The sequence below is a fragment of the Antedon mediterranea genome, chromosome 4 (genome assembly GCF_964355755.1).
Source record: "Antedon mediterranea chromosome 4, ecAntMedi1.1, whole genome shotgun sequence".
Classification (NCBI taxonomy): domain Eukaryota; kingdom Metazoa; phylum Echinodermata; class Crinoidea; order Comatulida; family Antedonidae; genus Antedon; species Antedon mediterranea.
The window spans coordinates 6099630-6387987 of NC_092673.1; the positions used below are offsets into that span (position 1 = coordinate 6099630).

General features: G+C 33.1%; 11 protein-coding genes across 16 annotated transcripts; 4 read left to right on the top strand and 7 right to left on the bottom strand.

Moving 5' to 3' along the window:
* Positions 1 to 687: 687 nt before the first annotated feature.
* LOC140047950 (caspase-3-like) lies at positions 688 to 9744 on the bottom strand. Its single transcript, XM_072092980.1, has 8 exons — positions 9665 to 9744; positions 5019 to 5336; positions 4328 to 4354; positions 3699 to 3890; positions 3185 to 3429; positions 2360 to 2438; positions 1525 to 1680; positions 688 to 1044 (listed from the first exon to the last, which is right to left on the bottom strand). The coding sequence occupies exons 2-8, from the start codon at positions 5320 to 5322 to the stop codon at positions 824 to 826; spliced, it is 1224 nt and encodes a 407-aa protein (XP_071949081.1). The 5' UTR covers positions 5323 to 5336; positions 9665 to 9744; the 3' UTR covers positions 688 to 823.
* A 703-nt stretch (positions 9745 to 10447) lies between these two features.
* LOC140046484 (axonemal dynein light chain domain-containing protein 1-like) lies at positions 10448 to 36100 on the bottom strand. Of its 4 annotated transcripts, XM_072091138.1 has the most exons (27): positions 36030 to 36100; positions 35114 to 35216; positions 34790 to 34956; positions 33248 to 33360; positions 32808 to 32928; positions 32149 to 32237; positions 31248 to 31304; positions 30711 to 30894; positions 29412 to 29599; positions 28732 to 28798; positions 28587 to 28624; positions 28107 to 28227; positions 27363 to 27631; positions 20742 to 20826; positions 20445 to 20483; positions 19579 to 19761; positions 17257 to 17268; positions 15667 to 15718; positions 15311 to 15527; positions 14925 to 15018; positions 14317 to 14507; positions 13962 to 14058; positions 13460 to 13618; positions 12918 to 13022; positions 12569 to 12706; positions 11197 to 11303; positions 10448 to 11047 (listed from the first exon to the last, which is right to left on the bottom strand). In XM_072091138.1, the coding sequence occupies exons 2-27, from the start codon at positions 35199 to 35201 to the stop codon at positions 10657 to 10659; spliced, it is 3372 nt and encodes a 1123-aa protein (XP_071947239.1). In that variant the 5' UTR covers positions 35202 to 35216; positions 36030 to 36100; the 3' UTR covers positions 10448 to 10656. The 4 variants fall into 4 exon arrangements, with proteins under 4 accessions (XP_071947239.1, XP_071947242.1, XP_071947240.1 ...); XM_072091141.1 differs by lacking the exon at positions 20445 to 20483 and having other exon boundaries at positions 10449 to 11047; XM_072091139.1 differs by lacking the exon at positions 17257 to 17268 and having other exon boundaries at positions 10449 to 11047.
* LOC140046485 (uncharacterized) lies at positions 24305 to 25849 on the bottom strand. The gene is made up of 2 exons (XM_072091143.1): positions 25792 to 25849; positions 24305 to 24964 (listed from the first exon to the last, which is right to left on the bottom strand). The coding sequence occupies exons 1-2, from the start codon at positions 25802 to 25804 to the stop codon at positions 24498 to 24500; spliced, it is 480 nt and encodes a 159-aa protein (XP_071947244.1). The 5' UTR covers positions 25805 to 25849; the 3' UTR covers positions 24305 to 24497.
* A 514-nt stretch (positions 36101 to 36614) lies between the features above and the next one.
* Positions 36615 to 46759, top strand: LOC140047951 (torsin-1A-like). Its single transcript, XM_072092981.1, has 5 exons — positions 36615 to 36621; positions 38275 to 38452; positions 43484 to 43749; positions 43893 to 44065; positions 45808 to 46759. Exons 2-5 carry the CDS (start codon positions 38281 to 38283, stop codon positions 46181 to 46183), a joined length of 987 nt encoding a protein of 328 aa, XP_071949082.1. The 5' UTR covers positions 36615 to 36621; positions 38275 to 38280; the 3' UTR covers positions 46184 to 46759.
* A 2434-nt stretch (positions 46760 to 49193) lies between these two features.
* On the top strand, positions 49194 to 55043 carry LOC140046486 (torsin-1A-like). Of its 3 annotated transcripts, none has more exons than XM_072091144.1 (5): positions 49194 to 49275; positions 51170 to 51347; positions 51780 to 52045; positions 53162 to 53340; positions 53742 to 55043. In XM_072091144.1, the coding sequence occupies exons 2-5, from the start codon at positions 51173 to 51175 to the stop codon at positions 54115 to 54117; spliced, it is 996 nt and encodes a 331-aa protein (XP_071947245.1). In that variant the 5' UTR covers positions 49194 to 49275; positions 51170 to 51172; the 3' UTR covers positions 54118 to 55043. The 3 variants fall into 3 exon arrangements, with proteins under 3 accessions (XP_071947245.1, XP_071947246.1, XP_071947247.1); XM_072091145.1 differs by having other exon boundaries at positions 49212 to 49289; XM_072091146.1 differs by lacking the exon at positions 49194 to 49275 and adding an exon at positions 50553 to 50975.
* A 3772-nt stretch (positions 55044 to 58815) lies between these two features.
* Positions 58816 to 90215, bottom strand: LOC140046487 (divergent protein kinase domain 1A-like). The gene is made up of 4 exons (XM_072091147.1): positions 90136 to 90215; positions 64007 to 64138; positions 63566 to 63673; positions 58816 to 60652 (listed from the first exon to the last, which is right to left on the bottom strand). Exons 1-4 carry the CDS (start codon positions 90151 to 90153, stop codon positions 59660 to 59662), a joined length of 1251 nt encoding a protein of 416 aa, XP_071947248.1. The 5' UTR covers positions 90154 to 90215; the 3' UTR covers positions 58816 to 59659.
* A 2613-nt stretch (positions 90216 to 92828) lies between these two features.
* Positions 92829 to 95128, top strand: LOC140046488 (small ribosomal subunit protein uS7). Its single transcript, XM_072091148.1, has 6 exons — positions 92829 to 92883; positions 93255 to 93401; positions 93511 to 93720; positions 93979 to 94107; positions 94786 to 94884; positions 94971 to 95128. Exons 2-6 carry the CDS (start codon positions 93273 to 93275, stop codon positions 95037 to 95039), a joined length of 636 nt encoding a protein of 211 aa, XP_071947249.1. The 5' UTR covers positions 92829 to 92883; positions 93255 to 93272; the 3' UTR covers positions 95040 to 95128.
* Positions 95129 to 112276: 17148 nt separating this feature from the next.
* On the bottom strand, positions 112277 to 128360 carry LOC140047952 (kynurenine formamidase-like). The gene is made up of 12 exons (XM_072092982.1): positions 128267 to 128360; positions 126345 to 126435; positions 123883 to 123984; positions 122619 to 122667; positions 121547 to 121632; positions 120234 to 120306; positions 118593 to 118696; positions 117242 to 117320; positions 116292 to 116430; positions 115903 to 116007; positions 115212 to 115291; positions 112277 to 112287 (listed from the first exon to the last, which is right to left on the bottom strand). The coding sequence occupies exons 1-11, from the start codon at positions 128276 to 128278 to the stop codon at positions 115259 to 115261; spliced, it is 873 nt and encodes a 290-aa protein (XP_071949083.1). The 5' UTR covers positions 128279 to 128360; the 3' UTR covers positions 112277 to 112287; positions 115212 to 115258.
* A 6414-nt stretch (positions 128361 to 134774) lies between these two features.
* On the bottom strand, positions 134775 to 239968 carry LOC140046491 (heparan sulfate 2-O-sulfotransferase 1-like). Its single transcript, XM_072091150.1, has 7 exons — positions 239441 to 239968; positions 191460 to 191752; positions 156050 to 156135; positions 147260 to 147398; positions 142159 to 142256; positions 138071 to 138228; positions 134775 to 136952 (listed from the first exon to the last, which is right to left on the bottom strand). The coding sequence occupies exons 1-7, from the start codon at positions 239568 to 239570 to the stop codon at positions 136717 to 136719; spliced, it is 1140 nt and encodes a 379-aa protein (XP_071947251.1). The 5' UTR covers positions 239571 to 239968; the 3' UTR covers positions 134775 to 136716.
* Positions 239969 to 254646: 14678 nt separating this feature from the next.
* Positions 254647 to 256611, top strand: LOC140046728 (univin-like). The gene is made up of 2 exons (XM_072091431.1): positions 254647 to 254947; positions 255791 to 256611. The coding sequence occupies exons 1-2, from the start codon at positions 254647 to 254649 to the stop codon at positions 256609 to 256611; spliced, it is 1122 nt and encodes a 373-aa protein (XP_071947532.1).
* A 24892-nt stretch (positions 256612 to 281503) lies between these two features.
* On the bottom strand, positions 281504 to 285093 carry LOC140046729 (uncharacterized). Its single transcript, XM_072091432.1, has 3 exons — positions 284967 to 285093; positions 283674 to 284724; positions 281504 to 283551 (listed from the first exon to the last, which is right to left on the bottom strand). The coding sequence occupies exons 1-3, from the start codon at positions 285048 to 285050 to the stop codon at positions 281546 to 281548; spliced, it is 3141 nt and encodes a 1046-aa protein (XP_071947533.1). The 5' UTR covers positions 285051 to 285093; the 3' UTR covers positions 281504 to 281545.
* Positions 285094 to 288358: the final 3265 nt, after the last annotated feature.

The window sequence follows — 288358 nt, forward strand, 5'->3', positions numbered from 1 at the left end:
TACGTTTAAGAAAATATATCATTTGTTTCCGAAATATTGATTTTTATTTATACTTGTTAAAATTAATTAGACCAATCAAAATATAGTATATAAGTGGTTGCATTCAGATACACCACATATATGTCATTAACAAAGTCTTTTGTAATATTGTAAAATCAATTTACAAAATTTTCTATTAGAAAGTTGTCAGTTTAGGGAGCTGCAAAATGAATACCTTATATAAAATTTTCCTTAAACACCTACAAATTTAATTTATTTTAAAACTTACTTACTATTAAAACTCTGCTACACATGTCATAGTAAATTTGTGGAGTAATGGTGAGGAAATGAAATTAGTTCTGTGCGGCGTCCTTTGTTGCATAAATCGCCTGCTTGTCCAATTGTCTATTCATTAGTTTAGCTATCTATTAAATACAAATAATCTAACATATCAGCTGCTAGGTATAAACAATAATTGGAGAGTTGCCCAAAAGACAAAAATGTACAGTTACAAATAAGATAAATGTTGAAGATAATTATTTTTACAAATCAGCTGCTACTGTATCCAAAACTTCAACGACATGAAAACAAGAAACTCACTAAAAACCATAAAATTACCAAAATTAGATTCTAGTATCCAAATTACTCATCAGACTTTATGAAAAAAGAAAGAAAATTGATTATTTCAATGAAATTCATCAGCTGCTGATTGTAACCACTAAGTGATTAAAATACAAAGAAAAAAATACAAGAAAAAATAATTTTAAATAAAATTCAAAGTATGAAATATGAAACGATCACATGATCGTTGATTCCCATCAATGGTAACAATGAGGAGATACAACTACTTCACATAAAAAAACCTTGTGAAAGTTGACGTGAAACAAGGCATTTGTTTACCAAGAACTTTAGAATTTTTATCATGAGCATCACGGCGTGAAACCTTATCATTCACTCGTGTCAGAACGTCAAGTAGGTGTTCACCTTCGTAGTAAAATTTTGCCTGAACGAACATGCAATAGAAAATCCAAGCTCCATGGTCCTCATTTCGCCAGCCTTTACCACCTGGAAAATACAAAATTCAGTTATATAATCCGTAGAAAATTAACATAAACGCTGGTTCATTCTTTCAATACCAGGTCTTCCCCATTTTTTATTCTGCCAAAAAAGGAAAGACAATTAATTCAGCAACGAGCTAGGCCTATGGATAGCGGACAATGTTTCTATGTTACCGCTCTTTACCAGGTAGGCCTACTAGCTAATTTAGGCCTAAAGCCATCACAGGAGGACATATCTCAATTTCTCTTTGGGAGTCAGGAAAAAAACAAACAAACAAAACAAAAATATCCCAATAATGTATAAAATTATTATTTAGGCTTTATTAGAAAACTAGAGCATTGTATTTCCCGGAAAGTGCCAGGAATATTCTATGCTTTTGCATCTATAGTTTGATGATTTTGTTTAAATATTATATTGTCCATGCTTTTATAAATTTTCTCTGAATATTTCACTTTCCAAGTTGGCACCCTTTTATACAGTATGTACCTTTGCTTGTGTCGTGGATGACAACAGTGTCGGCATTCTTTGGCACAGTAACAGAACTCGACAAATTTTGCCCATCATAAAAACTGATTCCACTGCTATCATCAGATGTGTCTGATAAACTCCTACATGCCTGGAATATCAATACCTTCGGTTTGCCTGAAAGAAAATAATATTAATGAGATGGTGCAACACTAAGAACCAACGTGTGACTTTAAAATATAACTGTTGTGTCATAAGATGCTTAAAGACCCATTCCCTACGTTTTTTAGATCTAATTTAAGGTCACAAACTACTATAAATATTATATGGTCCTATTTAGATAACTTTTTCGTCTTTAAACGGTTAAAAATGTGAAAAATAAGTTGATTCTAGTAATTTTAGCGGCCCGCTATAAATCCCAAAATGCATTGCGCACGGATTGATATTTTTGTTTTTGTTCTGTAATTCAGCAATTCAACTTTTCCATCATATCTTTTCAGTGAAAATACCGGGTTTTCCCCAATTTGTATCAACGGAGTCTGTCAAAAATAGAAAGACAATTAATGCAGCAACTATACAACGTCAGGCTAGGTATATAACTAGCGTACGATGTTCGTACATTACCGATGTTTACCAGCTAGGCCTACAAAACTAAGCCTAGCTAGGCTAGGCCTAAAGACCGTACCAATCTCATAAAAGTGGTTTTGACGTAAAATAATTTGGTCAGGAAATTGAGAAAAATGTATTCAATTCACAATGTACAGTAGGAAGAAAATGGATGGTAATATGTACAGTAAAATACATTGATTGTTGATTTTTTTTTAATTTTTCACAAAAATATTCACTTTCTACTCACCAAGCATAAAATACTCAAATTTTGAAACTATTTCATCAACTGGTACATAAACATCTTTTTCCAACAATTGAATACCCTCCTAAAAAAAGAAATTTTCATTTATACTTTTTTATTTATACGCCTGTCAATTCAGCTATTAAAAGGTGTAATTTAATTGCAATTTGATCAATGTATTAAGGGACTCATACCACGACCTACATATCACAACCTGACTCAAATCTAACCCTCGTCATCAGCGCAAGCTCAGTAGTCTAGAGGTACAGTAGTGATGTGGAGGTCTTTGAAAAATTATAGTGCCAAAGTCTGGAAGAATTCTACTGCCAAAGTCTGGAAGAATTCTACTGCCAAAGTCTGGAAGAATTCTACTGCCAAAGTCTGGAAGAATTTTACTGCCAAAGTCTTGAAGAATTCTACTGCCAAAGTCTGGAAGAATTCTACTGCCAAAGTCTGGAAGAATTCTACTGCAAAAGTCTGGAAGAATTTTACTGCCAAAGTCTGGAAGAATTCTACTGCCAAAGTCTGGAAGAATTCTACTGCCAAAGTCTGGAAGAATTCTACTGCCAAAGTTTGGAAGAATTCTACTGCCAAAGTATGGAAGAATGTCAGTGTACAAAGTGCAAGTTAAAGAACTTGGTACACTGTATTCGCAAAAAGTAGGGGATCGTCTCCTGGTGTGCTGATCTGGTAGGCGCTGCACTGCTGGCTGCCATGGGTCCACATGGAGGGCCTAATCCGAATTTCCTCAGTTTTCAGTTAAGCTTGAGGACAATATATAAATACCTATACCTTTTGGAATTAACTATTTAATTAATAAAATGGCCTTACCGATGCGATGATTGGCTTTTTTGTTGCATTGTCTATAACAATTTCTCCTGATTTATTTTTTAATGGAATTCCTTTTCCGTGGCTGGATATGATAAAAAAAAAACTGCTGTATTTGTTTTCTACTTTTTTTTTAACCTCTTTTATTATATCCCATAAGTCTTCGGATTTTGATACATCTGGACAGAATTCAAGGTCGTAACCTTCCCTGAAGAATTCAGAAATATTTTTTTTGTCTTGTTGAACACCTTAAAAAAAACAAAATAATTACGATTAATTAACAACTGGTATTTATTTTTTGTCACTGTGTTTCATACTTGATTTAAAATGAAATAGATATACAAATTAAAGTAGTAAATCAAACAAAAAATTTATTGCGAAAGAAAATGCTAAGCTTTCGGAAAATATTCAGTCATTCACAATCCAGCCAGTAAACTAGGAAAACCACTGGCCTTCCTACATACATTTCCATCCATTTACCAGCAAGCTGACTTCTTCGATCACAAGTTTCACTTACCAGGTCTAGGTACACCAGTGTGGTCAGGTAGGTGGAAAAAGTTTGAAATATATAGTACATATCCTCTGCCAGGAGTGTAGCACATGTCTGGTTCTTTACGAGGTGATGGAAAGCTAGGTGAGATTTCAATACTACTGGCAGATGGAAGGGGTGGTCTGAAGTTGGTAATATCAGATGGGGTTGCATCCATAGCTAATGAAAAAAAAACAACACATTTTAACAATAGCACAAAGCAGATGCATCTCATACCATTGCATTGCCAAAAAAGACAACATTAACATTTTAAATGTGTTTAATTATGCCTAAATATTGCTGTAGCAGTCCTGGCAAAAAGTAGGGTAGTTTCAAGGTTAGTTTCTTTCCATGGTTTACCCGCAGCAACAGTCAAACCACAAATGTCAGAAATAATGTTTTCTAGATGTCATGTGTCATGTTAATTACTAGTCTAGACAATAAATTATTGTTCCCCCTCTTTACCTTTTCATCTGTTGAATAGCAATACAACACACAACAGTACCAAATAAAAAAAGGGGTTGGTTTTGGTTTTATCATTTATTAATGCTAGTAATACATTGTGTATAGTTATTAAATAGTACATTATTAATAATAAAAACACAAATTTTACTTACATTCGCCTCTATGGAAAACTCGATACCCTAAATAAAAATATGATAAAAATTATTGAAAATATAAGTGCAATCTCAAGTTTTGAGGTGTGGTCTAATTTCAAGTCCAGGAAGTTAATACTGTGATATATATACATGTATATGCTGATACCCACAGCATCGTCATTTTCTTTAGTTATTTTCCTTTGGATTTGTAGATATATATATATACATATAGTATGCCCAATAAAATAGGCATCACTTTTAGTGTGCCTGTTCAAATAAAAGAAATTTATACAGGCAATTTAGCTAGTGACAGAATTAACTGTGCATATAAATTTAGAGTGAAATTTATATTAAGTGAAATATTTTTTTATTTTTTTTACAGAAATACTTTATTAAAAATGCAAACCTATTTAAAGTCTTAGTTTATTACACTTCATTTTCCGTGTTTTTGTGGGACAATACAGTACATCTTTAAATAAAGACTGTGCGTATCAATATTTGGTGTGGAAACTATTGGCATGGTTGTTTCCTACTGACATGGTGCCTTGATTTCTACTGTACTAGGAAGGGTAGACAATGCACCTGTTATATATTGCCACACGTACAAACTAGCCACACCGTTGACCATGCCGATAGAAAAATCGTGGCTGACCGCCAATCACCACTTCAATAAGCATGTAATGGATTTGCATATGGTATTTATACTTACCCATCTCCTCCAGTTTCTCCTCAACATTTTCCACTTCAGTAACAAGTTTATCGCATTTCACTTTTCTTAATTGGTCCTTTAGCTTGCCATACTGGCCAACTGAAAATACTTTCCGCTTTTGCTGTGCCTCAAAGATTTCTTCGATATCTTCAAAATCTTCTATCTCTCTAGCACGAAAGCCGCCATACTCACCAAGGCGAGTTTTGTACTTTTTAAGTTCTTTTTTATCTAAATCGCGACTGATGTCATCTAATAAATCATTGTGTAAGGCTTTCGCCTTTTCTTCTAATATCTTATTTGGCATGTTCCAAATTCAGTCTTGTATTCATAAAAAGAAAAAAAAAAACAGTATGATCAATATTTCCACTTACTTTTACACATTCAGTGTTTTACACAATTTTTTTGTATAGATTTGACTTACAATATTTATTCAAATAAACACCCCGCTTTGAATAAAGGTCTCCGTCACAGAAACACCCTGGGGCCTTTAATTACTTCCTTGAATAAACGACCCGCCACATGCATATACACAATATTGTAATACAACACATTTCTATTTGTAGTAGAATTCATTGATAGACATGATCCACAACTTACCAAGCATTTTGATACAATTTTACTGTATTTTATCACCTCTTGAAATTAATTATGTTGTATTTTTCATATCTAGGTGGGTATTTATTTGATTTTATGTTACCATATTAGACCACAAAAAAAATAAACTAAAACCACTCTTGAACCATAAATGCTGTTTATTCGAATAAATACGGTAATTAATATTTGGTACATTTTTATGATCCATAATTCTGGTTAATGGTTTTCAAGCTACACCTTAGGCAGTTATACTCAAGAGGATAGAAGAGAAGCTTATAGTACAGTAGTTTACCAAGGCTGAAAAAATGAAAATTTGTAAACTTGGACAGTGTATGCGCAAACCTCAAAGCACATCTTAAAAGAGAGATGTATGCGCACAGTTGTCTGTAAGACCTGTTCAATAAACAATGTTTTCGTGTTGGCTGTCAACTTAGGCCGGGTATACTATAATACCATACCTCCCTACTGTAAAATTCCCTATAAGATTTCCTTTTATTTTTGTGTTTTAAAATGCTGTGTGTGATTGACTAATTTTACTAGAACCTTGAATGCGAGTTATAATGGATATGTACCCAGCCTTTCACAGTTGAGATCCCTGGTTCAATTCCTGCTGAGGTTCTTTTTTTATTATCATTATTTTATTATTGGGATCCCGATTCATATTGCCTCCAAAATTAAATGGAGTCTTCCGTAACAACAAATAGTAGTGGAGCTGTAGGTTGGTGGTTAATGCTTGCCTTCCAATCCCAAGGTTCAATCCTGACTTAGTGCCAGGGTTGTACGGCCTAAGTAAAATAATAAAAAATGGTCCATATTATTGGGACCCTGGTCCAGATTGCCTCAGAAATTTAATGGATTGGTCCTTGACCACATATCTGTGGTTTTAATTTGGTAAATATCTGACAAAATATATCAGGAAAAACATTATTTGGAGAGAAAGAGGGCTCACTACTTGATATTTTGTAAATGGTGGAATAACATGCGAGACATACCACATCTTTCTTCTTCCCAAAGGGTCCCTTCATGTGAGTGCTGCCACCAAACGGTGCCTATTCGTCTGTCCAAAAATACAGAGGCCAAATGAACCAGTACAGCGGGTTAACCTCCTACTCTACCATTCCTAAGATGTACTGGGTTCTTTTAAAGTGCACACGAGCCAGATGTGTACACTGGACCACCTTAAGTCCTATGGTCTTTGGCTCCCTGTCTTATTCCGCTCTTAACTAATGTTTTCGTCCTTGTCAAAAGAATATAATATGTCCATGTTAAAAGAATACAGGGCATGCTATTTAACATCTTGTATGAAAGATACAGGTATGTTAAAAGAATACAAATTTATTCTTTTTTTTATTTGTGAAGTTAATAAGTTCTGTAAGTACCTATTTTCACCAATAGTTCATAATTGTAGGCACTATCGTGCTAACATACAAACAAAGCAAGTACTATATTATATTTTGCCAAGCAAAAAGCATTCTGAGTTAAGTACTTGCCAAAATATATCCGGGAAAACATTATTTAGAGAGAGAGGGCTCACTACTTGAATAGGTGGAATAACCTGCAACTTGCAGCCTGTTCATCTGTCCACAAGGACAGGGGCTGAATGGACCAGTACACCCTACTCTTCCGAAAGATGTACTGGGTTACTTAAAGTGCACACGAAGCAAATGTGTATACTAGACGTCCAGCTTGAAGAATTCCTTATCCGAGAAGACTTGTTCTACACCACTAGAACAATGGTCGAGGAGTATCTACTTGAACTGGTGCCGATAATATAGCTATGGCGCCCAATAGTTGACCGCTGAATACAATACACAAGAGACACGGCGGATGAATGCGTTCGTTTTGTTACTATTATGGTGCTCGATCAAGCACATTCAATTCTGGAATTACAATGGCGAGCAATTTCAACTTCAATTTTATCAGTTTCTGAAAGAATTAAGCTTTGAAATGTGTAATATACCATTAATAATCAATTCCAAGCAGGTGGCTGCTCTCTGTCTGGTGGTGGTAGGATTTGTTGCTGAGCCTGCAGTAGTTATCTGTTGGTATTTAGTAGGATTGCTTCTGTAGTAATCCGTACTATGTAGCCTGTTTCAGTACACCAACAATAAATATCTTTAGTTTATACCCTATGCACTACATGACTAATTTGACCATACCTTTAACAAAAGGAAGTTAGGATACAGTACCATACAGTATCTTTAGCCACGGCGTAATGGCCCCATCGCCCTATACAAAGTTGCCCAATATAAAATCGCCCCATCGCAAACTCGCCAAGCCACAGTCGCCCCAACGCAAAGTCACCCCATCGCAAAGTCGCCCACGGTTTTATTTCGCCGCCGCTTTTTTATTTTACAGGTTTTAATGGAGTAATGTTCTTTTTAAAAATCATTAAAAAAATAGTTCCTTGTTTTGAAAGTTTCTAAAAAGATTACCAGTGATTTAAATTAAAGTTTCGAAAATGTTAATTTAATATGATTTTAAAATTCGCCGTAGTTAGGATTCCGGCACCGGAACTCAACTGCCCAGCGTTAGGGAATCCGACACGCTATTGCGCATGCCCAGAGCGAGGTTATCGTAAAAAAGTGGTTGTTTCATTCATATAAACTTCATATGATTATGAATAATTATAATTACATGACTAGTTTTATGATTTTTCAAGTACAAAATAAAATATTTCATATAACGCATTATACTGTAAATAACATGTAATCAACAAGTTGATTTAATTGTTGACAGCCGCCGCCGCGCAGATGTGAAAAAAACAGAACTGCTCAGGAAGTCGGGGTCGCAACGCTATGCTCACTTTCGTACATTTCTTGAAATATGCAAGCGTTATGACACTAGGCTAGGGCAGGCCTGTGTTTTTCTCCCGTTCCAAACTTCATACTTCCTCTGTCTAATAATATTAAAGCATTACGATTCTTAGATAGATACTGATTGTTATCAATATCATAATAATTATTTTAACGCGTGGCGTAGTCATATTTTAATTATAAATTCATGTATGGCCTAGGCCAAGTTTCATCGGATCCATCGCTCTCTCACTCGCGCGACGACTAACTAGGCTACAGTAAATCCCTAGTTAACACTCCGACTTGACTCTCGGTGGTGTGGTGTGGTGCGCGGTCTGTGGCACTTGTTGTGCCACTTGTTGTGCAAGCTATAATTACTTCGCACTGGGCATGCGCAATAGCGTGTCGGATTCCCTAACGGTGGGCAGTTGAGTTTCGGTGCCGGAATCCTAACCACAGCGTTTAAAATTACAGTAGTTACCAAAGTCACATTTACAAATCTTTCTTCAACCTACAAGTGGATACAGCTCATTTTTTAGGATAATATAATAATAAATGTATAAAAGTAATATAGTAGGCCTATCATATAGATTAGTTAAAACAAACAGCGTTATGTTAGACAAGAGGAGTGCATGTTATGGGCCACTTATGTATCATTTGCATTTAGTGATAGTATAGTAGGTCTAGGCTATGTCTAGGCCTATTGTAATATTATTATTATGATTGTAGTTTTGCGTCAGGGAGTTGAGTAATTAGATGTTTTTGCCCTCTCTGACGTAATTTGTACTTTATACCACGTACATTTGAGAATACTTACAAATTTTTTCGCAAGTATTCTCAAATGTACTCTGAAGTACAAATTACGTCAGAGTAGGGCAAAAATATCTAGGCCTAGGGTAGGGGCCTAGGTAGGGTTAGTAGGGGCCTAATTATTAAAATATTATGGTTAGTTATGACTTTTCAAAATGAAGAAATAAAAAATACTAAACCCCCTAACTAGGCTAGACTATAGAGTACTACTACTACTAACTAAACCTAGCTAGCCTAGGTAGTAGTACCCTAGACAAGGCATGGACCTCCATGGGCTAGCCTACTAGGCCTAGCTAGGCCCTCTAGCCTACTAGGCCTAGTAGCTAGCTAGGCCCTCCTCTAGTCTAAAAAACATAGTAGGGGCCTAGAGGCTAGCTAGCTAGGGTGGGGCCTACCAACAGTCTAGTATTACCATGGAATCAGCAATGTATATTTATATGTTCTTACCTTTAATAAAGCAAAATAAAAATAAAATGCACGTAAGGAAGCCTAGCCTAGGCCTAGTAGGTAGGTTAGCTGCAAGAAGCCAAGCCCGCCAAGGAGAAATTATATTATCGCCAGGGTCCAATAATGGCACGCGCCACCAATAAACAGTAGATTTCCGGTTGGGTCACCATCACGATCTCTATTATAATAATATTAAAGGGGATCTCCGGTTTTCAAATTGTTTATTATGAGTAACCCTTTGCAGCAACATTAATAACCTCACTTAGTTTTCTTCAGCGCTAAAGCAGATGGAGCATTTTAACAGGGCTTTTTGGTAATGACATGACTGACCGCATGTATAGTATAGGTGGTTGACTGTGCATCTAGCCTAGTTCTCTTTCTCTCTGTGTTCACCGCCTGATTGTCTATTCAGGTTGTGACCAAACAATAGGGAGAAATCATCATTATCAATTTTGGATCAAAAAAGATCATCCAGTTAGATCTTAAAACACACAGTGCAAACCGTAACTGTCGTGCTGCGCACATAACTTTATATATGAATGGTTAAAAAAAGTTGTGGCAAAGAGGCTTGAGCTATATGTAGCCTACACATTCTGTTTTGAACAGAAGTACACTATTAATATCTTTAAACTGAAAAATGAATTGTTCTCAAACGTAACCTGTAAAAAACAAAAAAACAGCTCAATCATAAAAGATGAAATACATAGAAAATAGCCACTGTGGCTTATTTTTTTATTTAACCATTTTGCAACATTATTCAAAATTCAAGTATTGGCTTGTTTTGAACAAAAAATTGTGCTTATGATTGAACAAGAATTAAGACAACAAAGGCTATAGATGAAATAATATTGTTTAATAATTTTTTCCTCAATTCATTATAAGATACATCTTTCTTAACAATTTCAAACAAAAAAGTAAATTCAAAATTATTCATAATTTAGCAAGTGTTATATATTATTTTATATACAAAATTAAGATTAAGACTGGATTAATTATTTTTTCTTCGCTCTTGATGAACTTCTTGAAGTTGTCCTTGATGGAACACGTTGCTGCTGTTGGGATGCAGGCCTCTTAGATGACGGTGATGGTGCACTTGGTGGAAGGGGTGAATGCTTTGGAGATTGTGTTGATGTTGATGGACCTGATGTTGATGGACCTGCTGCTGCTGTGGCTGCTTCAGCAACTGTATTCTGGTTTGGCTGTGAAGCTTCATCAACCGGAGTTGATTTCTCTTCTACTGTTGGTACGGCAGTATTGATATTTGGTTGATTTGGTGATGCACTTTTTCTTTCATATTCTCGCAATTTTTTCAGAGCAGCCGTCAGTTCTTCCTCTAGTAGTATTACTCGGTTTTCTGAATTTAAAGCACGCTCTTCAGTTACCCTAAACAAGAGTAAACATTGATTGTAAAACAGCGGTTATTATTAGACACCTGCAAATATATATATTTGTAGTGTAAATAAGTATTAAGGACACCTGTCAATTGGATATATGACAAATGAAGATGTCAAAAGACATTGACATCAACTTACAATAGTTGATCCTGTAGAGAGTTTAAAGCTGCAAGAGCTTCATAAGCCTTCGCTGTATCTGGTGTTCCTGATCTGACTGTACCTGTTGTAGATGGAGCTTTAGATTCCTTGTCAAAAAAGAAAAAATATGTTCTCTATTAGTATTACTAAATTCAACATAGCATTGATCCAGGAAATCTTTAGATATTATTTTATTTTTCAACATACTTAATTCTGTGACACCTAGATTAAGTTACATCTCTCCATACTTCAATTTGTGTTAAGGAATATAGGGTTCTCCAATAGCATTCCATACCTTGTGCTTATGAACTGCTCAACACATGAGCAGTGTATGGGTATACACTGATAGTCAATGATGTACTAAAGAGTTTAACAAGTAACAGTTGACTATGGTTGAAGGCTCAACATATATACAATGATCAATAGTCTATATTATATCAAGAAGATGTTCCACCAGTTGAAGCATGGAACAAGCAGACAATTTGATTATTGCTTTCTTCTGTGTACGATTTATTTGGGTCATTCTAAATCTATTAATGAACAAGGCCAACAGCCATTAAGTCGCGTGCTACAATGCATAGTGATACCGGACCGACAGACAGACCGACAGACAGACAGACCGACAGACAGACCGACCGACCGACCGACTGACATAGTGAACTATACTGACCGAAATTACTGAACATGTTTAAAAATGTTGAAATGTTTAAAAACATTTATATTTTTTTAATTTACACGTGCGTAGCCTGTCACTTTTGACGTGCTCGTATAACGTAATTTCGAGTTGAAAAGTAAGTCAAGAAAACAGAAATCGGGCAAAAAGAGTGCGCAATAACATTTAACGCGCAGTGCGCGCGCAAAAATATGCGCACTCATGGCAATTTTGTAAACGCTTAAAATTGCCTGAAACGTACTCTTATTTCATCGAAAATAAATTTTGAAAATTTTAAGCGCGTGTACGCATGCGTTACATGCGCTACGCACGTAATTGTATTGCCATATGATGATTTATGCCCTGAAATTTATGAGTACCAAATTTTATTTAATTGTGGTTCATGGTTGTGAAGATATGATTACAAACGTGATTTCGTTAAATCGTGCGTAGACCGCGTAATTTTTTATTGCGCACCGTGAAAACAAACCACATTGATTCCTGGCCATAAGGAATATACTGTGAAAAATTGACCTAGCTAGATTAAACTGATATCAAGATAAGGTCAGAAAGCGATAAAACGCATAGTGATACCAGACCGACAGACAGACAGACCGACCAACCGACCGACATAGTGAACTATAGAGTCGCTTCCACGCGACTAAAAACAAACAAAACAAACATGTTCCAATAACTTTTATTACTGTATGAAAGACTTACCTTAGGTGGTTCTGTAATTTCATCCAAAGACAGTACACGGACATTATCATCATAACCTATGACCTCCATCTTGCTTGTATCAAAGTCATTAGATTTGTTCATAGACGACTCAGTTGGAGCTGTTTCATCCATTGATTTCTGAACAATAATAACAAAATAGTTAAAATTTATTAATTAAAAAAAACGACCAGTATTTGGTAAGCATTATGAAAACATAATATATGGAGCAGATCAATAGATGTAACATTTACAGTACATGCAGCCCTCATCCTAAACATGAGGATAGAGTGTATGCAAACTTGTTGTAGTACAATAAGTCAGATGACATGATAAATATTTATATTACTACCTCTGATGTCTCAGGTCGTGACTGTTCTTTAGTTTGAAGCCTAAATCCTTCTTGAACCAAAGATGGTTCCTTTGATGTATTCACTGAAGTATCACAGTTAGCGCTCTAAAAAAACAAAAATAACGCATAACATTATTAACATCCACTAGTGGGTGACATATAATATGAAAATAGACAAAGAATGGAGAAAAGAGATGAAAACTTAGAAAAAAGAAAAAGGAAAAGAAAAAAAATTGAAAAATAAAAACTGAAAAATATATATAAAACAAAAAAGAATAAAATAAATTTAAAAAAAAAACATAAAAAAGGCGGAAAAAAAAGAATAAAAAATTAGAAAAAGATTTAAAAAAAAGGAATTAATAAAGAAAAGAAAGAAAGAAAAAATGAATTAAAAAAAACAAGAAAACAGAAGAATTTTAAAACAAGGAAAAAAGAAGGAAAATGAAAAAAAAAGAAATTTAAAAAGGAAACACATAAGGAAAAAAGAGAAGAGAATGGCAATTACGTTTTCAAAGTCATCAAAACTAAGTATAAAGTCTCACCTCAACACTAGACTGAGTGGCCGGTGTTATGTCAGGCTGATTGCTAGCACTAGTAGCTGGAGATTGCTGGGTGGCTGAGGGTATATGGCCAAGCTGGGAGTTGTTTCTTAACTCATTCATCATGAGTGTAGCAGTATGTATCCATTCTACACACTCTGTCTAAAGAAATAAAAAAACAACCTTGGACTAACATAGACACTCTTGATAAAATATAGTTACATGCTACTCTTTACAACTGGCTTCAACTGATATTTAAACATATTTAATTTTTAGTGTTTTGTTTTTGTTTCCTGAACTGTTTCTTTCACATAAAAAAAACACTTTATATACCCTCAAAAAAACCTTGTTTAGGATTAACTTAGTTTAAAATTTAAATTGTATATTCGACTTTGTTCAGATCTTCAAGTTCAGTAAGAAAATTTCTTATTTTCCATGTTTTGAGGAATAATGTTTTTGTATTCAAATTATTTCTAGGGTTTTGTCAATTTTTAAATATTTTTACCTTGATTCTTTTCAGATCCTTCATCTCATGATCAGCTGCTTCATTTCGCATCATTTGTTGTTTCTGTAGCTCCTCAGCAACAATGGTAGAACAACAACTATTAGAAAAGTAATCAATAACTTTACTATTTAAAAAAAACATCCAACCAATTTGGTTGTTTATTGGAAGGAAATTAGAGACATTTGGAGTTTCAGATAGTAACTCCAAAAACATGAACACTTACTTGATGCATCGCACAGGGTACCCCAATTATAAGGGTTTCAAAAATGAGGAAAGGTTTTTTAAGGAGTGTACAATAGTTATGTCATGATGATTTAGCAATGTTACAAGACACAGTAACATGTACTAAACTTACATTGTGAGATAGTTTGAAAAGGTTGTCAATTTATCAAACAACATGGATGCTTTTTCTTGGATGGTGTCAATGGTGTCTGTGGTTTCTAATGCACTCTCTACCGCCTCAGGTGGGCTTCCTGGTAAATCTGGTGATAAGTGTAAGAGTGCCTGGATCACCCAATGTATCATGCTGGAATGCAGCTCAGAAACCTAAATTCATAAATTGTTAATTACACATTTATTCTTTATCATCATTTATAAAGCAAATGTACAGTATATTTCAATCCTTAAAGATATATTGTCCCCTCTACAAAATTTTCAAATATTTGTTGATAAATATGCCATTTTGACCAAAATTTTTATAATAAAATTATATTTCTGAAACAAAAATACAGTCAAAATGGCTGAGCTTTTGGTTAAATTTAACAGTTTGTTTTGTCTTTTTATAAATGAAAACATAATTTTTTTTTTTTTTTTTTTTTTTTCTGCAACAAAATGGCCAAATTCAAAATCTGATTTTATTAATCTTTCTTTTTCATATTTTGGGGGACAATCTTTAAGCATTGTGGCGCTATTATAAGTATGGTGTTGAATACGTATATTTTAAAAATAAATTATATAATCTACCTGGTCAGCTAGCTTAGCATCTTCATTATCAATACCATTGGTTGTCACACTTAGCCACTTCTGAGCATGCTTAAACACTTCATCCATGTCGACACTTTAGAAGAAGAGAATAAAATTGTGAAAGATTTTGTATATATTATAACTATAAAAAACTATTGAAAATGTTACCAGTAACCTTGATGGAAAGAAAAACTACTGTAGGAGTTATTGACTATATTAGAAGAAAAGGCGGTCAAATCATTAAGCGTTCGAATTCCTGCCTCTGATCCAAATCAGTAAATCAAGATTGTGCAATCCAGACTGTAACTAGTCTAATGGCTACCTCCTTGAAAACAATGCTGAGTAAAAACCAGCCCATGTTCCATAAAAATTCATTACAAACTTACGTATTATCAACTTTTGGATTGGCTTGTTCTTCTTCTGTCTGAACGGTTCCAACAAAAGACAAAGCTTCATCAATAACCACTAACCAATCATCGAACAGTTCATAAAGTCGTCCCCACTCTGCTTCGAGTGGCATAGCGCCTCCATTTAAGATACCATTCAATTTTGTATCCCAGCTTTCCATAGAGTTTGTCAAGTGTATTAATTTTTTAGCTGTGCCTGTATTATGAAGATTGAAAATAAAATGAAAAATACCCAACTATTATTATTTATGTAGCCACTAATTACCCACAAAATAGATGACATTTTCTCTATTTAGAATTTTAAATAATAATTTTTTTTTTTTTTTTGTATTTACCATTTTCTCCATTGACTTTAATCTGAAACTGCCTCATAAGTTGATCACATTCCTGTAAAATTTAAATCATAAAATATTCAATTGGCTGATTTTAAAACAGTGGTTACTTGTTTTTAATGAACATAGAGTTCTGCGGTGTGACGTCACAACGATAGATGGCTCTGCGTGGTTTCTAGCGCAACCAAAAACGCTACTATGTTGATAAACACTATAGATCTGTGTTTGTATCAAATTACTACTGTATGTATCTTAGCTTGATTTTTTTTTAACTTAAACTGTAGTTTAATAATAGAATAAATAGATTTTTAAAAACAAATATTTAGTGACCTTTTGAAATTTTAGTTTGTTTTTATTGAAAATTATTAAGTTTTAAAATGACTACTTCAATAAGCCTATTCCAAACCATTGGTGACCTTGGAGTCACTCAGGCAGATTAAACGCCACCTACCGTCGTGATATCAGCACCGCAGAACTCTATAACAATACTGATTTTTTTTTTTTTTTTTAAATTCAAGCAGAAAATATATGTATGATGATAAATCAAATTATGTTTATGCTATAAAATATATGTAAATGGAATAACATTAGTAGAAATGTATGTTGAACATAAAAGTATGTATTTAGTTGGAAAATAAACTATGTATTTAGTTGGAAAATAAATTATGGATTAAAAAAAAAGAAGGTAAATACTCTAAACATAATATGTTTAACTGTAAATAAACAAAAAAAGTGTTCAAAGATAGCAATGAAAAAGATGAACTCAAAAAGAACTGTACTGTAAAATTATTATATTATGTATTTATGGAATAAAAGTGGGATGAACCCACGTAAGACAAAAAAAAAAATACTGATTGCAGAACAATACATGAATATACAGCTATATTGTTAATGAAAATTTGATTAAATTATTACAACACTGACACAATAATACTAATAGTTATTTTTATATTGCATATAATGCAAATAAGCAAGCTCTCAACACACTTTATTTATATACATTTTTTTGCATTAAACATAAAGTTTTAGGAAACTGATTCTTAGCTCAACAGCATTGCGATATGATTATAGAAAGTGCAAAAGAAAGGCAAATTAACAGTGCTAAGATTTCATGTTGAAAAATACATCCTCTCAACAGGAATTGAGATTGTGCAACTATGATTTATGAAGCTAAAATTATTATTTTAGAAACTTTGCTTCTGATATGAATTGTCTTCCCCTTCTGTTTGATTTGATTTATTTTTATGCCAAACAATAGCAACAAATCATAACTAACAATGTTAATCATTGCTTTGGTACAAGGGGCAGCCTTATACAGCACTCAAGCGGCACCCTAACAGTGCATACTGTAATGTTAAAATGATGTGCAAACAGATTTCTTTCAGTAATGGAATACAACATATAATTCAATATCAATTATTCGATCAACCTGTTATTGTTTAAAGTTATAACAACTTTTATTTTCAATTTTTTAACCATCACTAGATTGTTAATGAAAAAAAAACAAACTTGAAAAATGTGCATGAAGTAATATGAAACAGCAATCAGTGAATGAATGATTGACAGTGACACAAATACAGTATACTTTGTTACCTCTTTTACTTCCTACAACAGAAACAAAAAAAACATAAAACACTGATAAGCAAGGAAAACTGTCTTCTTTAGGTATAAATCAATCATGGTGCAAGGGAAATACTTACACTTGAAAGATCTCTTATCTATAAGTGAATTTACTTACTTACTGTAGTGTAAGGAGAGATATCTATAAATTTTTTTCACTAAGGTGAAAAGTATTTTGGAAAATCTTAATTAAATTTGATTAGTGACTACAGTCACTGACTCCAAAAATTGTAGGGGGTGTGCAAAATGATTCTGTGACTATAAAGCTCTGTCTACACTATCAGTTTGACAAAAAAGTGATATGCCCAAATATGGTAATGATATGACATCATCATGTCCATTTATGGGCACATCACACATTTGTTCACATAGTTGATAGTGTAGACAGAGCTTAAGGTTGGTTCAAACTTGTGTATATTCTGTACAGACTAAACAATGCAATGTATTCACATAAGAAATAAAATATATTTAATATACTTTTGATATTAAAAACCTTAATGAACGGATGACAAATGGTTTTTAAATTTGAGCTTATAATTAATAATAATAATAATTAATGTTCCCCATAAAATTTGAAAATGTTGAGGAGTTGTTTTATTTATGAAACACCATGGAGACTCAATGGAAACACCAACAGGTAACTGACAATAGATTAATTATTAATTGTAATGCAAGTGTTTTTTTTATGGTTTAATCATTTCTGACATTTTATTTTCATTTGAAATTAAACATATTGAATTGGTTTCCAAATGAATAATTAAAAAAAAAAAACAGCACAAAATTATTACCGTACACAAATATTTGCAATAATCAATATAAAAAGATCAGAGAATATAATAATGTAGCTATTGATACTGTAGAAATATAATAAAATGGCGGCTAATATGCAAAAGATGAAGACAAAATTATAGAAATTAAGTTTTATACTAACCCTGTATTTTTATTAGAAAGGAGGTAAAAGAGAAAATATTGGATTAAGTGATACGTGATTTTATTTATTTATTTCCCAGAAAAACACACTACAAAGACTTTTAGGATAAACAGAAAAACCATACACCATTCTGGTGGATTGTCCAAAGGTAAAACAAATATCGCTAAAACAGCCGATTCGGGAAACATTTAACAAGAACAATGGTTCTAATCCTCATTTTTTCCTGGTGGACAAAAAGGGAATGCTGTGTTTTTATCTTTTATATGCAAACAAATCTGGGTCGTTCTTTACATTTTTTAACAATTATGTTTAGCCTATAGTTGGCTTTGTGTAAGTAATTTGTCTTGTTTATGTATTGTCCTGTCATTATTCACGTTCACATAAGATTTGTTCATGCTTTCGTATCGTGATTGTCATGTTTTTATTGTTACTGTTCTATAGGGGTAGCCATAAAAGCATTGCTCTTTTGGTTTTTTCCCTTAATATTTGCTTTATTTTAACTATTTACTTTATCAATTGATTTCTTGCAATTTGGAAAAATAAATTGAAGATTGAGAGACTACAATTATATTTCATGTGGACCTCAATGAAGTGACTTCGCAGATTAAAGTTAATCCGACTATGTTAAATTTCTTCTCAGTCTTCCCAATTTTTTTTCATAACTTTAATTTCTGAATCAACTAAAGTATCGTAAAAACAAACAACCAAAAAACACCCCAAAATATTACACTGCAAACTAATCAATTTACCTCCGTATCCTATCCAAAGAAAAACAAGTAGCATGCAAAAACAAAGGAAGGATATGATGTTACAAAGTCACAAACAAGTCAGGCCTAAACAGTCAGACTCTATACAAAATGCTGTTGGAAACATGCGATTTAAATATTAAATTATAAATAGTATATTGTATTATGACCACTACTAAATTACATAATAAAAATAATTATTATGAAATCATTACATGCATACTTTGACTCATCATAATAATAATATGTATAATATGTTGTATTCATCCTAACTGTTTGAGGCAAACACACAAACTTGTGTAAATTATCAGACGATTTGGAGATGATCCCATAATGAATTATCAAAGTTGTTTTGTTCACATGTTTGCTTTGTGTAATACAACACCAAGTTTGAAAAGGTTGCATCATACAATATTTAGTCCAAGGGCACAAACCACAGTAAGAAGCCTACTTTTTCATCACACACAGCCTCCTGAACTCTAGAATTTTGTTAAAATTCTGTGTACTCTTCCTAATAAATTGTTTTTTATAATGTTCTTTGTTTTTTAGTTAACCACAAAATAATATAGTAAAAAATGTTAACTACAATAGTTAATTATTATTAATATTGAAAATTACCTTATTCATGATTAGAAGGTTCTCGTGATCAGCGTATTCTTGGCCATTGTCTGGCCTGTGTCTGTTGAAAATCTTAAGAGCAATCTCTGTCCACTGTTCTGTCTGTTTTGATATTTTGTACATACTTTCCTCATGGCCAAGTAAAATGTCACCCCCAAATCTCTCTACTTCTTTGTTAAGATTCTAGAGAGATAGAGAGAAAACTATTAAAGTAAGTAAAGCCTATACACAGTAAACTAGCCAACGCATAGATAATAAAATTATAACTTAGCACAAACACCAATGGTCTCTTGCTTTGATGGACTTATTTACTCCATGGTTTCAATAAACAGAATAGGAAATTAAATAAAGCCTTCTTATAATGTTAAAAAACCAATAGTACCACCATATAGTTTGACCCATTGAAAGTTATTCTAAACTAAATAATGTAACACAGACCCAATATGATTTCATGTATAACCAATAAACCAGTATGAATGTGTCCCATAACCTGTAAAAACCTGTGGGTCTATACAGTGTACCCTGTCCTGTATCTTCTATAACTTTTGTAGAGCTGTAACACCATGCAAATTATTATTACGTTATCCATAACCAACAGTCCTATAAATGAATTCTATTAAACTATTAGCTTAAAACTCAAACCTGCATACTGTATATTTTCCCCATAAATCAGTACGTGAAGCGCCTCCTGTATTAACCTCCAAACATACAGTAGTGTACAATCCCTTATATACAGTAAGCCATGTGAATAGAACATTTATATGCATAGCCCTACCCTATAATATGCAAAATGCACTGTAACCATGTACAATTATGTACAATAAAGTGTCAAGTATAAATGTAAGCCTGTTTATTAAATACTTAACCATACTGATCCTGGGAACAAGATTCTGCCAATGTGCATGCTGTTAATGAAATTCATTAAATTATGAAGAAAAAACACAATTATTTTACTCTATTTTTATCTAAATAAAAAGTTATTCAAATTCTAGCTTTACAACAAAAAAAGAAGGAAAGGAGAAGAACAGCAAGGAAATTGCATGCCTGAGAAAGTTCACTTGATCACTATGTCAACATTATGTCAAAAATTGCAGTACTGTATCTGCAGCAAACACTAGAATGATCTCATATAAGGCATAAAATGAACAGTGAAAAATACCAACCTCTTGCCAGTGTCGTAGGTCATCATACAGTCTCCTGATAGCCTCCTTGGAAGGTGCTTTAGTCACTGAATTATTATTGCTAGCCCTGTATTGACAGAAACAAAGTACATTTATCTATCTATCTATCTATCTAACAAAACAAGGTGGTAATTTTTTGAAGGGGAGACGCACACATTACGTTTACAAACTTGTTGCATAGTACATCCTCAAAGCACAATAATAAATGACATCCATGAATTTCACATCAATTTTTGTTATACTACAGGTATATAGAATTGCAATTATAAATAATACACAAAACAGCATTAAAAAAAGTATAGCGTGTTAAGAAATGTGCATAAAACAAACTTAAAAATGTATTGTCTCTTGAAACACAAAAAATATTCTAAGTTTAAATTGGCCATATTAAAGTAATATTAAAGTTATTCACTTTAAGTCGAAAATTCGAGCCAAAAACAACAAATTTACGTAATTAACAGGTAAATTAATTTGATTACATTTCGTCTGGAAAATCATCGCGAGTGAAAGTATTAAGTAAACGAAGATTTCAAACCATGAGTATGCATGATGCTAATTAGGATTGTTTACAACTCGTCAAGGTTGAGAAGGTGTTTTCACACAGATCGCGAGGAAGTTTTATGATTATGCATACAGAGTAGCCAAACAAGCGCGTTGCATTATGAGATATGTTTTGATCGAAAACTTTGACTGGAAGTCAAAGTTATTTTTTGAACAAAAACGTCTGTATTTAAGTTAAATGATTTTTTTTCCGACTAATTTTTGGTGAATGTTAATAACTATTATGATACTTCAAAATGACCCCCTTTTTTCGAAATCTTTTTTTTTTTTTGGAATTAGTCAAAGGGACAATACATCTTTAAAAGTATAAAGTCTATTCACAAACTACAACCACTGTCTAATGAATTATTACTGTTCTAGAAAATGAACAATACATCTCTACAATGGTGGGACAGGATGTATAAAGCTTTGTCTACACTATCAAACTTTATTTGACCAAAAAATGTGATGTGCCCATATCACTACCATATTTGACCATATCATATTTTGAAAATACAAATAACAACCTACCTCATTTGTTAATAATATTAATAAAATAATAATAAAATTCATGATGTACAAAAGATACACCACATGTACAAGTCCCTTAGGGGATTTTCAGATCCATGATATTAGGCTTTCGTATCGCAAGCAACGTCATATTATACTTAGCGTCGTAACAGCAAAGTGTTCAGATTTGCTTAACTAACGTTTTTGTTATTTTGAAATATCAGACTTTAAAAGAGTACAAAAAAGGTGAAAAACGTCGTTATTTCAAGAATCGTCAGCACATACGTAATTTTTCACAAACCATGATGATGTAATTTGGTCAGTAACGATCTTGTAACTCTTTGTGAGTGTTTAATCAAGCCAAAAGAGGTCTAACAGTGCCTGGATACTTTAACAATATTATTTGTGCTCCAGAGTCAGAAGAATGGAACAAATTCCACAAGATCACGTTTCAATAGAAAGACATTCAACAAAATCTAAAACTACTAGATGCAGTTACTTATGTTTTATTATCATTGTAAATTCTTTCCTAAAACATAGTTTTAAAAGAAGAATGCCCCTAACAAATGAAATTGTTTTTATACAAGGAAGCAAATTGTTTTATACCAGGAAGCAAATTTAATCTATAGATTCCAGATGCAAGACAGACTAAAAGTATACCAGAAAGCATAATTATGCCAAATGTGGCCATTATTTATCACCTTAAACACCCGATTCCACATACTATCTATTTCCAAAGTATCATAGGAATATTTGGTAATACAGCATCTCATTTATATCACATGTGGTGCCTATCATGTAAGATTACGTTAAGGGTTGGTTACTACTAGATACATGTGAAACATGTGATGTTGTATTACCAAATATTCCTATGATACTTCGAAAATAGATATAGTACCGAGAATCTGCTGCTTTCAACAGTCTGTAATGTTGAAATTATTTAAATATATTTTGCTCCGTTTTTGTACTGTATTTAAGTACTTTGTTCATGCCTTGAATTAAGTCCAACATACAGATTATTATAATTATATGATTATCCTACAGATGCCTAGGCCTATATTGTTGAGGCCTCAAGGGGTGAAAATTAATTTACACTTTTATGTACAGTACTGTAATTACCACTAAATGCCAATGCAGAATATGCGTAAATTCAATGCAAAAGATATTAACATTTTCTATCAATAAAATATTTTATAAAAGTCTAAATGTGGCATATAAAAATTAAAACTTGGGTAATTACAAAACATTAAAATATCCAAATTATAATTCACATCAACTTTACAATGTTTAGAATCTATACTACGACTATATGGATTTGTATGTGTAATGTAAAATAAAGAAATTAAAAGAAATAATGGAAGTACCTGTATATAGGCCTAATCAATAAATACTGTTGCTAGAAAGACCAGAACAATAGAATTTTCCTATTGTAACCTTCACACAACAAAAGAATTTAGTTATTACACTACAGAAAAATGATATGTTTATACACACGTCAGACGTCAAGCATAAAAAAAGGCCTATCATTGATTCAAGGGGTACAAAAATATGGAATTCCTCAGATTGTACATCTGATTACTGGAGTAGATCCTATGTTTGAGTCTGGTTTATATAAATAAACACCTAATGCGGCCTATATGAACTGTCCTATTTTTTAATTTTTTGAAATTCATATAAGCATTAATGCAACAACACATGATTCATAAAGATATTTCAGTATGAAACCTTGGATTAGGACTATAAACCGTAGGCCAAGTGTACACATCTAGCACTTTAAAGAACCAGTACATCTTTTGAGACGTGTAGGAGGTGAACCCGATGTAGTACACACACCCAGCCACTGATCATAACTGGGCCCTCTGGGAGACCAGTCTATGACTGAAGAGATCACCCAGTATAAATAAATAATAAATATAAATAAATAATAAATATAAATAAAATGGAGCTACATGCTATTATAACCAAGAAGATCTCCTGCTAGAACATACTAAAAAAAATATTTTAAATCATCACCAACCATGTATAGTAGTGTTTGCCTTGTTGTTTGGTTGGGTAGAAATTTGTAGGAATGTTTGTCTCATCATCCGGGAGGTTTATACTAGGTTGTGTATTTTGATCATGTACTACATTTGTCTTAATTATAGAGTGTGTTATAAATATATTATAAATAGTACAAAGTCATTTTTGCTTATATATATATATATATAACTTTATTCACAATCTCAGATTAGTACAAAATACATACAAAATTAATTGAACTTGTGAATGGGGTTAAGCTGTAAGCTAATGCTTTAGAATCATTCATGATTTATTGTTCGTATAAATAAAACAATATAAAGAAATGCATGATACTCGACAATAAAAGTTGCAATTTTTTACGGCTAATGTAATCTCATGTAGTCATGGTTAACAAATTATATTTGATGAAATGTAATCCTGGAAAATTATTTCAACAATCATTATTGTAAAAATGTTCTCTTTTTGGTGAGATATACAGTAGTTATTTTGAATTGGATTGAAAATTGAATTATTAATTCATTCATGTTTTTGTTTTATAACACAACCAATATATTTTTGGCATTTGATAAATTTAATTACAGGATAATTTTGTATTACAGAATAATTTTTTTTTTATAGATAATGTTCTGGAAAGACTAGCTTCTTTTCTTTTCAATGATTATCAGCCTATTACAGGAGCAACATTTGGCTTATGGTAATCAGGATGATCAACAGGTACATGTTGCTCTTTGACGATGTACTTGCATTAGGATCATCAGTAGGAGTGTTGTCTGTAGGAGTGTAGCAAGTATTAGCATTGTCGGTAGCAGTGTTGCTGGAATCTACAACATTCAAACAAACTAAAGTTTTTGTTTGTTGTACGCCGTTGTAGGTGTACGTAACTTCATACAATCCGGTGTCATTTAATCGTAAATTGGTAAGCCTGAATCCATATCTTCCAGATTTATGCGGTGTGTCATCAGGTGAATAGCGGTCCTTATCAACTTTTTCATTGTTTTTATATAGCACAGGTGACAAAGGTGTGTTTGAAACCTCTATGTTTGCTGCAAAAACGTAGTCTTCTCCAACAGATTTCATCACTGTTTCTGTCATCATTCCAGCATCTGCACAGCAGGCAATGGTCAAGATAAGTATCACTGTAAATTAGAGATAAAGAAACATTAAAAAAAAATGTTTCTTTATATTACCATAGGGTTCAGGGTGGTGGTCAGTCGACCTCTCCCCACCCCCCCCCCCCCTCCTACATAAATGTTTGCTAATTGTAATGCAAAAGATAGGACACTCATTTTAGTTTGGCACATCAAAATTGTCGTTTTTAGGCCCTGCCCCTCCCCCTATTTCCAAAATCCTGGATCCGCTACTGTTTCTATGGTAAAGATCACCTGGTATGCTAAAAATGTAATTTAATATTTATATAAGTGAAGGAATCTACCAAGCTTATGCTTCTTTTGTTCTATTTCTTTTATTCCTGTCCACTCAGGCAGCGCTTGCCTGATACATCTATCTATCTTGTCCAAGTACCTTTACTTGCACTGATGAAGGGCTAGTGTTGCCCGAAAGCTCTGCTAACTTTTCTGGCTGTTATCGTTTTGATTTAGCTTTTCGCTTTTTTTTTGTATCTCCATTGAGATCCAGCCACTGATACCCACAGCATTGTCATTTTTTTCCAGTATTTTGCCTTTGGATTTATATATATATATATATATCTATATATCTCAATTTTTATACTATGTTCTTTAATAGGCCTATCTGTTGCTAAAAAAACCCCTAATTTCAAAATTGATATGAGTTACTGTACACACATGTCTCATCCATTCAGAATGGTGACACAACTAGTACAGTATACATAACTTTCCTTTAATAAGATTAATACACCCTAAGGTTATTTGAAGTCATGGAGTATAAGTCCATGTTTGAAGTACAATAAATATCAATAAGCTATATACAATAAATGTTTACAAACCTTGGTAAACCATTTTTGTGTAACCACGCCAGAATAGCAATACACTATAACTTGTGACTTCACTGCACGATGACAATACATTGAGAAAATAGCTTTGATACATACAGGAATTGTAACCACATGAATACCGGTAGGCGGCGTGAACAATAGTCAATTTGTCACTGGTATTGATTTAAAATTGAATTCTATCTATACTATAAAATGCGAAATATTTTTCATTTATCCTGATTCCAATATTTTTATGCTTTCAGGGAGGTGGCAGAAAAAAAAAACCAGGTAAATACTTTTTGTTTCCTGACATAATTTAAAAGAATTTTAGAGGAATAATACAATTACAATTTTTTTTAATTATGTCAGGAAACAAAAAGTATTTACCTGATTATTTTTTTCCCTATTTATTTTTTTTATAATAAGTATTATAATCATTCTTTTTTATTGACTTTTTCACACTATGGAAATGTTTTTTGGCAATGCATCTCATACATAAATCAAGTAAATGATTTTTGTGTATTTTTAAAGGAAAACTTATCTATCTTTTTAAGATAAAACAATTGTGTAAAATGCATTTAATACAAATACTGCGTTACAATATCATACTTTTATGTACCCATATCACATGCCATTGATGAACAGCACACTGGCAGTTTGTAATACTAGACTTGTTTTATTGAGTGGCCAAATTTTTGCAAACTTTTAATTACAAAAAATAACTCCTTTTTCGTACAAATTTGACAAGTTATTTCTCCTAGTTTCAGAACCAAAAATGTAAGCATGGCATAGATAAATACTGAAAAGAATGAGAACTACAGTACTGTATGTCAAAAAGGACAGTAGCTAGTGTGGCACAGTGTGCTGGACTTCTGATCGTGGATCGAGAGTCCGAGTCCATTGCTCGTCGCATGTTCTCAGCAAGATACTTTATTTATGTTTACCAGGTGTACAAATACAGTAGGTACCTGGTAAAGGTCAAAGCACAAACTGCGCTGATTACTAACTGCAACATTATGGAATTACATTGTTTCGTATTAAGGACATGTCCTTTCAGAAAAAAATGGCCTCCATCAGTCTATACATTTAAAATTTTATTGATTTACAGTACATTTGTGAATAAAACTTGAAAACAAAATGTTATAGTGAAAAAGGTTTAGTGCACAGCAAACAATATAGTATAGTAGTATCACCTTGAAGACAGTCTAGGAGATTTATCAGTGAAAACAATGGTTCCAATTTGACCTCTTAAGACATAGATTAAAATAAATCATGAACAAGAAATAAAAAATGTTTCACATTTTAAGCATGTAACTAAACATTAAGAAGAAAATTGTAGTTTAAAGTAGCTTGCTAGTAAGTTTGTATGATAAGGTTGTTTGTTTTAAAATAAATAAAAAATGAAAGTTATTTAACATTTAAACCGAAATTTCTCTTAAAATCACAACCATCTTTGCAAGTCTTTCAAAATCATCTGAAAACCAGACCTCATGGGCTAATACATGGGTGTTAAAGTTGACCATATTTTGCAAAAAGATGATAGTAAAAGACATTTTTGAATAAATAAATTAAAAAGTACTTACATTACATTCTCTGAAAATTCTCCAATCCACCTATTTACACCACATTTCATTATATGAAGTCTCTCTCGTGTTTTCTCTTCCTCAGATAGAAGACTACTGTTGAATTCTGTCGTCAATTTCCGATGATTTTCTATAAGTACTTGTAGTTGGGATAGCTGATCAGTATCTCTATCACTTAATACCACTGTGAAATGTTTGGCTAGCTTACTCCAACTCTTTTCACTGATGTTTAAACGTCTGGCAGTGCTTATTGAATTTGCTTCAGTAACCTACAAAAAAATTGATCATCTTTAATAATGAATATAATTATTCTTACATTACTCTGTCCCCCTTTCTTAAACGTTGTCTGTCAATCAGACATTACAATTTTCACGATATTAACCCATGACCTAAAACAGGAAAAAATGGAAACAACTCGTGGAAAGCATATTCTTACATTAAGCAAATATACATTTCAAGCTAGGTGGACAGGTCTGATTTTGGAATCTAGGAAGTCTCTAACATGGCAGTTCCGAGTAAAGAAATGTGCTCTAACTTTGAATGGAAAGAGATGTGAATCAAATATTTCAGCTCGAAATAATGAGACTGGACTGAAGTAAAGTAATTATGTTCTGAACTTTTAACAGAAAGTATGCAATTTGGCATCTCATATGGTTAAAAATAGTTAAAAACTTTAAGAGAAGAATTTCTCTTGAAAGAAGAGAGGTGTTAAAAATCTTCAATAGTGAAAATAAGACAACACACCTTAAGCGAGAGATTGTATGCTGCATGGCACCACAACTCTCTTTCACTGGCAAGACTAGCAACATGTTTCTCAAGCCTCTTCCGTTGGAGCTCATACAACTCATGATATTCAGTAAGCAAACTAGAGATAAATAACAATACAATTAATTATACTATTACATAGTGGAATACAAATGTGGGCTGTGAGCAGTGACCAAGTGGATAGAACTGCTGCAACTCAAGGTTGTAGGAGTTTTAAACATGTACAAGTATGTATAAGTTTGAGGCACTTGCCAATATCAATTTCTGGCTTCAATGAACAAAACAAACAAATGATTAATTTTGTTTGTATATAATTCATATTCTGTAATATTCAGCAACTTCTTACATGTTTCATTAAGTACATTCAAAGTAATTTAGTGTGTATTATAAATAATAATCAAAATTATTTAGAATATTTTTAATATAAAGCAATGAACAAAAGCTGATTTATTAAAGTACCTTGAGTTCTTTTCTGATTCTTTCAAAGCTCGTGCTAACTGAAATGAACAAAATGTAAAAACCATTAAATGCATTGGTTATATATTTACAATACAGTATTCTTCTTTTGGTTGATAAAAGATTGTGAAATCTAATATCTACTCACATCTTCTTGAGCTTGCTGTGCTTGGTTAGTGACTAATTTATCATGCTGTCTCACGTCAGATAACTCGCTGCAAAGAAATTTTAAAAATTACAATTTTTTGTATTCAAAATTTAAATCCATATGTATATGTTGTAATACAGACATTTTAAGATATATATATATATATATATATATAATTATTTTCACTTTTGCAACTTGATATAAATGAAATCTAGTTGACATTCAATAACAGATAATAATTATGTCGATCATCATCTTGGAAATGTTGAGTTGATTTAGGTGTGTGAAGTTAGACAAACAATTTCCTGCATTTATTCATTTACATTTCTAAAAGTTCTGTCTACACTATCAAACTAGTTTGACAAAATGTGCCGACAATGTGCCCAAGTAGGCTAGTGATATGCCCAAATATGGTAGTGATATGACATCATCATGTCCACATATTCACATTTTTTGTCACATAATGTTTGATAGTGTAGACAGAGTTTTAGGAAGAAACTTTGTTTAATGACAGTGACTCAAACAAGCAAAAGCTGACATGCGTGTAGGCTCTCAAAGATGTGAGTCACAATTTCTGTGATGCGAGTGGTCGGCAAGATTGTATTTTATACAGTTTGTTAATTGTAAGTGAGCAAAACCGACAAAAATACTGTACTGTATAAGTTAAAATAACTTCTTACAATGTCAGATCAGATATTGATGTTTTGAATCGAAAGAGTTCTTCCGTCAGTCTACGATCCAAAGCTCTTTGTGCCATCACCTCTTGATGCAGACTTTTCACTTGTCTGGGAACTTTATCAAGAAGAGTGCAATATCTTTGTCGCAATTCAGACAGCAGTTCACCTCGCTCTGCACACTCAACTGTTACCTGAAAAAAAGTAAAGAAAAATGTTTCCACTGTTTATTTTGTTACAAAATCCATACACATATAAAATGAGTCTGAATCATCTTTAATCTGGTCATAGTTCAAACTATAGACTATTGAATATTCAGTCTGATGGCCATAAGAGAAGTGCTATAATTTGACCATGTTTGTATCAAACCATCAAGCCCAAGGGTCTATAGTAGGTAGAGCATTTAGTAGAAAACTAGACTTCAGTTCAGAGATAGTATAGGTTTCTCTATTAAAATTGAGTATTGGCATATTTAAAGACCCCTTCCCTGCAATTTTGGACGTTTTTTGGAAAATAATACATATATATTACTTTAAAAACATTAAACCATGTCATTCCTTGTCTTAAATGTACGTTTTATGGTAAATTATGATAAAAAGTGAGAAACAATGCACTACCTAAGTAGCTCGCGGCGATCGACCTCTCGTGGACGGTCTTAGGCCTAGCCTAGCTAGGCTTAGTTTTGTAGGCCTAGCTGGTAAACATCGATAACGTACGAACATCGTACGCTAGCTATATACCTAGCCTGACGTTGTATAGTTGCTGCATTAATTGTCTTTCTATTTTTGCCGGACTCAGTTGATACAAATTGGGGAAAACCCGGTATTTTCGCTGAAAAGTTAGGAGTCTTCCATTTGTTTTGGCTTCACGATCGATCGAAAAGTGGGCGAATTACAGGTGAAAAACTAAAATATCAATCCGCGCGCAATGCATTTTGGGATTTATAGCGGGCCGCTATAATTATTAGAATCGATTTATTTTTTCACATTTTTAACCGTTTAAAGACGAAAAAAGTTATCGCAATAGAACCATATACTGTAGTATTATTTTTACATTAAATATAGTTTGTGATCTTAAATTAGATCTAAAAAACGTAGGGAATGGGGCTTTAATTATTATTTAAGAATTGATTTTCATATATTTAATGAAATTGATATTTAAATGGGGTTCTTTTATAAGCATTTGCTTCTAGAATTTTCCCCTTTTCTTTGTTTAAATCAGTAATTTAATTTGTTATTGTCATATTGACACTTTCATCGCTCAAAGACTAAAATAAAAAATCATTCTCATCAATATCATAATTACCTGTCTAATTAATTCATGGAATACAACATTGTATATGGTCTGTTCCTTCTTAATCAACTCTAACAAGTTGTGTATCTGCGTAGGCCCATTAATCTCAACGTCCTCATCATCTACTCCTGCCTTTTCCAGCATAACATTTATTGTCTCTTTAAGTTGGAGAACTTCATACCGACTCGCAGGTTTTCTGTACAAATTCAAGTAAACATTAAATTAATTTTTTAAATAATCTTGAAAAATTACTTTTGCCCAGTCAAGACTAAAATATTTTACTACAGGCCTTGTCTTGGTCTAGTCTATTAAATTAAATCACATTCATGGCCTATTTCCAATGACATTGACTATGGCATAAATGATAACAATAGAAAACCTACTCTGAAGGTGTCATCATGATAGGCGTTATACGGTACCATGACATTTTAAATAATAAATTCTTCATAAAGAAATTCTTGAAGACTGTTTGAAATCAAAGTTATATCTGGCTTTATTTAGGATTTTAAATAGCACAGTTTGATTTACAGTTACCTCATGTGTACTTACAAAGAAGGAAAAGTGATCGGTGCTTTGTTTTCATCTACCAGATGGGTTGTATATTTTCTATAATAAATACAAAAGTCATATAATCAGTAAAATAAAAACACAAATTTTTGTATTATTATCGTTTAACACTACATTGCTTTAAGCTTCGAAATGACTGAACTTAATTTTGCTTTGACCACAAAAATATCAATCCAAACGGTGGCTAAAATTCTCTTAGGGTTTTAGCGATAACTGTCCACCTACTGTACTAGAACTCCTCAATTACGGTAAAAGTCCAATGTGGCTGTTAATTAAATCTTTGTGAAACAAAAAAAAACTAACTTCATGAATAAGTGTGAACAAAAGAAGTATCGATAGTCACCATTGTTATTTTACCATTTTCAAGTATAGAGTATCATGGTCCTGACGTCACGAAAAATGCGTTCAACCTGCCTGAGTGACTTTAAGGTCACCAATGGTTTGGAATAGGCTTATTGAACTAGTCATTTTAAAACATAATAATTTTCAATTAAAACAAACTAAAATTTCAAAAGATCACTAAATATTTGTTTTTTAATAATCTATTTATTCTTCAACTACAGTTTAAGTAAAAAAAAATCAAGCTAAGATACATAATTTTTTTGGTTGGCTAGCAACCATGCAGCGCCCTCTATCGTTGTGACGTCACACCGTGATACTCTATAGTGCAAACAAGACTTTGTGGCACACAATTTTAGAAGTACCGATAGTCACCATTGTTATTTTACCATTTTCAAGTATAGGGCAAACAAGACTTTGGGGCACACAATTTTATAAATGAGGCTCTTTCCGCTTTAACACTGTCAGCAAAGAGCGACATTACTATCAATGTGGTCTCATGATTATATTTTATATCATCAAACGATAGAAATTTCAAACATACTCATCCTGAAACTCTAGGCTCTGCACTCCTTTTGATTTTACTACATGATACTCTGAAGGAATCAAGGTCTCAGGAACGCTCATTGGTTGCTGTGGATGGAAAAAAGTACACATTATTAAAGCTCTGTCTACACTATCAAACAAAATGTGTGGTGTGCCAAACTATGGTAGTGATATTCCCAAACATGGTAATGATATGACATCATTATGTCCATATAAGGGCACATCACAATTTTTGGTCATATAAAGTTTGATAATGTAAACAGAGCTTAAGATTGTTGGAAATAATATTTTAAAATCTCTCTAAAGCTCTGTTTAACACTATCAAACTAGTTTAACAAAAAAAGTGTGGTGAGCCCAAATATGGTAGTAATATGACATCATCATGTCCATATAATTATAAGGGCACATCACATTTGTTTGTCACATAAAGTTTGATAGTGAGACAGAGCTTTACAAAGTGTACAGCTATCAATAATAATATCTACAGTTTGTATCATATACTAGAAGAACTGGTTGTCACAATGGCAGATAGGAAGTTATGGAGGAATCTAGTCATATAACTTTGGATATATCCCAGACTAAGTAAGTAAGTGCATATGTATTTGGCCCAGTTTAGCCTGCGACTGCGGTTAACTTGACAATGCCTACAAAAATCACCTTAATAGTATCCAGATGGTCTTTGTGTTTTTCTAACCCTCTTATTGTACTTCTATCTGTCATGTCTGGTTTCAGAACAGGAAGATCAGTAATAGGCACATCATACAAAAATGATATGTCCCTGAAAAACAAAATCATTTTTTAAATTTGCATAAAGCCAAAGTGTGTAATGTACTGTGTGATGTTACGATCCGATGCCATCAGATCAGACAATGACCGGTTATTTGTTGTTGGTGGTTGCCAAGGATGTTGAATAGCTCTACCAGTCATTTCATTACGTATAATTATATAAATGTTGTGACTTAAAATAAAGTAAAACAACTTTTTTATAATTATAACCTCCGTTTTTTCCACAGAAGCCATATGAAATTATTTGACCACTTTATTTCTGTTAATTAAATAATAGATTGAACATAATATTTAGAAAAAAGGTAACTGACCTCCCAGCACCAGTCATTGATTTTGGATGATTGGTCAAATGTTGGAACTTCTTTCTTCTGTTGGGATAGTTCCATAGGTTAGCTGCTGGTGCATTACCTTTACTGATTGAAGCCTGCAATTAACATAAAAATTATGAAGAAATGTATATCAGTTTAAAATAGAAATATATATGGAATATAAACATATAGAATTCTTTCACTAAGCTAGTTTAATGTTACGATTGTGTATTAATTTAAAATGCACTTTCATTAAATTCGAACAATATTTTATATTTATCCCACGTATTTATTCCCGAAAGTGATCTATTTATGTCAATTATTTTAATAATGTTTTTAATATTTTTGTTGCACATTTCGCAAGAGATACAATAAAGTAATTATTATGGTTAAATTAGTAGAACTACATCTTTTGGGACACCTCAACTAAGAAGATACTTTGTTGGGTCTTGAAGGTGTCCCCTATGTGTTCTACTGTACAACAAAACAGGTACAAAATCATTATTTATTACAATTTTTTTTAAATATCCGACAAACTTTGCATTGAAAAAAGCTTAATTTAGGTCTGTTTTTAGAGAAATGAATTTTGGAAATGATGGCTGTAATATTTAATACAAATAAAAGATTAATTCAAAAGAACAATATAAATTTTAATCAATTAATTTAAAAAGATATTTTAACCTGCTAAAGGGTTTGCTATGGTAAATGCACTGGTCAATTGTATGACCCCAGGAAGAGGTGCGTCATTTACAAATACTTATTGACGCAGGGGTGCTTAAAAAAACCTAGTTGGTACTTCACATCAATGAACAATGGTGTGTCAATGTCCGTCATTTTACCACCCACCATATCATGAAAAACATGGTCAAATTGGGTGCGTCATGGACACCAAAAGGTAAGTCAATTTTATGTGCGGCATGGTATTCATAAAGGTATGAGGCACATCAAACTAATGACGCACCTCTCCCCGGGGTCGTATTGTGGGTCATACAAGTGCATGATACTCTACATATTAGAGAGTTTTCGCAATCTTACGAATACGATAACGAAAATGGATACGTCACGCACACGTATTCGTTTTCGTAAGCCATAAAAAAATCTGTTTCGCATGGCAACGAAATATCGAGGCGCGTCTAAAATATGACTGCAGTAAATTTGAGCGAAGCGCAGGTACGTGTTGCTTGGTGCTTGGCCAGCTGCCTAGGCCTAGCGTAACATCAAAGCGAGTGAGGACTTTAAAAACTGCTATTTATCTAAATTGACCTGGCATTTTAGTAAATTACTTTAGTAAATTACTTTTAATAAATCTATAATTATATTATAATCATGAATTATTCCTAATTCAAATGCAAAAAGTGCAAAATAGATCAAAAACTATACTCGTTTTGTAGTTACGAATGACTGGTGATATTCGTCAACACGAATACGCCTTACGAATATGAAATGGGGATCAGCTCAAAAGTTTCACAAATGTGTGACGTATCCGTTTTCGTTATCGTATTCGTATGGTTGCGAAACCTCCCGATTAACTATGATATTACGTACATTTTTGGTTTTGTGTGGAGTTGGAAGACCTTCTTTTGGAACCGGCTTTGGGATCTTGGTGAGGGCGTTCAGAATCTCCTCGGGAATGAATTCACTTTGTAATGACGTTGGAAGTGGTTTAGATTTATCGATGTAAGCATCACTGGATTTCAAATCTGGAAGCACTCCTATAAAATAATATTTTAGCAATTTAGAAAAATACACATTCATTCACAACGTGGTGTTTCAACGTGGTAAAGCCGTATTATTGTGTGACATTGACAATGTAGTAGCTCAATAAATAACTGTGTTAAGTTCTATGCAGAGGGAGAAGGAAATTTTTACCATCAACTCTACCAGGCATGATGAACATTGGGACATCCTCATTGGATAGATCTTTGGTGTCTGGTACAATACCCACCACAGCAGACATCACTAGATTGTTGTTCTAGAAACAAAAGAAGGTCCAGATATGAATTTAAGGTTAGGTTAACAACATGCTCAAACACCAAATTTGTAAAAGTGTTCTGTTTGAAAATAGACACCCCAGCACAGTCGCCCCATTGCAAAGTCGCCACATAAGGTTTATCGCAAATAGCTTCTACAATGCATGATGGGAAGGGTTTCGGAGCAAACGTCACAACATGTTCGTACATGATTTGTTGTTTGTACGTACGCGTCGTGACGTTTGCTCCAAAATCCTTCCCACCATGCGTCGCGCACGCTATTTGCGATAAACCTTATTGTTACAAATTGTTATATTTAATAATAAAAGACACATATATAGGCCTATTTCACATTATTAAATATTATGTACTGTATGCCGCGAATTTATAATCTTATACTCTACTAGGCCTAGCCTAGATTTACAAATTGTCTAGGCTAGGCCTAGTCCTAAGTTTAGGACGGCTAGGCCTAGGGTAGGCCTAACTAATAGGCCTATAGGCTAGGCTTACATTACAACACTAGGCGTAACTACTAGTACTAGTAGACTACTAGGCCTAGGCCTCTAGGACCTACTAGGCCTAGTACTAGATAGTACTGGAACCCCTAGTACTAGGCCTACTACTAGGCCTAGATAGAGGCCTACGTACTCTAGCGGAGTCCCGTACTAACAAGTAGGAGGGCTCTAGGCTAGGGGCCTACTAGCTAGGAGGCTATATAGAATAGGTAATTATTGCTCTCTAGACCTCATCTAGTAGGCCTAGGCCTAGCTATGGTAGAGAGTGCTAACCATATTTACACGTAACTTTGACATTACCTTTATAACAATAATTATATAGGCCTAATATTGATTGCAAAAAATGTGGATCGTCCCCCGCGTTGTTGTTGTGCGCGACCGGTCGTCATGGTATTGCTAACCCGCCCTCTGCCGTCAAAAAAGCAAAGACAAATAACATTTTAATTTGTTTACTCCATGTAATAAATAATAAAAAATACAGTAACATAATATCTAATAATAAGATTAATAAACTGAAAATAACTGATAAATAATAAACTGAAAATACTGATTAAATATTGTAAATACATTTGTTAGTGAGTTTATTTTTGTAAAGTTTTTTTAACCGGGCCGAATCGTCCCTGATTCGTACGTTAAATACGCATAAACTATTGACCAATCAGATTCTTTCATACCATATACGATAAAAAAAAAAATATAATGATCATGATTTTTGTAATATTTAATTTTAAGAAGAACTTTCAAGAAAGAGTGTGATATTTAAGGTAAAAAAGCTGTCCGGGAAGCTTCTGACGTGACGTGAGGTCACGTGTACGTCATCGTGGAAATTCCCAACAAAAAAAACCAATATTATAATTATAGTCGATCAGTCCTATACGTGATATTGTCCGTGGTAAGTATTACTATTATTTTGAATTAATAATTAACTGATACAAAGAGACTACTTTTATTATGTTGTGTTGTATTTGTAGATCTGAATTTAGAATTGGAATATTACAGGTCTCTACAAGAAATGAATGCATGACAGGGCTATCTTCCTGGTATTCCTGATGATAGCTATTTCTTTCATGGCATGCCACCTGGCCAACCACGTTATACTTTCCAACTGTTCCCAGGTAGCAAAAGCCCATATGGTGGCCATGTTAGTCCCATTGGAATAAATATCGGCCCCACACAGCGAGATGTAATAAAGCCAAAGGCTAGAGGGCGTACTCCAGACTGAAAAGAGATTCCAACAGGAGGGGGAACCAACAAGATGGCGGCCGTAAATGTGTTCAAAAACATTATTTAATATAAAAAATAATAATCTAATATAATACATTAAGACCATATAGAATGCGTTCACATTTATACGTTATATATATAGCAGATAGGCTCAACACAGGCGTAGTAGTGCGTATTGCGTAAAGCATATCTGATTGGTCGATTGCAGTCCCAATCGTGTTGGTTCCCTCACTTTTTGAACTGCGATAACATTGCAGATTGACATCCAGCCTTCGGCTATATAAAATATCATTGGTCTCACATGGCCAGGCTTTGCACTCCCGAATCATATGGATTTCACTCCTAGCTCAATATGGGATCCATATGGACACCACATGGGCTGTAAATGGGTCCAACATGGGCTGCCCTTATGGGACCAATATAGGATTTGCAACGACATCCATATGGCTCCCACGTGGGATAGCCCATCAAGCCCAGATATATCCCATATGTGACCCATTATTGCACCGACCCATGATTCATATGGGTCCTGGCGTGGAATAGCCAATATAGATCCAGAGAGGAAAAACAATGCAAATCTGATACCTGTATATCTAATGTCAACTCAGTGAATAAAAATACTAACAAACAAACAGACATATGCAATTGATTACATACCTCCTTGAATGGCGGAGGTAAATAAAGTTAGTAGTTAGCAATACATTTATTAAAACACACCTGCATTATCAAGAATATGGGCTACAAGACATGTGTCTGCCCATGTTTTGCATATGGGCCCCATGTAGTTTTGATTTAAGCAAACACATATTATAGCCCATATTGTTTGTATATTGGGCTCTTCGTAATATTAAGTGGGCAAGCCCATACGTACCTCTGTATAGAATATGGGCCCCATGGAGGTTTGATGTGGGCAAGCAGGGCACCTGTGAATGAATATCTTACCACTGGACAGGTGGTTGGTGAGTTTAATTTCTCGGAACCAGTGGCCATATTCACCAATCACACAGATATTTCTCTTATATTAAGTATTTCACTTAAATTGTATTTACTTAGATTGGAGATTTTCTTAATTTTAAAGGTGTTTCCTCTGGTGTGAATGGTGAATATGGCCAAAGAGGTTCATCTTTAAAAACTTTCAAACCTCAGGCATAACAAACATGATCTGTCCAATTTTGAGCCACAATGTCATACATATGTTACATAATAGTATTTTCACTTTTAGCAGCCAAAATTAACAAGTTAAATTACATGGCATGAATTTCTGTTTCATACCTGATTACTGAAGTAGCCATTTAGCAATGTTTTCAACATTACATTTCAGACTAGAATGAAATTGCAGAAAAAATGGCCAGTGGCGATGATTATTATATTGTCCACCACTATAACTATCAATGGAAAGAAGTTTGCTGAGGATTGGAAATGGTTCAAGCCATTAACATGGAGCTTTGGTGGGAAACTTGAAGTTTGTACAAATGAATTCATAAAACCAAATTTTGCAAGTAAGGATCTATGTGTATTTCAATTGTCTATATATAGTACAGTATAGTAAAAATTCCAAAGCTCAAACTAAAAAAAAACAACCAAAATTTCAACATTGGGAAATTGTAATTTAAAAGTTATTTAAAACAATAAATATCTTTAGAGCTTATTATTTCTTGTAGTACAGTACTACAATCTTACTTTTTGTCTCATGCGTAACACTAGCCAATTTAAACCAGTATCTCCCTGTAATGTTACTTGTTTATTTAATAAAGATAGGTAGTAGTCGTGACTTGATTAGTGTTTCATTTATTACATCTCAACCATCTTGGTTCTCCTACATCAAGTGATGCCATGAGGCATTGCTCACTCAACTGTACACTAACTATAGAGGGCTCACTCTATACTTACAATATCATAGCCTTAACTATATGCTATCATTACATCTCCCTTTTTTTTTAAATTAAAAAGTTAATTACTGTTCATCTAAATCTACTAACTAACAACACTCTAACAATATCTTTTCCTTTGTTCACAAAACAAAACTATTACATCTTTCTTCTCTTACATATATCCTAACAATCTTTATTTACAAAACCTCAACAGGCAAAAGCTCTTTCCTAACATACATACAGTACATTACATATAATGCTGTTTATGTTGTGCTCAGAGGTAGACTATTCTGGCACACAATTTAGGGGTTATTCTGCCCTTAGTTCACAAATCTAGTTTTATCAATTGTTTTCTGTTGCGTTTAGGGTAGCGACGTGTTTCTTGTGTGGTGTTTGGTTCTATTATATGTGATGTCTGTGAATCCTGCAAACTTGTTACTTTAATGATATCTCTGCGATTGCGTCTATAATATTTTCCATCGCTTTCAACTGTGTATGATCGTGGACTTTCTTGTCTCTCAACGATTGTTGCTGGTTTCCACTGACAATCTTTTCGCACATAAATTCTATCTCCAACTTTAAGTGTCTTTAGCGGTTTTGTTCCTTTGTCGTAATAGTTCTTTTGTTTTGCTTTGTTTTGTTTTAATTGTCTCATGTTGTTTGTTACTTTTGGTTTCAGCAGTTTCGTAGACGTTGGTAAATGTGTTTTTGTTCTACGGCCCATTAGCATTTGTACTGGTGATGGTAATCCATCTCTAGGTGTATTGCGGTAACTTAATAGCGCTAAATATGGATCTTGTTTATCTTCTCTCGCTTTTTTGAGTATCATTTTTGCGGTTTGAACTGCTTTTTCGGCTCTTCCATTTGCTTGCGGATAAAATGGGGAGGCTGTTGTATGTTTAAAATCATACACTTTGCCAAAATTTTGAAATTCCATTGACGCAAATTGTGGTCCATTATCAGAAATTACTTCTTCTGGTATTCCATGTCTAGCAAATTGTTGCTTGCAAAATTTTATAACTGAGCTAGATTTCGTGCTTTTTAACATGTTTATTTCGAAATATCCTGAATAATAGTCTACGATTATTAGGTATTCCTCAGCTTCTAGTGTGAATAGGTCCATGCCCACTTTCTGCCATGGTCTTGATGGTATTTGATGGGCTACCATTGGTTCTTTTTGGTTTTTCATTCGGTGTTTTAGGCATATTTCACATTTTCCTACTGTGTCTGTCACTTGGGCATTTATTCCTGGCCAGAAGATTAAATCTTGTGCAAGTTTCTTTGTTTTTTCAATACCTTGGTGACTAGCATGCAATTTACTCAACATCAGTTTACGTTGTGTCGCTGGTATGATTAATCTGTTATTTTTGAATAGCATATCTCCTTCTACTAAGATTTCATCTCTATAATCCCAATATGGTTTAACATCTGGTTCTAGGATAGCTTTGTTCTCTGGCCATCCATTTATTACTACGTCCTTTAATTTACTTAAAGCTGTATCCTTTACTGTTTCATTCTTTATTTCTACTAGTCTTTCTTTTGTCATTTGTAGGTTGTTAATCATGTAAAGCGGAATGCTAAACTGTTCTGTTTCTATATCTGGTAGATGATTTCTACTCAATGCATCTGCTATATACAACTCTTTGCCTCTCTTATAAACTAGTTCCAGCTTGTATTTCTGTAGCTTTAATAACATTTTCTGTAGTCTTGGTGGTGTTAGTGCTAGTGCTTTTTTCATTATCGATTCTAAGGGTTTATGGTCGCTTTCTACGATAAATTCTTTGCCATACAAATATTGATGGAAACGCTCACATCCAAAAACTACAGCTGCTAATTCTTTCTCTATCTGTGCATATCTTGTTTGAGGCTCTGTAAACGCTTTTGATGCAAACGCTATCGGATGTCCATCTTGCAATAATACTGCGCCTATACCTGTGCTTGATGCGTCAACACTTACTGTCACCGGTTTCTCTACATCATAATATTGTAAAACTGGCGCCTCTGTTACTAAGCGCTGCAACTGTCCAAAACTAATATCATGTTCTGCTTGCCATTGCCACATAGTATTTTTCTCTAACAGTTGTCTTAATGGTTTGGTTACATTACTTAAATTTGGTATAAATTTACCAAGATAATTTATCATTCCAAGAAACTGTTGTAACTCTTTCTTATTATTAGGTTTGTGCATTTCTTGTACTGCTTTAACTTTTCTCTCATCTGTTTTTAAACCTTCAGATGTTAATGTGTGACCAATGTATTTTACTTCATCTAATCCAAATTTACATTTTTCTGGGTTTAATTTTAAATTTCTTTCTTTTGCTCGATTGAGAACTTTCTCAAGTCGTTCGTCATGTTGTTTCTTATCTATACCCCATACTAAAATATCATCCATTATGACTTCTGTACCTTCCAAATCTTCAAACATTTGGGTCATTACTCTTTGAAAAATCTCAGGGGCTGACTTAATACCAAAAGGTAATCTAGTGTATCTATACCTTCCATTAGGACTATTAAACGTACACAACCTTGAACTATCCTCATCTAACTGTATTTGCCAATACCCACTACTGGCATCTAAAGTGCTGAACACTTTTGCATTAGGTAGCTTAGTTATTACTTCTTCTATCGTTTTCATTGGGTAATGCTGTCTTTCAAGAGCGTCGTTCAAATTTTTTGGATCTATACATATACGTACACTATCTTTATTTTTTTTTTTAACTACTACCATACTGCTCACCCATTGGGTAGGGTCATTTTGTTTCACTATTACCCCTTTACTTTCCATATTATTCAACTCCTTTAATACTTTCTTTCTTATTGGAATAGGTACTGATCTTGGCGGATGAATTACCGGTTTTGCATCTTCTTTTACATGCAACTTTTGTACACCACCAATACAACCTAAACCTTTAAATACATCGTATTTAGATTTCAAATCATTGTAGTCACTATTAGTTTCTATTCTTTCTACTCTCTTCACCAAGTTTAGTCTTTCACAAGCCTGCAGTCCCAATACAGGATGAACTGCTTTATTCATGACTTGGAACTCTAATTCATAGTATTTATGTTTGTTTTCACAGAGTAGTGTTACTTTACCAACTGGTCTTATCTTTTCACCAGAATATGTTATAAGCCTTGCATTTGTTTTATTTACTGGAATCTTTAATTCTTGTACTATACTTTCTGTTATCACATTACACTGAGCTCCAGTATCAATTTTCAACTTTACTACCTTATGTTTGCTATCACTGTTATAGATCTTTAAATTTACAGACCATTCTTTGGTGTTATCTTTATTTTCTAATGTATCCATTAGGAACTCTTTATCACTATTTGTACTATCACTATCTATTTCTTCTAGTACTTCTATTTTTTTTTTCTTAGGCCTATATGGCTTTCTTTTATCTTTACTCCTACATTTTATAGCAAAATGATTATTTCTTCCACATGCTTTACATTGTTTGCCATATGCTGGACAATTCTTATACTCATGAGTTTTACCACATTGCCTACAATCCCTTATAACACCAGTTTTATTGTATGAACTACTAGCAGCACTACTACTAGCTTTTTTGTACTTATATTCTGTTTTAAGCTTATTTATTTCACTCTCTTCTATCACTTCACTGTTGCCCGTTTTTGATGCATCTTTCATTACACATCTTTGTTTGCGGCTAATCTCTGCAGCTTGGCATATTTCTACTGCTTTCTGTAGCGTTAAATCATTTTCACGAAGTAACCTCTCTCTTACAGTATCACTTCGAATTCCTACTACTATTCTGTCCTTTATTAAGCTATCATGTAAATTATCAAATTCACACGTTCTTGCTTTACTTCTTAAATCAGTTATGAATTGATCAAACCCTTCACCTTCCTTTTGTATTCTTGTATTAAACTTATGCCTTTCATACGTTATGTTCCTTTGGGGCTCAAAATGTGCTTTAAATTTCTGAAGAATTACCTCTACATCTTCAGCATCTTCGTCAGCTGTAAATACAAATGTGTTGAATATGTCTAGCGCCTCCTCGCCTATTACATGCAATAGTGTACTACACTTTACCTTTGCTGGCTTCCTATCTAGGCCACTAGCTGTAATGTACAACCCAAAACGTTGACTCCATTTTCTCCATTCTTCTGCCATATTATTACTGACACTTACTTTCAAAGATTCTGGAGGTTTTAATCCATTCATTCTGACACCATGTAATGTTACTTGTTTATTTAATAAAGATAGGTAGTAGTCGTGACTTGATTAGTGTTTCATTTATTACATCTCAACCATCTTGGTTCTCCTACATCAAGTGATGCCATGAGGCATTGCTCACTCAACTGTACACTAACTATAGAGGGCTCACTCTATACTTACAATATCATAGCCTTAACTATATGCTATCATTACACTCCCCATCAATAATATGCCATACTATTACTTACATCATTAATAATAATAAGTAAAACTTATTGTCACTGGACAATGATTTAGATTTGGACTTGCATCGGCAGCAACATCAAAGAGCAATTTCTATTATCCACACACCTATGCTAAAGCACTGCTGCCAATCAAACAAACATGATTTGAATATTATGCCATTAATCTCCCTAGTTTATAATAGATTGTGATGTGATATAATATGATTGTAACAAAATATTTTTGTTCAGAATTGAAAACAGATTTACAGCGACGTGTGTATGGCCAACACCTAATAAGTGATGTAGTAGTGAAGGCAATCCAAGCTCACGTTGAAAGCGCTTTTGTAAAGAAGGCCCTCGTTCTGTCCTTCCATGGTCGCACTGGAAGTGGTAAAAACTTTGTCAGTCAAATAATAAGCGAAAGTTTATTTACTAAAGGAATGGATAGCAAATTTGTACACTTGTTTTTACCAGAATTTGATTTCCCACACAAAAGACACATTGAAACTTACAAGGTGATGTTCTTTCCATTTAAATCTATTAAAATTCTGAATTGCTTATAAGTTTTAGTGTTAATAATTTAAGTATACTATTTAAACTACCAAAATAAATTTCTGAAGTTTCTGAATTCATTGTTATTTTTACTATATTTTTTTAGGATCTGTTACGACACCGCATTCGAAATTACCTTTTCTTCTGCCCAAGTCAACTTTTTATTTTTGATGAAATGCAGAGTCTTTTACCAGAAATAATTGATACTATCAAACCATTTATAGATTATCATAATATTGATGGTATCGATACTAGAAGAGCTATATTCATTTTTCTAAGGTATTTTAATTCATTTATTTATAATATTATAGCTGTAGTTGAGTTCAATGCTCTCAATGCTAGTTCTGGTGAATGACCACTCTTATGATCGAGAACTAGAGGTCCAGTATACCCATCTGGCTTATGTGCACTCAATGAACCCAGTGTATCTTTAGAAAAGAGTATAACAATACGAACAATATAATGAACAATACCATGAAAGCCCCAGTGGTCTAATATTTAGGACATCTGCATATCAAGCAGGCGGTCCGAGTTCGAGTCTCGGTTGGGGGGACTTTTTCTCATTCTCACAGATTTCCTTATCTTTATCGTTTCAAATTAATTAATTAAATTTCAGTATATTACCGGGCGGTTTAGAATTAATGTTCTTTGCCTTATTTGTTTATATATATAAAAGTATCTCTTCGGAGATCCCGCCTCGTGAATAAAAATACTGTAAGATGAGGGCGTATCAATTTGATCTCTGGTGCGCGTGCGTACAACTGAGGACTAGTTCTGTTCCGCCGTACCACGCCGAGAATGTTAAAGAGTGGCTATCCAATCGAGTTCAAACAATACCATGAAAGCCCCAGTGGTCTAATGGTTAGGACATCTGCATATCAAGCAGGCGGTCCGAGTTCGAGTCTCGGTTGGGGCGACTTTTTCTCATTCTCACAGATTTCCTTATCTTTATCGTTTCAAATTAATTAATTAAATTTCAGTATATTACCGGGCGGTTTAGAATTAATATTCTTTGGCTGATTTGTTTATATATATAAAAGTATCTCTTCGGAGATCCCGCCTCGTGAATAAAAATACTGTAAGATGAGGGCGTATCAATTTGATCTCTGGTGCGCGTGCGTACAACTGAGGACTAGTTCTGTTCCGCCGTACCACGCCGAGAATGTTAAAGAGTGGCTATCCAATCGAGTTCGAACAATACCATGAAAGCCCCAGTGGTCTAATGGTTAGGACATCTGCATATCAAGCAGGCGGTCCGAGTTCGAGTCTCGGTTGGGGCGACTTTTTCTCATTCTCACAGATTTCCTTATCTTTATCGTTTCAAATTAATTAATTAAATTTCAGTATATTACCGGGCGGTTTAGAATTAATATTCTTTGGCTGATTTGTTTATATATATAAAAGTATCTCTTCGGAGATCCCGCCTCGTGAATAAAAATACTGTAAGATGAGGGCGTATCAATTTGATCTCTGGTGCGCGTGCGTACAACTGAGGACTAGTTCTGTTCCGCCGTACCACGCCGAGAATGTTAAAGAGTGGCTATCCAATCGAGTTCGAACAATACCATGAAAGCCCCAGTGGTCTAATGGTTAGGACATCTGCATATCAAGCAGGCCGAGTTCGAGTCTCGGTTGGGGCGACTTTTTCTCATTCTCACAGATTTCCTCATCTTTATCGTTTCAAATTAATTAATTAAATTTCATTATATTACCGGGCGGTTTAGAATTAATGTTCTTTGCCTGATTTGTTTAGAAAAGAGTATAGTTGCACAGATGCTCTGGTTTATCCCAGCCCTGTCATTTGGCAAGTAAGCTTTAAAAAAATAGCACCTACAACATTACACCAGCATTTGGTCAGTGAGTAGGTTTAGACTAAAGTCCCTTTTAAATGACACAATGGTGAAATAGAGGAGGAATATATTTAATAGGGGAAAAAAGGTTTCATTGCAAATCACTCAAAACAATTTTATTTGTGATTCTATTTTTTAATTTCTAATTTTGTTTTTAATTTTTAAAACCAGTTCAACCTCAGGTCAAGAAATTGCAAATGTAGCAATAAAAGCTGTTAAAGATGGACGCAAACGTGAATCTGTGACCTTAAATGAGTATGAAGATGTCATTGAAAAAGCCTCTTATCGTAAAAAGGACACAGGTCTGTGGCACAGCAAACTGATAGATCATCATCTGATAAGTCATTTCGTACCTTTTTTACCCCTGGAGAGGGAGCATGTACGCAAGTGTATACAACAAGAAATGCGGGAACAGGGTTGGCCTCAATGTACAAAGACAGAGAATGAGGTGTTGAACTATTTGACTTTTGGGCCAGAAGATTTTCCAATTTATGCTGCTAAGGGTTGCAAGAATATTAATGAGAAACTGAACCTTGTTCGGTATTGAAAAACACATTTTGAATTATCATAACAGTGCAGAATAAAATTTAATAGAGTATAGCTTTCCAAACAAAAATTTGTTCTGGAAAGATAATTATTATTCTTTAGGTATATGTAATCGATCGCGTGTGTTTGTTACTTGGCATGTTGATCGGTGCAGTTTGTGTGTAGGTGTGTGTGTGTTTGTTTGTTTGTCATCACTCTAGCGCTAACAATTTTGATTCGAATAACTCCCAATTTTGGTGAAATCTGGACCACGGTCCCAATTCTGGACCACTTTTTAGAATTTTTTTCAGACCTGCTAGTGTTAAGAGATAGGACAAAATTTTCACAAGCTGCTGAGCAGTCTTAAAGTAACATGTAAACTAAAATTGCATTTTCTCGAGAACTACTTGTCCAAAAAACTTCATTTTTGTTCAAGAGGCAAGAATTATAATTTGTGGTTTGTAATTTTAAAACATAATTAGATTTAATGTACACGTTTTTTTAATGCGATTAAACCCTATTTCTTTTCAAATTCACTCGTTTGATTTTCGCGTTGCTGTTCTATTGTTAGTCAGCTGAAGCTATTGTTAGTTGAAAGGCTGGTACTTACATAACCATCACACCAAACTCGCATAATAACAATAATAATAATAATAATAATAACACTAATAATAATAATAATAATATTTATTCGGCACAAGTTCATAAAAGTACATTTTACAATTCATCTTGCCAGGAGCAAGTAATAGGCATGAGCCCAAACAGAAAACTGCTCTTACTCCATCATTACTTATAAAATACAAAAATAACAAAACTAAGTAGCACAAATTAAGTCAAAACAAAACAAAACAAAGTTATAATGAGATACACCAATTAAAAATAAAGCTGCATTGAATAAACAATATAAACAATTACAACTTAATATTTTGAGATCAAATGTCTGGTGAGTTGGGCTTTAAAGTCTGAAATTGTAGCAATTTCATTGGGAAGTTGCTCCCATAATCTAGGGAAAATAACAAACGATGAATTTAAAAATGTATTGGTCTTAGCCTTCACATGCTTGTAGTGAAATTAAGTCTAAGTCATACACAGCATTAAGACACACACAATTTTTCTGGAGACTAAATCTTATGTAAAATGATTTTACAGTAGGCGGAGGTATGCACTCTCGTAGTGGCTTTCTAGTTTATTATAGTTATGAAAATGATTAATACAATTTCTTAGTCAGCTCACATTTTTCTGTAGTGTTTCTTTTACTGTCGTGAGGTAATTTCCCGATTGATCGTAATCAAAACGGTACTGGGTATGGTCTACTAGTTTTTCTGCTCCCAACCAGTATCCATTCATATAGAAGCTTTGATGTTTGTTTTACTGTAGGAATAGAATTTAAATAGACACATGTAGGTTCATTCATGTTAAAGAGCTTTTTTTATTTTCTATTGCATTTTACTTATAATGAATATTTTCAATTTTATTAATTTGGATTGAAGATAACACAGTATCTAGAAATTAATTAACGCTTACGAAATTAAAGCTTATAATAACATATACAAACAATTTTTTCTGTATTATTTATTTGGATTTACACCTTTTCGATCGGTAGCACACTTACAGTACAGTGCATCCTTTAAAATAAAATATATAACATAAAGTATAATAGAAATTTACATGCAGAAAAGTGTAAAGGCAAAGAACGAAATCAAATGAAAACATAACATACTAAACAACTATCAATCCCTAACACCCAAAGACAAAAGAAAACAAATATACTAAAAGTGTACAGTACTAAATAAATCAACAGTTAACAAAACACCCCAACCTCTTTTCAATTTACTTAAAGATGTATTGTCCCCCAAAAACATAAAAATGAAGATTAATTAAATCAGACTTTTAATAGGTTATTTTGTAGTTTTAATAAAGTTAATCACTTCCATAGAAAAAAAAATGAAAAAAATAATGTTTTCAATTATAAAACGACAAAATAAATGGTTAATTGAACTAAAAATCCATTGGCTGGCAGCCAATTTGACAATTTTTCTTCTTTAAATTACAGTTTTTCAGGTAAATAATTTTTTTTGATTCAATTTTTGGTCAATGTGGATAACTATTATGTGAAATTTAAATGGTTTATTAAAAAAAAAAATATTTAGGAATTTTTTTTAGGGGGACAATACATCTTTAATATAGCAATGTAGATAAATATTGTTTGTTTTACTGTAAGCCTACAATTTAAATAGAAACATGTGTAGGTCCTTTCATGTTAAAGAGCTCTTTATTATTTGCTATTGCATTTTAGGTGCCAAATTGGTTTAAGTTTATTTGTGTTTATAATATGAATGTATATCCCATTTTAGACACACTTTGTGCCACTGATGCAAAAGTGCAGTACCAATAAATTCAATATTACAATGATTTGTATATCAATTGTTTACAGAATACTTAAAATGGACTACAATGCATAAAAATCTCATCATTATACATAGGCCTACGTACAGTACTGCAAAAAACCGATAATTTTAATCATATATTTGATAAATATTATTATTATTAATAATTTGTATAATCTCTTGTGGATAATGTTGAAAATGGTTGATTTGGGTCATTAAAAGAACTTTTTAAAATTTCTATACAGGCTGTTTTTAATGTTTTATATTTTTTGTGTCGAGTTAGTAGAATATCCAGACTGCACATACATAATACAATAAATTCTTTGATCACTTAGCCAATTAAAACCAGTAAAGTATTTTAAATTAGGCCTATATTAATATTTTTATAATGGATTTTATTCTGAGCAATTTCAATATGAAATAACAAAGATTGTACACTATTATTATGACAATCAAATACAGCACTTTCAGAAAATAATACTCAACGGGAAAGCCCCCAATCGAATGAAGAATACGCCAGTTATGATGTATGGCGGTACAAATTATAGTACACTACGTCATAGTGCAGGGGAATTCCCAAACCAAGCTGTATAGAGAGAGAGGGCGAGGACCTACGTACCCAGCTGTTGTATGCATACTGGTTGTATGGGAACCAGGAGGCGCGGCCAGGATCATTGATCACTTGCAGTTAGGATAGAGACTCTTAGAATAATTTATATTTTAAAACGTTAGTAGAGCAAAGTATGTATGCCTAGGCTATTAGGCTAAGTAAATACTATCACTAGGTCTATGACATTGATACACCGATAGTAGTTAGTAACGCGCTAGGCCTAGCTAGCTAGGCTAGTTAGGCCTACTAGCCTAGTAGTAGTAGGCTAGTACTAGATAGTAGTAGGCCTAGGCCCTAGCCTAGTAACTAGTAGCAGCCTAGTACTCTATCTATGCCTAGGACTACGTGAACGTAGGCTTGCTAGACCCGGAATGCCCGTCCTAGCCTACAATACATACAACTAGCTAGGCTAGTAGTATTAAATTAAAATGTACGCTTGTCTTTATTATTACACAGACAGTGGCCCTGTTTCTGTTGCCAACTAAATACCGTATATCATACGGTATTTTTTGAATACCGTATATATACGGTATATTTTTGGCAGCAGAAACTGCGCTCATAAAAAATATACCGTATTTTGTATACCGTATTTTCCTCACAAAATTTGTGGATAAAATACGGTATTTACAAATTTATACTGTATTTTTTGTACCCGTTTCTGCTGCCAATAAAAAATACCGTATTTTTTTTTTACATGACAAAAGGTCACCATTCGTGTTTTTATTTTCTGTCGCTGTTAGCTGCTTTACACACATGTATAGATATATTCGGCGAAAATGTGGAGCGAATACGTCACAGTTTTACTAAATAAATGTGTGTGGGGAAGCTAAAATGTCTGACCAACTAAAAGGTAATAAAAGGGACAACCACATTTATAAAGACATTTCTAAAAAAATAAAGCAGGAGTATGGAATAAACTTGTCTCCAAAGCAAGTAAACTCAAAGCTGAAGAGCCCGCGAAAGCAGTACAACATTGCAAAATACAATAACTCGGGGAGGGAACGAATTAATTGTCCCCATTACGATGTTTTCTGTGCTCTCACAACATCTCTATCACTAGGGCTAGGCTGTTGAAAGTGAGACGTAAAACTTCCTTTATTGCGACTTTTAATTATCGATCAAATAAATGAATGGCAATTTGGGTAAAAAAGATGAAATTTAACACGACCACCCAAGAAGTATTGTTAGCAGAAACGGGGTACTAAAAAATACGGTATAAAAAATACCGTATTTTATACCGTATTTTTATACCGTATTTTGAGCAGTTGCAGCAGAAACAGGCCCAGTGGCTACATGATGTACACCTCAGCCTCAGGCGTACATTTAAGACATATACAGATAGTGCCTATCTTGCCATCTATACTACCTACTAGGCTAGGCCTACACCTTATTATTATATTATTGAGAAGTGTAATAATATAATACAAATAATGAATGTTTATGAGTTGGATGTACAGTAATAATGGTGAGAATATTTCATGAGTTGAAAGATTGACTGCTGACAGAGCCGAGGTGAAAATAGAGCGAATGAAATATGCTCTCCAAAACATTCATTATTTGTTTTATAACAAACCTACTTTCATTCTATTTATTAATTGTAAATCATTGACAAATATTCTAGGCCAGGAAGCTAGACCAATGAAAAAGGCAGTGCTCCAACTTTGAATGCGGAGTAAATAATTATATAGATGATGTGAACATGTTCAGCTTTTGTAAACAATTTGAGAATTTTTAAATATCACTTTTTCATTCGGTATGGCTAATTCTAAATGACACATGATGCATATTAACCAATCAAATTGCAAGAATATAATCAGGTGTGTGTTAATAAAAAGTAATAAATTACATGCATGTTTGAATGATTGAGCCCCTTCCATCCTCCTACCAATCATACCATAACATCATGTAGGCCTTGTCTTAGTTTGTCTTGATGTTCACCTCTTTAGAAAATTGCTTGTTTTACTTTCTCTAAATACTGTGTAAGGAGCTTATGTTTTTATATTTGTTTTAGAAAATGAAACTGCAAATAGGGTGGCCAGTGGTGATGTTTATTATATTGTCCACCAGTATAACCACTACCATTGGAAAAGATTATGCCAAGGATTGGAAATTTTTTAGCCCTAGTACATGGAGTTTTTTTGGGAAACGTGAAGTTTGTACGCATAAGTTCATAAACCCAAATTTTACAAGTAAGAAGTAAAATTTAAATGTCATTGTTTATAGTGAGAATTTTATTCAAAGATACTAAAACTCAAAACTCAAAGTAACTCTTGAAATAAAGCATTGTCCAGACAGTTTATCATGTGAAATACAAAAATATTCATAACAAAAACCTATATTACAGTACCTCTACCTGCCCACGGCCTTTTAACCCCACAGCCTCTTAACCCCACGGCCTCTTAACCCCACGGCCTCTTAACCCCACGGCCTCTTAACCCAACACCCTCTTAACCACACGCCCTCTTAACCCAGCCCCTCTTAACCCCACGCCCTCTTAACCGCACGCCCTCTTAACCTCATGCCCTCTTAACCCACCCTCTCTCTCTCAAATGCATGTACTGTATGTACAATGATGATAACTTAATGATATTTTGATATTTAAACATGACATTTTTTTCCAGAATTAAATAGAGATTTACATGAACGTGTGTATGGACAGCACCTAATAAATGATGTAGTAGTAAAAGCAATCCAGGCTCACGTTGAAAGCAATGTCTTTAAAAAGGCCCTCGTTCTGTCCTTTCACGGTCGCACAGGAAGTGGCAAGAACTTTGTCAGTCAAATAATAAGTGAAAGTTTATTTACAAAAGGAATGGATAGCAAATTTGTACATTTGTTTATACCAGAACTACATTTCCCACACAAAGAACTAATTAGAACTTACAAGGTGAAGTACTAGTAGATTATTAAGGGCCTGTTCAGACCTACAGAGTTATGCTTTCGTATGGTATGCGGCGTACAACTCCATAGGTCTGAAAGATTAGTGGAAGCCACCTCTTACGACACTAATCTTTCATTCGTTATGACACCTCAATGTACAAGATTAATGAACGACGCTTAGGATACGAAAATCACGATTTTGACCTCCAGCCGATCAGATTTACTCCTGCATACCAGATGTTCGCCCAAATCAGTGACACTTCAGTTTCTAACGAAAGCGTTAGTTAAGGAAGTCTGTTACGACACTAATTATAATATGACATTGCTTGCGATACAAAAGCATAACTCCATGGATCTGAACACACGCTTAGATATACATATGCTGATACAAAGTTTGTGGTACACCATGTTGTATGTAGTTCTGAAAAGTGTTTCGTTCAAAATGCTTCGATTGTCCTCAGAAGTGGTAACATCGAAAAACTCAACAGTCCCTTGCAGAAAGAAATATCTGGTGTACTACTTCATATAAACATTTGCAAATACTGGCGTTTGTGTCCTATATTTATCTGTCATATGACTGTAAAAACATGTAAATACCACCTTAAGGGTCCAATAAAACAATAGAAATTGTTACGTAGAGTATACTGCTTATGTGATAGGCCTACACTTAACTGCACATCATTGCAATTCACACTGTCAGACAAAAAGATGGCCATTGTTCACACAAAATACCGGTATTGGGTTGCAGTGAATATTCCATAATATTACTAGGTTGCCAGGTAGTTTTAGATAGAGAAACATTTGACATGGTGGTGGAGTGCTGTAGCCACCAGCACGATCGGTAAGGTTTAACCCAACAGTTGACAACCCCATGGCCCATCCACAGGGGTTTGTGCACCTCCTTAATTCTTGTGGCTACAGCACTGTACAGTATATTAGTATTGTACAGTATTTTAGTACTGTACAGTATATTAGCAAAACTCTGCATTCAGAAAAGGGGATTTAGACAAAGAAATTACTATTATGGTACTCATACAGTATGTGTATCCAAAGCAAGAAAAATCTCATGTTCTTTCATGGTATAGTATGATCTTAATAATTATTTCTACTGTTTATTTTTTAGGATCAGTTACAAAACTGGATTCGAGGCAATATTTCCTCCTGCCCATATCAACTCTTTATTTTTGATGAAATGCAGAGTTTATTACCAGAATTAATCGACGTTATCAAGCCTTTTATAGATTATCATAATCATAAAATTGATGGTGTTGACTATAGAAGAGCTATCTACATTTTTCTAAGGTAAGGTAATATATACAGTAACAGTGGCTACTGGCAAGAAATAAATGAATAACTTACCGCCATTTTCATGACCGTTGTGAAGAAACCCAATTAATTTTTGCAATTTTTACCTGCAACTCAAGATAATTTGTTTTGCAATTATGTAAATTACAGAAACACACTTATAGACAGACTAACAAAATATAAAAATAAATACCACACAAAATTTGAATATAGTTCAGTATAGCAAACTCTCACGATCCAAAACGCCCTTGATTGGCCCTAGAAATTCTAATTTTTCAATAGTATAATTGATGATTTTTTGGAACGCAAGAAACCCTTGTTTTAAGCGAGTTTCCAATTTTCAGAGAGTCTGGTTTAAAGAGTAGTAACTGTAATAATCTTTATTATTCTCTGACTAGTTCTACTTCAGGTCAAGAAATTGCAGACGTGGCATTAAGAACGTTCAAAGATGGACGCAAACGAGAATCTATGACCTTAAAAGATTATGAAGGCGTTATTCGATCGTCGTCTTACAGTCAACAGGGCACAGGGCTGTGGCACAGCAAGCTGATAGATCACCATCTGATAAGTCATTTCGTACCATTTTTACCCCTGGAGAGGGAGCATGTACGCAAGTGTATACAACAAGAAATGCGGGACCAGGGTTGGCCTCAATGTACAGAGACAGAGAATGAGGTGTTGAACTATTTGAGCTTTGGCCCAGTAAATTATGAACTATATGCTGCTAAAGGTTGCAAGAATATACACGAGAAAATTTACCTCGTTAAATGGTGAAAAGACATTTTAATTTCAGTAAATATTTATAAGTTTGAACATGGAGAACCGGATGCTTCCAAAGATCTTTTCTGGAAAGAGCTTTTTAATTTATTTATTTTATAAATTTGTCAGCCCTTTTCAAAATAACAATTTTTGTGTAAAAATATATAGAATGTGAAATTGTTAACTACAGTTCACAGCTGCTGCTAGGCCTTCTCCCTCCTGCAGTATTTTCTTTACTGTTAAATAAGAAGTAGAAAGATACAGTACATGACATGTTTTAGAAAGGGTCTAATGTGTCCTATCAAATTGACTAAATTTCAGACATGTTGCTATTGAAAATATACGTCTAAATTAAAAGCATGTTCACCAGAGGCCTACTGTATATATATATAAATATATAGTTCATATATATTCACTGATGAAGGGCTAGTGTTGCCCGAAAGCTCTGCTAACTTTTCTGGCTGTTTTAGTTATCGTTTTGATTTAGCTTTTCGTTTTTTTTTTTTGTATCTCCATTGAGATCCAGCCACTGATACCCATCAGCATTGTCATTTTTTTTCAGTATTTTGCCTTTGGATTTATATAAATATATATATGCATAGTCTATAGTAGATTCTACTTTTTGATTTTGGATCAAATTTGTGAAAATGTTACTTAAAAAAGATTTGCTGTATTACTGAAACAAATAATTTTACTGGGCACGATCTGGAAAAGGTACTATCCTAGAAGAAATAAATGTCTAAAAACGGGTAAATAAACATATTTTAGCAAATTTAGTGTGTTAAAGGAAATATCTTTAAACTTTTAAATGAAGCATATACTAATTAGCATTTAATGTGTTTCACTGCTACAGCAGTTTATTTTATACACCAAATGTCTAAAAATAAAAGCTGTCAGTTATCAATACACTTCATCTTCTTTAGACATTTATTCCTGTCATTTATTAAAACTTTCTTGTTATCTTTCTTTAGAGAGCTTTGCGGGTGCATTATCTGCAAGATGTACCGATTTAGTCTCTTCATTTTATCTTTCAGCTCCATTTTAGTATGGGTTTACCATCCTATAAATTTCTTCCATCAGTATTTCAATATTTTTAATTTCTTTTTTATACAACCAACAGTATTTTAAAAGATCAATTTTTTTGTTGTAATGTCAATGAGGCAAAATCAATTGGTTTGCTCAGGAAAAAAAAAAAAATCAGGAAAATCATACATTAGATTTGAGGCAGTCATGAAATTATATGTTGTAAATAATCATTTGACAATAACAGTTGAAACTGAACAAAACCACACAAAAACTAGAGATATAGTTCAATAGTTGTAAACAAGTATTAATTTAACTTACGTGTCAAAACAGCTTTGTCCAGCATTTGATGTGTGTTGTTATGCCGATTAGACTCATTTCCATCCACTGAATGTTTTTGGTGTGTAGTCTAGGAAACCAGTCGTCAGAAGTTGATCGTAAATATGTAATAGTTTTACTGGTTTACAATTAATAAACTATATCACAATACTAATCAAAACCAGAGGAAAATGTTTTCTCTAAAAAAATCTTTATTTTCATCTTTTTCTACTAGTTAAAAATGTACTTTACTGTAAAAAAAATTAAATATTCACAATATGTTTATTATGTTGTAAACAATAAAATTGTAATTTATTTAGCTGGAGTTTGATTAACATTTTTATCATTTTGTGAGAACTGTATACAACAACTGATAACAATCTTTGATTTCAATTTTTAAAAATAATAAAATTCTAGAAATCAAACATAAAATATACTTTTTTTAGACAAGCATACAGATGCATTCGTATGCATTGGGATAATTAACCAAGTTCACCAAACTGAGACCACTTACCGACATTGTTGGAATGGTATTCCTTCTACAATTACACCGACATGATTCATAATTTGAAATAAATGTCGCAAAATATAATATTACATAGGCCCTATATATAATGTACATGAATTAAAATTAATTTACAGTATTAATTAGCCCCATTTTGTTTCCCATCAATCAATCATTGCATGCATATCACCAACTGGACAACAGTATAATTTGTAGGATAGAAATACCCAATAAACTTTCCCGGTATCCAGTCCAGTGATAACAAACATGCAGTATCGCATCTTCTAATGGCAACCTCTGTATACTGTAGTATAATTGTGATAGATTATTTACAGGGTTGTTTAGTTAATATTTAAGAGTTAGATACTATGTCAAGGATCTGTTACTGTCGGCGGACGTGATACTGTAGGATGTCGCTAGACTTGATAGCATATGGTACAATCTGCTGTTGTACTGATTTAGTTTATCATCAAATAAACAATTTTGAACTAAACATAAGTTTAAACTTAAATCGTATACTGTATTAGACAATGAATGAATAAATTGATTACAATAAATGTATATCCATCATTTACACTCGCTCCATGAAATTAAAAAAATAAATATATTAAAATGTAGTACTACGAATAAATAATATTGTATATTATATTAAAACCAAATACCTATTTATACAAATGGCAAGTTTAAAAAAAACAAGTAAACTAACTTCAAAAAATTCTTATATAACTTAATTTGTAGCATTTTGAACCCTCCAGAATAGACAAAAATCTATTTGCAACTAGACAAAATTGAATTTGGCATATATGGTTCACATCTCTATAACTCCACATTTTGCTGTGTATTTCTGTAGCAAATAAAAGCCAATCAAATTACATTATTATAGTTATCTGAACAAATGTTTAAATAAGACAATTATTGTACATATATTATTATGAATAAACTTGCATTTGATATGACATGATTACAAATTATAGTACATTTCTGGCACTATTTGTGGTATATGAATATCAAATATTATGGTAAAGAAATACAAATTGTTTACAATTTTTTTTTTTTCAAGAACTAAATTATAAAATTGTTTACCTGCCAAATGGCCAAATTCCTGGTATAATAATAGTAAAAAAGAAAAATGGAAAAATGTTATCCATTATGGAACTCTCATTGGATTAAATAACATAAACAAAAGAAAGTAATGAATACCCAACAACATGAACAAAAGAATGAGCACATTTGTATATAGTAGCACTAAATAGTAATAATAGATCCCTGTGAAATTTATATATTAAAGACTTTACTGTCTCTTGCTTGTGTTTCAATGCAGCGTGTATTTGATGCAAGTGACCATCAACATGGTCGTACCAGTGTGCCATTATTATTTTCTATCAGCAATGTTGACTGTATTTGAATATAAAGTTTTCTATCGTTGACTACGCACATAGTTCTCTGTGCTGATAAACAAAAGAATAAAGTGCACGGTTGATCTTTGCGATAAAAATAATGCATTGGACGGCCGGTTGAGCGTGCTGATAGGAAACAATTAAGATGAAGCACGATTGACCGTGTAGATAGCTTCCACACCTATTGACTAAACAGCATGGTCAAATGTGGCGATAGAAAAACACAAGTTACATGAACGGTCAACCATGCCTATAGAAAACTTTAAATGCTGATAGCCTCATTCATATTTGATAATCTAATTATAATATTCATATTTCATTCTAATGTATTCAAAATAAACTAAAATTAAACAGGTGCTTTCAAAATAAACATTCTGAACATAATTGGTGGTTTAGGAATGGTGGTTTAGTTAAAATACTAAAAAATAGACTATTATTGCAATATAAAATTTAGTACATTTCCAAATAAATAAGTAAATATGAACTGAAATGTAAAAATTACACAAAACTTTACAATTGTAAAATGATACAAGTTTATCTCAGAAAAAACTTTTCCCATATAATTTGGGTAAATACAGATCCTCAAAATAATTTTTTTTATTGTAGCATATTCAATGTAATTATACCCAACTTTCTAATGTTAAAAATATGCAATTAAAACAAATAATATTTAACTAAAATAAAGTTTATTCTTGTTTGTTTCTTAAGCTTCGTCTACACTATCACACTAAATTGACAAATAAAGTATGATGTGCCCAAATATGGTAGTGACATGACTTCATCGTGTCCATATTGATAGTATAGTCCTATAACTCATTGTTTTGTGTTGTGCATGAATATCTTTGAACATGTGTATATATATGATGGGACATTACAGTTCAGTATGTGTGTTCAGTGGCAGTTACATGATAAATTGAAGGGAGTTGCCCACAAATTACTAGCCAATGGCTGAAGCTCTTATCCTCACAAAGATGAGAGGGTGGAAATAACGAGTAACAAAATCTGTGGTTTTTACAAGCAAACATGGCCCTTATTGTAGTTTTGTACCCATCTTGTATTTTGACTAGATATCACACCATAGAATTAGGCTTCAAAAAGCACTTTATGAAGGACAATCACATAGAAAGTACCAAAAAATCCTTTAAATTGATGACTTTACAAAAATGTTTCTCGCACTGTTCGCATACTTCATGTTAAGTGGCCGAATGCATTTTTGTGTCTATACGGAGCATTTCTAGGATTATGCTTAATGAATATTTTTTGTACATACTTAAGTATTTAATTAAGATCGTAAAATATATTTTTGGAAGATTGCCAGAACGTAAGCAAATCATTAAAATGGCACCGTTAAATTACCACAATACTGCGGATTAAATTTAATCATTACAATGAGGTCACATGATCTTTGTATTGTGCGTCATTCAACTTTATGATATTTCTAATTGAATACTTGATGAATTGTGTTGTTATTATTAGTTGTTATGTTTTATGATACATACAAGGATTTTTGGACAATTATGTTACACCATCTACAGTTTGTATCTATTTACTTATGATATTTATGGTGACTCTAAATTTTTCCTATAATTATTAAACATAATTACGCCACATAATAGAAACTACTTGTACACCATTTAAAAAGTTATCTATAATCTACTATACATAATTTGTTCCTAATACAGAATTATTAAAAACTTGCGTTAAAATTTTAAAATAAAAATAGATTGTGTAAGATGTTTCTTTCCATTTTCCTAATTTGAATTTGTTTTATGTTCCAACTGTTGACGATAATTAATGAGTGTCGTCTGCTCTCTTGACAGAAGCAGACGATACTCATACTTTGACGTCATACTGTTGTGGCTTGAAAGTTACTATATTTGTCAATCGTCAACAAATGACTATTCAAGAATTCTAATTTATATTTCACTTTATCTAGGCCTTCTATTTTGCGCATCAACTTCACTATATCAAAGCCTGTAACTTCACAGTATTAAGGCTTTTAACGTCACTTTACCAAGGCCTTCTATTTTGTGCATCTACTGTAGGCTTGTGACTTTATCATCTGTTTAGAGGCCTTCTATTTTGTGCATCTAGGCATTTAAGTTTATCGTATCAAGGCCTTCAACATCATCATCGAAGCCTTGCTATTTTTCTATAGCATGTTGCTGCATCTGGTATTTCTAAAACGTTGAATCTAGGCCTTGTATTTTGCTTGAACTAGGTTTCTATTCCGCTTTGACTTTTATCAATTCTAGAGTTAACGCCATAAATTATTTATCAAACGAAAAATCTATATAAACTATGTTAAATAGTACTATTTTGGTTTAGGATTAGAAAATTTCTTAAGGTCTGCAATTTGAGTCCACAAAAGGTTTTTCAAGTCATTTAAAATAAGAGAGTGTTTTAATTGCATTTCTGAGTCTGTAGTTACTAACTGGAGACATTTATCCAAGTTCTCTCGAATTTTAACTTTGATACTATCTGGCGCACGATACAGTAAGTAATCATACATTACACTGCAAATTTTACGTAGATTTGGATACAATATTTCACCAGTACAATGTTGCGTATCCATGTTACACAAAGATCTACAATCATTCCCAACGACACAGTCTGCGTTTTTGTGACAAGGGAATTCTTTTAATGTTGAAACAAGTTTATTTTCAAGAAAAATGTTGTCTAAATCAAGTACTTTAACATCAAAATTGTTAGTAAAGCCTATAGAATGTTGATTTGCACTGCAAAAATGCATATTTCCTTTCGGGCTATCATACATTTCTTCGACAAATTCTAACAATCCAACAGCTATATGTGCTTTATGGTTCCAAAGCGGTGCAGATGCTTGCTCACTGGCTGATCTAAGACCAGATGGAAGAACAGCGTTAATGACACCAGGAAGTCTGCTGCCATATAACTGATACTCCATCACTCCTTCTGTAATATACATACTACCACAGAACCCATACAACTTTGGTATGTGGTCACTGTCACTTAAAAGCATAGTGGTAAGGAAGTCCTTCTCTTGCAGAAGTGCCCAGATGGTCTTTGCTTCTGCCAGTGAAACTTTACCATCATTATTAACATCAGCAACTTCTAAAATTTTCATCAGAACTCCTTCGTGGTTGCCTTCGCCAAATTTGCGTGCAAGATAACCAGATAGCATGATGCGAAAGTCGTCCATCGACTGTCCTTTTTCTGGTTTAGCAAAAGCTACTTCTGCTGGTTCTATTCGTTGTTTTATTGTAAGATAAATATCAGGACTCTTTTTCTTCCTTTCTTTAATGCCTTTAATTAATCCTTCATATACCTAAAAGAAAAACGAAAGAAATTATTTACAATTGTGTATTTTTATTAAGATTCACATTTTTTTTGAGAATTTTGAAAATATTATAGTAAAGTATATTTTTATACAAAAATCAACAATACTTATTTTGTACAATACTTGTGTTTATACTGTAAATACTTGTATACAATCAATTCCCATTAATTACAATATCTTTTCATGCTGTGTTCACATCCAGAATAGATAATATTTTTTACGAGATTTTTTAGATCTTTTTTCAAACTTTTTAAGATCAATTTTGTTTCCAGACTTTCTAAGATCCAGTTTTTAAGTTTGTTTTCCATACTTTCAAGACGAGCTATAGAGCTTCACGGTCTCTTTAGAAGCCACAGACATTCTTTTCAAACAAACAAATGAAATAATAAAGAAATTAACTAGTACATGCTTCTATTAAAGAAATAACTAGTGCATGCTTCTATTAAAGATATTAACTAGTGTATGCTTCTGCGGGGTTAGATTTGGTAGAAAGTATCCAAAATAACAGCCTCTGCTGTTATTTTTAAACAATTTAAAAAACAGATCTTGTTTTTTCTGTAGATCCGGAAGGAAGGCTAGCATGTTTAATCAACAAGCTACAGGGATTGTACATTGCCATCGCATTCAGAACAAGTTGATTCTACAAGCATATTTACAGGTCGAATTTGCTATAATCCCTACTACAACATCCTAGTTATGAAATCAAAATACAATAATATATATTGATATTGATATCATTTCATATCAATTTGTAGACACACTGCCTAGCTTATATCAATGGTTTTACTATTTTGAGCATTTATCAGATTACTAAAAGTAATAATGTTAATTAACATGTTAAACTAGACGCCAGTCTTATTCACCCAAATAATGATGTGAGGTTGAAGTTGATGAAAAGTTGTGAAAATCATGTTGTTTATGCAAGAAAACAAATCTAAATTATAATATAATGATTACAATTACAGTGTGAATATGAATTTGAAAAAATATCTTGATTGATGATTTCTGACACAATCTAATATATCAATAAATTAAATACACTACAATGTTGAACAATAATTAGCTAAATATAGAACACATCATTTTATAATTACATGATAACTATGTAATATATGTTAATAATTTTGTTTTGATTCAAATTTTTTTCAAAGTGGATATAAACTATAATGTGACCATTAGAATGGCACAACAAAAAATGTAAAAATTATTTTTTCAGGGTGACAATATTATCTTTAATAACATTGTTATTTTGTCATTTTATATGAGAAAACATTATTCTTTGTTTTTTGTTTTTACGAAAGGGATTAACTTTATTAAAACTACAACTTATTCAAAGTCTAATTTAATTAATCTTAATTTGTTATGTTTTTGGGGGACAATACATCTTTAATGCATTAACTACAAAAACACATCTTAGTGTATCCTTGTCATTTGACTGGTTCATGTCATGTGCCGTATAGTAAAAGTTCTATTTAATGGCAGCTTTTATTGTAAAAATGTTTAAAATTTTGTTGAGTTTGTGCACAAATTTATCTCATGAATTAAGTTAAAACTTTATAGAAAGGATATATTAATTAGCCACAAACGGATACATTGCTAGTTTTATAAATTCAAAGGAAATAACCAAGCATGTGTATTAAATTTTTTTTAAAGTTTGTGAAGACTATATGAGAAATATTTTTCTCAACTATAATTTGCATCAAATTGCTCTTGAATAAAGCATGATTTAAAGTGCTTTTTGCTTTGATAGCATAGCAATATGTCTGATGACAAGATAAATGGCAATAATCGGCTGACCAGATAGAAATTAAAGAGGATTTCAACATCATTTAGTAATAATAGTATAACTATGGATATTTATAGCAAAAATATCCAAATAAAAATGACCTTAAAGCACTGATATGAAGATGGATAACACATTTCAGTAACATTCTCTTTTTCTGTATCTTCGTCTATCTACAACAGAAACAGTATACAAATTGACTGGGTTGAGAGGGGCAAGGTTTAAAATATGGGTGATTTTTATATATCTTGAGACGAAAGTAGAGGAATGTACTGTAGATAACAGTATTCTCCAGATTACTGAAGGCTATATTTTGCCCCGATAAAGAAACAAGCTATCGACACATGTAGGGCAATATGATGTAAATAACTATAGATTATGACATCAACTTTACCGCAGATTGCTTTAATGCTCAGGGGTAAAGTCCAGAAAAAAAGTACACCTGAATATAGCCAAACTTGTGGGGAAAAAAACGCGTCCTATCAAGTAACAACCCATGATTAAATTGGTAATCCTTGCTGGTACCATTAAACATAATGATATTAAAACATACTGATTGAGTTTGTTTTATTTGTTCTCTAACATTAAATTTAATATCAATAATAAACATTTGTGCGTTTTCAATGAGGTCTCATGACCATTAAAATGCTCTTCAATTGTAGTTTTTAATGTTTAATGTAGGTGTTCCAGCTCACAATTGATGTACAGTTGGGTGGCCGAGTAGTTAAGACAGTGGAACTGTAATCCATGGTAAGGGGTTGAGGCTCACTCACTCACACGTGGTACGGTGATAGAACAAGTCTATTTGGATAAGGACTATATAAACCATAGGTCCAGTGTACACAAAATGCTCATGTGAATCTAGTACATCTTTTGAGACAAGTAAGGGGATACCTCGGTGAACTAGCTCACACAGCCACTGTTGTGGACAGACAGACAGATTGTGCTGTATTTGGAAGCACTGACATGATCTTTAGGGGAGAAGCATGTAATTGTGAAGTGTAACATCTGAGTCCACAGTGCATTGAGAAGACATTGTTTGTGGAATGTGCTATATGAAATTAATTAATTAACATATGTCTTGTGTGTTTATAAATGATCATAATGTCTCTACATACCTGAAACGATGGATCTGATGAGATACATCTTTTGATCTGAATAAAGTCTGTGTCACAAATCTCCAAGCATTTGGTGCCACTAATAATTCCTTTCTTGAAACGATTGCACTAAAAATAAAAGCATTTAGATTAGTGTAGCTCAATGCTAATGCTACGTCGTTAGTATCATAAATGTAGTATAACTTATACTACATTTATGATAAGTATCGTTGTCATCTCTAGTTTACAGTAAGATAAAAACAAAAAAATTCAATTTTCACGCAAAGTAAAAACATACATAGTCACCTATGTACAATCGCTCTGGAAAAGCAGTTAATTAACCCTGAAAGTTTTTAACAGCTAATTAAATTATCAATTTCTGGAATTATAATAATAGCATTGTAACTGCAAATTTGTCAACTTTATTTTCTTGCTATTAAAACCCATTATATTCGTACTCACTGTTAGTGTTCTAATGAGATTTATATTGCATAGTTGGTCTTCAACCGGCGAGTCTATATAAAACCACCATCCTAGACAAAACACCAACATCCATAGTAAAATAACATACTTCATTTTGAAATGGGAACGGTGCTGAAAGAAAAAAAACATTTGAACAAGTTTATTTACAACAAGCATTGTGGGATATGATAAAACAAAACTCCTGTAATAACTTTGCCATCCAGTATGTTAAATAGGGATGTGATCATACAAAATTCTGTTAACTTTAGTATGTTAAAAAAACAATGGATAGGATCACAAGACTCCTGTTAACTTTGCCATTCAGTATGTTAACACCCATTACAACACAAAACTCTGTAAAAACTTTGCCATCCCGTACGTTAAATAAGGAAGTGTGGGATGTGATCATACAAAATTCTGTTAAACCTTTCCATCTAGTATGTATTGTTAAGCACAAGCATTGTGGGATATTACAACACAAAACTCTGTTAAACCTTTCCATCCAGTATGTTAAGCACAAGCATTGTGGGATATGATAACACAAAACTCTGTTAACCTTTCCATTGAATATGCTAAGTTCAAGCTTTGTGGGATATGATAACTCTGCTAACTTTCCCATCTGAAGCCAAGATTTTATAGCAAGGTTCTTTTTTTTTAACAAAGGGGCATAACCGTCATGAGCTAGTTAGGCCTATTTACTAGCACTTTCACTGCTGATGGGAGCTTCATATAAACCTTTGAACTCTTATCTACAGGCTTGATCCAGTATGTTTAACAACAATCATTTTAAAATGATTGATAAACACAAATTAACTTCGGCCATCAAGTGTGTTAACAAAAACGAAAGCTTGATATATCAGTGTTGGAATATTTACATAATTTGTGCCAATTTAAAATACATTTTAAAGTTCAAATATGATAATTTCATTCAAGAATCAAATTACTCCTCTTAAAAGTAGAAAATCAATATTTAAAAAAATAGTAGACAGAAATACTATGCCAATTCATATTGACGACGTCATTATAGAGTGAATTGTACAATACACAAGTTAATTAAAATATGAATATTGTTTATGCTTTAAATTTGTACAAATACTAAATGCAAATGTTTTATAAATATAGAATTTTTTTATTGCACTCTTTTGTATACAGACATATTTTTTAGATGTTTATCACATAAAATTATTACCAAAAAAAAATTGAGCTTATTTTTTATATTTATTTCCATCCATTATTGTTGTTTTTTATATTCTGTAAATGCTGAACTGAATTTTTTAAATATAAAACTTTTCCCACATACAGGTGAGTTTTTATTCAAAGCCAATTGATACACAAGTTGCTATTATATAAGTATTAAACAGTGGACTTCTGACAGGGTTTGAAACCAGGACTCGGGGACGTTAGGCAAGCACCTTAACCACACAGCTACTCAAATACAGTACATGTGTAGTATGAATTAATATCACCCTAGGAATACAGAAAATGCAAGATTCTGCACGTAATGTAAACCATATTTCATTAAAAGATAAATAGAGAATCATCAAACAAGATTTAGATACCTATCTAGATACATCATAGATTTGACATTTATTATTTATGTGAACGACTTTAGCAAAAAACCTTGAAAAGTGAAATCCACACAGCTAGCTACATGCCTGATGCGTTGCTGAACAAGAGCAGAGTACAAATTGTTATTACAATGTGATTATATAAACCTAATGCATTCAAAATATCAACTAAAATTGCATGTTGGAATGCAGTAGATCTATCTGTTGGTATAAGATGGGCCTGAGGATTATTATTGAAAATGCTGCTATACAAGAACGACGTACATTTTTAAACTTCTAAACACATACAAATTATTTACCTGAAAAAACTGACTGGAAGTCAATGGGTTTTTGGTTGAATTTAACAGTTTATTTATTTTTTTTTATGTGAATTTTTGTTTTGTTTTTATTCTACAAAAGTTTAAAAAAGTTTTTTTAATATTAAAACTGTGAAATAGCATATTCAAAGACTTTTTTCTTATCAATCTTCATTTTTCATGTTTTTGGGGACAACACATCTCTAAGAATCTATTGAACTGATAGTTTGAAAAACTATGTGAAGCTGTTATGTCATAACTGTGACGACTGACATACATTAACCCATTACACATGGGATATCTACAGTGTATACACAGACTGACAAACGATCTATAAAATATAGATATGATGTGCTAACTATTGTCTACACTTGGAAATCTAATTACATTTATAATGCTTCTCTACAGTCAAATTCCCATAGGTAAAATCATGCTATAAGTTGGTTTATTACCTAGTCTGTGATTTCCTTCACTGTAGATATTTTATCTCATATCTCTCATAGATAATTCTGATATATAAGTTGAAACTAGACAATAATCTAATCATGTCAAAATTAATTTAATTAAAAGATAAAAATATGTTGTCAAAATGTACATTATTTTATCAAATGTACCACACCATTTGCAGATTTTGGATGATGATATATTTAAGACGTCATCAAAATCAAATTAAGAAATGGAGATGGGCAGGACACTCCTTGCCAGAACGAATGACAACAGATGGAGAAAACTTATCACAGGAGACTCTAAAGCCCTGTCTACACTATCAAACTAGTTTGACAAAAAAAGTGTAATGTGCCCAAATATGGTAGTGATATGTTCAATATGGTAGAGATATGACATTAGCATGTCCAAATATGGGCACAAATTTGTCTCATACAGTAAAGTTCGATAATGTAGACAGAGCTTTAAAACAGGCACACAAAAGGGCCAAAGATATGAGATCATAGCATTCGCTGGTATACTGTACCCTTTATGAGGGCTGTCAGGACAGAAAGGAATTGGTTCAGCTTTGGGAAGCCTTTGCCCTGCAGTGAGCTGACAATGGTTGATATGATGATAACTATATCTTTGGCACAGAATATATGAAATAAATTTAAGTTAAATTGAAATTAAATGAAAGAAAAAAGATTTTACAATAGATGTGCAAAAAGGACGGAGGTTTACGGCGCCCTCAATATTTCGTTACATGCGAAACAGATTTTTTACTGGCTTACGAAAACGAATACATGTGCGTGACGTATCCATTTTCATTATCGTATTCGTCTCTAATTACGGTTTTGTTATTTTTCTTTAGAAACAAATGAAATGTTTATAAAATTAGTAAATCATAGCATGCGAAGATATATTCAGTTCTGCTGTAGAAAAACACTTATCTGGAGCAGTTGAACACCCGAAAACTTGAACAAGAATTAATATGAAATCAGTAGTACTTTACAAAATACTCGGCGCTTCTTTGAATCAGGTTGAATATTTTATAACGATGTTGTACTACATTAGGTTTTTATCATTCGCTATGATCGATGTCGACTCGATGTCTCGATGTTCGAAAGTGCATAATATTAAATGTAATCATCTATACCATTTAACGCATCGAGTACTAAAAGGCACGGTGATTGGTTTTTGTTTATGATTTTACAATGTTCAGTTAATTACTTGATATTAAGTACTTTATTTTGATGCCCTCTAGGGAATAAAATTGGTTGCATATTGTAGTTTGTTCATATTAATGAAGACCCAGTTGTGGCAAATTAGGTACCAGTTCTTAACCCTTTCACTGCGAGGCATTATTCCCACCTCTGTGCGTAATATATATTTAAGAAAAACATCATATTTTAATAAATTGCAAAAAAATACTAATTGAGATAATTGTGTCATTATTTTTGTGGTGTGTGATGGGCAAAGGGTTAGTCTACATAGGTATAAAAAAAAGAAGTAATTTGCATATTGATGATGTCATGTGACATCATTACAGGTATTTTGGATTTCGTGTTTTTTATCGAATCAATGATAAAAACTATATTTTCTATAAGAAATTCTTATGGAATACGTTTTTCCAACTGGATATTGATGAAGATACGTATAACAAATAAATATATTTAAAAAAATTGAATTGTTTTTATTGTTTTATAGTTTTGGGACAAAATCGTGAAAATAATGACAGTTTCCAAAAATTCACTACAGAACAAAAAAACTAACTATTGTTTAAGAATTTTTTTTTTGCATGTTGTGATAAACACGATGTTGCCATATTGGGGCTGGTAAAATGTTGTTACTTTCAAAATGGCCGCCATTACGCTATACAAAACTACTTTTCAAAGTAGAAATACTATTACATATGATATACTATAATTAATTAATTATTTAACTATAGAGGGCGCATTATTTTCAAGACGATGATACAACTATAGAGGGCTGTTTTTTTGCTGGAAAAAATTGTAATGACTTGCAAAAATATTCAAGTTCGTCTAAAAAATATAGAGGGTGCTATATATTATAGGCAAACACGATTAAATCATTGTTTTGCCTATACCCGGTATTACCGTGTATACGTATTTCAACGACGTCTGTTTATACCCGGTAGTACAGGGTATACACAGTGAAGGGGTTAAAACGAAAACAAAACATCATTACCTAATCAATAGATAATAAATAAATAATTTGGAAGCCTCTCAAAATATTATTATAGTCTCAATGTTTCTCAATAATATTTTTCTAAATTTTAACATGCTTCTTTCCAAAAATATATAAAATTAACATTTTAAACCACCCAGTTATATATTGAATTAATTTTGGAACGATAACATAACATAAATCTCTTTATTCATCTCAGAAACGAACCAAAAGAAGCAAGGAGTAAAACATATTTTTAACAATGAAAGGGACCTCCAAGAAACCCCACTAAAATCTAGTTAAACATTTAAATTAAGATACCGTAAAAAGAATAAATAAATAAATAGATGAATAGACCATTAATTATAAAATAACAGGGGACGCGCATTGTTAGGGAATACCATTGCCAAGACAACCAAATACCAGATGAGGTTTGAAACAGAAGCAGAAAGGTTAAATGAACGCACACAGGCCTACATACTGCACATTACATACATACACATGCAAGCATGTAATCATGGCATAATATAGACATTAGCTAATAGTATAAATTAATATAAATAAATTAACAAAGATGAAGCTTGTTTAAGCGTGGTGTCAATGCTGTTCCATATTTCAGGAGCAACACATGCATTAAGACTAATAAAGATGAGGAAAGCTACTGATTTTACCTTTACCGCTATAACTACCATACAATATCTATAAAACTGAAATTAAGTTTTAAGTTATACTATTTTGATTAAAGAGATTGAAATTGATCATTTGAATAGTATGTGGTTATTGTCATTGTTTAAATTAAGGAATTAAACAATGTTTCTTTTCCATAGAGCCACTTGGCAGGATGCTGTTAGAGAGGAACATGACTCATTAGCTTGTACATTAAAAAATAATTTCTATTTCAAGATCCAATAATTTAAATTTGTTTAAGTGATTAATTTCCTAATGCTATTATATCATCCACCATCTAATTAATACCACACATCGTTTTACGTTCTTGATACTAAACTGAATTCCTTAATAATATAGTTAAACAGCCAACCTTCGCAACAATACCAAACTCTCAGACAACCAGAAACTCTCTCAAAACCAGACTTTTCTTGAGGTCCAAAAGATCTCAAATTCATTTTCACCATTAAAAACACATTCCAGACTTTCTATAAAACTGGACATACAGTATTAGGCCAGCACAAGGATGGTATTCGGTATTGGGATAGTTTTTATTAATAATTTTATAATATTTTATTTATTATTTATAATTTTTGTCATATTTTATTAATAAATATGTAATATTATATATATTTTTAAATGTGCTAGAAAGAATTTGTTTAAAAAGTGAAAACAAGATAATTACCATAATACAATTTCTTATTAAATCTGAAAGGAATATTTAACATTTCTTGTCATTTTAATTTGCTGTCAATTTATACTTATAATTTTGTGGCCACAGTAAATAGGAAAAATATCTATGAATTCTAATGAATAATCAATGTTTTAATGAGAATACTTTTGGGGCGTGTTACGAAAGTAATTATGATAGTGTTGTTAAAGTGGATCTTAGTTAGAGGAGCATTTTTTAACACTTTACTTTCAACAACATACTTCAAACGATGTTAAATTGCTTTCTATATACAGAAAGGAACGAGAGAAGCAAGGATACAGTATATTTTAAATATCTTAACAGATATGTTTTGTACATTATCACCATACTCTTGGGTTTTGTCCAATTGGTTAAACCATTATGGGTATCTACTAAAAAAATGTTATCTACTTTAGTAAATGTAGCATCCATTTACAGCATGCTAGTATAAAAAAGCATGCACTCTCAGAAGACTGGCAAATTACATGTGTGCTAGAGTATACAAATCCTATGGGTTAGCAAATGGTGTACAGCAGAGCCCCTATTAAAGGGACACCTCCGAGACCAACAAAGGAATTGTCCCTTGATTTTCACAGACCAATTGCCACAATCCCATCATTCGGCCTGATGATACGACTTGGATAGGTTGTGAAACATCGCTGTTAAAAACAAGTTAAGTCCAGTTGACTAGATTTATTTTTCCAAATTTAACACTAGCTGGATGAATGACAATTAAAGCATATCTGTATATTTTCCTTGATGTTTCATAGGAAAGTGTTCCCTTATAGGGGTCCACTGAAACGGGTGTCTTCTAAGGAAGATGTATATGGTATTGCCTCAAAGGGGGATGGTTTTATATTAAGCATGGGTTGATATGCAGTCATATGGTATAATTTATGTATACTTTCATGGCACTGTACTGTAATGCATTTTTTGACAAATTAAATGTTCACTTTAATTTTAACTTTCAAGATGATCTAATCAATTGTTTGCCCAATGGCTAGAATTACAAGAATCTGACGACATTACTGCATCTCTAGGTATCGATCTTGAATACACAAACTTAAGACTCTTAAGGGAATCAATATAACAACACTTACGACGACAATTTAAATGCATGAATTTACAGGACTGGACAAACAAGACAGAATATGCAGGTATGTTAAAGTATTTATTAATATATAAATCAAGATGTAGCAGACTTGAAAACTGGTTCATAATCAAGTATGTCGTTAGCATGGTTCACATAAAACTATGTGAACAAGTCACTGTATTTAAAATGGTATTGAATTTGTTAAAATCAAGAGCCTATTAATATTATTAAAGCTATGAAACAGAGATGGATGTGAAGTATATATCAGCACTCAAATTAAAATACTGTATGGGATATACCCACATCAGGGATTCCTTCCTTCTCAAACTCTTGGCGACTCCTATCCTATCAAACTGTTTATTGGATTCAAATTTTAAATTCTAAAAAATAAAAGCTAATTAAATAAATTAATATCCGAAATATAAACAAATTAAAAATCATATTTAATACTTAATTTTTTATATTAGAAACGCTATTAAGGGGAGATCTTCAGGACCCAAACAAAGTGTACTATTAATATAATGTCTCATGAATAGGTTGTGTGGGTTTAAACTTGCACTGAAGTTGACCAGGGTTCAATTAGACCCAACTCTTGACGTCACCACTCAAGTAACCTCTGGACATTCATGTTAAAAATTCCAACCTAATTAAAGCATCAAATAATGTATAGTTCGTCGGATGAACTTACAACAATTTGACGCACTTGCTCTCTCCTCCGTCAATATTGATTGAAACAGTACCTGAAAAAACCTGAGATTCATAAGCTGTGCAATCAATAGATATACACTTGTGTAGTGAATTTATAGAGTCGGTTCCGAGCGTATGCTTTCTCTGGCGTATTAAATCCACGAGACCGTCCACTGAGACTGCCAAATGATTCCACATACAAAAGTATACTTTATTCAACTAAAACTTTTATTTCTTGTAACTGAGTATTAATACAACTTTCTATCAGTCTAGACCTTTCGTCTCTATACTCTATACGTCTTTCTACTTTGATCTTATTTTTTCTCTTCTCCTCTAATATCTATCTATAACATTTTACTACTTATACTTGACATGCAAATTATGGGCTTCTGAGGAGGATCAAATGATGCCTCCAAAGTTTCCCACCAAAATTATACAATCTGATTGGCTTATAAATTAAGCAGACCTAGTATGAAACATCCTTTATCTAACCACAGGAAATCAGATACTTTTTATGACAACTTGAAACTACTGTACATAACCTGGCTACTCATGTATTTCCAGAAAAATGTAACTGTAGATCTATAAAGATTTAGAAAGCTGAAAGAATTAACCTGCCTACTAGATCCTGCATTAAACCAATTTTCTTCTGATCTATTATTTGTTATGAGATAATAAATGGTATTTGATAATTAACGCATCCAGAACTAGAACTATAGCTTACAATACTGTACATTTATAGTTGTCATTCATCCAGGCCAATATATACAGTATATAAAATCAGCTGGACTCTCAGTAATTGTTACTGACAATGTTTCATGTTTAGTCCTAGATGCATCAGGCTGACTGTTGTAGAGTTCAAAAAGTTTCACTGACCTGTGATGTTCAGGTCAGAGGTGGAAATTGAAAATTTAATTATTAACAAATAATGCATAAATATTACTTTCAAAACATTAAACCAGGTTATTCCTTTTCTACGTTTTATGGTTATACAATAAAAAGGGGCAGAAAATGCACTATCTAATTCACATCAAATTCCCTCTCATGGACGGTTTTGGCCTAGCCTAGAGGCTTAGTTTTAGGCCTAGTTGGTAACGTACAAACATCGTACGCTAGCTGCTATAGGCCTTGTCTGTAGTTGTCTAGTTGCTGTATTAATTGTCTTTTCTTTTTTAGCAGAATGGGGAAGACCTGGTATTTCCGCAGAAAAGTTACGGTTCTTCAACTTGTTTTGGTTTTTGCAAGCGATATCAATCCACGAGCAATGCATGCTGCTATTTATAACTAAAATTATTAAAATGAGTATTGTGGTAAGCCTATAGTATTTAAATTTACATAAAATGAAGTTTGTGACCTTAAATTAGATTGGAAAAAGACGTATGGAATGTGGCTTTAATATATATGTATCAGAAAAATCATATTAACTTTGTTTTAAGTCAAAGAGTTATTTTTTGTAATTTTTCCTCTTAAACCTTAATTCATCTTTCTTAATACAAAGGCTGAAAACTCAGTAGGATTATTTTGGAAGATTAAAAAATCCATGTAAACAATTTTGACAATATATTTGTGTTGTACATTTGTGTGAATTAGGTATTAGTGGTAAACCTAGTTTAATGCTGGGTGGAGGAAAATAAATAAATAAATTTAAAACGTATATAAAATATAAACATTTCATTCACAATATTATTATTAATATTATTCTTTCCCCACATCAAGTTATATAATTAGCATTTCTCGTCATAAATTGATAAGCCCTGAAAATTCTACATCTGCCTTGATATACCTTTAATATCACTTTTAAGCTATATTCTCGGAATGAAATGTAAATGAGATGTTAGCTGTAATATTTGACAGACAACACATAGACATGTGTAAGTAGCTAAACTCGGATGACCATTTGCAATATTAGATAACATGTCAAAAGTTCAAAATAAATCAAAATTCTTTTGGAATAATGGATGCCTGATAAACATACGATACTAGAGAATATGTTTTTATCTTGTCTTTTTTGAAAAATCAAAAGTATTTCTTTAAGAAAATGAATTTACCTGAAATAATATTTGTGAAATTTTATTTTCTTTCTTAAATAATTAAAACAATAATTAAAAAAATAAATAAATACATCCTTAATCGTCAGAAACTACATGACAAATCCACTTTTTTGGATTTGGGTCAATGTCCATTTTCTAAATTTCATTTCACGATTGAGCATTTTATAAAGATGCACTAACTATTAGAAAGTCACTAGGGTTTTCATGTTTCAATTGGTGCACTTCTTTTATCTTAATTGTGTGCTATGAGGAAAGCATTTGTTTTAAATGTTCACCCACACAGCAGAGATCAAACTGATATTCCTTCACAAATCCATAACAGGAAAAGAGAAATATTGTTATTAATATCATTATTCTTCTTTATACTAGATTAAAAAAAAAGTACTGTATTTACTCCATATCCAAGTATAAAATTCAATTAACACAGAAATGCTCGCTTTGAAAAATCACTTCTATCAAAATGAATATTGGATTAATATTGAATAACAGTAACAAGATATTATTATCTTAACCAAAACGTTCATGCCTCTTTAATTACATAATTAATAGCGTCAACAATGGTTATTGGTTTTAATATTTCAAATATCAGGTAACAATGTGTCTTATTTATTAATACCAGTATGCTATCAATTTGTTTTAATTAACCTACTAAAACTGATAGCATCTTGAAATTTAAAGCGCTGCTGGTAAAGAGCTGGACCGGATTCTGCTGCAATTAAATAACTATTTTAATGTTCCGTTAATAATTATCTTATCTTTTGGTAGAAAATATAGCGACCAATATGTATATATTGGTTAAATATTTTCCTCAAAATAAAACCATAAAATGATGAAGTATTGGAAAGCTGTTAATATACAGCATTTGTTTTTTTAATTTGTTTGTGACCGGGTGATAACGACACATTTATTATTTTTTCATTCTTGGTGTGTATTGCTAGATTGTTGCTATGGCAGACCTACAGAAAATTGATGATTTTCTTATTTTAATTCATTAATAATGAAGCTTTTAAGCATCATTGCCCTTGGTAAACACATAGACTGGTATTAATACTAGCAACAGAGCATAACAAACTTTGCAAACGAATACAAAGATGAACTGAGGCATTGCTCACAATTTAACTCCTAACTAAACACAGTTCATTGTACTGTAATGCGCTGTGTCCAGAATCTAACATTTTCCACACAAAACAACACAATGTGACCAGAATGTAATCTTTTCCACTCAAAACAACACATGGGCGGGGTCTACAATCTAACTTTTTCTACACAAGAAATGAAATGACTATGTGGAACATACATAATAAGTGATGGAGGTAAGGTTTAAAAATGAATTTTTTTTGGTGAACTGAGATGGAATGTCCAGAATCTAACTTTTTCCACACAAACACAACTCCCAGAATCTAACCTTTTCTACACAAACACATGAGCTCCACAATAACCTTTTATAAAACAGAATGTAACCATTTCTACAGTACTACATATTGTGCTGTTTCAGAAATGTTTTCTCACGGTCGTGTTAATCATATAAAAAATCATAAGGAATGACAATAATACCAGACAGATGGTAATAAGAACATTATTTATTTATTTTTTATCAAAGTGCTTTACCATTGCACAAGCAATATATAATGCTGTTTCAACAAGATATTCAAGAGAAAGATTGCTACAACTGGAAATATAGACAAGCCTGCGGTTTTTCTTTCTTACGACATAAATTACAAGAAACATCTGTCTTCTAAGTACATTTCTTCTCTACTTGCTATTCCGTCACTCCTCTCTAAATAGAACCTAAAAGTATTCATTTTTGCGAAAACGAAACATTTCATAGCTATACATTTGTTTTTGTGACAATGTTTATTCAAATTAATATTGATGACGTTGAGGCAAATTATAAGTTCAGTTTATGTAAATTATAACATTTAATTTTAAATCAATTTGGATTAAAATTGCTGTTGCGTGAACCAACGTTTGTTCTTATACAGTTTATTCAAGAAAAGTCAGGTTTTGAAAATTTCCAATTTTCAATTTTCAGAGTCTGGTATTGGAAGAGAGACTGTAGGACGACAAAGCTATTTACATACATTTTCAAGTATCTGCTTGGCAGCGAGTATTACGCACATGTTCTTATTCGAACATGTGATCGGCTAACAATATTATTTTGAGTCAATTAATATTTTTCAGGCAAATACTGTGGGTATGAGTTAGTAGCTAAAATTATCCAGTAATAAACATCATACTACAGCTGGTATTATTTGTCTGTCGTTTAATATGTTTAATTTCAAAGTTAAATTTCATTTGCTGTTCTAAAATTTCATTAGGGTAACAATAATTTACTTTGTATTAACATAACTTTTCATTAATATTAGTAATATTTTTGTAAACATTTTCCATTTATTAATTTGTTGAAAATTTAACAGTAAACGTAGCAAACAATTTGAATATATATAAATATATATTTGAATTTTATAAAAAAAAATTACATTGGTCTAGAACGTAAAACATTGAATACATATAAACTAAATGTCATATTCATTCAACATTCATTATTGCTATTGAAACACTACGTTGTTAAAATGCTCAGGGGAAAGATCCAGTGGCCATATTTACCATACACACAGGCTAAGGGAAACACTCCTGAATACAATTTAAGGGAAAAATTAAATTTATTGAGTAAAAGTGAAATACTTATTATATAAGGGAAATATCTAACTTAAGTGTGATTGGTGAATACGGCCACTGGATAATAGAAGGAGAAGAACAGGGGCATGAATAGTCAAAATAAAAAAAATATCTCCCTGTCTATAAATCTGTTTCTATATCTGATTAATTGTAGTGTAAATTGTTCCTGAACAACATTTCTCTAAAGCTTTGTCTACACTATCACACTTTATGTGACAACAAATTTGATGTGCCCATAATATATGGACATGATGATGTCATATCACAATCATATTTGGGTATATCACTACCATATTTGGGTATATCACTACCATATTTGGGTATATCACTACCATATTTGGGTATATCACTACCAAATCACACTTTTTTTTGTTAAACTATAGATAGTTTAGACAGAGCTTTACATTAGAAACAAAGAAACCAAATGTGAACTGTGATTTCACTCAAAAGTGAAACCACAACAATATTGTACTGTGCTAAGGTTAAGAGAAAAATGTATTGTGTCTATTGGATTCAACATAGGGCCTGTTTCTGCTGCAACTGCTCAAAATACGGTATAAAATACGGTATATTTTATACCGTATTTTTTAGTACCCCGTTTCTGCTAACAATACTTCTTGGGTGGTCGTGTTAAATTTCATCTTTTTTACCCAAATTGCCATTCATTTATTTGATCGATAATTAAAAGTTGCAATAAAGGAAGTTTTACGTCTCACTTTCAACAGCCTAGCCCTAGTGATAGAGATGTTGTGAGAGCACAGAAAACATCGTAATGGGGACAATTAATTCGTTCCCTCCCCGAGTTATTGTATTTTGCAATGTTGTACTGCTTTCGCAGGCTCTTCAGCTTTCAGTTTACTTGCTTTGGAGACAAGTCTATTCCATACTCCTGCTTTATTTTTTTAGAAATGTCTTTATAAATGTGGTTGTCCCTTTTATTACCTTTTAGTTGGTCAGACATTTTAGCTTCCCCACACACATTTATTTAGTAAAACTGTGACGTATTCGCTCCACATTTTTGCCGAATATATCTATACATGTGTGTAAAGCAGCGACAGAAAATAAAAACACGAATGGTGACCTTTTGTCATGTAAAAAAAAATACGGTATTTTTTATTGGCAGCAGAAACGGGTACAAAAAATACGGTATAAATTTGTAAATTTTGTGGGGAAAATACGGTATACAAAATACGGTATATTTTTTATGAGCGCAGTTTCTGCTGCCAAAAATATACCGTATATATACGGTATTCAAAAAATACCGTATAATATACGGTATTTAGTTGGCAGCAGAAACAGGGCCATATTGTACCTAGAGATGAGACAGATAGCTATAAAAGTTTTTGAGGGTATACAGTAATTGGTGGGTGTCAGTGGTAAGTGAGCGACAAGACAACATTACAATTTCTGTCCATGGTGTAGTTTGGTTGTGGTCCTAATTGCCTGTCATGTCAAGTACTCTTTTTAAAAATAAGGCATTGAGACAGTCTATAAGCTAGTTCCTCATTGTGAGATCTTTGCTATCTCCAGTATAATTTAAAGAGACCATACAGTTTGTTCAACTATAATATTGTACAATTGTATTTCTCACAATAAAGTTGACTGATAAATTAAATGTACCATACATTTTTATTAGAAATATTATAAAATATTATGCCTAGATTCATAGTACAAAGTTCAGTTTAACAGAATTGGAAATGAAATTGTGAATATAAATCTTAAATTATGGATATAAATATTTATTTATTTAAATAATGGCTTTTTAGTTTAACATCAAAATCAACTTGAACATTTTATAGATGTTCTGGGTAGCACAGATGGCCAATAAGTTATTATTACTAGCTCGTCATCCACCACAGTAAACCATTGAGAAAAATAAACCTAATTTGGCTTAAGCGTTGCCCCTATTTATGATAATTCCTTGTATTGTTAATTATTTTATTATTAAAATATCAATATTTATATGCATTATTCTACACAATTAAGCTTGGTTTTTTTTATGACCATATTTAATGAGGGTGATCCATCCAGCAATTGCTGATCATTAAGGAAATGACAAACAGATACACAAGATGCTCTACATGAACAAAGTCTTATTACAAGTCTTTGGGAGTGGAGTTGTAATTTGTCCTTTAGAAAAAATCCTGACATGTGACGGGACTTGAACCCAGGACCCTTGGAGTGGTAGCCAAGCATCATAACCACCAAGCCACAACCCCACTCATGGTTCCCACTAGGACGTAGCGCAATGCAAGTAATTTGACCATCAGTATCACACAAGCGACGGATTATTGAAAATGTCGCTCATCATTGGTCAACTCGATTGCACTGCGCTTACATCTTTGCATGGTGTCCTGGGAACCAAGCCATTGGCTTATAATTGGTATTATATAGTTCTGAATGAAAAGCGCAATTTGAAAATACGATGTTTGAATTTACTACAGAAATCAAAAAGGAAAAAACGGAATCATATTAATTATAATCGTCGGATTTAATAGCCTTTTGGAAACTATCGTGCATGATATAATTACTATATTCAATACAGACATTTCAATAATCTATTTCATGTAGTTAAATTCTAATTCATAGATAGTGCTATCATGCAATATCATTAGCTTTAATTATTAATGAAAACTGAAATTAAAACTTAGTTTATCATAGTAGAAGATCCAATGTGTTAAATTTATTCTGATGTTCATTCAATGATGAAAGTCTGAAATTTAAAAGAAGTTAATTCTATTGGTTAATAATTTTAAAATATTTCAGATTATCGAAAAAGTGTGTATGATTTATAAATAAAAAATGAAGCATTATGTATTATTAACTGGCATGTCTCCTATAGAAACATATTTCAAAATGTAATAAATAATCAAATGAGAAAGATATCTAAACTTAATCTAATTTATAAAATCAATTTTTTTGTTGAAATTGTGTTATGAGTTTGTGTTTTTAGTTTAGTTGTATTTTTTTTAATTGTAGTATAGTAAGTAAATGATTTGAGATTTGCAAATACTACAGTAGTTCTGTATCCAGTAGTAATTAGCTATAAACAACGATTTTGTTTTCATGTGGTGTGCTAATTGTGTATTTGCAGGGGGTTTAGTGCTTTTTAACAATAATAATAATTTTAAACAAATTGACATACCGAGACACACCACATGATTTAATCCCTTTTATGTTGGTTCGATGGGGCTTGTCATGCTTTTTTGGAGGTTTGCAGGGCCCTAAAGCGTGGTTCCCACTAGCGACGCAACACAAGGACGTAACGCAACGCAAGTGAATTGACCAATCACAAGCGATGGCTTATTCGCTTGTGATTGCTAACTGTCTATAACTTCGCTTGTCATTGGTTAAAACGCTTGCGTTGCGTTTACGTCCTTGCGTTACGTTCTAGTGGGAACCAAGCTTAATACTTAATAGCAATACTCGTTTTGTATTTGTTTCAAAACTTTAAATTGAAGTTATGTATATATAATAATAATATAATATGGTTTGTTTAAACACGAAAACTTGGCTAAACTAGCAGTTGTTTTTCTGCAAGGCCGTGTATAGGATACAGTATTTTATTCCTAAACACCTTTCTGCCCCTTCTTTTGTAATATAGTTATCACAGCATACTGTATTTATTGTCTATTAAATATTATTGATCTTTCCCCAGATTTTCCTAGAATAAACCCAGATGGTACACATAACACAATATTGTCTTTAGAAATCAATTTTTAAAATATTTATTTTGTAGCCAGATTGAGTAAATGTCAATTAATGAGGCCTATATTCCCAAGGACAACCAAGTCTTGCTGCTTCGTTCAAAAGGTTTACATTAAAACAAGCTGTGTAACTATTTTTCCTCACCTACTGTAAATCATAAGATAGTTCATTAAAAATTAATACGGCTTTACCACATTGAAACACAGTTCTCGTCAGATCAACAAAGTTAAGCGACGTTGGGCCTGGTTAGAGCTTGGATGGGAGACCATCTGGGAATATCGGGTGCTGTATTTGGAGCTGGGGTTTTGTTAGACATTTGAAATCAGCATTGCTGACTCTTATGGCAGCCCCTGCATCTAGTATCTGCCTTTCCTCTGGTAAAGGTGGGCACCGGACAAGAGGAGCCCTTGATCAATGTTTGGACCAATCAAGGTGCTTTAAACAGTCCTGGCTTTGTTTGTATCAAACCTGTTAGTGGCGGTAATTATCGCTGTTCGTTTTGATTGAATAAAATAAAAAATAAAAAAAATAAAAATGTTTATAAGAATGGGAAGAATAATTTCACAAATTGAAATATTGACTGTGCAGTATATGATATCTAATTTCTTCTCAAACTTAATTTTTTGCATTTCTTAGTTTTTAATCTTTCTAAGTTGATTTTTTTTTTATTATATAAAGTCAATTTTTGAAGATCTCTTCAGTGGTTTGTCATGAAAAAGCATTCTTTGTAAATATTGTTTATACTGCAATTTGTTTTCCTGTACTGTATAATTTATTTACTAATACTATATACCCAGATCAATATGGTAGTTTAAAACTGTCAATGTAGATAGACAGTAGCATCATAAGTTGATAAACCAATCATGCTAAAAATAGCTCAGTTGTAGATCATAAAGGATATAATGAAAGGAAGGAAATGAGATATATTAAAGATTTTGGTAAGTTAAAACTTAGGCTTTGTTTAGACTACTGTAGCAATTTACCATTCAAACTACCATAAATGAATGTTTGAATGACTGAGTGAGTGAATTAGGTCCTGTTTCTGCTGCAAAAAGATAACCGGTTTAATAACTATTTGAATAAATTAACCTCAATTTCTTGGGAGCAGAAACAGGACAAATTTTCAATAACTGGTTAAATGGCAGCCTATATATAGTTATATAAAACAACGGTTAAAAACATGCAATTGAATATGTGTAACAGAATACTTTTTAACCGCTTATTCACTGTGCAACGTAAAATAACAGTTATTTGATTGACAGCTGTAGCATCTTGAACGTTTGCATTGCATTTTGGGTAATGTTAACATTATAATGACCAACCATTATAAGAGGTATAAAACTAATTTTAGACTTCCATGGACCGATTATTAAATTGCAGATTATTTTGCAGCAGAAATTGAGCACAAACATGGTTGGCATACAAATTATTTGGCACTATGCAGCAGAAACAGATACTTAGACTTAGAGCCACACCAATCTCAAGTCATTTTGTTGAACACTGAACAAAAGTTCAAAATAATATTTTCATAACCTTGATTAAAAAATCACTACAGAAAAGAGGTTTGGAATTGTTAAGTCAATAATATTGCACAAAATACAACCCTATTGTTAAAATCATAGACCTACATACAACTGTGTCCATGATCAAATGATGCATTAAAATTTAGCTTGAAATTTTCATCAAAAAGTTAATGATGCATTATATAAAAATATCAAAATTTGACTTAATTACAATACAGTACAATATTTTAATTTACAGTAACACACAAATTCATAACTGAAGTGAACATGAAAATCAAATTACAATGTACTACAATAACTATTGGAAGAAGAAGATACTAATCTAATACTTATGTCCCCTCTACTTTACAATGTGTACACTGATCCGTTAACTGTTGAACTGACTAAGTCAAAAGAAGGTTGTGAAATTAACAGTCTTAAACTGAATTGCCTAAGATTTGCCGATGACTTGGTCCTTTTGGCTCCGTCAGTGACTGGCTTACAAAGCCTAATTGGACTCTGTGAAGGTTTTGCTAGTGACCATGATATTACTTTTAATGAAACCAAATCCAAATGCTTGCTATTTTGCCCGAAAGTCCGCAACCTCAAAGGTGTTCCACATATTACCTTAAATGGGGCACCTCTAATCGTTGATAATTCAATAACCTATCTTGGTCATGTGATCAGTAATAACCTGAGTGATGAAAGTGACATCAAACGTCAATATCGATCTATTTGCATTAGGGCCAACTCTCTAAATAGAAAGTTTGGAAAATGTTCTACTAAGACTAAATGTTATCTATTTAAGAGTTACTGTGTCAGCATGTACTGTTCATTGTAGTGCATGATGTTGGTCTTAAATGACGTCCCATCCTTTGATGAGTTCATTAGAAAATCTGTTTTTAGTTTTAAAAATCGTGTGAACGCAAGTACTGTAGTAATTCCTTGATCATGGCCATTAATCGCCACGTTCTTAATGTGTCAAGAATGCACATACAATGGAATTTTTTTTCTCTCTTTTGCTATGGATATAATATTATGTCACCATGATATTCCGAAATAAAAAGATAAATGAAAAAAAATAATGAGGTCATTAATAGCAGAATATTAAAAACTTGAAACCTGTGTACATTTAAATGGAGTGATATGAGAAAATTAAATAAATACTACGGAAAAAACGAAAAAATATGGCCACTGGTTAGTTTACCCTCCGTGAATTAAAACCAGTGTTCATATTGGGATTTCCTTGGTCAACTTTTAGCTAAATAAAGTGCAGTGTGATCAAGGCTTAATTCGAATGGTCAAATTTACCAGTGCAAAAAAGGCTTCAGACGCAATTAGAAACTAGAGAGGGACTAGAAATTAAAACATGTTAAGTAAGAAAATAGAAATATAAAAAAAAAAAAATGTACCAGCATTCTTACCTTTAGACTTCGACCTCTCATTATTAAAGCCTTTGAATTAAAATACAATCCTTATTGAAAAACAGAATACGTTGTTTTTTATTCAGAATATAATACTCCTTATATACATTCAAAACTATTGAATAAATCCTTTATGATTTCAACTGCAGTGCTAGAGGCTGTGATTTAACATAGCTTTGGTAAAAATCAGTGCAATAGAAATTAAAACCAGAGAAATAAACAATTCAAGTAACTCTATCCATACTGTCCCAGCAAATTATTAACTTTAATTAATTCAAGCAAAAACACATATGCACGCCATACGGAAACACAATCTGTAGGAATAATCCGGTAGGTATTGCATTCAATTCCATACACTTGCAGAGAGAAAGTTAATTCCAGGCCTACATAATAATAATAAACCAGTGCTGCTACTATATGCTTGTCTGCCTTCACCGCAACTGATAGTGTGTGACATAATGTGTGGAATTAGCTAGCCACACATGAAGATCAATGGAAAAGCAACCGACCAATGACAGACAAGATCTGTAAGCTAACACAATGAATGGCTGCTAAGTGGTGGTACGTACGGTATAAGTATTTTGTACAGGAGTACTAGTAGTTTACTAGTAGGCCTACTGAGCTAATGATCCAATAGATGTAGTACTGTAATTGACGATTTCCAATAGGTCAACTAAATTCTATACATACTGTTGTCAATATGTGACAGAGAACATTAGTTATGGAACAAAATACTGTGAAATAGTGCATAATGATCAAATACATTATTTACAAAAAAGGTTACAAAATGACCTACATTTAATGGTCCAACATTTAAAAACTAAAAAAACAACAAAACACAAGTATAGTAAAGATGGGAAAAAGAAGGCTAAAAAAGGATGATGTGGAGACCGTGTAAATAAACATGGTACAAAAAAAACACAAAACTAGTAAAGATGGGGAAAAAGGGGCTGCAAAAGGATGATGTGGAGACCGTGTGAATAAAAATGGTACAAAAAAACACAAGAATAGTAAGGATGGGGATAAGGGGGCTGCAAAAGGATGATGTGGAGACCATGTGAATAAACATGGTACAACAAAACACAAGACTAGTAAAGATGGAGAAAAGGGGGTTGCAAGCAAAAGGATGATGTGGAGACCGTGTAAATAAGCATGGTACAAAAAAACACAAGACTAGTAAGGATGGGGATAAGGGGGCTGCAAAAGGATGATGTGGAAACCGTGTGAATAAACATGGTACAAAAAAACACAAAACTAGTAAAGATGGGAAAAAGGGGGCTACAAAAGGATGATATGGAGACCCCGTGAATAAACATGGTACACCAATCCATCACACGGTTAAAGTATGAAGATGGGCAAAAAAAGGGCCGGATACAAAGAGAAGGTAGAGACTGTGGAATTAAACATGGTACCATCAAACGGTCAAGAAAGATGGGCAAAAAAAGGGCCGGATACAAAGAGAAGGTAGAGACTGTGGAATTAAACATGGTACCATCAAACGGTCAAGAAAGATAGGCAAAAAAAGGGCTTCTGTCAAAGAGAAGGTAGAGACTGTGGAATTAAACATGGTACCATCAAACGGTCAAGAAAGATAGGCAAAAAAAGGGCTTCTGTCAAAGAGAAGGTAGAGACTGTGGAATTAAATATATTTTACCATCAAAAGGTCAAGAAAGATGGGCACAATGGGCTACGAAGTGAAAACCGTGTAAATCAACATGGTACCATCAAACCGTGAAGAAAATGTACAAGGAGCAGCAAACGTGAAACAAATTCAGTCAAATGTCAGTGGCGGACAATAGTGGCAACAGAAGAGATGGGCTAAAAATGCTAGATGAGGGCAAGGATAAAACAAAGTTACAAAATAGTTTCTTCTATTTATTAGGACAAGAAATGTTCCCAACAAAACCTCCCATAAAATGTCTATCCTGCAACAAAGCAAGAATGATTGACAAATTATTATATGTAGTTAGCAGATAATGATTAATTGAATCCAACTGTGTATTTTAATCTGATGGGTTTGTGTCTGTTCTTAAGTTAGTAGGTGTTCTCTACTACTTGTTCTTATTACTAATATGAGATATGTTCTTTTAGTAGGTGTCTTTATGCGAGTCTCAGCAGTACCAGCTGGACAATAACTCTATCATATTATTAATCAACTGGACCAGGATACTCAAGCTGGTACAGCCAGCTAAAAACATCAATCAACATAGTTTTAATAATTAATTATGACCATTCTAGATCAACTAGGCCAATACATTAGGACCACAGATGGTCGTACAATGGCTTTAATATTGTAAATTTGCTTGTGAGTACAGTAAAGCTATTTTGTTATTGTATTTTAAAACAGAAAGCAACACATTTATACATCAAAATTCAGTTATCTTTGTAATCTGAGTGAAAATGTTGAAAACCTAAAGCACAATGGTAGGACGAGAGACAAGTCTAAAATGTGGGCGTCTCACGGCCAAACGGGAGTGTTGGCATGTATGATTCATTTACAAATTGTAAAGAAAGTTTTATTTTAACCTGGTTTATATTCTCAATATCTAGACAAATTCCATATGGATTACAATTTTAATAGGATTTATAAACAAGCACTTGCGAGTAGTAATTTTAGTTTTCGACGACAGCATTTTAGCGTAAATGAGTCTGTCACTTTATAGAAATGTGTAATACATCACACAAATCGATGAGGATGCAGAAATCACCTGTATATTTTGAAAGATGAGTTAAAGTAATGACTTTCCTCAAGTCATATAAAACATAATTGAATGTGAAATTACAACAATCTGTCATCACTTTTAGATACAGAAAGTTAATATAGTATTCATGTGTTGTAGTTGTACACTAGAAATACTACAGAAACTGATAACTAATAGTACTAACTAAAGAGTTATATGAAGGCTAGAGAGCTAATTAATGCTAACAGGGCCCATTTTTTAGGGAACATACAGCCATACATCGCTTAAACACCGATTATCATAAGATCACCAAGTTAAACAATGTTGGGCCCGGTTGCATTCTGAATGGAAGACCGTCTGGGATCGAGTCGGGTGCTGTAATCCGGGAAGTTATGTAATGAAAAGTAGAGGTAATGAAAATATCTAGCATGTAACAGGCATGGGTTCGAGTCTGTACCATACTAATTGTATCCTTAGGCAAGATGCTTTACTCTCATTGCCTTGTCCTTCAGATGGGACATAAAGCCGTTGGTCCCGTGTACATACAGTGCAGGTTAAAGAACTTGGATCTGGTAGGCGTCCGCATTGGTGGCTGCTGTGGGTCTGTAAAGGGCCTAATCCAAATTTCCTCAGTTTCCAGAAGCTTTAGGACCAGTATAAATACCTTTACTTTTATCCCTAGGTAAAGCGATACAGTTTCCATTAATTATTCATTATTTGTATCTAGTAACCATGATGGAAGTTATTACTTGGTAAAGGTTTGCAAACAAAGTAAGTATTGTATAAGAAACAACAATTGTACTGTTATAAACAACATTACATGGAGATAAGTCATAATGAAATGCATCTCATTTCATCTGATGAATAGTTTCTGCACATCAAACTTTGCATGAAAATAATAGAGCTTTGATGCCAGTGACGTGCCACAAACTCCCAGAAGACTGATTTAACTCATAAAACTAATTGTGAGGCAATCTTAAGCTGTTGAAATATGCTAATTTGTATTCTGATTCAACCGAGTGAACGGAAAATAGAATATTATTACGGTTCAATTTAAATTGAATATTAATTTTCACTTAAATGTTGGTAAATGTGTAAAATGAAAGAAACATAAATCATATTTTGTAATTAATTTGATATTTCGTTTATGTTAATGAGTTTCATTTATTATCGTCTTGCAGTTGGGAACTTAAAGAATTTATTTCCAGTTAATATTGTTTGTACTGTGTATATATATTTTTTATCTGTCAACGATTTTAACTTCTATATGAATTTTATAAATCATTGTAAATTTATTGGCCTATATTATGTCATTTAAATATTAAATACTTTATGTGTTGTACTGTATGTTTTATCGAGGGCCCTAAATGATCAGTTCCATTAGGAACTGGATATGCTCCCTCAGTAAAAATGTACTAATAAATAAATAAATAAATAGAAGTAAAAATAAGTGAGTATTATGTAAAATTATTCTATTGCAGTTAGCACAGTAATATATATTTTTTTTTTGGACATGTTTATTGCAGACTGCCTCATACATTGCAATTAACTAAAAGCAACGTCATTGTCAGAAAACATGTTGTTACTGCAGTAACTGCAGCAGAAAAATGTTGCCATGATCCCTACAGTAAGTAAACTATGATTTCTGCAATTTGGTAATTAAGCTACACTAACTTTCTCTTTTGTCTCAACTTTAACTATTTCTTTTATTTTTTTGCTAATTAGATATAATTTAAAGGGTAATATGTTTAAGAGCTTCGGCTCATTGCATAACCCATTTTATATCAAATACTCTGTTTTCAGTTCATTATGATTATTTAAATAACACTTATATAAATATTGCTGTAAAATATATATATATATATATTGATACAAAATAAATGGTACGTCTTGAACCGCGAAGAATAAAAAATACGAGATGTATTCATATATTAGTTCGCTGTTATTAAATGCAGAAATTCAAACATTTTAATAATATCGTCAACGAAATTATTCTTCTAAATACGCTTGTCTGGTTAGCATCAATATTTATCTCAACGTATTTTCAATTCTGTCGTAATATGTAGAAAGACATGCACACTAGCAATGACGTCAATAAATAAAATCATAATATGATTACCACTGAAATAAAAAAAAAACCACAAACAGTGAGGTGATCAAAGAAACTGGGTCAATGACACACCAATACAAACTAATTTTTTATAGATTAACTAATTATTGTATTGTCAATTTGAAAGCCATTGAATGACTTGAAAAGATTCAGAAAATTACAGACTTATATTAGGTCAATGTTATTTGTTAACTACAATAGAAGACAACATCCTGTACTATATCAAATCATCAGAAAAAAATATTAAACTTTCTGTTAAATTTATCAAATTATGTAAGATTAATTTTCTATAGGCAATGTTATGTCAAAAAATAAAAAGTTAAGTCAAAAGAATATTAATAAATAAATCTATTTAAGCATCATATAATCAATGCTTATGAAATGGGTACATGGTTTAGTCAAAGCACCAACTGAGCTGATTTACTGGCTGTAACATTGTGGAAGTATGTTTAAAAACGTGTTTGCTAAAAATAAGGGGTGGGTGTGGGGGGGGGGGGGGAGATAATGTGAAAGCAACATTTGAACTTATGGATGTGCTATAAAAATGAATACATTATCATTATTATTTACAAAATGCCTATGCATGATTTAAATCAGTGTGTGTGAACATAGCCTTATTTGTTTATAGTTCAATGTAAGTTTCCACTATACTATACTATTGCACTCCTTCTTATTTGACTTTGTGAACATAGAGTACACCTTTACAGGAATTCTACCTTTTTTAGGCATGCTACAATATTGTACAGTATCTGTGCAAATTGTCTTTTTTTATCCTACAGTAGTTCAAATGCATCTACCAAACAACAATATGTAACAACAAACAATATATTTAATATTTTACTACTACATAGTCATAATATAGAATAAATATTTGAAGAATGATAAAGTTGCTTATAAAACAATCCATCTTCCAATGCATATTATTATTATTGGTAAACTTTCTTGGGCTCTGGGTTAAGTTTTATTTTAAAATTAAATTGCGGCTTGTTTAAATAGGGTTGCTAGCATAATGTTTAATATCGTGATGACCTTTTACAGGCAGCTTGCAGCCAGTAGCCATCAACACCTTCATCTTAATAGAATCGATGATAAAGTCTTTCAATTACTCCTGTTGGCTGTTCCGCCTTAGCATCTTTATGCAGATGATAGGTCTCAGTGGGGTCATTTATATAGCCTAATTGAGAGTTCTGTCATCGTCTGACATCAGACGAATCGCTGTCAACTGCATACATGCATAATATCTTGCCTTGTTGTAATCATAAATTAATGAATAAATAAATATCAATAAATAGTTTGATAGAATAATTTTAAGATAACAGATTCTAGAGAGAATGGTTTACCGGTCTATGATGAAGTAACTGTAGAAATGCAATTTATACCATCAATTAATTATTGATGAACAAAAAAAAATAAAAAATAATTTAATTTTGAAGAAATTTAAAACCAGCAAGCTTTATAATAAAAAAATGCACAAATAAATTATTGAAAAAGTTTACTGGGACTTGTATGGGCATGTAGTGAATCGCGGCCATTTTGATTTTGAACTAATATTAAGTAATGACATTGTAAAATAAAATATGGCACGGAAATTGATTTTAAAAGATAGGTTCTTTGACCAATCATTTGCATTAATTTGTTTGAATTTAAATAAATTTGATGTGACATTTGTTTCTGCGGTGTAGGCCTACTGTACATATTCAAAGAGAATGAACACGTAACATAAGATGTCTGGATGGTGAAAAACATAAAATCCATTCATATACTTTAATAATAAAGTCTTCAATTTTGGCTGAAATCCATACTAATATTGCTCTCTCATGTATGCTGAGACTGAGAGAGAGTGGACTTCACACGTACATACTCATACATTTGTTGATTAATTGCTTTCCGTCGATAAACTAAAGAGCATGGAAACATCTGCTACCTTAAAAAACCTAGCCTAAGCCGAACACTTCAGATTTACATGTGCTCTCAAGGCCAAATTTTCATACGTGCCTGTCTGGAATTTCAAAAGAAGGGGTAATGAAGTTCAGACTCAAGCAATACCTGATTGGTATTACATGCTGTTGTCACTTTATTAGCTTGTATAGTGCGACCGTGGCACAAGTAATCATACGATGTTCATAATTAGATTTATATATATGATTTATATTATAATTATTACATTATTAAAGTCCTTCAAAACAAAATAAATTTGAAACAACAAAGCTTTGTTTGTAACTTTGTAAATATATCATTATTAATGTGAAGAGTAATTATATCCTGAAAACAAAAATTGATCAAAAAATCATTTTCAGTATATTATTAATCTTATGATTTCAGTTTATTTAATTATATTATTATTAAAAAAAAACACTTACCAATGATAATGACATCATCTTGCAACCTTTGGACTTCCTCCAATGGCACCTATCAAATCATCTATTCTGCTTCTTTTACAGCGTACTGTAGTTGTTATAAATCGAGTCTCAAGTCTCGAGCATCAGCATCAGTTGAATATAATAATAAGATGGACTTTAGATTAGAAAACTGAAACCAAAATATTTAAAACAAATTTAAAAATAGAATTTTTTTATATGACTACTTTATTATTAATTAAAAATTATACTGTATGCAATGATACCAAATGGAAAGCGTGGTACCAAATGGAAAGCGTGGTATTGTACTATTGTGACAATAAAATATGTGCTGACTCAAACATACAGCCTTTCTTCAATTGCCCAACTCTCCCGATAATGGTGCCAGTCTCCCGCTAAAATACAATTTCTCCTAATATTTTGGATAACATTAAAATTATACCGATAATGTCTAAAGATTAGAAAACATACCAATACGGTCCATAAGATTTAATAAATTTGATTAATTATATTGAAATATTTATTTGGTACCAAATCTTTTTGTATTTGGTATTAAGACCTATATAAGTTTAATGCCAATACTTTCCTATTTTTTTAATAGCGTCCTCTATAATTTGATGTAATTTTCAAAATGTTATAGCACCCTCTATAGTTTAGACATACTTTCAAACACTTGATAAAGTATTTCATTTTTCAAACTCCAAAGTTTTGTTTACTAGAATTAAAGAATGTACCAACTCTAAAGTTTAAACATAAGGGTCGAACACCTGAGTGAACTCGCCTCTTTAATGAATGAGATTTTTCGGAGGGTTTCTAGTCAATGCAAATGGTACTCGACTTCTGTGTTTCTGCAGAGTCAATGGGGTGTATTTCTTTCTTTATATTTGTTAACAGGATTACTAAAAAAATTATTGCCCGACTTTCATAAGATTTTAAAAGATGGTTTTATAATTGTATGGAAACATGTGATTCAAATTTTATAAGCTTAGGCGGAGGTTTGCGCTACCTGAGTGCCCTTCTAGTTATTGTTATGTTTTACTCAATCTATTATTATATATCTTTTAGATCTTAAAATCTATGATCTGTGTTACTGTTAGACTATACCTCGACCTCATCGTCTAGATCACCCTTAACACATCCTTTTATCAAAGTCAATTTGTAGATTAGTCTTCTACTAAAAGCAATGATAATAACCAGTAATATATCAATGTCCTGAATCAATCAACTGAAAAATATGCTCTATATAAAATGCAACACTACATGCTATGAACCATAACAATATTTCAATTGAAGATGCACCACAAAAAGAAGCCCTGGTTGTTTTGAAATGAAAGCTAAAAAATACCATAATAATCAAAGCTGACTTAAGTATTGTTAAACTAAAAGCATCAATCAGGATAGGCGAAACTCATAGACACATAGTGATTCCTATCCGGCATCCGACTCAGATACAAAATTTTGTAATAGGAGAGTGTTTAACTTAATGTTGTATGTTTTGTGAAATTCAAATTGTTTACAGGTTTCATTTATTTTGAATCTACTTATAAACCAGGGAGTTGTAATAAATAATAATAATTATTATTAATAAAAATATTAATTTTTACAACACCCTGCTGTAACTTGTAAGTGTAGTGAACGGAAAGAAAGTGAAAATATGTGGCAAAATAGGCATATTTTTTTTTTCTATATCAGCATGTTTGACTGTGCATGCTTTCCTATCAAGGCATTGCTATTACTATATTATAGATCAGCGTTCCACAAACTTTTTATCTTGTGGCATAACAATCCACTTTCCAGAACCAATCCGTGGCCCAACTATACCAACAAAATCATATGAAGCCCCACCATTCTAGGAATATAATGGACTCCATGCATGCCCTGGATATCGCATTGTAAGTTTGTTTTTAAGGTAAAAATGGTTTAAAAAAAGAAGTAAAAATTGCGCTGATGATACGGAAAATTATGCACGCGAGACAGAATTTCAAATTAATTTGCGGCGATGGAAACAAAAGAATCCGCCACCTCATCCCCATCCACAGTCAACCACATAGGCCTGGCCCTCTAGATAGAATATGATAGATAGTGATAATGTGTGTGCACCAATTAGTTAGTGATCACTTCCTGTATAATATTATCAATACTGAGCAGACATCGTAGTAGTAACTGTGCAGTGAGTGGTGAAAGTAGGTAGTAGGCCTGCCTAGCTAGTGAAAGAAGAGGCTAGAGAGATATAGTCCTAGACAGTAACATTTACTGTCGACTACAACAATGTTGGATTGATAGGGCATACAATTATATATATATGGAATAGCAATGAAACAATACACTTACTCAAACTATACAAAACGTTCTGCACACACAAAATTCGAGAGTGTCGAGTTGAAAGAAACAATTAACTTTCGACATGTTTTTAATGTCAAAATATTGGGGGCGCTGTTCATATTTTACTACACGCACTAAATTCCACAACCTGACTTTATTACTTAAATTTAAAGTAAGTAACTTACTTGCTTGCTTCCTACAGGCTGGGTATATTTAAACTAAGTCTATTCATATTAAGTGAAACAACAATTCTATATAATCGGCCTAGTTGAAATTGAAAGAGACTATGGACCAAATAAAAATAGTGTATAGGCCTACTATTACATACAAAAAAATCAGGACGACGGGAACCAGAATACGTACACGAGTTGCATTTTGGGAATGACATGTGTTAAAGCGCCCTCTTTACTACTGATCACATTTTGTGAGGTATGGTTATTTCTAATGCGATAATTTTGTCAATTTTCACATGTTTTTAGAAAGGTTGAGGGAAATTGATTTGCATCAACATATAACTAAGTCAATATTTTAATAAAGTATTTACACATTTTCCATATACAAATGTTTTGTAATCAATAAAATGAGGCGTCTTGGTAGGTAGCCGATCTGTACTCTTTCATTCAGATAGCTAGCTGCTCACTCCGTGCGTGGCGGCGGCGGCAGCGGCAGCAGAACTACTTACTGCTGGCTGACGTCCACGACTCGGTAGATGGGGGCTTAGCTCCAAACAAGCTAACTTTTTAGTTGATAATTTATTATTTTCACTTATTCAGTCAAATACTTTTATTATGTGTTTTCAGTTAGCATAAGCCTAAATCATGGCTGAAAATTGGGAAGAAGAAACACCGGTTACTGGAGGTGGAGTTGTAATTGCTGAAGCACCAGAGGTGAAGCTCTTTGGCAGGTGGAGCTGCGACGATGTTCAAGTCAGTGATATCAGTTTAACTGTAAGTATGCTAGATGTGTATATAATAATAATGAAAAAATTTAAATGATTTATCAATATCTTCTAACATGTTAAGGATATAATTGTTTTTCATTGATTTTTTTTCCTAGGATTACATTGCTGTAAAAGAGAAGTTTGCGAAGTATCTTCCACACAGTGCTGGACGATATGCAGCCAAGCGATTCAGGAAGGCCCAGTGCCCCGCTGTTGAACGTTTGACAAACTCCATGATGATGCATGGACGCAACAATGGCAAAAAACTGCTGACCATGCGTATCGTTAAGCACGCATTTGAGATTATCCATCTTCTGACAGGGGAGGTAATAATGGTCAAGAATATAATTGAAATAATAAAGTTAATGATTATAGTAAGGCTTGGTTTAGTACTAGTTCTATCCCATGTTATTCCAGTTTACACTGTTTATTATAGCAAATGCTCTTTCACTGTCCAGCTGTAGAAATATATGAGCATGCACAGTGATAATGAGAAGTATATAGATTTAGTGATGAAAAAAAGGTTACTAAAATTAAGCCCAGACACTTTATTATTAATTTGGAAAAAATATGTTTGTTTTCAGAACCCACTACAGGTGTTGGTTAATGCCATTATCAACAGTGGACCACGTGAAGATTCGACCCGTATTGGTCGTGCTGGTACTGTCCGTCGTCAAGCTGTTGATGTCTCACCTCTACGTAGAGTAAACCAGGTAATGAACACAGAAAAAATACACGAGTAGTATATACTCTAAATGGCTGAGCGGTTAAGTCAGGGGTGCCGTTTACCGTACCTAAAAAGCCAACAACATTGGCAAGGGTTCGAGGCCGACTCGCTCCTAGTTCTGGTGGTGGAACAAGTCTTCTCGGATAAGGACTATAAACCGTAGGTCCAGTGTACACAGTTATAACCTGTATGCACTTTAAAGAACCCAGTTCATTATTCGAAAAGAGTAGGGGGTTACCCCGGTGAACTGGTTCACAAAATAGCTCCTGTATCAGGGGGATTGTCACCTATCTGATAGGACAGTGATTAATTCACTATTGGTAATCCTTGGCCACATTGCCTAAAGACAAAAAAAAAATATATATATAAAATATGTTGAATACTGCACAATACAAATTAGTAATCCTTTTGGTGTTATGTGCATTTTTCTTATAAAATAAGGAAGTTCCATAACGAAAATGAGAACATGGTTGCCCTTACTATTACAAATCACCCTATACTGTAATGTACACACTGAGCCTCCCCTCGCCCCCTTTTTCAAAACTGTGTGACTGCAGTAATTGTGATGTTAAATAGGCTGAACCTTTGTGAAAAAGTGAACCACCCTGTAAAATTGCTAGCTGGGAGCTTGCTTACACTAATTTGAAACCTTGGCTTATTGTAGGCTATGTGGCTGTTGTGTACTGGCGCTCGTGAAGCTTCCTTCAGAAACATCAAGACCATTGCAGAATGCTTGGCTGATGAGTTGATCAACGCTGCTAAGGTTGGTAATTTTTTAATAAACTACTGTAGTAACTGACTATGATAGTATATCGTAAATAATAATGCTACGTTTTAATTTTTCCATAGGGATCTTCCAACTCCTACGCCATCAAGAAGAAGGATGAACTGGAAAGAGTAGCCAAGTCCAACCGTTAAAAAGGAATAAATATGATAGTCAATGGAATAATTACATAAACACAAGCTCTGTAAAAGTACAGATTTGTAAAATATACTGTGAAAGAAAATTTGTTGTACTTTGTTTTATTATGAGTAAAGTTTTTTTAATATAGGTACTATAAATAAATGACAGATATATTGTCCAGGTGTCAATTAGAAGGGTTAGATGACAGTCAAGTAGATATAAGGTGCAGGTTGTAGGCTTGATGCAGTCACTGCATTCCCACTACCACCCACCCAAACGCTTTATTATATTATGTCAAAAAACGGCCAAGGCATCTGACACAAAGTGTAGTGAAGTACGCAGGGTGAATCAGATCTATGACAAATAATGTTGATGATCCACAACCAAGCGCCCACCCCCAATTAACTTTTTTGATCAATGTGCAATGGTTATAGCATTTGAAAGGGGGATGGAGTGTAACGGATGGAATGAGGAAGTTGGTTATATTCAGATATTGTATTTTAACGTATAGGATAGAACAACTTTTTTTTGTACAAATAAAAAAAGTTTGATTAAATACGTATCCTCAGTTGCGAAGTATTTTGCCGAATTATCAAATTATGTAAATGACTACTATATTGGCACGGTTGACCAATCTGTATAACAGCACAGGTCCATATTTTGGAAGAAGAGGGTAAAGTTTATTCTACGATTAATCATAGCTAGAAAAAAACCCCAAAATATTTCACACTGTAATCATTTTATGCAAAAATATTTCAGATTTCTTGTATTAAGAGGACACAGATACAGATAACTTTAAAAATACCTATTTACTCAAAAACAACATACAAGTAGTAATACACACAATTCTACATTTTTTCCTTTATTAGAACATTGTAAAAATACACATTTTTAAAATGTTTGCAATGACCTATTTTACCAATAATATTGCACTTATACACACGAAAAATAAATAAACATGAAAAGATATATAAAAAATTGTTCATAAAATCTTATTACACCATAATAGTGATAATATACTGGATTTATAAAACGCCTAATGTTGTAAAACATACTCCCATAATGCAGCTAGTAATCATCATCAGGCACCCATTTGTACACCTGGGTGAAGAGAGGCAAACAAAAGTAAAGTGTCTTGCCAAAGTATACAAATAGTGCGACGAGCATTGGATTTAAAACCATGATCTCACCGTCCAACACACTGCGGCACACGCCAATACTAATCTTTTACAATATAGCTTATGTAAATACAATAAGTGAAAATGATTGTTCAACATGGTATCTTGACTACAGTAGTACTAAGCAGGTAATATTTGTATAATAATCTAATTAAGGCATCTAACAACAGGATTCCAAGCTCCGGATCAAAGGTTTATCTCTGGTTGCGACACGATCAGGTCCACGCCCCTGAACAGAAACCACACGCCACAGAGAATATGTACATAGTACAGTACTATTGGTATTTGTTGCAGCCAGACATAAGATCAAAAGACTGTTACGAGTGGCAAGTCGAGCTCGGTGTCCTGTTGTTGGATTGCCTTAAAACATAACTGGATTTTTTTAGTGACCAAATGAGTAAGAAAATAAATTGAATACACACCCTCTATGCTTAATTTTGCACTTAATAAATAGGCGTTACTATGCTACAGTATATCAACCATAAAAATACACATAAACAGGTCTAGTCTAACTTATGCTTAAATAAGTAATGTTAATTCATGTTTTTTTCTTAACAGTGAGTGAGAGTGTGAGAGATAGCCATGTATGTGCAAGATATTTAACTTATTATTTTAACTTAATTACGTTCAAATAATCTTCATTCACTATTATGTACACTTTGTGAGTGGTAAAACAATTAATAAAACAAACAAAAAACTGCTTATGCCAACTGTCATTTTCATCTTTGTAAACAAACCTTTGAATGTATTGCCATTTTACACACTAAAATTAAATTAATTAAAAACAAATTTAAAACAATTTTAGATCACCTCTCTTCACGAAAGGACTAATCAAGAAAAAAAAACACACATTCACAATTAATTTTAAAATAACATTTTTGGTGTCAGTATTCAGTTCTACTGTACGGAAAATAATGCATGATGTTGTGTCTCGCGATCGGCCATGAATAATACTGTGGGTTAACAATATTTTTGGCAATCGCCAAGAAAACCTGTCTGACAGTGGGATTGTCAGGCATAATGCCTATGTCCAGAATTGTTGCGTCCATTCTTGGGAGATTGGTCTGGACCCAACTGTTCCAATTACTGCAAGAGATTCTCATTACATTTGTTTTCTTTGTTACAACCCGATAGAAGCCTACACTTAAGATGGGAAGTATATTGCCCAAAGGGGTCACATATACCAGAGCTGTACGTATCTTAAAGTACCGACATTCCATGCCAGGTGCAAATATGCTGCATAATTTCCAGTACACCATGCCACTAGTTTTCTAAATAAGCCCAATAGTACTGGTACTGGTTCAAATAGCCGTCTCACAGAGACATCTGGTAGCCATTGACTTGAAGTTGGATGTGTTACTTTTAAATGTACAGATGAGAGTGACTATTACCAAATTGCACAGTCACAAAACTATAGTACAGTAAGTTTATGAGACATTTGATCAACGTGCGTGGAAACTAAGGCTAATGTTACCCAGGCTAAAAGTGTGTATTGCCCTGGTATTAAACTGACCAATCATAGTAATCAAACTACAACCTTAACAGGTTATGGGCCCAGTAAACGACTTTTTTTTAATGGAAACGAAACTAAATACAAGTTGTGGGAAGTCAAGTTTTTAGGACATATACGCATACAAAAATTAAGTAAAGTTATTGTGCCGGAAAGCGAGGGTTGAGTAGCTGCTCCCAATGAGGCGAAAAATACTAATGCTTTCACCAAACTTGTGCCGTACCTAGATGATAGAAGTCCATCTTTGATAATGAGAGACGCAAAGAACGATGAAAGAAAGGCTCTAGGAATCCTGCGGGAACATTATTTGGGAAAACGTAAGCCAAGAAATATATCATTATATACTGAGCTTACCTCATAAAAAATTGAGGAACACGAACATGTAACTGACTACGTTATATATTCGAGCAGAAACAGCAGCTACAAGTTTAAAAACTGCTTAAGAACAAATTACCGACAGTTTGCTTGTGGCTATGGTCCTGAAAGGACTATCTCAGCAATTCCGGACATTTGTGACCGTGATAACACAAAAATAAAAAGAAATAAACTTTACTGATTTCAAAATTGCGCTGAGAAGCTTCGTAGAGTCGGAAAAGACTAAAAAACAATATTACTAAGAAGATGCAAAGGAAAAGTTTCAGTAAATAGTCCCACATCCTGACCTACGATTTTATCTAAAGAAACTGAAGAAAGGCTAGCTATTGGTGTGAGGAACGAGAAAAAAGTTTCTTTGGTGTTACCCCTGACCAACTATGTTCAAAGGCATATGAAATAGCCGAAAAAAGTGGAAAACCACATTCATTTAACCAGAAAACCAGAAAAGCTGGTTATGACTGGTTAAAGGGTTTTATGAAGCGCCACACATGTCTTTCAGTTAGGAAGCCAGAAGCACTCTCTGCTCATCGTGCAAAATGTATGAACGAGGTAGCTGCTGGGAGCTATTTCAAGCTTAAAAGGGTATAAAGAATAAACCGGCTCAAATTTGGAATTACGACGAAACAGGACTAAATTCAGTGCATCGCCCACCTAAAATAATGGCAACAAAGGGAAAGAAGCAAGTACATTGCAAGACAAGTGGTGAACGCGGCTTCAACACAACAGTTTTAATGTGCGCCAATGGTGCTGGATCTTAAATCCCACCTTTTGTCATTTACAAAGGTTCCCGACTGCAGCAGTCGTTAACACGATTCGCACTACCTGGAACACTGTTTGGTTGTTCGGTGTCTTCGTTTGTAAATAGTGAACTATTTCACCTATGGATGGATTTCTTTATAAAAAACATTCCCCCGGTTCGACCAGTTTTATTATTGTTAGATGGCCATACATCTCATGTAACATTAGAGACCATACAACTTGCGAAAGAGGTTGAGATGTTATGCTTTCCGCCACACACAACCCATTAGTTGCAGCCCCTTGATAGGTCAGTTTTTGGGCCGCTGAAAGGAAAATCATTTTACCAAAGAAGGCCTGAAATTGATGATGTTTTACTGGATGGCGTAGGCACCACAGCAGATATTGTTGGATGGTAATACAGTGAAATGTGCATTTAATGTTAATATGGTTCAATGATTTTTGAATAATGGAACATCCCATGGGGATAGCCAATGGGAAGGGGTCCTGTTGAGAACCCTGCTGGACACTCAAGCCTAGCTTAGATGTATCCTCCATGGATACATCTATCTCTTTGGCTTGGATGACTGCCAAGAGAGCAGTGTGTTTTTGTAAGAGATTTATTATTTAAAGAAACCACTTAATATACTGTAATTCCACTGCCACAAATTGAGGCTGTTTTGTTTTGGTTACATCAAATTGGATGTTGATAAATAAACCAGTGAATGTATTTCGGGTACTGTCTATTTTGTTGACGCGCCAACTGCTACCCCACAAATTGGTCAGAGGTCTGTTCATTAAGATACACCATGGATGTGTCCAGAAGAATCTATTGAAGCCCAAAACAACATTTTATTTGGATATGAAGAAGCTCTTCTTGTTTTTCAAAATGTTCACAAAGGTCTTTGTAAAGTAATTGCTATATCTATTTACTCCTATTTTGTAAACATGCTCAGCTGGGATATAGATGATGCCCTGAAACAATTGTTGACAGAGATGTCAAGGAAATAAGAAGTAAATAATGGTAAATATTAATATTTATTTTTAACTTAATAATTTATAATTTAATAGTGTGAAAACCCTAATTTTTAAAATAATTCTATACTGTATATATATATTTATTTGCGTTGCATGCAGTATTATAATAATTTTTAATTTGTTGTTTTTATAGGAAATGTTGAAGAATCGCAAACTGAAAAGTGTAAGCGACAGTTTATATTTAATGAAGAGATCTGAGATCTAAAGCGCTGAAATTCATCCGTGCCGATTATGAGAGTAGCAAATTTCAGAAAATGAATCAGCACTGAGCTTTTGACAGTTCACCAAAACAATTTAAATTGAAACAGCTCGAGTTTGGTTACAGTAATTAGGATCCTTATATACAGAACTTTCATCGATGGACATGAAAGAGAAGATGTTCGAGAATGCCAAAAGACATTTATAGATCAATTTTCAGATTTGGAAGCCAAACACCTACCACCCTCCAAATGTAATGATGAACAATCAACAGAATCGGAGAAAGCTGAAATTTCAAAGATGCAATTAGCAGCTGTGTAAAGCGCTTGGTTATGATATATCATGACGAAAGTGCATACAGCGTAAATGACGACCAAAGGAAATTGTGGACTGATGGACAAGTTGGTCATATGAGACCCAAAGGACGAGGATCAGGCATAATGATCTCAGATTTCATTGAGGAATTCGACGGGTATTTGCGGCTATCACCTGAAGAAGAGAAAAGAACGTGAATATTTCAAACTCCGGAAGCATGCCATAAAATTGAATTGAATGCTAACCCTCAATGAAAAATTCATCTCTGATGCTGGCCATGTCAGTATCCACTGCACGAGAACACTGTTGGCCTTTTGACCAAAGTACAAGACATACAGCCTGATGCAAAAAAACCTAATTTTCATCCAGGTGGCCAGCAACCAAAATGCATGACATCGTATACATGAGGAAAACCACAGAATATGGTGAAAGTTGTTCCCATAAAAGCAAGATAACGACGTACGAACAAAAAACTTAAGCCTGGCAAGAAATAACAGCTGCTGTCAAGCAAGCTAACCCAACTGCGGACAGAGATTAGCAAAATGTAAAAAAAAAAAGGGAAAACCTTGTGTTGCAAGCAATGGGAAACATTACGTCTTACAAAAAAGATATAATGCAAAAAGGTGAATTTTAGGTACAACACGTACAAAACGCTACCGACAAATTTACTGGCTCATTTATGCTGTATTACACAGGCCTTATTTTCACATATATCTCTAGTCTCTATCTCTAGCTGTAAATTACTGAAAACAAACTAATACAGTAATAGTAATCAGCAAAGGCAACCTCAAACTGAGGTAAATTCAATATTATATTTTAAGGAAGAGAAAACTGACATATCTCAACCATTCATGACGTAATCTACAGTATGCTTAATAAAGCGGAACATACAAGTATAATGTTCAGCTTCTAGGGCTGCGGTTACCAATACAATAGAAGAGCTGCAAAAAAGGCTGGTACTGGGAAAGCTACTACAAGTACCGCATCACAGGAATGCAGCCCTTGAGTTTAATAGTGAGTTGATTGAAGGTGGAATGATTTGTCCATGACACTAAATTTAGGATCTTTTGTGTCCCGGGTCAACACAATTTTCGTGACCAACGGGTGTGTTATGCATTTAATGCCGGCCAATCATGCCAATCTCAGAACTGTGTCTACGCCCATATCTGTTCCGTTTGTAGGTATCCCCACCCGCGAACACAGTACAATAGAAAGAGGCAAGGGGCAGCCAGTGCATCAAAATGGCTCCAGTATTAGTCAGCCTACCAACGCCATAATAATAATAAATTGAATTGAAGCACTTTTGAGCTGGATATGATCGTTTTGTTGATCTGATTAATGGATAATATTTTATGAGGGAAGCTACAAATATGCAGTAAATTAACTATTTCACATTTTAAATATTTGAAACAGATTTTATCTGAAACTTGAACTAGTCACTAACCAGGATGCAAGGGGACATCACAGAAGGGTAAATTACCGAGCACTAGATATCTTCAACCGAGTTGTGTTCCAAAGGAACATCAGCTACTCCTGACAGACTATGGGTGCGTTCGAGCGACACTCCGTTCAATTAACCGTGTAGCGTAACCGGTGACCACATGGCCTTACACAGCGGAAGGTACTCCCGTTCGAGGGACAAATCACAAATTTTATAACCGGGTAATACGGTACAGACGGATGCGAAGACGGCGTGCACGCCGACAGGTTGTACTACAAGCTAGGGCTCTACTGTTTAGGCAGCGACATGCAGCCCAACCACGTGTCATGGTAAATCGATGTTCGCAGTGGTGGGATGATGCAGCTCAGCGTGATGATGTATTTTGGAAAAAAAATTTTCAAATGAATCAGGGAGTACTTTGTGACAGACTGGCCCCCCAACCTTCAAAGAAATGCACTGAATGGATTGTCTGTCGAGAGGCTTGTTGGGATAACGATTTGGAGGTTAGCAACTCCATGCGAATTAAGAACTACAGTATATCAAATTTATTTGGTGTTGGAAGATCTACAGTTTGTGAGGTAGTCCATGAAGTGTGTGGTGCTATTATCGATTCAATGATGGAGGATTACATTGTTTGGCCACAAGGAGATTGTCTGCGACAAGTTGTGATGGGTTTCAGCAAAAATATGGTTTTCCACAATGTGCTGGTGCTATTGACGGTACACATATACCAATAATTGCACCAAAAAACAACCCAGCAGATTACCCCAACCGCAAATTCATTAATTCTTCAAGCAGTTGTTGATAATAAAATGAGGTACGTAATAAATATGATAAAGTTTCTCTGTATGCCAACTGTAAACTATAGATTGTTTAGAATGTTATATCAATATAGGATTATCAACACTTTGTTTTTACCAGGTTTACAGATGTGAATGTTGGCTTTCCCGGAAGGGCACATGATGCACAAGTGTTTAGAAACTCTGCATTATATGAAAAAGGAGAAAATGGAGATTTATTCCCACAGGTAAGTTGGCACTGCACTGGTATTCAAAGAAATCCTGCAAAATAGTTACACACTCCACAATATTCAAATTAATTGATATAGATTCACTTTTATTTTCAGTGGCACAGAGAAATAAATGGTGTGCAGATGCCACCAGTAATTCTCGGTGACCCTGCCTATCCATTATTGTTTTGGCTCATGAAGGGATTTTCAGAGGGTGCTAATTTCCGCCAAGAAGAGAGGGTATTTAATTATCGGCTAAGTCGCACAAGAATGGTTGTTGAAAGAGCGTTAGGACAATTAAAGGGACGCTGGCGTATAGGGCGACTTCAAAATGTCACGGGTCAATGATTTTCCGCTCAAGTTGCTTCTGGTAGACAAGCAAACTCCGAATACAGCGTGGTCAGTGTGTTTACTGTGTGTTTACGTATAGACAATGGCAGTCAGCACCGCTAGTTCGTCGTTGCCAAACATTGTTTTATCAGCAATAACTGATAATTTATCAACAACTGAACGTCAAAGATATCTTCAGAAAATATCAGGTATTGGTAAAGACCCATATTTGATCGATAAAGATGAATTTTCGCACGAAATCGACAGTTTGCCTGACCTCACATCAATGGATATCATGGCATACTTAATCGCTACGCCAAGCCCATACACAGCTGAAAATTTTCAAGCCTACAAATCTACAGAGGCTTACAATCAATTTGCTAATGGATTTCTGTCGGATATGGGCATTTTTTGTCCTCCACACAGACCAGATTTTAAAGTTGTTAGAGGAGATGTAAGTACTATTGAATTTACTTTGTTGTAGTAGGTCTTCCGCCTCCTCCTAGTTAGTAACTAGGAGGAGGCTAGTACAGTAGGCTAGTATTTAGTATATTATTAGAAGGGATACAATTCTACTACTTATTTATTTAATAATTTTATTAAGTTCTAGCCTTTTTTGGAGAAAAGCCTATGCACTTTTTTATGTATGTAAAACCATTATTTTATGGTACAACCATGAAGTTATTTTAATTTATATCTGGACCGTGGATGGATAAGCATGGTTAATTACTGATAAGATAAGCAGGAAACCGACTAATTGAAATGAACAATTATTAATAGTACTGTATAATTAATAAAAACAATGCAATCTTTTATATAATGTCTGTAAAGGAATATCAATAATATTATTTGTTATTAATATTATTTTATTGACTATTGTTTTTTATTTTTCAAGGTGTTGCACTCAGTCGGTTTCTAAGAAACCTTTATCACCTTGGGTTATCTGCAGTGAGGGAAAAATCCATGGAGCACATTGTGATTGTGTGGCAGGAATTTGGCATCAAAGCAGGTGTACGCATCAGAGAAAAGAAAACGGTAACCCAAGTTAAAGCTTATTGGATGGAACCAAACAGAAAGTATGTGGTGGCAAAACGAGTGGCTTCAATTGATGTTTCATCAGCAAAGGCAAAAAAAAGAAAACTAGATGAGTCAATTGATGAGGGCACCCCAGATCCACCAGTTTCAACTACTACAACATCAGTGGAAACATGCACAACGGCTTTCCATGTCATGAATGACCCAGGGCTTGCATTCCTTGTCGAGCAGCTGGCACTGATTGCACCAAAATCTGTAGTCCTGAGTACTTTGCCTAATACTGTGAGGCATTTGTTCCAGTAGAGGTTGAGGAAAAGTTTCCACCTGTTATGAGCAAGCTGTATGATGCAGAGGCGCTGATGCTTTCGTATCCTGAGCTTGTTAAGAAATGTGAAAACATCCACTTGCATTTGACGAAAGAAGAAATTGTGAATGTTGAAAAACAGACCAGGGAACAAGCGAAGTCAAGTAGTTGGTTTCGTTACAGAGCGGGTAGAATTACAGCAACCAAAATGAAAGCTGTTTGCAGAACTGATGCTTGGGCACCAAGTGTAAGTCTCTACGGATATAGACACTGACTACCAAGGCTACTTCCCAAGGATGTTGACCCAACTTGGAAGAATGCCCGGAATCTCATTTAAGCTACTGGCCCTGCACACCCAGACAAATCTATGTTTTACCGGGTGGGATGAAGTGAGAGAATATCTACAAACATCGATCAACAAGGCATCAAGCCCAGACGCTTCATCTGTTGTCCTTGTACGTACGCGTGATGGAAAACTTCGCCTCTATGTTGACTATAGGGCTTTAAATTAGAAGATACATCGAGACGTATCCACTTCCACGCATTGAAGAAGCATTAGATGCACTCCAATGAGCAAAGTATTTCTGCAGTTTAGACCTGGCACATGGTTTCCACCAAATTGGTATACATGTGAAAAGCTGAACAAATGCATTAACAGGATAGTGATTTTACTGGAACAGAAGTTCGAGGAGAGGATGATGCAAAGGCAGGTGGGCTGCTAAGAATGGTGAAGTCCACGACACAGTGGTTAAGTGTGAACTAGATAACTCATCTCGAAAGATGTAGGTTCTTTAAAGTGCACACAAGCAATGTGTGTACACTGGAGCTACATTTTCAGAAAAAAGTTATGGTCAGGCAAATGAATTTAGATCTAATGAAGCACACGTCTACTTAGCAAGAGCTCAACAAATGGCCCCATTTTACAGGATTTGCAGCTACCACATGTAAAAATGCAACTGAGGTAAATTTATGCCCGACTTATTGTGCCCAATTAATGTATGAAAAGACATATCTACAGAACCGTATGCTGTACTGTATTAACTAAATTTGGTTGGACTATAAATGACTATAAATTCTCATCCAAGACAAGTCAACTTATAACTGTTACTAAATTATATACCAACATAAAAAAAACCCTACATGACGAAGTAGAGGTTAGTTTATCAATAAATGATAAACCTGTTATGAGTAAAGTAGAGAAAACCTTATCACAATGTTTGGTAAAGGTATTTTTGCCTGTAATAGATTCAGAGATAGGTTACCGATGGACCCAGTACTAGAATCTCTAAGAAGAAATGTAGCCAATAGCTTGGAGAGGTGTAGGTGTGGACTGGAAGATGTTTTAAACCATAATAAACAATTTTTGAAATGAATCAATTAATCTGAAAGAAGGCCACTATACTATGCTGCTCCACCATGACAAAAGGAAGTATATTTTTTTCAAAAAGGAGTTTTATTTTTATTGAATATGAATAAATGTATCAATCTGCAAGTGTTACTAATATGGACATAATTGACATAGTAATATAATGAGTTATTCATTTAATTATCTAAAACATCTTTGATAATCTATAATTATTTATTCAATTTTGTTTAGTAACAATATTTTGAAATATAATATAGTCACTCAGATTGTATTCATTTTATATTCCTACATATTTTAATAGTGATCAAGTGAATGAATCTATGGACATCAATTTAGATAAAATGAACCAACCAATTGAAAGAAGTCTACCAGATGATCACCCTGATTATCACATGTCAGGAAGGAGTGGGTAAAACTTGCCTCATCAATGCCTTACTTAGAAAGAAAAAAGTACTAGTTAAAAGTACAGTGAAATTAACTATGAAACAAGTTAACTATTGCAATATGATTGGTTTCAAAACCAATTCCTTAATATTGCAGAATTAGAAGTAACTCAAGTTTCCATGTTAGATTTAGCCAAAGCATAATGTTTACAGCACTTAAAAGTGACCCAAGTTCACTATTGGTTTCAAATGATTTTCACTTCAGATTTAACCCAAGCATAATGTTTACAGCACTTCAAAGTGACCCAAATTCATTGATGATCACCCTGATTTTCACTCTGATGATCACCCAGATGTTCACTCTGATGATAGGAAGGAGTGGGTAAAACTTGCCTCATCAATGCCTTACTTGGAAAGAAGTAAGTACTAGTTAAAAGTACAGTGAAATTAACTATGAAACATGCAAGTTAACTAAGCAATACAATTGGTTTCAATAACCAATTCCTTAATATTGCAGAATTAGAAGTAACTCAAGTTTCCATGTTAGATTTAGCCAAAGCATAATTGTTTACAGCACTTAAAAGTGACTTAAAAGTGACCCAAGTTCACTATTGGTTTCAAATGATTTTCACTTCAGATTTAGCCCAAGCATAATGTTTACAGCACTTAAAAGTGACTTAAAAGTGACCCAAATTCATTGATGATCACCCTGATGTTCACTCTGATGATCACCCAGATGTTCACTCTGATGATAGGAAGGAGTGGGTAAAACTTGCCTAGTCAATGCCTTACTTGGAAAGAAGTAAGTACTAGTTAAAAGTACAGTGAAATTAACTATGAAACATGCAAGTTAACTAAGCAATATGATTGGTTTCAATAACCAATTCCTTAATATTGCAGAATTAGAAGTAACTCAAGTTTCCATGTTAGATTTAGCCAAAGCATAATGTTTACAGCACTTAAAAGTGACCCAAGTTCACTATTGGTTTCAAATAATTTTCACTTCAGATTTAGCCAAAGCATAATGTTTACAGCACTTCAAAGTGACCCAAATTCATTGATGATCACCCTGATTTTCACTCTGATGTCAGGAAGGAGTGGGTAAAACGTGCCTCATCAATGTCTTACTTGGAAAGTAGTAATACTAGTTAAAAGTACAGTGAAATTAATTATGAAACATGCAAGTTAACTAAGCAATATGATTGGTTTCAATAATCAATTCCTTAATATTGCAGAATTAGAAGTAACTCAAGTTTCCGTGTTAGATTTAGCCAAAGCATAATGTTGACAGCACTTAAAAGTGACCCAAGTTCACTATTGGTTTCAAATGATTTTCACTTCAGATTTAGCCCAAGCAAAATGTTTACAGCACTTAAAAGTGACCCAAATTTATTGATGATCACCCAGATGTTCACCCAGATGTTCACTCTGATGATAGGAAGGAGTGGGTAAAACGTGCCTCATCAATGTCTTACTTGGAAAGTAGTAATACTAGTTAAAAGTACAGTGAAATTAATTATGAAACATGCAAGTTAAAGCAATATGATTGGTTTTAATAACCAATTCCTTAATATTGCAGAATTAGAAGTAACTCAAGTTTCCATGTTAGATTTAGCCAAAGCATAATGTTTACAGCACTTAAAAGTGACCCAAGTTCACTATTGGTTTCAAATAATTTTCACTTCAGATTTAGCCAAAGCATAATGTTTACAGCACTTCAAAGTGACCCAAATTCATTGATGATCACCCTGATTTTCACTCTGATGTCAGGAAGGAGTGGGTAAAACGTGCCTCATCAATGTCTTACTTGGAAAGTAGTAATACTAGTTAAAAGTACAGTGAAATTAATTATGAAACATGCAAGTTAACTAAGCAATATGATTGGTTTCAATAATCAATTCCTTAATATTGCAGAATTAGAAGTAACTCAAGTTTCCGTGTTAGATTTAGCCAAAGCATAATGTTGACAGCACTTAAAAGTGACCCAAGTTCACTATTGGTTTCAAATGATTTTCACTTCAGATTTAGCCCAAGCAAAATGTTTACAGCACTTAAAAGTGACCCAAATTTATTGATGATCACCCAGATGTTCACCCAGATGTTCACTCTGATGATAGGAAGGAGTGGGTAAAACGTGCCTCATCAATGTCTTACTTGGAAAGTAGTAATACTAGTTAAAAGTACAGTGAAATTAATTATGAAACATGCAAGTTAAAGCAATATGATTGGTTTTAATAACCAATTCCTTAATATTGCAGAATTAGAAGTAACTCAAGTTTCCATGTTAGATTTAGCCAAAGCATAATTGTTTACAGCACTTAAAAGTGACCCAAGTTCACTATTGGTTTCAAATGATTTTCACTTCAGATTTAGCCCAAGCATAATGTTTACAGCACTTAAAAGTGACCCAAATTCGTTGATGATCACCCAGATTTTCACTCTGACGATCACCCAGATGTTCACTCTGATGTCAGGAAGGAGTGGGTAAAACTTGCCTCATCAATGCCTTACTTGGAAAGAAGTAAGTACTAGTTAAAAGTACAGTGAAATTAACTATGACACATGCAAGTTAACCAAGCAATATGATTGGTTTCAATAACCAATTCCTTAATATTGCAGAATTAGAAGTAACTCAAGTTAACATTTCCATGTTAGATTTAGCCAAAGCATAATGTTTACAGCACTTCGAAGTGACCCAAATTCATTGATGATCACCCTGATGATCACCCAGATGTTCACTCTGATGTCAGGAAGGAGTGGGTAAAACTTGCCTAATCAATGCCTTACTTGGAAAGAAGTAAGTACTAGTTAAAAGTACAGTGAAATTAACTATGAAACATGCAAGTTAACTAAGCAATATGATTGGTTTCAATAACCAATTTCTTAATATTGCAGAATTAGAAGTAACTCAAGTTTCCATGTTAGATTTAGCCAAAGCATAATGTTTACAGCACTTAAAAGTGACCCAAGTTCACTATTGGTTTCAAATGATTTTCACTTCAGATTTAGCCCAAGCATAATGTTTACAGCACTTCAAAGTGACCCAAATTCATTGATGATCACCCTGATTTTCACTCTGATGATCACCCAGATGTTCACTCTGATGTCAGGAAGGAGTGGGTAAAACTTGCCTCATCAATGCCTTACTTGGAAAGAAGTAAGTACTAGTTAAAAGTACAGTGAAATTAACTATGACACATGCAAGTTAACCAAGCAATATGATTGGTTTCAATAACCAATTCCTTAATATTGCAGAATTAGAAGTAACTCAAGTTAACATTTCCATGTTAGATTTAGCCAAAGCATAATGTTTACAGCACTTCGAAGTGACCCAAATTCATTGATGATCACCCTGATGATCACCCAGATGTTCACTCTGATGTCAGGAAGGAGTGGGTAAAACTTGCCTAATCAATGCCTTACTTGGAAAGAAGTAAGTACTAGTTAAAAGTACAGTGAAATTAACTATGAAACATGCAAGTTAACCAAGCAATATGATTGGTTTCAATAACCAATTCCTTAATATTGCAGAATTAGAAGTAACTCAAGTTTCCATGTTAGATTTAGCCAAAGCATAATGTTTACAGCACTTAAAAGTGACCCAAGTTCACTATTGGTTTCAAATGATTTTCACTTCAGATTTAGCCCAAGCATAATGTTTACAGCACTTCAAAGTGACCCAAATTCATTGATGATCACCCTGATTTTCACTCTGATGATCACCCAGATGTTCACTCTGATGTCAGGAAGGAGTGGGTAAAACTTGCCTAATCAATGCCTTACTTGGAAAGAAGTAAGTACTAGTTAAAAGTACAGTGAAATTAACTATGAAACATGCAAGTTAACTAAGCAATATGATTGGTTTCAATAACCAATTTCTTAATATTGCAGAATTAGAAGTAACTCAAGTTTCCATGTTAGATTTAGCCAAAGCATAATGTTTACAGCAATTAAGTGACCCAAGTTCACTATTAGTTTCAAATGATTTTCACTTCAGATTTAGCCAAAGCATAATGTTTACAGCACTTCAAAGTGACCCAAATTCATTGATGATCACCCTGATTTTCACTCTGATGATCACCCAGATGTTCACTCTGATGATCACCCAGATGTTCACTCTGATGATAGGAAGGAGTGGGTAAAACGTGCCTCATCAATGTCTTACTTGGAAAGTAGTAATACTAGTTAAAAGTACAGTGAAATTAATTATGAAACATGCAAGTTAACTAAGCAATATGATTGGTTTTAATAACCAATTCCTTAATATTGCAGAATTAGAAGTAACTCAAGTTTCCATGTTAGATTTAGCCAAAGCATAATTGTTTACAGCACTTAAAAGTGACCCAAGTTAACTATTGGTTTCAAATGATTTTCACTTCAGATTTAGCCAAAACATAATGTTTACAGCACTTCAAAGTGACCCAAATTCATTGATGATCACCCTGATGTTCACTCTGATGATAGGAAGGAGTGGGTAAAACGTGCCTCATCAATGTCTTACTTGGAAAGTAGTAATACTAGTTAAAAGTACAGTGAAATTAATTATGAAACATGCAAGTTAACTAAGCAATATGATTGGTTTTAATAACCAATTCCTTAATATTGCAGAATTAGAAGTAACTCAAGTTTCCATGTTAGATTTAGCCAAAGCATAATTGTTTACAGCACTTAAAAGTGACCCAAGTTCACTATTGGTTTCAAATGATTTTCACTTCAGATTTAGCCAAAGCATAATGTTTACAGCACTTAAAAGTGACCCAAGTTCACTATTGGTTTCAAATGATTTTCACTTCAGATTTAGCCAAAACATAATGTTTACAGCACTTCAAAGTGACCCAAATTCATTGATGATCACCCTGATTTTCACTCTGACGATCACCCAGATGTTCATTCTGATGTCAGGAAGGAGTGGGTAAAACTTGCCTAATCAATGCCTTACTTGGAAAGAAGTAAGTACTAGTTAAAAGTACAGTGAAATTAACTATGAAACATGCAAGTTAACTAAGCTTATCAATAAATGATAAACTTGTAATAAGTAAGCGTAGAGAAAACCTTATCCCAACGTTTGGTAAAGGTATTTTGGCCTGTAATAGATTCAGAGATAGGTTACCGATGGACCCAGTACTAGAATCTCTAAGAAGAAATGCAGCCAATGGCTTGGAGAGGTGTAGGTGTCCTACTGAAAGATTAAACAATCAACTATACCATACTTATCTAGAATTTTTTTAATGTTTAAGGTGTATTTATATTCGCATTTTAATGTCTTGATTTTTAATGTAATCCACCCTTTTCAGTTTTTGCTGCTGGTGTGGAAGATGTTTTGATCCATAATAAATAATTTTTTTTTAAATAAGTGAAATGAATCAATTAATCTGAAAGAAGGCCACTATACTATGCTGCTCCACCATGACAAAGGGAAGTAAATTTTTTCCAAAGTGAGTTTTTTTTAATGAATATGAATAAATGTATCAATCTGCAAGTGTTACTAGTATGGACATAATTGACATAGTAATATAATGAGACATTCATTTAATTATCTAAAAAAAACATCTTTGATAATCTATAATTATTTATACAACTTTGCTTAGTAACAATTTTTTGAAATACAATATAGTCACTCAGATTGTATTAATTTTATCATTTATCATATCATTATTGGAAAGAAGTACTAGTTAAAAGTACAGAATGAATCTATGGACATCAATTTAGATTAAATGAACCAACCAATTGAAATAAGTCTACCAGATGTTCACTCTGATGATCACCCAGATGTTCACTCTGATGTCAGGAAGAAGTGGGTAAAACTTGCCTCATCAATGCCTTACTTGGAAAGAAGCATGGAGGAAATATATTTCCTCCATGGAAAGAAGTACTAGTTAAAAGTACAGTGAAATTAACTATGAAACAGGCAAGTTAACTAAGCAATATGATTGGTTTCAATAACCAATTCCTTAATATTGCAGAATTAGAAGTAACTCAAGTTTCAAATGATTTTTACTTCACTCTGATGTCAGGAAGAAGTGGGTAAAACTTGCCTCATCAATGCCTTACTTGGAAAGAAGTAAGTACTAGTTAAAAGTACAGTGAAATTAACTATGAAACATGCAAGTTAACAAAGCATTATGATTGGTTTCAATAACCAATTCCTTAATATTGTAATATAATGATATCCTTTTATAATTAAGAAATTAACCTTTGTATCAGAATTCAAATAAGTTCACGAAATTGGCCCAGAAAGTCCAGAGGAGAGTTTGTCCAGATGTTTTAATGACCATTTAGTTTATAATCGAATCCCTAAAGAATAACTTTGTGACTTTTCTCACCGTTAAATCAGGAGAGATTGACACTATTTAAGTACAGATTTGACAGTGTTATCCATCATTGAAATACCTTATTATACCGTTAATCACTTCTACTTAAACACCCCTGGACCAACTTAGGACCAATCGTTACCCTCACAGATGACGTAGTGACATATGCAAATGAACCGAAGCCAATATACCCCCAAGTTTCAGAAGAGCCCAGACACACCTTAAAGCCACCTCACGGAGCACACACCTCACAGCCACTTCTTCAGAAGCAGACCAACACACTTCACACCTCACCGACAGCATCACTGTATACTCTGTTCCTGTTTCTATATTGTATTGAGTATATAACGTATTATTGAATAAACAATGTGTTACTACAGTTTCAAGCGAGTAAGAGTCTTCATTAGAAGTCAGTACCTCAACATAACACTATATTACAATATTGCAGAATTAGAAGTAACTCAAGTTCACTATTGGTTTCAAATGATTTTCACTTCAGATTTAGGCAACCATGAACACGGGACATAGTAGTGAATCTGTAGCTCTTCGAACGATACCGGTACTTGTATGTAAAGGTCAGAAGTGAATTAAAATAAACGCTCTCCTTGATTGGCATGGTGTCAATAGCTGCGTTTTCACCAGGCGCCTTGTTCAATTCCACATGACATTTACGCCGATAGGGGGGTGGTGTGGGGGGAAATGTAATGACGATCCAATCATCGGTGTTGTTTGGACAGAGGCCACTGCTGGACAGACCGCTGAGGATGTAGCGAGTACATACACAAAATACATGAACAGCACTATGTTTAGGGACAGGAAACGATTCATATTCTATGTGGATAATTGTAGCGGCCAAAACAAAAACTGGACACTTTATACAGCAATGGTTGCTGAAGTAAACAAGTTGGAAGGGCCGCAAGAATCTATTTTCCGGTATCTCAAACCAGGTCATACCTTTATGTCTGCCGACTCATTCCATGCACAGATTGAAAAAACCATGAGGGAAAGGAAACATGCGTACGATGCAGATGACTTCACTTCAGTTGTAAACTCTAAAGGATCTGCTTTGGAAATATCACCAGCTGATTTCATCTTGTATGAAAATGGGATGAGCCAAGGCAAATACACTAACAAGCCATTGCTGTTTGACGTACAAGAAGTACGGTTCATTAAAGAATCCACACTGTTGTTTTGGAAAACTTCAATAGACAATGATGAACACAGTTCATGTGACTTTTTAAAGAAGAAAATGGCAGAAAAAATTATGCGTTACGGACATGAGGTCCTGCGATATGCTCCCCCCTGTATTACAAACCCTTGAAAACTTTGAGATCTAATCATTGGCTTGAAATTCTGAAATTTAAATAATTAACTAACATATACCTGATCTAATTTTACCTTTTTTGTCTCATGTGCAATAGGTACTCTCAATCTAATGAATTTTAATCACTTTTTTGCTGTTGTTGATTTTCCCTTTTTTTGTATGACTATTTCGTGTTTGTTTTTTGTATAAATTTGTATTACTTAATGTATTGAATTTTTCTATGTTAATGTTTTGATGTTTTTGTGTATTTTTTATACAGTTTTTATGTAAATGCAATACTTTCAGCTTCTGCTGCTTTTTGTATATATGTTTTTTATACCGAAATAAATAAATAAATTTACTGGAAAAGGGTTGTGCTGAGCCTGTACCGATTGAAGACTTGCATAATAGAGATGGCTACGAATGGTACCTTACTCAAGCAAGATTCAATGCATATTTTTTTATGTACATTAAAATGTACAATTTATGGTATTCAAATTGAACTTGCTAAGCCTTGTTCATAGTGTGAAGATGCTCTAAAAGCTGTAATTATGAGATGTACAGTTGACAATTACGCATCTGAGTGGTATTACCGACTTCGCAAAAAAATGATTACACGACAGTTGGCACAAGCGATTAAAAATGTGAACATTCAACATTCAAGAAATCTATATCTATCTACATTATTACATTTTATAGCAAGTCCATGTTTGTACAAAGCAGCAAAACCCTGTTTTATTTTTTCCCCTATTTTGCTTCCAACATTTAAAACGGATGGGTTCCCTTGATAATGCCTTTGTTTAAAATAATATCTTCTACAGATTTTATACATTTGAATTTATATTAAGATGAGCAACTTTGGGATGCTCGCGTACCTTCTAGTTGTTTAAAATAAACTATATTGTATAAAATGAATCATATTACATCCTTACAATTAGTATTTTGGCATAGTACTGTATCAAATAAAACAAAAATTTAAAAATTAATATACCTTGGAATTAAACCTTCAACACACCGTAAAACCATGAAAAAAGCACCATTTTTGAGGTAGCAAAACTAATCTAGAAAACTGCAGAAAACAACTACGGTAGGGGACACTTTCCAGAGAAAAGAATGCAGGGCAATATATGTTTAAACTTATTACCCTTAGTAAGGGGACATTTTTTGGGGTTCCTAAGGTGTCCTCTTAAAAGGGGTTCCTACAGATTTGTTTTGCCATATACCAGTCAACCATGCGAACCATATAGATAACTATCAAACAGACTAAAATTGCTGCTACTCGGTGGCGTTTGTAGAAGTCAGTCAGACGAAACCATTCTCACTATTTGGTGGCGCCAAACATGTAGACTTCATTCTCTTACCTGCACTATATAATTATAATTATTTAAAATCGTTGTTTTGATTAGATATTTAGACCCATCATCTTCTGAGTTATCTGAAAAATAAGTGTTTAATATGAAATTAAAATGGTAGGTGAAATGTAAAAATCTTCCATCAATCGATATTTTTGGCTAGCATTCCTTTGGAAGATGGTTTTACCATAAAGGCCAATATACACAGACAAAACAGTAAGCAATAGGGAAAATCTTGTGGCTTGTCCCATTAACACAGCGTACGGAATTTGTTAATGGTGTGGTGGACAGTGGGTGCTTATAGGCCTACTATGGCACTTGCATTATTGACACATAAATCAAATCATGTCATTGAATCTCCGCTCAACTGCCCGTCTGTGTTCAGTGTAAATAGATTCTATATTTTTCTGCTCATCAAGACAATCTCAATTTTATTTTATTATCAATAGATTCAAGGTTATGCATAATACATTAAAACATAAAAAGATGTGATTAAAATAGATGAAAAGAATGCTTAAAAACAAGAATGTTTAATATTTGATATACCACCTATTGTTTATTTGTCATGAAAACCAATACAATATGATTAAGGTCTGTCTAAATAATAATGTAAAATTGTGATATATATTGGTGATATTGAGTGGTGTTTTTGTATACCTTTATTACTTGTATAAATTGCAGATTCATATCTTACTTGTGTCAAAATATAATCGTTCTTCATTAAGTTTTCAATCAAATTAAAATGATCTACATGTGGAACTACTCTGTACTCCGTGTTCACTCCGACCGCTTTGCAAGACTAAAATTGAAATTAAAAGATAAAAACACTTCATAATTATACAAATAATTAATGTTTATGAGTTGAATATTAAATCAGTTAAGAGAGGCTGATGCAAAGCTGGGCAAAGTTAAATAGTGTGGAATAAATATATAAAATGGGTAGTCAGGATTGAAATGAAAGGAATATGAAGGTTCCATTGACTGTATTCATCAATTCAAATGTGTGTATTACCTAAGAAAGGTTGCCAACATTAATTTTACATGGTCCCTTTTTTCTTTACATAATTTATAAATAATACATACCCTTGCATAGTCAGATGATTGCTGTTTAAATTCTGGTGATTCCATCTCACCAACCACAACATGCACTACTTCTACACTGCTGCAGTACTTTCCAACATCATCAACATGTGTCATAGGGCTCTCTTGCTTGGCTATGTCTCTATACAACATTTATTTTAAATCTCATTAAGCTTATGTTATAAAATGATTAAAGTTTACTATGCATTGGTAATATTAAAAATAAGTCTTCTGTACTACTGGTTTGATGGTTTACCCAATTTATGAAAACAGTTTCCTAATTCAAGTCTCCTGGGTAAGTGACATTATATCATATATTATATATATAATTCATTAATTTGAAACGATATGACAACAATATGAGAAAATCTGTGAGAATAAGAAAAAGTCACCCCAACCGAGATTCGAACCTTGGACCTTGTGCTGGATATGCAGCTTTCCTAACACTTAGACCACTGGGGCTTTCATGGTATTGTTCAAACTCGATTGGATAACGACTCTTTAACATTTTCGGCGTGGTACGGCGGAACAGCACTAGTCCCTTAATTGTACGCACGCGCACCAGTAGATCAAATTGATACGCCCTCATCTTTCAGTATTTTATGCACACGAAGTGGGATCTCCAAAGAGATACATTTATATATATATATAAACACATCAGGCACAGAACAATTCTAAACCGTTTGATAAGAATTAATGTTCTTTGACTGTTGTGTTTATATTATATATATATATAAATTTTACCAACAGATGAAAACCAGTGGGGGCCTACGATCTCATTTATATGAAGTTTTAGTGCTGTGTTGAAATTAAATCATATTTAAGGCCTTAAAATAGACTTTAGGATGTGTGGAAGACTTTGAAGGCAGGTATCCTTGACCACCTCCGCCCTTTTATATTCATGGTCAATTTTTAGAGCTTCAATAATTCACAAATTGTTCCTTATAACTTACTCTGTCATGTGGACATCATTGTTGACAGACATTTGAAGCAGAGGCTGTAAGTCATACAGCCCACTCATTAGAACAGCACCTACAATGATAGACAACTATATTACCTTTGTATAGGAGGTTTTCATTTAGCATCCATTCAACAATACATTTAAAACAAGAAAAAAATACAACAAATTGGGAATTAAACACGTATAAAACCAAAGTGAATGGATGCAAGGATGACTCATAAAATCGACAAGTAAATTTATTTCCAATGGGTCCAATTTTTTCACAATAGTCTAGGAGGTTATGTTTTCACAATAGTCTAGGCGGTTATGTTTTTCTCTATACAACATTTATTTTAAATCTCATTAAGCTTATGTTATAAAATGATTAAAGTTTACTATGCATTGGTATTGGTAATGTTAAAAAATATTCTTCTGTAGTACTGGTTTGATGGTTTACCCAATTTATGAAAACAGTTTCCTAATTCAAGTCTCCTGGGTAAGTGACATTATATCATATATTATATATATAATTCATTAAATTGAAACGATAATGATATGATAACAATATGTGGAAATCTGTGAGAATAAGAAAAAGTCACCCCAACCGAGATTCGAATTCATATTTCACAATAGTCTAGGAGGTTATGTTTTCACAATAGTCTAGGAGGTTATGTTTTCACAATAGTCTAGGAGGTTATGTTTTCACAATAGTCTAGGAGGTTATGTTTTCACAATAGTCTAGGAGGTTATGTTTTCACAATAGTCTAGGAGGTTATGTTTTCACAATAGTCTAGGAGGTTATGTTTTCACAATAGTCTAGGAGGTTATGTTTTCACAATAGTCTAGGAGGTTATGTTTTCACAATAGTCTAGGAGGTTATGTTTTCACAATAGTCTAGGAGGTTATGTTTTCACAATAGTCTAGGAGGTTATGTTTTCACAATAGTCTAGGAGGTTATGTTTTCACAATAGTCTAGGAGGTTATGTTTTAACAATAGTCTAGGAGGTTATGTTTTAACAATAGTATAGGAGGTTATGTTTTCACAATAGTCTAGGAGGTTATGTTTTAACAATAGTATAGGAGGTTATGTTTTCACAATAGTCTAGGAGTAGGAGGTTATGTTTTCACAATAGTCTAGGTGGTTATGTTTTCATAATTAGTCTAGGAGGTGAACACAATTAAAGGCAACATCTGTGCTATGCCAAGGTGGTTTTATTTTTAAATGCAGGTTTTAAAGAACTTGGTCTCCACATTTCAACCAATGTTACAATAATATTATATTATAGGTTTTTAATGATTTTTTAATTTGTGGTACAATTACACATATTTGAGTGGTTATTAGGAGAAGGATGTTGCAATCTTACCTCTTATTGGGTTTCTGGTCAGTTGAAGTTGCTGTACCCAATCAACTTCCAGTATTCTTGCAGCCAAATGACCACCAGCTGAATGCCCTGTTATATATATTCCCCTGAGTAACAAAAATTAGATTACAATAGGAAAACGTTCCATTATTACAAAAAAAAACTTGTATCAAATTACAAATTGTAAATAAAAAATGTAGCAGTAAAAAGCATTAAAAATATATACAAAAATGGAATAAAAAATCTACAAAAATAAACATATTATATTTAATTATTCAATAGAATTATTTATGAGGCAGAAAACATGGTTTTGGGATATATTTTGAAATATTAAATTCCCAATCTTATCAAAAATTAAATATACATAATTAAAATAAATGTGTATAAAAACGAAATTTTGTAATTGTAACTCTCTGCTCTATTGTATCAAAAAAAGTATTTTGTAAACTGTATGTATGGGTCGATCCTCCAGTTTCTTTTATTTATCCAAAACATAATGATAAAACAACAAACACCATAACATATTGGAATCTACGCTCACGTTAGCCATTCGCGTTTTCGCAAATTGCGATTGGAGTTGTCAATTTGCGAACATTTTTTTTAATCATTCGCAAAACTTTTTCCTTAAAAACTCAAAACTTCGTCCGCCTAGGCCCTACCTAGGCTTCAAATATTAAAGTTTTATGTAAACCACAACGACTTCGCCGCCGTCGCCAGCCTATAATAAGTGACAGCGATGTAGCGTTACTTACCATCAACAACGTTTTTTTCGCGTCACTCGAATAAATTAAAACGAGTTTTCCGCTAGGAGGCCTATTTATTGTACAGGCGAATAGTTGTAAATCGCGTTATCTGTAAATGTACACGCGCCCGACTAAGGAGAATAATTGTAATTACAAACAAACAAACAAACTGCGCATGTGTACAGATGCAAATATCGCGCAATAACAAACATGCTGCATGAACATTCCGACGTCGTCGTAGTTCGTTTGTGGTGTGTGTTACGATGTTTTCATGAGTGAATAAGAAGCATACAACTCAAAAACTATTTATTATATTGTTTGTGATGAAAAACTTCATCCAGGCAGGCTGCATATGCTGATAATTGAAGCCGATCATACATGACTCGGCCGTGGCATATAGATAGTCAACTATTGAGTAGACCTCCTTGGCCGTGGCAACTGGTATCGCGTCAGGCCGGTTAGGCTGCAGTAGATAGGCCTAACATTTTTTAATGCGGTCATATTTTATTTGTATTTTAATCACAAATTTTGAATGAATAAAAATTTAAAATTTAGCCATTTTCCTGGTTTATAAAATTCGCGAAAGAATTTGCAATTTTGCGAACAAAAATCGGCGACCGTACGCAAATTTTGCGAAAGCAAATTTGACCTTAGCGTTAGCGTAGGGAATAATGGATATTTTAAAAAGAGAGAGAACAGACAAGCAGTGCCTATCAAGTGCAACATCAGAAACAAAATAACATACAGTAGATATCAAACAAATTATGTGAAAATTAATTAATACCAAAATGTATTAAGTATAAGTTTTACGATAACATAATAATTATAAGCATATCTGCTTTAAAAGAGATAACTAATAAATGAAACAAAAAAAAAGCACAATACAAATTAATATATATACCTTGATTTTGGAAACTTATTCAAAATAAAAGCAAATGCTGCCTTGCATTGGTTTACTATTTCCGGCATAGATACTGTTGAAATACAAAAAAAACACCACAAATTTAATAAAAGGATTCCACAACTTTGGTGAAAAACTAACATGGTAGACAATAGAGAGTGAATGCCGATACAAATATTATACCAATAGATAGTCAACCGGTCAGGGATTAAAGCAAAACCACTGTTCAAATATCATTTAGTATATAAAAATAACCTACAATATATAACATAACATTATATTATTGTTAAAGCATGGTGAAGAATGCATTCCTGCATTAATATGCTCAACACACTCAGCAATGTAAACTCAGTGGTACATGACTACGTAGGGGTCAAGGCGAATGTTCAGTGTATCGATTGGCGCATAGCTGCGTCGTGAAAACGAAACATTGGTGTTCGTTTCACCGGACCGGAACTGTGCCGGCACAGGTGTGAAATACTCTTTAATCTGTTAAATAGTTGATAATGTGATCATAAATTCACATGTACAGTCGACTCCGCCTAAGTCGAATCTAATGGGACCGGTATAAAAATTTGAGTTACGCGAACTTCGACTTACAGATTTCCCCAAAAAATGCTAGGCCTAGGCCTAGGTTCACTTACTAGCTGCGCTATGGCTAGGCCTAGTAGTGGTGGACCCTAGCCTGTCGCGATCGCGGCCCACGCGATGAGCCTTCTTGAATTGAATTTGCTTAGCTAGCTAGCTAGGCCTAATAAATGCTAAGCCTCTTTATCGACAATGATAAACTGTATTTTTCCGAAACAATACAAAAACGTATAATAAATACATTTCGGTTCTTATTCGAAATCGGTATCCATTGTTTATTGCCATCTGTCTAGCACAAAATAGGTACCCACAAAACGCCGCTCAAGTTCTCAACTCTGAAACAACTCATACACTATACACTAGCGCGAGTTGTAGGACGCCGCCTATACTATACAACCTGCTTGAGAGAACCGATATGGTCCCACATTTTCCCCTCTGTTGTTTGTTTATCGAATTACGTACGTTTCATCGGCTTTTTTAACGCGTTGTTGCCGCGTAATTTGTGACTTCGACGTATACGATATAAATCACTAAAGAATATGTGTATTCGGACCGCAAAAAGACGTCGACTTAGACGAATTTCGACTTAGAAAAATTCGACTTAGAAATAAAAATTACATAGTAATGTATAGGAAAGAATTGGGACTTTCCTAAAAATTCGACTTTCGCGATTTTTCGACTTACGCGAATTCGACTGATAACAAAAACTTGCTTTCAGATCTTACCCTTTGGTGCTAGGTCATATCCCATGGCAATATATATTGCACCATGTTTTACAAATTGGTCAGCAATACCCATGTGATTTTCAGGACTGAAAAATAATGAATTTATTTATTTTTATCGCAATTCAATATATACACAAATATAGTAGAACCTCCATTTTACGTACGGTACGGGACCGAAAGGCGTACGTAAAACAAGGGATTCGTAAAATCAAGGTTGACCTTAAATTCATCCCAAGTACGTAGAGATCATAGCTACTGTATAAGGGCTACCGTGGCAGTACTACTTTACTGTACAGCATGCAGGTGGTCACTAGCTAGGCCTGGCCAGGCTAGCAAGATGTGAGGCCTAACTAAAAAAGTACAGTATACAGGCTGTGCGATTAAAATATCAATGTTCTTGTATTTTCTATCAATAAAAACAGTCGCTGCTGTAGGGGAATGCTTGTGTGTAGCTAGCTTGTCTCTCACACAGCAGAATTCCTCACACAGCCATTTTTATTATGCTTTGTTGTTGTTAAATTGCATCCTCAATGTAAGAAAAGGATGATGTCATCGGTTATTTTAAGCGTACGTAAAATCCAGGGAACGTAAAATCAGGGTACGTAAAACGAGGTTCTACTGTACTTCATTATTATTTATTTATAAATTAAATTATAAAGTACTACAAAATTGTTTTAAAATCAATACCAAATTAAAATTTTAAGTAATAAAATGTTTTGCCACACCATTTATTTTTTTCAATCCACTGGGTATAGTAATTTGAACTAGTTTGTATTTATTAAAAAAAAAAGTAAGTCAATATAAAAAACGAATAAAAAAGCCTAGAAAATGCTATAGTTGAATTTAAAATGTTACATATATTTATATATTGAATTTATAATGTTACATAAGGTCCTTGTAAATCCAGAAATAAGTTTTTTTTTTACATAGTACATTTTTCATGAGCACAAGTTTGTAAAAAATACTGTGGTATATTTTTGGCAGCAGAAATAGTCATTATAGCTAAAAAAAGTTAACACCATTTTGAGGCAGATAAGTACAAGCAAAATTTAATTTTAACCAATGAACTCACCAGCCCTCTACCCAATATCCTCCATGAATGAATACAATCACTGGGGCATCTGAAAATTCAGAAATGACAAAATTAAAAAAACATGTTAAAGCTCAGGTACAGGCATGAATTTTTAATAACATTTTTGGTTAATTGTACATAAATCAAATATTTGTAACAGAAATCAAGACGAAGAAACATGAATTTCCCTTAATATGGTCAAATACAAAATTTGGCAAAATTCTTCCATAAAAACCAGAAAGATTCTTTTTTCAGTTGTTAGGTAGTTAACCTAATGTAATAATATGTCTGGTAACTCCCTAGAAGGTGAAAAAAGATGGTGGATATACGGTGGATAATTTTTGCCATAGCATGAAAATAAAAATCTGAAGTTGAATAAAAATACCAGAAATGTATTATTAATATTAATCAAGTTATATTACCTATAGTCATCTGATAACATTTTTTACCACACTGTTTAGTTTTCATAGCTTTTTAAAATGCCTCTTTATTTACAAAATTTGTGTACAAAAGAATAGAGATTTTACTGTGTAATTTGAACTGATAAGAAAGTGCTTATTTTCAACACAAATAAAATCCCAAAAATTATGAAACATAGGGGGAAACTATAGATCGATAATTATTGGAATGTATGATCAATAGAAATTTTTTGCCTGCACCTGGCCATTAAACATACTGTATTAAGGGTGAAAAAACAATATAATAAGCCTCACCGTCGATTTTAAAGCCACTGATATTTTTAAACAATTTTTATTTAAAAAAAAAAAAAACTAAAAATTCTGATAAAATTGTAGCATTATGTGTGTACAGCAACAATTTTATTGCATTTACATGATTTTTTTTTTATTTGAAAATGTATGTTTAGTGATTCATTCGTTCATGTTTTAAAGGGCAGTGTTTAAAATGGTAGCATATCAATGTTGATGACCTATCAAAATGATAGTACTTTGAAAAAACGCACAACCTACCCTTTATTATTCAGAGGTGGTTGACTGACGCTTAACAAGTTTATTGGCCTTGAAATTTTGTAAAGTTTAATAGCAGTTTTTTAGCCATAAACAGCAGTAGTTAATCCTCTCAATGATGATCGTTATAATTAACAATTCAAGGGTCAGAGAAGAACGTAATATTAATGGTCACGTCAGTTTAAATTTTACTGGTGGTTGTTATAAGTTTTACTGGTCCATATTTCAAACAAGCATGTATTCAAATGTTATCAATTTCATATCATAATCTTAGAAGCGCAAACAATTAAATTTCTCACCATCATTATGTTCTGGTTGGTACACGATTTCTAATTTCTGAGAATCATAAGGGCCATAAAGAACACTTTCTGTACTGTACTTTTCTTGAACCTTCTTTGAACCTAAAAAAAATTATTATATAATATAAGTTGATTTTATTTTAATGAAGCGCCTGTTCTGTGCCAAGATACCAGCAGATGATGATATGACTGTGCTTAGTTTATCAGGGTAAACAGCCTGTTTTTTAACCACCTAAAGAAGTGTCAACAAATTACCCTAATTTATTGGTAGCAAAACAGGAGAAATATCAAAACCAGCCAGTTAAATACATCCAATCTATTTTGTGTTATCCATGTAACCGCCGCTCTGTGCACATTTTCGATATGGTTATTTGATTTAGCTAAAGCTAAACTGTAGCATCTTAAATGTCATAGCATGCTGCATTTTTGGTAATGTATTTTGTTACTCTTTTTTCATTGACACCACCCATTGATTTAATTAATTTTTTGATAGCAAATAATCATCATACCAGAAATATAGTTGCAATGTGAAAATTATATTTTTTAAACACAATTTTTAAATATTCGGCATTTATGCAGCAGAAATAGGCCATATGATACTGTGCATGGTACCTTAAGTAATGTATTAATTGGTCTGAGCAGGAATGTCCCCCAAAATATCTAGAGTGTTGATGTCTGAAAGTTAAGGATGGGTTATGTGTCTTTGGTACTGTAGGTGTTGAATTTATACTGAGTGGAAAACCTAAAACATGATTTTGGTTGAGTAAAACTCTGTCTACACTATCAAACTTTATGTGACAACAAAATATGATTTGCCAAATAGACACGATGTATTTACCAAATTTGAACATATCTCTACCATATTTGGGCACATCACACTTTTTAATCAAACTAGTTTGTAGACAAAAGGTGTCTAAAGGTCATTACTGCCCACCATAATTACAGTACAGAAAGGAAATAATGCAACTTTACCTACGAAGTAGCTTCGTAGATAGAACGTAGGCTACGTTGTTGGCTTCGTAGGTTCCATTGTTTGGCTTCGTAACCTCAATAAAAAACTTTCAATGAGCTACGTTCTGAACTTCGTAGGGAGTTCGTAACCTACTACGATGTTCTTAGTGAAGTAAGGTGTGAAATTAATGTGTTAAATTTAACTGGCGGAGGACAAAGTTGTAAATTAATAAAAAATAAATAATATTTTTTAATCGTAATCTTTTCCTTCGTGTGTGTTTAAATTTGCCACGATGTATAATGTAGAGAGAGACACGATTTCAACACAGGTGAACCGCAACGAACAGGCCAACTAATAAACATAATAAGCGAACGTCCAGTCCCATCCAGAAACGTTGCCGAGAAAAAAAGATCGTAAACAATTCATTCTAAATATAGCATCAGGACGTTCAATCGGTCTCTCAAAAAGACTGCCGACAGAAGACCGTAATTAATACAGACCTAGTTTTTTTTGGTCACATGGCATGAAACGCGATACTCTCTGCTTACTGCAATCTCTCACATGTTTTTTTTTACTCAGTACGAGCATGAGAGGGTGGCTACCGTCTGACGACGATAAAACAGTAATTAAGATCGTGTACCTGGATTTTGTGTCACATGACATGAAACATAATACTCTCTCTAAACTGCTCAGCTCACATGTTTTTTCCCCTCCAAATTCTGGTCGGGCCTTTTTCTTTATACATGTCGTAATCATTTTAAAAGGCCTATTATGTGTGTTAAATCTTAATATGGAACATATATTTATTTTGCATATATTTTGTTGGTGTCCTAGCCTAGGTGTCGTTTTTATAATTCGCTAACCCAACAAGGTAGGAATAAATAATTTATAGTGTAGGCCGCCGAAACAGGCTAGGCCTAGCCTCGACTCTCTCTACATGAGCTGAGGTCCACCGGCCCGATGTCGTTTCGTCGGCGGATTTCCGTCCAAATTAGGATAACCGATGCGTAGGGCGGCTACAAAAATTGACCTACTATCTTTAGGTAGGATTTTAATTAGCAAACAATACATTGTTTGTTTGCATTGTCCATGCTTCTACGAAGCACCCTACGATCGAGGCGTAGCCTAGATTTCATAACAATACATCGTAGGCTGAGAACAATACATCGTAGGCTACGAACAATACATCGTAGGAGAGAACAATACATCGTAGGCTACAAACAATACATCGTAGGAGACCTACGTTCTACCTACGAAAGCCTACGCGTAGATACGAAGCAGTAATTTCTTTCTGTACTGTACATCCTTGAAACAATAAATAGTGTGCTTATATACTGGTCTTTGCATGGAAATTGATCAAAAGTACGGCTTATATCTGAGGGTGGATGAAACATATGTTAAATTATACAAATGATTTAATTGATATTTAAAAATTGAGAAAACATAACCCGGTGGCTCCAAAATTGTTGATATAAACCGAAATAATAAATTAGAAAATTACTAAAAGTACCTGTAGTCATAACTTTGAAGTGCACATCAGTAACTTCGTTTGGTGGTAGACGTTGAGACCATGCGCTGGGAGTATATGCTTTTTCCAAGTACTGTACAAATTATAACAAACTAAAATATTATGAAATAATAATGCTTGAGTATTTATATAGTATTAGTAACAACTTATGCTATAGAGAGCCATTGCTCACTGTTCTGATAGGCCTTCATACTTTAATCTTGAGGCCTGGCAATGATAGTCACGAAACTAAGCTGGCAATGGATTTTTGTAGGGTGCTGAGTATATTAAAAAATATTAGTATTTTTTGGATGATGTACAGTATTGAAAATATTTGTTCTAATTTTAAAGGAATCTTAAGGTACAGTACTTATTATTGTTCTTGGCTTAACTGAAAGAAATTCCTACCTAAATCACTACACAGGGAGACAATCCCCTATACTTTTCAAATAGTATAAGTACTTTAACATGCACTTCATGTAAAGTACCGTACACAGGACGAGGGAATTACAGTAAAGGCTAAGTCAAACAGCATTGTACAACGAGGCCCAATAAAAGTCTTGACTCGTCGGTGCTGTCTGAGTTGAATCCCGACGAGACGTCGTGGGAAAGCGTCGGCCGAAGTTTTTAGGTTTCCACGAGAACTTTAAACATTTCTCAAGACAGGATAAAATCAATATGGTATACTATAAAAACAGACTTGAAACCATGCCTATCACATGCTATCTAGGTCTAGTCCATTTAATTACTATCCATTACATCATCCCACGCTGATGTTGTCTTCTATTTTGTGATCTGACGAGAACTATATTTTGCAACGATGTTAGTACTAACTAACTACTAGCCTACTAGGCCCTACTTACTAGATCCTAGTTAGTAGTAGGTGGGCCTAGGTTTCTCTAGTAGGCCTAGCCTAGTTAGTTTACTACAGTCACTAGCCTAGGCCCAGTCTGTCCAGTACAGGTGCGGCCTAAATAAAAAGCTAAGTCTAAAGATAGGCCTACCTCATATAGAATAGAGTAGGTTTAATATTTTTATTTGTTAAATTAATAAAATAAAATAGGCCAGAAGGCCTAGTTGTTTTAATAGTTATATTTCATAGCCAAATATTAATAATACTACTATACTACTAGAATAGAGTAGGTTTAATATTTTTATTTGTTAAATTAATAAAATAAAATAGGCCAGAAGGCCTAGTTGTTTTAATAGTTATATTTCATAGCCAAATATTAATAATACTACTATACTACTAGGCCTACTGTACTTCATTTGGGCTATGCACTTTCGCACCACATTCTTTCTAGCCTACCCAATTCAAAAACATTCACCCGCTCTGCACGACAACGGTTGCGGGATGATTCGGCCCACTTACATTTCTCGGCTTTGATATGCATTTTATAAGCATAAATAAAGCTTTTCCCCAAACTTTATTTTCAGAGAGACTAGGCCTATGGGGTAGTACTACTAGGGATAAAGATGCAATAAAGCAAACATTTTGAAAACATTGTCGAAAATGATCATTTTTTAGTCACGCGATCGAACGATATAAACAAGTTACGCCCTCTGTTGGCCGCTTGGCGAATTGCACCAAGTTTTCAAAGTAATAAATAAATTGAATATAAAATTACGTTTTTTAGTAATTTATTTTATATATTATATCAACATTGTCAATATCAATAAAATACAGATTGTTAAACACCTTTAAAAACTTGATAAATTAAATACCACAAAAAAAATGAATATGAATTTGGTTTAAAGTGGGCCGAATCGTCCCGGATTCCTCTGCTGCACACACGACACGTCACGGCGGCGGACGAAGTCTTACTCTAACTATTCTTAGGCATTAAGTCGTATTTAAGGTGCGAAACTGCATTATCGCCATTCAGCAAAGTTACTAACTGGTTATTTAAAAAATAAATACTCACATTACTTGTCATTCTTGAACACACAGCGAATCAACACGTGGTGTGTGGTGGATGGGGTGGTGGGTGGGTGTTTGATGAATAGAGTGTGGTGGTGGTGGTGACGCGAGCTAGCTGCTGCTGAGCTGCTGTGTGGGCACACACGTCACTCTCTGATGCGGTAATAAAAAAAAGGACGAATGGTGGCGTCACATAACTACCGTCCAATCAGGATCGCCACCTTTTCAAGGTTGGAACTCATCACTTTTGATGGGATATAATAAGTATTCAAATTCAAATCACAGTTCATATATCAAACTAAATATACTAAATTCATTCAGCAAAATTTTTGTCTTTTTTACAATTTTTTCTTAGATTACTTGTTTACGTTTTTCTGTCGACGTAAGGTATAATTATAACTTACTGAAGCTTATAAAATCACATGAAAACAAAACGTCACATACACACATTTTTGATATTGTTTATTGGTGTTTTTGCTTGTATAAAATTATGTCGCAAAGCTGAGTGGGTTGTTACTTACTTTTCACTGTTGTTTAGAATTTAAATTTTAAACAAGATCACAGAATGAAAGATTAAAAGACTATGACAAACATTCAGCAAAATAATAATTATGCTACTACAGTAAAAACATGTTAGCCATATTAAACAAATTAATTGGCCAACTATTAGTAATATAATATCACCTCCTCTATAGTTGAATATGTCTGGTTTGACATACAGTATAAAAATAAGTGTTATAAAGCTCTATCTACACTATCAAACTTGTTTGACAAAAAAGTGCCCATATAATAGCACATTGTAAATAAGTGCCCCAATTCAACTCTTTTGTTGCCTTGCCACTTATATTTTAGATATTGTACTTATGTTTTTTTATTGAAATAAAGATAATGATATATAAAATATGGTGGTGATATGCCCACATAATGGTACTGATATGATATCACCGTGTCCATATGGGCACATAACATTTTCTTGTCACATAAGGTTTGATAGTGTAGACAGAGCTTTATACAAAATACATCGCAAGTGACAGTTTGTCAGTAGAACACTAGTTTGTACTTTTACATATTACATATTAACAGTCAAAAAACGTTTGGAGTACGTATTTATATTATTATATCTTTCAATAGGACTACATTGATGATGATTACTGCCTTTCCGCTGAAAAGTCTGCCCTCATTTCCGCTTGGGCTGCTCCGTAAATATCTTTTACCAGTTTCTTCTAGTCTGATACATTGAATTGGCAGTTAATAGGACTTAAAAATTAATAGGTGATGTTTCACTTATAAGCTACTGTTTTATGGACAAAATAAATAGAAACACACAGGCCTACAGAAGTCTGATCAGCCTGGATAGTCGCAGTGTACTAGTAGTGGAGGAACACATGTATTACAATAGGTGCCTTATTTTTTATATTCATTTGTACACTATATACACATGTATCAGTATGCAAATGTTGAATTTGCATAATGATGAATACTTCTTTCTACACCATTTGAAACGTGTTATCAGAAACAATATGTGCCATCTAAGAACACCTTCATTTTTTACAGTTACAAAAACAATAAATTGGTTTAATATTAATATTAAATAAGTGGTTCAAAATGTAAATTTAAAGTCAATATAATAAATCATAACATTGTTTTATCCTTGCAAGAATATAGACTTTTATTTTGGTTGTAATTTAAAAACTAAATCAAATCAATCAAATATATATATTTATCATAATTGTAATCATCATAGTCTATGAAAACAAAAATGAATGATCTGAAGACATGGCACATGTTCAACAAATGAGATTTAATTATACAAATTTCAGTCTTTCTTGGAAATACATGTAATGGTGGTGTACAATCTGTTTTTTGAAAGAATAATGTAGAACATACAACAGGGCAGCACTTAAAATATCATTGTTCCTTTCAAGTTTAAGACTGTATATTACATCAAAATATTTGAGAACTGTTTTATCAAAATATGGATATACCTAAAAGAGAAGTGAAGTGAATAAATAATTAAAATGTATTGTCCCCCAAAAACATGAAAAATGAAGATTAATTAAATCAGACTTTGAATAGGTTATTTTTTTAATAGTTTTAATCATGTTAATCACTTGCCTAGAAAAAAAAAACGAAAAAAAATCATGTTTTCACTTATAAAATGACAAAATAAATGGTTAAATTCAACCAAAAATCCATTGGCTAGCAGCCAATTTTACTATTTTTTGCTTTAAATTACAGTTTTTGAAGATTTTTGGTCAAAGTGGATAACTATTATATGATATTAAAATGGCATATTCAACAAAAAAAAAATGTAAAAAAATATTTTTTCAGGGGGACAATACATCTTTAAATAACATGGCAAAAAAGTGTTAATATATAGATACAGACAATATGTTACCTCAACTTTGTTGAAAAGAATTTTTTTTTCTGCGCTATGAATAGATCAAGTTATTATAATTTACAAAATATTAATAATACTAAAGCAGGTTCTACTTAGTAACAAAAAAAACATCTTAATATTAGAATGAAGTTTAACAGTACACAGTAGTTAAATGATACATTGTGGAATAACTTTCAATCTTTAAAGAGTTATTTTAATCTAAATTTACACTGTTATACCACATAAGACACTTCACCTAAGGGTGTGAAAAAAACCAGCTCGTTTACATTGCTTTATGGCATAATTAAAATGGACATGTGGGATTTAACTGTTAACCTGTATTCAAATGGTAATTATATACCCACATGCTCATTTGCATAACTGGGATGTGTTACAAATGAATAGAAGTAAAGGTCCTAATAATAAATAATTATATCACTAAAGGGCATGTGCAAAATGAAAGTATCTCATTTATTAAAATTAGAGCTGAAAGTCAGAGCCAAAGTCACTTTATGTCAATGCACATCAAAGGCAACACTTAAAATTTATGCCAGCTACATAAACAGCGCCACCAATTTAAGACCATAACAGTTTAAAACAATGAACAAAATATAATTGGAAAATGAGAGAATATGTTACATAATACTAGCAATAGAAAAAATAGCATTTTTGTACTCCTGTGAACATGTATATCAAATTATCAGACAAAAGTTCTGTAATTCCACAAAGTTACTTCATCAAAGATAATTATTATTAATGCAGTAAATGTTAACCTTTGACCAGGTGGTCAACTTAAATTGGTCAAGATCATGGTGATCGTGATAACTAGTTGATATGTTAGTAAATACATTATAATTTCAGAAAATGCTGTGAAAACTGTGGAATTATGTGTGGGAGGAGGCAACGTGGGTACACACCAAAGGTATTCTTCTATTTGATTGGTTGATTTCATATCACATGCTTCTAATTCAACTGTTAAAGTTACTAATGGTCAGGCTTTTGACATTTTTTGTAGAATTTTGAGTATGATAGGATGCTGAAATGCACAGCCCCCTGGAAGTAACTAGCATTTGTGCAACCAGTAAATTCCAGAAAAAAATTCAAGCCAAATTTTATCTTGTTTTAGTGTATTAACTTAGATAACCTAAAATAAGTTCTTTGTGCATTCGCATTAATAATACTGTCTTAAAAAATCTATATCTTAAAGCTTTTTGGTGGATTTTATACGAAAAAGATAAAACCTGGTTACAAGTTGTAACAATTTATAGAGATGTGAAAATACGCCTATAAGACACCGTGTAATACTTATTCCAGATCATTTATTACTTTTGGTCATTAAAAAACATAGAGATGTATGCAAGATATTGAGGTTGTAAAATCAATCTACTGAAAGAATAGAGAAACCTCAAATATACATGATTTGATGCAATAGTAAATATGTATAGGCTACCATACAATGATTATAATAACAACTTACAAGTTATTATAAACATAATCCATTACAACCACAATGATAAAAACCTTCCTCTCCCATCCTCTGAAAGCAGGTATGCTTGAATATGAATTACAAAATACTGTAGAACAACTAAAATAAAACAATTAAAAGGGCACTTTGGAGACCCAACAAAGTTGGGGTTGGCTATAGTGTTAGAAAACGGATTCTCCATGTTTGCTTGAATGTGTCACCCAATCGATATGCGGGTAGCGGCATGAACACAAAACAGCGGCGTCGGTCACCATGTGGTATTATATCAATACAGTAACAAAAAACCATATCTAATACTAACATTTTAAACCCAAAGCTGTCCTCGTATTGTAAACTATTTACTTCAGAAAATAAATTCATAAAATGATCTTATACACATCCTGTCCATTTTCAATTTAAACTAACAATTGAAAGCGCTTAAATTTATAACTTGATTAAATTCAATTAAATTATTTATTTTATTTACAACATTTTACATAAAAAAATTAACATCAATATTGATAGCAATACAAATATGGTTTAAGAGAATTCACTATTGGTGCACCTTTCAAAATCAATACATAATTAATAACGATTTCCGCAAACGAAAAACTAGTTAATTTCTAAGTAGCAAAACATATAATTTAAAATATAGCAGAGTAACAAATAATAATGTGAAAATAAATAAATACTGTATTAAAAAAAATGTAATACGATAAGATAATAATAATACAATTGTTTATGTTTTATGTTCTCTAACAAAATCGCTATAAAAAAACATATTTTAAGTATAATGAAAAGGCCATGTTTCTGAACATAATTGTATTATATCTCAGGAACATAAAAGGGTCAACATAGGCTGAGATGCGTAACCGAACCAAAATTAAATACCAAGTATACCTAATTTGCATTTTTTGTACACCTGCGTTAGTGGAGCAACTTGCATTTAGAAACAACAATTTTAAAAAAAATTTTAGAAAAGAAAAACGATTTATTTCAATTTTTTTTATCGATAAAGTAAGAGTGTATCTTTCTTTTTAATTTCATAATTTACTACATTGAAATATGGTTTTAGAGACAATCAATTTGTTTGTCCTTTTATTATTGCTCTTAAATTATGATCATAATTATCAATTGTACTTTCAAATATTGTCAGTAAAAAAAATAGTGTAATAAATATCAATCAATATTACATTGGATAAAGTACATTGCTCTTGCATATCATCTATATATAAATTTACGTAAGGGCAAAATTCGGTAAATCTCGGTTTATTTCTAGAATTTTTACTCGATGGTATATAAAGTTGGTTCATACTTTCGGTACTGATTTTAACCATCTGATGTAACCCTGTTTACTAATTAAATTGAGTTAGGTAATTAGTTATTGACGATTAAAACGAATTTAGGTTCAACGATTTGCCCCAAATAGGGGTGTTTTCCGATCGTGGTATACACCGTCTAATGGATGTCCATCTTGAAAAATACCCGCCACAAAAATACGAGGAGGCTTCGCATTTTCCTATCTCCTCCTACGATAATTGTTTTTAATAGCTGAAAACTGGTTGAACAGCTAGAGTACATCATCATAATGTTGAAGACAGGCCGATTTTCTTAACAAAATACTATTTTGATAGATTTAATATACGATTATACAAATGTATTGATTTGCGATGAATTGAACATTCCAATCTCTGTTTCACAAGTGTCTATTCCCTCAGGCGTCGTAAAGGCAAGTACAGTACTGTATACTCGAAATTCGATCCATTTTTGTTTTTAATCTGTGCTGCAGAGGTTGGATATAATTTTTTTTTAAACGGATAATGAGCTAGCGTTTTCACTCGCCGTATATTATGTACAAATCTTTATTATTGCAGTTAAACCACCCACATCATCACCTTTCCCTCACTGGCATGAGTAGCGTTGTAAAACCAGTAGAGAATAGGCCTACGGTACATCACATGCCTTAAACGCAGAACAACTTTGGTGGGTAGGGTAGGAACCAACTTAAGTATGAATTGGCTCTAAGAAACAATTGAAAACCATTAGGCCTACTAATTAAGTTGAGTTAGATAATTTAATATTTATTGACGATTAAATCGAATTTATGATTTTCCCCGAATAGAGGTGGTTTTCACAAATTGTTTTACATTATATTATAAACATATACACGTCGTAGTGATGTATCGTTACATGTGCTGTACTATTTCAATCGACTAGGACGGTGATAGTTTCAACAAAGTATTACATCGCAATGTTTTACTGTGTTTAGTGGTATATTATTTGTAAAACATGAAAGCAATTAATATTTCGTTACTAAATGGATAAAGAATATATTTTAACATTGTTCCTCCTTTGCACCCATCCTCTTCCCCATCCCTCAACCCTAATGTTACATACAAAACACAAATTAAGTTTGTTTAAATTTGACTTAAACAATTGGTCTTATTTTGTGACAAGTTTCTCTTTCGGAAGTAATAGGGTGCTAATTTTAGTTGAGTACATAAATCACAGTGTCTATTTATTCGTTCCTGTAAACGACATGTATTATTGTCCTGCGGTACGTACATTTGAAATCGCCAGTTTTTTAACGCTGAAATTATTATGTATTCGAGAACCATCTGTGGGCACGACCTAGATGGTACGCGAGCGAAGCGAGCGTACCATCTAGTTACATTAATTCAACAAACAGTAATTAGAAGTGTCTGTCTGTTATGATGTTCTGTTGCTGGAGAGAGTGGTTTTGTGTCTCGTTGATGATGGTCTTTCCTCCTATTTTCATGGCCTGATAATATCGTCATAATTGTTTTAAACATTTTTTTAATGTTAGATCAACAAAATATAATTTATTCATGGATCCAAATTTATAAATAATCTTGCCAATGAAATGGCTTTTAATAAATTAAAATTTATAATTAATGATGTGACTCATCAACCTAATATGTAAATATATCCGGTAGAATTCCTGAATGTAAGTTACAACAAACCACAGACGTAATAAAGACTTCTTGTCAGCTTTATAATGTAAATTTTTCAAGATGATTTTTAAGGTGTTATGTTTATGCCTTTGTTCATTTTTTATTGTATTTGTGCTGACAAACAACTTCCATGTGAAATGATCTTGAATACCCATGGCTATTAATAAATTTTGGATTTTTATCAACCGGTGGCACTGGTTTTATTTTGATTGGCTAAAATAGGCGGTCCTTAAGCTTGGTTCCCGCTTGAAAGCAAAGCAACGATGTAGGCACAACGCAAGTGAGTTGACCAATTGACAGTTCGGATGACCCATCATGATTGGTCAAATTACATGTGTCATGCTTACATCCTTGCAAAGCAAGTTTTTGGAGTGATCAAGAAGTTGATTTATCAATTTAGCTTTTTTTTTGACACAAATTGTTTGATTTCCAGAAGATAAAATAAGTACAAAACTAAAACAACCTCAGAAAAATTTTAAGTAGAGGGTTTTAACATAAATGAGTAAGTATATGACTTGACAATCCGTGAGAAATCCGATTCTGTAGTGACTTGACCGAGTGACACAAATAACAGAAATGGGTAACAACTGCAACGTCAATTACTTATTGTGAGCTTTTCAAGCTTTCATAAGATACCTAAAAATATGACAATATTTAACTAGTATTATAGGCAAATTCCTGAATACAGTAACTTATGTGTATCACATGTGCCACCTGTATCATACCACACTGTCATTGGACAATTAATTAGGATATTAGTCTACCTATGCGATTAACTAAGTAATTTTTTGTCAGGTTCATGTTAAGCTGGTCCAACTAAGCAAACACCAATTATGGCGATAATTTACACACAAAAGTTTAGTGATTTGTGGTGTAAATGTAGAAAAAATAATTAAAAAATAATCTTCAAGAATTGGCACGTAAGTAAAAGTTAATAAAACAAACTGGTATTTTTTCCTACAGTATTATTTTGTAAAAAATGTAAAACATAACACTAAAAATATAGTGTAAAATAAGAAGCACAACATTCCCTTTGCATAAATACATCTATAATGATTACATGGCAGTAACACGTTAAACAAAAATAAGCTTTAAATATTTCTATTGGGTTGATATTTAGCTTAAAAAAGAAATACTGAATAATTAGAATAAAGTAAAGCTAAAACTGGCAAGTTTAACACATCCCAGTTTGACCGATATTCAACTTTAGGATAGATCAGGATCTTCTTCTCTCGGCTAGCAACTTTTTCCGTCGGCTAGCAGATCGTGAAAACATCGCATGGAGGTACTTTTTTTAGGGCATTGAATAATCACATGTACGTACTTCAATAGCTGGATACGAACACTTTACATATTGTAAGTTGTTTTAGATTGTATTCACTTAATCCTCTAGTGTTTCTCTAAATGTTTTCAATAAAACAAATGTTCAAATCTGGTCAGCTAACCATAAATGCCTGATACCTAGTATGTGCGTACAAATCACTAGGTAGTGTTCACTTTAATGCATCTACTAGGATATTTAACACAAGTCATTTTTGTTGTTGTTGTTGCGTGTGGTAGTTTTGGTCTGATCTTCTCAAATTTATGTTGTTGTGTTACGCTATATAATTTTAATAATTACAGTCGCATCGCGTTTACTTTTTTTGTGGTAGTTTTGGTCTAATCTTCTCAAATGTAAAACGTTGTGGTACATTAATGTATTCTCCATTTTTAACATGTAATGTTCTTCGCTTGACATCGTGGAAAATAGTTCTGGCAAAGTTATAAAATTCATCTTCCATTTTCCATACAATTGAGTTCTTAATCTTAGCAATGGTGGCAGCAGACGGATCAATCTTAGTGCTTGTCTTTCTGAGGTGGGAACGTTTGCCTGTGGAGAAAAAATGTTTCTGTTTATATTCTGGAAAGATAAATCCAAAGTTACTAAAAAGTCTACTGTTAAGGCAAAAAAAAAAAAATAGTGTGGTATGTTCCGTCCTTTTAAATTATGCTTACATACAAATCTTCTTTAAAAAAAAAAGAAGGAAATCAAGAGGTTTAAAAAAAATTTTTTTGTTTGTTTTGTTTTGTGTTCTTTGTTCACTTACTGTAAACTTGTATTAAATTACTACAACTTACACAAGATCGTCATTTCAGTTTATTGAAAAAGAAAAATGATAAATTTGGATGTCGGGAGAGAACGATCCAAAACTCTTAAAAAAATCCAAACAAGAATGATTTTGATTCTAATAATACTTGTCACACATTTTGCGGTACCATTTTAAGAAGAAACTTAAAACCTTTACCATGCGACAGTTGCATGAATGGTTGAACGATGACTCAGAAAATAAAATCGATTTAAAAACATGACAATTAAGAGTTTTTAAAGAAGCTTTTAAATAATTTGCAATGTATATAAATTCATAAAAGGACAATTTTGAAAATATTTGTTTTTCAAAAACAAAATGATTAATGTATGATAAAAACTATGTTGTTTTTCTTTTGTGTGTATTATGTAGTTAAATACGATATCAAAACTTAATAAAAGTAATGTTGTTTTTGTGAAGAAACGTTCAACAGCAACAAATACAAACATAAACCAGATGAATTTTTTCGAGAACAATTTATACCTGTTTTATACATTATTTATCAAGTCCCTTAATAATCAAATTTTAACCAAGCAATATTGACTACTGGCATCGATGTAATTTAAAAATGAATTTCATGTTTAACAATTTTAAAGTTTTATTTTCTAATTTGTTAATGTTTCTAATATCAAAATTTTATTTATTTTGCCTATGAATTTTAAATTTTAATGAAACTGATATTTAATTTGATCTTTTTTTTGCTGTAGGAGTCTCTTCAATTCAGCTAAACTACTGTAATGCAGCTGATAGAACTACTTTCATGAAATCAATTTGAACAAATAAAAGAAGTAATTACTGTGACAAGAAAATCAAGAAAATTTAATGAACTATAATTGTATTCTGATCTCAACGCTTTACTTACCGTGTTGGTACAGTTCCAGAGCACCTGTAAACATGGACGGCACGGTAGCTTCAAGTACAGCGATGAAGTCCTCCATCTCCTCTGTCAAACCGACTACTAAGTAATTGGTGACAAGATTATACTTAGCCTGCTGGAGAGCCCACTCACTGCCTGGATTCCTGTCAGAATAGATAACATATGTTGTTAGTTCAATATTAAAAGGCATTGATTTAAGATTAAAATGTTGAGTATAAAACCATTTTTATATATTATAATAATAATAATGGAAATGCTCAATCTGGTTTATAGCAGTCGATGCAAAGATGCTATGGAACATCTCTCTTGCACACAAATTAACATGCTTTTTCTTGCTCATCTTAATATCGTATTTGTGTTTTTTGTGTGTGATTTTGATTTAAATAAAGATTGATTGAATCACATATCCACACTTTCAATTTCTTCAGAGGTTTTAATTTCTTAAAAATGTGAAAATGACTATGTTATTGTGAATTCTTTGAAATTCAGCGATCAAAAAGTAATAGTTTGTCTGTCTATGTTTCTAGGTTCTGTTTATCTGTTTGCTATCTCCAGCAGCTCCACAACCTAGTTACTGCCTTCTCTTCAAGTCAATTTGTCATGCTGGGCATCCATAATACACTTCTACCTCTACTCCTCTTTCCATCAATTTTTCCAGTGAAGGCTACTGTAAGTTCTCAATTTACTGTTTTTCTGATGAGCCCAAGGGGAGTAAGTAAATAATAAAACTAAATGTGTCGCCCTCTATTAAGTTAGTATAAATGTACAAGAACTAGTGAAAGGTCATGTAGAAAATGTTAAAAGGAAGAGGATATTACCAAGGGTATGAAAAAGTACCATAAATAAACGCATACAAATGACATATGGACATATCTATATCTTATCGAAACTATAACAACATTATTACTCTATTTTGGGACAAACATGTGACATCGATAGAATAGGAAGGAGTGAATAAGTGCAAGAAAAGCCTTGAAAAGACATATCTTGATTTGCTTCAATCTGACCGAACTATTTTACAACTCCCTGACCGAACTTCAATGTGAAGATCCTGGAATAACATTGATTGACAATGAGTCACATAATCATAGTGTAATCCACTGGAGTCAAATGGCCGAGCGGTTAAGGCAGGGGTGCCATTTACCGTACCTAAAGAGCCAACAACATCGGCAAGGGTTCGAGGCCGACTCGCTCCTAGTTCTGGTGGTGGAACAATTTTTCTCGGATAAGGACTATAAACCGTAGGTCCAGTGTACACAGTTATAACCTGTGTGCACTTTAAAGAACCCAGTTCATTATTCGAAAAGAGTAGGGGGTTACCCCGGTGAACTGGTTCACAAAATAGCCCCTGTATCAGGGGGATTACCACCTATCTGATAGGACAGTGATTAATTCACTATTGGTAATCCTTGGCCACATTGCCTAAAGACATAAAATAAAATTAAAAAAATAAAATATTACTAATAACAACTGGTTTTGTTGCTTCAGGGAATAAAAACTAGGAGAATGTTTATGTCCAACTTTGCAGTAATGTAACAATTAATGTTTAAAGCCCTGTCTACACAAACTTCTGTGACCAAAAAATGTGATATGCCATATGTGGACACGAGGTCATATCACTACGATATTTGGGTATATCAATACCATATTTCAGCACATCACACTTTTTTTGATAGCGTAGACAGAGCATAAGAGAATATACCCGCCTATAACAAATTAGCTAGCTGTTCTCAAATAATACTTCTTCATTCTAGCTTGGAATTCATACCTCTAGGTTGCAAGATAGGGTTAGATTTGAGACTCAAACTCATGATTTCTGGAGCACCAGCTTGAATATTCACACCTCTCTAGCTTGTGGTGATAGGGTAAGATTTGAACCAAATAAGCATCATGTACTCCACCTGTTGTTATTGCTCATTTATACCAAACAATTTCCACATCAATGAATTGTTGATTTGTTTATATTGTTGAGTATTCACTTCTGAGTTAGTTACAACATTTCCCAAATAGACAACATTATCACTTCTTGGCAAAATAGGAGACTCAGGAGAACTTGCTGGTTTAATTCCAACAGCCATTTGCTTGTTAGATTCCATTCCAGTTTCCCTTTGTTAGTTGTTAGAATCAATATTCCGACTGTCTTTTGTCATTTGCTAAGTTCCACTTTTTAGTTGATTCCACATGGAAAACAATCATGAAAGTTTAATACAAGAACTGTACTTTTAATATTATTCACTTTATTGGAGGTTTCATTTTCAGTCAGCTAATACTTTAAATCAACACATTGTCAAGGATTTCCGTAGAGTAGATTATTTTTGGCACATGATTCTCTACCATTTACAGTAAGCATGGTATGGTGTTTTTATGATGAAATGTTCATCAAGGAAAAACAAGTATTAGACACATCTGAATAGATTCTTATTTGATTGTACGATGGTGGGTCACATGACATTCAATAAATACTCTATTGAACTCTTAGTTCAGAGTGCAATATTCTTGTTACTCAGTACATATAAGCAACCGGAATGCGCAACGCAATGCTAGGCTGTGGTTTAAAAAATCAGCCTGTAGTGTCATGCCGTCTTGATACAGTAACAACATATTAAAAGAATGCAGAAGGAGCACTATCATGAATTTAAGTAAATAATCTCCATCTGTAGAAAGTAAATAAAGGGCGAAGGAAGGGAACTTGATTATGGACATTCAGTAACTGTGTAGAAAGTTAAATCGGAAAAACTAATATTATAAAAACAAATGGCTTATAATTTTAATAGAGAAAAACAGAGCATTGAAAAATTGGATTCTTACTGTATATTTGATAAAAGCAAATATTCATCAATACTTTCCATTAAAAACTTATTACAGGTTAATTTCTCTTCAAAATAATTGTTTTGTAAACGAAGACTATTAAAAAGGCAATTCAATTTAAAATGACCTATTTTCAAAGACTTTAACGCCTAAAAATCTTATATTGTATGCTGTTTCATCTTTTAACATTAAATCAAATGCCGCAGATCCATTCAACATTTAAATAGCGGATTTGAATGATTGTATTAGAAATCTAGTAAAATTAATAAATGGTGAGAAAGATGTGAAATTGTAAAATGAACCCCTATAAATTCCATTGTAAACATAGGTTTGAGAGATGGAGTTTACATTTCAACAGGCTGTTAAATCTCCCCATGGAATGGTTAGGGTTACAGGTTCATGTTGGTATTTGGTCATAACATTTCATGTTGATCAAAAACAATTTTAATGTGGGTAGAGAATTTACTGATTATCAACATCCTCGCTGATGAATAAAAATATACTATCAAATAAATTATGCTTTTGAAACTTCTTTCAATAGACATTTGTCTTACCGGTATATAAATGTCTGAAATTCAACCAATTCTCAGTTCTGTATATCAACAATATTTGTTCAGTATCTCAACATATGACACTATTTGTTCAGTATCATATGTAAATTCCAATTACATAAATATTAATATTATTATTATCATTATTATTATTTATATATATATCACATGTGGTGCTTGTATCATGGAAGGTTGTTTAAGGGGTATGTTATGGTCTATGACACAGGTGTACATAAGAAAACACATGTGTTTCTGTATTACAGAATTTGTCTATGATTCTGAAATACATGATAGACCATTTTAGTATTTTGAGAGAATGAGTCAGTGGCCGAGCAGTTAAAACAGTGGAGCCGCAATACGTAGCCATTACATCGGGTTCGAGGCTCACTCGCTCCATGGTTCTGGTGGTAGAACGAGTCTTCTCAGATAGGACTATAAACCATAGGTCCAGTGTACATATCTGGCTCATGTGCACTTTAAAGAACCTAGTACATCTTTTGTGACGAGTAGGGGTTACCCAGGTGTACTAGTTCACACACAGCCACTGTCACAAACGCATCATATACACTGAGCCCTCTGGGAGAACAGTATTAGACTGAAGAGGCTACCCAGTATAAATAATAAATAAATAACATTTTCTATATTAAGGTAAAAAATAGTTTGAGAAAATAATTATGTGTTCTGCTTCTTTAAAACAATGATATAGTTTCTTACCAACATTCCTGGAAATGACCACAAAAAAATGGAATCTGCATCCAAAGTTTCTCCGGAAGACACTCAGGCATCTCTTTACTAACACATTCATCAAATGTCTGCAAATAAAAAAACAAAAACAAAACATCAGGTAGATCATGATCAACAATTGTAAGTAACTCATGATCAAGTAAAACTGTTCACACACCCATAACATCTACTGTTTTAACTTCTTACATATTTTTTTAATATTGTATTATTTTTGCATTACCAATTTTCATCATATTTTTTAACAAATGAAAATTTCAATTACTTTCTATGTATTTGAAAAAAAAATTAACTTGATATCATGATCTTATTAAAACTGTATACGTATCATATCTTCTTACATAACAAAGTTACTCATGATCAAGTCAAACTTTTCACATACGTATCATGATCTTCTTACATAACAAAGTGACTCATGATCAAGTCAAACTGTTCACATACGTATCATAATCTTCTTACATAACAAAGTTACTCATGATCAAGTCAAACTGTTCACATACGTATCATGATCTTCTTACATAACAAAGTTGCTCATGATCAAGTCAAACTGTTCACATACGTATCATGATCTTCTTACATAACAAAGTTACTCATGATCAAGTCAAACTGTTCACATATGATTCATGATCTTCTTACATAACAAAGTTACTCATGATCAAGTCAAACTGTTCACATACGTATCATGATCTTCTTACATAACAAAGTTACTCATGATCAAGTCAAACTGTTCACATATGATTCATGATCTTCTTACATAACAATGTGAGTATTACTCATGATCAAGATAAACTCTTCAAATAAAACTTGATCATTTTAACAATGTGAGAATACAGTACTCGTGAACAAGAAAAATTGTTCAAACATAGATCTTTTATTACATCAAATGTTAAAACAATACACTTGGAAAAGAATGTTAAAATATATGGAAAATGTGAACCTTCACCTCTTTGGAAGTTTGAATTTGCTTATACTTTAACCATCCCAACCAGCAGACCTCATTTACAGTATTTTATATTTCCCATTAAAATGTATTGACTAGTTAATAAACGCTATAAATGAGCCCTTTTAGCTTAAAAGGCGGTTGTAGTAAAAATTAATGACGTAGTAAAAATGGTTAATACTATATTTAAATCATTGTATTTGGTATAAAACCAGTTAAAAACTCTATGAAGAAGTCAAATCGGGTTACATGGGGTCACGTCCAGGGTAGCTAAAAATAGGACCTGGAAATCATTCAACCATAGCCAATAACATGAAGATGTTCCTAAACCAGGGTCAAGGAAAAAATAATACAAGTGTTTATTAACTTGTTTTTTTGTATCAGGTACACAACACACAAACTGTATAATTATTGAGCTATAAAATTAGCTTCACGGTATAATCCATAAAACTAATACTTGCTTGGCTTTTTTCATTTGCTTTACAATTTATGAATGTGTGTGAAGGTAACTAACAAAAATGATCATTCTTGAATAAGGACCATACAGTATTCAGTGTTGGTCAAATGTACTGGTTCACAAAGCTCCAGTTGCAGAGATGTTGTGGGAGAGGGATATTTTTTAAGGAGCCAACTGAATGTGCAGCTGCAGTACTTCATTGATCCAGTATCTCCATTCTTTGTCATTTTTTCTCTGAATTTCTATTTTACTGTTTATTCATTATAGAGTTTCGTTTGTAAATGTAATTTTGCAACAAAGAAATACTAAAATATACAAGTAAACAACATCATAAAGAACTTCATGTTTCATATCATATGGATAATAGAAAATAAAAAACAGCAAAGATCAAAAGAAGCTACTGTAACACCCCTAATAAGATTAAGTCTCATTATCCAATCTAATTCTAATTAACAGAAGTCAATTAAACAGTAACTTTGTTTCTTTTGAATTTCATGTTTTATGTTATATTGTTATTTTGAAGGATGCACGTTTGTGCTATAAGTGTGCCACTGAATAATAATAAATAAACAGTAATTAACACTACAGTCAAGAATACATAAGACTTCTTAGAGCCTTCTTCAGAGTCTTAAAGCACATTTAAATGAAATTATTGCATATACATATATTGAAGTTTATGCCCTTCCGAAATCAAAACTCTGGTTTAACTTTGACTGAACTACTGTACAGTTAAATTGTGTTTACAGTTTGTGATAATATTAATTTTCACATGTATATACTTGTTCAGTTTGACTTTGACGTTTTTGTTCTCTTTGTTCAAGACTATGGATGTGAATTTCCAAATTAAAAGATGAATTGAATTGAATAGTAAGCAACAGAAATCAATAAATAATAAAAAGTAATCAACACAAATCAATAAATACGAGTTTTGTTTAAGTCACCAGTAAAAAGAAATATGTCATCATATAACCCCAGACTCGTCACTAAACTTTGGCATACATTTTGTTGAACATAAATGTAATAATTTTAATACTGTATTATGTAGTGCATTCACTTTTACTAGATGTCATAGACCCTTTAACTTTTGTGGTTTCTCGGTCAAAGACCAATTAATTATAGAATAATTGAGTAATAATGTACATCCAACAAATGCACATCAAATAGAAAGTATTGTAATGATCCTAATTAAGAAACACTACTTTTAAACTTGAATAATGTAAATCAATAACATACAATGTTAAATTGACTTTACCATAATTATAAAAGCAGTGTGAATATTAATATAAACTATTAAAAAATACAGTAGTTATATGTTCATGGCAAAGTCTCTGTAACTTGTGACTGAGCACAGTAAACTAATTTGCTGATTGGAAACCTAATCTGGGGGCATCAACCAGGACAGGAAGCAATTCTTCCCCCTGAGGTTCATAATGACATCACATCATTATCATATGATTATAGGCCTACCGTACCAAGGTAAAGATACGGTATGAAGACTAATTTTCAAATTGACAATTATAAACACAAACTGGAAAGAATCAATGTTTCTCACTAATGTTACAAGACTTTTTTGTAGGTGTAAAATAGATTATGAGTGAGTGGCCAAGCGGTTAATACGTAGCCTTAACATCATCAGCAAGGGTCGAAGTTCACTCGCTCCATGGTGCTGGCCATAGAAGATCACAAGCACAACATGTTTTTACAATTTTAATCAGAACAATATCACAATGTCGATTTTAAGGTTTTAGCAAATGGTAACGTCCTGTTTTGTGTATAGCTTTATAGTTTTTTTGCTACATTGTTTTAATTTTATAATCTTCTTCGACTTTATAATGTTTAGAGATTTTAATGGTTTTAACGGTTTGATGTTCAGAGATATTTAATGTTTTTAACAGTTTGATGTTCTGAGATTTTAACTGTTTTTTTATTATTGTGCAATTTGTATATGTAATTTACTCTCAATTCAATGTTATATATTGCAATGAGTAAAATGAATAAAACCAGAATTTATTTATAATATGTTCTCTTATATTGGAGTCATCAAGCAACAGTGGTTAGGTACCATGTCACCATTATTCTATTGTAACAATTGTATTGTACTGTCAAAAACTACTTGCTAAAATCAGGCTTAATTAAAACGTTAACAAAGTTAGTTATAAATTTATAAATGTAGAATAATTTTGAAAAGGTTGTGTGTGTGTGTGGATTTTTCACTAGCAGTCTAAAGCACTACACTATTATACAAATAATGAATGTTTATGAGTGCAATGGTACAAATAATGGCACGAGGTGAATGATGAAAGGTTATATCAACGAGGCAAAGCCGAGTTGATATAACCTTTCATCATTCACCAAGTGCCATTATTTGTACCATTACACGAATACAAAACATTCATTATTTGTTTTATATAACATCTAAATAACAAACAGAAATGTTTCAAAAAGTACTATTTAACGATCGTTGAATAGTGCGTACTATTGCACGCCATGTGACCCACATTCGTCCAATCAAATGACAGGAATTTATATAGGTGTTATATAACAAACATTATGTAACAAAGAAAATGTGATGTGCCCATATACATGTATGGACATGATGATCATATCGCTACCATAATTAGGCACATCGCACTTATTTTGTCAAAAAAGTTTGATACTGATAGTGTAGACATCAAGCTTAAAGTTTGTGCTGTTGCATTGGTCTGAGTAGGCCTTAATATCAAACAAATACTACATAATATTATTCACCTTAAACACAAGAATCAAATCCATATTAAAAATCATGTTCAACATTTACATATCTAGGGTAAACCAATCACCTTTAAATTAATACTTTCCTTTGGTAAGTTTTACCGTCATGCACTCTTTATGTCGGGATTAAGTCTACGGTAAAAGCAATGATGTTAGATTAAAAAATATAAAGTACGTTCACACAAATTCCCAGGTAAGCATAAAGGTCATGACATAAATGTCAATACGCTTTTAAATCGTCAACAGGTTGATGTCTTGAACGATGCCTTTTAGAGAAATCCTGAAGTAAAAGCTGTAGATCAAGCTATTAAGTCCAAATTTCCTGTTATTACTTTGCTTGATAGTACTATACAATATTAAAGAAGATGTTTGTTTTGTCTAAAACATTTTCTGGTTGGAAAAATAGTGTAGATTATTAGGTCTGACGTACAATGATGCTAGCTCCTGCTAAAATGTTGAACTTGAGGGTGTCTAACTGAATGAAAGTCAATATATAAAAACAGAATATCACTGGTTACTGAACAATTGTTCGACTATAACTTCTCTTCTTTCATTCTAAGCCTAAGAATGTTCTTTGAAGATTGTATTTAACAACTCTTACTCCGCCACAAATCTTCCAAAGTAACCTTTTGTATGAATCCTGGATATGAGCACCTTCTTCCTTCTTATACCCAATTGGTACTATAAAGGGCACAGAATTGGTCTTGGCTTTAACTATGAATTCTTCCTCCTAGCTTATTCCTGGACACAAACACTTACCTTCAAATACTATGGACCCTTAATCTGACTTACTGTAGAACCACTTTAAATTTCTTACAAGTTGTACACTATTCAGACTTTCAGCTTTTACAAAATGACAAACATTATGAAGAAAGTCAAATGAAGAACCACTGTACTAAATACAACAGAAACAATTAACGTCTTACCATTTTATCGCCCTGCTTTGTACGCCTCATGTTTGGTCGATAATCATCTCCATACCGTAGAAAGTAGAAGTATGAAACAAGTCGTTCAAGAGGCTGTCGTATGAGGTTGATGTATATTGGTTGTTGAATGCTTCCAAACCTAAACAGATGAAAGAATAATCTTGTTAATGTTAGACATTACTGCAGTGCCTTCACACATAAACCAACCTTGGTGTTGGTAGTTTGTCGATTTACCTACAGTAAATAAAGAGCTTCCAATTAAAGACCACTTTAATTAACACAAGAATTTAATTAAGAGGCTGAGCAGTTATGATAGGGGTGCTGAAAAATGGCAGCCATAATACCGGCACAGGATCAAGGCACCCATAGTTCTAGTGGTAAGAACAAGTTTTCTAGGAAGGACTTAAAAATTGACATCCAGTTTACACGTGAAATTAGAACCCAGTTTATCGTTCGGCAGGAGTGGGAAGTTACCACAGTGTATATGAAGTGGTTCATCTTTAAGCCCTTGAAGTTTTTCACTGAGTTTAGTTCAATCAATGACAATCACATGAGTATGTCCCAGTAAGACGAAAAGTGATGATCATACTACTTCTATTTACTACTAACTACAACTTATTTTTTTTCATATTAAGTACAGCATGTCGTTGTTCATCTTTTTTACACATTACACAAACATCTGTGACCATGAATATTTTAGAGAATAACAATATATCAATCAATCAAAAATGGACCAATTGTATGTCATAAATATTACATTTGGCATCAAGGATTCTATTTCCTTGTGTTTTCAAGAGTAAGTACTGTATGCCCATGTTTTGGCAAACATTTCTGAAAAAAAATGTATGATGTGAATATACATTTGTGATAATACTATCAATCAAAATTGAACATATTGTACTTCATAAATATAACATTACAGTATGTTTCATAGGGACAAAAACCAAAGATTTCATATGGTATGAATGATTTATGACAACATTAAAAATAATTGTCATCTAAACTTACTATATATATGATGGGGTAAAACAAAACATGTATGATTGATAGGCCTATATGATTGAAAAAATAGATATTAAATTTTAGTTGTACCAGTAATTGTAATATATCTTCTGCAGCTGAAAGATTTAATGCATATAGTTTCTACTAAAAATGTAAATGCTAAAAAACTTTAAACAAGTTTTAATAATAAAAAAAAGAATTACAAAGGATTTGGTAAAATTCATGGTAAGTCAGGTTTGGACAACATTGATTTTTCTTTAATTCAAATATCAGAAACACAATGCCTGATTTGATACAGGCAAACTATAAGAATACAAAAAATGAGACATTTGAAGAGGACAAGCAAGGCAGGCAAAATATAAATACATTTTCAGAATATTTGCCAAATGGTGGAAAACATGTTAAACCTTTAGAAAAATAATAGTTGCAAGCTGGATCAGGTACAATGGTTAGAGTTTTTGTATTTTTGCAACTAAGGGCGCGTTTATACAACACGCTATTACACGCATATTCTACACGCCTACGAAAAGTGTGTTGTATAACAACAAAGAGATTCCGTGTAATGAGATTTTAATTGCAAAAAAGGCTACTTGGCTGAATCCTAAAATTTGGTGGATTCCCGGTCGCCGTTACCGTGTTGGAAGTGTCCTCAGGGTATATTTTGACCTCTCGTTAAAACAGGTCGTAATATCAATCATGTCATGCGACATTGCTAACAAGATTGGGCCCATTTATTGCTGCTTTGCTGCCAGCAATCATCCTCCTACCATGTCTTACGCCTAGCCTAGTGGGGCCAACTCGTAGTGGTAGTAGGCATCTATCGTTTCCCACTCCAAACAGAATAAAAAAAATAACATCGGAAAAATGGCATCTTCTTCCATAGTGTATAGATGAAACAATGAAACCCTTAAAATAACTTTTATTAATTTAAATGAACCGAGAACAAAATAAACAACAATGCAAACGTGAACGAATACAATATAATGAAAATGGTAAAAACCACGCGAATCGACAGCGAGGAGGCGACGATGATTGTTGACAACTCAGCCAATTCAAGCGCGATCAACAATTTGACCTTTTATCCTAGCATGCACTGCGTGTTGATGAAACTTCCGGTATAACACGGTATCGTGATTTCTAGTATAACAGCAAACGTTAAGGTGGGTTGACCTCGGTCCGAACAACACGCTAAAAATTAAAGCCGTGTTCAAATTTAGGGTGTTGTATAAACACGACCCTAGACAAGTAGCTGGATGTTGATGCAAATCAGGGTTGACTGCAATAAATATCAAGTCAGTGTGTTATGTCCTTAATTATATACACCTAAACACATTACTCAATATTGTTGTAAAGGTAAAGGCCCAGAGGCTTTATGACTAAACACAACCAGTGATAGAAACCTGAGACAAGTCGGTGAAGAATGATGCATACTGTATTTAGACATTACAGAAATCAACTCTTATAACTTGTAAAGACTTCACATTTGATTATTTCAACCATAATGGAGCCTTAATATCGAGAGTCAGAATTAACGCCTACATTAACATGTTGCTGAAATGCTACGTAAACCTCGAGGCTAACTTTCACCGATACCCAACCTGTATTTTGTTGCCTGTCGCTTTGATGACTCATAATGCGAGGACAGCTTAGCTTAAATGTACATTAGGTTTGAGGCATAACTCACTTTATTAAAAGTAAGGAGGGTGTACAATAGAATGTCAGTTTGTAAAGACCAAACTGACACTGGAGTTAGTGGCCTAAGGTAGAAAATGATTCTTTGGATCCAGATATGACTTCAGTCACTTCTCTTTTTGTCTTAGCTGGGTGGATCACTAAAGCATGGTATAATCACCGTGCTGCTCCCTTGAATTGGCAGTATTATTTTATAAACCAACACATTGAATTAGTACAGGTTTTTAAAAAGTGATTTCTTTTGAAGTATAATCAATATTTTGTCAACTATGTTTTCTGTGCTTATTTTTAATAACCAAATAATCACATATATTAGCTTTTGAAAGTGATGAATTCCACTTTTGGATTTGAACCAGAACTCTAAAAACGTTACACACAAAAATGTTTTACCATGTCAAACATTAATATTAAATACTATACCTTCTCGATTAAACGCTTGTACTAGTTTCATGTGTTATTATTTTACTCAGTTGGGAATACCAACACATTCCGAAGCGCAGTAAAACGGACTAATTAATCCAAATTACACAATTTAACAGCATTTAATAGAGCAGAAATCTCAAAGGATAATCATAATTTAAATATCAAATAGATCTAAAATACTTTTGTTTTACTTAGCCTCTTAGAAAAAGGTCAGCGTAAGGTAGCCACAAATTGCAACCAATTTTGAGCCTTGAGGAGAAGTGTGCAGGGAGATTCAAATCATGCTTCTATCTAGGGTAAGTAGGAAACAACGTTAAAGGGATCAAACAGCTGAGAAGTAGGTCTTGGATACAATATGGTATTAAAGGAAAAGATACATGGCTTTCAAGATTTCAAAAAATACAAAAAAATACTACAGTAGGTTATGTTAAGCCCTCTTATTTCAAAATCATGGATCCTCCACATATGATCCACAGATAATATAGGAGGAAAAAAAAAATCAGAAAAACTTAATTGGGGAGTTTAGTTGTTAGTTTCAGAAAAGATAGAAGGAGTCAAACAGTGGTTTAACGCATGAAAAAGCCCTGGTTAGCACTCCGAAGGGGCCCTTAATCGTTGGATAGTAGCATGGGGACTGCTTATGCACGGAGACTGCTGATGCACATGGCCTTTGGGTTTAGCCAGTGAGCACTCATAGCCGTTTTGCCACTGAAGTTTTAACTTGGTTGATTGGGAGTGGTGGCATAGCATGATAGTTAACAGCTAGAGAGAAGAAAGGTAGACTGCAATCAGTCTGTCTGATTCCCATCCAATGTAAGAGCTACTATTAACAGTCAGTTGATTTCACTACAACAATTTTCAGCTTTTCCACCTTGCAACTGTTTTTTTAACATAGGGCACCTGATGTAAATTGTATTGCGATGTCGTCATATTTAAAGCTTAAGTTCTAAGCTTAGACATTGTACTATTGTTTTTAAAAAGAGGTTTAGACTGTAAGATTGATATTATCCCTTGAGATTTTTCAACCATTTCCATCAAAAAAACAATAAAGTTTAAAAGTGTAAAATTTTTACCAGACAACAGGGATAAATTTACATGTTTATAGTTTAATGTTTGCCAATGTCTGGTAGTGGTACAAAACTAAATTTCATGTACATTGATACCAGCAATAATGAAGATCATTTTTAACAGCTAAAGATGAAAAAATGCAAAAGACAGACATTCAAAGTACTATTAACAAATTAAAACACCATAATTATGACAAATCATCGACACACCATAAAATGACCTCTTTCCGAGTTTTCCACATTGTACAACTATCAAAACACAATGTAGTGGCCTTTTTGTTGACGTGCCAAGCCAACTCTCATTTTGAAAACGCATTTTGTGCACACTAAAAACACAGAGTCAAATTAAAAAACTGGGTTTTTTCTGTTAAATACGGAAAGTTTGTATCATTTGAAATTAATTATAGCAAGTCAAAGTTATCAATTTGAGACTTACAGTATTTAAAAGCATTAAATAAAGATATTTTCAAATAATACATTTAAGCCGTTAATCAGTAGAAGCAGGCCCAAGTCAGCGTTTTCTGTAATTAAATTTCATATTAGTTTGGAAGGAACATAAAATTGTGGTAATGAAATGTACACCAGTACTACATGATATTAATTACAACGTTGATATGAATAAATATCATGACATTGTCTGTCAAAATATAGTGCTTCTAATAGTTTCTGAAATCATACATGACATTGTCTGTCAAAATATAGAGCTAATAGTTTCTGAAATTATTCTCACAACACCTGCCTTGGCGCCAGATTTCTTTAAAGCATTTTATTCTTTGATTTCACATCTGTTTGACTTTTAAAAACCAAAAGGAATTGGATGTTAAGAGAGCCACATTAATACAAGAAATGAAAAAAAAAAGTACATTTTCCACTTTTGATGAAATATTTATAGGATTGAAATAATGATTTTTTTTTAATAGCTTGTCTAAAACAGCATTGTGCTAGCCTATGTGGTCGATTCTGGTCTTCATTATAGATTACATTAGGTTATACAGTACAGCAGAACACTTAATATTAAGACACCTTGGAGACCAAACAATGTGTCATTGCCCCTTATTCTTTTTATTTGAAAGCAGGCCTATTTGAAAGTGTCCACTTTATAGGGGTTTGCCCTGAATAGTGGTGCCACAAAGGAGGGTGTTCTAATGTACACATCAAACAGATGCATCTATTGATATGACGAATTATATTATTTCCCCCCCATTGTTTATGTATGTGTTTCTATAAAACTTGCGAAACAGAAAATTGTGTAACATGGCCAACATCGTCATTAGAAGATGTGCAACAAACGTTTATTGTGTAACATGGCCAACATCGTCATTAGAAGATGTGCAACAAACGTTTATTGTGTAACATGGCCAACATTGTTATTAGAAGATGTGCAACAAACGTTTATTTTATGAAAATATAGTCGCGTAAAGTAACTAGACAGCCATAACATTCTCTTTCTTAAGGTATACAGTAGATGTATTACATTTTTATCAAAATAATTTCAGCGTGAATGAGGCGCAATTCTTTAATATTTAAACAACTCTGTGTGGTACAAAGTGTTGAGGTCATTTCAGTTCTTGTCTCGCTCAATATTTGATTAGAAATCTACGACTGGAATGATGACAATTTGTAAATTAGTCTAACAACCAAAATTGCATACATACTTTGCCAAATTAAAGAAAAATATTTCTATATCAAAAATGAAATTGGTATTTAGAAATATTTCTATCTTATATTATTTTTTGCCAACGGCATTTACCTGAATCAAAATCAATAGCAAGGATAATTCCTCGATTTTATAACCATATGATAAATCAGAAAAATATCAACTTCCAAAACTTATAAAATCAATGAAATATATACGATACGTTATTATGATGAAGCAATGAGAAAATATGTAGTTCAATTTCGTTTCGGTTAAGACTAGATACATAAATAACGTTTATTTTAAATTTTCTATTATAGAATAAGGATTAAAGTTACGATGGTATGTTATCCGACCTTCATTGCAATATAGAATAGTAGAAGTCTCTACATTTGATATCAAATGGCAAAGTATAATATTGACTGAAAAGTAATAAGGTTCAATTTTAGAAACTTGTCTAAACACCAACAGTTGATTGCTTGTAAGAATTTTGATTCACAAAACAGAATGAGACGATGTTTAAGACCTGTCTGGTCTTTATTTGAGATACTCTTGTTCTTCAAATGAGATGTAAAGGTGTTGATAAAATGTATATAGGACTACATACAAGGGCATGAACAAATATTCTCAGTTCACGGTTCATCTCCTAAACCGAACATTTTCTGTTATTAGATTACAACCGAATGAGGTATTTTGTAATTCTCATAATCTCATAGTCACCAGGTAAACCACTAAGTGTTAAATTATTAATTTCTAGTTGGAAATAAAATGAACTTTATGATTGATTTTATAATTAATTTTTTAAATTATTTACTTGAAAATAGTACAGTAGCCTAGGAAAGTTCAAAATCATATTTGATAAATGTAATAAACAGGAGGAAAAGGATGAAATCACACGTTTAAAAAAAAGTCAGAATCCAATTTTATATCAATTCTATTGGTTCAGTAGTATACACTTGTGAATGTAGATCTTTTGTAGATTATCAATAACATCAAGAGTTCAGAAAATATTACTGAAAACTGGTCCAGTAATTTAAAGACACCTTCCCTACATTTTTTCGGTCTAATTTAAGATCACAAACTATATTTAATATAGAAATAATAATATGGTCCTATTGCGATAACTTTTTTCGTCTTTAAATGTGAAAAATAAGTTGAATCTAATAATTATAGAGGCCCGCTATAAATCCCGCGTGGATTGATATTTTTGTTTTTCTTCTGTAATTCACCCACTTTTCGATTGATCGTGAGGCCAAAACAAATGGAAGACTCCTAACTTTTCAGCGAAAATACCGGTTTTTCCTCAATTTTTATCAATGGAGTCTGGCAAAAATAGGGAGACAATTAATGCAGCAACTATACATTACAACGTCAGGCTAGGTATATAGCTAGCGTACAATGTTCGTACGTTACCAATGTTTACCAGCTAGGCCAACTAAACTAAGCCTACCTAGGCTAGGCCTAAAGACTGTTCACGAGAGGTCAATCACCGCGAGCTACTTAGGTAGTGCATTGTTTCTCACTTTTTATCATAATTTACCACAAAACAAACATTTAAGAGAAGGAATGACCTGGTTTAATGTTTTTAAAGTAATATATATGTACTATTTCGACAAAACGTCGCACATTGTAGGGAAGGTGTCTTTAAGTGCAGATTACTTTAAGTAACCAAAGTTGGTCCAACAAGAAAAACCATGTTGCGACTTACGCTTACACAGTTAAACCTATCATGTTTTCTCTGTAAGCTGTACTGTAGTATTGAAGAACTATAATGACGGTAGTACATGGTAGTAGTAGGGTGATCTAGGCTATTTTTTGTCTGATTTTCAGGTAAGCTAGATCAAACCCCTAGGCCTACAAATTTACAAAAAATCCTAAAATGTTTAGGCATGGACTATAGCATCAATCTTTAATATTGATGACTTGTCTGGAAATAGATCTCTTATTTCTAGTCCTGTATTCACACTAATTTACTAATTTTTAGATATGATTGTAATTCATCATTTATATTAAACTCATTTCTCGAGATGTTAAATTATAAATATTTATGCGTATAAATGGATAGTATCTGGCAATAGCCTCACCTAATTAACCTTCCAAGATAACCGTAATTTGATATATAAATATTTTGTGCATCTAGACCAAGTATCAATGAATATTTAACCTAAAGGAGTTATAGATTAGATGTTCCTGACCTAGCTCTTAATGATATGTTTTCACTTCCCCTATCCCCTTGTTGCATACTAAAGTGAGTGAGGCTATTCATGTTTATGCCGCAACATCCTCTAGAGTGCAATTGTCCTGTTACTTTTAAAGGGTATTCTATTTCAGTCTTTGTGGGGAAAACTACTATGTTAAATTATAATTAATTTAAATGCAATATTACTAATGGGATGAATGGGCGCTGTAAATATTATACTTTTAATAGAATAATCTATTTTTTTAATGATATAGTGAATTTGCGTATGTAATTCGTATGGTGCTGACCAGGGAGGTTCGTATAGTTTTGAAAGAACCCCCCTTTTCCCTAAAGTGCACTTTTCAAATAGAGAACAGCGAAAATGCTAATAAATAGGCCCAACTCATCACAATGTTATGGCCAATTTTCCCAGCCAGCAGACAAATTACTTTTATCGACTATAGGTAGGCTGAAATTTAATATTTTCTTCAGTTTCTTAATTCGCACTTGCAAGCTACAGGCTTAGCTTGCATACCATGAATATTCTATATTACATATTTTTACAAAACTTTTTTTCAGGGACGCTTCAAGAAACCTGGTCCTTTAGTAACTATCCGCCTGGAATAGAGGAGCTTTGATGGTATAATGCTCATGCTACTTTTGCGCAAACAATTTTGAATTATCCCATGGCTTTTGGTTTTCGTGAATGGCTGACTAGATTTGAGAATGTTCTGCTTCTCTGCTACTAAAAAACATCATACATGCTAATACAAATTTCTACTTTCTATTACCTTGTAAAATCTATGAAACCGAGGTGACCATGGTAAAAGGCAGGCTTCCGTGCTGTCCAATTTGTTATGTTTACTACAAATCGCATCTGAAAAGAAAATGTACAAAATTCAATAAATAAAATTAAATATAGATAACATATTTTGATAAAGAAATAAATATTTAAATAATATATTTAATATTCATTTATTATTAAAGGACACTAGTGCTGGCTCAATGTACAGAGTGGGAAATGAATTGCTACACAAGTCATATTTGCATATCTGGTTATTATTAGTTTGTTCACTCTCGCATTTTTTTCAAAGCTTTAATAGTTTAGTTTAAATTGTATTCAGCATAATATTGCTGGGTAGTTTATACTTTCTGGCTTTGCGTTTGAAAAATACAAGAAAAAATATACATATTCTGTTTAGGCGCTGAATGACGTGAAAGTTATACGTTGCTTTAGGCGTAAAGTTGATACTAAAATGATGCCGACATCCACTTAATTTGATAAAAGAAAAAGCAAGGACAATTAATTAAGAGGTACTTTTATATTTCTTTTTTTTCCCGACTAATGAAAGAGCTTCGGGCAGATAAACTTTTTGAACCCATTTACCTTGAAGATGAAATCAAATTCATGTAGTATTTTTTATTTAATTCATATGTTCATTAAAAGTCATAATAAACTGTAAAACACACAGAAGTGCCAAGAACTGGAAATAGAGACTGTGATTCAACATTCCCTTATTGAAATAAATCCATAGCCTAATTTATGTTTATTGAAATACAGCACATTCCACTAGGCTACATACAGGATGAAAGAAAAAAATGAACCACGTCAATGTTGGTCAATCCATACATCAGCCAATGATGGCCTAATTATGAGGACGGTTTAAGCACAGATAAGCTAGAAATATTGAAAGCAACCCAAAGTTACACATGCACTGTTTTTCCATGAGAAAAACAATATTAGAGACTAACAAGAGTGGTAATTAAATTATTAGATGTTTTAAACAACAGCCTTCAATATGAAATTAATGTACATTTGTTATCATCCATTTTAGTGGCCTTTAATAAACTGTTACTAAAATAGAACAATTTCAGCTCAACTGGGCTGAACTATATCGTGTGGGTGATGTACATAGCAATATTTAAGTTTTCATTTTTGGTATTGTTCTAATGGTTTGAATTGAAGAATGACAAGAATGATAACGAACTTTTTTCTCAGAAAGTAAGGTGGACTTGATGTTGCAATATACTATTAACTGCAGCAATATTTACTTTAAGATTTTGACATTTCAATTACCAGCCACGACAGATAAAAAGCAGAAAAAGGTTTAAATTATGGAAAAAACATTAGATAATATTGAAATATCCACTTAAAGTATAAATTTATTTAATCCTGCATAAAAAACACAATTTTGTATTATTTTTGACAAGTTTAATTTACTATGTCGGTATCCCACTAACAAAAATTGACAGAAGAGTCCGCAGTTAAATAATCTTAAGTGATGGTGTGAATCTTCTAATCATAACGACCTGAAGACATAGTTTAGCGAAAATATGATTGTTGCGAAAACTGGCAGTAATGACTTAAATTTCAAGTTGAGATGCATTACATATTAAATCGCTCACTTAGTTCCACTTAATATGAAGTACAAGTATTTTCTTCAATTATTCATGGCGACGTAATAGATTGAATTAAAAAAATTTGTGCAGAAGAATTACCAGATCAGAAGGTTTGGAATCGGTAGCCTTCTTGTGGATAGAGTTTCTACTTTAATGTGTCCAAGCGTGATCACAAACCTAACACTCTGGTCACACCTTGAGAAAATAATGTGGAAAACCAGGGGCATGATGTTAGGCCTGTAGACAGCTCTAAATTACGGGAGCCACCCAAAATGGGAGTGTTGGCATGTATTATTAGATCTTACTAACTTGTGTAGATTTTCTTTTGAGACGTGGGAGTTAAATAGCAGAATCATACTCCTTTTACATACATACAGTACATAAATATAATGAAAATATCACCTATCAAATAAGAAGGAATGTAATGACAGTCAAGAAAATGTTCTATTATTTCTGTTCAAGTTTATATTGTATCAGCTGGATTTGGATATCATGTTCTGGATTGAGTTTAGTTTAGTTTAGTTATAATGGGAAAGTTTAGGCGAATGCCTTTTTAACCCCATATCAACTACATTGTGTCGATGCGATTCTTGAAGGTGTTAGTGGTCTCAGAATTAACAACGTCAGCTGGTAAACTGTTCCAATGGTTTATTACTCGTTGCGAGAAGGTATGTCTTCTACAGTATTGCGAATAACCACTAGTAAAGTAAGGTGTGCATGTACATCATGTTATTTCCTAATAGAAGACGATTGGCAGTACAACAACAACAGAAACGGCAGTACATAAACATGATATCAGAAACAGTGATACCTGTAAAGATAGATTCAACCTTACCTACTTCTTTTTTCAAGAAAATGACATGTTTACCATAAAGCTCACGCTAATACAAGGAACTATAGACCAATATTATAATATATCAATTATTTTACTGCAGTTCCTGCAGTAAAGTATAATTTATTTTACTCTTTACAAATATGTTTATGTAATTTATTTTTTGAGTAATCATACACACTGTATATTGCAGTGATGGCTATAACTATATTGAAACTAGAATCATGTTACTGCAGTAAAAAAATGTATTAACTGCAGTAGAATAAATTTGACCTGATCCCACACTGTTCAAAGAATCAAGAATAAACTATAGATGTATACTGTATATTAAAACATCCCACATCACATGCACCACATGTCGTATGAGATGTTGTTTGTATACTGAATATCCCATGAGACATGGGCAAATATTGTTGTACTGTATAGAGATACAGAATTGAAAATCTTAGTTTATAAATTATACTGACAATTCTAAAACAGCATTTTAATAATTTTATAAATTATTTCTAGCCTTAGAGGATATTCTAAAAAATCTTCGCTTTGGGGATATTTTAAAAATCCGGTCAATCTTCCATTAAAATTCAAGCATTATAAGGTCAAACACCGCAGTACAGATACACGTTGAATTTGATTGACCACAGGGCGTTCCCTTTTTCGTTAATACGACACATAGGAATTACAACATTCCACACCATTTGAAATTTACGACCATGTTCATATTCATTTAGCTACTGTATTGAGTCATTGGCTGGATTTAAATAAGAAAAAATTCACTTTGTAGTCGTCGACGTGGATACTATGGGCCGTAAAGCTATCAGATGTTGCATCTAACGAGGGAAGATCGACATTGGACTGTAATTGCCTCTCTCAAACCCTAATTGTCGGTGATTTCAAATTCAAAGGTTAGCGGTATTTTAGTCATTTGGATTTAAAAAGACAATAAATAAACGACTGTTATATCACCATATACACTACAGGCGCTTAAAAAAAAACTAAAGTTATGTCTGCAGATAAAAATAGAGCCTTACTAACATAACCTTATCCGATAGAAGCTTTGTAATTCGCAAGCACATTAAAGAAGACTACGATTACAAAAGACTATACGCCGAAAGGAATATTATAAAGCTTTATTGTCTTTCAGAAAAGAAAATTGTCTTTTGGTGTAACTCTCAATTTAAAAGGAATTAGAATCTATACAATGTAAAATAAAGCACATCACATACTTTTGCTGCAATAAAGAATGTACAATAATGATACTAAACAAAATTGTTTTTAAAGAATGATAGTGTTGATAAGATGCCAATTTGAATAATTTAGGTGTACAAACACTATTCAAGCATTTTGAATATTCTGTCAAGGTGGGTGGGAACATTGACCATAGGTAAAACTTAGATATTGTTTCCACCCTTTTAATACATTGTTTACTGTGATATATATTTATAAATCAACAAAACAAAGGTGAGTATCCATCTTGGAAAAAAATATAGCAAATCCTTATACTGAAATAGCAATTTTGGTTTTTTTTAAATAAAGGAATGCTTTGAAAAACTTGTAGTTAAAACACTGCTCGCCAAATGATGATTGATAACATAGATGAATACACGTTCATTTTCAACAGAAACAGAAACATGGTCAAAGATATGCTTTATATTATCATTGCAATGCTTTTAATGTAGCGCAATTTCATTTGGAATTAACCAGCAAAGATAATACAGATATAACTATATAATGTTAAGTTAATCCAGCGAGAAAAGGAGCATGAATAAATTAACTGAACCTGCAGTATATTTTAGTGTTTGTAATGTATAGGTCAAGAGTTTATAGAATTTAGTTCGACAGCAAACTGAAGAGATTAGGAACAGGACTGTACAAAATGGCGGTCATATCCATGTATTATTAAATATAATTTTTAATCTAAAATAAAATGAAGAACCACATAAACAAGTAGTTTTGAAATAAAGAGCTTTTTAATAACATTAACTCTATAGATGGTATAGATGGCAATAGAATAGACCGGTTTTGCCTACAAGGATTGACATACAGTATGCCATACAAGCGATGTGGTGCATGAGTCTGTTTCAAAAGGTGTTATACATAATACATTACAGTAATAGCAAGTAAATTCAACTATCATTATAGGTTTACCTTAATTCCTCTTAAATAGAAAAATATTGTTTACTGGTCACTAATAAGGTCCTAGTAGTCATATCTTTATCTGTGAAAAGTAACCACTTAATAACGCATGAATAAATTCACTCCAACATCTTGGCAGCAGAAACAGGGGAAATTTCAAATTACCTGGCATTCTCAAAATGATGGTTATACATCCATCTATTGGGTACCAATTATCGATGTGAAACTTTTATCATAAACAAAGCTAACGTAAATCACATCTCCGATTTCTCTTGCAATGGACCCCATTGGAAATAAATTGACTTGTCGATTTTATGGGTGCATCCATTTACTTTGGTTTTATTCAATTTTAATATTCCAATTGTTTTTATTTTTTTCTTTGTTATGTATTTTAAATGTATTGTTGAATGGATGCTAAATGAATAAATAAAAATAAAATAAATAAAATCGTTTGACCGCATAAGAGTTCATTGAATTTGTCAGTGACCACTCATTGGCCCAATTTCTGCTGCCAAGAAAATACCGTATTTTATACGGTATTTTGAGCAGTTGCAGCAGAAACAGGCCCATTGATTGTTTTGGAAGTACAAATTTAGCAGTTAAAAAAATTATATTTTTAAAATCTATTTTCATATTCATTTATGCAGAAGGAAGAGACCTCAAGTGTTAGCATCACATATGGTACAAAAATAGAATGTATTAAAAATAAGATTAAAATTTATCAACAAATATGCAAAAATATAGTAAATAATTGAATAAATGCTTCATTTTATATTACAACTTTCACATAAAGTAAGAATAAATTATTCCTGAAATTTGATATGCATGAATTTATAACACATTTCAATCGTTATGTCATTAGATGCGAGAACATCTGACAAAGAAGGGGGGAAACATGCGACTAACCTAATCTCATCAATGTACTGTTTAAGCATAATTTTTTAATGACATTTTATTGTATTTTTGCAATTTTTTATACTGAAGGACAAATAAAATCACTGAAGAACAAATTGAATTACGTTTAGATGAATGAAACAATAAGAAAATGTTAAATAAAAAAAGTACATTTTATTTCAAACAATGCTATCAATGAAGTTAACCGAATGTTTTATAATTTAGAATAGTTTATATTGTCACTAAACATTCTCAAAAGAGCTCCCGACGAGAGTGTGTTCACAAATTCAATTCCAAGCTTACACTCATCTTTTTAAATATATAAATGTGCCATTATAGGCGCTATACACTTTTGGATTTGTACATAATACATGAGTACAGTACAACATCCCTGCATATACAGTACTCAGATGAGCATGTGATCTTTGGAACAACCCAGGCTGAGATCACTACGTACTGTAAAGTGCAGGGTAAACTCATAATCATATTTCAATATTAAAGACAATTGTAATGTGAACTCATATTTCATGGCCGGTTCTGTGACAGACAGTGTGAACAAATGAATGAATAGTCACAGGGGACCACTTTCTCCATAGGGTTAAAGTCATCTTTACTTACGAAAGAAAAATATTGAATGGGGATTATTTTACGCAAACCATGTGTTTTTTATATTGTCTATTATGAAAATAAGAAAGCTCATTAAAGAAATTATTTCTGATATTGTAAAATCCAAATTATGCCTGGGTAATTTGTCATGATTTAGTTTGAACGACTTAGGGGAATATTTTATACTGATAGCTTTTAACTGCAATAAAGTACAATAATGCCACCTCTATAATAAACAAGAATTATTAATCATTATACACAACATGATAATTTGAAATAGGAAATAAGATAATATGATGTTTGTTATATAAACACATCATTCATTATTAAACATAAATGAAACTAAATATTATAAAATTAGTTTTACAAGACAATTCATTTAGTAACATTCTGATTTAATTTGATTTTATTCAGGTTTCAACATAAAATTACAAGACAAAGATTAAAAATACAAATAGAAACATGCAATGTATTGCACAATAAAGAAGAAAGAAGAAACCTAGAATAGCCCATAAAGTCGAGAAAAAAAACCCCCAACTTATTTCCAATGGGGTCCTATAACAACATCTTTAAATAAAATTTAAACCAGCAAATTGAGATTATCCTATATTTTTAAAATTCTACAAATATTGACAATCTGGAAGAGAATAAAACAATTTATTTTGATTATTGACGATATTGTGTAAAAAAACTACCTCCATGTTATTGGGAGTTTAGCAAAAACTAAATGAAAAAGCTGAATTTTTACCTCATTTGAAAACGAAATGGATCATAAGGCATTTAGCTACGAAAGAGCACGTTCATATGCAAATCAGGATTTCAGAAACTTTACAACGAATAAGGGCCAAACAGTTTAATGAGAATCATAGATGGAAGGAACTAGGGGCTAAAATTAAATATGCTATCACAGTCTGAGAACAGGTAATTAATAAATTAATTTTGATATAATGGAGTCAATAGCTGCAAGACGATTTTATCCATTCCATTTGTGTAGAAAAACAATTTCTTATGATTTATGCATACATTTGCTGAATAAATGTGAAAAAAAGTTAGAATTTATACTAAAATTAAAAACTAATATAAAATGTATACATTAAAGAAAATATGGAATTATATATTAATGCGAATTCCATGATAAAATATAGTATGCATAGTATTGCTATTACTTTAATAGACTGTCTGATAAGTTAAAACATTTCAAACATTAAATCACATTTTTTTATAGTAAAATTTTAGTAAAAAATCTATTAAAAAAATAAAATTTATATTAAACCGAAAAATTAAATTGAAGTAAAAGTGAATACAATTACAGATTTGTATTAACTTACAAACGCTAATAGCATTTTTTATCGAGTAGTACTAACATGACAACGATTCAAAATATAAGTGTTATTTTTCAAACTTTAGTTATTTTATCATCATGTTATACTACAACAATTTATGTGTGGTATTCAAACTATAAAAGACTTTAAGTAGCAAAATACAGAATGTGCAACTTTAAACTTTTGAGACAACTAGGACATAGCCAACATAGATGCTTTTGAGACAACTAGGACATAGCCAACATAGATGCTTTTGAGACAACTAGGACATAGCCAACATAGATGCTTTTGAGACAACTAGGAAATAGCCAACATAGATGCTTTTGAGACAACTAGGACATAGCCAACATAGATGCCAATAAAATATAATACAAAAGAATCATGAAGGAATTGTGCTGGCAAGAGTGATCAGCGGAAATGTCCATGCCTGGTTCCAATCTAAAATTAATCATTTTCACCAGACCCTTCAAATAAAATTAACCTCTCTTTGGTATATTTTTTCCTCAAAATTTTAATTTTTTGGCACGGTGGTCTGTTTTACTGTACCAAAACTAGATACTAAACACTGTAATGCTATATCATCGATTGACCAATGAAATAAGCCAGTTTGAAGGCATACACCCTACTCAGTTACACATCAACATTGAACAGATTAGCATGAATGTACTGTATTCTATAACAGTCTTTAGTATGCAAAATTATAATCATTATTTAGTAAGAAATTAATGTTCATTTATTGCCATTAACCATAGATTGTATCTTAAACAAATAAGTTTTCTAGCTGATCTTCATAATAGTTCTTTAATTATTTTTTTATGTATTCAAATTTTTAACCTATATGGCAGCCACTTTGGAGAGTTTCTATTCCTGATCAGCTCACGGCACTGTCATCTATTGTGTATTGTTTACAATATCCATGGCTAAAGAATACCTAATAATTATTATTTTATGTACTTAATTTTTTAACCTATATGACAGTTATTGTGGAGAGTTCCTATTCCAGATCACCTCACGTCGCTGTCATCTACAATAACAATGTATTGTTAAAAGACACCTTCCCTACGTTTTTTAGATCTATTTTAAGATCACAAACTATATTTAATGTAAAAATAATACTATATGGTCCTATTGCGATAGCTTTTTTCGTCTTTAAATGGTTAAAAATGTGAAAAATAAGTCGATTCTAATAATTATAGCGGCCCGCTATAAATCCCAAAATGCATTGCGCGCGGATTGATATTTCTGCTTTTCTTCTGTAATTAACCCACTTTTCAATCGATCGCGAGGCCAAAACAAATGGAAGACTCCTAACTTTTCAGCGAAAATACCAGGTTTGGCAAAAATAGAAAGACAATTAATGCAGCAACTACACAACGTCAGACTAGGTATATAGCTAGCGTACGATGTTCGTACGTTACCGATGTTTACCAGCTAGGCCTACAAAACTAAGCCTAGCTAGGCTAGGCCTAAAGACCGTCCACGAGAGGTCAGTCGCCGCGAGCTACTTAAGTAGTGCATTGTTTCTTATTTTTTATCATAATTTACCATAAAACGTACATTTAAGACAAGGAATGACCTGGTTTAATGTTTTTAAAGTAATATATATGTATTATTTTTACAAAACGTCACAAATTGTAGGGAAGGTGTCTTTAATATTATTCATGGCTGAAGAATACTTTATTTTCAGATTTTAGCAAAATGACACCAATTTAACAGAATTGCTTATTTGTGTGTGTACACCATATGAATGCATCAACAGTGCACATGTAAAACGTTTTAATTCATAATGAAATCTACTTTATTTTCTTTTTAGTGATTTGATGCATCTACAGGAAGAAACTTCAAATCCTTATAGTATGTCATTTAAATCAATTTTACAGATAAAAGTGTGAAAATAAATCTCCTAGACAAATTGATCTTAATCCGTAGAACCAAATTACTTCACGTTTCAAAGGCCATACTACTGTAGAACAATTTTTTAAATCGTTTGAACTTAAGCTCAGTCTTATACTTACATTTAATCAATTTTCTATAAGCACAGACTATATTTTAAATCTTGACGACAAATTGAAATCCATAAATGGTAGAGTGAATCAAAGTTTTATATTCTGGAAACTAGCAAGTGATATCTGGGAATTTGAACAAATTCTTACTGTGTGTATTGTGTCAATATGTTTTCTTTTGTTTTATCCATTCCCATTGCACAATACTATCTTTCTATAGGTCATCAAATCTCTACATGTCTGCCTATTTATCTCTCAAGCTTTATTTAAATACTAGTGGGTTGCACAGTCTTCAAAATTGGTGGGTGCAGTTTTGGTACTAGAAAGAACGAGTCCAAGATGACATGGTAAGCCCTCTAATTGAATGGGTACAGGTAGGCCTACTCTTGTTGGATTTTAAACTTCCCCACCCAAAAGAAGTATGTTATAGAATTGAATGTTATTTCACAGATCAAACTGCCACAAAGTAAAATAAAAGGAAATCAATATCGCATCTAAAGTCATTTTTTATGTTTCGCAACAGCAAAGATGGATGACAACCAGACCAGCAAGAAATGAACAAAGCAGGTGGTTATACTAGCAACATTTAAGAATGATCAATTAATAAAAACAACTTCTGATCTTTGCCATCAGACTGAATGACTACAATTTTTAATTTGTACAGTACCAGAACTTGTCTTTTATAACTGACCATGAAAACCAACAAATCAAAAACATCAACTCACACCTAAACTAATTTCACCACAATCCATATGGTCTAAATAGTACTAATAATATATCTGTCAATTTTGGAAATTGGAATGCCACCTCTAGCTTTTGAATTGAACAAATGGGACTTCAGAATGCATGGCCCTATTATAGTGCAAATCCTAATTAAAGTGGAGTTATTTGTACTCCCTAAGCACATGTATTTAGTACAAACCCAAATCAGCAAAGTGTCAGCCTTATTCCCTAGATCCTTAGGCCCATGTATAGGTCAGAATATAAATAAACAAGAAGTTTACTCTACAATTTTGCAATAAAAAAAAGTTTGGACCTTCTCCCTAGACTACTATAAAATAATTGGCTCTATATACATGGGCCTCAGGATCTAGGGAATAAGGCTGACACTTTGCTGATTTGGGTTTGTACTAAATACATGTGCTTAGGGAGTACAAATATCTCCACATTAATTAGGACTTGCACTAAATAGGGCCATGCATTCTGAAGTCCCATTTGTTCAATTCAAAAGCTAGAGGTGGCATTCCAATTTCCAAATACCGGTACTTCCTATGGGTTTGTATTTAGTACAAGACATGAGGGAAAAACCAATAAACTGCAGAAACAAATAACCATGTAATTATCAATTTGGAAAAGCTGATTTAACATTGATCCAACAAATTGTCTGACCACAATTCTTGTCATCAGAAAACTCCTAACTATTAATTTTCTTGTACAATTGTTGCATTAAAACTTTCAATAATTTTGATGGAATTGTTAATTTCACTCTTTACAAATAATCTTCACATTGTTAAATATTTATACGACATCTTCTCTACGTTATAAACAAATAATCATTGAAACGTTGGGAAGCATACATGTCACTTATTTTACAATTCTTCTTATCTTTGTTTCGTTCTTGGCAACACATAAAATCAATAAACGAATGCGGTATCGTTTGAAATAATGTTACTGACGAATAAACATATTTACAGAACATTAAGCTGTACTCACCGTCGTCCGAGTGAGTACTTTTGATTTTTAATGTCAACGTTTTATTTCTTCTATGAATATAACACAAGATGAGACCTTCTAGTTTGCATATTACATTTTGTGATAAATATCAAAACTAGCAAACGTCTATACTAATATCGTCCAAGTTGATTTGTGATCTAAAAATAAAGCGTTTTAGTATGTGCAAAAAGTATTTCTTTTTCCAAGAATTTATAATTTATAAATGCTAACAAATTCAATTTTTCCAGAATAAAGAAAGTATGCATACAGTACTGAATGAAATCGAATACAGGAAACCCTCAAATTAAAGGATCCTTTTAACGGTAACGGTATTTATTCTAATCCTCAATCTTAACTGAAAACTGAGGAAATTCGGATCGCAGTGCAGCTCCTAACCAGATCAGCACACAGGGAGACAAATTTTTAAAATATTGTTCCAAGTTCTTTTATAGATGAACTAAAAAACCTGTTAAATAATCTTCGTAGCCACGTAACTGCTTGGAAAAAACGGTTGTCAATAACTATAGAAATCATGTCATACACAATAGCGCCCTCTGTAAATTATTATTTTTTTGTTTTATAGCAGTGCTTACGGCTAAATTTAAGACTCATTCGTAATTATAGCCACTGCGTAAAATCATATTCACATTGTACAAAAAGTAGTACAAATTTTTTAATGCACTGTAAAATTTTAAATTGCCAATATTACAAAATTTTTATTAAGGTAAAATTCTTTGCAATGTTCTCAAGATTTGGTTACATTGTAATGTAGGTCCACTATTTTATGTGGATGAATTTCTTTGATAGATAGATAGATATAGTTAAATATTACAAGCTTGAGATACACTTTCATATTTTAATAGTAAAAGTACATAGTTATTCTTCGGTTTTGAAATACAAACTATTTTTCTTAATTAACAAAAATAAATGTGAATCAGTATAAAAAATGGTTGCAATTATAGTTTCAATCACTGAAACATTCCAAAATCAAGAAATGAAATTATAGAATTTAAAAAATCTGATTCAATAAATAACTTTATTCAAATTCAAAATTAAACATTGTTCATTTGGAATGCAATAATTGTACAAAAATATAGCTAACAGTTCAACATTTTGTCTGAGTAGAAAAATGATTGTTGCTGGATTTGAACTGGCAATCTTTCTTTTATAGGAAAGTACAGTCTACACACTTGACCATATTGAATACTTTCAAAAGTTTTTAACAAATATGGTTTCTAAATACTAAAATTCAATTATCTGTCAAACTTCAAATAAAGGACAAAATAAAGTTAAAATTATCATTATTCACTTTTGTGTTGTTTTTAAAAAATGAAAATTTGTTTGTGGTACGTATCTGTAAATCATAGATTGCAAACCAATACATAACATTTTCCCTATTGAATTAACAAATAACAGATGATTTTGTTTTTAAAATATGGATTGTATTTTTTGTATGTAGCAATATAGGTTTAAAATGAATGGATAGCCTAGCGGATTGTACAGAAGTCAAGAGGTTAAATAGCTGTACTCATAGGATACAAGGTGTGAATTGAATTGGCCTAGCTCTAGCCCACCTGGTTCTTTCCCCTAGGATACCAGCAGTGCAACTGGTTTTCACAGGTTTCCCTGGAGAGGACCACTGTGATCACTGCCATGGCTAGCAGTACTTCTGTGAACTCTCTTAAATGTCTATCTTCTACGATTTAGTGACGCATTCATATTTTGTTTTGCAACATTAAATAAAATGACAATAAATATAAATAATATATCATCTGTTTGTAATACTTAAATGCCAATCAACAGAAGCAGTGGGATATGTGGAATTTGTAGTAATGTTCTCTGCAGCCAATCAGAAAATACAAAATAAATAAATACTGTTTATGTGTGTATTATTAGAATCACAGAGGAACAATAAATGTCATCTTTTTGGTAAATGATTATCACCTGCATTGGAAACTATAAAATAAACTCCTGATTATTGTTACAAAAGCAAAAAGGTGTAACCCAACCCCTAATAAGAAAAAGCCAAAACGAGATTCTTTAGGTTAAACAAATTGTAAAATAATAGAAAAAAATTTAAAAATTAGCATATTGCACCATGCAATAACAAAATATAAAAGCATTCCTATTCAATAATATATAATAATAATATTAAAAATTGAGTGTTGTTTGACTGTTAAATCTTTATAAATACAGAAATGTATCTCAAAGAATCACATTCACATTGGCTAATTAGTGACATCTATTTGTATTAAACCAGTGAAGAGAATCACTCTTCCCTGGGGTTACAAAAGTTGTGTCTGAATGGTCAATGGTGGTGTCTGAAATGGTCATTGACCCGGTCAATGTTTGTGTCTTAAAAAGTCAATGGTTGAGTATCTGAATAGTAAATGGTTGTGTTTGAAATGGTCAATGGTTGTGTCTAAATAGTAAATGGTTCTGTTTGAAATGGTAAATGGTTGTGTCTGAATGGTCAATGGTTGTGTCTGAATGGTCAATGTTTGTGTCTAAAATGGTCAATGGTTGTTTCTGAAAGTGTCAGCGGTAGTGTCTGAAATGGTCAGAAAATAATATTGTGTCCGAAAGGGTCAGCTGTTGTGCCCACCAGGTCAGTTGTACAGTTATTGTGAAGAAACATTCTTGATCACTTTTAATTACAACTGATTACATCGCATTGCAATGGTACAGTCCAAGTACCTACGTTTTAATGTGGAAATGATTATAAACACATAACATTCAGCTATAATAATCAATTGAAATGATCAAATTATGCTTAAATCAAATAACTAAAATTACAGTAATCAAAATCTAAGGCAGCATATTGCATAAGCAATTTGAAAACTGATTGTACATAATGATATTTTTAACTTCATTTATATTTTACATTATATCTCTCCACACATCACAACGAAAGAGAAAAAAAAATAAAATTAAATGATAAATGCTTTGCTAACTTTTTATAATTTACAGTGATAAATTATTGCTGTCTTTCTCTCTGCACATCAAGTTAGAAACATAAGTAGCTATACTTAAACCTTAAATGATTGATGTGAAATGCCCACATGTATAGCAACACAGTACAATACCCACTAAGGCCCTGTTCAGACCCATGGCGTTAGACCGTTTTAGCGTACGACGCTAAAAGAATGTGTGTCTGAACAGTTGGGGATTAGCGTACAACGCGTCGTACAACGGTTGTAGCGTTGTAGTGGAAAACGGTTGATAGTACCGTTTTAGCGTACGACGCTACTGTAAGTCAACGTTGTATCCAATCAGAACGTTTCCTGTTATGACGCGAAACAAGGTTTGACCTAGGCTGACATCTTGTATCGTCAATGTGTGAGATGGATTTCAATAACAAAAAGGCCAGAATAAATAAGGCCTAACTACACTACAAATACAACTATTACAAAGGCTACAAACTATTATCATTTGATTACCATTATATTTTCTAACAAATGACATAAATACATGCACCTTGTATTTAAACATAGGGACTACGATCCCATCCGCTTTTAGGCCTAGCTAGGCCTAGAGCCATTTATTACGCATTTCATTCAAGCTAAAAACTAGCGTGGGACATCAAGTCACTCATTCATACAAGGCAGACTAGACTGGACAAGTTTAATGCTGAAAACCCCCTAACTCCTAAAAAAATCAGTAAACAAACAAGGGGAGCTGTGTCCCTTTTATTAGCAAGTTAAGGGTTATTTTCAACCGACTGGACCAAAGAATATATATATCTTTGACTGGACTGGATAGACTAATCACAATCATATTTTTCTTCATCATTACGATACGAGGCCTGCTTTATTTTCGTAACGCAAGAGCCTGGGGAGAATGTTTTTAACTACAAAATAAAAACAATAGAAACAGAAATTTGGCTTTACTATATTTTTCTTAAATAAATGCTGAGGTATGTTTTATTTACGGCAAATTTTGTCATAATTGTAGGGCTGAGATCTAGGCCTATATACAGTGGAAATAATGATGAAAACACGTGGGGAAAAGCACATGAATATGCAACTAGAAACAACCTGGATGACGTACTTCCGTTGTAACGATAATCGTACGCTATGGGTCTGAACACCTCGTTTTTTTCTCTGCGGTTTGTAACGTGACCTTGATAGTAACGTTGTACGCTAAAACGGTCTAACGCCATGGGTCTGAACAGGGCCTAAGCTATGATATATACATGAATTTCCTATATCATCACATTTGAAAACCCTTCAAGCAATAACGTATAATATAAATCTTAAAGCATGCTTTGAATTTGACCTAATTTTTTTTCTAGAAACGACGAAAAAATAAGAAATCAATTTTAAAAAGAAGTAGGACTGAAATGTTAATAACTGTTTTATATTTGGTTAATATTTTATTGCAACTTTTTTTTGTATTCAAATGATAAATCATGACTGTATATCGCTAGCAGCCACATAAATTGTGTGCGTGTTGATTTTTTAACATAAATTGCCGTACTAGAGTAACATTTTGCTCATGAATTTCTACTCATATAGTAGATATACTATTACTAAATTAGATATTTCCAGTTAAAAGATAGTATAAAATAAGAATACTTTTCTTTTTTTTGCTGCTTTTTTAATTGTTTAAAGGAAATTCATGCGAGTTGTGTGGAGAAAGAAGTTGAGAGGGGTAAAGAACAAGCCTATTTTGATCTGGGCCTCAGAGTAATGGTTCTTTGATAAAGACACAATGTTTGTAGATAGGCATTTGATCTTTTTATTGGTAAATACACAGAAATGTACTGTAAACATAGGGTTAACTCCTCTTGAATAACCACTCCACACAAAAGGGAAGACTAAAGTGGTGGCCGGATTGAATGGTGGCCTGAGTTTAGTGGTGGTCAAAGTGAGTGGTGGCCGAAGTGACAAAAAAAAGTTTGAAGAATTTTAATTACGGGTCATTCCATCTCAGTTCACCCAAAAAAAAATGGAATTTTAAACCCTACCTCTTCCAATTTTGATGAAATTTGGTATAGGGGTGATTCATAACAATTAAAGCCAAAATTTCAAATTTTAACTTTATCGGACCAAAAATACACTAAAAGGAAGAGGTATGTCAACTTCAAATTGTAATTTCATGGAAACAAAGAAAAAAAACCCTCCAATTTTTTTATATGTTGTAGTTGACACATAGGGCTACATTTTTCGTGATAGTCACCAACAAATCGGGCGTGTTCCACGGGGTCAATTTCAAGGTCAAAATATATGTCAAAGTTTTATTCAACTTAAAATTAACATAAAACACACACAATTAGTATATTTAGATTCCTTTTATGGTCTCCCCTTTACAAAAATGCCTTTGCTTTTAAAATCGAACCTATAGTTCCCGAGATACAGCTCTTTGAAACGTGGCGGACGCGCCCTTTTTTGCGTAAAAACCGAAAATTGAAATTGCGATATCTCGAAAACCGTTGGTCCGATAAAGTTAAAATTTGAAATTTTGGCTTTAATTGCTATGAATCACCCATATACCAAATTTCATCAAAATTGGAAGAGGTAGGGTTTAACTCATTGGGTGATCTGAGATGGAATGACCCTTACATGGTACGGTATGTATTGATGATCAAACACTCTCAACTCAATCAAATTTTAATCAATATATAAATAATAACATCTGGAATAAAAATAGGGCAGTTGGCAGTGCAGATTTACAATGAAGGAGTGGTCTCTTAATTACATTCCAAACATGAATTTCAAATTTAATATAAGTGATTGACAATTGATGCTCAATGGTATGGAAAGAATTATGATAGTGGTATGTTGGGATTTTCCACTAGCCAGTCCCAATGCCAGGTAAGATACAGTATAGGTGTATTAGAACTTCATTATATTGTTCTCTCAATTTGGAAAGAAGGGCCAATGTCAGTTTATCCGTATAAGGTAGGCACGAAATAGATTTTCTTTAAAGACACTAATTTTTGTTTAAACCAATTTTGGTTGACCGGATAATTTTAATATTTAATATATAATTGCCTGTCACTCATAATTTTGTTTTTAAATGTTATTAGAAATAAATAATTATCTAATCTATAATATGAATAATTCAAATGTTATAATTATGAGTTAAAAATACATCGTTCAAAAGTCGAGTTTGACCTCAAAATGACTTTCAGATTAAGCGCTTTTGAACCAGCTTCTGTTCAGACGAAATAACGGGTAAATAATTTATCATGGATATTAATAGTACCATCTATATATTTCTATCCCATTTCAACACAGTTTGTAAAATAAATTAGTGTTAAAAATGAAAATTAGAACTGGCATTATTTATTTATTTTAAACTTCCTGTGATTTTGGTCAAATTTTGTTTACTTTTTAGCTAAGCTTTTCAACCTAATGCCTATAGTATGCTTCCTTCAGCCCACACAATTACCATTATTTCAACAATGAAAACTTTATTATGTAAACCTTGGTTTTCATTTTTAATTGTTATATATGTATTGCATTTAGTGAAATAAAATGAAGCACGTACATTGCCCACCTCGCACAAAGACATGTTGTCAGTCAATGATGGTTGCCACTACCTGTACTTAATAATGAGAAATGTATTAAGCAAGACAAGAGAAAAAGTAGAATCCCTTCTTTGGGACAAGCCTCTTTGGGGGACAGCCTCAGTGAGGGGAAACATACACCAACTACAACCAGCCGCTGTTTATGGACATCCCTATTAAAGGGACACTTTGTCTAAAAGGTAACCCCAATAAATAAACGGGTTCTACTGCATTATTTCAATGGATACTGCACATTATAAATCCTTACATTATTATTATTTTTCATACTTCAGCCAAAACACGCCCAGTGGCTATTATTGGTTAACTGAACTATCTTCTAAAGTACAGTGTAATGCGACAAAGTACTTTGAAATCGCCACTAGATATTAAATGGTGCATAACATTACATCCATTTAGAATACGCTATCAATTAAGTTCAAACGGCAGCAGGTTTGTCGATGGTCATTATTTATGTTCAAACAATTACTAACTTACAGAATACAAAGTCTAAGCCGAATCCCTGAGGACATTTTGGTGTTTTCAACCAGTATGTAATCTATTTTTATCAATCGTTCACGAATAACATTCTATCATAGTGACAACATAATATCCAACCACTTATTCTCAAAGAAATTAGGTAATATTATATATCTAACATAAATATATAAATTAACAGGCGCGGAACAAATTCTAAAGCACCTGGTTTAGAATTTCTTTCTAACATAAATATATATTTATTACGATATGGAAATATAATTTGTACTGACGTGGACAGTCATAAATAAAAAAACGTTTTTTATTGTAATTTTTGTTTATGACTGTTCATCTTATATTTTTCAAGGCCTAACTGGTGTAATACTGTAGATGTAAAAATGAATACACAAACCAGAAATGGTGCTGGTTCTATAAGTGCTGCTTACCTGGATAAACCAGACAATAGCCCTTTTCCACAAAGTGCGAAACAATTACGAAAAGAAGAATTTTACCGAAATTCACTTCATAAGAATGGTACAGTCCGCTCTTGTGGGACCACTCCCACGTGTTACCGTGATCATTTCTTTTCGTACTGTCACGAAGACAAGTCACAGAGTTTTGAGAACGTTCTATATGTCACAAACAAGAGAAGAAAATCGACCTTGAGAAGCTAGCCGAGGCTAAGTTGATCTTATATTGTATAATAGATACGTTGAAAAACGAAAATGAAAATGTTGTTTTCTGTTCATTTGATGCATAGAATCTATGTGAAATAAGTTTATAGGTCCATATTTCCAATAAAAAATACAACACAATGTTAATTTCAGTACTACATATTTTAAATAATTATATTTTATAATTTTAACAATTGAGTAGTGATTGGGAAATTTAATGTTGAGTATTGTTTTTCTGTTGAGTATTTCAAATGTGTTAGTATAGCAATCAGCAAGCTTGAGCTGATTAACCATTTAAATTTAAAAAAAAAGTACTTTTAACTATAAAGTTATAAATGGTTACTCATCAAGTACGCCAAGTGTAAATACTGTGTCATTAGTTTCTTTAAATACATTGTTCTCATACATGATACAGTAGAGTATGTCAACCAAATTGACATTTAAGACTGGATATTGGCTGGCTAGATAACTTCAGCAGTACATGCCAGAGAGCATGCTTTAGGCAATTATTTTATACTTAATTTGTACTGACTGGCGCTACACTATACTGAATTTGAAGAAATACAAGCGCAAGAATAAAAATCTCAACACTCAGTTTTTGTGACATTATATCAGATGGCAACGATTCATGCCTTTGTCACATTCACACATAAGGTTATCAACTAAAAGTTGAAGGTGACAAGTCAAGAAAAGAACAATGACATTAAAATCTAATATATCAATCATAACCATATGATATTAATAAAATCAATCATCATCACAATAATTAACTCTTTTAATCAGTAAGGTATCAATGGCACATTTTCAGTAATATTGTAAACATATGATGATAATATGATCAATCATCATCATTATTTATTCTTTATTGATTTGCTCTGGGGATTAGATTAAGAAAATGATCAATACTCACTAGCTAATAATATCTAAAGATGTTTTTTTCTTCTATTGTTGGCCTTCAAAATACTGACATGGTATAGATTACTTGAGAGCAATTGCTTTATGCATCATGGAATGAACTGTTTATTGGTTGGTTTGATCAGGGAGTTGTACAACTCCCTGGTTTGGTGGGTATAACAAATTGATGGCATTTTCAATTTCATAATGCCTATGGAATTTAACTGACAGAGTGTAACATATGAAGAAGAAGGCTCACAGACCTTAATGTCAGTACTGATAGCCCCCTCAATGACACCAAATTCAAAGGTTTGGATAGACCAATTGCAATGTAGTCATGATGATACTGTAGATATAGTAAAATATACTCTCTACACTGTACGTATGTTGGCAGGCATCTGTCATGAACGACAAATGTCAATAGGCAATCATCTTAATATTTGTTTACTGCATGGAGCAATTAGAGAGATTGTTTCTGGATTTGAGATTGGACTATTCTCAGTGATGAAACATTGCTTTTATTTGTCATTATACAGTAGGTTTGCTGAGCAGGGCCGTACCAACAGTATAGTTGAAGGTTTCAACCTGACCACCTTTTGCAGCTTGAACAGAGATTGTTCCCTTTTCTTGGGTAAACCACACCACTTTCCTGTGGCTACATCACTGCTGAGAGAACACATCTTTAAGACACCACTATTCAGGGGCAATCTTATGGGGACACTATTTGTTAGGAACCTAAATGTGTCCTATAATAGGGTTTCTACTACTGTAAGTAGGTTAAAAAATATTATGTAATATACATTTCGGAACCTGAGCTGCACTGACGAGATCTAATAAGATGGAAACAGTACTGTCTGCAGATTATATATATATATATGCTTTTATTAGTTGCTTTGTGAAAAATATGCATACAGTATTTCTTTGTTCAGATGCTTACAATAAGCTTTAAGCTGGGTGAACTGATGAACTTTGGCATTTGACCACCAACACTGACCTAACATCACAATGTTGGCCAGTATACATACACTTACATACAATGCCAGAATTCAAAAAAATTATAAAGCAATGGACAAAGAAAAAAATTATAAAGCGGACAAACAGAAACTACAAAAATTATTATTATTATTCTTTAAAAGATTAATATTATTTGTCGTTAAGCTCAATATCTTCCACTTGACCTAAAACCTCAGGTCATCCATCATATAGCACTTGGCTGATTATTATAGTTAAAAGCATTGAAATAATATTGAAAACAGAACCAGAAACAGTTGGAAAAAAAATGAAGCCATATGGTAGAAAGAGAGATTAGGGACATACTGTACAAACATATTTATTTTCATACTGGACTTTTGAAAGTTAAACCAACCAGTTGGTTAGTTTTTTTTTTTTTTAGTTCATTCCAATGCGAACAGCTTCGAAATGTTCTAATTTTCCAAGTCTAAGATAGTTAAATATAACTACTGCCCGGTAAAGCCTGTTTTTCTCTTCTTATTTGCGCAAATCAAAAGTTTTGATCTATGTAATGTGTATTCATATTTTCATCTATTACTTATGACGCAACCAATAAGAACTCACGAATGTTAGATTTGCGTCAATATATTCGACTAGGGGATAGAACGAACGAATAAACATTTTTCTAACAAACTGAAGTGACACAAATCGAGATGAACAAGATTAAATTTGATTGGTTGGAGGTCAAAATCAAAAAGTTTGGTACCTTCCAATAATATTTTCCTAGTTCAGACCTATGGAGTTGTACACCACATAACTTTGTAGTGTGAACAGACCCTTAATCTGTTTTTCAATAATTATATCAATTATATCCATAAGCATGCATGCATACAACATTCAATTATGGTGTAATTATTATCTTCTCATCCATCTTCAAGTATCAATAAGTAGATAATCTATCATTCAATTATAATTGCCAGTCATATCAAATACATGTTGTCTTTTAAAAATTAATAAACAATAATCTTTAAAGATGAATTAGTTAATTACAGTATCTCCATTATTGAAGTAAAAAACATGCACTACAGTAGAAGAAATTTAGTGTTATTATTTTTAAGGACACTAAAGGAAAATAATGCCCTAAAGTCGTCGTTAGAAGAGGAAGCGCATAAAATCATCAGAAGAACTGTTAAACAATACTGACCATCTAACAGCAGAACCTATCCTTTGGAACTCTATTCAGAACACAAATTAGGGGGACATTTTGAGTCCTAAATGTGCCCCCAATAGGGGTTCTACTGCACCTTCAACATATTGACTGTTTAATAATAATGTAATAGTAATCCTCTTATTTTGTATGATAAAAGGAATTTCGTATACAGTATATACTGTATTGCTATTACATGTAATATTTCCCCAGTGTATGCCTGTATTTTTTAAATGAATACATACCATTATTGTGATCTGTGTTGCGCTATTGGCTTCCCACAATTTACCCTACCACAGTACCATACAGTACATATTTTTTTTAAAGCTCAGGTACAACAGGCATGAATTTTAAATATACAGTAATATCTGGTTAATTGTACATAAATCAAATATTTGTACCAGAAATCAAGACGAAAAAACATGAATTTCCCTTAATATGGTCAAATACAAAATTTGGCAAAATTCTGCCATAAAAACCAGGAAGACTTTTTTTCAATAGTTAATAGGTAGTTTAATCTAATGTAATAACATGTCTGGTGACTCCCTAATAGGTGAAAAAAGATGGTGGATATACGGTGGATAATTTTTGCTATAGCATGAAAATAAAAATCTGAAGTTGAATAAAAATACCAGAAATGTAAAATTCAAGTTATATTTATACCTATATATAGTCATCTGATAACATTTTTTACAACACCGTTTATTTTTCATAGCTTTTTAAAATGCCTCTCTAATTACAACATTTGTGTACAAAAGAATAGAGATTTTACTGTGTAATTTGAAGAAAGTGCTTATTTTCAACAAGCTCGTGTAACACAAAAAAAATCCCAAAAATTATGAAACATAGGGGAAACTATAGATTGATAATTATTGGAATGTATGATCAATAGAAATTTTTTGCCCGCACCTGGCCTTTATAAGAAAAGTACCTTACATATGTTTGTTAGAGAGGGAGTACACCAATATACTCTTCTCATACTGTAGTAATCTGTCAACATTTATTAAGTTGGTGTGAGGTTAATCTCTTAAGGTGTTGCCATCGTTATAATGACGAGCAATTACTTAAATTGAGATTTAAGCCCGCTAATATAATCTACTGCTTTAATAGGAATGCAATAGAAATGAACGCCAAACCCAACTTTACATGTATAATAATTATAATGTATAGTTGTGAAATTTAGAAATAAAATAATGAATTTTGTGAATGGAAGTATTAGAGGAATTATAAATTAATCAATTTAATGAACTAAAGTTGGGGACTCGCCTAGATTGAGTGGAAAAGACTTGGAAGGATTTGATACTGTACTGTAGGTGTGGCGATCTGGTCTTGGCTCTGTAGGGGACCCAATTAAAATTGTTATCAGTTTTCGTGTTAACCTTAAGAAAACGATAATAAATATCTTTCAGTACATCCTATTTTTTAGGTCAATTATCTGCTAATTATTTTTGTTCATATGGGCTAATTCATAAGTTGGGTTGGGCTAATAAAACTGCAACGTTACCATTTTTCTTGACCAGAGACAAATCATATGAATAAAAGTATTTTCGTAGTTTAATAGTAAATGCAGGGATTATAAGAATTCTTAGAACTAACACCAAGGATGCTTTTTTATTCAATGATTTACCAATCAATGCTCTTTGGACAATACTGTATACAAATCACTCATTGAACCAGTATTAAGTTATTGTAACATAATATGGTGTAGTACATTTCCAAGTTATCTAGATGAGTTATTTAAACTCCAGAAAAGGGCATTATAAGCTATAACATTGGTGACATGGTCAAAGTTTAATGATTCAATGACTGAATGTTTCTATAAATTTAAACTTCTTAAAATTGCGGATATCAATAAGTACCAAATTGGGCTTTTCATGTACAACGTTATTACTAATCAGGACGTGCGTTTTTCATCAATGGTTCTTGCCATAATCATAATACAAGATCTAAGGACCCAAATTGTGGAATGACTTGAATAACGAACTACAAAGTACCAACTCATTAAATATATTTAAATCATTGTTTAAAGAACATTTATTATCATTTTACAAATAATTTAAAAATAATACTTGTTGCAGGATCTAGCTTTTATTATTATTTAAGGCCCTGTTCAGACCCATGGCGTTAGACCGTTTTAGCGTACAACGTTACTAGCAAGGTCACGTTACAAACCGCAGAGAAAAAAACGAGGTGTTCAGACCCATAGCGTACGATTATCGTTACAACGGAAGTACGTCATTCAGGTTGTTTCTAGTTGCATATTCATGTGCTCTTACCCACGTGTTTTCATCATTATTTCCACTGTGTATAGGCCTAGATCTCAGCCCTACAATTATGACAAAATTTGCCGTAAATAAAACAACATACCTCAGCATTTATTTAATAAAAATATAGTAAAGCCAAATTTCTGTTTCTATTGTTTTTATTTTGTATTAAAAAACATTTTCCCCAGGTTCTTGTGTTACGAAAATAAAGCAGGCCTCCTAATAATGATGAAGAAATTGATTGTGATTAGTCTATCCAGTCCAGTCAAAGATATATATTCTTTGTTCCAGTAGGTTTTAAATAACCCTTAACTTGCTAATAAAAGGGACACAGCTCCCCCTTGTTTGTTTACTGGTTTTTTTAGGAGTTAGGGGGTTTTCAGCATTAAACTTGTCCAGTCTAGTCTGCCTTGTATATGAATGAGTGACTTGATGTTCCACGCTAGTTTTTAGCTTGAATGAAATGCGTGAATGACTCTAGGCCTAGCTAGGCCTAAAAGCGGATGGGATCGTAGTCCCTATGTTTAAATACAAGGTGCATGTATTTATGTCATTTGTTAGAAAATATAATGGTAATCAGTTGATAGTAATTTGTAGCCTTTGTAACAGTTGTATTTGTAGTGTAGTTAGGCCTTATTTATTCTGGCCTTTTTGTTATTGAAATCCATCTCACACATTGACGATACAAGATGTCAGCCTAGGTCAAACCTTGTATCGCGTCATAACAGGAAACGTTCTGATTGGATACAACGTTGACTTACAGTAGCGTCGTACGCTAAAACGGTACTATCAACCGTTTTCCACTACAACGCTACAACCGTTGTACGACGCGTTGTACGCTAATCCCCAACTGTTCAGACACACATTCTTTTAGCGTCGTACGCTAAAACGGTCTAACGCCATGGGTCTGAACAGGGCCAAAGTATAGTTTATAGGCTAGTTAGGGATGTAGGAGGACACAACTTATCAAGCTCTTTTGAGTTTTTATGTGTTTCCTTTTCATCTTATTATTATGCATTCTTATATTGTTGTATTTCACAATGGCCCCGTTTCTGCTGCCAAAAATATACCGTATATATACGGTATATTTTATATACGGTATATTTTTTGGCAGCAGAAATGGGTCTCATAAAAAATATACCGTATATATATGCGGTATATATACCGCATAAATATCCCCATCGTTTATGGATATTATACGGTATATTCCAAAATATACCGTATATTTCGTACCCCGTTTCTGCTGCACTCAAAATATACCGTATATGTGACCCGGCCCATGACACGAGGTAAAAAAAACTAACAGAGCGTGACGCGTTTGTTTGGTTTTTCTGCTGCATTGACACACACGTGTATAAGCAAGCAACAGATCAAAATATCACTGTGGACTGAAGAAATAACTATTTTTGCAATTCAATTGTGGGGAGAAGCAAAGGTTTGGGGGAGACTGCATGGCAACAGAAGACATACCGAGATTTACAAAAGTATCTCAAACAAAATAAAAGCAGAATTTGTGGTAGATTTAATCGTCTTCTTTGCATAAATCTAGTCAATGCCCATTCTACATTTCTAGATTGTTTGTGCGGTGTAAATTCGTTGCCACTTCTTCTCATTAGATTTAAAATAGAAAGCAATGCTACGACGTTTTGAGAAACCATCATTGTTTTGTTTTTGTCATGTAACCTCACTACACGAGACTCTAGGTCAATCCATACTTCCGTCTCACGAAATGCATTTTGGGTAATGAAAGCAAACTTGTTTACAGTCCATCCACTAAGTATGTGCAGCGGAAACGGTGCACGAATTTCATATACTGTATATATACGGTAAATACGGTATATTTATACGGTATATTTGGGATTGGCAGCACAAACAGGGCCAATGTTTTATGTTTGATGAATAAAGAATATTTGATTTGATTTGATCTATAGACAAGAATACACTATCTAACTGAATAACATTTAGAAAAAGAAAAAAGCACATTTCCATCGCCCAAAAATAATGATAACATAGTTTTGGAGAAATGTTTAAGACTTAATTACTATTCAGGTTATAGTTCTCTCCTCGCCTCAGAAGAGAAAAAGGCCAATGCTGGTTTATCCAGGTAACTAAAATGTGCAGTATGTAGTCATATTTGACATCAGGTGTACAGTATTAAACATCAATCAATATCAATCTATAATACATTTTGTTTCTCAAATAAAAACACAGATTTACTGAAGTTAAATGCATTTCAAAAAGAAAATTGAATTCCAAAAAGATATTACATATTTTGTTTATCTCTGTTGGTTGTGAATTGAATAAAAAAAAGAAAGTATTACAAAACAAACGGGAAAATTATATTTCTTATAACTACTTTCTTAATTGTATCTAAAAATAAATTTTTGTAACATTCTTGATAATTATTTCCATAAAAGTACCAAATAATGTTAATATTGGCAAGCCATACTAGTTTCACAACCATTGACCAGTGCGTGGTGTAATATACAAATATATAAATGCATGTTTCCTAAATATATTAAGCTATATAATTACCTCACCTGGCTCACTGTTGATGTCAATGTTACACAGTTGATTTCATCTCACAACACATAAACATTTTCTGCATTAATTTTAATGTGCATGATTACACTCTGTGAAATTATTTTTTTTCTTCTCTGTATTACTTTTTTTTTATTCAGTATGTTGTTTATTTCAAGATATTCCACAACATACTATATAATGCTAATGACAGGAATGGTTAGATGCAAATATAGTAATAAATGTAAAGAAAACATGTGTATGCATGTTATGCTTATTAAAAATATGAATATAAAGCTGTCGTATGGTAGTTTCCCGATTAATCGTACGATCAAACGGTACTGGGTATGATCAACTAGCGTTCGTGTTCCCACCTAATCATCCATTCATAGAAGTACTGATGAAGATATCAATCTGTGGCGACAATAGAATGGACCCGAGACCTGGCTATCTTCGACTTTTAAATAATAGAAAGTTTAGAAAATTTTTTGTTAGACTAGAAATGTACGTTGTATGTATATAGAAAAATGGTTGTAGTTTTCAAAATTACGTTGTATAAGTTTTCAAAATTACGTTGTATAAGTTGCGATGTGAAAAACTGTTATTTGATCGTTAGTTGTCGTGTACATAAAGCAAAAACATAAATATAATAAAATAAAATAAAATAAAAATTGTTAGTATAACTTAAAAAAATATGAATATAAAGCTCATGTGATCAAACAACTTGTCATGTGACAGAGATGTACAACATATTTACATTTCTGCCACATTACGATATTTTTACTTTAATTTGCTAATTAGATATTATTTAAAGGGTAAGTTTTTAGGGCTTCGTCTCGTTGCATAACCCATTTTGTATAATACTAACTAATAACAGGATTTTTATAGCGCACACACTGTACCACTCAAGAGTGCTCAAGGCGCTATAACTATGTTATATAATATATTAGAAAATTATTTTTAAATGTAAAGAATTATAATTTAATGTAGGACTTCAGATAGATAGATTAATAAATAGAAAAGTAAAATAATTTATTTCCATCTATAAATTATCTATTTAATAAGACAATATTTTTTTCTTCAAAACATATTCTCAAAAATTAACAACTGCAGCTCAAAAATGACACGGCAAAAACATTTTATTATTAAATACAAACTTGTATCCCTTATTTTCAAGAGGATTAGGTTGATGATCATTTCAGAAGATCTTATTAAAGTGATTTAGTAAGGTAAGCTTAGGATTAATTGGATTTGAAGATACAGAATATCATATTCATAGTCAATTCAAAATAGATAATATGTACTTAATATACACAAGACCCATTATTCCCAAATGATCTATCATTCAAGCTCTAACCGGGACCAACATTGCTTAACTTAGGTGATCTGACAAGAATCGGTGTTTAAACGTCGTAAGGCCGTAGTTAATAATGCCTAACAATGTGTGATTATTCAAGCATTAATTTTGTTCTTCTTAATAAACAGCTTTTCATAAACACCTGTGTCTTTTGGACTTGACAAAATAATTTCCTGAGCTTAAGGTAGATTTAATGGTATTTAGTTATTGATATGTGAAAATATTTCAAAGTCAACAAGTATAATAGCAGGTAACATTGTAAAACTGGAGTTAATCAATGACACAAAACCAAGTGTTGGGAAACAATAACAACACATTTAAACCTATCGGATGTCAGGATTAACAGTGTTTTGTTAACTAGTAAATAATCTCTGTAACACCTTTATTCATGTCTGTACAATGGAGCTATGCTGTAGTATAAAAATGATACAATAAAATAAACTACTGTAGACAATGTGCACTTTAAAGAACTTTGTGGAGATGGTTTTATTGGGCAACCGTTTTGGGCAGCCAACATTCAAAATTATAGCACTACATGAATGTCCTACTGTATGCCTCATGAAATAGCCTTTGGCATCAATTAACAACAACATTTAAATCCATTACGTGGTCTGCCTACACACAATTAATGCATTATTAGTATATGTTAATAAATATATATTGACATTTTCACAGAAAATGTAAACTTAACTAGCACACTGCAAAAAGCAAAATGTTCAGTCAAAATGTTTCCATCATCAATCTTTTTTTCCCTTTGTAAATTCAGAAGAGTATTGATGTCACAAATTAATCAACTCTGCAACTCATCCATCATTCCTTATCAATGTAATTTCCTTTAGTTCATGCCTATATTAAATTACAAACAGTTTGTTAAAAAAATGTAATTCCATGTAATTCTATCTGAAGATGAGTGTAGATACCTGGTTGGATGGTACCAAGTAATTAAGCAAGAAAGCTTTAATAAAACCAGTTCTCAGAACCATCACATAAAACATTTATCATCTCATAATAAATTAAACTTCACAGAATATTTAATAAATACAGTAAGTATTTAATGATCTTTTATAATATTTATATGGCAAGTATTATAAGAGACAAGAGAGCAACTGTAGTTCATAGAGCGTACCATTTATGAAGAGGGGTATTCAATTCATTTTATTCTCGATTAAGTTACTGTATATCTCTCTTGACTTTGAGTTTGATGAGAATAATTCATAGTTACAGGTATTTTTTCCAAAAAATGCCCAATATTAATTATTATGAGTAATTTGGGGGCGGGGGAGTGTAGTTCACAAGTTCAAAGACTACCATTTCCAAATTTTTTTTTTTTTCACTCTTCAAAGAAAATAAGCGGTTTATCCAGGTAAGATACGCACAAAATAGTAATTGTAAATTAAATTGCTCCTTAAATGCAACATTGATGAATAGATTAAAATCATACAATGATATCAAGGATGCACTGATTGGAACACCACCTTGGAAGGTGTGTCTATACAGGCGTGCCTTGTAAAAGTGCAAATATCCTGAAGTTCGGTTTTCGGGAATAATCTTCAACAAAATATAAGGCCACTGAGGATTATAAGAATAGGTGTGTACAGTGGATGGATAATTCTAAGAGAATGTACAGTAGGCTCAAGTCAACCTAAGTACAATTATTTTTTATAGCATTTTATTTCTTTTAAACATAATTCGGAACTACTATGGAACGTCTGTAAATACTATAGAACACCCGTAATTACTCCTTAAATTGTACAGAATGAAGATATAAAACTACAGTTAAATACATTTTAAATTGTTTTTATTTTAAATGTTTTTCTTATAAGTATGTATTTCATTATCTTATTTTGTATTGCCAAGGAAGACAATTTTTGAAAATATCTTTGTGTTTTTGATGAATAAAGTATATAATCTATAAAAAGTCCATACAAGTTTCTGTTATGGCATGTTGGTTCGACAATCTCTACTTGATTCAATTTGACACAAAATTCTATTAAAATAAATAAGTAGAAGTTATAGAAAATGTCCTTAGCTACTATTTTTTATCTTGCAATCTTTTACAATCTAACAAAATATAAACCCTTTGATATATAACAATCGCGTTCACATATTGGGAATAAAACTGTCTCATATATTTCACAAATGTTCATTTACTGGCTAATTTTAAGACTTGATAGTAAACTGTTTGATTAGTGTGTCGTCTGAAATCTATCCTCATCACACCATCGTCTCGGAATGCGTCCTTGATCGTAGGGACAATTGCCTCTTCAAAGCATCAGCGCGTCGTTTTTTAAACGAAGAAACTAATAATTTTATCAGCTCTATATCGTCCTCAATTCAAAGGCTTAATCCATGTTGGCTCGCAAATTTCAAATACATTTTGAACGTAAGCTGAAGTAACTAGACACCATAGTTCCAATGTATTAAGCTATTAGTCAATTTTTCTGTCATACGTTTGAAATTGAAATGACTACAGGATAATGGAAATGATTAAAATTCCATAAATGAAGCTTCCTTTGAATCGTCTTAGTTTCCTTCAAAAGTATAATTAATCAATTTATAGTTCCTCTTTTTTAGTTTATTATTTAAAAAGTAAATTAACTTCTTCCTATAATAAGGTGATATTGAAAATTGTTCTTTTTGTTTTGTAGAGTACAGCATATGATTCAGTGTTGTTTCATATGAAATGTTAATCGTACAATAACAAGATTCTATCTATTTATTTATTTTCAGAATTGTATTGTAAATGTACTGTACACTTTCCAAACACCTTGGGAATAAGGGTTGGCCATTGGTAAAGCATACAGTACATTTCCCCTCTTTTACCCATTAATGTTTTTACAGAAAAGTTTTTCCATTAGGAATGGTTGTTCCTGAGTAGAGGTCCTGTACTAAGTATTTTGTGGGAAAAAATTTTGATGAGACAAATAAAATTAAATGTAGAAACGTAAACTACAGAATTTATATAACAGTATAAATTATGACTTCATATATTAGCCTTTGATTCTAATGGCTTTATTCATGGTCGAGCAAAAATATCTGAACACTGATCCCACATCATTACGATCTTTATGTCACATTAATCACTGCTCATCTCTGTTAACGAATCTGACAGCTCGGAAAATACAGTTAAAATATAGTATATGTTACGCTTGTTTTCTCTAGCTTTCAGATGACGATTGACTGCAAATGTATTAATATTATGATTAAATTTATATAAATCATATGTCCTTGGTGTTTTCTTTAACTTATATTGAAGTAGGCCTACATTTTTATTAAGAATAAAATACTGTAAAATCAGCTTTTGCTAGAATAATTTTCAATTTACAATATCAAGTTTTTTTATTTTGTGTTTTGAAAATGTTATTCAATAAATACTGTACCAGAAAAAATTATCAAAAAAGACCATGGGCTTCTTTTTGAGGTTTTACACTACTACTGTAATCCAGTTCCCTGCTTCAGAAATTTTGCACAACACAACACAACTGGACAACATATAGTTTTTGATCTTGAAGGAGGAAACTTTTATAATTTAAAATCTCAATGCTTCTCTTGGTGATGACATGACCATATCTTTAAATTTAGATCAGTTCAACAACGGAGAGTTTTTTTTTTTATACAATAAAGGAAAATCCCTCCTAATTAAAGTCTTTTTTAAATTCATTTTTTTCTATTGTGGATCAACCCATAATATTCCCATAGCATTGATTTGATTAAAAACCCATTATCTAATAACTCAGTATTATATCTCAGACTTTAAAATATAATTGCTCACTATAATCCACGTATCCTTCAACCTTGAAATTTTAAATAATAACAATTTAGTTTTAATTATGACATTCAAAGTATAAAGGCACCATGTCCCAGCATGCATGAAGAATGGTTGCCATGGTTATCATAAACATCGATTAGACATAACCTTCAATACAGGTGAAATAATGAGTCGAGAGACACAGGATAATTCGGTAACTGGAGCTATTGAATACAGACAGATAAAAATGCTTTGGGATATTAGAAAATGATACAACAGAGAACATAAATCATTGTGGCACACCCAATTGTTGAACAGACGGTGAATATTGTACACTTCTTTCAATACAATGTAGACAAACATAAAGGTAAGACAAAGCACCATGAATCATGTAGTAGTAGGTATAGTAGCAACACTGACATCTTTCATGTGAAATTTAAGAATGACCCAACTAATTGGAAAATTGATTTTTAATATTATTTCAAATCTCAGAGGATCAGAAATGCGAGGTATCATCTTTTGCCAAAAGCAAAAGGACGTACAGTCTCCAGAGATTTGTTTAGTACACCGAACAATGATTTAAAAAGGCAATAACCTGATAACTAGATAGAAGGTTTACTCATGACATAAAGAAGGGAGAGGAACACAAGATTTGCACAAGTACAGTATATCCAAAAGCGCTGCTTTTGTGCGAGGAGGTCCAAGTTGTTTCTTTAAACAATAATTCCAGGCAAGCGTTACGCCACCGATGCCAACATGTAAAGATCAATACAAATGACAATGTTGTATGCGATACTGAAGAATACTTGTTTTATTGCACTTTGACCTTTGATATCAATAGTATAGCTCCATCAAATCATCTTTCAAAGAGTTCCATTTCAAACCAATGCCCTTTTGGATGTAGATGTCTTGTAGCATTTCTAGAAATCTGTAATGTGTATTAAAACTTTTCCATCATTTCTCATGGCCTAAACTAAATCACATACTATGTCAATACCTGGCCACTTTGGTAACTTCTTCTATTCTAAACAAGACAGTCTAAGATTTACTCTTTATTTCATGTTTGATGTACTTTTTCAGCTACAAAAATCATTCAAATACTTGTTAATGTTACACTGTAAATGATGCAAAATGCAAATAATTTGAATTGGCATTGTAAAACACTGTTATAAATTCCTAGACTTCATTAAACATTGTGTATTGCAATTTACTACTCTGCAGAGACTTGTAGAAATTAGTTATCGTCATAACCATGTCACGTAGCATTTGAATCTGCATTCATAATGTTGTTCTCCTTTTGTATTGAATTTATGCAAAATTTAATTGATAAAACAAAGCTGAGATGTTGTGGAAAGAATGGGAAATGTACTTTGAAAATGTAGACATAGAAACTGAAGAAAGTTAGTAGAAAAAATGACAGTAAAGCCATCGGATAGCAGAGAAAAGTGCAGTAATCTACCATTCTGCAAATTTTACAAAGATAAACAAAGATGAAATGTTGTTGAATGGAGAAAACACTTGAATTTGTAAAAAGCCACATAAACTGGAGATGAACAGTAAAGTGATGAAAATTAATGTACTGAAGCCATCGAATGACAGAGAAAAGTTATGGCAATCCAATGTTCTGCAAAGATGAAATGTTGTTGAATGGAGAAAACACTTACATTTGCAAAAATTCACAGAAACTGGAGATGTACAGTCAGTAGTAGGGAAAATTAAAAAAGCCATCGTATAGCAGAGAAAAGTTATGGTAATCTAATCTTCTGCAAAGTTGACTTGATATAGAACAATGATGACACGTTATTCTCACTGGATGACAAATGTAGTCATAGAAATAATGATTGATAGCTGAGGAAAGTACAGTTAAGACAATCTTATGCAAAGTACTGTAAAACTACAGTATATGTTGAATAGATGACAAATGCACTTTTGCAAATTTACTGCAGCCAAAATGGAATATCATCAACATAACCATCTTGTACTCTTTCCTAACAGATGTCTCAAGATATATATATTTTTTAATCCAGTGTATCTACTGTATAATGTACTACTGTAGTTGGAGCAACTACATCAACATCAAGCTCGACTTGCTGATGTGGTGAGTCTTCTGGCCAGTGCCAGATCCCATTGTGTGTCACTGTCTTTGACTGCATCAGAAATACTGTAGTAGTGAATGTGTTTTAAAGAGAACACATTACAGTACAGCATTTATCTGTCATAATGCTCCTTTGTGTTTCCATCATCAAGCATCAAGGACAGGGCTTTGTTCCATTCAATAGCCATAAGGTTTCCACATGTCTGGAACCAGTTCCTTGAAATCATTGACTGCTGAAATCTCTAAGGGCCTGTTTCTGCTGCATACAAAATAACCGGTTAAAATCGGTGTGAATAAATTAAAATCGGTGTGAATAAATTAACTCCATTTTCTTGGCAGCAGAAACAAGACAAATTTTTGGTAACCGGTTAAAAGGCAGCGCAAAATCACCGGTTAAAAACACCAATTTAAATCGGTGTTAGAACGCCGTTTAACCGGTTATCGCTGAGCAATTCTTAGCTGCAACACGAAATAACGGTTATTTGATTGACAGTTGTGACCCCGGGTCAGATACTTATATTATATTTATTTTAGGGTCTCAAAAAATTATTTATAAACCGCTTTTAAAATACACAGAAAAAAAAAGTTTTTGGTGTGGCTGTGTTTCATATCAAGTCCCATAAGAACATAATTTGGCATCAAAAACTAACACCTGATGGTTTACCATGTTAATGTAAATATCATATGGTATACTAAACATACTGAATGTCATGGTTGCCAGGACAACGTCACGTCCACTAAACACAGACAGGAGGAAGGTGTTCTCGTGGGATTGGCAGTTATGCTAGATGATAATCCACCATTATAATCTCGTAAAAAGACGGAATTTATATTCAAAACAAAGCGGAAAGAATGTCTATTGTTTTGTATTTACTGATAATTGTCACCATATATAGTGGTAGGCGCTACACTTATGGATGTGAACTTGTGTTGGGTGAAGGTGAGTAGAGAAACCTATCTTCAAAGTTTCTATCTAAACTTAAAATGTATTTAAGGCCTTCATCTGGCCTAATTTTAAAACACATCATAATTAACCTCAAGAAACCGCTGGATACCTGAAAGTACTGTTTTTATATCAATCGTACCCACCCATAACTTTTGACACCCACCACACATTTCCCAAGTTACATCCATATGCACTAATGGCTGCAGTGGGACCATGGAGGAACTGATCCTCTCTATTAATTTTTCAATGTGGTATTTTGATAGCGATGTGGTGTAATTGTAAGGAATACCGCATCCAAGAGGTATGCATTTAAGACCTGTCTATGACATATTGCTTGTTGTATCCTCTCATTGCCTCGTGTTTCAGAAGGGGTGTAAAGCCGTTGGTCTCATGTATAAAAAAAATAACTCAATACATAAAAAGAGTTGGGGATCGCCTCCCTCCTAGTATGCAGATCATGGTCCAGTGTAAACCAAGACTTCTGAGAGTGCAGTCTTGTACTAACAGGGTCACCCAGTATAAAGAATGTTAATACAGTATCTATCTATCTATCTCATTTCTGATTGGACTGGGAAATTGAACCCAAGTATTTGTTTCCTAACAACTCAGCTACCGCTATATCACCAAATTGTAAAGTTCCAAAAATGTACTTACCTGATCTGCTAAGGCCATCACATGCATGTTCCTAGTTGTATTAATGTGTAGTACGTTAAATTCATTCTCGACGCACAAATCATACGCAATGTTCGTGAAAGACGTGCTCCCAGTTTTTGGAACACGATTATATATAATCACTAAGTCTCTGGTATCAAAAAACTTTTGGTTACTTTCTTTGACCGATGACGGCCGATGTGCCTCGACAAAACTTTCTTTATTGGTTCGTTTTAAAGTTCTCCTTTTCACCATATTAAAATCCCCATTTCTTTCCATTTTAATAACTTTATTTTCTGTAAAAAGAAAAAGAAAATATACAATTACAATAAAGTGCTTAATTTTAAGTTACATTATTATGTTAAATTTCTTTTAAATTATTTATGTTAAAGCTGAAACACCTGGTTCAATAAAATATTAAATACATTTTAAATTTATTTTCAAGCATTGACAATAACAATCAACTCAAGTTGACCCTTTAAAGGGGTCGAAAGGCAATATTACTGTAATGGGCTACTGTAGATCTCAATAAAGATATAATTAAAATAATCAAAAAGCTCAATCAAAACGGTGAAACTTATAAACAGCCAGAAAGAATTAGTGCCAAGCTTTACAAAAACACTATTCCATCGTCAGGGATAATAACGAAGGAATTAAGTCTTTTACCATTATGAGCAATGACACCTTGCTGGGTTTTGTTTTCATTTAGAATTGATCTTGTCTTAAGCGATAAAAATTGTGCTTTATCATTCAATTACACGGGTATTCTGGGTGACATTAAGATTGAAATTGTTTAGTGAAATGTAGTCGAGCAGAAGACTTCAAATACACAGGTGTTAATTCACTTATAATTCATTTAATGAAAGCTGTATAATATAGTGTAGAATTGGCAAAACTAATAAAATCAGTGTTTATTAAATAACAGCAATTTAATTTTTAGTTATCAAGCAATGATGAATCTCGCGGTACCCACAAAAGAATTTTAAAAAAGACTAAAACGTTTAAAGAAGAATAGAACAAACTTGTCAGGTACTACTACAATATAAGAAGACATTATATAAATTATAAATTTATACAGTGTTTTCTGATGATTGTTAAAATTGTATTAACTATAGAGCAGGCAGAATTTTTAAAACATTTTATAAACACATCCAACAGTGAGAAACTTTATAATTACAGGATGGCTATACTGTACTACCCTGGTACTAGGTTAGGATTGAACCCTGGATCTTGTGAATGGAAGGTACCACCAAGCTAGAACTCCTCTACTACAATGTGTTGCCATCATACATTTTGAAATGTATTATTTTTTTGCATTGTAATAATTTTGTTCTTGATTTGAACTTAATTTAGGTAAAAATATTATTTAAAAAAAAAATAACTTTCCACCACCAGTATCTATAAAATCTATATAGATTGTACAATATTGTATAGATTCTTGAAATAATAATATTACCCTTTAGCTATTATTAATTTAAAACCAATAAAGAAAAAAGGCCAAAAGCAAAAATATTAAAATCTACTGCGTATACCATTGGAATGAAAGGTCAATTAATATAATCACTGCTTAATATAGCCAACAGCTATTTAATGACTTCAATATAACAACGTATCATTAATTTTAATTACACATTAGGGTGTACAACATTATTGCAATAAACCATGAAATTGCAAATCCGAAAACACGCTATAAATACTGTATACAAACTCCCACACGTAACCAATTTGTTACTGTAACATTGTCAGATACAGTAAATATTACTGATCTGATCAGACGCATACGTGCTTCTGTCAGTATAAAAAGAATGATTGACAGTTGCTAGGCAACAATTCAAAGGTGGTGTTGTGTCATTTTGATGCATAGCTGCACATTAGTTACGGATGATTGATATATTTTGTTGATGATGAGAACATGCTTGAACTAATGAATATAAATTTGCAAAAGCCTCTAGTAGAGCATCTTAATCCTAATCCCCGCCCAACATATCTCAAAGCAGCAAAGTGAATGTTCTGCTTTTATTACAGTAATGCTTGTAATGTGATTATGCCGCAACTAGAACAGACGGAAGGAAGTTAAATTTAACTATAGTATTCAGGTCATGTTTAATTTAAAATTTAAATTCATTTAAAATTAACCTTAAAATTACACTTTTAAAGTTAAATCAATTTTCATCAAATTATTTAAATCAAAATTGTATATATATATACAGCACGTCAAAATTAAACTCTACTTAACTAAATAAATCGATATTAGCTATTCTCTTTGAAATAAAAGTACACTCCTGAAAATGGGACTGGCCTCAACTATAAATGTTGACATTTGGGACTTTTACAGTTGAGTATAGTTTTTCCGTTGAGTACTTATTTAATGGAGTATTTTGAGCGTTGAGATTGTTCTTAACGAAAAAGCTTGTGTTGTCAACTTTTTCTATTCGACCTTCTGTTGAGCACAATTTATAATCTGAATACAAAAAGTACTCAACGAATCTTTATGTTGACAACGAAAGTTCCCATTCGAATACGCCAATTATCATCCTCAAATAAACTAGAAACTAAAAAATCTGAATTAGGTCTTCTATGGACCCACGGCAGTCATCAACGCACTTTCCCAGATCAGCACAGTGGAAGAATCCACCCATTCCTTCCACCATCATAATAATTTTTTTGTTTTTATTGTTCTCTCACTTTTGAGAGAATAGCTAATATTAGTAATATTGATTTATCCAGGTAAGCTAGACACAAAATACATAACTAAGATACATAGCACTGCAGTATAATACAAATACAGCAGAAAAAAAAACTCAAACAATAATATAAGAAAAATTGTACAAAAAAAACTCAAACAACAAATACAGTAGGAAAATAAAACTCAAACAATAATATAAGTAAAATTGTACAAAAAAAACTCAAACAACAAATACAGTAGGAAAATAAAACTCAAACAATAATATAAGTAAAATTGTACAAAATAACAAATAAAGTAGAAAAATAAAACTTAAACAACAAATACAGTTAGCAAAATAAAACTCAAACAATAAATAATATAAGTAAAATTGTACAAAAATACTCAAACAACAAATACAGCAGAAAAATATCAAACAATAATATAAGTAAAATTGTACAAAATAACAAATAAAGTAGAAAAATAAAACTTAAACAACAAATACAGTTAGCAAAATAAAACTCAAAAAATAAATAATATAAGTAAAATTGTACAAAAATACTCAAACAACAAATACAGTTAGCAAAATAAAACTCAAACAATAATATAAGTAAAATTGTACAAAAAAACTCAAACAATAAATACAGCAGAAAATGAATGTAGAAATAAGACATGACATGATCAGTCAGCACAGATTTTTAAAATAAACATCCAAAATGACCTATAACTAAAAAAACGTCTTAATGTCTTAAGATTCAAGCGGGGATTCAAGCTAAGTAAGATAAATTTCAAACTACAGAACGCTAAATTGATGTCAGCGTCTACGCTTTAGTAAGTTTATTTTTCCCCCATGTAATTGATGATTTTCTGTGCCATTTATCTTTTTCATTTCGGTCTACCTGATGACTGTGGTTAAATGTACATCAATAAAACAATCTTTCTGTTTGAAGATGACTTTTTTTTTTCAAAACAACTTACCATACATTTAAGTTTTAATGGATAGAAAATGTGAAGACAAATGGTCTCTTTCACATCAACTGGACAGTTGAACAGCCGATATTTTGGAAATTCATTTTTAATGAGAAAAAACGTTGACCCAACCAAGATTCGAACCAATTATTCTGTGCTTTATGCCAACATGTCTGGGCTTTTATAGTATGGTTGATCAAATTATTACTGTATTGTTAGAAGGTTTGCATGGCGAAATCAAATGTTGATATACTGTAAAGTTTGCGGTACACCACGTACAGTATATTAGTTCTGAAAAGAACTGTTGAGTTCTATTTTCGACAAACATTGTAAAATATTTCTGACCATGGCATGGAACACAAGAATATAATACAATTCCTTCTGAAACTTAATTTATACATTTTCTTAGTTTTTAATCTTTCTCAGTTTACTTAATTTTTTTTTGTAATTTGTTATTAGTCTAATTTTTTTTTTTTTATATAAAAATATAAGTGTGTGTATTATTTTTCACTGTAAACTTGTTGCACATCTCATTGAGACTGTGCCTCTGATTTAAAAAAGATACGATCAGTTCAGTTCAGAGTTTCTTGACGTTTCGATCAATATGCTTTGATCGTCCTCACTCCTCCTAAGGACGATCAAAGCATATTGATCGAAACGTCAAGAAACTCAACAGTTCTTTTCAGAACTAATATACGTGGTGTACCGCAAACTTTATATCAATAAATTATTACTATTACAATGTGAATTTAAAATTTCTGAATCCATAACTGTGGATAACATTTTCATTATACTTATAGTAAACTGTCAAAAAATGGATATTTGTAATGTACTGTATTTGTATTAAATTTAAAAAAAAAATAAATTACTAACAACAAAATTCATGTCACAAATAAAATAATTACTGTTCGCATAAGGCGTGAAATTGAATTTTAAAATATGATACATGTTTTCTCTTAATGCTACAGTACAGCAAAACTTTATGTGATTTACCTGTTTATTTAAACGTGTAGACACTTTCATGTGTCAAAATGAATTACGAAGATTATGTGTTGGGTTGCAGTTACTTCAGGGTGCGTTTGTGGACTCTACCATTTTTGGACAGGGTGTTTTATTTTTCTCAAGTAGTGTACTGTAGATCACTCTTAAAGTGTGACTTTATAAAACTGTTTGCCGTTAGTTAATAATTCTTGCTTGAATACTGCCCATGCTGCACAAAAACTGTGATATGACCAGTTTGTCAATAAACAATAAATATTTAATCTCCTTTCTTGGAAAAAGCACTGATTTTTTTAAAAAAGGGAACTTTAATAATAAACAGTGTGTCATGTGTATCCACAAAAAGCTTGCTAAATAATATTGCAAAAACAGGTTTTAAGAGTAAACAAAATGTTACTGCAATTACTGCAGTAACTTTAGAAGCATTCATAACTATTTTTAATATTCAACCCAAAAATTCAGAATGAACTGCAGTACTACTATAATAACTTATTGTGTATAAAATATTTGTATACTTGCTAAATAATATTATAAATTCATTTTAGTCAAAGATCATGTGACTGCTGACTTTTGTAGTTAATCTTGTTTAATTTAGCAGTTCTTGATATATTCTGTATATTTGACATTTGGTTTATTGGTGGTCAAATAAATGAAACGAAAATAATGGATGAAAAAAAAAGGAAACAAAAATAATCAATATATTCAAAGGGAAGAACTAACTGACAAGAAATAGATAGTTTCTAAGTATAGCTGCCTTTCATTAAATGCATTCACGTCAGAGACAATGTGAAAGCTCGTTATTTCATTCACATAAAATATCAATATAGAAATCGTGAAACGCTTAAAATGTAAAACACCACATGTATGCGTTGAATGTATGATTGCATTCAAATGTACATCAATTTCTGCTGCCTATTCATATAATAAAACTCAGGTGCATATACTTACCGAGTCGAAGACTGCAGAGGAGGGAAAGAGACTGAACGGACGACAATAATAGAATATCAATAATTTTATTAAGACATATGTATTCATTATTTTTCAAAATCATTTCGAAAAAGAAGTTAAATTCTTTACTCTTGAAATAAAAAAAAATCTTTTATAAAGGACCAATACTGTGTTATCCTCGCACACAAGGTTTTTACTTGTCTTAAAAATGTTCTTGTAATTTGTATCATTTAAAAAAAATGATGTGAACAAAATAAACTTGAATACAACATATGACCAACCCTTATTTAGGGGACAATTTGTTCCAATGGTTCTAATGTCATCATTATGCATGTCATTATATTTTACTATTGTTAATTATTAAAAACATAATTTGATGTTTGTTGATTCTAATGCATTAATGTTCATGCAAAAGGTATAAATGGTAATTTAGTATAAAGAAGCAAAATCCTTGGATAAAATTCAATATATTTCATAATATGTCATAAAAATTATACACTATATTATTCTATACACTATGGCAACAATATTGAATATAATTATATATAATTATATTTAATAGCACTAATGAATTCACCTGAAATGGCTTCTTAGAATATTTTACATTGAATATTCATGATTTTCAAATTTGGTATAGTATACTGTATTAATTGCCATTTAGCATTCTTTAATGACTGACTACCATATACTGTACAGTATAGATATTAATGCTCAAGCCTGGTTTCCATTAAAATCGCTTCACCGTCGCTACAGCGTTTCCATTAAAATCGCTACACGCGTAGATGTCGCCGACGCAATCGGGAAGGCTACCCGATTCATCGCAGTCGAATCGGCAAAGTTCAACCATGTACAACTTTGTCGGCGATGAATCGTATACGCGTACCAAAGAATATTTAGCGCTCGCGTACTAGATCCCCGATAAATTCTAGCGTTTCCATAGAATCGCTACGCTCTGTCGTGTAGCGATTTTATGGAAACCAGGCCTTAAATAGACATTCTATCCTTTGCTACCAAATATCTATGCTAACAAAATGTATTTTTTAAAGTGAAAAAATACCACACCAATATTTGTTAGTACACTTTACTGGTGGTTATTTAATAGAGGGTGGGTTTTGTGGATGGCACCATTGATCATCTGACTGTTTTTCTTCTCAAATGAGAAGGTAAATTTTGGTTGATCCAGTTAAGCCGGCACACGCATGTATTTTTAATGCTTTTATATAAACTTTAAATCATCGTTAGTGCAATATAATAATAAATCATATAATATAATTAAATTATAATAATAGTAACAGTATTTATCTAATCTTAACAATTTTTAGCCTCTTAACTTTTTGTGTGTTTTTGTAAATTGTATTTTATATTTATATTTTTGTATTTTGCCAGTTTTCAAATCACATTTCTGTTTTTTAAATGGACAATAAAGTATATATGACTATGACTATGACTAACTTTCACAAACCAAAAGTGGTGTTGTTAGAAGTCTGTGGGTTCCACTTGTACCAGGATAAACCAACATTGGCCATGTCCCAATATGAAAGGAATTTTTTTATTTGAGTGCCCCTATCTAACAATAGGACAGTCCGCTACCGGCATCATCATTTCACCATTGATACTTCCCATCAAAAAAGATGATTTCCTTTTTAAAAAATGTATCATCAATACGGTAGGAATTTAGAAAAAGTAATTTATAGAAGGTTCCGGCTGACAATGTAAAAGTATAACATATAGTAGTAGTCTTCTGGATATGTAGAGGTATTGATGACACAGTACACAAAATCATTTGTTAATTATTCAAATTGAATTAGCCTCAGGTTTATGCTTTCACTTCATATATTTAATCTAAAGATTTGCTTTTCACTTTAATTGACTAATGTATCTTTATTTACTCTAATAAATGACAAGATTTCACGTTTACATAACATGAATAAGCTGGGTTATTGGCGTGATAAGAGGCTAATTCAGGGGATGAGCGGTTCAACAAACGGTTACCGAGGTTGTGTAGAGATTCAGGCAATCTGTGTTGGCATAACAAAGTAAAAAATGTTAGTACTTTAATGGCTGTCATGTTCAATTGAAACATTATGTTATATCATCTCATAATTTTATCAAAAGCCTTCTTAAATTATTACCGTTAACAACTACTGTACAGTATATTGATACTTTCATCTTTCTAATTTGAGCATGAAGTATTTAAAAACATCTTTGCCCAAAATAACAATGACTAGAGTATTTGTTATAGCTCAAGTAATGATGATTTTTGGGCAACTCTGATAATGGACGAAATTGATGAATGCTCGTAGTACATGTATTAGAAACCTTTTTTACAGATCACTATAGCCTGGCATTCATACAGAACATCTACCAAGCTAGTGGCCATGGTTAGATTCATCATGTTAAAGCAGTGGGTGATACTACAGTACATCAACAACATAATTGTTTTAATGTGTACCACCCAGTCTAATTCACACATCAGTGAGTGAGTGAGTGTCTGAGCGGTTAAGATAGTGGAACCGTAATTAAGTAGCCATAACATCAGCAGGGGTTCGAGCCTCACTCACTCCATGGTTCTGGTGGTAGAACGAGTCTTCTCGGATAAGGACTATAAACCGTAGGTCCAGTGTACTAGCTCGTGTGCACTTTAAAGAACCTAGTACATCTTTTGAGACGAGTAGGGGGTTACCCCGGCGTATTAGTACATCACAGCCACTGATCACCAACTGGGCCCTCTGGGAGACCAGTCTTTGACTGAAGAGGTTACCCAGTATAAATATATATTTCAATATTTCAATCATCAACCACCCAAGAAATTTCTGGGTCACTGAAAGTAACAATGTACAGTACTTTTTTTCAACCCACACTACACTATTTTCTGACATTCACTGCGGTTTCTTGAATTAAAAAAAAATTGCAGAAAGTCGCACGAAAAATGTTAGGAGGCACAACCTATACTTAAGATGGCATTGCACTTTTACTTTTATAAGTTGATTGACTGTCAAAAAGATGAATAGTGATTACTTTACTTTACTATTAATTTTAGCATCCTTAATATCATTTTTCACCAGTTATAAATCAATATTTATATCTATAACAAGTAGAACACAAAACCTGCCATTAGCTGTGTTGTCCTACCACAAGAAAAGTACATTGCACGTGTGATATTAATTATATTCTTGGTTAAATTGGCATCTAGATTACATAATTAATATCGTATTTATAGTGCTATTTCGTTGTAATATTTATCCATAATTGCATAAACTATTGTCATACCTTTGTAAAACTTAAAATAGTCACAGGTACCTAATCGATTTTAAAGTACAATGTACTACAGAAAATATTGCATTCATTTAACTGAAAATCATGCGCTACATATTAATAATCTCTAATGACCTATTATCTACTTTTATTATGTCGTTTATAATAATAAAATAAAGAAAAATCAATAACATTATTCATGTTTATTGATTTTACATAATTTTCAATGTACTTTTTTGTAAAGCTATTTTACAGTTTAGACAACAATGTTTTTATATTTTTTTCCTTTTTTGCTCATGGATATATTTTAAAGTTGGTATTTTAAATTGTTATATTAAACGTACGGAACATGAGAACATAGTAACTAGCATCTGCACTATACCCTAATCAATATCATAAAAAAATATGAATTATTCCATTTTCCTCTATTATTTTGAATTTAAATTATTTCAGAGAGTTTAAATCTTGCACTATTGTGCCTGACGTTGAAATGGAACTATAGACTACATTCACAATGAACATGAACAGGACATGGTGTATAAAGTTTTTGCACTTTTTATAACTGATTCTTGTTACTGTATCTATAGTGTGTACAGCATCATAAACAAATTGTATGATACAGTGTCGCAATATGTCACATATGATGCCTGTATCATAGGTCTTATGCACATATGCGATATTTGTCATTGATACATGTGACAGTGACACTCTCTCTGACATTATTTCTTGTTATCCTTTTTTTCATTGTAGGCCTACTGTTTATTTATAATATCAATCAATACATTTTTTTCTCAAATAAAAACAAAATACAGTTATGAGAAATGAGAAAAAGGGTTCAATCGAGTTTGAACAATACCATGAAAGCCCCAGTGGTGTAATGGTTAGGGCAACCGCATATCAAGCAGACGGTCCGAGTTCGAGTCTCGGTTGGGGCAACTTTTTTTTATTCTCACAGATTTCCTTATCTTTATTGTTTCAAATTAATTAATTAAATTTCAGACCACTGGGGCTTTCATGGTATTGTTCAAACTCGATTGGATAGCGACTCTTTAACATTCTCGGCGTGGTACGGTGGAACAGCACTAGTCCTCAGTTGTACGCACGCGCACCAGAGATCAAATTGATACGCTCTCATCTTTCAGTATTTTTATTCACGAGGCGGGATCTCCGAAGAGATACTTTTATATATAAACACATCAGGCAATGAACATTAATTCTAAACCGCCCGGTGATATACTGAAATTTAATTAATTTGAAACGATAAAGATGAGGAAATCTGTGAGAATGAGAAAAAGTCGCCCCAACCGAGACTCGAACTCGGATCGCCTGCTTGATATGCAGATGTCCTAACCATTAGACCACTGGGGCTTTCATGGTATTGTTCAAACTCGATTGGATAGCGACTCTTTAACATTCTCGGCGTAAACATATATATTTATTTTTATATCTTTGTTAATTTTGTATTTTTATAGTTTATTTTTTATTTTCTGTTTGTATTGATTGAGTGAGGGTCCCTAATGATCAGCTTATGCTGGATGGATCAACCTCATAAAATATTGTTGAAATAAAATAAAATAAAAATAAAACACTGTATATCACAGAATTTGTCTACAGTATGATATTAGACATGTTGAGATACAGTACAGAGAATAAGGGTCTGTTTCTGCTGAAAAAATGAAAATAATCGATTTTTTCCAGTCACCGCAAACCACAAAAATAATCGCGTTGCAATTGAAAATTGCTACAACTTTAATCGGTTATTCAGGTAATCGGTTTTTAAAATCACGTCATCATTCTCCCACAGCGCAGTTCAAGTTATGAAAGGCCGATGAGAGTTGGTTTGTTTATACCCTATCGCTGCCTAAAACTCTCACATGTAGGATTAAAAATTACTCTTACGTAAAGCTATATTATTTTTAAAATAAACATCTAGGCCTACTACCGTACCACATACAACAGAATAATGATGTTATATTAATAAGGACACGTCGCCGTTCATTGGTTCTACCTTCGGCCTGCTAGGCCTATGCTATATATTTCTACCGAAACAAGTCAACAAACAGGCCTAAAAAATGACATGTAAAACATCGTTAGCCTGGACTGGTGGTATGTAACGGGTGTATTGTAACACAGAATCCTGGATTCTCTCGGTATAATTCTTCCCCACAAAATAATAAAAATCAAATGTTTAACATTTGATTGTTATTCGGTCTACATCGCGATCGTGGTTTTGCTGATCGTCGTCGATATCGCGCAAATAAACAGCATGCTTTGTGACGTGAATAAGTTTGTCATACTCTAGAGGTCAAAGTGAGGTCAATAATCGCTATTTGTGTTGCAGCTCAAAACTGCTCCGCAATAATCGGTTAAAACAAGAAATAATCGATTAAAACACGCAATGGATTGAGTGTTTTTAATCGGTTATTTTTAATCGGTTATTTTATTTTGCGCCGTTTCTGCTGCCCAAAAATAATCGATTAAAAAAATAAACGGTTAATAATCGATTATTTCTGCTCAGCAGAAACAGGCCCTAAGTCCTTCTTTATCAACATACACAGTCAGCACCCTAGGATACCCACCCCCCATGAACTATATTAACCTACATAAACTGGGGCTAAGTTTATACATACATCAAGTCACATGAACTGACAGTATTTTATGTTTTAATGTTTATTATAATAGCCAACAGAGAAGAATGTAGATTTACATACAATAGGGAATATTAAATAAGACATGATCCAAATATACTGGGTTTACATTTCAACTACAAATGTTATAACCATAAGAGTGCAACAAGTTTAAATATGTTAAAAAATATTAGTTGGTTGGGTAGGGGTAAAAATAATAAAATAATGATAAAATAATGGGAAGGACAATTTTAGATACAGACATTATTTAACATTAACAGTGTTAAATTAAATTGAACTCTTTATGAATGATTAGTCTATAAATACAAAGGTTCGTTGTAGACGAAGAAGGTGGTGCAATATGGTAGAGATAAAAACGGAAAACTATTCCTGATAAAGATAAAAAAGTATTAAAGATAAAAAGTATTAAAGATAAAAAAATATTCAAGATAAAAAAAATCTATCTGGTTAAAAGTACCTCCAAACTGCATATCAAAATACATGGAAAAGGTTGCATAATCTCAATTTCCAGTTTACATCAAAATTGATAAAAATTTTAATAGGGTTTCACACATAAAGATTATGTGGACCAGAATCTTTGAAAGAATTCACACCTGAAGCAGAATGAACTTGCGCAAGTAAGAGTTCTGGTTGACACCTCTGCAACATACTCATCTCATCCGTCTAACAAATTCACAGGTATAATGTGTTTGACGGAAACTACAACCACCTGTTTCAGATATACAATAATATTGCTAGAGGTGGAAGAAAGTCGATCACTATATCATTAATGCTACCTACTATATAGTATTTAGACGGTGACTAGTGATAGCATGTTGAAATTAGACAAACCAGAAATGGTGTTGGCAGTCTGTTTCGTGCCTAATCTTACCCGGATAAACCAACAATAGCCTTATGCCCCTCGAAGAGCAAGATATACAGTATATAAAAAGTAGGAAACTCTAAATGGTACAGTCCACAAACAACACACTCAAGTGGGAGCATCCCTACAAACCACCATCATACATTCTTTTTTAGACATGAAAAAGAAAACATGTCGGACAAAGTGCTTAAAATACAAAGTGGTTTGCTGTTTACAATGAAAAGCATGTGCTAGATACAAGTTGAAATAAGGCTGGGTAAGGTGTTTCACGCTGGGTGAAGACTGAAGGAAAGAAAATATATAGAGAGATAATAATAAATAATAATATGGTACTTATAAAGAACATTTTTCTTCACCAATTTGAAACAACTTGTGGTGTCACCAATTCGGTTCCAAATGCCATTACCGATTATATTGAGAATTCTCTACTGTTAGCAATAACATATTAAAGAAGTCATAATAATACATGCATTGAATAATACGACAAAGATACTTAAGCCTGCCCCGAGGTTTGACGCCTATTAATCATTGTTTGTGGTAACGTTGGATCAGAAGAGATTTTTATGTTTTCCTGCGATTATAAGCTCATTGTTATCTTTAAAAAAAATAGAATAACAGAGACACTTTTTTTAGAAAGAATCACTTCTTTAGAATATGTTGTAATATGAAGTACTTATAACATATTATTCAGATGTACTGTTTGTATCTTTCTTTGTAGAATCTTTGGGAAATTACACAATCCATTAGGAGTATTTGGGCCACTTATCAGGATAAACCGACAACAGCCTGTACTATCTGAAGGGAGAGCTACACTGTATGTGATACGAAAAGTTCCATGAATATCTATATATTATATTATGGTTAAATTACACAGACCACTGCATCAATTTTTTTTTAATGCTTATTTTATTCATTATTCATACCGATATGAAAAATCATTAAAATAAAGAATGAAATGAAAATAAATTAATTCCAATTAAAACTACTGTACAACCAAATTAATATACAACAAATATGTATCCATTAGTCACCATAAGTCCCTTTGTTAAAGGAACTTCTTAAAATAAATTAACAATAACAATCAACACTGTACTATAAAATCACAACCATGAAAAAAATGGTCTGTAATTATTCCTAAAGGGAATGCTTAGCCATAGTTCTTCGACCCCGAATGTCTTTGTACTTTTTATAAAGAGATCTGTTTAGAATACCAACAATCAATTCAGTATGTGTTAAAGAAAGATAATCCCTACTTAGTATTAAATATACTCTAAGTTTCTTACAATAATTTATAATAATCTTTACACAATTATAGAAAAATAGGCATTTTAGGATACAATGCAAAGTGGAATTTGATACAGTAGTTTAAGTAATCTTTTATTGTGTATAGTTTAATTAGTTTATTTTGGTTGATTATAGGATCAAAAGTATATTATAGCAATTATCCGGATGTGAATGTTTTCATTTCCAATGGCACACTTCCCTTTGTGATTGCACTCTGTAACTTTATGCAAAGTATTATATTAGTACTTTGAAGTGTATAATGAGAGTATCACAATTAAAATAAGTCGCTTTGTCTTTTCCTTATAAACGGTTAATAAGGAAACAATGTTTCTATGTGAGAGAGCGTGCAGCGTAATGGTAAGGGATATTTGACTAGAGAGGCATGGTTCGAGACCTATCACAGTCTGTATCATCATCATCATGTATCCTAGGCAACATACTGTACTTTACTCTCATTGCCTCGTCCTACGTCATCTTGTTGAACATGCACTATTTAGAGATAGACTTAGGGCCTGTCCGTAGGGGTTGAAAATACCAGCTTATTCCCGATTTCCGTTCGCGTGATCCAATTAACTTCTGCCTCAGGCTACAAAAAATTTGAGGCAAAATGTTCACCAAATTTGCAGGTTATTTCAGCGATAATCCAATTATACTCGGCCTTCGAGGATTAATAAATCTCCGATAGAGGCAATGTGTCAAATTTTGACAAACGTTCGCTGCCTAGGCCCGTCATTTCTCCTACACGCTTCGAGAGCGATCGTCAGCTGGTGCTGTCCTTGTTGGTGTAGACCGCTTAGTAGGCCTAGCTGGTCGGTGGTGTTTCCGTCGTGTAACATTGGGCTCAAATTCTTCGTCAATGAGTAAAATAATGGTCGTCAGGAGAAGGCATATTTCGGCAGGATTATCGGCGTTAAGAGGCATAAGGTTTGTCGCAAGAATAAGCAGTGTAAAAGGTAGCAAGTAATTGTTATTGTAAAGAAAGATCGCGTGTAAAAAATATACAACACGAAACTAGCGTGTGCGAAAATGGGGTCGTAGGTTGTAAAGACAACTGACCTTAAAACGTAATTTCCGGTTTGTGATTCGTCGATTAAGCATTTAAGCGGTTAAATATTTCAAGTACGAACAATGCTCAATTTATAACCCGAGGCATGGGTGAAATTAAGCGCTTATTTTAACCACCGTACGAACACGACCTTAGCGTACTGTATTGTCTCCCACTGTGCTGAGCACAGTTCTGAACTCAGCTCTTATCTCTGGGAGAACAGTCTTTACTGAAGAAGAAATTTATAAATTAAACTAAAAACTTTAATTGTATCATTTAATAAATACACTCACTGACACAATCTTTCTTCATCTACTGTACTGTAACTCAAATTGCTTGAAAACTATTTTAATCCACATAAAAATGTATTTTTTTCATTGGAATGTTACTATACACTTAACCAAACTGAAGATAAATGCTTTTATAATTGATTTGTTTTAACTTTATCAAACTACAGGTTGAAAAAGATTTTTTTTTCCTGCGGTATAAGTACCGGTAAGTTTTTCTCTGTATCAAGTAAACGAGAGATTTCTACTGTAATGAACTGCATACAGTAGAATAAAAGTCATTGGACATCAAACTACATCATTACAAGAATCATCATAGATATACCAATTTTGCGATTAAGTGTCGCCATTTCACGACACTCCACACAAGACTGTCGCTGTCAAATCTATTTTAAAATATGACTTGTCATCAAATTGTGTACATAACAGAGGTTTGGATTACAATTTTGCCAGATGTACACAGAAATATAATTAGCCTAAAACCATTTTTTGTATCATCTTTTTAGTTTTAGTTACATACCAACGTGTCTATTTCAAATGTCAGCTTGATGTGGTGTGTGTTCGTTGGGTCGGAGTTCACAAGTTATAATACTGTACAGTAACCCCTCTATTTCATTCTGTAAACATTCACAATTCGTTTACAAGTCCACTATAAGGCATTAGGATTTTCATATTATTAACATACAGGCTGTACATTCAACACGGCACATATAGTAACTTGATTGCTTCATCGTCTTGTCTTGTTCAATTCAATTTCAAGGAAACCCATCCAGTTAATAAGTAACAAATATTTGCCAGAGAAAACTAATTTTGCCTGAAGTTTAACTAAGTTTGTTAAAGGCTGCTCAACCAGTATAAAAAGATATTTAAATTTAATGTAATGCAAAAGCTCAAACAACATGGAAAAAAAGAGGGGTTGCATATAGTCCATGAGGCATCTGTGGTTGAGTATTCATCCCTGCCATTCCACCCGTGCTGTTAAAAGCCTGATAAGTGATATTTTTATTTTTATTTTAAGGGTACAAAAACATTTTTTCAATGTTTGACAAGTACACAACCAATTAAATGTTTCTGGTAAATCAGATATTTTAAGTAATTTTCCCAGTAAATTGAAATTGTACAAAAAGCATTTGGCAATGAAATATTACTTGATATAAATTGACTTCAACTCATTGTAACAATTAAATATGAACTCCATTCATGCACTGTGAATAATGCTTCTGTATAACAATACAATAATATTATTACAACCAATTAAGTCAATGCTATTATAGCCGCGAAATAGTGAAGATGAGCAATTAACAGACCATCAGATCAATAAGTTCACTGACTTTGACATTGCTATGCTTTTATATTGCTATTCTAAGTCTTTTTCTAATATACTGTAAGCTCAACGAATGTACAGCATTTAATAAAGTCAATTAAAAAGAAATCTTTTAAAATCTTAATTGATTTTAAGCATTTTTAAATTTTGATGCAAGATTGCCCAGTTTTCTTTTGTGCTAATATGTTGCCCATGTATACCCCTGACCTGAAGTTTTGGTACAATGATTAGTATTGATATCGGTTGTGTATTTTTTAGATAATTGGTACACACAAATCTGTAGAGAAAGGAATGTGTTTCACCTACAGTACAACTGTAAAAAATAAAACATATTTACTTTAATTAAACTATTCTTGTCAAGTATCAAATCAATGCTTGTCATTCAATTGATAAAAATCACAATTACAGCTAAAATGTGCACAGAATATTAACAATTTCACACTAATAACTTTATTTTACAGATTGGCATTTCACAGATTATAATTGTTTTCTACAATTACCTTATCAAAAAAAAACATCCATTTTGTTATATATTTGAAGAAATTGTAATGTACAGTATTGAGTCTATAAAGATGTTTAAAAATATTAATATCAAGTAAAAATGTTAACTTTGATTGGTCACAGCATACTAAAGGCAATGTCTAAAATGTTGGTACACCCCAAAAAAATATCAATTTTGTTACGTATTTGAAGAAATTGTATTGAGTAACTATAAGAGAAGTTAAAAAATATATTTTTAAGCAAAAAATATCAACTTTGATTGGTCACAAATTATATTGCCTAAATATGTTGGTGTTAATACAATTATCCTAGCAGATAAAAATGGAAATTTATTCCAGGTCGAAATAAACTGATCAAAAATAACTGGTTGTATTGATGGAATTTCATTCTTAATTACAAAATTGAACTCAATTACTTTGAACTTTGTCTTTAAACATCCATCTATAGAACACAAATTAGCAATTAACAATGGACATTGAAAGTTATTAAATGAATCAAAGTGCTAAAACCCTATTAACTCTAAAAAACAACTTTTGTCAAAACCAAACAGAAAGATGATGCTCAATGCCATTAACATTTGTCAGTTAGCAAGAATTTCAACAAAAGCTGAAGTTGTGGTAATAAATAGCATTTTAATGTTGGACATTGCAGGTTTTCAATCGGCTCCAAAAGCTATTTTTGTTTGTAATAGAAGCTACTATTACTATGTACACTGTACAGTATTTAAAGTTCTGGGCGAACTCTTCAGTCAAAGACTGGTCTCCCAGAGGGCCCAGTTGGTGATCAGTGGCTGTGATGTACTAATACGCCGGGGTAACCCCCTACTCGTCTCGAAAGATGTACTAGGTTCTTTAAAGTGCACACGAGCTAGTACACTGGACCTACTGTACGGTTTATAGTCCTTATCCGAGAAGACTCGTTCTACCACCAGAACCATGGAGTGAGTGAGCCTCGAACCCCTGCCGATGTTATGGCTACGTAATAACGGTTCCACTGTCTTAACCGCTTGGCCACTCACTCACTCTAGTAAAAGTTGTAATACAAATCTGTATGTGTGTTGAAATTACACAAACCAGATGATGATAGTGTTGGTAGTTTATGAGTGCTACTTTACCAGGATAAACAGACAATAGCGAGAAATATACAGTACAGTCCACAAACCACACCCTCAAATTGGAACAACCCTATTTTCATAAACTTTCAACTTTTCAAATTATTAGATTAGAAATTGTGTTGGTTTATCCAGCTAAGCTAGCCATCAAATATACTAAAAATATTTGTAAAAAACAGTCAGGCTTTTTTGTGTTAATATTCTCATTTAAGGAGGTATAAATTTGGACAGGCTATAGTGTAATACAGTTAAGAAAATAGAATACTGTACTTACCAGAACAATAGCATTGTTTAATATGATGTGTAGTTACCTGTTTTTATCAATGAAATGTACGATGCAATGCGGAACATTATTATGCCGATGTACGTTCACACATTGAATGGTTTGGCCTACTGCGACTTCATGCATAACTGGAAACACCCCCCAGGGAGTTGTAGACTAGTCCTACTGCTTGTTTGAATGTGGCCACACTAATAATGTTCAGGTTAGAGAATTTCATTGATTGACAAAAGCAAAGGAATTCATCTTTAACACCATTAAAATTGTTGAAAGACCAATGCATATTAATATCTCAAATTATTTTTGATAAAAAATTTAAATCTATAAGATACAGTAAGAGAGTACTGGTGTTCAGTGGAGTGATAATGAAAATAAATGTCAGGGGAAAATTTCATTTTAAAATTTTGTTTAGCATATTGCAAATCAAACTGATTTTTTAGTCGAGAAACCTAGTTTTTATTGTATTTTTTGCTACACAATTATTGTTAGAAATTTGTAGCAAAAGGGTTGTTTTGTATAGCTTTTTGCTATGCTACACTGATGAAATTATTCCCTGAATATATGCACTGCAGTATTTCAACCTCAGTCTGTCTGTAAACAGTGTGTGTTAATAATTTTAATGTTCACATTATGTACGACAATCAAAGGATGAATCACAGTATAAATAAAGGGATTCATACTGTACAGTAGGATTGATACAGGCATTTTATAAAACATTTTACAAGAAATCAATTCTGGCTTTTAAATAATTCTCATGCACTTGCACTTGTTTGGTGTTTTTTTATTATATTACATTTTTTTTATTCAATAAAAATGTATTTAATTTCATAAAAAAACATTACAGTAACACCAAACTCTGGTACTCCGATATGATATTCATTAATTCATTCATTTATCTTTTTATTTCGGAATATCATGGTGACATAATATTATATCCATAGCAAAAGATAGAGAAAAAAAAAATCTTAATCTAACAGCTCATAGAACAAAAACAAAGATATGTAAATATATAAAGTCAATGCAACAAAGCATTCCATTGTATGTGCATTCTTGACACATTAAGAACGTGGCGATTAATGGCCATGATCAAGGAATTACTTACTACTTGCGTTCACACGATTTTTAAAACTAAAAATATAAATATAGGACCTCGGATTGGTAAAAACAAGTATTAACTCACTCACTAGTATCACCAATCTATTGTGTGTATACCATACAATCAATTTTCTTTGATAGTTTAGTAGAATGAAATGAAGAGAGACCACAATTTCAAAATAAATTTTGCTTTTAATTAAGAGAATGTCTACACTATCAAACTTTATGTGACAAAAAAATGTGTTTATGCTCATCATATTGACTCGATGATGTCATATTACTACTGTACCATATTAGGGCACATCACACCTTTTTCGTCGAACTAGTAGTGTAGAGAAGAAATATTTTTGTCGATGTCATCACTGAAGTGGTGATAATTATTAATTAATAATATACAACTGCCATGGTCAAATGGGAAACTGAGTAGGTCTATAACAAACCTCCTCGAAGACGAAAAATTAATATACTGTAGATTGAAAACCAACAGCTAAACAACCTTGAGAATACTGATCCCACAAAACATATCGCAGGAAATTGTTGAAAAAAGGGAAAATATAGGGCAGATAGAAGCCTGCTTATAAAAATACAAAATAGTAAATCAAAATATGATGATGTTTATATTTAAAACACATTAGCAGTTGGTTGTACGAATGAATTATTTTATGAGTTGTTTTTAATATTATAATGATCTTGGACTGTACTGTATAGTAATGGAAATACTATAATTACTTTTTAAATAACCTGTTGGTTGGTGTTTAAAAGACAAAGAGTAGAATTATCTATTGAACTTGAGTTATTTAAAGTAGTGGAGCTATGGCTAGGTGGTTTAACATGCTTGCCTTTCAATCTCAATGGACGGGGTTCAATCCTGACCCAGTGTACTGTACTGTACCTAGTGTAGTGTACAGTACATGGCTCTAACTCATACTCATACAGTAGCTCTTTCTAAGTTCCACTCCATTACCTATGAGACTTAATAACATGATGAACTAGAACTACACTCCGAGAGTGCATACCTCCTTGGCGGAGGTAAATTATAGGGATCTATCCTGAAATTGGTGAGTTTCTCGCTGTTGGATGCTTAAAAGAAAAGTGAAATTTTAGGAGAGTCAGGAGATATTTTTCCCATCACAGGGCATCAAATTTAACCATCAAATTTTTTTTAAAATATCAGTTATTTTGAATGTAAATTTTTAAGTATTGATTCAACAAACAAAAATCAAAGTGACAAATGATTACGTCAAGTACCAACGGAAGTTCAATTTGACCGATCAGTCATGCTGTATGACTCGTAGGATCAAAACGATTCAAATTTTAATAGCAATGACCTTTAAGGTCAATTTATACTGTCCAGCGGAAATTGGAACAGAAGCACTTTAATTATTTTGTTCTGATAAATTGACCATGTAATTGTAGGTTTCAAACATGAGTATAATAATAAATGTAGTGTAGGTCTGCAACTTTAAAGGATAACTCTAAAACTGTCTATTGTTTAGCAACAAAATAACAAGATTAGAACAAGTGTCGTAAAAAAATGCCTTCTTTTTTTAAAAGTGGTGCAAAATTTTTGAAAAAGGATGAACTAATTTGAATAATGTTTACATTTAAAATGCTGAGTAAAAACTTCGCTGAGATTCAAAACAAGTGGCAGGAAAGTTGTACAGGAAAACCGATAGTGAACGATTGGAAACCCTCCAAATGTGATTAAACGATAATGAAATTCCCGTCGTTATAAATATGGCAAACACAGTTAGACATTTGCGCTTTATACAAAAATCTTGGTCACAATAAAAACATCTCAGTAATAATGATTTACGAGCTTTTAACAAAAAATAGAACAAGTGGCATTTACGACTAGGCTCTGTATTCTTCCCAAACAAATGAAATGTCTACTTGAAGTATCAAACGCATTGCTAGACGTTATATACAAGCACATTAATATTATTAATAGACCTACATAGACAGTATATAAGACTAAATACCAGGATATGTCTCTGTTGCTACCAAAAAACTAATAACTGTACAATACTGCAAATAAATTAGCCCAATTTTTTTGCAGCAAAAATGTTGAGTCAACTACCATTAAAATATCTTGACACAGGAATATCCCTGTACAGTAGGTCCTACAGTTTAATTAACTATCCACAATTCTAAAAGCAAACACCCTTAAAATTAAAAATTATCTAAAGTGAATACCAAAGGGAAATCCTTAAATTTATTGACAGAACAGTAAAATACTTTGTATTTGGGAATACAGTAATCTCATTTTAAATATGATTTGTTAATACTGTACAAGATTCAAGATTCAAGAAATTTTATTTGTCCATAAAAATGGAAATTCACTTTGCTTGGTAGATTAAAACAACAATATTGCAACAATTTAAAAACGTGCAGTATTATAACAGATTAAAAATACAACCACTGGATTATAGAACTACAGCATAAACACATGCTTGAAACAAAAACTGAAATTCACTGTTGCTGAGATTTTAGTAGTTTATACTAGCCTGTCTTGCATGTAGGCTAAAACAAATCATAGCTTTTTCGTATCTATTTCAGAATCGAAAACTAGTAAAGCTATATAAAGGTAATTGATGCTGAGTATAGTTAGCTTTCAATCTACAATCGCTGAACCATGTCTACTCTATAACCATACTCTATTACTGTCTGCTACTAATGAGCATGAGCAGTAAATACTTTTAAGTATGTCACACATCAATATCCGATAAAATGTTGTCATTTTCCATGATAATTATAGTGAAATCCACAGTGATGTAATTTTGCAGTTATGGTGGTTTGGATGATGGTAATACACACAGTAATAATAGAGTACTATTTAAATACACCGGGCTAGAGTCTAGAATTGTCAGCAAAAACATCTTTCCTATTTGTGTCTTTAACGTGAAAATTATCTTTAAAATTCATTATTCCTCCTTGCTTATAAACAAACTTACAAATAAAAACTACTAGTTTTTTTTATAATTTCATTTCAATAAGCTACTGTAGGTTTAGCAAAATGGTGTGATAGAACAAGTTGGCAAAGAAAACAAATGACAAGGCTTTCTACCTTAAGTATTCAAATTGTAGTATACCTTAAAGATGTATTATCCAGATGAAATGTAATCAAATTAATTTAGCTGTTAAATTACGTAAAATTGTTGTTTTTGGCTTGAATTTTCGACTAAAGGTGAATAACTTAATATTACTTTGATATGGTTAATTTAAATTTAAAATATGTTGACCATCATTTTTTTGTGTTTCAAGGGACAATACATCTTTAAAGATACTGTACCGTATATTTCGGTGTATAAGTCGCACCTGTGTATAAGACGCACCCCCAACTGAGAGTAAAATATCGGTATTTTTTATATCGTCGATGTATAAGACGCACCTTATATTTCATCAAAACAATGTTTTTTTAAAATGTAATCAATATTATTGTAATAATATATTTTGTTATATCTACAACGGCATCCTTTATTTATGTTTTTTCTTACCTAGGCTCGGCCGCGCCCAGCCTCAACAAGTTCTTTCTAACTTGTTATTCATGAGTTTCGCCGCAACATCGAGTGCATGACCGTGTGTGTAACACGCACGTGTGTGGGCTAGCCTCGCTTGATCATTTCGAGAGGGCGCGCGTTTTCACGGACAATCGTATTCGATTAGTATCTATGTATCCGAGAAGTGTGTACGCTAGGTCCATGCTATAATCACCTGGAGAATATACTAGTCGAATACCGTACACCATGTGGCCACCAAAATAAGGGCTTGCGCTTGGGGTACGGCGGTCGTGCGTATAACTACTGTATAAATAAATACTATTCCAATCGTACGACGTAAACGTTTACAAATAAAATTTTATCGGAGCGCCATAATGAACAAATCTTTTCATCATCATGCTGAAATGACTTGAAAACTAGGCAGAAGCAGGTTGCCGTTACGTTAGTTAGTTACTGTAGCTGTTACTCAGGCCTAGCAAACGAGGTGATAGCCTAGGCCTATGTACAATCTGTGTGGTGAGGCATTTATGTTCGGTGTATAAGACGCACCCTTAATTTAGAGGTCAAATTTGCGTGTCAAAAGTGCGACTTATACACCGAAATATACGGTAGATACACCAAATATGCACACATGGTAAAATATGGGGATTGCATATCCACTCAAACCTTGTCCAACTGTCTATACATAATCTTTGTCGGGATACTTTACTATATCAACAAATTTGATCCGAGTACCGCACTACAGTATGCAGAAAATAATACACAGTTGAATAAATTATTGCTATTTTAACTATCAGTATCAAATGTTATGTTTTTTTTTTTATAGATTATTACTTGTTATACCTTGTGGTATACCACATCCTCCTATCTAAATGACTTCCTTTATTTTGTTAAAAATTCATAACATAATAAAATAGATTACGGTAATACAGAGAGCATTTACTGTAGTCTACAATTGAATGTCAATGAACAAACAAGGTTTTCATTCTAAAATTATGTCGTCGAACCTCTTCTATGAAAGTGTCTCTGTTCCAAAAGAGTCAACCAATATTATTATTAATATAACAGAGGCGGTGCCGACGTACATCATATTTGCACACAGTGCCATGGCACATCCTGTTCTGATTATTACATGTTTCCTGGGCGTCATTAAACCGATCCCTTCGCAATCCTTCATATTTAGGCGTTCCTACAATGATGGTATTCTGCCGGACACACATGGCATACCACCTTCCCAACAATGTGGTATTTCGCCTGGAACCATTTCTAACATGCGTGAAATAACCACACACACACAGGGTGATAATGTATTGCCATTCGGATTGCAAGGAATCTTTTGAATTGATGATCTTACACATGAAATTTCGCGAAAGCAAAACAATTAACAGTAAGCCAGACAAAAATGGAATCTATCGACCAAACTTTCACTAGTATACTCAACCAAGAGCAAGTGGTTGAGGAGGATGGTAGAATTTTATACTTATAACAAGAATATTCATACTCAGTCCCAACAATGAAGGATGAGGCTTTTAAAAACATCATTATGTGATCATTATTACAATAACATGAGGAATAAAAATGAATTGTAATATCCTCAATAAGTAGTGCTATACTACTGTACATTCAGCCATGGAGGTGTATAGTAAATAATTCTTTCACAATCTAGCTGAATATTGTAGAGGAGTGCCATGCTAACCCAATTGTGAGGCCCTCTGACTCGGCCACTTTCGTTCAAGCAAAGGTCTCAAAATATGGCCCAGATTAGAAACAACCAAATAATGTAAAGCCTGCAAGACATGCCGCTAGAAAATAATTTGACCATCAGTAATTGGCAATTGACCAGTACTATTAAAGCTAAATTGCAATAAATGATGACCACAAATTAAAGGACAGAATTAAAACGACCTATTTATTATATCGATCAATACTGCTTCACCTTATAATTTCTTTCAACGAACAGTCGATTATCGAGAATCATTGAGCGACCTAAAAACCTTTTAAGAAAGCTGAGTTAGTGTCCTACATTGGTTTGAACCCAATGCATGAAAAAAACCAAAAGTCCTGGATGTAGCTAAAAAGTTTAGAAGATGGAAGTCAAAAAGTATAGGAGTACACAGACAGTACAGCACTTTTGGGGGGTATCTACAATGGGTTACTTGTTGGGTGGATGCTCTGTTGAAATTAAGGCTGGGTGGAAGGCCTTAAAATAAGCTTTGGAGTAGGTATTAAGAAATGTTTGAAGGTAGGTGGCCACGCCCTCCTTTGGCCAGTACAATCGCATCCTACAACCTATTGTACAGTACCTCTATCTATCTGGTACCCATATGTGCTACAGTATGTTAGGTTAGACTCCAATATACTGATCTCATAAGCACTAAACTTGGGATATACAGTAATTCGAATAAGTTTTAGCGTACTGCATCTAGTTATCAAAGTTAACCAGGTTAGCGCATGTATCACAACTTACTGCAAGGTTTTGTACTACAGCACTGTACAGGTACAGTATCATTTGAAGAATATTAATAATAAAAGGAATTCTAATTAACTGGATCTAGGTTGTGGTCTAAAAAGGTTACAGCTTAATAATAAAAAACCTATTGTATAACAAAAACATCATATTTACACTGAATAGACCAATTATTTCAGGTATGGATATGTAATGTCTAGAATTTAATTAAAATGGTCTTAAACTGGACACAAGTGTCTTCCTTAACAAAGCCGCAGCTCACTAAAAGAAATTGATTAAACTGTTAAATTTAATTATAACACACTACTTACCCTAATTAGTACACCAATTAATGAAAAGCTTGTTTATTCTGCAAGTTAATTGGTAACCTACACATTGTAGTAGCCACGATTATTGGACATGGACACTACTATCTTTCAAAGATCTTCATAACAAAATAATTTCTTTAAAAAATCATAATTTATATTTAATGACTTATTGATATACTGTAATAACACACATGCCGATTGTATTCTTTCAATTTGATTACACAAACCAGAAATGGTGTTGGTAGTCTATGAGTGCCGCTTACCTGGATAAACACGACATAAGCCCTTTTCCACGAAGTGCGAAACAATTACGAAAAGAAGATTTTAGCGGTAGCTCACCTCCATGATAAATGGGACAGTCCGCTATAGCGCCCTCTAGTGGGACCACTCCCACGTAATACCGTCATCATTTCCCAAGACCTCTTGTCTGAGGGGACGGCGGGCGGGCGTTTATCCAGGTAAGCGGCACTCATAGACTACCAACACCATTTCTGGTTTGTGTAGTCTATATCGTGCCTGCTTACCTGGATAAACACGACATAAGCCAGTGTAGCACCGGACTAGATATCTAGTCGGCGGTGGGTGACAAGTAACAAAATTTTACCAGTACCTACCTATAGACGAGGCTTCAGTACTGCTGTCGCCACTGGAGCTAGGTTAGCGGACACATCCGAAAGATAGTAAGAGGTGAATGTAGACTGTGTTCGCCACCATGCCGCTTCCATAATGTCAGCTACAGGGACACCCGCGAACAACGCCCACGAAGTGGCAACCGCGCGCAATTGATGCATGTGTGCCGGCGGCGGTGTGTCCGATGACGTGTAAGCGTTTTGAATTGTAGATACGACCCACCTTGCTATGGTCGATCTAGCTGCGGCGCGGTGTGGCGGAACAGAGGTGACAAACAGGTGAGACACTCCGTCTCTAATTGTCTTTGTGCGGTGGATATACCACTTGAGGGCCCTCACTGGGCACCAAAGTTTGTCTCCGTCAACCGCCGAGTAAGATGTGATGGTGGGGACGAACACAGCCGGCGGCGAATATTTCAACGTCTGAGTTTTTGCTAGGAAATCTTTCCTAAACACTAGCCTCACGCCGCCTCGCTCGAACCTCACATGCCCTGGTTCTAAGGTAAGAGCGTGCACCTCGCCTCGGCGTCTGCACGATGACAATGCGAGCAGGAACGCCGTCTTCAGCGAGAGATTGTAAAGAGAAGCCTTACTCATAGGCTCAAATGGCGGGCGTGTAAGGGCGGCTAGAACGACGTTGACATCCCATCGAGGAATCAAGACCTTGACTGGAGGTCGTTGTCTGAACATCCCCCGTATCAGCTGAGTGATAACGGAGGATGACGAAATCGTAGAACCGTCATTCAGTGTTGGTGTCACCGCCCCAATGGCGGACCTATAGCCTGAAATGGTGCGGACCTGAAGACCTGACTCAAATAGGTAATGCAGGAAGGCGCATACTTGACCAAGGGTAACCAACCCTGGCGTTATTTGTTGGCGCCTGCACCATGTAAAGAAATGCTTTAATCGGCTATTGTAGACGGTAAGAGTAGATTCCCGACGAGATTTCGCCGCGAGGGCGGCAGGGCCATCTGGAATGCCTGAGTCTCGGAGCTGATCCCTGACAATGGCCATACAGTCAGGCGCAGGGATTGTAGGTTCTGTAGTGAGAACACAGCTCGGCCCTGCGTCAGCAGATCCTCTCGAACTGGAAGACGCAGGGGATGATCGTAGAGCAGGTCGAGAAGCAGTGGATACCATGCTTGTCGAGCCCAGCCCGGGGCGATCAGAAGGACCCGGCAAGGATGGCGCTGAATGTGCGTCAGAACAGTTGGTATTAGTGAGATCGGTGGAAACGCATAAGCCCATAGTCCGTCCCACGGTATGGATAGGGCATCCACCGCCCACGCACGTGCATCCCGAAACCTTGTGCAGAAGGTCGGGAGCTGTGTGTTGTCTGACGTCGCAAACAGATCTATATGAGGCCGCCCGAAGTGGTCGAATATCAGTGTGGCAATGCTGGGTAGAAGGCGCCATTCCGTGGGACAAAGTGTTTGTCGGGACAGAGCGTCCGCCACAATGTTGAGGCTGCCCGCAATGTGGGCAGCCGAGAGTTTGATGTTGTTGCCTATGCACCACATCATCAGTCTCCAGAGGTGGAAGCATAACGTCGGTGACCTCGTGCCTCCCTGACGATTTATATATGCTACCACTGTTGTGTTGTCGGAATGGATAAGGACGTGACGACCGGCCACGTGAGGTCGAAGGGCCTTCAAGGTCCTTTCGACTGCCCAGAGTTCTAGGAGGTTGATGTGGGAGCGCGCTTCCTCGACCGTCCAAAGGCCGGAGGCGCGGAGTGCCTTGGAGCAACCGCCCCAGCCTGTCTCGGATGCGTCTGTCTCTATACGGACGTCCGGCAAAGATTTTTGAATCGGCATTCCCACAGTCAACCTGCCTTCTACCAGCCACCATTCGAGATGCGTCTGAATGAATGCATTCGACGGAACCACTTTGTGTAGGGAGTCTATGTGCGGTCGGTAATGAGCCAGCAGATGCAGCTGTAAAGGTCTCATACGTAGCCGGCAATACGGAACTAAGGCAACGAAGCTGGCCAGACAACCCAGTGCTCTGAGCCATTCGTAAGCCGTCGGAGCACGAGCAGATATTAGATTGCGTACTGCACTCATTGCAGACGCGATGCGTTGTTGGGATGGACACGCCAAACCCGTCACGAGATTTATCTGTGCTCCGAGGTATAACGGGAGCTGTGTCGGCACCAGGCACGACTTCTCCCGATTGACAATGAAACCTGCCTGTTCCGTTACGAGAAGGACATATTGTAGACTGCTCATCAGCCTGTCCTTGGACTGGGCCACGACCAACCAATCGTCGAGATACATGAATACTCTTATTCCATATTTGTGGAAGAACGACGCCAGCGTTCTGACTATGCGTGTAAACACGCGTGGAGCCGTCGATAGGCCGAACGGCAAAGCGACGAATTGGTACAATTGGTCGAGGATTCTGAAACGTAGCCAACGCCGATCTGCCTCTGCGATAGGAACGTGAAAGTACGCATCTTTCAGGTCTATCGAGGCTGCCCAGTCTCCTCGTCTTAGCCCCAGAAGGATGGATGAGACTGTCTCCATCCGAAACCTTTGGGGCCGAATAAACCGCTTGTTTAGACTCCTCAGGTTTAAAATAGGTCGCCAGTCGCCGGTCTTCTTTTCTGTGAGGAAGACGGTCGACTCGTGTCCCGAGACGGCGCATCGTTCGTCGACTGGTTCTACTGCTCCCTTTTGGAGTAGAGAATTGAGGCCGTCCAGAAGCGCACATCTCTTTAGAGGCTCTGGCGGAATTCTTGTCGACCGAGCGCCCCCGCTCACCGGGGGGCTCGTAAATTCGATGCTGTAGCCGTTTTTTATGGTGGCGAGAATCCACCTGTCCTCCGACAGGGTCTCCCACACTCGGGCGAACCGTCTTAGGCGACCCCCCACCTGCCCGTCGATGTTGGGGACGGGCGTACCGATCGCGTCACCGGCGACGCGCGAACGCACCCGGACGCCTGCCGCTCTTATGGCTGGCGTCATATCTTCCGGGCCTGCCTCGTGTTGATGTCATGTGGGGTGCGAACGCGGGAAGAAGTAGAAGCCTGCGTATCAGGACGCGCCGGTGTCGGTACTGGCGGTTGCGTTGGCGGTACTGGAGCCGGAAAAGGGGGAGGCGGTCTGGATGGTCCCGAACGTCCACGGCTAGCCCAACGTTTCTGCGGGAATCTCGATCGAGTTTCACGACGTGCCTCCCGCTCACGCGCCCACTTATCTTCCTTCTGGGAGAAACTCCCGAAGAAGAGATCCTTAGCGCCGAAAGATTCCGATGTAGTGAATCTACGATATTGCGCTGGCGCGATATCTGTCCCCTGGAGGACGTTGACCCGGCGAGCAGCGGCCGACGTAACGGAAATAAATGCTTGCTGATCAGCGATAAGACCCGTTATTTGCTGCAGCAAAGCGATGACCTCGTCATCGCGCTCTCTAGGGTGTTCCGGGTCCGCCAGGAACGACAAGAGATAACCAGAAATAGACGTCACGCGCACTGTCTCGCGGGCCGCTCTATCAACTGCGAGAAGCGTCTCTTCTGTCTTAGCAGCCTTCGGAGCCAAGTAGTTGGTCTTGCCAGCCTCTACGCCCTGGTCCTCTCGGACGCGGTCTTTGGCTGCATCAGGCACTCCCGGAGCAATGATGTACTTATCAAATTGCGCTGACGGCACCGGAAACGCCGACGAGAGAATGTACGGTGCGGCTCTACGTGTCGTTGTTGAGTCGCGCGCAAACATGTCTAAGCGGTCAATTAGTTCTTGGTCGAGAGGCACCACCGGACAGGTAGTGCTCTTCATAAGAGGCGTACGCACGCCGAATGTAGAAAACCGCTTAGTTGAAGGCGTAGGCTTAGGCTCGCGGAGCGAGTAGTCGATTCCAAGATAGGCCAGTACCGCCGGAAGAACTCTGTTCACGAGCGCCTGTAATCCCTCCTCACCGGGCCCCCTAAGCGACGCGGCTCTCTCCTCATCCGAGAGCGTGACCATAGTCCGATCCGACAAATAGTCGTCTTCCATCGAAGCACCCTCAGAAAAGGGCGGTAGTGGTGTCTGAGGAGGGGGCACCGGATAATACGGAATCGGAGGACGCTGGGCTGGGGCTACCGTAGGCTCGTCCCTTGGTAAAGCCCTTACCGCCGCCGCAATGGCATGCAGCAACGCCGGAGACAACTCATTAGGGTCCGGGGCTGCAGAGGCCGCAGCGGGAACAGGCGCGGCGCCGAGAATAACCTCCTTCGCAAGTGGAACGGAAGCCACAGGCTCTTCCTCGCGTGGCACGACATCGTGCGTAGCTACCACTGGAGCCGCCACAGGCGCGGACTCCTCCGGAACACCGACCTCAACAGTGCGTTCCACGGGCCGCGGAAGCGACGCAAACTTGGCTGGCGTCCAGCGAACGCAAACGTCACACGGGTTATCCTGATTGCACGTACGGCACTTAAAACATCGCATGTGGCGATCCCATTTCACCGTCGTCCGCGGGCCCCTACACTGGACACACTCCTGCTTAGGCATGATGGTGCAAAACACCTGTCTAACAGACACACAATCAACTACCTAACAAACAGTCTCTTAACCTAGCGCCTGACTGATTCTGTTGTATTGCGTTGCCTACACTCGGCCGGTGACCCCGGTGAACTCTAAAGCTATTTCTGACTCGCTTGCTAGGCGAGTCAACGGTTTGCAACGTATCAAATTCTCAAAATAACAATAAGAAACGATATTTCTGCCTTGTTAAAACAACAACGGCAACGTATTCCAACGTATCAAATAATATAAAGTTAAACTTAGCCTCGGCTAGCTAGACTAATCTAGTCTGAAGAATTCCTTGAAATTCGTCTTCTCTTCGAAAACTTCGTGTCTGTCAACTACGACGATACGAAAAGAAATGATGACGGTATTACGTGGGAGTGGTCCCACTAGAGGGCGCTATAGCGGACTGTCCCATTTATCATGGAGGTGAGCTACCGCTAAAATCTTCTTTTCGTAATTGTTTCGCACTTCGTGGAAAAGGGCTTATGTCGTGTTTATCCAGGTAAGCAGGCACGATATAGACTGGATAATTACGAATCACATGTCTAGGAATTACCCCTGGAAAAGTGATATCTATATGATAACTGACGCACCCTAAATGCATGTTCAGATTTCTTTAAACATTTTGAGAATTTTTGTGACACGCCGCTTTTGACTGATCACGTTCGTAAATCAACTTGTTGTGTGCGCCGACTATATATAACTATTTTCTACTCCGTTCCTTAAGTCGGAGCACTGTCTTTTTAATAGCCTACAGTAGCTTCCCGGTCTAGCATTTGTCAATGATTTACAATGGAAATCGAATAAAAGTAGGTGTGTTTATAAAACAAATAATACATTTTTTATATTCGTTGAATGGAGAGTATACTTCATTCGATGAATTTAACTTTGGCTTTTTCCAGTTAAAAATAAAATCAAGTCAATTTTTCAACTCATGAAATATTCTCACCATCCAACTCATATACATTCATTATTTGCATTATAACGTTTCTTTTGTATTAAACAGTTGCTGACAGAATAAAATATGGTATCACCTTTGTTAATGGTTCATTTGTAACATGTATGATGGTACTGAGGATGGTTTCGAGAAAACCGGGTCGCAATGCTACTTCCAACGCATAGCAATTAAAAGAAATTGCAAAGACACAAGTAATTCAGAAATATAGACGGGAATGAAGATTCCATCAGGAATTTCAAATAATTGAAAAGTATGTAATGACTATAATTAGTCTGCTCTTAGAAAATATATTTCAAGCAGGTGTACTGTAGCAGCGTTTTTTGTAAGAAGTATTTCTTGTTTATATAAAGTTTGCGGTACACCATATGTATAGTTACCGCAAACTTTATATCAACATTTGATTTAGCCATGCAAACCTTCAAACAATGATTTTTTTTTCTTACAAGCTAACTGTATGTTATTACATGACATACTGTATAAGCAATGTAAAGAGTAACTATAAGTATAAATAGATTTCTGTAAAATTGAATCACATAAGCACACACAATAAAGCCATGATACTACTAGGCAGGATTGAACCCTGTACCTTGACATTTGAAGGCAAACATGTTAACCACCTGTAGCTACTGTACAGCTGACATAGTTCAGGCTACACAGAGAATGTATACTCTATCTAATACATTCTTAAAAGTTGAACAGACGGAGAGTAAAATAAAATCAACAAAAAAATCAACAAAACTTTAAAGATGCTATTTCAAGTTCAACACTTGTTTTAATGCTATTCGTGGCTTATAGTAGTTGATGAATTAGTCAAGTTTTTATGATTTAAAAACAAGTTAAACAGGAAATGTGGATGACCGAGAATGGTTTCCTTTACTGTGTAATTATATGGTGAAGCCCTACTCTTGACGACTGTAGACAGCCAGCTAAACCACAGAATGAACTCACACAGTTAGAGGCAACTTTTTCTAGCCTACACTAGCAAGCACATCAACATAGTTTTGTATTTTTTCAAATACTTTATGAACAAAATAAGAATACTGTATCTTATATAGGGTTAATTACCAAATCTTATAGTATAAAGCCAATTGTACAGTACATAAACACTAACTTCAAACTATGCACAACTTTCCATCATAAAGCTATACATACAGTACCTGCACATACTGTACAACTAGATAGGCAAAAATAGATAGTACGTACTACTATACTGTACAGGTATTTTTGCCTATACTCAGGGTGGGAGTAGCCTGGAAACTTTATTAGTGTTTCAGTATGGTACAGTATTACTTATTTACAGGGCATTCTGGTCTACAGTAATTAATCTGTGAATGTACAGTACCTGTTGCATAGCTTATATTTCTTTGTATGCTTCTGGGACGCTTATGGTTGTATAGATATTTTTATTTCCAAATTGAACTTTTTGTACTTAAATTAAACAATGCTAGATACTGTAAACGGACATTAATAGATTTCTAAAATTGATAGAAAATACTGTAGATTTGAAATACTGTAAACTAAAGTACAATACATCCTGATGTGCTCAATATGAATCATAAAATACACACTATTAAGTATCATTTCAGATGAGATACTTAGTAGAGTATAATACTCTCTGTAGTAATAATGTATGCTACAATAATTTTATCAATATTCTCCTAATAAACTCAAAAGAATTAGGTAATTAAGCCTATAATTTAAACAGCAATCAAAACAATATTGACTCCAATTATCCTTACAACTGTCACTGAATATCCCAGACAGCAAACAGATCATTTCATTTAATATCATACTCTATAGAAATATTATAATAACCATTGTCAACCGTAAAATTACTGTACAGTGTATTAGACAATTGAAGCAATTTACGCACTAACAATGCTGTATCTCATGGACATAGCGATTCTTCATAGATTTTGTAAAATAGTATACAGTACTGTAGTATACAGAGGTATGGAATATGACCATAACAGGTTTGTAGCTGAATGGGATGTGGGGGAAAATAAAACGCAGAATTCATGGCCGAGTAGAAAAAATTGTACATCACTCAAAATATCCTAACATTAGTTATAGTATCACACCACTAAACCATGAGTGGTGTTGGTACTGTACAGTACCAACACCACTAAACCATGAGTGGTGTTGGTACTGTACAGTACCAACACCACTCAGTACCAACACCACTCAGTACCAACACCACTAAACCATGAGTGGTGTTGGTACTGTACAGTACCAACACCACTAAACCATGAGTGGTGTTGGTACTGTACAGTACCAACACCACTAAACCATGAGTGGTGTTGGTACTGTACAGTACCAACACCACTCAGTACCAACACCACTAAACCATGAGTGGTGTTGGTACTGTACCATAGTCTTCTATGCTTTTACCTGGATAAACCATAAATGCGTTTTGTCTTCCAAGGAGTACAAAAAAAGACATTGGTATCGTCCACAAGCTACTGTATGTCCTTGGGCAAACTTGCCTCTAGTCGGTTTGAGGTGACTCACTGTGGTACTGTAGCATTGTGAACAGAGACAAGAGAGCTTTGCTGAACATCTCACAAACAAAGTAAAATGTAACAAGTTGTACAGTAGTATCCCAACATACTGTATATTTTATCATTATTTTTTGTTCAAATCGAAGAAATATGCAATAGGTTCTGGTTGAGCATAAAAACTTGATTTATTCATTCAGACGTTATCATATCACATTATCGGATACCTATAGGTGGGTGTTTTTTATTCAAGTTGTATTGCTCTTCTCCAAGAGAAATAGGCCAAATTTCGGTTTATCCAGGTAAGCTGGCACGAAATAATGTAGACTGACAATTCTTTCATAGTTTCCACAGGTTTCCACGCTACTGTACAAAAAATGCGCTTAGGGTAAAGTAGGCCAGAAAAATAGTGACGCATTAAGACTAAATGTTTGACTAAAACCGGTCACCTTGGTCTTAAATCATGAAGCTTTTTACAATAATTCATTGTTGATCACATATTTTAACACTCAATAACCTAACAGCTGGTACATCATGACATACAGTGTACATATTACATTGGCTTCGAATAGCTTACCGCGAAAGTGAAACATAATCTCTGTTTTTTTACAGCATTATTAAGAGTAGTTTGTAGAGAGTAACTGATTAAGGAAGCTAAGCATGTACTGTCAATGTACATTTTTAAGATTTGTGTTTTTCATGCAAGTATCTGTAGAAGTTTGAGTTCATCTCTCTCCTCCGTTTAATGTTAACAGCTAGCTCATTACTAACTCAAATTTTAAACAGTGCATAGACAATTGAGTTCAATTTCATGTTTTTTTTTCTTTATCTTCTTCAAACTGTACAGTGTGTATATTTTCACTACATTGTACAATTAATTGTTAACTTGTTGATTTGTAAATACACTTAAACTTTGTTGTTGAAGATACTGTTAAATATTAATTTAGTGGCGGGAACTTGTTTGTGTGTCTAGATCAATTAATTTTTTTATACAGTCATAAATGATGCTTGCCTGGAGTATTTTTAGTGTGTAAATATTTTAACTACATGATTTGGTAACTTGTTGATTTGGTTTTTCATAGGTAAATATACTTGAACTTTGTTGTTGAACATACTGTTAAATATTACTTCAGTGTTGGGAATTTTTTTTGTGTCTAGATCAATTTATTTTTTTTATACAGTTAGCCCTTTGGTCACAAATGATTCTTGCCTGGAGTACAGTATTTTTATCATAAATTTCACTATATAGTTAAATGTTACAATAACAAACTTTTTCACTTCCATCCATTAATTTTTTACAAATATTATTCATCTATGAAATTTATATGTAAATCAATCAAAATATTATTTTAATTGTTTGATTCTTATTGATGTTTGTAGATGACCCAGCACTGTAGTATGCTTTAAAAACAAAGATTCTATCATTGCAGTGAATCAGTCATTCCTATGTACAGTACCACAATGTTTATTGGCAAATGCTCAATAATACTGTACAGTACATCCTAATTAAATTAAAGGTATAATCTGGAAACCCTCGGCGAGTGCAAAAAACAGTCTTTAGGTTCTTAGTATTCTGATTTGCATAAAGATAGTGATATAGATTGATATTATTAGATATACTGTATAGATGATACTGTACTACTAGGCTAGACATTAACACTTTTCTCAGTTTGTAGGCATTAAACAACTTATTGTATAGAAATATAAATGCAGGATTGAGATTAGCTGGAAATACTGCAAATAAAGTCTGTAGACTATAGTAAAAAATGCAACTTTCTTTTTAGCAATATTCTCTTAAAGAAAATAAATATGGATGGGACTTCCAAATAAAAATGTATCAAATTAAAGTACTAATTACTATACTGTACTAACTAACTATACTACAACACCAACTATGTCGGTTCATCCAGGCACCGTAAGCTAGTCACGTAATAGACTAAGTGGTGGTTGGGGGGAGGGGGTTTATATCAGATTACATTTAAAATGGAATTTACTAAACAGTAAACTCCTGTATTCCAACTTAGCCTAAATTATACTAGAGTGGGATTATATTCCAGGGTTGGATTACCTGTATATTTTAAGCATGGATTATATTTGGTCCTGTCACAGTATTTTTTACTTGTGTCTTCTACAATTAATTATGTGCCTTAGGAGACTTTTCAGTAATATACTGTATTTATTAGTTTCTGTCTAATGAATTACATTTTTTTAATGCAATTCAAACACCAATCATCTGGTTTTATGGGTTTAATGCACTGTCAAATGAATAATTAATTATCATAAATCCTCAAGTACATGAATATCTAATTTAGCTCCGGAAATATTGAATTCACAAACTGATCATGATATTGATATAGTACAAGTTTAAAGTACTACTTTAAGTCCACTTGACATGTGATAATTTAATGTATGGTCCAAAGACCGATAACAAAAAAAAGTAACCATAAAGTCAAGTTGGATAGTAAGTATAATTAATTACAGTACCAATCTGCGCTACAGTAGCTTGGTGGACACATACAGTAGTAGTGCTGACGGTTCAGACAGCATGTTACAGATACTAAATTCACCAAGTGGGAGAGGCTGTAGTCCAGCAGCCAAATGCCTATTTTTTCCATAACCTTGCAATGTTTTCTATAGTTTTTTTTAATGGATTTTGAATCTCGATACCATTATTAACTGTTAACACATCAACTTGTGCTGCTCCACTGTACAATTAAAATCTTTACACTGTACTGTACTGTATGTTTGATTCAGTAAAAGTAATAGAACATTTTTATCACCAAAATATAGTTATACTGTAGTTATTGACCTTTTTGATGAAAATGTTTCAGGTACAGTATCTTTGCTGAATGGCACTTCCAAATAAAACGTTATTTATGGACTTCGTCGAGTGAAGACGTGTTTTATCTTAGCTCCGCTACCTAACAAATTGTTCCCAAACCAGAGTCAGTAAACGGCTAACCCTGTAAGTAAACGATTCCATATTAAACTTGTAGCTAGATATTGTCAAGTTTGACTGGTATTTTGACTATGAATACAAGAAAAACAGAGAGAATAAATAGTGATGCCGGTAAAGCAGAGCCCCGCGAGCGTAGCAAGCATATAGAAACTCCCGGTAAAGAAACAGCTGTTGATAAGTCACTAAATGCCTTACGTGCTGAGTTACGTTGTTTCGCATCGGACATAAACAACAAAATCGACGATGGTATAGACTCGCTTAAACAAGGCCAACATGCTCTATTAAATCGAATGGATAACTTGGAAAAAAAGCAAGTAATCATCGAAGAATCTTTGGAATTTTACAGCAAATCCAATGATGAAATGAAAGCTGAAACAAGTAAACTAGCTACGTATGTTGAACAGATTAAAACGGACCTCAAATCCAAGGAGGAAAAGTTAGTTAACATGGAACCTGAATTACTGCGAATAGAACGACATTCCAGAAGCTACAATCTCAGATTCGGTGGTATTGATGAAAAAACAGGAGAGGACCCACTTCGGCTTGTGCAAGGACTATTAGAAGATAAACTTAAACTAAACAACATATCAATTGAAAATGCTCACAGAACAGGCAGAATAAGAAACGAAGGCCGTGATACTAAACCGAGACATATCATTGTTAAGTTTATTTATAGGCCGCAGAGATCTGCTGTACTTCGTATGGCTAGAAAAAATAAGGTAGATACTTTTTACGTTATGGAAGATCTGCCGGCAGTGGATGTTCGAAAGAAATATGAACTGAAAGACATTATGGCTAAAGCGTTCAGTGAGGGTAAACGCCCATCATTTAAAAATGGTAAACTTTTCATAAATGGGAAACCATACAAGTGATTAAACAATAACAACAAAAGAAACATTAAAAGGTGATATTGATTCAATTGATGCTTATTCTTTAATTTTAAATTAATATTAATATTATTATATCACAAGAAAATTAAGAGCTAGTATTAAGAAAGATGAAAATTTGTGTTATAAATCTACTAAGGAGCTAGGTAGATAGAAATGTATAAGAATTATGCAAGATTATATTGTCAAATTGTTATTAATAATATATAATGTCATTATTATAATTATTATATTTATTATTTTAATGTTAATATTACCTATTATTTTATTTTTCTCGACATGTCGGTTTTATAAAAGCGCAACTATAAATTTATATGCACGTCATTATATTTATATTTATGATACTGTACAATTAATATGATGTATACAACTTTTTCTCAACTTCCATTCCACGATATAGGTTATTCTGATGAATTACATGCATCACATATACCTCCAGAAATAAATAATGCTGATTTTAATCCTCTGATAGATAACGACCTAAAATTCGACCAACAATCCAACATGTTAATAGATCATCTTAATTTAAGGTCATCCACGCTTGATAATTGCAAATATCATGATATCAATATATTTAATAATTTTACTGGAAAATTACCAGATAGTAATCACCTATCTCTATTACATCTTAACATCAGAAGTGTATCTAATAAATTTGATAAACTTAACGAACTCGTACATTCTATTAACTTAAAATTCAGCATAATTGGCCTTTCTGAAACCTGGTTGAATGAAAGCAAAATGCATCCATTTCTTCATAATTATACTTTTTTATCTAGTGATCGCATTGGCAATAAAACAGGAGGTGGTGTTGGCTTGTTTGTTAAAAACCATATTAATTATAATATCAGAAATGACTTAATATTGCCAAAAGAAATATGTGACTCACTATTTATAGAAATCATTCATAAAAATAAGAAAAATTCTATTATTGGCATTATCTATAGACCACCGGATTCCAATATTGATACCTTCTCTACAATAATAAATGACCTACTAACTAAAATAAATTCTGAAAATAAATATTGTAATATAATGGGAGATTTTAATATTGACCTTATTAAATTTCATAACCATAATCATATAAATAATTATCTAAATACTATTTTATTAAATTCTTTTTTTCCTACTATTTCGAAACCAACCAGAATTACAAAAAATACTGCGACTCTTATTGATCATTTTTATACAAATCACATAAATCTTGAAATAACATCCGGAATAATAATATCAGATATCTCTGACCATCTACCTATATTCCAAATAATTGACTATGATTTATGTTTTAAAAACACCTCAATTGATTACTCACATTATGTTGCAGACATAAATTCACTAAGGCCCTGTTTCTGCTGCCAACTAAATACCGTATATTATACGGTATTTTTTGAATACCGTATATATACGGTATATTTTTGGCAGCAGAAACTGCGCTCATAAAAAATATACTGTATTTTGTATACCGTATTTTCCCCACAAAATTTGTGGATAAAATACGGTATTTACAAATTTATACCGTATTTTTTGTACCCGTTTCTGCTGCCAATAAAAAATACCGTATTTTTTTTTTAAATGACAAAAGGTCACCATTCGTGTTTTTATTTTCTGTCGCTGTTAGCTGCTTTACACACATGTATAGATATATTCGGCGAAAATGCGGAGCGAATACGTCACAGTTTTACTAAATAAATGTGTGTGGGGAAGCTAAAATGTCTGACCAACTAAAAGGTAATAAAAGGGACAACCACATTTATAAAGACATTTCTAAAAAAATAAAGCAGGAGTATGGAATAAACTTGTCTCCAAAGCAAGTAAACTCAAAGCTGAAGAGCCTGCAAAAGCAGTAGGCCTACAACATTGCAAAATACAATAACTGTCCCCATTACGATGTTTTCTGTGCTCTCACAACATCTCTATCACTAGGGCTAGGCTGTTGAAAGTGAGACGTAAAACTTCCTTTATTGCGACTTTTAATTATCGATCAAATAAATGAATGGCAATTTGGGTAAAAAAGATGAAATTTAACACGACCACCCAAGAAGTATTGTTAGCAGAAACGGGGTACTAAAAAAATACGGTATAAAAATACCGTATTTTATACCGTATTTTTATACCGTATTTTGAGCAGTTGCAGCAGAAACAGGCCCTAAATTTTGATCTATCGCAGGCTGATTGGTCAAGTGTTTATAATGCTGATTATAAATCTGCTATTGATACATTTAATAATATATTTTTTAGTATTTATCAACGACACTTGGTCACTAAAGAAATTAAAATAAATAAATATAAAAAATGCAAACAGCCTTGGCTGACCCCTACTCTTCTTAAAAGCAGTCAACGAAAACACTACCTTTATAAAAAATATATTAAATCTCAGAGCCCAAATGACAAAACAACATACACAAGTTATAATAATTTGTTTATTGCTCTTTGTCGTACTGCTAAAAAACAATATTATGAAAGAAAATTCAATCAAGTCAAAACAAATATTAAGAAAGTTTGGGGTGTGATCAATTCTGTTTTAAATCCAGCTAGAAAAAATAATAAAAATCCCTCAGTCTTGAAAATTGGGGATGAATTTATTTATGATACTAACTCTATATGTGATCACTTTAACAAATATTTTTCAGAAATCGGTTTAAAAACGCTCAACTCCATCCCAGATAATAATATTGATCCAATGTCAAATTTACCACCCCCACCCATTAATTCATTTTTTATTAACCCAGTCACTGAAAATGAAGTGTTGAACATGATCAACAGTCTAGACTCTAATAAAGGATCAGGACACGACTCCCTTACACCTTCTGTTCTTAAAAAAGTTACTCCTTTTATTTTAATTCCTCTTACTTATGTTATCAATTTATCTTTTACTACAGGAATCGTACCTGATCATATAAAATTAGCTAAAGTGGTCCCAGTTTTTAAAAAGGGAAATGCAAACTTACTTAACAATTATAGACCGATTTCCGTTCTCCCCATTCTCTCAAAAATAATAGAAAAATTAATGCATACTCGTCTTTATACATATTTAACTAAACATAACATCCTAAATAATCATCAATATGGTTTTCGTAAAAAACACTCTACCTGTCACGCTATGCTTGAACTTATACATTCAATTAATAATGCATTTGAAAATAAAGGATTTTTGTTAAGCACTTTTCTTGATCTATCCAAAGCTTTTGATGTTGTTAATCATGATATTTTACTTTCAAAACTGTTACGTTATGGCATTAGAGGTGTTTCGTTAAAATGGTTTATTAGTTATCTTAGTAATCGTAAACAATATGTACAGATTGGTAACTGTAAATCATCGGCAAAGAACGTTCCATGTGGTGTACCACAGGGGTCGGTCCTTGGACCCTTATTATTTCTTATTTACGTAAATGACATAACCTTTGTTAGTGATACACTGAATATTGTTTCCTTTGCCGATGATACAACTTTATTTTATTCAAACAAAAATATTGATTTATTAGTAAATACCTTTAATTTAGAATTAAATAAGATTGAAAATTGGTTCTCTTCTAATAAATTATTGATTAATACTTCAAAAACAAATTTCATTATATTTCACTCCCATCGAAACAGGCATAAATTAAGTAACAAAAACATTCAGGTTGTTCTAAATGGTAAAAATCTGGACCGAAAAAGCGAAACTTTATTTCTTGGAATTTTAATTAATGAAAACTTAAATTGGACCGGTCATCAGAAAAATATTTCAATCAAAATGTCTAAATGCATTGGTGTTATAAACCAGATAAAATATTTTTTTCCTCAACACATTTTACTTTCTTTGTATAATTCGCTTATATTACCACATTTACTTTATTGCAATATTATATGGGCAGCTGATTATCCATCAAATTTACATAGAATTTTCATTTTACAAAAACGTGTTGTTCGATTATTAAACTTTGAACAATCTACATCTGCATCAGAACCTTTGTTTAAAAAACTTAAAATTTTAAAAATATATGACCTTCATAAACTTCAAGTTACTTCTTTTATGTTTGAATATGTTACTGGTTTACTACCAAAGTCTGTTTCAATGTTATTTTCAAATCGTTTATTAGATCATACCTATAACATAAGAAATCCACATAAATTGTATGTTCCATTTGTTAAACTTAGAAAAAGCCAGTTTTTTATTACTTATTTAGGACCAACGTATTGGAATAATCTAGATTCAACTGCCATCAATCATTTATATACTGTAAATTCATTTAGAAAGCATATAAAAATCCTTTATTTATCTTGTTACCAAACCTACTAAATATGTTGCGCACTGTATAATTTATTTAAATTGTATGCGTTGTATTTGTATATTTATACGGTACCGTTCTTATTTTTGTTTGAATTATTATTATTTTAGGGGTCAATGTGAGACAAGTTCTACTTCTAATTTTGATCCCTAAGATGGTCTAATATTAATTGTTTATGATTGTTTATTGTAATATTGTTTGTTATATATTGTGACCATCTTAAATAAATGTATTATTGAATATTGAAAAAAGCATAAGGGATTATCTGGAGACTTAGATAAAATAATCTCAGCTTTGCATTGGAAATATAGAAGTACAATAAACCACCTTTCAGACTGTCTACAGCACTGTACTGTATAGTAGTGCATCTCTTAAAATTAATACAGTACCATCTGTTTGTTAGGCCATTCACAAAACTACTGTACATTACAGTATTTGGTGTGATTTTCAAAAAACACTGATTGAAAAAAACAAGGCCAACAGTCATTAAGTCGCGTGCTACAATGCATAATGATACCGGACCGACAGACAGACCGACCGACAGACAGACCGAACGACATAGTGAACTATAGTCGCATCCACGCGACTAAAAAGGCATAATTTTGACGAATTGTTTAACTTTTTCATCAAAAACGTGCGCAAATTATCCAATTCGACGTGCTCGTATGACATAATTTTAAGTCGAAATTGTTTAAAAGTTGGTAAAATTATTAGAAAAGGCTGCAAAAACATAAATCACGCGGAAAAAAATATGTATTTAACGCTACGTGCGCACCACGCGCGTAAAAATTTGCGCGAGTATGGGAATTTTTGACATGCTCAAAATGACAAGAAACGCGTAGAAAGTTGATTAAAAATTAATTTTGCGCATTTTATAATTTTAAATGCGCGTGCGCGTGTAAACTTTGTGTAAAACACCTTTTTTTTTCCAACAGAAAGTTAGCGCCTGATATAAATTAAACTTTTGCAAAGTTTCAATTTAAAATGTTATTTGGTTTTTGACCTATGTTAAATACGAGAAAATCGTTAAATCGCGTGTAAATCAAGTTGCGCAACTCTAACGTCATTCACAATAGGAGGTGCACAATTTTACGTAAATGCCCACATGTTGACACCAAAACAGCTCAAAAAGTACAGAAAAGCGATAAAACGCATAGTGATACCGGACCGACAGACAGACCGACCGACAGACATAGTGAACTATAGAGTCCACGCGACTAAAAATGGAAATGTATGACTATTGATCAGCCTTATTCTATCAAGGTTGTCTATACAACTGTTATGTTACAGTATTACAGTATCTAGAAAATATAATAATTGCAAAAATCTATAATAAATAAAAACATACATAACACTGCAGGAAGCATTCATTTTATTGTTGAATATGAAATTATAAAACAACAGAATATGCAGTCAGACTTTATTAATATCCAAAGTCTGTCTTTGTGGGATTGTGGTTAAACTAATAATTGGTAATAACAAAAAGCGAGGCAGTGAGGCTGTGAGGCTAGCCTAAAATTTACATGTGAGGCATCATTTTTTAAGTTATATTATTATACTGTATATTTATTTCAGGCCTTGTCTTTTGAAAATTATTGGTGTGGTAAAAATTGCACTTCCTCAATACATTCAGGGATGCATAGGTGTGCTGTTTGTATTTAAGCGTGTTGTACTGTAAATCGCAATCTTCAAGGGCGGTTTAGGAGTGTGTTACTATTAGGTGAGTGATCACACTCGCTCGCCTTAAAAGACAAGGCCTTCTATTTATTAATCCTCACATTAATTTTCGCCGTGCTTCACACTTTGGCAACACTCATTAAGTATCAATTTGCATGAAGAAATTGACAGGTTTAGAACCACAGTACCTGTTTTATGCGAAATATGAATTGAAATCTAATACTGTAATACCCGTATGATTACAGTACATACAGTAGTAATGCAGAAATAATGTAAACACTGCAGCACTGGCAACACCAACCAACCAATACTGTAATAAATTTCCCGTGCTGTTCAGTTATAATACAGACAGTAGTACTGTATCAATAAAATACATGTATTGACAACTGGGTTGTGTATTCTTGATCACCAAGTCTAGTATCAGACACAGATTTAATAGAACAAATCTCAACCAAGAATAAAATGCTAATCATTTGTGGCGAGAACTATTAAACCTATACAAATCAAATAAAAAATACAGTTATACACAAAACCAAGAATGAATGTGAATTGAATTATAGCAAGACCACAAAATATACTGCAGACAGCCACAGATTATCCTTGTCTAGCTCATCACAGTTTTTTCCATATCAGTTCTTAACATTCACACAGTACAGTAAAGTTTAGTTTGATAGCTTTTCAAGTAAAAATTTAAAAATAATACAGTAGTACCCTATACAGTTAAGGTTACTGTTTAAATGGTCTTGTACAAAACCTAGTAGGCCTACTGTAAATACACAGTATACTGTACTTTATTTGTTGATGTATTTTGTTTGTAAGCCTTACAACAATATAGTACTGATAACTAAAAAAGAGCACATTTTTAGAATTTTGATTACAGTATAAATCCCCAAAGTTACTATTAACTGTACACATGATGAACTTTCTATGAACTACAGGTACTAGTGTTAATGATTAATAGACTTACCGTAGTATTCTTTTTTTGTGTGTGGTTTGTTTGTATTCTAGACTGTACACTCAAAGGATGGATAAACTATAATTTACTGTGCTAATATTAATAATAAACTAAGTCTCATTTGAGGCTTAGGAGGTGGAGTGGAGAAAGAGACCTTGGCACTTGGTCAGGAATACAGTAAACCCTGCTGGAGCTTGGGATTGGAAGGCAAGCACGTTAACCACCAAGCTACAGCTCCACTTTGGTAACTCCTTCATTTTCATTTTTAAATAGGCCTACAGCTATAACACTACAGGGTTGTGCGGGCAAAATGACGGTACCAGCCAGATCACCTGGTGACGTAGTAATAATATTACAAGGAATATTCGCCGCAACACAATACCGGCATTCTGTATGAAATACTCAGACTCAAGTGTAATTGTACAGGATTTTCTCAATTGTTTGACACCTTCATGGACTGTAGTGTAAAAAAGGTTTTAAAGTCGTTGCGTCTATGCGGCAATTGATTTTTTATATCATAAAACCCTACCAGGCAATACCAGGCTCCTACCTGGTGATACCAGGACCTAGGCCTATTGTATAATTAATTGGGTGTAGGTTAGTATGACAGGGCTTAACACTAAAAAACAGAAACGGAGTGATTATATTAATTATTATTAATATATTCAAGCAAGGTAGGTAAGGTCATGGAGTAAAGAATAAGAGGAGGCACAACACGGCCTAGCTATCCAGTTAATCCAATTAGTATCACGCTGTGCGGTAGTGCTTAAGCATAGGGTAATAAACTTCCCATAACGATCCTTTGAAGAACATCCTGTTTACCCGTGCAGCTCGCTGCAGAGTCGGCTCTGATTACGTAACACCCTAATTAAGGAAGAAGCCAGGCATGACATCGGTGACAAGAAAAGTAAACAGAGGCTGCGCAGTAGTTTCTAATACATCATAGTGAAGCATGACCTTTGTGCAGTTGTTCATTGTTCTTTGAGCTTTTTTCTCGAAAAAACCGTTTAAAAATCGAGTAAATTTTCACGGAGATATCGCAGTTTTTATACCAGCTAACAAATTAATCATATTTTTTATCAAGCCATAGACGTATCATTTGGTAAATCGAAATTTGACCGTTTAAGCAACTTTTTAATTTACGAACCCTAGTGCATTTTGTAGCATATTAAAGACTCCAACTTATTTTAAAATCATATTTTAGTGCGCGCAAATGCGCGCATGAAAAAAATTATGTAATTTGTTCTCATGAATATTCAAAAATATACGTATATTAGAATTCCAACGACACAATTTCTTATTTTTATTACAGTATATGACATTTAATTTATGTTACAGTCTATATTATGACCGTTTAGCAAAACTAAAATTCTTCTATTTTAGTCTGATATTGTATAATTAAATTATTTATGATATTAATATCATAAAATATATGATTTTTACGATCACATACTTAGAGTTCAGTGAAATTGTAGGACTAAATTATATATCGTTTAACGATTTGTGGCTACACATAGGCCTACTACATAGTAGGCCTCAGTTCTTAATATATTATTATTTAATAAATAGCCTAACTAAATAAGAATATTTAATCCCATAATGATGGACATATTTAGTGCATATCGTAACCGGTAGGCCTAATAGGTTCAGGCATAGGCGCGCCTTATAGTAAAAATAAACAATATCAATAATAATAATAGGTTTTTTTATGTAGGTCTATATTTATATATTAATAATTGCAATAACGTTAGAAATAGTAGTAATATTTTATCAAAGAAGAAATTAATCAATTAGTTTTAGTTTTCGGTTGGTCGTTATTATATAATATGGTATAAAATGGTACTACGAGAATATTCGTTTAGTATCAACACGTAACAACAACTACAAATTATATGTGTTCGTTAAAAATTCAATTACTGTACAAATATAGTCTATGCTCTTTTGTAATTATAAGCCATTGTTTAAAGGATTATGTACAGTTCGGTACATAGCGGTTAATCGTAAAATTAAAAAATCGGACATACGAACAATAGATCGCCAACATTATTCGTACCCTTTTGCTGTATTGCGTACGTCGATCACGACTGACGCAGCTGTAAACTTCGCCTGGAAAGTAACTAGTACAGTACACATTCTGGTCCCTGGATGGAACATGATATCACACGTACGGTAAACCGCAATGGAGCAGGTCCAATGTTAAACAATTCGTACAAAGGGGAACCGCCAGACAAGTGCGTATACCTATTCATTGTTTATTAGATCGCTGGCATGCAAAGTGCAATAGCTCTCCGCTCCAACGTACTAAAAAAAATGGAACGTCGCGGTTTTTCTAGGCGCTGAAGTTATACGAAGTGAACGCGAATGATTTTTTTTACTGTATATTATATTCCCCGACGAAAAGTACTCGCGTTTCCCAGACGGGGGAAGGGAGGGGATACAGCCCCCGTAGCCCCCCGCTGGGACCACCACTGGTGAATCATGATTCATGATAAGTTGTCTGGAGAAATTACCAACATTTAGTACACAGTAAACCATATAAATATAATTCCTTTATTGGTGCCGTATAAAACTCGTATTATTAATTTATTAATAAAAGATATCCAGTAGAATAGCGCTGCTTTTTATAAAAATTAATAAACAAGGTCGGAATACAAGTTCAGTAGGTCTACAAACAGTATAGTACACCTTTCACGTTTGAACGCACACATCGCCTAGCAAGAGTATTGTGACGTCCTAATACGCATGTGTACTAACACCAAAATTGACCGCGGGCAGTAAAACATTGTAATCTTTGCTAATTGGGTTACGTAACGGCAGTGTTTAGCACCTATTAAATACTCATTACAAGCATAGCCTTAAGCAAGCGGTAAACACGATGAACTGACTGAACTATTCAAGTTGTGTCTCCTCTTATTCTTTACTCCATGGTAAGGTATAATAATAACACACATCACATTTCTTATTCATTAACTTATAACAACCCCAGCCAGCAGATATCTAGTAGAATCCCTTCCAAGAAGTTTTCAGAAACTTAATTACAGGGGCCTAGATGCTTAACTATATTAGGCCTATTATTAAATTAATTCTTTTGTACTTACCCAATTTACGAACATTATCTTGGAGATCTCGAATCTGAACTTCAACAGAAATTATTGCAATAAACAAAAAAACCATAATAATGAAGAGAGTTGCCTTTGTTTGGGGCAATGAACGAAGTCCCATTGTCATTTTTCTCTTTAATTATTCTATTCTTAAACAATCAAAAATAAAGCCTGTTAAATACGCGAATGCACAACACAACATTCATACAACTCAGGCTAGCTAGCTAGGCTCTTGATAATCAGATCCAGACAAATCTTCACACCATCACGTCCATTCTCCTCGCGGGGGCCGAAGGCAAGCAGAAACACTGTCGTCCAGTCTCAGCTTATTCCCAGCCTGGAAATGTTACGATCGATCGATGTATGTACACGTCCTAGCCACAAAAGATGATGTTAAATTATAGATATAAAACTCTACTGATACTTAAGCTAAATAGATATCCATTACAAGAGAACACGACTCATTCATTAAAAGTCTGAGTCATTTGTGTGCTGAAGAAGCCAAGAAACATTGTGAGCGGAAAAATGAACTCGATCATCAAAAAATCCTAAAAAAGAAGTTTACATGAAGGCCCTCATCGCTCACATGAGATATTTATAGAAAGATTAGGCTAGTTTTACCAATTAATAACAGTTCTAAAGCCTACCATAATTTAACGACGGTGAGGGCGTAACTACAGTCTGCGATAAAGAGTCATAATATTATACGACGTTTTCTAAAATGTAATTGCACGGTACCAATGCCGTCGACAGACATTTAGCTGACAGGACATTTCGTCTACAGGACATTTAGCCGACAGGTCATTTCGCCGACAGAACATTTCGTCGAAAATCATTTTGCCGACATACAATTTGCCGACATGATAATTTAGCGATCTCAGAAATAATGAATATTATACCGTATTTATTCGAAGAGCGTTTATTGTTCGGAGGGTTTTTAGGAGGCGTTTATTCGAGGGGACGTCTTTTTTTTGTGGTGTATAAATTCCCCCCAGATATATGAAAAAACACAAGAGAGTAATCTTAAGAAGTGTGAGAAAATACGTTTTGCTTGGTAAATTGTAAAAGGCAATAAATTCTAATATTTAATGTGGTGGGCGTTTATTATTCGGGGAATAAAATGAACGTCTGGGCGTTTTTGCGATGGGGTGTTTATTCGAACAAATACGGTAATATAAATCTGAGTAATATATTATTTGAAGGTTTGCATGGCGAAATCAAATGTTGATATAAGTTTGCGCTACACCACGTACATTCGTTCTGAAAAAAAATTATATGTGCCAGAAATTGTTCAAATATATATTCTTGCATTCATTACTTTTATTGAAAGTAGTAACACAGGACGTTTTATTATAGGAAAAAGACATTTAAAATTATAACGAAATGCATAAACTATAGTTCCCTTTACTGTCGTCCAGTCATAGCAGTGTATGTCCACTATCATCTTCAAGAAGATCGGACATTCATCATAAGTAGACTTTCAATATGTTTCACCTTAATTTTATTTTTTAATTTATAATTCTATTCAGGGATATGTCATAATGGTTTTCATTGAATTGGCAGTTTCAAATGGACGGTTTAAATTTATCAATACCAAAATCTATAAAAGATATAGTCCTAGTAAGTTGTCGGGTGTTCGTAACATGAAAACATATTTCAATTCAGTTAAAATCTAATATTTATAATTAGTGTATTGGTTATGACCATATTGTAGGCAAAATATCCTGTCAAAATGTAACTTGTAGGTATATTGTCAGCCGATCAATTGTCTGTCTGTCGGCCAACCGTAGGCCTATACATGGTAGAAAAATGCCTTGTCGGTCAGTCTGTCGGTAACATGGTTTTCGACGAAATGTCCTGACGGCAAAATGACCTCTTGGCGAAGTGTCCTATAGGCGAAATGTCCCTGTCAGCCAAATGTCCTGTCGGTGAAATGCCATGTCGGCAAAATTTCCGGTCGGTGAATAGTCTGTCGGCCAGTAGTCTGTCGGCAAAACGTCACCAATTGCACATTTTTACCATACGGTCAATTAAATAATTATCGATGTGCAAATAAGCTAGTACATTATTATAAAGTTCGATTGATTTTTTGAACGAAACATCCCACAACTACTTAGTATTAATTTAATACTTTATTAATTTAATAATTTATTACCTATTATTTTTATTATTATTTGTTGTTACAAACAAATAAACTACGAAACAAAATCTTACTCGCGTTCGGAGAATATTTTTTTTTCTATTGCATTTGAAATACAACAGCGCCGCCTATTTTGTACTTCTCCGCGAAGATTCATTTTATTAAAAGGATGCTTAAATCAGGTGATTTTTCCAATATCTCGGAGTTTTCATATCAAGAAATGTATGTGAACATTCTCATATTGACAATGTTGTTAAGGGTAATACATTAGTCTCATATTTTAAATCCATAAAGTTCTTCGAACGTGTAATCAGATTGGATGTTTGGATTTTGCTTAATTACAACAAGTTCCTTTAGTTGTCTACAAACCACTTTTTGTAGATTTGAATGTATGCATATTTTTGTAAAATTAATGTTACTAAAAATCGCACAATTGGTTTAATTTATTAAAACAAAATATTTTATAAAATGTGAATAATCAATCATTAAAGGACCTCGCATCTAAATCGTTGCTATCTTTCTATGCGAAATTAAAATGGAAGCTTTATCTTGAAAAGTTCTTACTCGATGAAACACATTTTGATGGTGCGTGGATAACAATAGTCTTTGTTTATTATGTAACTGCAATGCATCACGACTAAATAAACAGTGATATGTCCTCTATTTCCACAGTGTAAGAAATGATCAACTAAATATACTTAAGTAAGAGCTAGAGCTAGATGTTCGGGAAATATTCTGCACTAGTATAGTAACAAGAATGATAACATGTTATACGTTCTGGAAATGATACACTCTCCCTAACAATAATACTTCAATGTGTTTTGACAAATTTTGTAAAACATATCAAACAAGATCATGGAAAATACGAAATGGTGTGTCTGACCACAAAAATACCACAAAGACCTATAGGCCTAGTAAATGGATAGGTCAAGAGAAATTGCTCAGCGTATCATTAAATCATAGGTAATATCACTCGACAATAATTTATAGGTACCAGCTGCTGGACCCAAAAAACGTCTTGGAAAAGATTCTAACGGTTAAACGACAAATCCCAAAGCATTTCTGGTATTTATGAGTCCCATGACATTATATAATACTGTAATTGGCTGTCAGATAATCATTGAATTATTATCAAAACAGTCCATGAAAGTTTTTGTTAACTAAATTGAGTCTGTGTTTCATATCAAAGTTATTCACTTCTGTAGGCCTAAACAAAATTCACATTATAAAAAGAGAAAAGAAACGTTTAATTATAACTCAAAAACCATTGTCTGACAGACAACAATTGAAGTATTTTTTTCTTTAAATTAAACTCCGGTATTGCAACAATGACCTTTCTGAAATCAAGATTGACCAGAACAATGGTCGAGAGGAATGTCTTGAAGATCTGCCGATTAGCGGCGCCAGTCACCCACTAACGTAACATTACCCACTAACGTAACAAAAATCAACCACTAATGTAACCACGGAGTAAGCTTAACCACTCGGCCAGTCGACGAATATTTTGGTCCATGTCAAAGAATATGTTAAAAGAATAAAGAGTGTGTGCTATTTAATATATCGCATGGAAGCTTTTGTGACCAATATATAAATTTTCCTGAAGATCAATAGCAATTCTTGGAGCCAAAATTGTTCCAAATATTTAATTTTGTGGAGCTCTAACTTTTCTGTTCACATTTAATTTATCTGTACTTAATTGTTCTGCTGCCACCAATTGTTTAGTTTTTGTTGGAGTTCATTTGCATGTTCAGCCAGGTGTGCTGTACTGGGCTGGCCCGTTGTTAGTTTCTTTTGTTAAGAGTAAGGCATGTATTACTGATGGAAGAGTGATGGAAAAAAGCTTGTCTGTGAGGTACAACCTTGGTAAGTTGTTAAGTTTGTACTATAGGCCTTAATTTATTAATTAATTCAATGGTTGTATTAGATTAAGGTTTTAAGCTTACACAGTATGTCTTGATAGAGTATAATATGTAGAAACGTGTTTGCTTTCTTCGAACATTACAGTCATGTTCTGTAAGTATACCTATTGTATTGTACTATTTCAACAATTAAATTTCGAACTCAAACCAAACTGGTAACTGGTTGGTAATTTACTAGCGTCTTTTATTTATTTATAAGAGCAACTTTATAATTTTCTCACGCAAAAATACTAAATCTACTCATTCAAAACACAAAATTTTTATTGATAACACTGAAATTACACGAGTTCAAGAAACTAAATTTTTAGGAGTTCACACATCAATAATATTATTAAATATAGGTGTAATCAACAAATTGAAACGTTATCTTCCCATTAATATACTCTTTATTTTATACAATTCATTAGTACTTCCTTACATTTCTTACTGTAATATTGCCTGGTCCGGTTCACTAAATAAGTTCGGAAACTTATGCCCCTGGACAAGCTTCGAAACTACTCATATTGATGGTTTATTTAAATTACAAAAAAGAGTAATTCGAATCTGTTCAGGGGCTGATTTCAACTCTCATTCTAAGCCCTTATTTTATAACCTGAAGGTCCTAAATTTTTTTGACATCAGTAAATTACAAACCGCTATCTTTATTTTTCGATTATCACAAAACTCTCTTCCAACCTATATCACTTCCCTCTTTAGCAAACCATCCACCTATCACAATTATCCAACGCGTTTTTCATCATCTAATTTTCACCCAAAATTTCGTCCCTCACTAATTACCAGTAACTCTATACTAGGGGCCTATACCTTGGCCCCAAATTATGGGAACAACTACCAATCCAGCTGAAATCTAAGAAATCCGTATCCAGTTTTAAAATCACCTATAAGCAATCACTAATTAACAACTACATTTCCTAATTTATCTTTTTTGGAATAATTATTTTTTTTGGTCAATATTTTGATTAGTTTTTTGTCGACAACTGTTCAGGTGGTCAATGCTTAAAGTAATTTCCCTTAGTTTATTTATTTTCCACACATTGAACAATCAACTATCTAACATATAGTTATTTATACAATAATCGGCAATCTTCTACGTAAACATTGAAATGTTAACGATTTACAGAAAAAGGTACTCGCTATCGTTATCATTTCAACTTGATCGTTTTCTTGGCGGACGCAATGAATATGATACAATTAAAATCGTTTAGTTTAGCACTGTGCGCTACTACTATACCCATACTATTCCACTGTAATGACAAACTTGAATGATGGTATATAGATATTATGTAATAATATCAAATACAACATATTCATGTTGATTAATGTGTATAATTAGGTCTATAGGTATATTTTTACTTTACATCTACACCGTCTTGCATTCATTCCTTGTGATGAGTTGTGGTAGTTCTTGTAAATAAAAATTAAAAAAAAGAATTACATATAATACAAAGTTATAAACAATATAAGTATTTGTATGGTTAAAATTCCACAAGTTAGACTCAAAGTTTAACTGATTTGTTGTTTTTACCTAAAATGTTGAGAGCATCATCTTGCATTCATTCCTTGGTGATGACTTGTGGTTAGACTCGAAGTGTAACTGTGATTTGTTGTTTTTACCTAATATGTTGTCGTCGTACATGAAAAGAAAAAAAATTACAAATTTATAAACAAATATTTGTAAGTATTTCTATTGTATTAGAGCAAATAAATATTATTTTGGGAGTAATTTGAGACTTTCTTTCTTTCTGACTAGTGGTTGAAAATAAAGTTTCACAATCATTTTTGGCAAAAGTTGTTCATTAAAGTGAATAGAAATATGTATCTTCTGAGTATTTTGACACCCAACAGTTTCTGAGATATGAAAAGTGTGCTCCAAGCCTAAAATATTTGTGCCGGCTATGTCAAAGGTCAAAATTATCACTTTCTGACAAGTGGTTGATGAGATATTCATATGGCCGGTTTCTTGACCAATGGTGAGAAAAGGGGTTTCTGTCCACCTTCGGCCAACAGCAAAACAACATTGTTAACATAGTTTGCTAGGGGGTGCAGGTGAACCCTTTCTGGCTCCCCAACTAAGTATGAAGATGTCACACTTCGTTTAAAAAATAGAGAACCGCTCGAGATAGGGCGCCTGTCACGATGAATAGAGATAGACGATAATGAATGGGGATCGCAATGGCAATTAGCACAACGAAAATGATGTTTTCGGCAATAAATTATAAAAATCAGCACAACGAAAATGGTGTTATCGGCAATAAATTATAAAAATAACCCGCAAACAACATCACTTCTATTTTTTTTTGTTTTCATTATACAACAGATAAAAATGAATGATCATACTGTTTTTGGATCTTGTTAATTGTCAATACATTTATTTGAGATGAGTTTTAGCGTGACATGACTGTAAATAACACTGGTAGTATTTTAAAATGGTTAACGTAGGCTTCCCTACGGAAATTTTTTTTTCTCGATATACCTTGCCAATAATTAACTCAGGATTATAAGTAATATCAATAATATTATCACCACATTACATATTTAAATTTTTCTACACACAGTAAGTACACTTGGTTGTCTTTAAAGGGTTATTTTCTTTATTTTCTAGATATACCACAGTGAAATAGGTGACACATTGATAAAACAATTAATATTGATAGAAGAAAACGGTATTAAATTACAATTTGTTTGGTACTACCATTTTTCAACACTTTGATCAGCTAGGCCTTCCCGCTTTTTACGTTTGTTGCTAATGCCGGTAACCAGGGACGCTAAGCAAACGAAATGTTTACGTTACTGGCGTTAGCAACAAACGCTTGTCAATGTTTGTGTAGTTATTGTATTATAGGCCTATACAGTTTATTCAATTGTATTTTTATATGTTGTATAATATATAACTGATAGTAATTTTAATATCTGGTATTAATTTTTTTAATAGAATTTTTACTATTATTTACTCACCAATACCATGTCTGCCATTGCACACAAACGATTGTTACAGAGGGTAAGGCTATATTATTGTTTTATTTAATCAGGTTACTATGCATTACAACGTTTATGATAAAATAAGGCAGTGCCACAAAAACAGAGGTTTATAATCTCTTTGTCTCTTTGAATACTGTTCATGGTTTGTAAACTTCTAAGCTATTTGATTGGTCAATAACAAGTCCTAACAAAATGCACCGACATTCATATTTATTAGGTGTACTGTTTATTTAAGGTTTTTTAATGTGATTGTTATACCCATTTTTCTCAGAAATTGAAGAGAGTGGACTTGTTATGTGAATGTAGTCTATTACTGTACATTCTTTTGACTTTTTTTTAATTCAAAGGTAAAGAAATATAAAATTAATATAGTTGTAGTTTCGATGCGCAACAACAATCTGCATTGGGATGGTAAGTGTGTATTAATATAATAGTTTATATATTTGAAATAAAGTATTAAAAAGTTAAAGTGGATGTTCAATTCTTTCGTTTATCGGATGTTTTCTCCTGCAATTTAGTGTCAATATATCTATCTTTAATAAGTGAGATTAAGTACTGTTCCATTTCCAACGATTAAGAAAAAACATCAACAAATATTACAATATAAGGTTCGATGTTAAGATGTACAAGACATTAAACGGTTTTGTGTTTTTAAATAGGAACAGAATCTGCAGTAAAAAAACTTCAAGCAATAATTGAAGATGCCTTGAAGGAGGAGAAAAGAGTGACAGGTATTTGTTTAATCTTTTACGGGGTGTGGTGGCAAGATTGGTGATCTTTAATGTAATTTATTATGTTAAAGCCATTACAGATTATATAACTGTTCCCCTTACACATATCACAAACTGTTCTTTCGTTTGTAAAATCAACGAAATTAAAAATTATCGTCCTGTATCAATCCTTCCAGTCCTATCCAAAATCCTTGAAAGAGCAATGTATTATAGACTATACACCTACTCAACGAAATATGCACTCTTAAACCCCCACTAATACGGATTTCGAGCTAAGCACTCAACCTCCCACGCCATACTTGAAACACATAATCACATTCGAGAACAAGAAATACTTAATTAGCGTATTCATGGACCTATCAAAGGCATTCGATGTAATGAATCATGATATTTTGCTTAAAAAGATGCATCACTATGGTATTCGAGGAACCGGCGTGAAGTTGGTTACTTATTCCTTATTCAATTTTTTGTGTGAAGTTGGTACTTATTCGACATTCACATGTACGGGGCGCAAAATGTGTAATAATTTAATTAAATTGTTTGTACTTACGGCTTGGACTAACTAGGTCTATGATTTATAGGGCTATAATTACGTTATAAACGGCATGGACCGGGATGACGATACATGGATTGGGTCGAGTAGGGTCCATTCATTTCAGAAATATACCACTTGCCCCGGTCCATGCCGTCTAGCTGCCATTTTACGCCATTTTAAAACGTTAGAAATAAATAAAAGATCAATTTTCATTGAAGGACCATCTTACTGGAATAAACTCCAGTCTACTCTAGAACAAAATCACATGACCTCGCTCCCTATACTAAAGTACAATATAAAAAAGATGATATTTGAAACATATTGCTAGCTACTATTGCTACTGCTACTGGAGTTGTAACTATTTTGCTTGATCTCACATTTTCAAAAGTTATTATTATAAAAAAAAACATAAACATGGAAACAAAATATTTTGACAAATGGACAAACATATTGACAGATATGTATCTATTTTTAGAAAATATAACAAATAAGCCTATAGAGGCCCACAGTGTTAAGGATCTGAGGAGCCGAATAACAAAATTAGCAAAGAAAGAAGGTATGTTGATAATTTTGAATAATAATGTCCAATTATATTCATATTATGTACTGTATGGATAGGACAGCTCAAGTGATATATAATATATATAACGATTTTTACTCGGGGTAACCGAGTCTAGGACTCACTCATCTTCTCTTCCATCTGGACATTATTGAGCCAACTTTCAAGTCCTACTGAAACATGGCATGCATACACTAGGGTAATATGTGAACAAAGTTATAAAGAGAAAATGTTCGTACTTCAACCGGATGCAGAATTATAACGTCATAAACATGGTACCAATCGCAAAAATGCGATTTATAAAGTACGACTCCTCCCTTATTCGTTGTAGTATTGAGCTGGGATTTGGCATGGGTATACTACAGGGACCTCAAAGCTATAGAACCGAATATTTTAATTTCAACCCAGATGCAGCCATATAACATCTTGAAGATGGTACCTTTTACGATTTTCGTCGTAATATAGGCCTAGCCGTGTTTGGTGGCATTTCAAAGGTCTTGACTTGGAGAATAAGAATATGTACAGTAAAACCTATTTATGATATTGTGACGTCACTTCTGCTCCCGAAAATAGCAAAAAAATTTACCGTAATTATGCCATTTCCGGTTATGTGACGTAACTTTTCGGAATATAGGTGTATTTGGTAGCGAGGTTATTGATGTGTATGTGACGTTACATCCTGTCTTATGACGTCATTACAGCTCATTTTGCTGTACCCCTAATATCGGACATTCGTGCTTGTTTAAAAAAATTAATAAAACTCATATTCTTTTTCTTCTTATTGACGTTTACAATGGCTCTATTATACCTAGGCTACGGCAGGTGCCAGCCATTTTGGGGCAAAGAAAAGAATAGGCCTGAATGGTGGCCCGCAAACCAAAGATTCTGTTCGCCACGAACGTTTACAAAAGGTAGGCCCTTTTTATATTTTAATAATTATGTTAAAGATGTATTGTCCCTTTGACTAATTCCAAAAAAAATAAAAAAATAAATATTTCGAAAGAAAGTATCATAATAATTATTAACTTTCACCAAAAATTAGTCGAAAAAAAATCATAACTGAAATACAGACATTTTTTTTGTTAAAAAATAACTTTGACTTCCAGTCATCAAAGTTTTCGATCAAAACATATCTCATAATGCAACGCGCTTGTTTGGCTACTCTGTATGCATAATCATAAAACTTTCTCGAAATCTGTGTGAAAACACCTTCTCAACCATAAGGAGTTGTAAACAATCCTAATTAGCATCATTCATAATGCATACTCGTGGTTTGAAATCTTTGTTTACTTTTGCTCGCGACGATTTTCCAGATGAAATGTAATCAAATTAAATTACCTTTTAATTACGTAAACTGGTTGGTTTTGGCTCGAATTTTTGACTTAAAGTGAATATCTCTATGGTTTGATATGGCCAATTTAAATTTTATTTTTTGTGTTTCAAGGGACAATACATCTTTAACTAAATGCTTATCATGGACGTATCGTGAAAATTAATGGGCAGAGGTCGAAACGGAAAGGAAAGAAAATGTTTATTAGAATTTTCTTTTTTTTCAAATAAACTGATGAATATACAAATTAAGTAAAAATATATAGAACATACACTATGCCTACTTTCCAGACCGGTAAGTCAACATTTTGGTATGCGTTCATACAATCATTAACCTTTCAGATTTATTATTATTTATTAATACATTAGTTTCTTTAATTTTTCTTTATTGGATACGGTTATGTTCTCTAAACTAAATTAGGAATTAATCAATGAAGAGTTTACTCTTCCCCGGATCATTTATAGGCGATAAACGTATATATTTGCACCCAAAATCAGAGATGCCACGTTAAAATCGCCTGTGATATGTTCTTGTCAACAACCACCAAATTTATTTATATTTTATTAAAATGCATATATTTTTTTTATAGCCGAGTGTATAGCAATCCTGAATGCGTGGCGCCAGAAATTTATTGGTATTAATTGGTACACATTCAAGAAGATTTATACTGTCAATGCAGTGATAAAAAAATATATATTGTAAGAAATTTCAATAAAAAACGAACACTTTTCTTAACATCTTTTCTTAAAGTATAAACAACATGAGAGACAACAGTAGTCTCGTTCACATGTCTCCCTGATTGTGAGCCACACTTGACCAATGGATAATTGGTCTGTTAAAAGAAAGTAAAATGTGAAGCAGTGGGTGTACAGTACCTTAAAAGTCATTAGCAGATGTTAAATAACAGGTCATTGTAGCAAATTATCTTAGGCTTTATTATTTACTATGTTTGGTTACTCTCTTTTTAGATATTGATGAATCTGAAGAAGAAATGTCAAGGACTTTAATCCGGGGATTTTTTAGGCATTGGAAAGCAGGTATATTTGAGTATAAAAAGTAAGTTGCGTATGAAAATTATAATTAAAAAAGTAAAGTTAATTTAAATTTTAATTTTGAGCATGGTTCACTGATAATATTTTGTAAACATACTATATTCTTGATGTTTCACTGAAACTCATGTTTGTTTCAGCTGCTCCAGGAACTAGTAAACAGAGGATGTAAGTATATGAATATACAGTATAGAATATAAAGAGTAATTTTAATGTTACGTGATGAAAACAGTAATTAACAAATGGAAGAGAGTGGTGAATGTAGTCCATTACATTCTTTTGACTTTTTTTTTTAATTCAAAGGTGAATAAATTTGCGAAGCATAACATTCCGGTAGTGATAGTTTCCTTGTATAACATCCAACTACATTGGGGTGGTAAGTGTATATTAATGTAATAGTTTACATATTTGAAATAAAGTATTAAGAAGTTAAAATGAATGTTAGGCCTACATTCTTTCGTTTAACGGATGTTTTCTCCTGCAATTTAGTGTCAATATATCTATCTTTAATAAGTGAGATTAAGTACTGTTCCATTTCCAACGATTAAGAAAAAACATCAACAAATATTACAATATAAGGTTCGATGTTAAGAGGTACAAGACATTAAACGGTTTTGTGTTTTTGATATAAGCAGTGAGTTAGGCAGATCATAAGTCAGCTCTCCTTAATTGCCTAAGTCACATAGCTGACTTAGGCAGAAACACAAAAAATATAGTATATTGATATAAGCAGTGAGTTAGGCAGATCATAAGTCAGCTCTCCTTAATTGCCTAAGTCACATAGCTGACTTAGGCAGAAACACAAAAAATATAGTATATTGATATAAGCAGTGAGTTAGGCAGATCATAAGCCAGCTCTCCTTAATTGCCTAAGTCACATAGCTGACTTAGGCAGAAACACATAAAATATAGTATATTGATATAAGCAGAATTAGGCAGATCATAAGTCATCTCTCCTTAATTGCCTAAGTCACTCAGCTGACTTAGGCAGAAACACAAAAAATATAGTATATTGATATAAGCAGAGAGTTAGGCAGAAAAACAAAAACAAAATTATGACTTAGACAGTATAATGATATAAGCAGTGAGTTAGGCAGATCATAATAAATAAATAATAATAAATAAATCATAAATAAGCTTATAACACAATATATGCTCATATATAGCAATATTATTGCATAATAACAGTATTTAAAAAAGTGCGTATTTTGGCCATTTTTCGAAAAAATCCCTTACTATAGTAGGCCTACAGAGATTTTTTTCAAAAAATGGCCATATTTCGACTTTTTTATTTTTTGACATAAATGGTTACTATACATCTATAAGATGCTTATAACACAATATATGCACATATATAGCAATATTATTGCATAATAACAGTATTTAAAAAAGTGCGTATTTTGGCCATTTTTCGAAAAAATCCCTTACTATACAGTACAGGGATTTTTTCGAAAAATTGCCAAAATACGCACTTTTTTTTTTTATCAACTAATCATTTGTGTTGGTATTAATTAACAGTATTGATAAAAAAATATATAAAATTATGAAGAAGATATTAACTGATATCAATACTTGTGATACTGATATATTGATATTAATAATATATCTTAGCCAAGGATTTTTCTTTAACATATAATTTTAAATTTTTAAGTGAAATTTTTATTTTTGGTTCCGATCTTCTTTCGAATTGTGAAAATGCTTTATTATTTTATTATGTACAACAATTTCTTGTTAATTCTGGAAGATTTGATTGATGTTTCTGTTAGTTGTTTTAAAATGTTATATTTGTTAATCTGAGGCGCCTTGAAGCTAAGGTGGTTCCATCTTTTAAGGCGCCTCTGTGTAATGTACTGAATAAAAAGAAAAAATATATATATATATATATATATATTGATTAATTGTATTGGTTTTAATATATCGATTAATTGTATTGGTATTAATATATCGATTAATTGTATTGTTATTAATATATCGATTAATTGTATTGGTATTAAGATATCGATTAATTGTATTGGTATTAATATATCGATTAATTGTATTGGTATTAATATATCGATTAATTGTATTGGTATTAAGATATCGATTAATTGTATTGGTATTAATATATCGAATAATTTTATTGGTATCAATATATCTATATCGTTCTCGTTTTTAGGACCTCATGCATATCAGCTTTTCAATCACCCTCATTATACAAAGTTTAATAAATTATATACAACTTATTATATTAACTTTTAGCATTGTCAGTTTTCATTAATTTGCCTTTAGCTGGATCGTAATTGTAAAAATAAAATAAAGAAAAAGCTAAAACAAAACGACAAAAGTAAAACAGCCATGGTTTAGACACAGAGCTAAAGATTGAGCATTCTCCATGTTTACACGATTAACACAATATCGGCATTGGTGCAATAAGATTATTGTCAATAATGTGCTCTATGGGAAATCTTTCAGTTGCAGATTATCAAATGATCCACGCGCTAGACAAGGATGTGTGTACACCGGTGCCATACGCGCTATCCTTATCAATGTATTAACCAATATAATCTAATGATAGTTTATCTATGGTTTATTGAAGGCACCAATGTACTTGTAATACATCTTCCGTAATAATTGTACAAGTATACTATGTCCCTTTAACAGCTGCTGCTTGTGTACCTCTATTATTACAATTAGTAGATAGTAACTAATTTCGAAGTGTACTAAAAAGTATAGTTGTTCGACCAATTTATTTTTTTACATGCCGTGCATGTTATTTCCTGATCAATACAGTTTGAAAAATCGATATTGTGATCATTTAAAAAAACTGTAGGCCTGCCTATAGTAAGGGATTTTATTTTTAAAAACATGGTCAAATTTCGACCCTTTTTATTTTTTGACATAACGCAAGATAATATTATCAGATTTATATATATTTGTATTTCTGACATAACTGATTATTTTTTCTGTGACATGCGCAGAATGACATCATGTGTTCAGAGAAATGTTAAACTTTGACCCTGACATAACTAGTTAAATTACTATGATGATACACACTATATACACATGGCAATATTACCGCATAATAATTGAAGTCGATATTTTGTCAATTTTTTTATAAAAAAATATTCTTTTCAAAGTAGATCCTCACTATTTTGCTTAAATCCAGTTTTTCGAAAAAATCCCTGCACTATAGTACAGGGATTTCGACCATGAGTAGAATCACGCTATGTAGTCAAACGTATTTGGAAAAGTCGATGTTTTGGTCATTTTTATAAAAAAAAATCTCTGTACTATATAGGCCTACATGGATTTTTTCGAAAAATGGGCAAAATACGCACTTTTTAAAATACTGTTATTATGCAATAATATTGCTATATATGTGCATATATTGCGTTATAAGTATCTTATAGACGTATAGTAACCATTTATGTAAAAAAATAAAAATAATAAAAAAATCCCTGTTATACTATACTAATCCATGTAATATATAGCGTGTGCAGAATTAACGTTTTGTTTTATAGGATACACACATTTTTTACAAATTTTTACAAAGGGGATGAACATATCAGACAATACTGTAATAATCGTTCTGTAATTGGCCGATACAGATGAGTAGCATGATGAGTCAGCCAATCAGGGGGTCCAATTATTGCGACTAGACAGACGATCTCAACATCTTTCAGACAGGAGTAAAAAAAGCATTTCCGACTGAAAGTTCATCTGGCATTAACATACTGACCCACCACGAAGTAAGCTATTTATTTGCGTTCAAACTATTGCTAAGTCGCATGACAACATACAGGGCGCAGATGTAAGTGGTTTATTCATTCGAAAACGTCACATAAACTTTGAAAAGCAGTTTTAAAGCAAAGCTTTGCAAGTTGTCCCGCGTGGAGGAGAAAAGTAAATTTGTGGCGCCAAGTTTTACCCCGAGGGTGGTGTAGCTCACTCACTTGACGGTGATTTACTGACAACTGACAAAATGAGGGTTTGTTTACCTGCTGTACAATGGTTGGTGTTAATCTTCATTGTTTTTTTATTGGAAGTTGTTGATGGAGAGACAAAGAATTGGGACAATAGCATGGAAAGTCGAATCCTTCGCTTCTTTGGTTTGACACAGAAACCAAAGATTGGGGTAAACGCTACGGCTCCTCGCTATATGATTGATATGTACAGAAGAATGGAAGAACAGCACCAACACAACATCTTCACGACTAGTAGCAGATGTGGATTCGATGACAATGATATTCCGGGCAACACAGTTAGAAGTTTGCAAAATACAGGTATGTCGACTATACATTAGAAAAGATACCTCATAGCCGATACGTACACACAAAATAGTCTTCCATGGTAAGGAACGACAAATGTACTTGTATAGATGTACTAGGCTACTAGGTCACGATTGAACGAAAAACGAATATAGTTTCTACCTACAGTATATTTCGTTGAACGAAAAACGACTAGTTTTGGTATAGGAGCAAGTGGATAACACAATTATTCACCTATCTATACTCGCTTTAGACGATGTAAAGTAACATAGACTTTAAAAGGCGGATACCTTTTCTTTATATTAATATTTTTTGTGAAATAACTTGGATCGCAATGAATAATGGTAGTTGACAGACTACTTGTTGCAGTACGGGTGATAAAACCTAAATACCAGCGAAAGTATTTTAACTAATTTTTATATAATTTCTACGTGTTTGTATGTAAATATCTCGCAGTGAGATGGTTGTATATCATTGTAATGGCTTGAAAACAATCATTCTTTAGTGCCCAGCCATTTTACAGAAAATTTTCGACCACCACGGCTTCTGCGTAACTGCCTATAAACCCAATGTAATACCGTAATAAATTATAAAGATCTATAGTAAGCATACGTTGCTGATACTGATATTTGACATTTAAGAAAATAAATCAAAAAAATCACCTTATTATTTTGTACCTTTTGCTTCTGATGGCCGTCATTTATTGCGCGCTATACGCATACCGTACGCGTTGGTCTATCAATTCAGACCTTTGCAATAAAGTGAATAAAGATATAAAGTATGTAGACATAGTAATACTAATTATTAACTTATATTTTTATTAATTAATATAGTGTATTATCATCATTTTATTGACAGGTCTGAGCATGCGTAAATCAAGCACCGGAAGTGGCCGTTACCATCAGTTACTTTCCTTCAACCTGTCAACAATCCCAGAGACCGAAAGTATAACAAAAGCTGAAATCAATTTCGGAATTTTTGAGAACCGAGATGAGGCAAACAATAGACACACGGCAGTTCAAGTTTCTCTTTACCAATTACTTAAACAAAATAAATTTAATGAAAACAATCTTCTTGACGATCAACCAATTTTAGAGTTTCATTCGTTGCATAACTTTACATCCGAATTTGACGAATACGCAGTCATTGATATTCTAGACCTTGTCGAGAAATTTCGCTCGCAATCGATGAAGAATCTTCAACTATACGTTGCTTTTCAATTTAGCGGTAATTCGTTAGAAAGCGAACGGGATCTGCTCTCTAGTCAAACGTCGCTAATCGTCGTGTCAATAGACCATAGCCAGTGCAAGAGTCGGATCCGGCGTGACGCAGAACCCGCAGACGTCCACAACAACAATCCTAACATCTGTAAAAGAAATCGACTACTCGTGAATTTCAAAGACGTAGGATGGGATGATTGGATTATCGCACCGATGACGTATCAAGCGTATTATTGTGCTGGGGAATGCCCCTTCCCAATGAACGAAAGACTTAACACAACAAACCACGCTATAATGCAGACTCTGGTCGTGTCATTAGACAAATCGGCCGCACCTCCCGTCTGTTGTTGTACACCGACAAACTTATCACCGATTTCGATGTTGTATTTTGATACAAATGACAATGTTGTTCTTCGCCAGTACGAGGATATGGTGGTACAAGACTGCGGATGTAGGTAGACATTCCAACATGTACTGTTTACACAGTTCTCCAGATGATATGTTTATTTTAGTCAAATTAAATACACAAATATAACGGTATAATAAACGCAAAAACACGCTAAAATTGCTAAAAATAGGTAGCTTACTTGATACTATTGTTTACTCGTTGCAAACAACGTATGATGGGACTTGTTGAGAATATATAAATACTGCATTCCATTGTGGTCAAATCAGAATTATTATAGTATTTGAACAAATAGATAAGTGAGGGGAGGGGGGCGGGTGACGTAAGAAGGAAAACAATAAATAGAATGGCAACATGGAATAAAGCGAAACCACGGTAAAATAAAGGACAGAACGGCTTGTATAGAAAAAAAGGTACTAAAAACATATCATGCAATAGCAGGGTTTGATTCTGACCAAATGAACAGCACACTATATTCTCTCGTAACATCGGATGTTACCTCCAGACATATTTAATCCTAAATAGCACAAATCAAACCAATTTAGACAGCAATATTGCAGAATAGTACCGACTGAGTAATAATCCAATGTTAATCCTACAGGCATAGCAAAAGAGTTTCTTTAACATGTAAAAGATTGAATGTACAGTTCACTGTTACCTGAGGCCTTGTACTTTATAATCGACTTTTTAGTATTAAGCACACTTAGTGCATTCTGTTATTTCTATAGGCTCATTTTCTTGTCTAGTCGACCATTCAATATTATTCAATATCACATTCATGACTTAATTAACGGAACATCGCCAATTTAATTGTTTCTTTGTTCCTCACCTTGTGTGAGTGATGTGCAATATATTATTCGTACAATAAAGGGCCGGGGGTAGCGTTGAATGTTTTTGGACCAAATTAGGATTCGTGGTTTTGCGTGACGTAAGGGTCAGAGCGTGGATACGCCTGCGTATTTAGCGCGCTAAAGCTTAGTTCTCTCGCAAATGAATTGACCAATCACAAGCGAACACAATTAGGATAAGCCATCGTGTCGTGATTGGTCAACTCATTTGCGTTGCGCTTACGTATTTAGTACAGTACCGAATGAGAAATTATTTATTGTACGGTATTATTGACGCTAGAAAGTATGTCCTACGTTTTGGACCAATACTGATTTTTTTATTTAAATATATTGTTTATGTTTATCTTTTAGAACCGATAAGTTTGCATAAAACACGACAGTACGTGTGTATCTCCAACCAGGAGTATAACTTGGTACGGTGCATGATAACAAGTGAATGTTATTTGTTTGATGTATTTGGTATGTGTTCGATACAAGTGACGTCATAATGATCATTAATTAATCTAATTAATAATTAAGGAAATCGCGTTTGCTAACAAAATGTAAACATTTTTATATGGAGAAAATAATTATTTAAATAAAATGCTTGAGTGAACTTTCGTATACAATTTCTTTGGTTTTTTCCCGCCAATTTTGTAAACAATTATTTTATTTCATAATAACAACCCTGTGTTCAGGAATCACAGCACAATTTCTTTGTTTTAGTCTAAAAGGGTCAAACCAATTTGATAGTGTAGCTTTAAGGGCTCAAATAGGATTTGAATCAACAGATCAATCGTCGTCGCAGTTACTCTTGGTTACACTCAAAGGATGCAAAGGTGTACGTACACGCAATGCAGGCAATTTAACCAATCAGCAGCATTTCGGATAGTCATTCGCTTCGGATTGGTCAAATTGCCTGCATTATTGTGTGTACGGCATTACGTCATTGCGGCAACCAAGCTTTGAGGGTAACGGTGTATCCTATAGTGGGAACTACGTTTTATCATCGTCAACACAATCGTTCTCTATCAGCATTTTCATCTATTTTCGTCATCTTCCTCATTTAACTTCCTTCATCCTGCTCGTCATCAGCACCCACGTGACAATCGTCATCAATCATCGTTACCACTATTTTCATCAGCATCATAATCATTATCATCATCGTTATCTACAACATCAACGAACATCCGACACAATTGGTCACACTGACCTCTCATTTCATTTTTTTACATACTGCAGTGAACCAGACTACTGACGTCATCAACTCATACATCAAACTTTAAAGTTAAAAACGGGCATGAACCGGTAGCAACCTAGCGAGCTATCAATTCTCTTAATGAATCACTGCTGCGTCCTCTCCATGTTAACAGTGGTTTTCGAGATGTTAACAGTAGGCCTACGTCCGAGTTCAAGTCTACTTTCGCTATATATTAATTGAAAATATCCTCATTAATGCTCAAATGTTGAATTGTGGTATGACTATTAAACGTGTGGCTTGCTGACTTAAACAAACACATAATACACCCGTGACATGTTTTGATTAATTGTACCAGTAATTGTGCCATGGGGTGTACAAGTAGGTAACGAGTTTCCTTGTAGATGCCTGCCGTAACGCCAAAGAGTTATGTCAACCATGGATTCTTTAATCCATGTGTCAACTTAACAGGTCGTTTAAATAAATGTGTTGTTCTAATAGCCGGATATACAAACAACAAAATCATCAAAAACCCACACATAAATTATCAGAAAAACATGTTGTATTGCTCATTCGTCGACCTCACAAACTGGGATAATTCATGAGCCCACGTTTTAATTATATAACTCTATTTATAAATTTGACTCTCAATTTTGCAATCAATATGCATTATTTTGGCTGCTCAGTGTCCGCGCAGCATGTACGGCCGGTGTAAGATTTAAATCTGTCCGGTGTTTGAAAGTGTCCACTGGACAATTTTCAGCATTGAATATTGTAATACTAGCTGTTGAAAATGGCCGCAACCACCCGGGCAGCTTTCATCGATAAAAAAGTAGGACCATCGAGACATCGACATCATATTAACCCCGTAAAAACTAGGGCACTGGACGTTCACCAACTCCCGTTAGGGTAATTATAATTCCTTAGAATACCAACTTGAATCGCAAAATATCAAGTGGATTGAAATAAATATTACTATTATTATATCTGGAGACATATAGTCTAATCAAATTAAATTGTTTGTTTTTGATTGAGTATATACAACCTGTTGTCAATTTGAAGTAAATCGACAACTTGAAAAATATATAGCCTACTGTATTATTATTTCGAGGGAATGAATATCACTAAATCATATAGGCATAGGGCCTACCTATTTCGTTATCTCGAAATATTATTTCATTCGAAATTCGAATTACTACTTCGCGAGAGAACGAAATAATTTCCCTCGAAATTATTTCGTTCTCTCGATCATCATCATCATCATCATCATCATTCCTTGTCTCGAAGTAGTAATTCGTTTTTTATATTATTCAGTTCTTGAAATCTTATTTTGTTCTCCCTAAATATATTCGTTCCCTCAAAATATTTTTCAGTTCTCAAAATATTATTTTGTAATATTCATAATACTGCTACTAATTTAATAATATCAACTGATAACAAAAGTTCTTTAAACAAGTAAGTTCGTCATTGTTAAAGTCAGTTCTTTTTCATTATATTTTTTTCACAGATGCCTGATTTTTGTTTTTATTTAATAAAACATTGAATTGGTTAGTCACAATATTTGCTTTGTTTCTATAGACTTTACATTATTTATTTATTTATCTAAAATACATTTGAAAAATATTGTTGATGCATATTACCAAAAAATATTTGTTTTTTATATTTTATATGGCAAAATAAACACCTTAATTGCGCATCATAATTATTCGTTCACTCAAGGGTATTTCGGTTTTTTGTTTTTTTCGAATATTAGGGTATTTCGTTCCCAATACAAACAGTCCAATACCGTTATACATCAAATTCATAGAATAATGGCTTATATTGAAATGAAGCGTTTAAAACGTCTTTGCCACAATGTCTGTACATGCAGCTGAGTTTAAAAAATCGCGGTTGTATTTTTGTTTTATATGGACATATAAACATAGAAACCACCAGCTAATACCAGAAATACCAACAGCTTATGTATCAATTTTTAAAATCAACACCAGCTAATTTAGAACGGTCAGCAGATAATGTAGTAACGAAAATTGCCTCACAGCTAATGTTGAAAATATTGTATAATTTAAAAACCTGTCTACATCATGTGAAAATGCATTTCTTTACTTACCGGTAGCTATCCATCTATCCACGTCTCGTAAGTGACCAACCAACAACCACTTCTAGTAAGTAACCACCTCTATTGAACGACCACCGTCTCTGATAATCGCCCACCATCTCTTAACGACCACACCACTCGTCAAGGACGAGCTATTTTAAAGGACCACCACCTCGGCTTCTCATAATCAACCTCATGACGGACTACCTCTCTTAACGACCACGCCTAAAGTGTCGACCTCTCTATAAAAAAAAACGTCCACCTCTCCACTGGGACCACTTCTCATAATCGACTACCATCCGTAACGACCACCTTTCGCAAATTACCACCTCTATTGAGGTGGTCACTTACGGGAGGTGTAGTCGGTAAAAGAAGTGGTCGTCTACGAGCGGTGGTAGTTTATGAAAAGCAGTCCCTTATGAGAGGAGGTTACCCCTTCAGGAAGTTGTCCATTGTGAGAAGCGGTCCTTTAACAGAGGTAGTCCCTTTTAAATATTAAAGGTGGTCGCTAACAAGGGTAGTTGCTTACGATCAGAGTGTTACGTTTTGAAAGCCGATCACTTACGAGAGGTGGATAGACTGACAGCTAAACTAAGTAGAGAAATACATTTGCACATGATTTAGACATTTAGGTTTGTAAAATATATAATTATTATTTTATTAGCTGGCGATATTAACTACATCAGCTGTGAGGCAATTTTCGTTACTTCATTACCTGTTAAGTTGTATATTAGCTAATGTTGATTTTTATTTAATAAATAACTGTTGGTGTTTCTACATTAGCTAGTTCTAGGTTTTACTACATGGGTGGATTTGACAGTTTCGACGACATTTGCTGCCGTTTTCTACACTAGCGGTTTTGAACAGGGACTAGTGTAAAGGAAATGCCACAAGTTGTGTTTTTTTATTTTTTTTTATTTATTGTTTTGTGTACTAAAGTGGCAGCATAATCAGTATTTATTTTTACCAGATGTCCAGCAAGGGTAATGTCCCATAACTCAGGCCACAATTGTCAGGTCAACCTCAAAACAGCGGCTCTCGGGAGATATTAATTACCGGTAGTCGTGTTAACTGTCATCTGTTATTTGTCAGGAGAAGGGGTGCGAACTTGCCATATCTCAAATTAAGATTACGCTTACCATGAATATGATTTCATTACAAGAATTATATACCACAGTATGTTACGTAATTTAATTCTCTTATTTTAAAAAATAACTAAATAAATTAGTATATGATTCTAGTATAAGTATTATAAAAAATGTTTCTATTTAATATACAGGGAGCGGGGGTTGCCTCATAGCCTGAACGGTTTTAATACGAACTTATGTACTATAATATTATTTTACGTAGATTACTATTTAATATTATTTTATTTATTTAACAACATATTTATACAGGATTATACACAATCAAGTAGAAATATACTTGTTTTGCATTGTGGTCCTGTCGACAAAAACGGATACAAATTTAAATACAATTTCAATTAATATTATAATATAATTTGAGATGAACGTATAATATGTAATAAAGAATAACTATATGATTATATTTTATACTCCTATCTGAATGTGCTATTTATTGTGTAATAGAACGACTGAAGCGTTTACCAATAAGAGTATCTTCGAAATTTAATTTAATAAATGGCATTTCCCTCCAATAGTTTTTTTCTCTCATTTTTTTGTGTACTTGCCACTGTAATAAATTACCATTCCCTAACCATGAACATTCTAGAATAAGATGTTTACATTTAAGACATCATGTATAATTAATATAATAACAATCAGGAACATTCCAGTATGCTATTAATAGAAACTGTAATCAAATAGAATAAGAAGTATAAAGAATGATATAGAAGGATAGGAACATCTTGTATATAAAGGGATGTAAAACTATTGTCATGTTGTTGGATATTAGAGGTTGGATATTAGATTGTAAAAGTTATTGTGAAGCTGTTGTTTAAAATGCTTACTGGGTTGTTGAAAGTTGAAGTTGATTGAAATTAAAGATTTGTTTTTGAGTTATTTTACAACTTTGTGAATTTGGTGTGTATACTTTTATGTCACAAGGGAGTTTCTAAAGTATTTTCAACCGCTCGGAAACATACGTAAAAGGAGTTCGTGACATCCACTTAAGGCACAAAGTTTAAATTATAGGCCTACACCTGACAAAACTGTTTGCTCTTTCTTCTAATCGGCAATTGGTTAAAACAAATGTAGCAAGAAGCTGATTGGCTCAATGTTTGTTCAAAACCTCCTACATTTAAAAAATCATTCACTTTGCTTGCAAAGTTCCAATCACGGTGTTGTTCGTTACAATCTGCCTTCTTTCTATTTTTACTTATTATCATTATGGCCGATCATGAGTTTGATGCCTTGAGAAACTATCTACAAAACAACGTTTATCCTGTAAATTATTCTGAAATATTAAAACGAAGTTTGCGACGGAAAGCCAAGAACTTTACAATTCTTCGTGATATCTTGTATTACAAACAACATTCTGGTAGATTGTTGCGTGTATTGTTACCGAAAGAAAAAAACGAAGTGTTAAACAGTATCCATAAGCAGGCACATGGTGGTCACTTGGGTGTCAACAAAACGTAAGTTTAAAGTTTGTCAATTAAATAATATTTAAGCTTCGATAAGTTTCTGGGTGACTTTAAAACTGTTTATATGTTTGGCCAGGTGGAATGCCATCCTGAGATGAGTATTAGTAATTAGTACAGCATTGTTTTTAAATGATTTTATACGTAATTTTACTTTCTGTGGACCACAGAATTCGAAACAAATGATTAAATGAATGAATTAAATGAATAATAACTAATACTTATCAATTGAAAAATGTATAATGACCGTGTACATTATGAAGTAATATATAGATTCAAACATATTTTTATACCTCCATGAATGAAAAATATGTTAAGTCGATAATAATTTCTACTCAATATATTATCGCAATTAATTGTATAAATATATTGAAGTTGAACATAAAATATCACATGTAAAAAATACAAAACATATATTGGCATTCAATAATTAATCAAAAATGTTCCGAATATGAGCACTGTTTCAATAATTTGACAGATTATTATTATATAATTTACACAGTGCTACACAACGCATATATCTTTAGTTCAAAATTAAGATATCTCTTTTAATAAAGATAGATTATTTCAATTGAAAACTAAGATGTCTTACTTTTTAAAAGAAATATCTATGTTAATAGATATTTTTTTGTAGGCTTATTACACCTCGAAAAACCAAGAAGAATACAGTACAACTAGCTCTATCTATAATAGTAATGTTTTAGTTTTATAACAGTTCATATACGGTACTCTACACGTGCCCACTGCATAACTAACACAGAAAAAAATCCACTTGTGATATTCCGAATGGGACAAGAATCTTCCATTCTAAATATCTTGGTAAGTAAGTAATATAGAGATATCCCTCATGAGAGATATCTTAGTTTTAAATAGTGATACAAATACTTCCCGAATGAAAACTTATTCAGGTCTTGGTATAATAAATATGTTCAATATTAGTTGCTCATTCATAATGCAAAAAGCCATATCAGTATTAACTTTCGTTCGTTTAAAATGTATACTTATGAAAGAAAACACAATTTGACAAAAAAAATGTAAGGAAGAAGACTTTTATTATGTAACTTTAAAGTGGATTATTACATTTTTTTTTAGGGAATACTTCTTTAAAAAAAACGCATTTTCAATAACAAAACTAGTTTCCAATCCCCCGGTAATGGAGTAAAACCACCTGCAGCTTATGTAATGAAAAAAATTAACACCATGTAGAACGATCAACAACGAATGTAGGAACGAAAATTGCATCCCAGCTAATGTAGGACTATCGCCAGCTAATGTAGAAAATATATATTTTACAAACCTAAATGTCTAAATCATGTGCAAATGCATCTGTTTACTTAGCTATCCATCTATCCACGTCTCGTAACCGACCAACTTTCTAAAACGACCACACATCGTAAGCAACCAACTCTTTTAAGGGACCGTTTCTCATAATCGACTTCCTCTCTCGTAACGACAACTTTTTTGGGTGACCACCTCTATTAAACGGCCATCGTCTCTGTTAAGGGATCGCTTCCCATAATCGACCAACTATTGTAAGTGATCACATCCTCTCATTATGGACCGCTTCTCATAATCGACCACCTCTCGTAGTAAGCGACCACCTCTCTTAACAACCACAACTCTCGTAAGCGACCGCTTTATATTTTCGACCGCCTCTCGTAAGTGATGATCTCTTTTAGAAGACCACCATATCTCTAAATGGACCGCTTCTCATAATATACCAACTCTTGTATAAATCACCTCTCTTAAGTGACCACTTCTAATAAACGACCTCTCTGTTAGGAGACCGCTTCTCATAATCGATCACATATCGTAAGCGACCACCTCCCTTATCGACCACATCTTTCGTAAGTGACCACCTATTTTAAAGGACCACTACCTCTCGCAATCTACCATTGTGGCTCACTAAAAAGTACCCGGTTTCCTTAATAGGGTGTCCTCTACATTTTAAAAATAAATAAATTTAACCAGTATGTAGTGTTAAAACGTATATATTTCCCCTTGTTTATTTTAAAAAAAAAGTGGCGATTTTTATATCTACTCTGTCGCACATTCACCAAGCGTACACAATAATTCTAGTAGGACAATTAATTATTTATACTTTTCAAGTTAGTTTTTTATTGCCTGAGTGAATTATTACCAGATTGAGGGCGTAGTTATTTTGTATGGGAGGCTGCACTCAATTTGAAGTTTATATGGGGGTATTTAGAATGTAAACACGGTACAATCAGGGAGATGTAAATCTCCCTGGTACAATGTGACACGGAATCATCACGGACTGATGGACATTTTTCATAGAAGGTATCTTTTCTCTTTTCAATATTCATTTATCATTGTCAAATAAAAAAACTAGAAACATAGATAAATATTAAAAGTTAATTAATCAGTTGTGCCCAGTGCTTGCCTTAAACGAAAAGTTAAAATATATGGAACGCCAAACTGTAATGTTATTATAATGCATTGATGAGAATGGTGATGTGAACTGCGGTAATAAATAATAAATAATATTAAAAAACAAAATAAAATTAAAATATTTAAAGAATCCATAATACAGTTTTAAGGTCAATAGTAAACCTACAAAGAGATTGAATATCATCAATACAATAAACACATTTTTTTTTTTTTTTAACAGTTGGAAAAAGATACGCGAAAGGTATTATTGGAAGGGGTCATTTGATGGTGTTCGTAATTTTATAGCCGCCTGTGATCAGTGCCAACGGAAAGAAGTTTTAAAAAAAGCAAAAGTGCCACTTCAACCTATACCCGTAACAGATACTGCTTTCAGACAGATCGGTATGGATATTGTTGGGCCTTTGGTAAAGACAGAAAATGGTAAGGTATCTCATGACAAATTACTGAAAAACAAAAATGCTGTGACTGGATAAAAAAGCTAAATCAAAACGTAAAAGTAAAAAGCAAGAAGACATGAATGAAATACGTTCAGAAAACTTTGTAATTCATTCTTCAGGGCCTAAAATTACAGTTAATAATTAGTTCTGTTCGGCCTTTATTGTAATAGGGCTGAACTTAAATTTATTATTGTAAAGGCACAAGCGCAATTTCTGTGAGGTTTCTTGAAATTGTTAACTAAACTAAAATTATGACAGTTCTCTTTTTTACACTGTCAACAAAAACTAGATTTACCAAGAATCAGATGCTCTTATTATTGTCACCGGATTTACATCGATTATGGCTATACTGTAATAATCTTTATTTCTGCCTGTTTTAATTTGATCCAAACCATGACTGGGGTAATACTGTTCAGCGCATAGAGGTTTTACAACATTAGGCGCTATGTAAATCCACGATATTATTATTGTTCTTGTTCTTATTATATTTATTGATATTAATATTGTTATTATTATTGTTATTTCATTCGTACAGTTCGGGTGTTGTACATCTCATCATGACATTTTGACACTACTATTATTACGGCTTATTATATTATTATTTGCTGTGTTTCAGGTAATCGGTACTTACTTGTATTTACGGAGTACCTTACCAAATGGGTGGAAGCTGATGCAATTCCAGATAAATCTGCTAAAACAGTGCTGAGATCTTTTATTGATTTTGTCTGCAGACATGGAACACCTTCTATATTGATTACAGACCAGGGTAGAGAGTTTTGTAATGAGCTGAATGACAGCTTCTGTAAGCTGATTGGGGTAGACCACAGAGTTGCCTCACCATACCATCCTCAAACAGGCGGGCAAACGGAGCGCTTTAACAGAACACTTTGCACAATGCTTATGACGTTGACCAACGCAGACCAAAATGACTGGGATATACAACTCCCATACGTGTTGTTTGCCTACAGAACATCCGAGCACAAGTCTACGAAATGTGACCCATTCTCATTAGTTTACGGTAGAAAGGCTGTGTTGCCTGTAGAATTACGTATTCCCATCGTTTCGTCTAATAAAGATGACATATCCGGAACTGTTCCTTTAAAAATAAGAGTGAACGCTTTTTTGAAACTCAAAGATTCAAGGAGAAAGGCATCAGAAAATATCAAAAAAGCACAGAAAAAGCAAAAACATTATCATGATGCTGGTGTTAAAAGCAACACGTACTATGCAGGAGATCAAGTGCTCTTGCAGAATTCCAGAAATTTGTCAAGAAAGGGAGGCAAACTTAATGCTCGATGGACTGGTCCATATATTATAGAAAAAGTCCTCACTCACAATACATATCGACTAAAAGGAAGAAGGGCTATTGTTAACGGAAACAAGATCAGACATTACAAGTCCGATAAAACAACCTCTTTGAACTGTCCATCATCAAGCACTAAACAGAAATGTAATACCAATGATAAGCATCTCCCTCCAAAGAAACGAAAGCGAACGCCAGACATCCCACCTGAAGTAACGCACCATGATAACATACCTACATCCAAGAATGGTGATATCACACCGGATGATCACATTATTAACATACCTACATCCAAGAATGTTGATGATAACGATAACAGACCTACATCCAAGAATTATGATATCACACCGGATGATCACATTAACATACCTACATCCAAGAACGATGATATCACACTGGATAATCACGATAACATACCTACATTAGACAATGATAATGTCGCACCGGATGATGACCATGACAACAGTAGGCCTGTATCTGATAGTGATGTGGTATACCTCAACACGAAAACTTCAAGAAAGTTATTCTTTCCTGTCGATGCCAATTGGCAGCTTGAAAAGGCAGCACCATTTGGTATCAATGTCAAAAATTTTCACAAAACTCACTTAAAATGTGAAATGGACAAGGCAGCCAGGCCTACTAAAGTTGTTAATATGAGAGGGGACGGCAACTGTCTTTTTAGGGCTTTGAGTTATATTCTCTTTGGTGTCCAGAACTACCATGTAGTTGTACGGGATTACATACTAAACTATATGTCCATGAACAAAAACCTATTTGAAAAAATTGAATCTTTGTGACATGGAACATTTCCCGGAAAGGATTCATCAGAGCAACAATGAAGTACCTGGACAATTATATGTTGATTCATACAACGTCACTCTTTAACTGTAGGCCTACCTATGACCGGTAATCTCAACATACACAGAAGCATTAAATGGTGAAAAGGGTATTTGTTTACCTTATAGAGGTAAGTTTCGTTAATGCTTTGATTTTTTACAGGTGCTTCCGTCAAGAGGAGATTGTCGGCTTTGTCTGAAACTCATCGACGAAGAAATACCAATTGCATTTGTCGGACCAGAAAGAAGAACATAGATTCACCACAGCGGCTAATTAAAGCGTCACCATCTTTCATTGAATCAACGGAAGACGAATATCTGAGCATAAGTACGTCAAAGGCTCAAGGGGTCTAATGGCAGGTAACAACAGATCAAATACAGTGTGTCCAGTGTAAACATGCAATGATGTGTCATGCGCCCTGCTTTGATCGCTACAAGGATTAAAAAATTAATTAAAAAGCAGATTGTATAAAAGAATAACGCGACTAAAGGTCCGGTAAGGTAAAAGTACGTGAATTAGATTGTAACTAGTGTTTATTTTTATTGTATTTTTATGTTTAAAAAACTTTTTCATATTTACAACTCATATGATTCTGTTTCATAATGTTATGCAATTTTCTTCTATAATATGTTTTCTTTGGTCAAAGGGGCACATACAAACGTGCAACCTACCCTCGCTATGATCATCAACCTTGACGTGGTAGCGAGGCTTGCGTGCTTCCAATGTATTGGTAGCCAGACCAATGATGATCAATAACAAAGTAAAATAAATACAAACACACTTACTGAAACAAGTTTTAATAGCAATAAATAAATAAATAAATAAATATTTTTCTGTAACTATTGTTCATTATTATTACACTATTATTATTTTATCCTGTTAATATAAGTAATGATCAATGATATATAATTTATGTTTACAAAACTCGTTCATATTTACAACTCATTCTGACAAGACAACAACATTTAATATTTTTGTAATTCACAATTCATACATTTATTTGTAATGTATTCATGAATTTGCTTTTCCTTCATCCAATCTACATAGTAGATATATGAAACTATTGTTCTAACCACGTGACTATGTAGCATAGAACATTAATTCTAAACCGCCCGGTAATATACTGAAATTTAATTAATTAATTTGAAACGATAAAGATGAGGAAATCTGTGAGAATGAGTTAAAGTCGCCCCAACCGAGCTCGAACTCGGACCGCCTGCTTGATATGCAGATGTCCTAACCGTTAGACCACTGGGGCTTTCACGGTTCGAACTCGATTGGATAGCGACTCTTTAACATTCTCGGCGTGGTACGGCGGAACAGCACTAGTCCTCAGTTGTAAACACAACAGGCATAGAAATAAATTCCAAACCGCCCGGTGATACACTGAAAATGATTTAATTAATTTTTGAAACGATAAAGATGAGGAAATCTGAGAGAATGAGAAAAAGTCGCCCCAACCGAGGCTCGAACTCGGACCGTCGGCTTGATATGCAGTTGCCCTAACCATTAGACCACTGGGGCTTTCATGGTATTGTTCTTTAACTCGACCGGATAACGACCCTTTAACATTCTCGGCGTGGTACGGTTGGAACACAATACATATATATATATATATATATATATATACAGACAGTAACAAGTGTACATTATTGTAAATATAACAAATACATATATATTATATATATATATATATATGTATATGTATTTGTTATATTTACAATAATGTACACTTGTTACTGAACTATGGAGAATTTTTTTTTTCCGAAATAAAAGAAGAATGAATGAATGAATTTATTTTCAATCTTTCTACATAACAACAAATATATAGTATAACAGGGGAGTAGCGGAAAAGCAAAAGTAAAGTAAATTTGAACCAGCCAAACATGTATGAAACATTATCCAGTAAGCACATTTTATAAGAAGCTTTTGTTTATTAAAATGGGTTTCTCTGAAATTCCAGAAGTTTATTAAACATTGAAAATAACACAATCGCCTTTAAACAAAATGCTGTTCAAAAAAAGAATCGGTTGAAGCAAGCGTTCTTATAACATCCGATAAAATGAAGGTTCAATAAAGTAGCCCTATTAACAAATGTATGAGGTCTCAGGCCTATCCCATATTAATTATTTTTATAGATACATTAATTTTAAGATTCCAGATACCGAATTGTTGTTTTTTTACATAACAAGTCATTTTTTCTTTGAATATAAATTCTGATTTAAGGACAAAATACTAAAATAAATACTTACACCAAAGGTGCATAAAAACGTGTTGATGTGGCGCTATATCGATGTCATTATCTTTGCATTCACCCTAGACGCACATAGTGTGACACCCCTACCATATTCTCGATGTGACGATCAATGTACCAATTAACATAATACTTCAGTAAAACTGATTATGTTTTTTCAAGAGATCAGCTATATCGTGTTGATTATAAAAAGGTGCAACTTTTAATTGATTGGGGATTAAACAAGTAAACTATTTATTCTTCTTGTCTTTACTCGTACAAAATAATATAACGGTCGCTAATTGGAAGTGTTTAAACTAAAGTGATCTATAATTGGAAGAGGACCCGTACAATTACTTGTTTTTTATCACATGATTATAAACTATTTATTCTTCTTGTCTTAACTAGTATTTATTCTTCTTGTCTTTATTCATACAAAATAATATAACGGTCGCTAAATGGAAGTGTCTTAAAGTAAAGTGACCTTTAATTGGAAAAGGACCAGTACAATTACTTATTTTTTATCACATGATTAAAATCTATTTATTCTTCTTGTCTGTACTCATACAAAATAATATAACGGTCGCTAATTGGAAGTGTCTTAAAGTAAAGTGATCTTTAATTGGAAGAGGACCAGTACAATTACTTGTTTTTTATCACATGATTAAAATCTATTTATTCTTCTTGTCTGTACTCATACAAAATAATATAACGGTCGCTAAATGGAAGTGTCTTAAAGTAAAGTGATCTTTCATTGGAAGAGGACCAGTACAATTACTTGTTTTTTATCACATGATTAAAATCTATTTATTCTTCTAATTGTCTGTACTCATACAAAATAATATAACGGTCGCTAATTGGAGGTGTCTTACAGTAAAGTGACCTTTAATTGGAAGAGGACCAGTACAATTACTTATTTTATATCACATGATTATAAACTATTTATGCTTCTTGTTTTTATTCATAAAAAATAATATAACGGTCGCTAATTGGAAGTGTTTTAAAGTAAAGTGATCTTTCATTGGAAGAGGACCAGTACAATTACTTGTTTTTTATCACATGAATAAAATCTATTCATTCTTCTTGTCTGTACTCATACAAAATAATATAACGGTCGCTAAATGGAAGTGTCTTACAGTAAAGTGACCTTTAATTGGAAGAGGACCAGTACAATTACTTATTTTTTATCACATGATTAAAATCTATTTATTCTTCTTGTCTGTACTCATACAAAATAATATAACGGTCGCTAATTGGAAGAGGACCAGTACAATTACTTGTTTTTTATCACATGATTAAAATCTATTTATTCTTCTTGTCTGTACTCATACAAAATAATATAACGGTCGCTAAATGGAAGTGTCTTAAAGTAAAGTGATCTTTCATTGGAAGAGGACCAGTACAATTACTTGTTTTTTATCACATGATTAAAATCTATTTATTCTTCTAATTGTCTGTACTCATACAAAATAATATAACGGTCGCTAATTGGAGGTGTCTTACAGTAAAGTGACCTTTAATTGGAAGAGGACCAGTACAATTACTTATTTTATATCACATGATTATAAACTATTTATGCTTCTTGTTTTTATTCATAAAAAATAATATAACGGTCGCTAATTGGAAGTGTCTTAAAGTAAAGTGATCTTTCATTGGAAGAGGACCAGTACAATTACTTGTTTTTTATCACATGATTAAAATCTATTTATTCTTCTTGTCTGTACTCATACAAAATAATATAACGGTCGCTAATTGGAAGTGTCTTACAGTAAAGTGACCTTTAATTGGAAGAGTACCCGTACAATTACTTATTTTATATCACATGATTATAAACTATTTATTATTCTTGTCTTTATTCATACAAAATAATATAACGGTCGCTAAATGGAAGTTTCTTGAAGTAAAGTGACCTTTAATTGGAAGAGGACCAGTACAATTACTTATTTTTTATCACATGATTAAAATCTATTTATTCTTCTTGTCTGTACTCATACAAAATAATATAACGGTCGCTAATTGGAAGTGTCTTACAGTAAAGTGACCTTTAATTGGAAGAGGACCAGTACAATTACTTGTTTTTTATCACATGATTAAAATCTATTTATTCTTCTTGTCTGTACTCATACAAAACAATATAACGGTCGCTAATTGGAAGTGTCTTAAAGTAAAGTGATCTTTAATTGAAAGAGGACCAGTACAATTACTTGTTTTTTGTCATATGATTAAAATCTATTTATTATTCTTGCCTTTATTCATACAAAATAATATAACGGTCGCTAATTGGAAGTGTTTAAATTAAAGTGATCTTTAATTGGAAGAGGACCAGTACAATTGCTTGTTTTTTATCACATGATTAAAATCTATTTATTCTTCTTGTTTCTATTCATACAAAACAATAATAACGGTCGCTAATTGGAAGTGTTTAAATTTAAGTGATCTTTAATTGGAAGAGGACCAGTACAATTACTTGTTTTTTATCACATGATTATAAACTATTTATTATTCTTGTCTTTACTCATACAAAATAATAAAACGGTCGCTAATTGGAAGTGTTTAATTTTAAGTGATCTTTAATTGGAAGAGGACCAGTACAATTACTTGTTTTTTGTCACATGATTAAAAACTATTATTACTCTTGTCTTTACTCATACAAAACAATAAAAATGGTCGCTAATTGGAAGTGTCTAAACTAAAGTGTTCTTTAATTGGAAGAGGACCAGTATAATTACTTGTTTTTATTACATGATTATTATTATATTGTTATTTATTCTTCTTGTCTTTATTCATACCAAATAATATAATGGTCGCTAATTGGAGGTGTTTTAAGCCAAGTTATCTTTGAAAAATAAAAACTAGTTTGGCATTATTAACAAATAGTGGTCGTTAAAAAAAGACAAGTGCATGCGCAATCACGATCAAAACCTGAATCTCAAATCTCAACCACGGACGGTATTCAATCCAAGGGTCAGACATTATTAAACGCGCCGGACAGCATTAAATTGTTGGAAAACGCCCGCGAACCCGTTGAAACATGCAATTGGACACTATCCAATGCTGAAAAGTGTCCACCCGGACACTTTTGAATGATGGACACATTTCAATCTTACACCGGAAGTAATATAATATACTGTACTGATGTTATTTTTAATCTAAAGTGCAGTTGTGATATGGTTCAAAATACTTACAGCGCCCTCATTAAAAAAGTTTTACAAAACTTTGGAGGTGTATGTAAGTAATTGACTTGTATTTAAAATTTGCAAATGTTGGAATGTTGCAACTATTTAAATGAGAGATAGTGATTAGAAATACAAGGATAATGCGTATGTGAACTGACTGATACAGTAAGCTTATACACATACAGTATTACTTTTATTTATAATATGGGCCATTTTGATTCAAGAATACGATCAACTAATGTACGCGCATTTTTATAAAATGATGGAATCAGGTTTGAGGAATCACGCGCGACCCAAAAATATGATACCACTGCAATTACTTCATGCCATTGTATATACTTTCAATATATAAAGTATATTATACATACATATATAGATATTAATATAATGAAAATCGTCGTTAATGCATTATGAAGAAGATTAAGCGCGCGTAGTAAAATCATTATTATCAAACGCCCAGAATAAATTTACAAAAATTAAACAGATACAACAATTATTCCTACAACAAAAAACATATGGGCAGCATTTAGAGTTAAAATAGACAACCTGTAACACACCTGATGTATGTCTCACTAATTACCAATGCATCGGATACATTCCAGTCCATAATACGATAACGTCTTGAGGATTATTGGCCAAGCCGATGCCTCACTTGATATAACCCATAACTCATGGTAATTCACAATACCTGTAGGCCTACCATTTTAAGGTTTCAAACTTCAAAATGTGGTTTAGCAGGCAAGTCCATCATTAGAAGATGTATCAAAATCGATCGAACTAGCGACTACCGGTATTTAAAATTGTCATATAGGCCTAATGTTGTTTTGAAATGTTATGAATTAACAAGACAGTTTCTGAAATTAGAATGAAGAGTTAAAACATAAGTACGTACGTACATCCTCTTGGAACACGGGCGTACAAACAGCGTTCCGTTTTCATCATGATTTCAAGACGAGCGTATAAACAACGTTCTGTTTTCATTTGAACACGCGCTACAATGTCATAATTTGATCAAGTGCGTAGAAACAGCGTTCCGTTTTCATCATAACTTGAACACGCACTTTATTGTATCATAATTTGAACACGCGCGTACAAACCTATTATCATTTGAACACGCGCGTACAAACCTATTATCATTTAAACACGCGCGTACAAACCTATTATCATTTGAACACGCAGTTATAAATTATGAGACTCGGTTTTACTGACGAATGATTCTGTAATTTTTTCGGAAAGTGTTACGCATTTTAATGTTTTAATTTAATCCATATAATTCAATTTATAATTACATTTTACTGTTGTGATTGTAAAAGTAATGGAACATATTAATGTAACTGCCTAAATTAATTACCAATTAAAAACAATCTCTTCCGTGGGTGGACCCAATGACGCAAAACGTTTTGTCTTTTAAAATAAAAATAAAGGCTGCAACCTGGTTTTGCCTCGTTCAAGTGGATATCATACGGTACCATGGAGAATACAGCATTAACAGCGTATTAATTGTTTCTCAACTTAAACACGCGGAATTAATTTCTTCCGAAAGTTTGCAATCAAAACTTTACTCCGAAAATACACAGACCAATGAATGAAGTCATTTTATTGCACACACACTGAGCATTTGTGCCCGGAAAACGATCAAAAGGTACGCAAAAGTCACCCTGACTGTCGCACTGACGTGTTTCGCCTGAAGCCAACCGAAGGCCGACTTGTATGATTGGTACGCTTTGGAACATCCCATTGCTTCTAAACTATATGTATGTTACAGTTATCGAGTATACGGGCAGCAGGGAAACACACGCGATAGACAGAGTACGGTTGCTAGACACAGTGGCTCCTAAATATTGGATAATACGTACACATTTAGTCTCCATGGAGAACTACGCATATTAATAATAAACAAGCGATTTTTTGTTGACAACAACAAGGAATATTTATCAAACGCAAGGATTAATACGAGATTATTATTTAAAATCGAAGATATTATTTATCTTGGTTTATACACACAGCAAGGTATGTTTTTTTATCGTCTTGTTTTGAACTTTTGTGCATTTGTGATACGTGCCAACAAATAGTAACTCGTACATATAATAGTCCTTCTATTAATATTATGTGTGCGTACTTATCTTTGAATAATTATGTAGTCTATTACATTCTTTTGACTTTTTTTTAATTCAAAGGTTAATAAATTTGCAAAGAAATATAACATTAATATAGTTGTAGTTTCGATGCGCAACAACAAACTGCATTGGGATGGTAAGTGTGTATTAATATAATAGTTTATATATTTGAAATAAAGTATTAAAAAGTTAAAGTGGATGTTCAATTCTTTCGTTTATCGGATGTTTTCTCCTGCTATTTAGTGTCAATATATCTATCTTTAATAAGTGAGATTACATACTGTTCCATTTCCAAAAATAAAGAAAAAACATCAACAAATATTACAATTTAAGGTTCGTTGTTAAGATGTACAAGATATTAAACAGTTTTGTGTTTTTAAATAGGAACAGAATCTGCAGTAAAAAAACTTTAAAAAAAATCAAGCAATAATTGAAGATGCCTTGAAGGAGGAGAAAAGAGTGACAGGTATTTGTTTAATCTTTTACGGGGTGTGGTGGCAAGATTGGTGATCTTTAATGTAATTTATGATGATAAAACAAACATAAATAAAAGGCAATAAAAGTCCAGGGTACGATGACATATCCCCTCGCGTTGTTAAAGCCATTACAGATTATATAACTGTTCCCCTTACACATATAAAAAAAACTGTTCTTTCGTTTGTAAAATCAACAAAATTAAAAATTATCGTCCTATATCAATCCTTCCAGTCCTATCCAAAATCCTTGAAAGAGCAATGTATTATAGACTATACACCTACTCAACGAAATATGCACTCTTAAACCCCCACTAATACGGATTTCGAGCTAAGCACTCAACCTCCCACGCCATACTTGAAACACATAATCACATTCGAGAACAAGAAATACTTAATTAGCGTATTCATGGACCTATCAAAGGCATTCGATGTAATGAATCATGATATTTTGCTTAAAAAGATGCATCACTATGGTATTCGAGGAACCGGCGTGAAGTTGGTTACTTATTCCTTATTCGATATTCAATTTTTTGTGTGAAGTTGGTACTTATTCGACATTCACATGTATGGGGCGCAAAATGTGTAATAATTTAATTAAATTGTTTATACTTACGGCTTGGACTAACTAGGTCTATGATTTATAGGGCTATAATTACGTTATAAACGGCATGGACCGGGATGACGATACATGGATTGGGTCGAGTAGGGTCCATTCATTTCAGAAATATACCACTTGCCCCGGTCCATGCCGTCTAGCTGCCATTTTACGCCATTTTAAAACGTTAGAAATAAATAAAAGATCAATTTTCATTGAAGGACCATCTTACTGGAATAAACTCCAGTCTACTCTAGAACAAAATCACATGACCTCGCTCCCTATACTAAAGTACAATATAAAAAAGATGATATTTGAAACATATTGCTAGCTACTATTGCTACTGCTACTGGAGTTGTAACTATTTTGCTTGATCTCACATTTTCAAAATGTCTCAAAATATCATTTGTTTGTAATTGTAATTCGTCCGTCTATTTTTTTATGTTTTATGCTTAGGGACTACAAAGACAAGCCACTTTGGCTTCTGTGTGTCTTGACCATAAACTATGTAAACTGTCTGTTGATGTTGAATAAAAGTTATTATTATAAAAAAAAACATAAACATGGAAACAAAATATTTTGACAAATGGACAAACATATTGACAGATATGTATCTATTTTTAGAAAATATAACAAATAAGCCTATAGAGGCCCACAGTGTTAAGGATCTGAGGAGCCGAATAACAAAATTAGCAAAGAAAGAAGGTATGTTGATAATTTTGAATAATAATGTCCAATTATATTCATATTATGTACTGTATGGATAGGACAGCTCAAGTGATATATAATATATATAACGATTTTTACTCGGGGTAACCGAGTCTAGGACTCACTCATCTTCTCTTCCATCTGGACATTATTGAGCCAACTTTCAAGTCCTACTGAAACATGGCATGCATACACTAGGGTAATATGTGAACAAAGTTAAAGAGAAAATGTTCGTACTTCAACCGGATGCAGAATTATAACGTCATAAACATGGTACCAATCGCAAAAATGCGATTTATAAAGTACTACTCCTCCCTTATTCGTTGTAGTATTGAGCTGGGATTTGGCATGGGTATACTACAGGGACCTCAAAGCTATAGAACCGAATATTTTAATTTCAACCTAGATGCAGCCATATAACATATGGAGATGGTACCTTTTACGATTTTCGTCGTAATATAGGCCTAGCCGTGTTTGGTGGCATTTCAAAGGTCTTGACTTGGAGAATAAGAATATGTACAGTAAAACCTATTTATGATATTGTGACGTCACTTCTGCTCCCGAAAATAGCAAAAAAATCACTTTGAGATTTCATAATTTACCGTAATTATGCCATTTCCGGTTATGTGACGTAACTTTTCGGAATATAGGTGTATTTGGTAGCGAGGTTATTGATGTGTATGTGACGTTACATCCTGTCTTATGACGTCATTACAGCTCATTTTGCTGTACCCCTAATATCGGACATTCGTGCTTGTTTAAAGAAATTAATAAAACTCATATTCTTTTTCTTCTTATTGACGTTTACAATGGCTCTATTATACCTAGGCTACGGCAGGTGCCAGCCATTTTGGGGCAAAGAAAAGAATAGGCCTGAATGGTGGCCCGCAAACCAAAGATTCTGTTCGCCACGAACGTTTACAAAAGGTAGGCCTTTTTTATATTTTAATAATTATGTTAAAGATGTATTGTCCCTTTGACTAATTCCAAAAAAAATAAAAAAATAAATATTTCGAAAAAAAGTATCATAATAATTATTAACTTTCACCAAAAATTAGTCGAAAAAAAATCATAACTGAAATACAGACATTTTTTTGTTAAAAAATAACTTTGACTTCCAGTCAAAGTTTTCGATCAAAACATATCTCATAATGCAACGCGCTTGTTTGGCTACTCTGTATGCATAATCATAAAACTTTCTCGAAATCTGTGTGAAAACACCTTCTCAACCATAAGGAGTTGTAAACAATCCTAATTAGCATCATTCATAATGCATACTCGTGGTTTGAAATCTTTGTTTACTTTTGCTCGCGACGATTTTCCAGATGAAATGTAATCAAATTAAATTACCTTTTAATTACGTAAACTGGTTGGTTTTGGCTCAAATTTTTGACTTAAAGTGAATATCTCTATGGTTTGATATGGCCAATTTAAATTTTATTTTTTGTGTTTCAAGGGACAATACATCTTTAACTAAATGCTTTCATGGACGTATCGTGAAAATTAATGGGCAGAGGTCAAAACGGAAAGGAAAGAAAATGTTTATTAGAATTTTCTTTTTTTTCAAATAAACTGATGAATATACAAATTAAGTAAAAATATATAGAACATACACTATGCCTACCTTCCAGACCGGTAAGTCAACATTTTGGTATGCGTTCATACAATCATTAACCTTTCAGATTTATTATTATTTATTAATACATTAGTTTCTTTAATTTTTCTTTATTGGATACGGTTATGTTCTCTAAACTAAATTAGGAATTAATCAATGAAGAGTTTACTCTTCCCCGGATCATTTATAGGCGATAAACGTATATATTTGCACCCAAAATCAGAGATGCCACGTTAAAATCGCCTGTGATATGTTCTTGTCAACAACCACCAAATTTATTTATATTTTATTAAAATGCATATATTTTTTTTATAGCCGAGTGTATAGCAATCCTGAATGCGTGGCGCCAGAAATTTATTGGTATTAATTGGTACACATTCAAGAAGATTTATACTGTCAATGCAGTGATAAAAAAATATATATTGTAAGAAATTTCAATAAAAAACGAACACTTTTCTTAACATCTTTTCTTAAAGTATAAACAACATGAGAGACAACAGTAGTCTCGTTCACATGTCTCCCTGATTGTGAGCCACACTTGACCAATGGATAATTGGTCTGTTAAAAGAAAGTAAAATGTGAAGCAGTGGGTGTACAGTACCTTAAAAGTCATTAGCAGATGTTAAATAACAGGTCATTGTAGCAAATTATCTTAGGCTTTATTATTTACTATGTTTGGTTACTCTCTTTTTAGATATTGATGAATCTGAAGAAGAAATGTCAAGGACTTTAATCCGGGGATTTTTTAGGCATTGGAAAGCAGGTATATTTGAGTATAAAAAGTAAGTTGCGTATGAAAATTATAATTAAAAAAGTAAAGTTAATTTAAATTTTAATTTTGAGCATGGTTCACTGATAATATTTTGTAAACATACTATATTCTTGATGTTTCACTGAAAATCATGTTTGTTTCAGCTGCTCCAGGAACTAGTAAACAGAGGATGTAAGTATATGAATATACAGTATAGAATATAAAGAGTAATTTTAATGTTACGTGATGAAAACAGTAATTAACAAATGGAAGAGAGTGGTGAATGTAGTCCATTACATTCTTTTGACTTTTTTTTTTAATTCAAAGGTGAATAAATTTGCGAAGCATAACATTCCGGTAGTGATAGTTTCCTTGTATAACATCCAACTACATTGGGGTGGTAAGTGTATATTAATGTAATAGTTTACGAGTGCTTGTCACCAAAAATCAGACATATTCGTAATTTAGTGGCAAGGGTCAAAATTTCGAATTGGCTCATATTTTGCACATTGGTAGACCTTGATGTAAGTAAACCTGATGTGTAGTTTGTTTGGTAAAATATCGCTTAGTTTTCGAGAAAATCGAAAAATAACGATTTTCGGCCAATTTTGTTAATTTTTGGTGTATAATTTACATTAAGTTTAACAGCCTCTGGAAGCCAAACGTAGCTACCTAGCGTTTAAATATTTTACACTTATGTTAACTAGCATCTTGACAATAATTAAGTAAAGTTTCAAAAAATTTGATGAAATTCTAAGATTTTTACTAATTAATTACTAATTAGCATATATAAAACTCTTAAAAAGTAGGGTAAAAACAAACGCGTTTTTTTTCATGTGCGACGAATTTTTTTTTAATAAAAAAATCATCAATCTAAAGTTTAGATACTAATATTTATGAATCAAGTAAAAAAAATTTGGGGAAACTTATTTGCGCTCCGCGCCAGAGCCACAAATTTGTAAGAAATTCAAAGATTTTATCTGTCGGCAAGATCAATCGGATGTACCTATTGTTCTCTATTTACATATTTAAGGTAAATTTTACTATGAGAAACAAACTTTAAAAGCTCCGCCCACTTTGTAAACAACTTGATCTGTGCGTGCGCAAGCATTACGAAAAACTTTAGTTACGTGCGTCGAGAACCTTATTTCTGAAAAATAGCGTCAATGAAAAACGTTAACCAAAACATGATTAAACATGCCTGGCTAGGCTTAGTCTCTAAACCCAAGGTATTCCGTGATTTGTTTCAATACTTGTGGCGTATGTTGCGTGCGCTACACATGTGTTGCGTTCTACACTTCCCGTCGAAGCGCGAAATCAAAACGAGCAAGTACGTTAACGCAAATGTTCGCTGAACGCTGTTGTTATGCAAATGAGTAGAATGGTGACAACCGTTAACGTTCATGTGCGCGCTCGTGCAAAATTTCCTAATAATTCGTGGCCTAAACAATAAATTATTGTTTTACCATTGTTTCACCCCTTCGCTTTATTAAAAATTTACAGAACGCGACTTAAAATACTAACAATTTAGACAACAGAATCGTCCCACATTAAATTGTTATTTTAAAGAATTCTCACAGACACAGTTTTACCTTCGTTGCTACCTTAATCAATCGAGCAACTGCACGTGGAAACCAGCTTTCCAAGCAAATCAATGTATGGCTTCTTGCGCTTTATGGTTATATCTGTGGTATCAAGTTCAAGAGAAGTACACATTTCTTGCAACATTGGCAAAGAGAATCTGGAGAGTTTTTCTTGAGCTTTCAGTTCACAAATATTATGCCTTTCAAACATTATTGGATGCTGCAAGCCTATTGTGTCCAGTACGGTTTGCGACAAAATTTGAATTTCTCTTTCTTTTTCCGTTTTTGAATCGTCTCCATTTTCTTGGACTTCGTCACCATCTTCATTACTATCGTAATCATCATCTTCGTCATCATCATCATCATGAACGGCTGCATCTGTCCTCCTTTTTTTAGCTAAGCGTGAGAAAAAACTTGCAATCTGCTGTGCTGTTAAAAATTCACTCTTGCTAAATAGATGTGAACCATCGCTGTGCCTGGCCGATCTCATCTCTCGTGAGACATCACATGGATCAGCTTTCTGTCCTGTCTGCTCTCCAACGTCAAAAACATCAATAAGGTAGGTTTTCTGTGGAACAGAAAATCGGGTTTTTTTTGCAGAGGACTTTAACGCCCAGCCCATTTGCAGGTCGGGGCCAATGTCAAACCGTGGCAAATCGTTGGTTCTTGTTGGTTCTGGATTTTTAGAAGTACCCTCTTCTAGTTGTGTTGCGTATAATTTCATTGCCCTGTCATATAGTGTTTCATGTTCTAGTGCGTTCTTGTGATTTTCATAATCTAAGTGTTTCTCTAGGGAAGAGTATCTCTGATATGACCTAATGCAACCTTGTTCGCGACAAAAGAACAGTTTGCTGGGGGTGCCAGGACTTTCTTCACTTTCTATTTGTTCGTCGTCATTTATATCAGCTTGTTCTTCATGAGATGTCTTGGCTTGTATTCTTGCTTTTACTGTAATAAATGATACTTGATCAGACGTTGTATCCTTGTTATGAATTAAATTGGGTAGTTTCGAGGGCACACAGAATTTACTCAAAAGTAGATTTTGTCCTGCACCAATACCATACGCCATCCACACCTTCATGGACCTGCTTCCATACTCTATGTTGTTGATGTGACTCACACCTTTCCATTTCCCTGCTGCACAAATAGTACCAGTAGGTAAAGCACAAACTATGACTTTCACTCCAGGAATGCCTCCAAAGGACTCAATTGCTGCCTTCATCTGCTCTGGATTTTCAATATCTTTTCCTGAATTAAGATATTTATTCATGTGATTTTTGATATGGGCTGCCTTGCGGTCACATGCGCCCTTCCCCCCTTGAGGGTCCGAAAAATCAATACGTCGGATTTTGATCTTCGTTTCTTTCGCTATCTTTGGTAACGAGAGTAATGTTAGGGCAGAGTGGTAGCATCCTGCATTATCTTGACGCAGATACACAGAGTGTATATCGGGTGCAATAGATGGCAGCTGCCTCAACACATCGTCGATGATTGCCACAACAGTAGTACTATCCTGACTGCAAGATTTAAAAATATGCACAAACGTAAGCATCTGTACCTCTCTATCTTTATTCTTTTTCGTCAAGACCGTTATGTGCCACGGAAATCCACGCTTTCCAAACCAGTCTCTTTGGCTTTCGCGGTATTTACGTGGTACAAACTTCATCGCCCAGTCTAAAACAATTAGGGCACAACCAGGATTCAAATCTCCTAAAATATCATGTCGTGCAGCGTCTTGGTTAATGGATCTTAAGATATGCGCCTTCCACGTCTCGATGTCTTGGACTGACCGTGTAATTACGTACTCCATGTCATCTTTTTCTTCAGAAGAGCAGCGCACTTCGTTTAAAGCTTCAAGAATTTCAGACAAAGCTTCTGGAAATATACGACATCTGTCACATCTTGCATTGTGGTCATGATCACAGACAGTCTGGTAATATTTGTCTTCGCAAGAACTAAGAGCATACGCCCTACAATGATCGGCAACTTCAGAATGGTTAGAAATGTGAATCTGCAATAATATATAAAAGGAATTGTATAAAAAATGTAATTAGTCTTGAATGTTTCTTACATGCTTTACTGAGCAACATACAACGCGCTACTTTGCCTTTTTTATTATATTGTTTTTCTATTTATACTGTAGCAGTTACCAAGATATTTAAACAAGATTGTTATTACCTTATAGTCACCTTTTAGGTAGCGCTTGGCATCTTTAAGTTTTTGGTTTGTTTGTTTGGCCCAAGTCAAACCCATTTCATAGCAATCTCCCAGCTTATCAACGATGTTCTCCAGGTCATCGAAGGCTTTTCCACCATTGGCAGAGATATAATCAAGGCCCTGTAAGGATTTGCGTACAGAAGCAGAACAAACACTGAGAACTCTACGCAATATACTGCGGCTCATAGGTTGAAAATTCTTCTCTTGACAGTAACTCTCGTATTGAAGAATACATTGTTCTGGGATAAGATTACGCACAACATTTGGGATTTTTATAACTCTGTCTGTAGAAAGTTTTAGAGTTTTTTCTCCAAATGGCAAGTCTTGTATAACTTGAGAACTTGTTATAAAGGTAACAAAGTGGTCAATTTTCCCTGGCTGTACGCATACTCTAGTGTTCTTTAGAGGTTGAATTACAGAACCTCTACCATGTAACAATAAATGGTGTTTGGCCACGTTAAAACGGTATCTAGTCAAGTTAGGTATCCATTTCTGCAGTTCCTTGAAGGTAACCTTATCAACCATGATCGATAAAATCTGACGTCTTGTACTCCAGTGGTTAGTATGAAGATAGCATTCTGATAGAGCATCTAATAGAGAAGAATCGGTTCTTTCGTCAGCTTCTGTGGTTTTATCACTTGATAAGCCTTCAAGTAGAGTAGTCGACTGACCAGGTGCGATTTCTTCCAGGCACATAGAGACAACTTGACAAGCCTTGCGCATGTGGAAACGTTTAGTACGGTCTGAAACTTGCTCCAGCGGTGCAGATAAAGGATATCTAATTGGACTGACGTCCCTTGAATTGAGAAATGCATTTAATTTTTCTCTTGGTGTAGATTGAATTGATTCATCTTCTGAGGTAGCTGAAGCAAAAGTTGGATCGCAAAATTGATATAGGCTCATTTGAGTATCCATAACATCACACGCCGGTGTTTGACAAGTTGGAGTGGCTAATGGCATGTAAAACTCATCCTTATTACTTTCCTGAAAATAAGAATAATGTTGGTAAAAAATTACTACTGACTTTGATTCAATTATTGACGCACTGATTCGTGATATATATAAAATGATGATGACAATGGCAGGGAATGCAGAAAATATTCCTCCTACCACCAACATAGGAAAAAAAAATGAACAAAGTAACATGAAACACATTATTTACTTAATCTTTCCGCCAATAAATGCGTATTCATAAATGTCATACTGTACGGTATTTTTTAACTTACAGTTGTTAGTGCGCTCATCTGATCGACGAGACTAGGGTTATTTGTTTCAGTGTTCGAGGTTACAGGTAACAATGACTTCAGCATCTTACGGCAAGTTGAACAGATACCTGATAAAAAGCGTAAAAACATTTACTTACAGGGTTTTGTTTAACAGTTTAAATTACATTAAATATATAAAAATATAAAAATTAAATTATATTTACCTGAACCAACTTGCAGTAAAGTTCCTGTTTTCTTTAATATTAGTTGCGAATCTTCTTTGCTAATACCCCTATCGCACTTGGGTCCCTTTCCTTTGCTTTGGATGTGATTAGAGAGATCAGGCGGCACTCTACATCTGTTGTTATTTCCTCGAGACCAACCTAAGCCAAGTTCCGATCGATGCAAGGGACAAACAGTCCAACTATGTATATCAGCGGGCAAGGTAAACATGGCTGCTCGACTAAGAATTAGGTCTACCTCACTATCGATGCCCGTAAACCTAAACATGTGTCTGTGTGCAGCGATTTCCTTCTGGCATGCTTGTAAAGGTAGGACTTCAGTGCTCTGTTTGCGGTCTTTTCTATCGAATCCACAAGCTCCGCCAACAACCGATTTAAAAGAACATGAAATCTCCATCTTGTTTGAACTTAAAGCCATCAGACAATAAGTATATATAAAAATTATTTTCAACACGTCTTTACATTGTAAGACATAAACTAAAATGGATAACAAATCAGTTCCGTTGTCAACGCCAATGAAGATATCGTTGTCTATCGAATATATGCAGTAAAGTGTTTTGTCTACTGTGGTTAATGTTTTGAAACATTCTCGCTGAGTAAGTTCGACCAGGTTCGACAAACAGGCAAACGATAACAAGTTAAAACAAATGTGTTTTTCAGTTTTATCCTATAAACTATGAGAGGATGGAATAATTTATAATAATGTGGTTTGACAAAGAATAAGCGAGTGATTTTTAGTTAATTGCTTAATTTTGTATATTGATTAGTAATTGAAATTTTACCAGAAACGTATTTTTAGTTTGTGTTTAAATTGCAACTTAATTCAAAATTATTCCAGGAACTTTCAGTTATCTTTCAATTTTGTTTCGCGTAATAAAAGTTTAGCTCAAAGCGACTTAGATTGCTAAATAGATAACAATAGGTACATCTGATTGATCTTGCCGACAGATAAAATCTTTGAATTTCTTACAACTTTGTGGCTCTGGCGCGGAGCGCAAAATAGTTTCCCCAAATTTGTTTTACTTGATTCATAAATATTAGTATCTAAACTTTAGATTGATGATTTTTTTATTTTAAAAAAATTCGTCGCACATGAAAAAAAACGCGTTTGTTTTTAACCTACTTTTTAAGAGTTTTATATATGCTAATTAGTAATTAATTAGTAAAAATCTTAAAATTTCATCAAATTTTTTGAAACTTTACTAAATTATTGTCAAGATGCTAGTTAACGTAAGTGTAAAATATTAAAACGCTAGGTTGCTACATTTGGCTTCCAGAGGCTGTTAAACTTAATGTAAATTATACACCAAAAATTAACAAAATTGGCCGAAAATCGTTATTTTTCTATTTTCTCGAAAACTAAGCGATATTTTACCAAACAAACTACACATCAGGTTTACTTACATCAAGGTCTACCAATGTGCAAAATATGAGACAATTCGAAATTTTGACCCTTGCCACCTAATGTTTGATTTTTAGTGACTGGCTCTCTTACATATTTGAAATAAAGTATTAAGAAGTTAAAATGAATGTTAGGCCTACATTCTTTCGTTTAACGGATGTTTTCTCCTGCAATTTAGTGTCAATATATCTATCTTTAATAAGTGAGATTAAGTACTGTTCCATTTCCAACGATTAAGAAAAAACATCAACAAATATTACAATATAAGGTTCGATGTTAAGAGGTACAAGACATTAAACGGTTTTGTGTTTTTGATATAAGCAGTGAGTTAGGCAGATCATAAGTCAGCTCTCCTTAATTGCCTAAGTCACATAGCTGACTTAGGCAGAAACACAAAAAATATAGTATATTGATATAAGCAGTGAGTTAGGCAGATCATAAGTCAGCTCTCCTTAATTGCCTAAGTCACATAGCTGACTTAGGCAGAAACACAAAAAATATAGTATATTGATATAAGCAGTGAGTTAGGCAGATCATAAGCCAGCTCTCCTTAATTGCCTAAGTCACATAGCTGACTTAGGCAGAAACACATAAAATATAGTATATTGATATAAGCAGAATTAGGCAGATCATAAGTCATCTCTCCTTAATTGCCTAAGTCACTCAGCTGACTTAGCCAGAAACACAAAAAATATAGTATATTGATATAAGCAGAGAGTTAGGCAGAAAAACAAAAACAAAATTATGACTTAGACAGTATAATGATATAAGCAGTGAGTTAGGCAGATCATAATAAATAAATAATAATAAATAAATCATAAATAAGCTTATAACACAATATATGCTCATATATAGCAATATTATTGCATAATAACAGTATTTAAAAAAGTGCGTATTTTGGCCATTTTTCGAAAAAATCCCTTACTATAGTAGGCCTACAGAGATTTTTTTCAAAAAATGGCCATATTTCGACTTTTTTATTTTTTGACATTGTCACAAGTGACATAAGTTTTGTATTTATTGTGCAAGTCATGCTTACTTTTCCTTTTGTTTTCATTATTTGAACCTTTCTTTTGTTTTAGGAAACTATTGTTTGAAGCCAGTGGAGCAGAGTGTTTGTGTGCAGAGAAGGAGTGTGTGGAGGTTGCTGATTGGAGAAGAGGTGTAAGAGTTGAGTTGGTGTGTGAGTTGCTGATTGGTTGAGAAGGATAAGGTGGTGGTATGTGTGCAATTGAGGGAAGTTTGAGAAGGAGATGAAAATTGAGAGGAGACAGAGAAGGAGGGTTATGTTATGTTGAAGCAGAAAGGAAGTAAAGTGGTATATATGAAGTTAATAAATTGTGGGTTGGAAAGAAGTATGGTGATATAGAGCTGAAGCGGAAAGGAAATAAGGTGATCTACATGAAGTTAGTAAATTGTGAGTTGGAAATAATTATGGTGTTATAGAGCTGAAGCAGAAATGAAATAAGGTGATATACATGAAGTTAATAAATTGTGAGTTGGAAATAATTATGGTGATATAGAGCTGAAGCAGAAATGAAATAAGGTGATATACATGAAGTTAATAAATTGTGAGTTGGAAATAATTATGGTGATCTAGAGCTGGAGCAGAAATGAAATAAAGTGAGGTACATGAAGTTAATAAAGCGAGTAATAACTGTTGGAAATAGCAGAATAAATTGCTTTTAAAGAATTGTTGAAAGTATCGAAGACTGACTTTATTGATACTGATATTATGTTACGGGGAAAAGGAGAAAGAAATAATTGAT

Bases quoted from the DNA above. Each gene is read 5' to 3' on its own strand.
- LOC140046484 (XM_072091138.1), bottom strand. From the start codon at position 35,201: ATGTCTGCTGTGGTGGGTATTGTACCAGACACCAAAGATCTATCCAAT. The intron at 15,019-15,310 runs GTAAGTTTGTAA...CTTCTTCTAAAG, and splicing joins AATCCAAAAGTTGATAATAC to TGTCGACATGGATGAAGTGT. The intron at 14,508-14,924 runs GTAGATTATATA...TTATGAATTTAG, and splicing joins ATGCTAAGCTAGCTGACCAG to GTTTCTGAGCTGCATTCCAG.
- LOC140046491 (XM_072091150.1), bottom strand. From the start codon at position 239,570: ATGACAATGGGACTTCGTTCATTGCCCCAAACAAAGGCAACTCTCTTC. The intron at 147,399-156,049 runs GTAATAGAAAGT...TCATCTGTTTAG, and splicing joins GGTTTCATAGATTTTACAAG to GTTTGGAAGCATTCAACAAC. The intron at 138,229-142,158 runs GTAAGAAACTAT...CTATTCTGACAG, and splicing joins GGTCATTTCCAGGAATGTTG to GAATCCAGGCAGTGAGTGGG.
- LOC140046729 (XM_072091432.1), bottom strand. From the start codon at position 285,050: ATGCTGAAGTCATTGTTACCTGTAACCTCGAACACTGAAACAAATAAC. The intron at 284,725-284,966 runs GTAAGTTAAAAA...TCTTATTTTCAG, and splicing joins AGATGAGCGCACTAACAACT to GAAAGTAATAAGGATGAGTT. The intron at 283,552-283,673 runs GTAACTGCTACA...TATACAATTCCT, and splicing joins AATCTTGTTTAAATATCTTG to TTTATATATTATTGCAGATT.
- LOC140047950 (XM_072092980.1), bottom strand. From the start codon at position 5,322: ATGCCAAATAAGATATTAGAAGAAAAGGCGAAAGCCTTACACAATGAT. The intron at 3,430-3,698 runs GTAAGTGAAACT...GTTTTTTTTAAG, and splicing joins CACTGGTGTACCTAGACCTG to GTGTTCAACAAGACAAAAAA. The intron at 2,439-3,184 runs GTAAGGCCATTT...TTCTTTTTTTAG, and splicing joins AAAAGCCAATCATCGCATCG to GAGGGTATTCAATTGTTGGA.
- LOC140046487 (XM_072091147.1), bottom strand. The intron at 63,674-64,006 runs GTGAGTACGAAT...TTTTATTTTTAG, and splicing joins ATCTCATTAGAACACTAACA to TGCAATCGTTTCAAGAAAGG. The intron at 60,653-63,565 runs GTATGTAGAGAC...TTTTTCTTTTAG, and splicing joins CATCAGATCCATCGTTTCAG to GTATATGAAGGATTAATTAA.
- LOC140046488 (XM_072091148.1), top strand. From the start codon at position 93,273: ATGGCTGAAAATTGGGAAGAAGAAACACCGGTTACTGGAGGTGGAGTT. The intron at 94,108-94,785 runs GTAATGAACACA...GGCTTATTGTAG, and splicing joins CTCTACGTAGAGTAAACCAG to GCTATGTGGCTGTTGTGTAC. The intron at 94,885-94,970 runs GTTGGTAATTTT...ATTTTTCCATAG, and splicing joins AGTTGATCAACGCTGCTAAG to GGATCTTCCAACTCCTACGC.
- LOC140047952 (XM_072092982.1), bottom strand. The intron at 121,633-122,618 runs GTGAGTTCATTG...ATTATTTTTCAG, and splicing joins GGATATTGGGTAGAGGGCTG to TCCTGAAAATCACATGGGTA. The intron at 120,307-121,546 runs GTAAGATCTGAA...GTATTTCAACAG, and splicing joins ATATGACCTAGCACCAAAGG to TATCTATGCCGGAAATAGTA.
- LOC140046486 (XM_072091144.1), top strand. From the start codon at position 51,173: ATGAAACTGCAAATAGGGTGGCCAGTGGTGATGTTTATTATATTGTCC. The intron at 51,348-51,779 runs GTAAGAAGTAAA...ATTTTTTTCCAG, and splicing joins CATAAACCCAAATTTTACAA to AATTAAATAGAGATTTACAT. The intron at 53,341-53,741 runs GTAAGGTAATAT...TTCTCTGACTAG, and splicing joins GCTATCTACATTTTTCTAAG to TTCTACTTCAGGTCAAGAAA.
- LOC140047951 (XM_072092981.1), top strand. From the start codon at position 38,281: ATGAAATTGCAGAAAAAATGGCCAGTGGCGATGATTATTATATTGTCC. The intron at 38,453-43,483 runs GTAAGGATCTAT...ATTTTTGTTCAG, and splicing joins CATAAAACCAAATTTTGCAA to AATTGAAAACAGATTTACAG. The intron at 43,750-43,892 runs GTGATGTTCTTT...ATATTTTTTTAG, and splicing joins GACACATTGAAACTTACAAG to GATCTGTTACGACACCGCAT.
- LOC140046728 (XM_072091431.1), top strand. From the start codon at position 254,647: ATGAGGGTTTGTTTACCTGCTGTACAATGGTTGGTGTTAATCTTCATT. The intron at 254,948-255,790 runs GTATGTCGACTA...TTTTATTGACAG, and splicing joins TAGAAGTTTGCAAAATACAG to GTCTGAGCATGCGTAAATCA.